This window comes from Acanthochromis polyacanthus, chromosome 16 (genome assembly GCF_021347895.1).
Source record: "Acanthochromis polyacanthus isolate Apoly-LR-REF ecotype Palm Island chromosome 16, KAUST_Apoly_ChrSc, whole genome shotgun sequence".
NCBI classification, from domain to species: domain Eukaryota; kingdom Metazoa; phylum Chordata; class Actinopteri; family Pomacentridae; genus Acanthochromis; species Acanthochromis polyacanthus.
Window position 1 is genome coordinate 15,602,882 of NC_067128.1, and position 285,708 is coordinate 15,888,589.

A 285,708-nucleotide genomic window follows, 5' to 3' on the forward strand; every position below is an offset into this window, starting at 1 on the left:
AACTAGAAAGGTACAAGCTCAAACCAAAAGTACAGTAACAGGCGTTGAACTGGATGTTTGTGTTCAGGGAACTTAACTCACTGTTTTCTTAATGCACTCAAACACTTTAAAATGATTTGTCTCCTGACTGTTTTCATATTCTGGGAACAGATAATATTTCATCCAGCTGCTGTCTAACTGGTTTAAACAATACATTTGAAGGTGCATAAGTCATCCAACATCTGCCTTATACAGAGTCCACACTGTAACCCATGACAACAGAGTGGATTTAAATGTTGTTCATTCTCACAAGGCTTTCAATATGCAGAAATGCTTCCAATAAAACTGTTCAACAATGTGTTTGATCAAAGCTAAGTAAGATGAGCAGAATCATTTTTTAATCAGCTACAAAATAGACCACATTTCCTTCATTCCTTCAGCACATTAAGGATTGAAATCACACAAAATCCACTTGAATTTTCAGACCAAAGCAAGATTTAGATTTAACTCATTCAGCTGGGTTTTTTGTTGTTGTTTTTTTTAAAAACTTATTTCTATTTAACTAGATTTGACCACATTTCTCCACTACGACTGTGGAATACTGTATATCCTGGCACTTGTTTATTGTCAGTTTAGATCTGCTTTAAATTTCACAGTGAGCGCTGCACTGATCCTGATGCAGGACTATTAAGTCTTCCTGAGTTGAATCTCAGTGAACTCATTCATTTGGGGTTTCATAAAGGCTGCATAAACAACACTGAAAGTCAAACTTTCTTGTGACTCACAAAGCAAAAGAAACCCTCTCAAGTGGGTGTTCAGTTTTTTTTTTTTTTTTAATAAAATGTAATATATTAAGCTAGTTTTATTTTTAAAAATTAACCCTCGTGTTGTCCTGCGGGTCAAAATTGACCCGTTTTAGTTTGAAAATGTGGAAAAAAAAAACAACATTTTCACAGTAAAAATTCTGATGTCCACATTTTCAACATTTTCTGGTGGAAAAAAAGAGAAATATTAAAAATGTTTAAGAACATTCACACAAAAAATCATCCAAAATCCAGCGAATTTCGCTAGATATTTTTATGTTCTTAAAGAAAATAGAAGTTTTACTGATATACACTATATTACCAAAAGTATTTGCTCACCTGCCTTGACTCGCATATGAATGTAAGTGACATCCCATTCCTAATCCATAGGGTTCAATATGACGTCGGTCCACCCTTTGCAGCTAGAACAGCTTCAACTCTTCTGGGAAGGCTGTCCACAAGGTTTAGGAGTGTGTTTATGGGAATCTTTGACCGTTCTTCCAGAAGCTCATTTGTGAGCTCACACACTGATGTGGGACCAGAAGGCCTGGCTCTCAGTCTCCGCTCTAATTCATCCCAAAGGCGTTCCATTGGGTTGAGGTTAGGACTCTGTGCAGGCCAGTCATGTTCATCCACACCAGACTCTGTCATCCATGTCTTTATGGACCTTGCTTTGTGCACTGGTGCAGTCATGTTGGAAGAGGAAGGGGCCAGCTCCAAACTGCTCCCTCAAAGTTGGGAGCATGGAATTGTCCAAAATGTCTTGGTATGCTGAAGCATTCAGAGTTCCTTTCACTGGAACTAAGGGGCCAAGGCCAGGTCCTGAAAAACAAGCCCACACCATAATCCCCCCCACCACCAAACTTTACACTTGGCACAATGCAGTCCGACAAGTATGGTTCTCCTGACAACTGCCAAACCCAGACTAGTCCATCAGATTGCCAGATGGAGAAGGCATGCTTTACACCACTGCATCCCACGCTTTGCATTGCACTTGGTGATGCATGGCTTGGATGCAGCTGCTCGGCCATGGAAACCCATTCCATGAAGCTCTCTGCTGAAGCACTGTTCTTGAGCTAATCTGAAGGCCACATGAAGTTTGAAGGTCTGTAGCAATTGACTCTGCAGAAAGTTGGCCACCTCTTGGCACTATGGGCCTCAGTATCCGCTGACCCCGCTCCGTCAGTTTACGTGGCCGACCACTTGGTGGCTGAGTTGCTGTCGTTCCCACACACTTCCACTTTCTGTTAATACAGCTGACAGTTGACTGTGGAATATTTAGGAGCGAGTAAATGTCACGACTGGATTTGTTGCACAGGTGGCATCCTATCACAGTCCCACGCTGGAATTCATTGAGCTCTGAGAGTGACCCACTCTTTCATAAATGTTTGTAAAAGCAGTCTGCATGATTAGGTGCTTGATTTTATGCACCTTTGGCCATGGAAGTGATTGGAACACCTGATTCTGATTATTTGGATGGGCGAGCGAAGACATTTGGCAATATAGTGTATATGTAATCACTTTAGATATTTTTAGGATTTGTTTGGAAGATTTTTACTCATTTTTTAAAAATATTTACAAGAATTTTCTTGGGGGAATTAAAAAAAAACTTTTAAAGATTTACTTGAATTTTCTTCCTGCAGGTTTTGCAAATTTTCAGAAATTTGGGGGATTTTTTTGCTGAATTTTTTGGATTTTTTTCAGACAAGGAAACAATATTTTTTGGTGCCTGTATATGAGGACAACAGGAGGGTTCAAACAAATTGTGATGGAGTCAAAGTCGCCCCAGTTGATACCATGCAATAAAGCTTCTACACTGTGTAATTTTGTTCCTCTTTCAGAAACTCATATCTGAGATCTATCATATTTTCCAGTAGAGGATTTCTCTTTGCTTCAATTCCAGCCTTTGTGTGCGTCACATTTCCACAGGCTATATCTGGTGCAACACTGACACACAGAGGTCACAGGTCAGACGCTTGCAGCCCGACAAACTGGCAGGAAATTCAGCGTTTTGCTCAAAGGGCACCTCAGAAGAGTTGGACGGCAAACACTGACATCGGCACAACTTCTTCTACAAGCTCTGCCTCTTCAGGAATTCTAATCTTACAGTTGCAAAATAAATAATTTTAATAAATTTTAATAAATAATATTTTTTGCAGTTTCATATGAGTAACTTTTTTATTGATTATAGCATCTTGAAGGTGTGTTTATGAAACTGTTCAAACCACGATGAAAACATTAATATTCAGAAGACAAAGAAGAGTCTTACACAGACAAAATACAAATAGAAGTAAAATATTATACAGCAAAACTTAGTCAGGAAGTCAGACCATAATATATAATACAAGGTCTCTAAAAACTCTCTGCAGTACAGAGGCACAGCAGTTTACTGCCCCTGGTCGTCTCTCATACAAAAATAAAGCTGCAAGTATCCAGAACAAACTGACGTCACCCACGCCTTTGTTTGTTTCCTCAAAGCAAAAAAAAAATGGTGCAAATGAAAAATCTATAAACACTGCTGCCTTGTCACGGTTTTGGTGTGTTTTAGCTTCTGAAACGGACATCAGCTGAGTCTACCTTCATGTGACAGCCAGTACATCTCTGCAATCTTCCCGTTTTTGCTGTGTTTCCTCAGAAATTTTGTGCAACATCCGGCGATCTCCGTAGGCTTTGTGTGTTTGGTTTTTCTGTCTGTAAAACTCTGAAGACAGCTGGTGTCTCCTGGTGGTCAGCTGGCAGTTATGAGTTCTGCATGGCACTCTGTGGACTTGAGGACTCTGAAACAACAGCAGCATGAATTTTAGTCCGTGGCGAACTCAAGACTTCTTAAGGAAAAAAAGTGGATACAAGCTTTGGTCTGACTGGTCCCCAGTCTACGTCAGGGGGAGGAGGTGGGAAAAGTCTTTGAAACAAAGCTGCCACTTCTTTGACACACGTGTGTGCAATATTAGTGCCAGTCCGGAAAGAAACCACAGTACACACATGCAGAAAGATGTTTGAGGAAACACTGTCTCTCTTACATAATGTACAGAACAGACAGAACTGACATGTACATTTTTGTCAGCTGTGCTGGCAAGATGAGTGCTCTACATTTTGAAATATCTCAACATCAAGAAAATGGAAGATCATGTCCCCACTCTGGATGAATCCAAACAACTTCAACGGGCGAGCTTCATGCCGTCAAAACGTTTAGCCTCGTCACATCAGACCAATTAATTTACCGAACAGGTCACAGTGGACCAATGAAACTGTTCGAATTAAATCAAACGCACTCGCACTAAATTATTCAAATCAGTCATTTTGCGCTTCATGCACACATTCTCATCATGGAAAACACACGAAGAAATGCATATGATGCAGCTTTTGAGTTAAAGGCAATCAATCTGCCTGCCGGAGAAGGAAGTGGAGCTGCTGCTTGTAAACTGACTCAATGCCGTGTTACAGGCACTGGAAAAAAGCATTTATTTAATTAAAACTTTCTGTGTAAATATCTCATGTTATAACATGGACATCTGCGGCTTATAGACAGGTGCTGCCTATATATGCACAAATTTTTTTCTTTTTAAATTTAGTGGGTGTAGCTTTTATAAATTACAGTACTGTTGTTCTCATACTATCGCCAGGCCAATACTTTCATTCATGTCCAAATCACCTGCTTTAGTGACCATCAACCTTTGCTGTGCTTTGTGATTAAGGTTAACTAGCTAATGTTAGCATGCTAACACGTGCCACTTTGAATTTGAATGTAACATACCTGCCAAACATCAGCATGTGCAGCACTGTGAGCACGTTAGTCCTGTTCAGGTGACTAACTACAGCCTCATGGAGCTGCTAGCATGAATCAGTTAAGAAAGAGACGTAGCTGAGCTTAAAGAGTAGAAGCAAGGAGAATTAGTTAGCCTAGTCCACCTAGCAGCACCTCTATAGCTCTGTAGTCAACACAACTGTAACACCAAACTGAGACAATATTAAGATTAATGTCTCTGGAGATTAGGTTTAGGGGTGAGGGTGTTTTTTAATAGATGACTGCGTGTTGACAACATCAGATAAGAAAACAGTGCAATTACAATCTTCTACAGAGAGTGTTGATGTATGACAACTGAAAAGTAGTTCATAGCATCTTCTGACTGCAGACATAACACAGGGAGAAAATCTGTCAAACAGCCAAGAATTAAAGCTGCCACAGACGAGCTCAAAGAGGCAGTATGAAAGAGTCTGACAGTATCAAAAGTGTATCAGTGAAGACTGAAAGACTCTGACTGAGAGACAAGACACTTCAATGAAGATGACTGCTCTCTTTGGATTAGGGATATCTCAGGGACACTTTCTCAGCAGGACAAGTACAGGAGTGTTTCTAATCTAAACATCTGTCTACATCGGAAAAGGGGTCTACTCTTATTTTTTGTAAATGGGGCAACACATCATTCCTTCCCTCCTGTTTTGTCATCAACATGAGATTGGGAGTTATCTAAACTCTAGGGTGCTCCTGTGTTTTGGGAAACAATGAACACAACCTTTTGTTTGTGCTGAAGACAAGACCACTTGTCATCTTATTGGGCTGATTTTTATACAGAGCAGCTCAACACTCAGGACAAATAAAGCTGAATATCATAATTTAGGAGGATGAATTTAAATGGGTTTTATTTGGCTGCTAATTATTGTGTTGTGTCGTTACCTGTGTGTAGCGTGGACGTCCTTATCCGGCTTTCCTTTAGTGTCACGAAGCAGCCGCTCTTCTCTCTGGCCGCAGCCTCTTCTGTCTCGATATCACATGTCAGCACCATGATGGGACCCTTCCCCCCCTTCAGATGGACCTGGATGCTGTCCTGCATCAACACACACACACACACACACACAACCCGAGTCATCTTGATGAAAACTTTTCCTTTAAGCCCCTGAATGTGTCACCTACAGGAGCAAAGTGATAATCAAAAAAGATCTATCATATCACCACTGTCTATATTCTAACATCATTTAAATTTAAGTTTGCAAACCTGACTGCCTGACATCAAAACATGTTCTAATAAAAGACCATTTTATAATTAATAATATCAATAAACCTTGCATCTAAGGTCATTAAGTTTTGAAAAACTAAGTTCAGGTCTCACTGACTTGAGTAAATCTGTCTGAAAACTGACCAAGAGTTGTATCTGAGGGAATTATAGCACTAAAGAACCACCCATAACCCTCATCCTGTCCTTGGTCGCTCACCTCTTTAGGAGCAGGAACCTCTAGTTTGGTTTCCTCTGGAGCTTTGACGACGATCACGGTCTGATCCTGGAAGGCTTTGAGACGCCTGATGTCGTCGTGAGTCACGTAGGCTGACGTGCAGGAAAGGTTAAAGAAATGTTCTGGCCACTTGGAGGCAGCGCAAGCCCAACATGGTCACTATTATCTGTACAGTGGAAACTCCTTAGCAGACCGTTGCTTGTCTACGCATTAAGCAGGTATGGTGCCACATTACAATCTAATAATAATTAACCAGAAGAATTAATTCTGCCAATTCCTTAGAGAAATATCTGTCTCTTTAGCTGCTAATCATCCCACTGCGTTCACCAGCTGATTAGTCTGCAGTTTTGTGCTGAGGCAGATGGCAAGAATGCAACGGATAGAAACTGATGTTTAACCCTCATGTTGTCCTGCGGGTCAAAATTGACCCGTTTTAAAGTTGAAAAAAATGTGAGAAAAACAATATTTTCACAGTGAAACGTCTGATGTCCACATTTTCAACATTTTTGGGAAATCTTTGAACATTTTTAGTGGAAAAAAAATGTTAAAAATGTTTCTTTAAGAACATTTAAATAAAAATCAACCAAAATCCAGCGAATTCGCTGGATTTTGGTTGATTTTTATTTAAATGTTCTTAAAGAAAATATTAGAAGTTTACTGATATATATATATGTAATCACTTTAGATATTTTTAGGAATTTTTTGGAAGATTTTTACTCATTTTTTGAAAAATATTTACAAGAATTTTCCTGCTTGAATGATTAATAGATTTATGGAAATTTATTCTAAAAGACAGGATGGCCAACAGTTAGCAGTACTACTCCTGTCAGGGTCTTCGAAGCTTCATTTGACGTGAAAGGATATGCAGAGTTTTGCAGGTCGTCGGTCATGTCAAAGAGCTGCTGGGCACAGCTTTTGATGAGGGTGTCCAATGTGTCCTCCACCAGCTTCAGGTTCTCCATCTCTCTCTTAAAATTCTGTTGGTTTCTCCACAAAAAGCTGGAGATCGGCGTGCTTCCTCTGGACAGACAGCAGTCAGAAAGCTGGGTTACACTACAGGCAACTTTATTTACTTGAGCATTTCAAGTTCATACACTCTTTTATATCACCTCATGAAAACTGAGAAGTATTGATCAGATGATGGAAGACCACAGGATGTCATTGAACGTCCCAGATAGCGCTTGTGTATCCACATTGCTTAGTCAAAAAAGCTTTTATCTTCAACAGCGCAGATATGTTTTTATACATTTTCCCATTTACTACAGCTTCATCACAAATGTGGTTTACAAGGACTGCAACAATGACTATTTCCATTATTGCTTCATCATTTGATTATTCTCACACTAAATTCTTCATTCGCAGAAAATAACAATGGCAGTCACATTTCCCAAATCCTCACTTTTAAAAAATGAGGAAGCATGTCTGTATTTGATTAATAACTAGCTTGTTTTAATGTTGTACTCATGATTGACTAAATGATTTATCTACTAATCTTTCAATTTATTGTTTTATATGTATGTCAGCAGATAATTAGCATGAAATAATCCAAATGCCAAAAGATATTTATTTTAAAAAGAATAATGCCAATAATATTTAACTAGATTGAGCTTTTTTGTCTTAAATCTTTATCCCTCTGTAACAGTGAGAATGTAAAGGAAAACAGGTAGAGGTAATCAATTTCAAAACTAAAACATTGCTCTTTGAATGACTCACATCCACTTGATCTTGTTGGCCGACTGCTTCTCAATGAGTTTGATGCCATCGAGGACGTTGGTGATGTCGTAGACTCTCCGTCTGCGGGTCTGTAGGCTGCTGGTCACCTGCCGCAGGTCCAGAGAGCCGTCCGGAGCCATCAGCAGCAGATCCAGGAAACGCTCCGTCAACATTCCCAGGGACACATCTGAGAACAACACAACACAGTTCGAGGTTGAAGACCAGGAATAAAACAAAATTTCAACTATGACTTTAAAAAAAAGATCTTACTATTACCTTTAGTGGTCTACAAAGTTAGAATCAGGGCTGAGCTAAAGATTATTGTCAGAATTTTTGTCACATAACTGATTGTTTGGCCTGTTTAACATCAGAACATGTCAAGATGTTAATTAGAATTTCTAAGAATGTATGGTGGCATCAATCAAATGCCTTGTTTACCAGCAATTGCCAATGTCTGCCCATACAGATCCTGCTAATGCTAACATAAAAGCACAGAAATGCAAAGATATATCCAGAATATTATTGGCATCAGACACGCAACATTACCTTTAGTGCTTTTTTAAAATAAAGTTGTTGCAGAAATAAAGTTGTAATTAACTACAGATAAAGGAGCACACACCCTGTCTGGTCAATGTCCTGTTCTGAATCTCTGTCCTCTGATGCAGGTCATCACTGGAAAGAAAGAACACAGAAAACATCCCAGTGAGGTTTAAGTTACATCTGTGATTCCTGTCAGTCTCATGTAAAACACACAGCATGTCAACATCTGCAAGTATCCTGCTCCCAAACAGGAAATATACTAGTGTTACAGATTTACATGACCTGATTTTTGTTTTAACTCATAAAACATATTTGACGCTAAAGATCACAAGTAGTAGAGAGGTTTTCTGTACCTGCTTGTCTTAGCTCCTGAAGTCTTGTGAACACCTGGATCCTGGAGTTCAGTGAATGAAAACAGAGCAGGTTAAAGCTACTGCAGTTACACCTAAAGGTCAGAGTACACAAGCTAAAACTAAATAAAACAACCTAATTTCTACAGGCAGGCCGTCAAGCACTTTGTTTAACTTTAGATTTTGTTTTGTGTTTTCATGCTCTCATTACAGATTGTATTACAGAAAGGCTTTTTTAAACCACCGTTAAGACGTAACACAACTATTTCTGTAACCTAAAGCATGTGTGAAATAAACCTCTACTAAGGTGTTAGTGAAGTTCAACTGACTGTGTAATGCAATTCACATCATACAAAAAGTAATGGCAGCATTTTTCTAACCGGCTTTGGTGGCGCCGATGTAAGAGGTCCTGGTGCAGAAGACTTTGTATCAAAATCGTGTTCTCCTTCATCCTCAACAGCTTCGTCCTCATCTTCACCAGCAGCAGCCCACTGATCCTCTTCATCGGACAGCTCGGCTCCCCAGGGGCTGATCATGCCCATGGGTCCACCTAGGCAGTGCGGCATGATGGGAATGGCATCGTTTTTGATCCCACTGCTGGAGATGTCCTCTGGCAGGAAGTGGTCTTCACAGATCAAATGCTGCTCCCCAGAGTCCTGCTTATCTTGCTCCCTCAGCGCTGCCAGCCATACCTGAACACGGTCAGTCATTAGTGCTACTCATGCTCTTAAGTGGTTTGATAACTTTTCTTGCTTCAGTAAAACGCAAACACAGAAATAAATGAGCCAAACTCAGGCGTCAAATTGCACTCTGACTGATAATCTGTGATCGAGCAAAGTGACACCACAGAACTCTGGCTTGGATACTGTAAATTGAGGGTAAATTTGAGTTGGTTGTATATTCATGTATGTTCAAAGGTTTGGGGTCACATAGAAATGTCCTTATTTTTTAAATAAAACTAGTCTTTTTTGAATGAAGATAACATTAATCAGAAATACAGTCTAGCCATTGTTAATGTGGTAAATGACTATTCTAGCTGGAAACGGCTGATTTTTAATGAAATATCTCCATAGGGGTACAGAGGAACATTTCCAGTAGCCACCACTCCTGTGTTCTAATGCTACATTGTGTTAGCTAATGGTGTTGAAAGGCTAAGAAGAATGATTAGAAAACCCTTGTTCAATTACGTTAGTACATGAATAAAAGTGCGAGTTTTCATGGAAAACATGAAATTGTCTGGGTGACCCCAAACTTTTGAACAGTAGTGTATGTATCAGAATTTTCATTTTAACCAATGAAATTGTACTTGTTTGGACCTTGACATTTATGTGACATTAGCAGTTACTAGTTTCACAAAAACACTGTGTATAAAAAAGTATATAATCAACATTTAAATTTCATACATTGCTAGATTAAACTACCAAAAATTAAGGAAGTTAACACTGTCTCCATCTCATCAAGCTATACCACTCAAATGCTGTTTACACCTCAATGTATCAATCTAATAACATAATGCAGGCAGGCCAATTTTATATATACAGCCCTATAGCACAAACAACAGGTCTGCCATACTGTTTCCAAGAGTGCACTAGATGGGACAAGTACAGCATAGACGTCCTACAAGCAGAATTATGCAGGTCTGTGTCTATAGGGTTGGCAAGAAAACCAACCATTGCATGTAAGGCAGACTTAGACCATTAAAAAGGAAAAGAAAATGCGATTACAGGGGGATCAAAAACAGTACCCTTGCCTTGCATCTTCCATGCCTAAGTTGTATTTTGCTGCTGCAACGTGTACATTTCCCCAGTGAGGGACCAATAAAGTTCATCTTACCTTATTTAAATTTGTAATGCCAATCTCATTTTCTGATGGAAGGGACCTGTTGCTTTTAAAGTGCTGTGTAAATAGTGTTGACTTTTACCTTTACACACCATCCATGATGTTTTGAAATATCGTTATCCTGACGTTCTTGCTTCTATAGTACACTGACTTGACATTTCAGATGACAGTTATAAAAAGTGAAAGTTTAAAGACTCTGCAACATAATGCTCCAAAGTGCACAGTTTTATCTTCTTTTAACTCTTCTGTGGTCATATTTTATTAGCATTTCATAGCAGGGCTTTGACCTTTCATATATTATATCATTTTTTAAGTGTACTATCGTTATTATAACTAAAGTATATGACTTCAATGCTTCTACTACCCGTGCAGAAACAGCTGCCAGGAGTGTGTGTGGAGGATAGTATAGGGCTCGAAAGGTCACGTGAGATCTCGCAATGCATTGTGGGCTTTGCGGGCCAGAGTTTTTGTTTACACCGTTTGTCCACGTACCGTGCCGCGAGAGACACAGACTTAAACAGGTGGAAAAATGGACCGAAGCAAAGAGAAAGGCGACAGACCGTACCGAGACAAGCTGGACCCTGTTCCAAAGTGTCGAAACCTCGAAAAAAATAAGTTAAATCGGTGAAACTGATCCATATGAGCACACTGACTGGACATCCGATCTGAATGACTTGCCACCATTGTCTGAGGCTGAGGTTGTCTTCTATCTCGTCAGTGGAGTAAGTTACTATACTGGCAAAGAATTTAGGAAAGCCAAGTCACTCAGGGTTCACGGAAAAACCAACTTTGGGTGGGTGCAAGACATCTGAATAGTCCGGATCAAAGAGAACACCGTCGTCATTGCAGAGGTATGGAAACAACACGCCTTGACCCACTATGTCCCACATGGTGGTGCTGCTTGTTTGCTTGCTTTTGGCTAACTTTTGTTGGTTTCTCCTGGACAAATTTGTTTCAAACAAAATCTATTTTAAGCCTGGTTCATCACAGCACACATGGACTTCCTTTCACCATCCATACGTTTACGACTGACACACTGCTCATTCTCCACAATGCAGTTCTGTTGAGGGGCTTGATCCACATCTGGCACCTGTGTAGGGTCTTCATGTGAAGTAGCCTCATGTCTTGCTCCATGGTGCTCTGACCCCTGAGGGAGTACTGCTGTTGCAGCATCTTCATCCACATCTGGTGTGCGAGGTGCAGCAGTTGCACTAACTGCCATAACACTCTCCCATCTCCTTTTTATCCGTTGAAATCTGTCGTTATCCGCAGTTTTCACCTCTGTGTGTCCGAGATGTAATGAGGGTGTCCAGTCTGGATGGGTTTCATTCATTCCATAAGCAGGTCTCCCTGAAAAACACACAAGCCCATTATTACTTTCAAAATGAAGTCAGTTATAATGTACTTTCAAAGTCAATCTCCTATGAGTGAGGACAATTACGATATAAACTCAAAAGTAATCAATAAATAAGTGGAGAAAAGAGAGAGAGTGTGTTTGCTTTGCTTTTACTGCCCTGAGCTAGCTTGGCTAACGCTAGCAGCCAACGAAATGCTACGTGTAAAACAGCATAACACTATTAAGAGAGCAACACAATACTAATATAACAGAACTTACCAGTCTGAAAATGGCGTGAACACACCAACATGTGTCCGGTGATGGCGTTGAAAGTGATGTTTTTTCGTCTCACGGCTGCTATCCAGGCACTTTTCGACGTCTCTTTGTTAGCTCACACATCCGAGGTCCCTGCCTTTGCTTCCACGTTGGAAATGAGAAAAATCTCAACCCATCGTTTTTCTTTTTTTTACTGGAGCGATCGTGGGAACGACTGTGGCAGTTACGGAAGAGTATTAGGGCCACCCGTGAGAAAAAAAATGAGAGGGGGTAGATTTTTTTTTCAGCATGAATTTTGAGAAAAAAGTCGAAATGTCGAGAATAAAGTCAAAATATAATGTCGAGAATAAAGTTGAAATATAATGTCGAGAATAAAGTTGAAATGTCGAGAATAAAGTTGAAATATGATGTCGAGAATAAAGCTGAAATAGGATGTTGAGAATAAAGTGGAAATATAATGTCGAGAATAAAGTTGAAATAGGATGTCGAGAATAAAGTCGAAATGTCGAGAATAAAGTCGAAATATAATGTCGAGAATAAAGTTGAAATATAATGTCGAGAATAAAGTTGAAATGTCGAGAATAAAGTTGAAATATGATGTCGAGAATAAAGTTGAAACAGGATGTTGAGAATAAAGTGGAAATATAATGTCGAGAATAAAGTTGAAATAGGATGTCGAGAATAAAGTCGAAATGTCGAGAATAAAGTCGAAATATAATGTCGAGAATAAAGTTGAATTAGGATGTCGAGAATAAAGTCAACCCTTTGGAGGTCTGCAGCCAGCTGCTCTCGCCTTTTGAGACTAACAACCAGCGCGCTGCTTCTACAAAATGCCGTTCAGTCAGTTAGATGAACTAGTGAAATTATACTTCAGACTCGGCTTTAGTAATCAAGAAATACTTTCTCTTTTAGCCCACAGACATACTGTAGTGATAAGTGTTAGAACTTTGAAGAAATTGATGGGATGAAGTAATTGGCTATCACTTTGGGGTCATTGTTTGTTCTGTATGCCTCCATCCATACGACATAGCGACTAAAACCGTCAATACAGCCATTAATGGCAATTCCATATGGCTTCAATTTATCATACGAGTCCATGTTCCACAGTACGTTGGGGCCTTTGTTGCTGTAATGCCTGTGTCTCTCAGAGCTCAGTGCATTGAGCTGTTGCTTTTGGTGCGGGTGGCGCGGGTTCGAAACCCAGTTGTAACATTTTGTGAATTTCTCTTTGGAGATTAATAAAGTATCTATCTATCTATCTATCAAACGGCGCGCCCGCCTGAGCTCCACACCTTCAGGATCAAAGAACTTGATTAGCTGTCTTATTGTATCTTGTGATACAACATATCCCCTCTGAACTGCGCGCAGATGCAGCCATCGGTAGCCTTGCATTTGTCCATTACCCGCTATTTCAGCTTGCACGAATGAGGCCACCTCTTCCAACCGTGTGTGGTTTATCCTTCGGAACAGTCGCAGTTTTCGGAAAAGTCTCTTCAAAGTTCTAACACTTCTATCACTACAGTATGTCTGTGGGCTAAAAGAGAAAGTATTTCTTTATTACTAAAGCCAAGTCTGAAGTATAATTTCACTAGTTCATCTAACTGACTGAACGGCATTTTGTAGAAGCAGCGCGCTGGTTGTTAGTTTCAAAAGGCGAGAGCAGCTGGCTGCAGACCTCCAAAAGGTAGACTTTATTCTCGACATCCTAATTCAACTTTATTCTCGACGTTATATTTTGACTTTATTCTCGACATTTCGACTTTATTCTCGACATCCTATTTCAACTTTATTCTCGACATTATATTTCCACTTTATTCTCAACATCCTATTTCAACTTTATTCTCGACATTATATTTCCACTTTATTCTCGACATTTCAACTTTATTCTCGACATCCTATTTCAACTTTATTCTCGACATTATATTTCAACTTTATTCTCAACATTTCAACTTTATTCTCGACATTTCAACTTTATTCTCGACATTATATTTCAACTTTATTCTCGACATTATATTTTGACTTTATTCTCGACATTTCGACTTTTTTCTCAAAATTCATGCTGAAAAAAAAATTCTACCCCCTCTCATTTTTTTTCTCACGGGTGGCCCTAATACTCTTCCGTAGGCAGTTAATGACACAGCACGTTCGCACCATGTTTCTAATTTGTAAAAACTTGCCAAACAAAAACCAAAAGAACAAAACGAGGGCAGCGTCTTGCATGCAGCTGGCGTGAACAAACTTTTCAGTGGCCCCCAAAGCCCACAATGCATTGCGGTTTTTCCACTTCATACATCACTCTTTCGAGCCATATGTTCTGGTAAATGACTGAAATGTGTAGTTAGCTTCTGGGCTAACACTAGCAACTTTAAACAGGCAGCGGGTACACTGAGGCTAATGCTAGCATCGAGTTAGCCGGTAAGAAGTAATGTAAGGTAACCTAGGAATTACTTGTTATTGGAGTATCTCTCTTTTTTTGCTGTGTCTTCTCTGCAGACAGACTCATGTGTTCGTACCTTGACCCTGGTCGGGTCTTTGGGGAAGTTGAAGAACCTCTTCTGCGGTCGGTTGAAGATGCCCCGGTTGACGCCCGGCACGCGGTTCGGACACCCGGACACCACACACTTCACCATGCTAACCGTGTATTCTTAGCCCAACCGGAGATAACCACACATCCGAGCCCCGTTTGTTATCGTTAGCATTCAGAAACAGCCACCACGGTGAAAGTGTTTGTTTATGTCGGGGTTCATCCCGGAAATGGAAATGTCCTCACCCGGAACTACAAATATGGAGGGAGACGCAGCACGTTGGCGCCAACTTCACGTAGGATGACGCATGTGCAGGTTACAGCTAGCTTAGCTTACAGCTACAGTAAAGGCAGAGAGTAGAAGACTTGCAGGTTGCCTTTTGTTCCAACTGTAGACTGAAACAGTCTTGCATGTTGTTCCACAGCTTCCCCGCCAATTACAACTTTATAAGAAGCTTAAACCTATCCTCCCTTACAAATGAAATCATTTTATTAATGTTTCAGCAGAGCAGCATAAACATAAGGCTCATTGGTGCTGAGATTTCGATACACAAGGGTCTCCTCTCTGGGAGACCGTAGGGGCCAAACTGATCCTGTCACCTCTCCAGCATCAAGGCCAATTCAACCAAAAAAAAGGAAACTGAGACAATCCATGCCATAGAAAGACTTTGTACAGTTGCTGAATAAGCACTTTGGTGAATAAAAGACTAACACATCTGGGATATTCCTCTCACCTTGGCAGTCACTGAACCACCATTCTGCTGCTGCATGTTGGCAACATACCAGGATCCTCTGGACGTTGAAGGTGAGGTCAAACACCAGGTGGAGTGATTGTTACCACACTTGATCATGTGCAGGCAAAACAAGCTGCCTTGTGTCCAACCAACAACATCCATACATATCATTAATCTTAAAAATCCCAACGATCATTTGCAGGAAACTGCCTTATTTATATTTCTTCTCTTAAAGGAGAAAGTATCTTATATGTTATTTTTATTTAATTCTTATGTTTAAACTGTATATTTGAATGTGTTTTATCTGTGTTTCCTCTGTACGGTGGCCTTGAGTGTTCTGAAAGGCGCCTATAAATAAAATGTATTATTATTATTACATCTGAGCACTGTGTGCTACTGTTTTTTTTTTTTTTTTAGTTTTATCTGTCCTTACTGCTGTAACACTGCCAATTTCCAAGCTGCGGGATCAATAATGGTTCTATCTATCTATCTATCTATCTATCTATCTATCTATCTATCTATCTATCTATCTTCTGTTTTCTGTGTCAGACAGTTTGGCATAAATTTGTGCATAAAAACACTGAAATATCACGGGTAGTAAAACTAGATCTTGACAAATAATAATACAAACCCTTACAGTCACGTCAGTTATTAATTGTGCTTTTGATGTTTGTATTCTCAAAAAAAAGGTCAGTAATGAAATTACAACAAAGTCATTGCCACAAACAGCCTAAGACTTTGAGGACCCCTGGGCCTTCTGTAGGAGCCTGCAACAGTTTACCACTTTGCATCACCACACAAGCAATTCAAAGTTGGCCTAGTAGCAACTTTGAATTCAACGTGCCCAGTGTCGTGACTTGTTAATCTCAAACATCTTCAGATCCTTTGGCCTTCTGGTAAAGCTTTCTGACACGAAGAGAAGTCACATTTCTGAGCGTAAATGTAAATGAGTGATCACTGTGAAACAGGCTATTGGTATCTTTAGCTGTGTCTATTACCAAAGATGGACAATAACATAAGTTACCCTGAGGATAATTTTGAGGGGCATTTGTGTAGGCTTGCTGTCAAAGTAAATCTTTAGAATTAGTATTCTTCCATAAACAACGAACACCAAATATTAGATTAAAAAAAATCCTCCCAAAAATGATAAAGATTAAAGTTATTATTTATGCTTGTATTATTATGTGTTTTTCAAACTGAGAAAGAGTTTAATGAGGAAATGTAAAAAGATTAAACCACCACTATAATAGCTGGGGTACAACTGCTGATACTGGTATCAGTTATTAGTAATCAAGGAGACCAATACCAGATATTCACTACTGATACACAGTTGTCGTAAACATTTAAATTTTCGCATCAATTGAGAATAACAGTTGAGGATAAGATTTAAATGCCTTTCTTTATTTAGGTTTGCTATTGGTTTTATTAAAAGAAAACTTTTCAGCATTTCTCCTTCGGTGTTTTTTTGACAGTTTCGTTTTATTGGGAATTAGTTAAATAAAGATGTAATTAGGAAAATGTTTAATATCACATCCTATAGTCAGCCTAGTAAACATTAGCTTCACCGCAACCAGTTACAACACTGAAATGCTGCTTATACGGTAATAACGATCACGATAAAAGGGGGCATTCTGAATAACTTTGTTTGGTACATTACATTTTATTAATACTTATCAACTCTATGATGAATGCAGTGAGTCATAACGCAGTATTCTACTCTATAACATAGGTGAGGGATAAAAGTGCTTCTTCTGCCACAAATTCCTATTACTTTTTGTTTATGAAAATGTTCCCTATTTTTAAATATGCTCAGAGCACTAAAACATCATTTAGCCAAATTGCTCATTGGTTCAAAATAAGGTGATCGTCTGTTTTCTGTCAGCATCAACCTCCTCTTCTGTGTAGCTGATTATGTATTTGCACCAGCCTTGAGTTGTTTCATCGTTATAACTGAATCCAATGAATGAAAGGCTGCCTAGAAAGAAAAAAATAACATAATACGAAGCATATTTGTTTAAAGCAAAATATGTTCCTGCCCTACTGTACATTCTTAACATGACTAACCATCAGTTTTCAAAACAAGAAGAGGTCGTAATCAGTGTTGCAACACAAGATTTATTCAGAGCAAGAGATGCCAACACCAGCATGATAAAAATTGTACAAACTTCACAAGTCAAATTAAAATATCACGTAGCAACTCGTGACCTTAAACATACAGCAAAAATATCAACGAAAACCCATGCCATGTGGTAAGAAAACTGTTGTCGAAAGTTTGCGAGTAACAGAGAAAAAGGGGTAAAAGGAGAGAAAACGAATGTTGTATAAAAACCCCTTATCAGTGCACTGCTGAAAAAAAAACAGTTTCATAAACTGATGATTTCACAAATATTCATATGGATTTCTTTTGCATTCTAGCATGTCACATGTTAGTGTTGAGATTCTCTATGTAAATAGTTACAGTTTAGCTTTTACATCTGATATTACAATATCTAGTCTATTGACTGTCTTTAAGTGGCAGAATTGTGCTTTAATTCCCATTTCCTTTGTTATCAGTAAGAATAACTGTCTAAATAAAAATACAAGCTGTCAGTCTATCTAATGCAGTAGTTTACTGGCAGGAAGCTGCAGACGCAAAGCTCTGGATAGATGTAAAGTCAGGGAATGACACTTTGCAGTACATGTCCAAAGAAGAAACATCTCTAAAGGAAAACTCCCCCTGCTTGCAGTTTGGTTTGTTCTCCCTACTGTGGCATTTTATAATCTTAGCAAAGATTCATCGTGTCATGCATTTACAATTATTAAAAATCTGACTGACATATTTCATATATGTGGAAGTTTGAGACTGCTACTTTATTTTAAGGGTCGGTTCACCGATAATTACAAAAAAGGACTAGATAAAAATATTTTTACCTCATCTATAGTGATGATGTATATCTTAGTCTTTTTTTGTCTGCACCTGAATGCAGTTGAGAGGTATCCAGTTTGTGTTATGCTTAAAAATATGTTCTAAGAAAAGAGTGATGCGCAATGTCAGATCAGTATTTAAGCCAATGCTGGTTTTATTAAGCAGATCTGGTATCTGATCGACCGTAATGAGTCATTAAATGAATTTCATTTTAAAAAAGAGTGAGGTTAAATCAGGAAGGACAGGCCATATCCAGTTTTTAGCACCATAGCAATCCGACCCCATGTTGCCTCACCTAAAAATGTTCCCAGTAAGTTCCACGAAAAGTGGGAATTAGTTTTTAAATTTGAGAAGAGTAGATCACTGATACAATCAGATCATCTTCATCAGGATAGCGTGAGTTTAGACGTCAGAATTATTTCCATTCACCGTTTTTTACAACAGTCGGATAAAACTAACAGAAATGTAATTTTTCAATCACTTCCATGGAGTCCGTTAACTTGGAGGATTTGTCAATTTGGAGCAAAAAGATGGTGTTCAAAGATGCCAACACCACTAATCTAAAACTAATAGAGGCAAAACATGATCAGAAAAAGACGCATTGTTAATGACAGTTATTTATAGGGCAATTGTCATTTAAAACTGGATGATTGTGTAGAAACCCATTCAAATTTAGTTTGTTCTTAGTTTACCTGCTTTTTGCTCTCTAGTTCTTAATTTACATAGTTTTTTCCTTTTTATATCTTATTTTGCACATTACATTTCTAAATTTATACGATTTCTTTTATCTCAGAACCTTCTAAGTGTTTAATGTCTACTGTTGCACGAAGAGAGAGTCATTAATTTCGATTCCTGGCATGTCATGTACATATTGAAGAATTGACAATGAAGCTGACTTTCACTTATTGCTCAACTTTCTACTCACTGACCTTTGCATCACTTCAACTGCTATTGTTAAGCAACAAAGATGGAGAAGTTGCTAATTCTAGATGTTTTCCCCAACTAGACATTCCCATTTCAAAAATTTATTTTAATAATATCGTCAATGTTCCTCAATTTAGAATCACATGAAGTTCTTGGATGATGCAATACTATGAAAGTTTGAATTATTTCCTTTTTCAAATCATGCTTTTTTCCATTAATTTGGCACAACGGAGGGCTAGTTCTAACTTCTCTTGTTAGGGGTCGCACAGCACCTATTTATTCATCACAACCACAGTAGCATTGTCTGCACAGAAAATCAAATGGGACTCCTATATAATCTCTCCTCCTGTTTTTAATCACCATATTAAAATGCGGTGTAGAATTTGCATCCACTTCTGACCTAGATGATTAGAAGTTTACTGTAGATTCTTTTTTGTATCGCATTCATGTTTTTAAACACTGCTACATACTGAAAAGGAGACCTTGAAGGGTGATGTTACAGACAGAAGTCAGTGTGGTTCAGTATTTAAGGTCTTTAAAAAGATAACACAACTGTGGCGTAGGGAAGATCGACAGTGTAAGGAGATCAGAGGGGGAGTTTTCCTTCAAATCACACATCAGCTCAGTAAAATTTGCTCCAGGTTGATGTCAAACAGCCAGCACAAAGTCTTGTCGAAGTCACAGTTTCCACAAACTCGCTGTACAGTTTTTGCTTCATTTACCACGTGATAATACTTTAACATACTCCAATAAAGTGCATGCATGATCGACGGTGTTCAGAAAACATACTCCATCAGTACTGTGATTTCAGACCGAATGTCATCATAAGGCCCATTTAGAGCAAATACTCAGTCGGTAAATTCAGTGCACAGACATCGCGTTACGACTGCTGGCTCCAGTTTTCATTCACCTTTTCAATAACAAAGATAATTCTTTTTTTAAAAAAGCGGTGCTTGGTCATCATGTCGTCTGGCATCATGTCCCACTGTGGCTCAGACAATAAGATGCATGATTGGAAAGACGTTTTCTACAGAACGAGTGCAATATACAATGACGAATGGGGACGTTTGACCCTGTAAGTCCAGCGGAGCCGTCAGCCTTTAGAAAGGAAAGTCGTATCTACAGATCCTTTTGCCTGCTAAGTGCCTCTTAATCGACAATAAAAACATCAAAACATGGAAACAAAGGTGTCCCTGTGCAAAGTCGAACATGACAGAACCAAAGTCCTTTCACCCGTGTCAGATTCCTAAAACATGATTGTAGTAAAAGGTTTATACAAAACGCAATACATTTATAGTTAGTAAAAAGATCTATCAGCACTTTGCTAGTTTTATTCATAAGAAATTGCATATACCCAAACATTTTCTCATATAGATTGCATCCCATATCTAAAGAAAGGATTTAATATTATCATACCAATATTGCTGACACGCTGTCCTATTAGCTACTTGATGATTTAAAATAAATTCACACGAGCAGATTGTCTCCTACATTTTCTATAGCCATTGTTCTTCGCACTTCGTTCTTTGCACGAACAAAGAAAAAGCAGAACAGGACAGTTTGAAATGAAACAACTCCGAAGGGGATGATGGGATTTGCACCAGAAAGTTTCCGTGTCATGATGTTTGAAATCCTCTTGTTGCTTACAGCATTGGTTCTTCTCATTATATTTAGCTAAAGGTTTACAGTAACATTAGTGTCCACTTTGAGACAAAACAAAAAAAAAAGTCAGTGAACAACTTCCGGCTTTACAGCTCGTGAGAAAAGCCTTTCAGAAATGATTGCTCTTCCTGTTCCACTCGCCGCTTTGCTCCCTGTTAAACCCGTGACGCCCAGTTTTTTGATGTATGTAAATTGCGTTAAAATAAGAAATGATTCAAGCTTACAATAAATAAATACATACATATACACTAGAATGTGCATACATTAGCAGCTATAAACAGTACATCACATTATATTAGGTCATATGAAAATGTACAAAACGTGAATGTTTGTTAAAACGTTTTTCAAAGCAAGGCAACAACAATCAACATAATAAAAAAGAGACCCATGGAGTTGAGAGCATAACCGCAGAAGAAATAAAAGAACTATGGTAGATTACAGCAGCAAAAAACAACCCATCCTCTCTTTTTCACCCTTTTTTTTCCTTTGTTGTTTTTGCTTTGCATTTGCTATTTCGGCCTCAGACAGGGCTACACCTGGATGCCCTGAACGGCCTGTTTGATGTTCTCCAGCAGCGCCTTGTTCTCCGGGCTCTGGTACTGGTCCTGGTGGGTGTACATGTCTGTCAACGTACTCACATAAGTGTCAAAGTTCTGTTCATTCATTGGTTCCTGTGAGGGGAAAGAAACCCATGAAGAGACAAACAATCAGGCCAATTAGAGGTGGCGCACATGTTTGTACAGGCAGGCGGTGTATTTTCTGTAAAACACTGTGGGAAAGGTTTGGACGACAGGCGGGCAGCAGGGGAGGAAGGGGACACCGTCGGGGAAGCATGGCTCACAATTTCACTGAGATACTCCCTTAATACTAAAATTTAAAGATACGATATCAACCTGTGGGCTACGAAATGCAAGTCCAAACCATGCAAAAATCAGGAGAGGGATGGTTAGCTGATGGGCAGATGGAAGGTTAATGTTTAGCAAATGGAGACAAAATCAAGATGTTAAAAACTAATGGGAAGTTAATGGGCAGATGGAAGAGACACAACTGGAAATTCACCTTAACCGACTGGGAGTTTCAGTTGTTCAGTTACTTGTCAGAGTTGGAGCAGCTTTGATTTCAGAAAAAGCTTTATTGGTTGGGCTAAACTTCAGGTAGCGAAGCATATGAGCCATGCTTTTTAAACAGATTTAAACATGGCAAGTTCTGTCTGAAACGTTGTGATGGTCGAGACATAGTTTTTGGTGTACATCAAGGCTTGATTGTGGACCCCTTTGTGTTTTCTCAGCCAAGTTTTCCAGGAAATTATACCCAAATTAGATTATTGTGTTCTACAAATATGCTGACTGTCAGTTAACTTACAGTGCAAATATAATAAATACTGTTGTCTGTTTGTTGTGAAGTGGTCACTGACCTGCAACGTTTGCACTTTATTAATTGACCAACAGTAAGAATTTTATAAATGTTCTCAATACTGGATATAATTGTGCAGATTCATCCAGCGTCAACCCATCGGGCTGGCCGAAGCGTTGGCTTTTCTTTTCCTGCATAAACTATTGCAAAAAAGTCTTTTTTCTTAAACCAGATAGTCTTAATCCTCTACGTGAGGGGCTCTGGCCCTTGCACATATCAAGGCAGAAAAACTGTAATCTTGAAAATCTGTGTTGAGCATACAGTAGTTCAGTTAGTCTTTGCTGCTTAAGTTTGCCAATTAGCTAACCAAACTGCACAGCAGTCATTGCATCATCCGAACTGAATTAACTCAACCAATCACATTTTTTTCTGATACCAAATAACATTCAGGTTACTTAATGCTAACTGCGAAACAAATTCCTCTTCTTTTTTCCATTATTATATGAATTTAATTAGCACCAAAAAGCCAAAGATCCTAGTCTCAAATTAAATTATTTTCAGCTGTTGAATGTGTTCTTTAATTAATCATCCTATTGTTACACTCAGGGGTGGGTGATGGGGCCAAAGACCATAACAAATCTTTTAAAGAGTAATACATAAATACATTACTTTGAATTTTTTAGTTTTTACTTATGCAGCTTGAAAGGAAGTTGAGGTCAAATCGCAGGGTCCACCACACTAAGGCACCCCTGGAGGACCACACAGTGGCAGCTCAGTGGCAAAGGGGCTTGAAATTCCAACCTTCTGATCAGTAACCTTGAATCTAAAACACTGAGGCACCACTTCAAGGGTAGAATCGTAATCCATAATCTGAGTCATAATTCTCTGACAGATTTAGTTAAATTCATGTGATTAGTTGTGCATCTGGTTGTCTGGACTCAAAGCCTGCCACTACAACTCAACGATACAGGCCCAACTCACAAATCTCTGCATCCTGTTTTTGCTCAGATTTTTTTTCATTCATTCTGGAAGTTCTAAATAAGAGGTGGTGATTCATTTCTTCACTGCTTTGACACTTGTTTTGAAAGTTCAGACACTGCTCATCCCGTCTCATGTTTCCCTACCTGCAGGCTGGCCAAGTCACTGTTGTGGCGTCTTTGATGTGACTCAGCTGCCTCTTCACTGAGTCTCTCATCACATGGACAGACTCCAACTCCATTGACATGAACTGCAGCTGGCAACAGTAGTTGGCTATCTCATCATTGTCTTTATGGTGTCCTTGTTCTGCTCTACGACCAATTCTCCACCAGCTACAGGTTTTGGTTAGAGTGGCCTTCCAGCTCGCAGCTGATTTCCTGAAGAGCAGAACAAAGACTACCATCCCTAGAACAGGCCAAGACATTGAAGATGGAGTCTGTCTGTGGGACAAGAGACTCACTGGAGAGGTAGCAGAATGATACCAAGAACTGCCACAACGAACACTTGGCCAACCTGCTGTCAGCAAAATGAGATGGGACCAGTATACGGACAGGACAGCTTGATGCTAGCTGGTTAGCAGCAACTGAACTTTTAAAATCAAACACTTACATACACACGTGGACAAAATTGTTGGTACCCCTCAGTTAAAGAAGGAAAAACCCACAATTCTCACTGAAATCACTTGAAACTCACAAAAGTAACAATAAATAAAAATTTATTGAAAATTAAATAATCAAAAACAGCCATTACTTTTGAATTGTTGATTAACATAATTATTTAAAAAAACAAACTAATGAAATAGGGCTGGACAAAAATGATGGTACCCATAACTTAATATTTTGTTGCACAACCTTTTGAGGCAATCACTGCAATTAAACGATTTCTGTATTTGTCAATGAGCGTTCTGCAGCTGTCAACAGGTATTTTGGCCCACTCCTCATGAGCAAACAGCTCCAGTTGTCTCAGGTTTGATGGGTGTCTTCTCCAAATGGCATGTTTCAGCTCCTTCCACATATGTTCAATGGGATTCAGATCTGGGCTCATAGAAGGCCACTTTAGAATAGTCCAACGCTTTTCTCTCAGCCATTCTTGGGTGTTTTTGGCTGTGTGTTTTGGATCGTTGTCCTGTTGGAAGACCCATGACCTGCGACTGAGACCAAGCTTTCTGACACTAGGCAGCACATTTCTCTCCAGAATGCCTTGATAGTCTTCAGATTTCATCGTACCTTGCACACTTTCAAGACACCCTGTGCCAGATGCAGCAAAGCAGCCCCAAAACATTACTGAGCCTCCTCCATGTTTCACCGTAGGGACAGTGTTCTTTTCTTCGTATGCTTGGTTTTTGAGTCTATGAACATAGAGTTGATGTGCCTTACCAAAAAGCTCCAGTTTGGTCTCATCTGTCCAAAGGACATTCTCCCAGAAGCTTTGTGGCTTGTCAACATGCATTTTTGCAAATTCCAGTCTGGCTTTTTTATGAGTTTTTTTCAGCAGTGGTGTCCTCCTTGGTCGTCTCCCATGAAGTCCACTTTGGCTCAAACAACGACGAATGGTGCGATCTGACACTGATGTACCTTGGCCTTGGAGTTCACCTTTAATTTCTTTGGAGGTTGCTCTGGGCTCTTTGGATACAATTCCAACGATCCGTCTCTTCAATTTGTCATCAATTTTCCTCTTGCGGCCACGTCCAGGGAGGTTGGCTACTGTCCCGTGGGTCTTGAACTTCTGAATAATATGAGCCACTGTTGTCACAGGAACTTCAAGCTGTTTAGAGATGGTCTTATAGCCTTTACCTTTAAGATGTTTGTCTATAATTTTTTTTCGTATGTCCTGGGACAATTCTCTCCTTCGCTTTCTGTTGTCCATGTTCAGTGTGGTACACACCTTTTCACCAAACAGCAGGGTGACTACTTGTCTCCCTTTAAATAGGCAGACTGACTGATTATGAGTTTGGAAACACCTGTGATGTCAATTAAATGACACACCTGAGTTAATCATGTCACTCTGGTCAAATAGTTTTCAATCTTTTATAGAGGTACCATCATTTTTGTCCAGGCCTGTTTCATTAGTTTGTTTTTTTAAAATAATTATGTTAATCAACAATTCAAAAGTAATGGCTGTTTTTGATTATTTAATTTTCAATAAATTTTTATTTATTGTTACTTTTGTGAGTTTCAAGTGATTTCAGTGAGAATTGTGGGTTTTTCCTTCTTTAACTGAGGGGTACCAACAATTTTGTCCACGTGTGTATTACAGCCTTGATGATGTAATCTGTATGATTCCTCTGATAATCAGATCATATGCTAAATAAAAATCATGGACAATTGTCACATCACCCACCCCTCATTTCAGTGCCGCAAGTTAATTCCTGACTTTCTAAAATAGGACTAAACTCTGTTTAGAGCTTTAATGCTTTAATATCCTTTTTGTCATTGTGGGGTAAAGCGCTAAAAGGCAGCAGATGGTAATAGTCGAGAACCATCCACCGGTTGATTACTGGTAATGTCATTATTAACATGCCTGAGTTGTATTCTGCAGTATAAATGGATAGCTGTGATGTGCGGACGCCACAGTGAGCTAAAGGAGTTATAGGAGGGGGGATGACAGTGCAGAAGAGAAGGATAATTGGATAAAGGATACCGTAAATGGATCTCTTACTCTGGGAGGCATCTGTAAACAGCAGTTATGCTTTACTGGAGCCTCTTTCTGTGGCAGCGGTCTCTACAGGAGAGGGTGTACAGAGAAGTCTATTAGCCCGCTAGACACACAGCGGCCATCACAAGGCGTCATAGGCTACACGAGGGAAAAAAACAATGTCCGCCTGGACAAGGCACTTCCCCTCCAGCTCTGTTCACACGGCAGCTGAAAGTTTACATTTTTACTAAGGTCTGATTAGAGCAAACAGTGGAAAACAAGAAATGCAAAAGGAAATTGCATATTATGACTGAGCAGATGTCATGCCTTTAATTCAGCTCAAACTAGAAATAAACTGCAGTGAAGCATAATAGGATATGACATCATTTGGGATTTGTTACTCAGAATTCTGAGCTGCCATACGGAAATCTCATAAGCAGATCCATATAGATTATGCTTTACAGTAGTACAGTTTGACAAAGAAACAGAATATAACCAAATATGTGTATTTGTTAATGAAGTCTTGCAATGTGGACAGAGCTTTATGTTCATGTCATTCTGAGAAGACCTAATTCCTTGTTAAGACAGACATTTGTCTTGATATAAAGCGGTCCGATTCATTAAAGGAAAAAGGAAAGAATGCTGAGAGTCCAGTTATCAAGCACCTTGGGGTTATACTGTTCTAAGAGAGATTATCCAATTAGCCCCAGTCTTCTTCCAACACTGAGACAACATGACGTCAAAACAGCCACGAGCACTTCACTCAGACTAAACCAAAAGAAAAAAAAAACAACGGGGCTTTTTCTTTATGTGAAAATCTGTGAGGCGTTGTAAAGCACAGAAGAAGCACAGCATGAGCTGCTGGGGAAAAAAGAAGGTGGCGAACAGAAAGAAGCAGATGAAGAAAAAACCTGAGTGTTGCTACAGAAAGACGTTTACACTCCCTGTGCTAAAATCATGAGCAGATGTTCGCTGGCCTCAGGTGAGTTCAAATCTTTACTGTCCCACAAAAACATTTTAGCACATTAATACATACAAACATCCAATAGAAGCTTCAGATAATTTGAGAAATAAGATTTTGCCAAATAAAGTGCCAAATAAAGATAAATTTTATGTTATGTCAAGCTTTTGATTCAGGTAAAGGTTTTAATCTTGGCTTCTTTGGACTATGAACTCCTGTTGCTTTCTTTAAGACTAATAAAAAAATAATAAAATAGTGATAAAGTGGATACAAATTAGAGATACATTTTTAGCCCTTAAGAAAGTTGCAATTTTGACATTAGAGGAATGAAAAACATTTAAGAAGTCTCTTCCTTATTTGCAGAAAATTGGCTCAATTGCCACAACATTTCTAGCAAAATCGTCAGATTGGGAGAATGTATGCCAGTTTCAGATTTCTCTGCAACTGTTCTCAATATGTAATCTAAATAAAACAAAATAAATACAAAAAAACAGCGATACCAGGTGTAATCATTTATGTTGAGCCGCTATCTACTAAAATAACGTTGTTCTCAGAAACCACAATGTGTTGGTTCTAAAAAATATACATATTTTTAGAATTGTTTCTATCTTTAAAGTAGTCATATTGACAATAAACATTTATTTGCACCTGATAATCGAAATATAAAAGATCATTTGAAATTATCGTGAAGCTCATGATGAGTCCACAGATACAATATATGTATGGCTTTTTGATCTTGTACTGTTCTTGAAGTGATAGTTGTATCTGAAGCACAAGACTGTAAAAATATTCATCTACAAATGAATTGCGTTGGATTGATTTGTAAAGCTGAGTCTTTTCTTACCATGTGAGGCAGCTGGATGTTAGCTAAGCTGTTGATGAGCGACTGGCTGAGGTTGGCCAGCTCATGCAGCAGAGAGTCGTTCTGCTGTTCGATCACTTTGTTTTCCTCCTCAATGGACTTCAGGTTGGTCTCCATGGTGGTTATCTACCAGACAAGAAAAGCAAATATCGGGGGATATTTTACGGTCTTTATCAAATACAAACAGTGAAGTACGAAGTAAGGATGAAATATAATAAATCCACATTAAAGACGGGAAATTAGGAGTGAAATCAGTCTCTACTAGAAATCTTTTTAAATGAAGATTTGGTTGTCTGCAGTTAAATTACATTAAGAAAAATATCCATTAAGCTTGCATTACAATTTTTCCAGATTTTCTGTGAATAAGATAACATCATCTGCAAATAATTAAGCTGACATCATCCGTCCATCCAGCTGACATCAAGCTAGCTGAAATGTTTAAGCTATTTTCTCTGTCTTTCTAAAAACAAAAATCATTATAATTGCTTTTGTTGGGGGGTATGGGGGTGTTACTCAGCTGACTCAGGGCGAAGGTAGGGGGCACTCTGGATAGGTCCCCAGTCTATTGCAGGGCTACACTGAAAGACAAACGAGCACTCTCACATTCACACCTATGGACAATTAAGAACTACCAAATAACCTCAGCATGTGTTTGGACTTTGGGAAGAAGCCACAATACTCGGAGAAAACCCACATATTCTCTGGAAGAACATCACAATGCAGAAAGATCCCAGGCCCAGGCTGGGAACGTGAATTAGGGATCTTCTAGCTGCGAGGTGACAATGTTAACCATCGAGATGTATTAACCCTATGTATTGGGAATAATTGTTTAGTAAATTCATTTGTGTTTTGTACTAGCCGCATACCCACATATCCACCCAGTCATAAGTGAACATACACAGACAGCATCTTACTTGTGTCCTCAGTTTAATCATGTCCGATTCAACTTGATTGTTTGACTCGTTCAGATCTTTGATTTCTTCATCCAGCTGTTTGATTTCTTCATCGTTTTCGATGCCTGAGACATAAAACATATTTAGTAGTACATTTCTTCTTTACATCAAAGAGTATCATTTGTTCTCCTTTTTTAATTCAACATCCCATCTCCTTTCAAAGTTATTAAGAACATTAAATCAGTTTCAGATTGAATATTTCATAAGATTTCATTGTTCTGTTTTCTGAACTCCAACCTTTGCTTGCTCTTTGCTTGATTGTCAGCATTTCCACACCACTCATCCTGGCCTTCTTCATGGCTGAGGTGGCACGAGGACAACCGGAGAGACTGCAATAAAATACACACATATCAACCAAATGTTGACTGTTCTGCAGTATAATGTTATCTAGCTGCTGCAAGTTTCCAATCTTTGCCTGACAATTGTCACGGAAATACAGCCACATCAATGACTGCACGATTTCAAAAATGGTTAGCAGGACAGGCAGCATGTAAAGTCAGGGGGGCAAAAATGACACAAGTGACTTTTCTGATATTTAGTCCTAAAATCTTATCTTTTAATGATTTGCTGCCACAGACTGTCTGCAAATATGAACATAGGGACTGTGATGTCACCTGTTGGTTTATGACTTACTGTTCTGAAGCCTAGAGTTTGGCATTTTTAGTCACCATCTTGGAATTTTGAAACTAGGCCTAACAAATGAGGGGTGGAATCGACTGAGAACTTAAGGACTCTATGCATGATGATACTGTAGTGACCTGTCAATCACAAGGTAGTCATGCCCTAAAACATTCTCATCTTTATTGTCTGCTTTACTCTGAAGAACATAACTTACAGATTGAACACCATACTCTATTGAAGCAACTGAGACCTGAAACTCTTCAGGAAAATGTTGACTGAGGTAACAAATCAAGTGAGAAGTAGGGTCATCTTGTCATAGACTTCTGTATAATCAGACTTCTTTTTGTAACCAGAGGTGTTGCCCCCTGCTGGCTGTTAGAAAGAATGCAGGCGTAGTTCACTTTCGTGCTGGCTTACCTTTTCAGACCCAGATGTTAAATCCATGTTTTATATAAAGTCTATGGTAGCTGATTAAGACACAGGCTCAGGATTAAGTTTTTTTTTAAAACTATCATTAAAGCAGAAAAGGCTCAGCCTACCTCCGATGAGTCAGGAAGCTCCCACTGACATGTCCTGAGCCATCACATCCTGGGGTCGGACAGGACATGCCATCTGTCTTCCCAGATTTCCAGACGAACTGCGGGCCGTTGACATAGCTGTCCTTCTGCCTCTTTGCCGCCAGGGGGCAGCCTGACGCACTGCGATGAGAGGCATACTTTCCTGTCACATGACCCTGTCCATCACAGCCGGGTACTGGACACCTGAGAGGATAAAGCGCAGAGGTCTTTGTCTGCTTTTTCAGGAAAAAACAACATCAACAACAATATCCCAAACTGTAGCGAACAAAGTCTGCTATCTGAGTACAAGAAATTTAAATGACATGATAACCACTCTGGCAGCCAGTTTGCACATCTTCGGGTTGTGCCGGCCTCAGTTGACATGGATACAATTTAACAGTTTGTGATGACAGCGAAGATGATAGCTTTTCAGACAACTACACACAGTATCTGTTCAGCTAACCGACCTGTCTTGTTGCTGTCACATCTGTGTGGCTGTAACAAGCAATTATTAACAACACTGATTAACCTCTTCTGTTTTTCTTGTTTGCTCTACAGAAAACCATTGCATTTCCTATTATCCCAGGGTGACATTAATGAAGTCACTTTATCCAACCATTAGTCAAAAATGTAAGTTCACTATGATGTAAGATCAAATAAAGCATCAAATCTTCACATTTTTTTAACCTGGAGCCATCAAATGTTTGGCATTTAAAATGTGTTAAAAGAAAGTATTTTCTCCTGATAAATTTGCCAAATAGTTTTTTCAGTTAGTTAAAATTGATAGATACATCTAAATCATAACAATACATTTTATTGGTGATTTATATAAAATTTGAGCAGATTTTGCACTATATTGTTATTGTACTGGTGTTTAGTTTATATTGCATTCACTCCAGGAGAGGAGAATAGGAAAAATGGTATAGCATCTGTTCTATTCCACTAGTTGTACTGCTTTTCTGTTTTATTTTTGCACATTTTTGCTGTACTTTTTATTTATTGATTTATTTTTTTTAATTATTTGATTAGGTGAATGCACTGACAGAACTGCTGCTTAATTTTTGAACACAAAGAGGTTGTACACTGCACAGTGATAATAAAGGAATTCAGTTCTATTTCACTTCAGGAATATTCAGCATCAGGCTCTTGCTGCTAGCCTTGTAATCACATCAGGTATAACCATATTATTTGTATGTGTTCAGTTATTTTGTAGTAAGTGAAACCATCACAGAAAAAATATATAGCTCCTTTTTTATTTACCTTAAGTAAATACTATTAACAGAATTACTGGATTTTATTTAGATCAATTCAGCAATTTGCAGCTGTTTTTGCCCAAAGTTATGTATAAATACGACATGAACACAACATCACTGAGGACTCTAGAAACAATTTAAAGAAAATACTGCATCAGAAATGTATGGTTCAGTAGCAACACCAAGCACAAATAATGTAACTTAATCACAGGCAACTAAATGTTGATTATGATGGATCATCTGTCTGCTGCAAGTGTTCAGTCTCTGCAAGTTGACTGTAATTGGAATTAACTGCAGCTAAGGCGGTGTGGAGAGAAGAAAATCAATCTAAAAACTGAAGATGATGGACTGATGCTTGGTGTATAGTGCAGCTTTGAGTTATTGGGCAAAAACTGTCCTTTTAAAAGTATCCACGGCACACTTTAGGGCTGTTTTTATGGAAGGAGGACGGGAGGGAGGGAGGACTCTGAGTCACCGTTCACCTCCTCACCTACATCCTCCTCCCCCTCTCTTCCGAGACCTCCAGGTCACAGCAGTGCAGCAAAGAGCAGGACAAACACCGCTCGCTCTGCAGATGACACTTCCTCAGCTTCCAGACGCTTGGCTCTGCCTCCTGCATCCCAAAACGCCCTTCGCAGTGACATTTGGGCTGATTAGAATGAGACGAGCGTCCGCAGAGCGCTCCCCAGCCGAGCTCAGGTTAAGCTTAATTATGATTCCACTGTTAATGATGATGGTGGATGGAACAGAGGTGGCAGCAACAGCTGGCTGCAGACTGACACCAGCTGAACTTTAGATTATTCACAAGGTCGTATTGGCTTAAAATTATGGCTGCGCTTTAACACAAATGTCAAACGCTCACTAGTGCTAACCTTTACTGGACTTGGCCTGCTGGGAGCAGGAGGTGAAGCGCAGGACTGACCACAGCTCTGCGCTAAAATATTCTTTGCTAAAGTTAGAAAGGTCAGCGTACACAGGCAGCATTCTAAGAGAGGGAAGACAGATGAATCTGTCATTAACGCGACAGTGCCTTCACTGTAGAGAGACCTAGACATGTTTTAACACATAAAAATACCTCAATTTAAATAATATTGTGTGTCTGAAAAGGTTTTTCATCAAGAAAAGGTTAACAAGCCACTGACACATTTTTCAAAGCACATTACTTCCCCTACCTAGGATCTATATTGTTCATTTCAAAAGTTTAAGTGCTAGAAACAATCTCTTGCTGCACATAAAAAAATCTAATTCCAGTAAGTGTGAATATTCCACATTACACATGCACATGGATCATGATTGTAACCAGTTGTGATTAGTTGTGTTTGAGTTTATATGTGTTAATCAGAGATTTAAAGTGAATCAGAAAAACTTTCTCTCCTCAGCCAGTGACAACCTTCTAGTGTCAAACTTTGCACTTAAGCCAATTTTACAATTTGATACTGATTGTTGATGTCACACTTTGGTTCAGAATTCCATTCAAAGCAATTCTTCAGTCAATAAGTATATGCAGGAGCACTATGTATTGGACTCCTGTCCTTTGATCTAGAATCTTAGCAGATAGGAATTCTTACAGTGACAAGCATCCACATGAGTTAACAAGAAAAGCACTCTGAGAGCGCAGTACCAAAGCTGTTCATTCACCCATATGACATTGTCAGAAATGCAGAATTTTTTTGTTTTAGAAACGCAGCATTTGTTTATTAGTTATTGATTATCAGAAATCATGGCAACATAGAATGTGTCCATCTAATATAGATGTACCCACAAACAAAATGACTTTGCGCTGAGTACAGGTGTGTGTTATGCATGTGTATGTTATGTATGGATACCGAATTGTGTGACCTAAATATGTAGCTGGTGGTGGGAAACACCCACACAATTTAATCAATTTTTCCTTGTATTATTTCTTATGGATAAGTCTCGATAATTCCGCAACGGTCGATCTGTAGTAGAATCGCAATCATGTGATTGTCAGCAGGCAGCTAATGTAGTGTTCACTTGTAGTCATAGTTACAGTGACGCTGCGCTGCAATGTCGTAATGATGCAGAAGTCTTTATCAAATCCGTGGATCCAGACTATAAGCCACATCACTGGCAAAATCTAATCAATTGGTCCTTTCTGACTTTCCCTGAAAATTCCATATAAATCTGTTAATCCGTTTTTGAGTAATGTTGCTAAGAGACAGACAAACCAGCGCCCATCATCACGTAACTCTTCTGCTTTCCTTGACGGAGTAATAAGAACAAGACATCTAAATGGAGGGAAGCTTTAACATATTATTTACCCAACCAGTACATATAAATATACAAAAACAGTTCAACCTGTTTTGTTAACTATATGTATTAATATGTATGCCTGTCTGTTCTATATGTTTTGTATTTCCAGTACTAACATGGGTCTTTGTTCATCTCAGCTGCAAAGGAGCTTATTTGAAACAGGCTGGTATTAGAGGCAGGTCTTTGTGTCTAATGCCCTCTGTTTGATAAGTAGAATTGCTCACATTTAAGTGTCATTTTGAGCTGTTCCTCCTTGCCTTGTTAAAGTTACTTTATTACCTTGTAATAAGAACATGGCTCTTTGCGTCACTATTTCAGTGGACAGAAACCTTTCATTACCATACAGAGAATTTATTGTGAAGTGGACATTATGTGACCTGACATCACAGGTACCAGCTGTTTATCCACTCTGTTTTTTCCCAGGCCCGTATTTGGAGGCTGGAGTTCTAGAAATGTATACTGCTTTCTTAAAAAATGCTGTAATTGTCATGCGATAAAATGTTTGTCTGCCAAAAACTGCCATCTACAGAAACATGAGTTGCTTGATAAAGAAGTATTAACCAGTTTTTATACATCTAAAGTCATAAAGAAATCATCTCTTTCCCAAATGCCGTTACATTAATGCATTCATGTACCAGCTCTCTGCCCTCTCTGCCCTACATTGTAACCAATCCAATCCTTTTTACCAGCTGAGGTACCTTTAAAGGTCCAATTTCTCTCATACAGTACAGTTGTCCATCTGCCAAAAAGCGATTTCAGCCCTTGCTTTGTGGTTGAAATGTTAATAGTGCATCAAAATGACTTGAGTTCCTTCACAAAGATTACATTGTAAAGATAATATCCTGCAGGATAATTGCAAAAGAGATTATTTCTTAATTTTAGATATTAAATTAATCCCTAAATCATGTTAATTACAGTCTAGTTTCCAAATACAAACAAAGATATTCGACATATCAAGCACACAGAGCCCAAACACTGGAAAACCTACTATAGCATTGCTATATACAATTATATTTTGTCCAGTTTTTGGTATGGTGCCGAGATGTAGCTCAAAGCAAGACCCAGAGCAGATTAGTAGCACATACTGATAGGCAGCACAAATAAAACATCACCGATATTTGGTAAAGCCAACCACACCCCTGGCTCATGTCAGACACCTGTGTCTTTTATTTACTACGGGTTTTTATTTGAAGAAATGCAGTATATGTCTAATGGTCATGTTTATGTTACGTATCTCTGTTCGGTTTTGTTGTGGTCATATGTCCATGTATAGTTCGTCCTGAATGACTTTCTGTTTTATGAGAGACACTAGAACCAGAGACGAGTTCCTTGTTCGTGTAAGCACACGGCACTTGGCAAATAAAGATTCTATTCAATTCATGTTCAAAGGATATGACTGTAATAATGTACTTCACTTCCACAAGGGATGGGACACTGGGAGAACAACTGTATTTAAGGAGAAGTGGTTGAAACTGAAGCAGGAAATGCTGAGATATTCTTACTTTTAGTCCTTCATATGCGTCGAGATCCAAAAACACCGGACCCTACAGTTCCCCACAACACAGTAATGTCTTTCATTAGTCTCGTCTTTCAAGCTCCATGCAGCCAGTCGGTAATTCAGGCCTTCTGAATAACACTGACGTTTTTTCTTATACTTTAAAATGTTCCTACAGAGCAACAAACTATATACAGCTGTAGGTTTAGTTTGTATGATGAGTGTAAAATGGCCGGATTACCCTTAAATTTATTTGTTATGAAAAAACATTATTTACCAAGTCTGAAGGTTTCAGGGGGCAAACACTCTGATATACTTTTTAGCTCTATAACTTAGGGTTGTGACTAATAATTATTAAATGTTTTTATGTTAATCATTAAATATCTGGTTTTGTCCAGCCATCAGTCCTCAATCCACAGACATTCAGATTTCCATTCACAAATTTCTTCTTTCTGTCATTTACTCTCACATGGTTGAATTTATTTCCTATGAAGTAATGATTAGTTCACTTAAAATACTGAAATGTGCCTTAAATTAGTGAAATTATATATTCAAATGAACACCTCGGCTAGCCTTTATTCCTCTCCACACCACAGACTGCTTGGCTTTAACTGGGTTACATTTTGATCTTGGACTCGACACCTCCCATCCTCTGCATTAAAGCCATAAATTATCTACAAGTCTTACTTGATTGGCTCCTGGTCGTCCTTGTCCTCTTTGCTGTGGAGGATTTTGATGCCACTTTTCTTGGCTCGTGGACATCCGGACAGACTGCAGGACAGAAGACAAATTTCACACAGATGAGTAGCGAAGTGCTGAATGTGTTTGTTGTAGGATGTTTTTGGCTGCAGACAGTTGCAGTGTGGATGGTTGTTACTGTACCTCCTGTGGGAGGCATAGTTTCCAGTGATGTGTCCAGATCCGTCACAGCCGGGGGTTGGACACCTGACGAACACACATGAGGATTAAACATCAAAACTTTGTCATCACGTGTAGTCACAACCGAATAGATGTTGATCAGTGCTTTTGGTCTTTTTGACCACAGGCTTGACCCTCACATGGAGTTGACTGCTAAGAACAACACACCAATGATAAGCTGACTTTGGAGACTTACTTGAGTTCTTGTGAGTTGGTCGTCATCATCGCACGGATGTTCTTGTCGGCCAGCTGACAGCTCGACAATCTGCAGAAGAAGAGATTAGAAGTTACTGTAATGCCACTAGCAATTGTACTTCATATAAATTCTGATGTTTATGATTTTCACAAAACAAAATGGGAATCTTTAAAACATTTTTGAGAATAAAATGTTACCTTCTTTATAGCAATGAAATGACCAGCATTATACAATAATTTGTCTGAAGAAAACGGCTCTGAGGTTGCTGAAACCAATAAAATAATGTGTAAGAGGAGGGAAATTTCAAACTTCATGGAGGAAAAGTCATAGGAATGTACAAAGAAGGACACACAAGCAGAGCAATGTTGTAAATGCAGTCCAATGCAGCGAAGAGTGTACAGACTTGTACAGAGGAGACTAAACATCAGCTTCACAAGCAGATGGCTCAACACGGGAGAACCAGCTCCTCAGGACAAGACTCAGCAGTTCACCTGTATCTGTATCTGATAGAAGACATTCTTTTGAGGACAGTAATGTCCACAATATGGACAGAGAGGACAGATGGTTTGAGAGAGGACTGAAAGAAGTCATCTATGTCAAACTGGAACAGCCACCCCAAACAGAGGAGAGGGTTTGTGTTGTGTAAACTGGTATGTCCCATCACCATGATTGCTGTTGTTGCTGATGGACCACCTGGTTTCACAACAATTCACACCTGGAGGTATGAGAGTAGTGGGTCGTTAAGGGGCCATTAGCCATGTGATCTGGAGTGACTATAAACTCTGTAACTCCTCATTAGTCAATTAAAATCTGGATGAAGGTGAAACGTCTTCAAGAACCTACAAGAGAAGTCCAGTTGATTTCTACTGAAGCTTCAACAATTACCATGATCTGGATGACTGAGAGTCTTCACAGACATCTCAAGACATTTGCAATGTAAATAAAATGCATTTTAAATGTATTACAGCGTTACAGTTGGTGAAATCAAACTAGCATTAAAAACAGAGCACTGGAACAAACAACAGCTGCACTGTGTCCCAGTACCCGTAGCTGCAGTTTGTACAATTATAGCTGTAATTGTGCAACTTTCCATCTTGACTCAAAATTGTTTTTTTTTGTGTCACAAAGTGGAGCATTTGCCTGGCAAACTCCATATGTCGGATTCACTTTCAGTTATTGAATTGATGACAGATTTTTTTTTTTTTAAATCTGATCAATCCAGTCACTTGCATTCTATTACTACCCTACTCTTTACCTTCAACGTCTTCTTAAAAATATACATCTGTCACTCATCATCAATCATTATTTTTAATTTTTTTTTATTTTACACGTGTGCAAAAGTTACAGGTTGATAGTGTGATGAGAGGTGAAAAAACTCCATGGAAAAAATGTGAACAGGAAACCGCAATGCACAGAAAAGACATGAATCCCATTTAGGGAACATAATGAAGCTTTTACATGCAGCTGTTTGAACCACTCAAATTTCACATAGACGTGTTTAGTATTGATAAACTCTGTTAATGATGGATCAAAGCCTCCAGTTTCAGTTTGACATTTCTAGTTTCTGCATTTACAGAGCCTTGGTGGAGGAACTGAATTAACCTAATCAATGAATCTCTGATGAAAATGATTTCTGCCAGCCGGAACAGTTAATACCAGTTTGTCCACCTGCTGTCCTTCAGCTCCTCAGAATCTGTTGTTGATCGACATGGAGTTGGTGTGAATGTTTGTGTAATACTGCAACCTCTTAAACCAGCGGAGAAACATCACAAATACAACAGTAAACTGTAAAGTGAGACACAGAACTTGTAAGGTTGTTGCTTTGAGCTCTTTTGTTTGTGTAGGAATTTATATTTACATTTAGGTATTTTTCTACTGTATTTCCTCCATTTAAATAGCTGCTGAAGGATCGCTTGAAGTAACATGAATTTTATTGAAGTTTTTCCAGCTTTGGGTGAAGATTCAGAGGCATCCTATGACCTGAGTGTGCTCGCTGACAGCTGTGCGATAGTGTCCTGCCTGCTGGATTCGGGGTGTGACTGGGTCTTACGTGATGAGCTCCTTCTTGCTCTCCTTGCAGGGCGGGTATTTGTGGTGTTTGGGGCTGGGCATGGTCACCTCGGCTGGGTAGCGCTGCTCGTCCAGCAGGTCCTGGAAGGGATCCAGCTCGTCGCTCTGGTGTAGGGACGAGAAATAAGCCGACTACAGCACGTTACTACAAGCTCATTGTTCACAAAGTTACACAAAGTGCAAGTTTGAGACAGAGATTAGAACTCAGGCTTGTGCAGGGAGTATATATCTTACTGTGCTGTTTAGTGCAGTGTTTTACTCATTTTTCTCATTTTCTTCAATGCCGGTGAAGTGAAACGCCTGCACTGGAGAGAGGCAAACTAGTTTTGTCCTCAATGGATCAGCTTCTGATTAAATTTCCCCAAACTCTAATGAGATGTACTGCACCTGTTCTCGCCAACGTCTGAGCATGCACTTTTGAGATAAATTAAGAAATTAGGTGTGTTTAACAACAATTTCAGAACCAGTTTCTAAATCATGTGTGTTCCTGTGTATGCCTGTGATGTGTGCTTCTGTGTTGCATGTTTTAATTAACACAGCATAATGACATCTTCACTAACATCCTCATTTTAGTATTGCTCTGTGTGCTTATTACCTGTTTAGATTAAGACTTTAATTTTAGATTTTAGACTTTAATTCCAATTTTAAGTGCAGACACCACAGATTGCCCAATTAAGTAAATGCATAAAGTAGTTTGACAATGAGAAAAGTTTTCTCTGTTTGCAGCAACACTTCAGCAAAATGATCACTAAACACTTTATGTGTATATTAGCAGGTTTTCAGCCTAATTAAAATGTATCAAAGTGTCTCAGGCACTGCTTTTGGCTTATGTGTTGTAGCAATAATGCATGAAGGCATGACTGATTTATTTTTAGCTTACATACAGTAAATTAAGTCCGATCTTGTCACTATCAACTGAGCACTTTATGTTTGTTCACTACAAGAGAAAAAGTAACTTATTAACAGTAATTTGGTAAAATTAACATGTTAAATACAATCTTAACCAAAAAGATTTTGAATAAATGTTGATGGCTGTTTAGTTTTTGCCGCAGAGATGATCAAATCCTCAGGAGCTTGATTCAGTATTTCACCAAATTCAGAAGTTTATAAGAATCACTATAAACTTCACCTCAACCTGGAGGACATGTGCCAAACTCAAGGCCCGCAGGTCATATCTGGCCTGTAATACAATTATATCTGGCCCATGAGATCATTTTACATTGATTTATTATTATTGTTATTAATGGCCCGACGACATGAAGCGCTGATAACACAAACTACAGATCCCATAATGCAGCGCAACAGCTGCCTTGCCGAATGATAGGTTACCTGGGAACATTTCCGCGCCATTTAAGTCAAGCGTCTGTTATTGTCTGCAACCCTATTGCAACGTCAAAGCTAGCCCTTAACAATGGCGAAAAGAAAAGTTGATACTGAAAACAGAGCCTTTCAAAGCGATGGGAGGCTGATGGGAGGCTCACAAAGCTCACACATAAGCACTTAACTGACATGCTGAAGTTGCTGCTGCTCAGGACATGATGCCTCCTGATGATGCATCAGGATACTGATGCACTTGTGCAGGCTAAAAGATGTCACGTTTCAGGAGCAAATACGAAGCAAGAACAAATCCTGTAAAATGCTGCTTTAAACATTGTTGCCCTAGGGGAAAAAAAAAACAGTTGCTAAATGAAAACTTGCCGTAGTAAATACTGTGAAATTCAGTGTTGGTCATCAGATTTACTACAAAAGTGTTTGGTTGAGTGGAATATTATTTCTAATGGATGCATACATGTTATGTATGTAGTTTTTTTAATGTATATTTTACATATACATTTTATACTTAAACAAGGCAGATGACAACTTTACTTTATTAACTGTCTGTATAAAATAGCTGCTACTTCAGATTTAAAGGTGTGCAGAGTTAATTTAGGTGTTCAAAATTACTTTGCAGATGTGGAAAACGGACTTCAAAAAATTTCTATATCTTGATAAGTTTGATTTTTTTTAAATTCCAGGACTATGCTTTTAAGTTACACATACCTGTGACTAAATATGATGTGCCATTGTAAAATCACTGTTATCAGTTGTAATGCACAATGCACACAAATAAATGTTAAACTGAGTCATAGTGTTGTTGAAATTGCATTTACTCTAATCTCTGGTTATTTCTAATATAATTTTTAAAAGGACAGTTCATTACATATAAAGATTTTTCTAATGTACTTGTTCTCCTTTGCAATAAAATGTCAGAAAAACTTAGACTTATTGTTACTTCTCTGTAATTATGCTATAAGTTTACTGGTCCGGCCCATTTGAGATCAAATTAGGCCGTATGCCTCTCCTGGACCAAAATGAGTTTGACACCCCTGCTGTAGGAACTGTTACAGATTCCTCTGCAAACAAAGATAGAACTAGGGCATCATGGGAAACTCCCACTGAAGAGACAGAAAGAAATAAGTAGAAACCCTCCTCACATGGGCTATAAACACCATCTTTATCTGCACGTAAAATATATTAAGCTCGTTCAAGTATGTGCAATAAAGGTAATAATTCTGACAGAACTTTCTGCTCCCCATCCATCATCACACACCACTACAGTATAACAGAACACACTACAGTATACTACATTATAACAGTACAAATTTTGATATATTTTGGATATATGGGAGACACTTTTGCACTTGTTACAAATTTTTTCTATGACAGTATTACAATGCTCAAACGCTATCTTGCTATTATAACTGTGCTAATATGACAATAAAGTATTGAATTGAATTGAACATTGATTCTTACAGTTGGATAAAATAATGTGTGAGCATATCTCTACATTTAGGTCCTAAAACATGCATTTTGGGCCTAAAATAAGAATTCCACAGTTTTTATAGATCATTTTATTTTATGTTGTGTTAGTAAATGCCCAAAAAAGACTTCTGTTATGCAAAATGGTTTTCTTCTCATTCTAAATGAAGCCCTCTGTACAACTTTTAGACGCAAGTTTTATAAAACATTCGATCCTTTTTTTAATTAATCTATGACTGAAGAAATGTGAATGAGTAGAGTGGGCATTAAGAGATCCACAGAGGGACAATATATATACATTTAAGACAGGTGAAATGTGCTTTATAGTATTAATTATTCAGCTAAATGCTAATTGTATCTCATTCTTCTTTAAAGTCACTGGTAAGGTTTTCAAAAACATAATTTCTTTTATGCTTCAAAACCCAAACTATGGACCAAACAAGGACACATTTTCCCCTTCTCTTTATCTCAGTGTATATCTGTCGGTTTTTAATGCATAACTAAAAGTGAGGTGGAACTTCTACTTTTTTTTTCCAGCACATTTGATCATATGGAGAACAGAGTGAATTTTTAGGCCAAGTCAACAACTTTAACTCTCTGTTCATGTTCCTCAGTCCATTCTGAATAGTTTTTGCTGTGTGGCAGGGAGCTTTATCTGGCTGACAGAGACCACTGGCTTCAGGAGAAACTGCTGCCAAGAAGGAATGTATGTGGTCTACAATAACGTTTAAGCAGGTGCTACATACGAGAGTAACATCCTCATAAATGTAGGACTAAAAGTTTCTCAGGAGATCATTGCCCACACTGCCTCCACCAGCTCGCTTTCTTCCCAAAGTGGATCCCACTGTCATCTCTCCCCCAGGTAGACACACCCGATTGGCCACACAATGCAATAGAAAACATGATTCATCAGACCAGGACACCTTCCTCCATTGATCCATGGTCCAGTTCTGATGCTCACAGGCTCACTGTAGGTGTTTTCGTGGTGAACAGGCATCAGCATGGGCACTTTGATAGGGCTGCAGCTTTGCAGCCTCATATGCAGCGAGTTGGGATGAACATAGTGTGTTCTGACACCTTTCTGTTGGAGCAGTTTTAAGGTTTTGGAGCAGTCTGTGCTAGAGTAGCTCTTCACTGGAATCCGACCACATGATGAACCTTCCCTCTAATCAAATAGGCCTTACACACTCATGACTTTGTCACTGGTTCACTGGTTGTCTGTCCTTGGATGACTTATGGTGTTAATCCCTACATACAGGGAACGCCACACAAACCCTGCTGCCACCATGTTCTCATCCAGTTGTCTGTAGCCATCATAATTCAGTGCTTGTTAAAGTCTCTCAGATCCTCATGCTGCCTATTTTTCCTCCCTCAAACACATCAAGTTGAACTGACTGTTGACTTGCTGCCTAACATAATCTCTCCCTTGACAGGTGTAATTCTAACAAGATGATCAATATCATTCGCTTCAGTGCTTTTAATGCTGTGGCTGATTGGTGTTTATCTTGTGTTTGATGGTAAGTGTATGGCAGGGACATATGTGCATTGGTTGAAAGCTGATTTCCAGATAAACATTGTCCCGCCTTTAGTGTAACAATCCGTACGCAAAGATGATCATTTCAAATAAGCTATTAGTTTCCCTCCATGTAGCATCTGTAAAATGCCTCCAGTGTGCCCAGCACTGGGTGATTCTTCACGGGTGAAATGTAGCAGCACCAGTTAACCACTCCAAACTCTTTCTGCAGCAGTTGGACTTTGTGAACAAAAAGCTTTTGTGGCTAAGAGCACTGCAGTCTGCTCTGCAGTCCACACATCACACCTCCTCAGTCGGGAGCAGAAATCGTTCAGGACTGTCTGGAGAAAATCCCATCAGCCGCCGAGCTCCAGGCTCCGGCCTCCTCTGCAATGTCGTGCTTCATTAACAAACGCAATTACTCTCCTGATTAAAACCTTTCACTTCAGTGCTCTAAATCCAACGAGGCAAATGTAGCAATTTGCTGCATGGATTGCTCTGTGTGATATCAGATCTGTGAGGATTTAAAGCGTGCAGATGATCTATCATGTTTTACTTATGTATTAGCGCTGTAATTCAGTATTTTAATGCACCGTGCTCGAGCTCCTGAAGCATTCATTTAAACAGCCGTGGAGTCGATGCAGTGCTTCTACTGTCCACATGGGAGCACACTGAGCCCACTGGAGAGCCTGTCTGCATCCACCCTGTCATCCAGGGTTATTATCCAACTGCATGCTGAAATTTTGGACTAACATTAAAGATGAAAATAAAAATTCTTCCTTTACTCCTACTCATAAACTTGGGGGGGAAAAAACATTTATTAAACTTATATTGTCTCTTAAAGTTTGTTCAGATAAATCCTAGTTTATTGTTGTGGTGCACAGACTGTTTGGAGGGGTTGCATCAAGTGTGAGTGGCTTTGATGAATAGCAGAAACAATATTTATAATTCAGAATAAGGTAGTTTTCACCTGCTATTTTCATTTGATGTGAACATTTAAGAGTGTTTCAGAACTTTGTGTTTTCTTCCTCAAGGCTTTTGCATTTTTCAGGGGTGCAAAGAATAAAAATAAAGCTGATTGATTTATTTTCTTTGATGTAGTATTGTATTATTTATCTGATGTATCTTGTCTAACAGCAGCAGAACCTCTTTCCTGGTCCAATATTAGCCAATATTATATAATAAATCTTATGCTATTTGCCACTGGAGATATGACAGATTTCATACAAAGTTTAAATCACATTTGTCTTTGCAGAAAAACATCACTGAGGTAATGAGGTAATAATTGTAGAGTAAGGGTTTGTTTCTGAATGAATGTTCCTGCTCAGAGCACATGTGATTAATCATGTGATCACCTGGGAGCTGCTCCTTCAAGTTCACTCATGCACTTCACTGTCTGTAGGAGTAAATCTCTTGGTAAATGTGTCTTAACAAAGGACACAGTGACACAACATTTCTTCTTTTCTATCAAAAAGCCAATCAACCAACATCTTCTTAAAGGTCTTTCCCTTTTATTCATCAGGGTGCAGTGGTGAAGTATTTCTGTTTGGTGGCTCCAGGGTGAGGAATAACAACACAAACCCTGTTTTGATGTACAATTTTGGCAAGCACCATCATTCTGTGCCATTTTGATGCCTTGGGTTGGTGGAGTCGTACATGCACACACACTAAACCCTTCCAAACTCGCAAAATTTCCTCTTACATATGTAAAGTGATGCAAAAATTATGCGCACCACCAGCAACCGGCAGTACGCCCTCGCAAAATAAGTCCACAACTTCTCCACGGTGCTTTTCTGCTATGCACCAGAGAACAAGCATCCCTTTAAAAAGCTTATAAACCCTAATCATCTCTTAATCTATGCGTGCACCCATAATATAAACTCTGGGTTCCTTAAGTCTCTCAATTTCATGCTTCAAATTATTCTTACTTTGCATGATTAGGGGACAGGCTGCCTAAAGATATCTTAAATCAAGTGGTTAAAGCCCTTAATCATAACTGTAAGGGCAGCGTGTGCAGTATGAGCAACATTTAGAGTTTGTGTGTGGCCGAAAAATAATTCAATTTTTACCCCTTCCTGTTTCTCATTCAATGCACTTGATGCTTTATTCTTCAAATTAAAAATGTGAGGTTTGAATCAAACATGTTAAAGTATAGAAATTATTCCCACAAATCCATTAATCTGTGTCAGAGTAAATATTAATCAGCATCCTGCTGTGATACTTTGAATAGAAACTCCCTGCTGCAGACTGAACCTCCTTTAAATATGAGTCGTGTGAACAGTAGGCTTGGAAATAATTTGCTGCAGTGATAAATACTCTAAACTGTAGTCTTTTGTGGTCTCTCTGTAAATGTTAAAATGTACTTTCAAACTGTACTTTGTGTACATTGTGAACTCTCCTTGTAGATGCTGCAACCTCAGCCTTTCTAAAATGCACACAGAAATGTTTAACTTTGAGTTTTAGAACTCAACAATGCCTCTGCAAATTCATTTCACATTCACATTCTTTTATTTATCATGTGAATAGTATGACATTTCCACAAAAAATTATCTGAAAAATGAGGAAGTGCAAACCATCAAACGGTGTTCTCCGTTGTAATTTGTAAAATTCAAATTGTAAAGTTTGTCTTTGACCTTTATAACTTAAAAGTGTATAAAAAGTATTTTCATTTTTCTGCAAGCTCCTTCACAACTGAAACATAATCCAGCAGTCAACTTCATGAGATTTAACACAGACAATTTTTAAATGTAAAATCTTCTGGTTCTCCAAATTCTGTAGTGTTTTGTTCACAATAAAGTGGGTAAATAGTGGATTTATTGTTTATATATGTACTGTATATATTATTGATGAATATGTAGTCATGGTAACATCCAACTGATCAGGAGAAAAAGTTAAAATATGTGGTGCTTTTGATGAAAGTAAACCATAGTTTGTGGTTTAATTCCACTGTAAATTTAATAAATAAAATTCTCCAACATTGGCTTAATTTCAACTGAACTATGAACTGTTTTAGCCTCACCCTTTTTAAACCAATGAGATTAAACTGCTGATGCTAAGCTCAGTAAACTGTGTTAGATGTGTTGAATGTGAACTCTGAAAGGTGACGTAGACCTTCCCGTTACCTCTTTGTGGTCCTGCTCGTCTCCCAGCCGTTTGATCTTGGTGTAGTCGACGGGCAGGTCCCAGCAGTCGGTGTCACTCAGCTGGTAACAGCGGCTGCTGAGCAGTGCCTGCCGCTGGGGCGACATCGGCTGCAGGGGGGTCAACACTGTCCCGCTGCCCTCCGGACCACCAGGCTGACCGGCCACATCCACCGCACCGCTGTCGTCCAGATCGCCAACTGGACTCTGATGAGCAAATAACACCAGCAAGCAGATAATCAGACACTTTGTAAGGGAAACGCCAAACATAGCCAGACTTCAAAGCATAAATAAAGGTGCTGCAATTATCAGACAAATCTTTGCAGTTAGGATTTTTCATGTTTGAAGTTTGACCTGCTGTAGTTGGGCTGTTGGGGCAATGTCACAATGCCCCCAGTGTTACCATCACTCATACAATGGATGGGACAAAACAATGAAAATCTGACCTAAGGTGAGCCAAAGCAGAAATATCCTTGAACTGTAACTTCTTACTTTGTGATTATTGATGTGAGCGGTGATTTAAAAGTTCTGAGACTGTTAATGGTGTGCATCACTATAACATGCGTGCAGAATGTCCGAGCAGTAACTGTCACCAGTCAGGAAATCATGTGGAATGATGCTGTCAACAGCGGAAACTGTGATATAAATGTTTTTGTGACTTGTATGTGCACATTTGGGAAAGCAAAAAATGTTATTTTGTGTCAGTCAGCAGCTGTGATCATTCAATATTCATGTCAACAATCATCACTGGTGATGAGAAAAATGGTCTATAGCTACCATCAAGGGAAGAAACAACAGTTTCCAAAACCAGAGACAGTGTGTCAGGTCAGGATGTGTTCATTGTTTGCAACATTAACGGGATACACCGGGAATTAGTTCCCTGTTGTCCCCCGCACAGTACATGCAGAACATTTGGAGCAAGACACCTAAACTGTGGTTTGATGGCATGTGGCTCCTTCAATAAACTGTGACCCCAGTCACGGTTTGGGGATTACGCAAATTTTGGCCACAACAACACAATCATTCCTCCTGACCCGTCCTACTCACTAGGGTCCCTGTGTGACTTTATCCTCTTCAATGACTGCTGCAGAAGCACTGGGAGCAAAGCATCACTCTAAACTTTGACTAGTTCAATAAGGATAGCAGTCAGATTTGAAACAAGTACGGTTTTAAATGTGGATATCCACTGTGTCTTCCATAACATTCTTATAATTTCCCTAAATATAGACTCTTCCTTCAAGATCGTATTTAGGGATGTTGCCATTGGTGACCATAAATCGGAGCAGATCACCACGATGTGTGGAGTTCCCGAAGGTTTTAATTTTGAGCTGCTGCGATTCAACCGTCAAATCAAACGTGATGATACCACTGCTCATCACAGCTTCACAGAACACACTTAGATCTACTGTGAATAACGTCACACTGACTTACTTTGTCAATAATTTAAGCAAGTAAATAGCTTGATGCAATTAAATGTCCTTCAATTAAATAAGGACAAGATGGAATTCATTGCAGTTGGCAACACAAAGGGAACAGTGAAAGCTACCGCGTAGCTTGATTCCAGAGTTATAAAGACAATAAACAAAGTTAGAAACTTCTTAATTTACTCTGCTCTGAGCTTCAGCAAAAAAGTCAAGGCAGTAACATAATCAGCATTTCATTACCTTCAACAAATAAAAAGAATTAGAGGTCTCATGTCCAAACTAGATCTGGAGAAACTGGTTCATGTCTTCATCTCCAGCAGGGTGAATTATACTAACAGTCTCAAGTTCCAAAAAACTCTGTTGGAGAAAACTTTAGCTCATTCAGTACACTGCTGCCAGATTTCAACAAGAATCAGGAGAACTGGGCACATTAGTGCTGTTTATAAATCTTTTCACTGGCTTCCATTTCCCTGCAGACTCTAAAGTGCAACGGCTGGCTTGTAATTCGTACAATAATCTCTGGCCAAAATACACAAAATACAGAATATAAACCCAGTAGGGCTGTTAGACCTTTAGGATGGAGTTGACTGCTTGAACCAAAGTTCAGATGCAAACTATTCGACGCTTCTGCACTCAGATGGAAACAACTTCCTGCCGTTCTCAAATATGCCTCGACTCACTGTGCCACATTATTATTAAAAACTCTGCTCTTCTCTTGTGCCTTTGATTGATTGGTTTCTCTATGATGTCTTATAACTTGCACTGTAACTGTCCCATAACGGTTATTTATTTTACTTTCATTTAATGTATTTTTTTACTTTATCATATTTACTATACCTCATTTTATTCCATCTTATCTGATTTTATTCTGCTTTTTATTGATTTTGTTCAGGAATCTCCTTCAAATGCTTTTCTTTGCCCCTCCGTGTTTGAAATAAAGCCGCCTTGTTGTAATATTTATTTCCTCCTCCTGCCGTTGTGCATGAATGTGATGTATGAAGGTGGGCGTCCCATTTCTGCGTGCACCGCCTCAGATTACCTGTGTCAGCAGGTCCTGGGGTTTCCCTCCCAGAGCGTGCGGGAGCTCCCGGCACCTTGTCGACAGGTTAAGGATGGCCGTGGCTGCCATGTGGGCCGCCTCCATGTCGTGGGTGTAGTCGAAGCTGCTCTTACTGCAGGTGCTGCTGGCGCTGCTCCCTCCTCCTCCTCCCCCTCCTCCCCCTCCTCCCCCACCTCCTCCTCCTCCACAGCTCAGGCTGCTGCTGCTGCTGGGAGCGTAGCTGCTGGTCGTACTGCTGGCCGGGCTGGACGTCTTACAGTAGCGCTTAGCTGCAGGGATGCGCACACGTATGGAAGGATTTGTTAGACTGACGCTGGCGCTTGGCCAAAATTTGCAGCAGATGGGTCTAAAATTACACAAAAAAGGCATTTAAAAATAGGCAAGAAATAGACAGACTGATGGAGGGAAGGAGAGGGAGATTTAAAAGCTGAAGATTTGGTCAAAACCAATGATTTGACCAGAGCAAGAATTCACAAAAAGTAAGACAAGCTCAGTAGATGAGATTGACACAGCTGTGCAAGGTTTTTTTTGTTGTTTTTTTTTTATACATGAAGTTACCTGCCCCTAGAAAGCCTTCCTTCAGCTTTCATTTTAGCTGAAAATGCTGTTGACAAAAGAGCAAAATGTGTTTGGTCAATCCCTGATGATATAATACATATAAGTGAGGTTAGTGAACAGTCACCAGTGCACCAATACTCCAAACACATGCAGTGTTTTCTTCATTTTTTTGCTAAAAACTACCCTGGCCAGCTGTCCCAGGATATTACTGACCCTTTTTAAAATGAAGCTTCACGCTGAAACTACTTACTTACATTACTACAGTAGAAAGAAATGAGCTTGAGACTGAGACTTACAGACAAGTATTTTGAGATACTCTATTGCATCAGTTGGTTTTGGTCTTTATAAAATTTCTGTCTAGCTTTATCGTTTAAGCGAAGGGACAGAGAGAGATACACGATAGGAGAGGCAGCTGTATGGACAAAGCTAAGGAAAAACATAGCAATCGCTGGTGTGATGGTGAATCGGGGCTCGGCAGGCTGGAGTGATGCTGATGGAGGGAAGGATGGCAGAGAGGAGGGAGGGAGTCGTGACGGAGGGGAGCGCAGACACCTCGTCTAAAAACCTCCCTCCTGCCTGCGTCTCACTAATGGCTCCCAGCCAAAGAAACAGGGCTCGCCTCCATTATCTCTCTCCTGTTTCACAATCCCTCCATCTGCACCTCCTCCCTCCCTCCATCCCTCCATCCTTTGCTCAGAGGAGGCAGGCTCTTAGCTTGGCATTTCCATAACTCTGCTCTGCTTTCACTCCAGCCATGTGGAGAGGCAGAAAACACCAGTGTTTTCAGTGCTCTAACAAAGAGAATACACAGCACATGTGTGTGTCTGTGTGTGTGCGTTACACTGCTTTTATCATCAAGTACAAAATGTTCTCCCCAGAATAGGAAAATGAATAGAACTCCCTCATAGTGGGATCATCTTGCAGGTTTTATTGCCTTCAACAAGACAAAGAACTGACAGCAGCTCAGCTTCTGTCCACATGTTGTTATGCTGATTTTAAATTTACCTGTGAGAGAAATTTGGAATAGAAACATCACAAATTCAAATAAATATTTCTGATGGTAGCCAGAGGTGGACAATTTTGCACATCAGTATACCCAAAAGAATGGACTACAGACTGAATGAAACATATTTTGCTGATAAATAACAACATTGCGGGGTCTGCCTTTCCATTATAATTTTTGTTACGCTTATTATAACTTATTCACCACCAACTGCGGCATGTTTCTCATCAGCAAGAAGCCAAGAAAAGAAGCAAAAATGTCACTAGACCCTGTTCAAACTAGAAAGACAAATAAATGGCAGAAATAAATCATAACCTATGGTCACAGTGAGTGTAGGATTTCAGATATGAATCTACAGTGATGAGTGTTCATTTTTCTTACCATCATATCCCTTCGGGGAGGTGTCTCGCCCGTGATGGGACTTGGTTGTCGGGCCTCTTTTTCCGTAGCCTCCATGTTGACTGTCGTAGCTGCCGTAGTCGTAACTGGTCTTTGAGTATTTTTCCAGCTCCTTAGCCAAGTTGGACCGAGGTGTGCTGGTGGGAACGTTGTTTTTGTAGCCATACTGAGGAATCTCCAGCTGCTTGACGAAACACATCGGCCTGAAAGGAAACCAGAAAGATGGGATTGTATGTGGGGACTTTACAGCCCCATTCAGCATCCCTGATTTAAGTAACAAACTATTTGTTTGCAGTATGTTGGAAATTGGAAGGCACCGTTTTGCATCCCTTCTTAACAATTACAGGTTTACCTGCATGACAACAAAAATGTGCACCATTTGGCATCCCTGATATATATGATAAACATAAAGTTAATCATGGTATAGGGTATCCACAAGAACAGGTATTGTGTTTTATTATGTTGTTGATTTTCTTAAAAAATAAACGCGGAGGAATAAAACACAAACACGAAGGAGAGAAAATACAACACGAAGGATGTCCCCTAGGGGGCTCCGTAGGATTTTACTCCACCATTCAGCATCCCTGGTTTAAGAAATAAAGAAAACAGAAAACAATTTCCTCCAAAACTGAAGATGCTAATGAACAAGATGAGGTATTCCTTGTTTCTGAGTTTAATGCACCATCTGGTGTCCCTCATTACCCTGTGACAATTAGAGAATGTGATGCATTACAAAGCACATCATTGTTCTTAAAACATATTGTTTATTGTCATCTCTCAGCGTCAGAGTGGGTGGTACCTGAGGACACGGTCTGACGTCTGATTGGTCTTGCTGCCGCTGTCAGTTGAGTGACTTTTCTCGTGGACCTTTGCCATCTTCTCTGCAGCAGCGATGGGACAGCCGGACAGACTGAGAAAGGAGGGACGGAGGAGACAGAACATGGCCTGGTTACATACTGTACTGACACATGCTGACACACACACACACACACACACACACACACACACACACACACACACACACACACACACACACACACACACACACACACACACACACACACACACACACACACACACACACACACACACAGCACACATAGAGCATCTGGCTCTGAATGAAGAGCAGTTCTACTGTCAGTAACAGCAGTTCAGAATGAATTATGGATTTAGAAGCGTCCTACTTAATGATAACTCTATGACTGCTTTACTGACTGATGTTTTGACTCATTTACAGACTGACTGACATAAAGTTTCACACTCAGTGGGTTCACAGACTGGTTTACTGACTGGTTTACTAGTCGAAGGTTTGGCCGTATTTCACACCTGCCTTATTTGTTGATAGGCTAAGGCTCTGACTGATTATCTGACTCAGAGGTTTAGTGATTAATGGTTAGACTGGTTTACTGACTGTCTGTTTTGTAGACAGGGTTTAGCTCATTTACTGCCACTAACTAGTTTACAGGATAACAATTCTGACTTGTTTACTCCCAACTAAATGGTTTACTTGCTGACTGACTTGTACACAGGTCTATAGTTTGGCTGGTTTGCTGGCTCGCTGACTGGTTTACAGACTGATGGGTTTATAGGACGACTAACTGATCTACTAGTTGACTGACTGCTCGTTGAGTTCTTTACCAACTGTCTGACTTATCCTTATCCTGTAAACTGACAAGTTCCTAAACAGATTCGTTACCGACTCCTGCATGTCTAGTTTATTGAATGCGATAGACTGATTACTTACTGGCTTTTCTGTGCCCAGTAACTCTTTATTCACTGCTCAACAAGTGACTAACTGCTACTAAATGAGTGGTTACTAAATGAGTGGGTTCACAGACTGGTTTACTGACTGGTTTACTAGTCGAAGGTTTGGCCGTATTTCACACCTGCCTTATTTGTTGATAGGCTAAGGCTCTGACTGATTATCTGACTCAGAGGTTTAGTGATTAATGGTTAGACTGGTTTACTGACTGTCTGTTTTGTAGACAGGGTTTAGCTCATTTACTGCCACTAACTAGTTTACAGGATAACAATTCTGACTTGTTTACTCCCAACTAAATGGTTTACTTGCTGACTGACTTGTACACAGGTCTATAGTTTGGCTGGTTTGCTGGCTCGCTGACTGGTTTACAGACTGATGGGTTTATAGGACGACTAACTGATCTACTAGTTGACTGACTGCTCGTTGAGTTCTTTACCAACTGTCTGACTTATCCTTATCCTGTAAACTGACAAGTTCCTAAACAGATTCGTTACCGACTCCTGCATGTCTAGTTTATTGAATGCGATAGACTGATTACTTACTGGCTTTTCTGTGCCCAGTAACTCTTTATTCACTGCTCAACAAGTGACTAACTGCTACTAAATGAGTGGTTACTAAATAAACAAGAAAAGCACACAGAGAGCACAGTAGTCCGACAAGGCTGCTCGGTCATTTGATTTCTGATGGATAGTCCCAATAAGTTCACAGCGGTGGATTTGTAGTGGGATTACAATTATGTGACTGCCACAAACAGCGCTCACTTGTTGTCATAGTTACAGTGACACCACTATCTTGCAATGATACAGAAATCTTTAACAAATCCGTGGATCCAGACTATAAGGCGGATCACTGCCAAAATCTGATCAAGTGGTCCTTGTGTCATTTCTGACCTTCCCCGAAAGTTTCATACAAATCTGTTTGTCTGTTATTGAGTAATGTTGCGCACAGATAAACAGACAAACGTACGCCGATTGTCACATAACTCTGCCGTGTTCCTTGGCGGAGTAATAACTGATGATTTATTCTGACAAACTAGCTATTTTGGAATGCCTGTTTACTGATAAGAGGATGCCGTGAGGGCCAGACCACACAAACGCTGTTTTCTCCAGTGATTGTGGTGTTTTTATGGTGATCTGCCCCACCAAACACTTCCATTTAACAAAACTGTCATTTCACACCAGTTTTCAAAGACAAGTGTTAACAGGTGACACCTTCAATTTTTTAAAAATCAATTAATATTTCTTAAAATATTCCAGTCAAGTGTAGCCTCACAGGAAGCCACTCAGATCACACAAATCTACTACTTTTAATCAACTGTTTAATCTGCAATGACTGATTGAATGATGGATCAGATTACTTTCATTTAGCAGTGCAAAATTTCACCAACAGTTCTAAGTTCATCCATTTAAAACTGAAAACAGCAACTTGAAATTTAAATAATGACATTAAAATAGGGAGTGCTGGCCCAAATATTCATATATTTCTGACTATATGAGTCACTTAAATGTGTGACTTGCTGATGCTCATCTGGCATGAATTCAGGGTGAAGGAGAAGCTGATTGGTTGAAACAAACTTTGTATTCAAAATGATCCATTTCTGCTCTCTCGCACTCTGAACACTGGGTGCTTCCTAATTGCTTCATACACACAGAGAGAATGAAATATTGTTCGGGCAAACACACATACACACTCGTTTTAAAAGAGTGTGAGGAGTGTGTGACAGATCAGCACGGCGTGCCTGCTGCTGCTGCTATGAAGGCGTTTCCATGGCGACTGCCAGACATGAAAGCTGTGCGAGCTGGTAGCTAACAGTAGCTAAGCTAGCTAGCTAGTGCTTTGTTTCCTCTCCCAGTGGAGCTGTGCTACATAACACACCCTGCAGCTACGTCTGAGTGTGTGTGTATGTGTGTGTGTGTGTGTGTGTATGCTCTGTCTGCCAGCGCACGTGTGCTGCTGTCTGTGTGCTAATTTGTAAGTGTCTGACCGTATGTGTGTGCATGTGTGTGCCAGTAATACAGTGTGTGTGTGTGTGTGTCTGTGATCTGAAGCTGTGTGTATGTGTGAGAATATAAGCGCGAAACCTAATCACTTTACATAATTCAAAAATATGCATGTCTGTGTGTGTGTGTGTGTGTGTGTGTGTGTGTGTGCACTTGCTGCTGTGTTCTGCTCTGTGTTGAACAGCTGAACTGCTGATGTGACGCAAACACAGCTCAAATAAGACAAAATTAAAATTTAAGCCTCTTCCCCACATGCACCTTAACCTGAAAAGGGTTCAGTGATTTTGCATGTACGTACTGGAAACAGAAACAATTTTCTATGAAAGTAAATGTGACCCTTTTCTACAATCAGGGTCAAAATAAAGCCCCTAAAATCTTGCGTGGAGCACTTTCACTAGTCAGGAAAATGCCACCATTGGCAAGTTAAAAACCAGACCCAGCAATCTCACATATGATATTTTTGTGCAAAACCAGTGATCACTTGTTTTTTTCCTTCAGGTTTTAAAAGTGGAAGAAAAAACAGTGCAGCATAATAGACCTAAGACATAGACATACGTAGTTCTGAGTTTATATCACAGTATTGAAGACCTGACTTGGACTTTTAACAACTCAAATGTCATTTTATAATCAGCATTCAGGACCTTATGATGCTTGTGAATTGTCTTCAACTTGCATTGAAGCATTCAACATCCATCTACGACTATCAGAAATTAATTTTAAATCACCATTTTTTAAAAATCTAGTGTCTGTATATCAATTAGATAATTAATCTAAATTATTATTTTTCCTTCAAAAAAGCAAAATGATAATTTTAGTTAAGTTAATTTTATTTTGACAAACTGTATAGTGAAACTCCACCATGATGAAAGTAAATATAAAGAAGCATTACACAAGCCCAAGTTTCTATAAAAAGGTACAATGTGGACTTAGAGGATTTTTTAAAAGCACAGAGCAGCAAAAGAAATTTCCTTCTTCCTTATTGCGTAATCTTTCTATGACTTTGGTAGAAGCTCTGAACTCTGGAAAAGCAGCTGAATTGAAAGTACAGCTGTCATCTTTAACTTATGTTTATAGTGAATTTGTCAGATGATGTCACACTAAAAAATTCAGGACTTAACAGTGCAAAGCAGCACGTTAGATGAGCCTGCTGGTTATCATTTAGTCTTAATGAGGCACATGTTGACATTATTTTATACTCACTCTGTTTACTGACAACAGAAACAGAAAAATATGTGAATGAGAACAGCTTTACTGGGAATTCAGTTAAATTAAAATACAGTACATGTGAGCACAGGGAGTAGGAGAGAAGCAAATTGTGCCTCAAGCATTGCACTGTGCAAGTCCCCTTTTTGTTTAGTGATCATTTGAAGTACTCCCATACTTTTGGAGTCTTGGGTATTTGGAAAGTCTTACACTGAACTTATTTCGACTTTGCTGCCACCACTACAGCCAGCAATAGTGCCGACAGCAATGACTGGAACCAAAAATGACTGAAGTGATGGCACACGCAGCAGTTAAAAATATTGATGTTGATTCAGCTTGGACGTCTATAATTATGCTGACTAATCACAGCAGCTCTGCATTCATCCATCCATTAGTTATACCTGCTTCCCCTTTAGAGGATTGAGGGGGTGGTGGAGTCAATCTCAGCTGACACTGGGCTCACATTCATGCATATGGGCAATTTAGAGATCTCATTTAACCTAAATTGCATGTTTTTTTTCTGTGGGAGGAAACCGCAGTGCCAGGTGGAAGGAGAACACTGGAGCCCATGTAGGAGCTAAGTATCAGTACTCAGTTTGACCTGAAATTACTCAAACAACACACAGACAGTATTTGTACGGTAAATCAGCCACATTTACACGCCGGAGTTGTGGTTCAGCTGACAGCAGCAGGGCTGAAGGCCACTCACTCACCTGCGATGCGAGTTCCTGTTGCTATTGACATGACCCCGTCCAGAGCAGCCAGGAGTAGGGCACTTTAAAACATTTTCATACATGGCAAGGACTTTGACAGACAGGAAAAGGTGAGAAAGACAGCGAGGGTTAGGAGCAGACAGGAGAGTTAACGGGCTTTCAGCTCGGCGGTTAGACATGCACAGATTACAGCTGCACCACTTACATGATAAACTACAGCTGCACAACTGACACGACAATGGGCCAAATAATTCACAAAATGAGCATGAACACTGCAACAAGGCATACAGTGCTGTGTCAGACAGTGAAAAGATTATGTGTCGACAGCAGGAAGTAAACATATATTAATCTGTTTGTTTCATTTTTAAACACCTTAGTTTCAGGTTTGCTTTTGCTCCCAGCAGAAAATATCTTGTTTTAAAACGTAATTCAAGTTCAAGGTAAGTGTATTGCCTCTTTGTCTATTTTGTTCCACCAGCTTTCCTTCAAACTGTTCTCTGTTTGTACTCTTGTCTGCCCCATGTAATCCTTCCTGCTGGGGAAATACAATTCACATTTGCGTTTTGATGACTGCGGTGATTTCATGAAAAGTCGTGACATGAGAGTTCTGGATGCAGAAGGTTGTCATGCTCTGTAAAGACCTACTGACGACAATGCAGATGGAAAACGATGTGTTGAGTGATCAGTGCAGATTTCTGATTTTGCCCCTGGTAGGGCTCATTGTTGGGTTAAAGCAAAGACTACTGTGGATCCAAATATTTGTTTGTAGTAGAATTTGCAGATACTGACATGTTGAATAAGCTTCGACAGGCATGTCTGTACACCCAGACAGTTCCTTTTGTATGGTCTACTGCAGGTATATTTATTTTTCATATTTTAATTGCTTGCCTACTGAATAATGACGCTTCTAATATTTTTCCGTGATGAAGCAGAGAACAAACGTGATATTCTGTATGAGTCAGCAGCTGAGATGATCCAACCCTCATGGCTGTAACAGGTGGGTCTGTGGCTACCACCAATAGGAGAAACAGCTTTCACAGTCGAAGCCCCTGCAGTTTTCAGGTCAGACGAGCACCATTCGTGTGCTCATTGTTCAACAATCACATGATTGTTTGCTGGGATTTCGTCCCCCAGGGTTACATTGTCAAGGCAGAGTTCTACTGTCGTCTTCGATGCCTCTGAGGGAGAACACTCGGCAAAAAGACATATGGCTGGTGCCAAGTTACAGCTCGGTGATTACAGGGTTTTTTTTTGTCACAACAACATAAGCATAATTTTCAACCCATCTTTCTCACTAGATTTAGCTCCCTGTGACTTTTTCCTCTTCCCTAAAATGAAACTCAAGTAAAGGGAACACTGTTTTGACACAGTTTAGGAGATTCAGCACCAATCACAGATGGTGGTTGACATGTTTATGTAACAAGACTTCCAGGGAGCCTTACAAGCGTTGCAGAAGGGTTGGGAGCACTGAATTGCTGCACGGGAGACTACTGCGGCAGGAATTGCAGCCAAATTTTAATCAGATACAGTGTTTGAAAGTTTTTGATCATACCTCGTTTTACATGCAGTCTTTGCCTCAGTAGGCTTTGCAACTTCACAAAATATCCCATAATTTATCTAAGTATTTTTCAATATTTAAAAGTCATTCCCACCCTTACTTAAGAAATCGTGCTGAATATGTTATGTGCAAAGCAATAGCTTTGAGACTTGGATTACTATCGCTTGTATTCTTAATTTGTATTCTATTCTAGTCTGCTGTAAATTGCTGACATTTGCAGGTGTGACATTCAATTGCCCCACCAGGAGGAATTAGGTCTCATCTTATCTAATGTAAGATTTTACCTGTGAGGTCAGTGAGCATGGTTAAAGCAGGTTTGGATGATCGTAGGTGTTCTCATGCAGGTCGTTTAGTGAGGTTGTGCAGTCAGCAGGTTGTTCAAACTGATTCTTCATGCTGTTCATGTTACATCAGCAACACACACACCAAAACGAGACATCAGGCAGGTGTGACGAGGAGAAAGAATAGAAAGTAAAGGAGGACACAAGAACTGAAAAAAAACAAAGAAAACCTCTTTCTGATGCCACAGTGAGCATAAGACCAACTTTGAACAGCTTTTTGTTCTATCAACACTAATTAGAAACAGCTCAGTTTTCATGTCAGCACTTGATTATATTCACTTTAGAGGATTTAAATAATGTTGATTTGCAGCGATCAAAGTTTATCTTGAACTTCGCTCCTTTAATGATCAAAAATATGTAAAATCACGAGTTGTCCAAATATGCTCTATTACACATCAAACAACAAATGCTCAGCTCCTCTTGCCACTCGTACCAAGTCAAACCCAGCAAACACTTCCAACACAACAAAACACAAATGCTGAGTCATGCAGGACAGATGCATGACGGTGGACAGCCAACATGCCCAACATTGTCCAACTTTCAATGCAACACAATCCATCCAACAAGTCATTTGAAGTTAGCATTTAAACTTAAAATTCTTGTTCTTCAATCGAGAACAGAATATGTGTGTCGATACTGTTCTGACAGTTATTTTAATTTGGCCTGTGAAGTGGGTGACATGTTTACAATCAAAAACACTGACTCAGATTTACAGCAGCCATGACCACTGTGAAAACAGGACATTAGTTTTTCCTGCAATAATAAAGTAGAACACTGCAGTGTACATGTTTTCTGCTTACTTTCAGATCAGATCACCCCAGGTAATATGTTTTATGTTGTAAGGTGCAATAAAATAAGATTATGGTCTTCAAGCTATGCACATTTTGACTGAGTTAAAGCTCATGATGTGGAGCGGACACTTTTATACTGAATCACTAACATCACTTTAACTATCCTATTTTTCTGACTTTGGAGTATCATTGCATTACTCTAAGACTCGGTAATAACTATCATTGATCTGTTTTTGGCAAACAGAAGATATCGTAGCTCGAAATACATCTAAATACAGTCTGAATGATGATGTGAATGTGGCACTAGATCAAGTTGGATCCACTGGGGCAAATACAACAAATGGAAGACAAAGAGACAATGCTTTATTTACTAATACTAACTAGTTTACTATATCATTTGAGGCCTCATTTCCGTACGGCTTGGTTTGGTGTCTGGAATTCCATAGTTTATGTTAAATTAGTTATACTAGATTCTGTTTAAGTTCACTAAAACAACTGAATACCTGGCAAATTTGTTTTTCTGACTCAACTTCCTGGCTTACAGCGTGGTCTCTTTGAAAATGGTAAAAGTAAGAATTTGTCCAAATATTGGAAGCAAATTCTGAAAAAAGTGAAGGAGAATTTTTACAAACACCATTGACTTTCTTTTGACTCTTGTACATACACAAAGCTATGTGAAAACAACCAGTAAGGCAGCTAATTAGCCTAGCTAATCCCTGTCAAAACTAGTAGTTTTAGTCTATGCTTTATTTCAATGTTAGCTAACATGCTGTGCTTCATATGTATGTATTTGTTGCTAAATGCATTTAGCACTATTCCAGAGTTGATTCTTTGTCATTTAATTGTGGTATTTAGCCACCATGCTAATGCAGTAGCTCTCAGAAAACTTGAGTCTTAGTCTTCCCCAAGTTGAGCCTAACTTACCAAGCTGATTTCTACTTTCAAAGCTGCTCCATATCCGAGAAATGACTGTACAATTAAAATTGCAAGCTAAAACATCGGACTGAAGTGCTGTTTTAGCTGAAATGACTTGTCAGACTGTACTTATTTTGAGTTAAAGCAGGGTGTATTTCCACTGCAGCATAACATCCAAGCACAGGGACCTACTCTCAGGCGGGACTCGGTCCTTGTGGGGACACCCGGACAGGCTGCGGTGATGCGGGTACAGACCCGTCACATGGCCAGTCCCATCGCAACCTGGCGTCGGACACTTGCTCTCTTTCTTCTCCCCCCTGGAAGAGTCTGGAAAGGACAGAGAAATGGGACAGCGAAAATGAAATGGAGGCGTTGTTGAGTCAGGTAACCAGCGTCCAAGTGTCGGCACAGTTTTCCGCCATCAAAGGACTGAATATGAACCAGCTCTGGTCCATTTATGGCTGCCAGATTTGGCCAGTAGCCTAGTTCTGAACTGCCACCCACAACTCAGATTTGTTTAGCAAAGCAAAAACTGTAGGCGTGATGTTGTACCCACTGATTTCCGTTGGTTCGAGAAACAATGGATCAATCAGAGCTTATTATGATAGGATTACGAATCATCTTCCTACATAGATAGCGAGCTACCTTCTACATTCATTGAAAAGTGCGACAAAAATGGCAAAAAAGTCCAGATGAAAATTTCCCTGCAATGTTCCGATTGTTCTTAACTGAAATGACATCGGCAGGATGGACCCATCACTCGTTACTGACTGACAAACATAACAAAATGGGCAACAAGCCAATAAGAATCCAGATCACAGCATCAAGCTGAAAAACTGAACTAAAACAAAACACCTGGCTACAATTAGACAAGCATAGTGTCCACTCCCCGCACAGATTCAGACCCATTATATCGAAAGCTTTCTCGTGGACTAATAACTTCTATGAGTTAGCAAAGACATGCCCTGTCCTAATGAAGCAGTCTGAAGCCCATCCGAGTCTGTTGTGAGGGTGATAACTGCACAGTCCTGACTCCGTCCCAGTGGTGGCGGGGTTGTATTTGAGTGGATTTAGAGAAATAGGCCGCAGAGAGCGTCCCACAGATGAGATTTGCTCTCCTAACGGGCCGTGCAGATTGCCATTACTCATGCCTGACAAGCCGGCCGTCTGATGTTCCCACACCGGCCTATTTTAACAACATAAGCTGCTGTCAGTGGAAAACCATGCATCTGCAAAAAAAAAGTGTGTTAGACCTGAATGCAGAAAATGAGTGCCCATTACCTCATCTGCAGCCATGTACAGCAATTCTGAAATAACACAATGGGGTTTTAACAGGTTTCAAGAGCCCAGGGGTCAGAAAACTCATTCAATCCAGCAATGCTCACTGAAATGTTCAAATCAGGGAGGAAAAATACAGACATTAAAGTTACAGTTATGTGTTTCTTTCCTGCTACAGAACCGATAGTCTGCGGCTGCTGTGGTATTTAGGATTACAATAAGTCAGGCAGACAAGATAAACGTCCTCCCGCCTGACCTGGGGTCAGACTTTTTCAGTAAAAGCTGGTTAAAGGTCAAATGTGACGTGAAAAGGTGATGTGAAACTGGGAGAATTTTGAGAAGGAAACATGATCGCTTGACAATTTTGTGAAAACAGTTCAAACACCAACGGTTGAGGAGCATTTGTTGTAAGAGAAAACTGTCATCCTGTTTAAGTTTTAAAGCTTAAATGTGGTGTTTGATTATGGTATAGAACATTTAACGCATTTCTTTTAAAATAGTTGGAAAATTTCTTAGTAGGCGCTGTGGTTACTGGTGTTGTTTAGTGTAAAGCTGCAGAGGCGTGATGAAACTAAATTTGTTTCTTAAAGTCCAGGCATTCTGGTATAAACAAGAAAAAGGCAGTCCTAGCTTTTAAAAGAACTCCTAGAAAAATGCTTGTTTTTCGCAGATGCAAGACATCTGAGTGTAGAACCATGAAGATATAGAGAGGCTGCTGACATTAACAGATCATTGTTTCAAATTGAAATGAATTTCATAACGTGTTATGCTGTGAGTCTGAGCTCAAAACAGTAGCAACTATTATAAATTTCAAACCCTAAAATTGTGGATATAGACGTCCACAGCACAATCTGAGACACCAAAAAGACAAGACGGACTTTAAGTTGGTGCCAAACTGTTCATCAGACCTGACAGATTTTCCAGCAGTGTCCAAAGTGTGCAAACATGAAAAATCAACATATCTTATCTCACAACTTTGCTGAGCATAAATCGATAAAGACCCAGTGAGGGTCAGTGTGTGGGTTTCTGCTGCCTACCTTTAGGGTAGTACGCCCTCTTCAACCCATCCTGCTGCATCCTGGACTTGCGCTCCTCTGCAGCGCTGCTCAGCCTCGGGCTATGCTCGCCGTGGCCACGATGGTGATGGTGATCCCGACGGGGCATCGTGTGCTCTGAGGTCATTCGGTCCCTCATGACCTTCGCCCTCTCTGATTCCAGAGCGATGGCCTTCTCCAGCAGTGACAGGTTTCCTTTGGCCATGTCGAAGGTCTCGTCCGAGCGGTCGGAGGCCACCGACGTGGTGTCCTCGTCGCCCTCCTGGCTGCAGCTGGTTGGGTAGCCTCTGGACGCCGGGCTCAGCTGCTCCTCCAGCTTCATTAGGTTCACCATGTCAGAGTAGCTGCGCTCCAGAGACCTGGGCTCCTCCTGGGCACCATGCTGGCAGCTGTCATACCTGACAGGTAAATAGGAAAGAAGTAAAAACTGCTATTGTGTAGTAAGCTGAGGTTTTCAAGCTGTTGCAAATGTATAAATTTGTCTTCTGTAGATGCTGCTCCACTCAAACACTAGCACAAAATAAAGGGCCACAGATTTTTGATTTGAGTTACGGTTCGCCAAATGGGTTTATTATATTTTCTATTTTGCTCTGGAAAAGAAGACGCCATTTAGAAGATGTTGCTAGTAAGGCATGCAGCATCTGTTGCAGCTAGCTATCTTGTATTTAATAAGATAAGCTATTGACACATTATATAATATATATGATCAAAAACTAAAAAATAATGAGAAAGAACGTGCTTGGAGCACTCAGTCACCTGCAGCATATGCTGATAGTGATCCTGCTTTAATCGTCTGAGCTCCAAGCAGTTTCTGGGCATTTTTGGTTCCTGTCACATTTTTACACACTGTGGGCTCATTTTCACTACAATATAAAGTCCTGCACTTCTATGGAAACAGCACAATCATAGATAGAAGTAGAGAGAACGCAAAAACATATTTTGTTGTGTAGGACAAATCAATAATGCTGCATATCAATTAAAAAAAATGAAAAACAGAATTCAAATTTCTTCGATTTAACATTTTATAAGAATTTTAAAAAAATGCAATCAAAATGTACAACTTTTTTTTTCAAGTGTCAGCCTATAGTTCAGCACAAAGGCCATTGCTAGCTTCACAGTTGCTACAAGGAGAGCACGTTTTTTTGTTTTTACCAGCATCTGGTTTGTGAAAATGCTAGATTATTGACATTTTTTTTTTACTAAGACATGCTAAAAAAAAGTGATTTTGATGAAATACCATGATTTTAAGCTTAGGTTTGAATCATTTTCTGTCCTAACAGCACGTCACAGCTGAGGAGATTATGGACTAGTTTTAAATTCAAAAAATTTTTTTCCTGCTTTTACAGTTTGTAACTCTGATAAATGGTGTAATTTTTGAGATTTTTCTTAAAGACAACATGCCCTTTACCCGCCAGCATGTACAAGTACACTGTAGCATTTTAAATACAGAACAAATAATTATTGTCCTCCTCATCCCTGAACAGACAGTCATCATGGACTAACCTTTCTTGTGAAATATGTAGGTAGCAGTAGTAATCATAGGACCGTGAAGAGATTTCCTACCTGCTCAGGTGGTGCACCCCCTGCTGGTCCATTGGATTCTGGAGCTGGTGGTGGAGGGCGTGGAGGGCAGGACGATCAGACGGCTGCGTCTCACTCAGCTTCCGAGCCAGATCGAAACACTGGTTCCTCAGACACTCCAGACTGCTGAGACACACTTCCTCCTCGCTCTCCTCTGCCTGACCTCTCAACCCCACGCCGGGCCGCCCGTTTGCATGGCAGCCGTCATCCACCATGGTGCTCTCTGGGTAGCCGTCTTCAGGCAGCATGGCGCCGTGACCCTGTGCCAGAAGCTTCAGGGAGTCCACCGTTTCTCTGACCACATCGCTGTCCAAGTCCACGCTCAGTTCGCCCTTCCTGTCGCCCTGTTCGCTGCCGTCGTCATCCTCGTAGTCGTCGTCCTCGCCAGCACTGTTGGAGGAGTTGCTGTTCATCTCGGACTCAGTCATGGCCTGGTAGGCAGCATCCTCGGCGATCTTGCCAAGGTTGAGCAGTGACTTGGCGACCAGCTCGTCGTAGTTCTCGTACTCCTCACCGGTGCCGTTACCTGCGCTGATGGTGCAGCTGTTGTTGTTGTCGTCCTTCTGAATTGGAATGAGCTTTGATTGTGCACTGGGTTTGTAGTGGTTCTCTGCAGACAGCAAAGTGAAAAACAAACCTGTCTGGCTTTACATTGTTTTTGAGCATCCCACATCAGAGCCAGTTATTACCATCAGCAAAGTTGCCGTCTGTATATTTCACGATAAACAGCATAAACAGTAGATAATTGCTCAAAAATAAAAGAGGAAATGGATTCATTTTGCAGATAATATAAATATGTGTTCATTTATAGAATGCAAATCCTGCAGATGAAGTGGAGATGAAGCTTTTATCGCCTCTAATCATCTCAGCAATGCTGTTGGACCTGTTTTTTCACATTTATTCTTGAATATATTAGCTGCATCGCTCCCAATTATGATCCACTGTTTACTCACAAAAATATACAACCCAGAGCTGTGCAGAACAGTGCGGCTCTCCCTGCTAAGCCTCGCTGTTGATTTTGGGGACAGTGACGGCAAATGAGAGCAGAGAAATTGAAAAGGGAGGCGTGTGAGGTGCTCCGATTCAGGAGCCATAAATATCCTCGGGAGGAGAAACCGAGGCAGAGCACATGTGACACGTCCGCCGAGACGAGGAGGCGAACAGGGAGGGGAGGGGAGGTGAGGGTGGGAGTTAATAACTCAGCAGAGCTCCTCTCCCGATTATTCGTGAAGCGCTGTCAGAAGCGATTGAGGACACGGGGGGTGTTCGGGGGGAATTGAGGTAAACGTGGTGGGAGGGAGAGTGGAGAGCATCTGGTCTACCAGAGAATCGCCTCTCTTCACTCTGTCCTCTTCCACTGCAGATGCAAACAGCAACCAAAAGTGGACAGCAGCTTGACCCAGAACAGGACCTGAATATGAGCCTCTTTCAGACATGGAATCTGTAACACCACTGAGTTTATGTTTCTGTCTAAGCAATGTCATTTTGGATTCTTTACATATTGTAGGACTCTTTGTTTGGGGAAAGTTTCAGGACACTGTTCAAACATGATGACCCCCTTACAGATCCAGCTGTGCAATCCTCACAGGATATTTGGCATCCAGCAGACTGTCCCGACCAGAAAAATGCTTTCGGAAATGTCCGATAACAACAAATGACCTCTAGCAGTCATTGTAATCACTGCTCCTGCAAGGTTTGTAGAGAAAGCAGGTCAGGGTGGACTGATGGGTCATCACAATATCAGACTTTGGAGACATTTTTTTCCCCCGTCCAACCAAACAGTCTGTGATTCATTATTTAACCTTGAGTAAAGCTTTGATTATCCACATTAGGGCCGCGGACAGCTACTGTATAGACTTAGCAGTGACTCATATACTTCTATACGTACTAATATCAGGAGTGTTTGCACAGAGACACAGCACAATGGTTTGCTGTGTGTGGCTGAACACGAAGAAAACATTTTTTAAGTGTAACCACCTAATGAGAATAGCACCAAGGATGGGGAACACAGTACAAATATATAGTGCACAAGAAGCTTCCTGCTTTTCATTCCAGTGTATGTACAGTCACTGTGCTTATAGTGTGCAAAGTAGTGCAGCATGCCAATGTCCTCATGGGGTTTGGATGGATCCTTATAACAATGACCCTTCTAGCCAAATGGATGCAGAAACCATCAACTGGCCTAAAGCTATTTTTGTGTCCAAAAATAACATCACATCACACAAATATTAACTGATTTGTAAAATTCTTGATAGATATCTTGAAAAGAGACATCATCTTGTGATTAAAAACACCAGATCAAACAACAAGGAGAGGGGATTTCTGATGTAACTGGTGACTTTGGTTTTGATTAGTTATGAGCATCTTTTCTTGCTAAGCCGTTTTAGTTTCCTTCTGCACTTACTATAAAAAGATGGATGAACTGTACATGACCATAGGTTTTCAGAGCGGCGGTTTTGAAGCTCATAGTGGTGGTTCCAGCCATTGCATTCATGACAGCATCTGACACCTACTAGCTCTAACACTACCCAAAAATGAGCAACGAAGTGGAACGGACTCCCCAAGTTATGGTTAATAATGCATAACTTTAAGCCTTAATGCAATTTAAATGGGGGAGTTATATAAGAATCTCCCGCCACAGTTGTCAGGAACAGGGAAATTAGCTATAGAGACTGAAATTATTTTTGTACCAGGTTGTAAACATGCTCATTTCTGCTGTAGCGTTGGACATTTTAACACTGGGGTCTACAGGCAATGACTCACTTTTAGAGCCAGCCTCATGTGGTCATTAGTAGTACTGCAGTTGGCTCCAGTTTTTAGGCCCATAGATTTCCACTTGTAGTAAGTCTAAACAACCTTAACCAGATAAAAAATATTGTATTGACCCCATCTGGGTTGTTTTGTGAGACACTACAGTCAGTTCAGTTCAAATCAGCCATTATTTTATCTGCTTCAAGCAACCAATGTAAGAAACAGTGAACTCACCCTGCTGACGAGTCTGCAGTTCCTCCTCCTCTTCCTCTTCCTCTTCCTGTTCGTCTTCCTCTGCCTCGTCCTCCTGCTCCTCCTCATCATCACCATCGTCCACATCTTCCTCTTCCTCATCCATCCCCTCCTCATCCTCTGCCTGTGCAGCCCCTATAGTTGTATCTGCTCTACCAACCTCTATGTCCTCCTCTTCTTCCTCTTCTTCCTCCTCCTCCTCTCCCTGCTCCTCGTTGTCCTCAGAGAACTCGTCCTCCACCTCCCCATCTTCTTCCTCATCCCCTTCTCTCTCCCCATCCTCATCCTCATCATCCTCTTCCACTACCTCCCCCTGCTCCTTCCCCACCTGCCCCACTTCCATGGCTTCATTCACGTAGCCGGCGTAGGCGCCAGCATCCTCCTCCTCACCTGGGCAGGAGGTGAGGAAGGGCCTCCTCTTGGCAGCTGGCTCCAGCGGTTGTTTTTCCAGAGCCTTCCTCTTTTTGGCTAGTGGGCAGCCGTAGACGCTGAGGTGAGACAAAGGGCACATAAATGATCAGTAGCCGTTTTTGATCTTGCATTTTACTATTTGATCATTTGAGCTGCTGTATCTTCTGCTTTTCTGGGCCAAAACTCGCCCTTGTACAGCTAACTGGAAGTGATTCTCAGGATAAATAAGTCTAAAAACAAAGCCAAAATGTGGCAAACATATTAGGGCTCACATTTGATCCCGCAGAGCCAGAACACACCCCAGCACTTAGCCGTAATTAGCACAACTTGGCCGGACAGCCTGGTTATATTTGGTTTTTGCATTTCAGAAGTATTAGGTGGTTGAAAGAGAAAGTGTCAAAACTCTATATAAGAAAAATGAGCTTCATTTCTGTTAAATAGAAGTGTGTAGAAAGGTGATATTTTTGTATACACATGACTACATCTGGAGCATCTGGTGGGAGCTCTTCAAGAAAAAGTAGGAATTGAGAGTTGTTCTAAATGAAGAGGGTATAATTCTGGGTAGCTTACAAAATTTGATGTGCTCACAGTTAGACTTTCAATTCAGCAAAATGTGGTTCTATCAGGTGGCTGTTGTGAGTTTTAGGTAAAGCTTTCAGAAAGGATTTTAAAGGAAATTCTGTTTGCAAAATGTTTACTCGTTTGGTGAAAGGAACCACCAAGAAAACCCTCTGAGAAATTTTCACAGCCCGTAGACATTAAAACTTGTGTAGGGCACTGATGTTTATCGAGCAGCTGCCAAAGAATATTGCCAGTTTCACCTTGGAATTATAAATCCAAACAGGAATTACTGGGAAACTGCGGAGGGGCATCTTGTACCATTGCAGAAGCAGGATGCAATGACAAGGAATAAATTATTCAATGCTAAATGTTAAATGCAACTCAAGCCAATCTCTGGCAGATATCACCTGAAGATTGTCTGAAAAAATAAGAAAATTGCTGCATCAAAACTATTTACACCATGACAACAAGATCACATCACAACAAGAGTGTCTGAACATTTCTTTAAAATCTAAGTCCCACATTTGCAACGTGATTCCATTGCTAGTGCACATTATTTCAACCCACCCTGAGGGTTTCAAGTCATTGTCAATTATTTCATTTAGTAAATTAAAACAGTGCATTCTCAGCAAAGTGCCTCTATGGTTATTAAAGTGACAACCATGTTAAAATAAACCAAGCAAAACAATGTATAACAATTCATTTTTTTTGTCATTGTGACATATTTCATAAAAGCAGAAAGCTTTAAATGTCAAGAATATGCTGTACTATATGAAAAAAGCAAAGACATTAATTTAAATATTTCATTATTTTGGTCTTTTCCAGCTTGCTTCAATGTCACTGTTGCAGCAACAAAATAAATCGAATGCAGTTTTACAGCGTTCTGAGAAGCCTACGTTTCTTCAGAGAAGCCCAGACTCTGATGTGATGTCTGCATCATGAGGGTCGTGAGAAGAAATAGTTTGGTGTGTGAAGGTCAGAGGTCAAAGTGCTGCGACTCCCTCTGCTGTGGTTCATGCACTAAGACGCTGCAGAGGATTTTCACTCGCTCTCGCTGAGGAGGAGAGTCAGCCGCTCAGAAAGGAAAAAAAAACAAAGCTTATTCAACCGGGGCCTCAATTACCCAAATCCCATAATAGTCATTAACTGTTGGGAAAATTCTGCTTTAATTGCTCCAAAACAGCAAGCACAATTATACACGGCTTTAATGTGGATTTTAGGAAATCAATTAGTCCATTTCCATATGAAAGAGCTTATTTTGTGTTTGGAGGGCGAGATGGAGGAGGTGACGCTGCTTCTCTGACAGAAGTCGTTGTGTGTTTGTTGGACAAACATGCAAAATAAAAGCTGGTAACGCTGAATAAAGACTTTTTCTTTTATGTATTTGGCTCAGTGACAATGTGAGAATGTGTCTATCACTGCTATTTTGTGACTGAACTATCCACCATCAGATATCAGATGTTTCTGGGAATATTCTGAGATAAATTGAAATATACTGAGAGCAGTAAAGTGCAGGCAGCTCATTAAGACATTTTCTAACCTAGAAAGAACATGTCTCTAGAGTCACTGTGAACCCACTCAGATTTTCGAAAGGATGATTTTGAAGCCTGGAATTTGGGTTTACCACTTGTTGCCAGTTTTCTGGAGCCAGATGATCCCGGTTTGGGAAAAGAGGGATGAAGCGTGGGTGATGCAAACAAGTAGCAACCATTACAAAAAGCAAATGCTGCAAAATATACCTCTCTGTAAGCATTGTTATCTATAATGTATGATGTTTATCATGTTCGGACGTACGTAGAATACTAAAACGGTACTCAAGTTAAAGTACCATTGCTTAGTAAAACAAGCACTCAAATGTAAATTTTTTATCAAAATAATGAATTCAGTTGTAGTACTAAAATAACAACCTGAGTAATGGCTACTTTAAAAATTCTATTACATTACTGTCTTCATCCTGCTTCTCTTATGCAATCCGTCTCGTGATAAAAAAAAAAAATCACATCAATATTACAAAAATATAACCTATAAAGACATTTTCATTACCTACATTCATTTATCCTGTTATTATTCCTGTTATTATCATCATAGTCAGATGCATGAACCATGTATATTTTGTGGAAAGGAACATAAAGAGTGATATGATGTTAAAGTGTTCTTAAACCTTGACATCATTCCAGCGTACACAATAACAGAAGTGGCTAAGTGTCTAACCTTAGAAAAACACTGTAACACAGAACAGTGTGACACACATTATAGGTCAAATAACGCTAACCAAATTAGAATATGAAGCAAAGAGTAAGTCAATGAGTGGTTTTAAAGAAATTTGCCTCATTAGGAGATAATAAGGTTCATTTTAGCAAGAACAGGTTTGTTTATTTTTCCATTTTCACCTGAGAAAAACACTAGATGGTTGTCATGTGCACATAAAATGTAATACATTTCTGTACTGTCTCTCTTCTAATGGTGTACAGATTAGTATTAACTTAACAGGCACGCTTGCTTTCTGTCAGCACAGTTCTCCGACAAACTGACGTCAGACAAGCGCTCACAAACTTATCATGTTGCTTTCTATTCTGTGGTCTGTTAATATGAGCTGCAAGAGCTGTCTGAAAGCCAAACTCCAGACAGTGGAAAAAGAAAACAGCGAGTCTCATTTGAGTCTCCTGCTGTAGCTTAAGTCAGTATTCTGCTCAGAGTAGAGTCGAGAAGCTGCATTAGGTTAACTTCCTGCTCACTTAGGAAGCCAGATCAGCTGATTGTCCAGCTATCTATACTGTTAGGGAAAGAATACAGACTTTGGTGTAACATGGCCACAAATTTCGCTTAAGAACTTTTAGCTAATGGAATGTCAGGAATGGTGGAAGTAGAACCCAGGCACAGATACCAACAGGCAGGCAACAGGAGTAAGTGGTGAATATTTGGTTTATTTAACTAAAATCCAAAGTTCAGTAGTAGATCTACACACAAGGGAAACGTACTCACTACAATGATAATCTCCTCCAAAAGGGAGGGAAACAGCTTCGGCAAGTCCAAAAACTCTGAGTTTTTTAAAGGAGTCGAGTCCACAAAAGAAAAACCACTTATGTCCAAAAACAGCTGAATCCAAGGGGGACAAATCCTCAAACATCCAAAGTTGGGGAAAACGGAAGCAGTGAGGGGAAAGCCATGTCCTGGAAGGTCTGAACTGTGATGCTCCCACACACACTGAGGGGAGCAGAGGACTTTTAAACAGAAAGGGGAAGGCAGGTGAATCGTGTTGGCTGATTACTCCACAGCTGAGTCTCATGCTGCAATTGTCTGTCCTTCAGCAGGTAATCAGCTGAGAGAGAGGGAGACAGGGACAAACACCAGGCAGGAGCTGAAACAGCATCCTGACAGGGGCAGAAACAAAAAACCAGTCAGGAGCCGGACGGCTTCCTGACATGGAATGTATGACTGGTCTTCTAAGGATCAGCAAAACACTAAATTATTGTTGCTAATTTGCGATAGTAAAATTTCCCAACATTAGTCACCTCTCAATAAAAAAGACATCAAACTGGAATTGTGGATGCTTAACATCGAGATGTCTTTTACCAGCTGTCCACTCCTCTTCAATGGCTGTGCGAAGTTGCTGGATATTGGCGGGAACTGGTACACGCTGTCGTGCCGATCCAGAGCATCCCAAACATGCTCAATGGGTGACATGTCCGGTGAGTATGCTGGCCATGCAAGAACTGGGACGTTTTCAGCTTCCAAGAATTGTGTACAGATCCTTGCAACATGGGGCCGCGCATTATCCTGCTGCAACATGAGATGATGTTCTTGGATGTAGGGCACAACAATGGGCCTCAGGATCTCGTCACGGTATCTCTGTGCATTCAAAATGACATCAATAAAATGCACCTGCGTTCTTCGTCCATAACAGACGCCTGCCCATACCATAACCCCACCGCTACCATGGGCCACTCCATCCACAACATTGACATCAGAAAACCGCTCACCCACACGACGCCACACATTCCATCTGCCATCTGCCCTTAACAGTGTAAACCGGGATTCATCTGTGAAGAGAGCACCTCTCCAACGTGCCAGATGCCATCCAATGTGAGCATTTGCCCACTCAAGTCGGTTACGACGACGAACTGGAGTCAGGTCGAGACCCCGGTGAGGACGACGAGCATGCAGATGAACTTCCCTGAGACGGTTTCTGACAGTTTATGCAGAAATTCTTTGGTTATGCAAACTGATTGTTTCAGCAGCTGTCTGAGTGGCTGGTCTCAGACGATCTTGGAGGTTAACATGCTGGATGTGGAGGTCCTGGGCTGGTGTGGTTACACGTGGTCTGCGTTTGTGAGGCTGCTTGGATGTACTGCCAAATTCTCTGAAACACCTTTGGAGATGGCTTATGGTAGAGAAATGAACATTCAATACACGAGCAACAGCTCTGGTTGACATTCCTGCTGTCAGCATACCAATTGCACACTCCCTCACATCTTGTCACATCTGTGGCATTGTGCTGCGATAAAACTGCACCTTTCAGAGTGGCCTTTTATTGTGGGCAGTCTAAGGCACACCTGTGCACTAATCATGTTGTCTAATCAGCATCTTGATATGGCACACCTGTGAGGTGGGATGGATTATCTCAGTAAAGGAGAAGTGCTCACTATCACAGATTTAGACAGATTTGTGAACAATATTTGAGAGAAATGGTGATATTGTGTATGTGGAAAAAGTTTTAAATCTTTGAGTTCATCTCATAAAAAATGGGAGCAAAAACAAAAGTGTTGCGTTTATATTTTTGTTGAGTGTGTGTATTGTCGTTATATTTGCCAAGTATTTCGAACAAGAACACAATTTTATATGAAAAAAGATATCCATTATCATCTTTCATCTCACCAACTAAATGCTTGCATTTAGATGTTTCTGTTTCTTCATACATAGAAATGTTATGTAATCAGTCAAAATATAATTACACGACTATATTTATGCTTTGGTAAGACTGGAATAACATTAAGAAAGAGAAAGAGTTTTGTTCTGTAGTGAATTTCCATTCACCGTATACCACTGCAGTCAGGATTCCTCCCAGAAAACACACACACACACACACACACACACACACACACACACACACACACACACACACACACACACACACACACACACACACACACACACACACACACACACACACACACGTTTTCTCAAATGATCCCTCCATCTTTTACCTTATACGCTGTCAGGCTGCCAGCTTGCCTTCCTACGTGTGCATGTGTGTGCATGACCTCGGCCACCTTGCTGTCTCCCGCCAATTAAAATTCCAGTGGTAATTAAAGCAGATCAGAAACGAGGGAATGCTGCAGACAAGGACGAGAGACTATGCATGGTAATTATGTGTAGGAGAGAGAGAGAGAGGGTGGCTCCACACATTACGTTTTCCTCTTTTTGCTAAACTGATATGCTGCAGTCTGATTTGAGGCATAATGATTGACTACATACTGTGAATTTGAGCAATTAATAATTTATTGGTTGTCTACATAAAGATTTGGACGTTAGTGATCGTCAGACTGAGCACAAACATTTCATTAGCACAAATTTAAGGGTTTTTTGTATTCCCTACATCAGACATTCCTTTTGAAGAGTGTACCGCAACTTTGGCTTCAACAGAGAGAGCTGCATTATTGGTTGTCTATTGTAGTCTTTATAAAGACAACTGCAGTCCATTTCTGTGGCTAAGAGGACACTTGGAGTACTTTATTGAATTGCAAAGAAACCATATTTTTCACAATTATCTCTTCAAGGTCATCTGTAGTCCATGTTTGTTCATGAGGACACCTGGAAGTCCATAGCTATCTCTATGTGAGTAGGTTGAGTCAGTTATTGCTTGAATGTCACCTAGACAACCATAATCATCAACATGAGGAGGGCATTGTTGTCTCTATGAGGACAAGGGAGGAGCATTGTTTTTCTGAAGGAGCAGGTAGAATGCATTATTGTCTCCAAAAGAACACGTAGAGCCAATTATTATCCTTACATGGATGCTCATTTTTGTCTTTATCATGGCATTTGGTGTCCATTGGTAGTTTTATGTCAACACTTTATTGTTCATACATGGACATCTGTACATCCATAATAATCACTATGGACACCTGCAGTCCACCATTGTCTCTTTGGGGAAAGTTCAGAGTTCTTCCTTCATATGGAAGACCAGTGTCTACATGAAAAACTGAAAGTCCATAATCATCTCTTTAGACGCATCTGCAAGTTCTACATTTCCATTTCCATGATGACACCTGAAATTCATTTTTATCTCTGTGAGAACACTTGTAACGCCATATGAAGGCACCTGAAAGTGTCTTTTTTCATGTTATATGGACACCTGGAATCTGTTTTTGGTCTCTGCAGATATCTGAAGGTCCACAAGGATCCATCCATTTTTGTCAATTTCTGAATACCTGGAAATCCCCCCAAAAATGTCTGCCATGACCCCTTCAGTCCATTACTGTCACTCTGCAAACATCTACAGTCTAATGTTGTCTCTATACTAACACATGGCAGTGTCTTACTGTCTCTTCTTGGACACCATTCCTTCTGCTGTTCAAAGAAAGGCAGTTTGTAGTAAACTGACAGTATTGAACCCACAGTCAGGTCATTTTCTACACGTTACTTAAATGCTATACGAGTCTGAATCATCTGTGCTGTTTCTACGGTTACCAGCAGTTTATTATAGCCCACTTTGAGCATGTATTTATATCAAACATAGAGTTGGAGCCAACACCTGTCATCCAATCAGACATGATTGTTGTCTGTGACTACAGTATAGTCATTATAGATGAGACTTAAAATGCTTTCACCCATTTTTAATAAACTATCCAGTCCTTAATACCTGAATGTGGTCTAATGTTGCTTCTTTAAATTAGTTTGTTATTTTAGTACCATCAGAATAAAAATGTGAATACTTCTGTAAATATCAGGTGCGGTGTGATAATTACATCTGGGTTTGTGTGGCTTCGTGGGATCATTGCCCCCGGCAACGCCATGTGCCAACACTCATCACCGCAGCAACGCTTTGGTGCCAAAGGTTGTGGTGGGGATATATATAAGAGACTGGGTGGTGGCTGTGATACGAGGTGGGGTGTGGGGCGGGGGGGTTGTAATGTGGGCGACACGATGTTCACATCCTATACTAGCGGTTGCCATGGGAGACAGGCTGCATCCCTCCTGGTCCTCATACTGCAGCATCCGCACGGTGCTGTCGCCATGGTGACATCCTCCAGAGAGAAAGAGAGAGGGAGAGGGAGAGGTGAAGTGAAAGGGAGAGAGACAAAGAAAGGTAGGGGAGGAAGGAAAAAACAGAAGCAGGGGGAGAGAGGGAGAGAGAGGGAGAGGCAGCGACTCTGAACCTGACTGTCTCCTCCCCAAACTCATTCAGTGCCACAGACAGCAGTAACTGTGTCTCTGCCTCAAGGAGTTATTGATCCCAGCAGGATGAGGAGGAGAAATGTTGTGACTGGCTCCTCAAACCAGAAGGCTGGATTTGGAGAATAAGATTAGATAAATCTGGATACATTCAAAAATATTCTTATTGAGAGACCTGCTGGAGTTTAAATTTCCCTCACGAGACTCAAACTGCACTAATGTTACACAGCACACTATGTACTTATTTTAAACACACAGACATGCTTGTCTTTGTCTACTTCTGTTACATTTCTGTTTCATAGCTGCCCAAACACGAATCTGCTGCCCTCTGTGGTCCCATGTTACAGCCATTTTTAACAAGTTAATGGTGGTCTTACATGTCCCCAGAATGTGAGTTTCACCTTAAAATATCGCACAGATCATTCATTCTACTATCCCTGTAATCACCCTGGTTTTAGTCCTGCTCTAGTGTCTGAGTCAGAGGAGCCAGGGGCGGCAGGCTTATCCCGCTGCGACTTCATAACAGTTCATTCAGAGGTACACTCTGATCAATGGAGAAAGAAAAGTAACACGGGGATAGCCTTTGTATGTATTTTGTGGGTCTCTAGACAGATTAAGAACTCACAATCTCTGCCTGCAAAATATCTGAGGCACCCGCCTTACTGTCTGCAATTATTCCTCCTTTACTGTCATAATTCTGCCTTGGTAAAATTGTTTAATTGATGGCTGCAAGAACTGCAGAAGTTTCAGATGTACCCCTAGCAATAATAATAATCTTATAAGTGTGAGGAAATTCTTTTTTCTTCAAAGTGCTACATTAGTAAGGAGGCCAGCACAAAAGACATTTCACTAGAAGACTTGAGTAAGTCTGTAATGACCTGTTCTGCTTGTCTTGTCATGTCATTGTGAAGAATTTTCACTACTTTTACTTAAAAGTCCAACCAAGGACGGGAGTTGAAAATTAGCTCAATGCTATAAACTCAATATGTAATGCATCAGTTCTATGTGTTCTATGGTAGTTGCATGGGCCCTGATCAAACAAATGAATAAATAAAATGAATAAAAATCATTTTCCAGCTGCTTTAACCAGCTGTAAAAGGGATCTTTCATAAATGTAAACAAAGGTTTACATAGGGAAGTGTTGTTGCATATTAAAGTCATTCTGTGAAGTGCTCTTATACTTTTAAAAGCTTTGGGTCTGGAAATGTTTACACTGAACTGTGTCGGAGTCTGCTGGTGCTGCCAATGTCTACAACTGCAGCCAAAAAACAGCGACATCACGATACAACAGTTACACAGTGACACCGAAGAACAGCGTTTGTTACAATGAAATAGAGCATTTCAGAATGTTTTTTTTAACACATTTTCACCATTGATGTCATGAATTTAATGACTAATTGCAAGAGCCCTACAAATAATTTAAAAAAAAACATTTCAAACATCAATATATGATTCATTTGATCAGACATGCTGCATGGCTAATGTAGCTACCTCCAATTGCAAACTCACAAACCAGAGAAATGTTACAAGTTTATAATTTTCAGAAACTGTTTGAAGCCAATTAAACAATGCGAGCAGCTGGTTTTCCAGATATGATGAACCGAGTCTGAGGAAACTTCCCAACCTGTGAAGTGTTTTATAGCACTTGGTGAAGAGGCTACAAATAAATAACAGGAAGAAATCAGACAGGAAACAAATTTGGAGATGCTGTGTTCTCCCCCTCTACTGTGTCTTTGTAAAATCAGAAGTTTGTGTACTGTACACTCCTGTGATCAGCTGATGATTAACTGATTAAGTAATTCATCTGTCATGTCCCCAGAGAGGAAGCATGAGGCGGCCTACTTCTCTCTCTCTGAGTCTGTCTGACTTTATGTGTCTCTGTCTCTGTCTTGCTGTCACTTTTCTCACTTCAGTAATTTGTCAGCGTGACTATTTATCAGAGATTGTAAAAGGAAAAACAGTCCTGCGGCGACATTGTTACTTTTGTTTACAATGTCAAGAATGACCTTTAAACTTCTGCTTTTAAGAAAAAACTAACAAAAGGTTTTCAGAGAAAAAATGGAACTTTGAGCATCTGCAACATCTGCAATGGAATAGTTAGTTTGTCCAAGCTGTCATTCATCTCAGTGCACAACTAGATATATAATAGTCAGTTAGCCATTAAGTAGATATCAGGTGACACATTCATATGCACTCAGACTTTTCCACAACAATCTGCAGCTTTTTGGTTCTGATTCTAATCTAAGCATTAATAATAACCAATTCTGCTTTGGCTATTACAGATCTGTTTAACTCGAAAAGGAGTTAAGAAATGACCGCATTTATTATTAAAGAGCTTTTTGTGTCAGAGACGATCATCAGTATACACAGCAAATAAAGACAGCAGCAGAACAAGTGCAGAGCTTATTAAATATAAATCTGAACTAGTGAAGACAGAAATCACAGATCGCTTCACTGATTCAAATCGTGTCGTTCAGTTCAAAGATCATATTCGTGAGCTAAGCAGTGATTCCACGTCAGCATATCTGTCACTAAATGAATCTGTCATTGTTCATGTACTCCAACATTCAGCGCTGATTTAAAACGTCTTTTTAGTTTAAGAGTTTGCTTTGTCATGTCAGCTCTGTTTCATACAGGTAAACTCAATGTGCTTCACAATAAACATGGACATACATCGAACTGATGAGAAGGAAAAAAAAATACAATGTTCCACACTGCATGCACGCACACAAAAAATAACTAAAAAAATCACAGTGCAGCATTCACACACTACACAGAGACACACACATGAACATGCACACAATGAAAGCCATTCAGGAGACACGTTTGATGATCCAATGCAGGGGTGTCAAAGGGTTAAAAACTACCGCGCCAGAGGGTCCAATCCTGACCGTGGGATGACTTTGCAACGTGTAAAAATTAATGAATACTTTCTGTGAAAATATTTAACCCTCCTGTCGTCCTGTGGGTCAAAACTGGCCCGTTTCAAATTTTGAAAATGTGGAGAAAAAATTTTTCACAGTGAAACTTCTGATGCCCACATTTTCAACATTTTTGGGAAATCTTTGAACATTTTTTTGGTGGAAAAAAAGAAATGTTAAAAATGTTTCTTGAGAACATTCACAAAAAATCAACCAAAATCCAGCGAAATTCGCTGGATTTTGGTTGATATTTTTAAAGAAAATATTAGAAGTTTTACTGATATATATGTAATCACTTTAGATGTATTTTTTAGGATTTTTTGGAAGATTTTTACTCTTTTTTTGAAAATATTTACATGAATTTTCTTGTCAAATTTGAGGGATTTCTTTTCTTTAAAATAAAACTTTTAAGGGAAATTTTTAAGGAATTATTGGAATTTTCTTCCTGAAACTTTTGCAAATTTTCAAAAATTTGGGGATTTTTTTTGTTGAATTTTTGGATTTTTTTCAGACAAGGAAATAATATTTTTTGGTGTCCTTAAACAAGGACAACAGGAGAGTTAAAGACACTGAACAGTCTCAGTCTTCAGCTTCGGTATGACTGAGTTTGGTTTGGTTGAACCCTACTGCTGATGCACTGTCACAACTTTTATGTATTTTTATGTATACATTTTCTTCATTTACAAGGCAGTGGGATAATTTAACTTTTTCCTTAATTATTCCCATTTAGTTTGTGTGGTGTATCAGGATTACTACACGGACAAGGAAATAATTTAAAATAATTCCTAGATCTAGATCTAATACTATATTTTTGAGTTCCAGATAGCTGCGACTAAATGTTTTGTGCCTTTGTAGATAAACTGTGATCTGTATAAGTTGTGATACACAAATGATAAACTGAGGCATAATACTGTTGAAATTTCACTTATTTTGCAACAGAAATTTCAGGTTGCACATAATGTTTTGTAAAAAAAAAAAAAAAGAAAATTCATTAAATGTGAACATTGTTAGAATGTACTTTTTTTTTACACTAAAATAAAGGGGGAAAATCAGTTATTACGCTGTGATTTTACTGGTCCAGCCCACTGGAGATCAAGTGTGGCTGAACGTGACCCTTGAACTAAAACAAGTTTGACACCTCTGATCTAACGGATCAGATTACACCATAGCTATTGGTGAGAGATATAATTGGGAGTCATGTAATTTATAGCTTTGTAAAAAAAACCACTAACACTAGTGTTTCCAGTGCAGGTCAGATGTGTTGTGTTTTATTTATCCCTGTCAGCACTCTGGCTGAATCATTGTGGATGAGCTGGAGATGCCTACTGTCCTCTTGGGAAGTCAAAAAAGGCATTACATTAATCTAATTGGTTGAAGAGTAAAGCGCGGATGAAATTTTCAGGCTCAAGCTACAAGAGGAATGTCTTAAGTTTGGAATGACATGATGATAAAAATCTAAATCTCTGAAATGCTCACTTTACAAAAATGATAACATTTCTTGATTTTGTAGTTTTGAGCCCACAATCAGAGTTTCATTTCTTTCTTTATTAAATCGCTGAAAGCTTGGAGACACATATAAATGCGCTTGAATAGATAATTTATTCTAAAAACGGGGTGCATCAGAATGGTAGAATACTTCATGACTGCATGTGATGGTACCAAGAGGAAGTATTTATAGTGTAGGTGAAACAGCAGAGAGCAGAATCGTAGCTGGTCAGTTCGAGCTGCAGCGAGTAGGGAAACAGTGGAAGCAGAAGAGCGGGAACTTTATAAACCTGCACATTTGGACAATTCTAAAGAGATTATTTTCATGGAAAAAAAAATATATACCCATGTAATTTTGAGGCAGAGACAAGTTTTTAGGGGTTAAATCAACAACCAGAGAGGGATTTCAATTCTGAAAATGTTGCACTTCTTGTTCGCTATACTCTATACTCGGGAGTAAACGGTTCTCGGGTGTTCTGTGTTGACTGTTTGCAGAGTTTGGATGCCTTTACTGCTGCAGTAAGAACTCTAACCATAACCCTGAACCGGTTTTCCTGTGTTGAAAATAACGGACAAAAACGCTCACTGCTTTGGTTTCCGCTGCTTTACCAAAAACATACTGAACTCCAAAACCGAGGTACAAACCAGAACGGTGGATTTTACGGACTGTTACATCCCAAAAACCAGCAGCAAGGTCATGGGTCACCACAACCTGATAAAAAGAAAAATAAATACCATGGAGCCCTTGGAAAAACCTAAATAACAGAGCAGGAAAATAACAGTGAAAGAGTGTTTAAATCAAACCTCACTCCTTCTTTTCCACATTTATCAGAAAGTGTGATTTTCTCATATTACTTTGACTCTCTGTTGCCTGATGCTGAATTTCCTGAGTGTCTCGGTGCCCTTCGCTGCTCCATCAGTCTGCCCTGCCAGCGATTCACCATCCTGCCCTTCTCATTATCTCTGTGTTACCTCGGGCGTCAAACCACCGCTGTCCTTAGCCGTGCATTCGCTATATGCCAGCCTCCCACGCACACACACACACACGCACCAACTGCACTTAAAATACCACAGAGATACTCCAAAATAACCACAAAATATCTCAACAAGTGCCTTGATTTCATAATGGATGCTTAAATCTGTTTCTTTTACATGGATAATGAAAAAGATTTGACGTTTCTTTTCTATGTTACATTCACAGATTTCAAATTAGATTTTCTTTGAGGAAAAAAAACCTCTGTGGTCCATGTCTGCTTTGCTGCAGCACACTTGCTTTGATATATATTTCACCCGTTTTATATATAATTCAGAAGTTTTCGACCTGTGCAGAAGAAGTTCTGAGGTTCTACAGTGTTTCACTTGTTTCAAGGAAATCAGTGAAAGCAACATATTTGCATTAGAAGCAAATGAAGTCATGACGTCTCACTGGTAGTTTCTTTCACTCATCTTTTTGCAGATGACCCTACTTTTGTTGGAAATTCACATTTCCAAAAAGTGAGATCTGAGGCAGAAGCCGCCTGACCTGCAGCCCAAGCCATCAGTTGGTGTGACTTCACAGCTCCACACTCCACCAGATTGGTTTTCTATCTTCAGCCTTGTGACAGACGGGGGAATTTTCTGAGATGAAGGCTGCGACCTGCCGATCGAGGAGGTCTGAAAGCGTGACGTGAGTCCATTTAATGTCGGTAGGATTCGTTTTCTCAGCTGCTGAGTGAGACGTTTGAAGCCTGCAGGCTGGGCTGCAGCAAACCCCAACCATTTCATATTTTAGTTCAAGCACCCAAGAAAAGTCTGTAACTTTTTGATTATTAGTTTTTACACTATTTATTTTCTGATTTGTCTATTTCAATGTTCAGTTACTGTTGAGTGTGAATTCTATCTCCTGACACGATAATCTTAATGGTGTTTGAGACAAATACATATTAAACTTTCTTTACTTTAGGTTGCTAATTTGTTATTTTTGCAGATTTTATTTTGTTATCTGCAACTACCCTCAAACCACTCCCTCCCTGTTAAATTGCTTGTTTTAGATCAGTGAGAAAGACACATCCAGGCTTTGGAAGATCATATGTCAGGGAGTTCCATATGGAGCTTCTCTGTTAACTGAATGAAGCAGAAGTAAGAAAATGCAGTGGCAAAGTGAACAAGTTGGCAAGTTCAGTTTTGCAGAAAGTTTGAAATTGAATGAGTTTTGGTAAATTTTATTGAAACGATTGAAAAAAACTAATTCCAGGCACTTTTTTGGGACCTTTACTTCTGTTGTCTTCAGAAAACATGCTTTCTGCTTTTGTTGCTTCATGTACTTCCTCTTTAGTTTGAGCCACAGTGGAGAATGTGAGCAGTACCTGAACAGTTGTAGCCTCTTTACACTGGTTAAAGACATGTTTTAGCTTTGATTTTAACATCTTACTGGTTACTTTAAAGGCTCTTCTTGGCCTCTCTCCCAGCTCACTCATGACCTTTTAACACCATACAAGGCAGCATGTAGCTTGATATCCAAGATTCAAAATCTTTTATCTGTTCCAGAGGTGTCTGAAGTCAGAACCCCGAGGCTTCTTCTTAACCTATTCTTAAAACATACATTTATCTGAGAGCCTTTGAATAATTCCTTGATTTTTAGTCATCTTCATTACATTTGTTTTATTTTATTTTTTTCCTTTTCTTAAACTTAATCTTTTATTTTTGCTTTCAGAAGATTTGGAATTTATTTTACTGTTGTGTTTAAATCAATTTGTAACTGATCCTGTTTATAATTTGCTGTACAGAGTTATAGATATATATATAACCTCAAAATCACACTTCTTAAAACATAGCATCACATAGCATCTTGGGAAAAAGAAAAGCAAAGCCCAAAACAGCATGATGTTGAAAGAAAATGGAATAACAACGCAAGAGCAAAGGTATCGTGTCAGTATCAGGTGACACAGCAATCTGTCTTTTAACACCTAAAATTACTGACTCAAAGAACTTCATCATCAATGTACAAAATACGCCAAGCTGCTCCTACCTGCGGTGTCTGGCGTACTTCCCGCTGACATGACCGCTGCCATCACAGCCGGGGGTCGGACAGCTGAGAGGGAAACACACATCGTCAGAACAAACAAAGCAGTACAGAAACTGTAAGGTGCTGTTGTCTAAATAAAAAAATATAGTGAAAAATACCTGGAAGCTCCGCCACAAGCAGTGCAGTTAGTTACAACATATTAAACACACATACCACTGACGTAGAAGTCACAAATTTTTATGAAACATTGTAATACTTCCCTCTTTTGAGGCCATCCAAAATCATTTAGAGTTCTTATCCCCACAACTTAATTACAACCAGAGTGGTAAGAAGAAAAATAAATCTAATTAACCAATTTCTTTTAAGTTGCATTGATTTGATGAGTTTTGTTGACTTAATATTGTTGATGTTGCATCAACTGAAGATTGTGTGTAACTTAGACTCAACTGTCTACGCTCATCAATTCATAACTAAACAAGAGAGCGCAGTACTCTGTCAAGGCTGTTCAGTCGTTGTATTATTTCTGACGGATGAAATCTTTTAAAAAGTAGTGGTTTGCAGTAGTCAGTTTGTGGTAGGATCGCAATCATGTAACCATCAGCAGGCAGCTGACGTAGTGTTCACTTGTGGTCGTAGATACAAAAATCTTTAACAAATCCATGGATCCAGACTATAAGCAGCATCACTGCCAAAATCTAATCAGGTGGTCCTTGCGTCATTGCTGACCTTCCCTGAAAATTTCATCCAAATCTGTTAGTCTGTGTTTGAGTAACATTGTGAGCAGACAGACAAACAGACAAACCAATGGCGATAAGTCACATAACTCCACCGCGTTTCTTGGTCGAGTAATTAAAGTTGCAGTTACTAAATGAAATCACTGAGGCATAATACTGTTGAAATTTCATTTACTTCAGCAAAAAAAATTGGGAATATTATTAATTCCAAAATCATCATGAAGTCTTGGATCTATATTTGTGGCCAAACTTAACCATCTCACCGTGAAACTGATAGAGATTGTCTCATCAAGGAAGGAGATACAAACGTGAGAATATAATTGGAGCAACTTAATTAAACTAAAATCTTCTGTCATTAAAAATACCTTTGAATGTAGAGGATAAGCTAATTCTGCTAACTCAATATAGTTCGTTAGTTGAACAGAATTTTATTAGATGTTTGATACAAACTGATTCTTTTTGGCTTGACATTTATTTGTCCTGACCAACCAAAGACGTAAAATCCCGTGGAATACAAATCACTGTGTATTGCTGCCTAAAATTCCTTGAATGGTTTTATCTCACTAGTCACTATTTTTGAATATTAAAGGGTGGAACAATATTGGAATAAACTGACATCGTGCCATTTTTACTTTTTATTTTGCGATGTATATTGTCATCTAAAAAAATAACAGGAATGTTCACCAGATGACTTTGGAAAGAATAAATTATTGTAGAAAGTCTGGGGAGGTTTGAAGGCGAGTACGTCAGCAATGAAAAACGATTTAAAACAACTGAAAAATGTCTTATTATTGTAAGACTTTGTTTGGAGTGCAAACCATTTGAAACCTTTCTCACATGGTGTAGTGCTGGAAAATGCATCTGAAATCATTTCTTTGCTCTGGATGGCATTCAGATTTGACTTTGCACTCGTCATTCCGAGCTTTGTGGTGCCAAATTAAATGGTCAAACAAATTAGTCATTGTGCCTGCTGTGATGACAACAGTTGCAAGACACTGCAGACAGATTTACTATTTTTAATCTGCACCGTTCTGTAGCTGAAATATTTACTTTTTGCAACTGTATCTTCCTTTTCTCTCCTGTTCTTTGCTCATTTCGCTGAGCACATGTGGAGTCTGCATGTCAACAGAGTACATGCTGTGAATAAACTTTATAAAAAAAAACTCTGTGTATCCAAGAACTCTTGAATTGGTGCACGTTATGTTTCTATCAGACTTTACTTGTAGATTAGCCATGAAAAATAGGGACTATGCAAAACTGTTGTGTAAAGCAGGAAAAAACTGTGACATAATGAGTTAATTTCCATTACGATTGTACATGCACACATAGCACAGCCCTGTTCTACTGAAGTTAATAAAGAGGTGTGGAACAAGATCAAGGAAGCAAACAACTTCAAACCATCTCACTGGGTTCGCGTCACTGTCAGCAGCAGGTTAAACTGTTTCTGTCTGGATGGTTTTTTTTGCATCGTGGCTTCAGTCGGCAGCAGATTTCTCCAGCGCTATGAGTCATGCTGTTGCAGCGTTGGGGCCCGCTTTGCAACGAAGGCACGCAGACCGCCAAGCCAACACACGCCGCCTGGCTTCAGCGACTCCACACCCGCGACCTCTGACCCCGCAACCGCAGAGCTCCACCCACCCTCCGCCCACCCAGCATCACCTGATCTATACGCCCTGCAACCGCGATCTAAAAGCAGAGCTGCACGAAGACAGAGGTGACGATCACGAGTGCAGCGAGGCAGAGGAGGAGAATGAAGGGGAGGAGGTTAAAGACGAGGAAGGGCTGGAACACGTGGAAAACAGGAGGAAATGGAAGAAGAGGGGGGAATAGGGGAGGATGAGGTGGAGGAAAAGCAAAGGGACAAGAGGCAGAGGGTGGGAATTAGAACGAGAGAAACGATCAGAATGAGAGGTGGGGAAGAAGGAGAAAAATGGAGGAGGAAGAACAGGAGAGAGAAGAAGAGCAAAATATAACAAGAGGAGGAGGAAGATGATTGGAAGTAGAGAGAAGAGCGGGACGAGGAGAGGGAGGAAAAGTGTGAGGAGAAAGAGAACAAATGGAGGGAAAGAAGAGGAAGAGGAGGAGGAGGAGGGTTGTTCAAGGTGAGGCAGCTCATCAATCAGAGTGGGAACACAGACTGACAGTGTTGGGTTATTGATTCCAGCTCTGTGTGTGTGTGTGTGTGTGTGTGTGTGTGTGGCCTTCACTCCCCTGATACAATGTCAAACAAATATTGTACAGTTTCTACAATGCATCAATGCGACGTGAACAAACACGAGTGTCTCAGCGTGCCTTAAAGTCATCCTTTTCTTGAAGTTACAAAATGTTTTTCCCTCCGTGCTCAAACAATTCCACTTGTTTCCACAGCAACTGCACAATTCTTTCAGGAAGTTTCTTGACTTTTGTATTATTTTCTTGATCTCTATGCACGGATCTGCCTTACTTTGCCAACGCCCAGACACATCGCAAATGGAAAACAGTTTCAATTGTCTTATAGTTGTAGAACCTTTTATAAAGAAAGAAGACTTTTTGGTTCAATTATGAGATCAACAACAGCTTGTACTGCATGAACCCTTCCTGAACTAAAGTACAGCAACCATTCGTGGATCTTGTGACAGATTTTATAATAGCTTCTGACACTTCTTCTAACTATTGCACTATTGAGATGGTTTGCAATTCCCCCCATTGAAGAGATTTGGCTTAAATATATTCAGAAATCTCACTGTTATAAATGCTGCAAATTCCAAATGAAAACAGACCACAAACAACCCTGTCACCTCAAAATTACATGCCGATGCAGTTTAACTAAAAGCCCCCCACAAATTTGTAGGCAACTGATTGTAATCACTATCAACTTCATGAGAAAATCCTCACGCTTAAATTTACCCAGAGATGGGACTCTGAAAGTGAACCCTGTGTGCTTGATAAGCCCACGATCCACCCCAACCACCTCCTGCCAGCTCTAATGCAGTTGATAAATGTGATGAAAATATACGTCTTGTCTCTGAACACTGGCGGAATGATTTAGGAGAAAATATCTAATTGCATTTTGTCTGACGGATATTGCAATTTCATTTGGGACATATTTTTTATTTTAAGCTTCAGTTCAGTATTCACTAAATTTAAAACATAATGAAACATTGCCGCTTGAGATACCACGGTAAAAATTTGCAAAACCATTGACACGACAATTTAAAATCTTGATCATATGTACTGCAAAATGTATGTAATTTGGTTATAAAAAAAACAGAACCACAATGTGCATGCCGGTAGAATAAGTAGGGAGATTAACAACCCCTGAAAGTTTTATCTGCTCAAATGAAATAAAACTGAATTAGACGTGTTATTTAATCACCACATCAGAATTGCAGCCTTTGTGATTTGCTATTTGCATTTTGTTGTGTTTTTTTCCCCACATTTATTACCATTTCAATTTAAAATTGATTAACTATTCAGCCCTACTCTGAACATCCTCCAGCTACACCTAAATGTAAAGCATTTTATTCCTATTTTATAGGAACCTAATTTCTGTGACAAATTGCAGCCAAAAACCACTACACATCAGATGCATTTGTGTGTTGGCACACATTGAAACAAAAGAAAACCTACTATTAGTTTGTAAAACCAGCATAAAACATATTAACATAGTGGCATCCTTGAACTGCTTACAAGTCCAAAGATATGCTTAATTTTCTTACTTTTATAAAATGTATTAATCATGTCTAAAGCTAACTAGAAAAGCACTCAGAGAGCGCAGTACCCCACCAACGCTGCTCAGTTGCATTTTCGATGGCTGAAATCTTTCAAAAAAATTGTGGATCCAGACTATAAGCCACATCACAGCCAAATTCTAATCAGTGATCCTTGTGTCATTTCTTACCTTCCCTGAAAATTTCATCCAAATTCGTTAATCCATTTTTGAGTAATGTTGCTAACAGACAGGCAGACAGACAAACCAACGTCGATCGTCACATAACTCTGCGGAGGCTCCACCTCCTTGGCGGAGTAATAATGCATCAATCCCGCTAACGTATATTACTCAGCAGAACACCAACTCTATATAAATCCACCACTAATTTCTGCTGTTTGACAGCTTTGCAGTGCCCAGCTGCAAAACATTTAAACCTCATTTAAAAACGAAACTTTATTTATAACGATTTATGCTGTCTGGGACCAGTAATGAGCTGAGTGACACAAACAGCAAAGCAGAGAAAAAGTACAGTGAGATGGAGAAACTTCACTGGTTTTGTTTGTTATTTTTGACAGCATCAAAAAACACAGATTACTGCCAGATTTATTCTTTAACCACTAACACTGTGTACTTTTAAGAGACACACAAAATAATTGCATCAGTTATTAATGGTCACATGGCTCCATCCGTTTCCCATTTTTGTAAGGAGCGACCTTTACTCCCATATAGGTCGTGACATTATTAAGGTGCTTCAGCTCCCACTGCTGCCAGAAACACACCAGGATTTATCAAGTTTGTCCTGACAATGTGTCCATCAAATTTTAATATTTGTTGTGTACAAGCGAAAATTTTGGCACCAGAGGAAAAGATCACGGGGTCACTAAAAACATCAGGCATCATCCGCAGTGGACCGTGAATGTCCACATCATGCCATTAGCTGGACTCATTAGTCACCCCAGAAATCATAGGAGTTAAGAGTAAAAATTCACAGCTGTGGTGCAGCACAAACTGTAGCTCTGATTCCCACTGCGCTGACAGATGTGATGTGTTTATTTAGCAATTTAAATGAAGTCATGGAAGAATTTTTAATACACATCCCACCACAATGACAAATTTATTTGTACATGCTTATCCCTGCAGATTAGTCACATTAGTCAGCGACTGTGATGAAAAAATAAAATTGATGAAAATATTCAAATGATTGCTCATGGTGTACTTAGAGTATTTCACAGTATTTACAGTATAAATCACTTCCTGTGATTATTGCAAACTTCAAAGCTTCTCTGTCCATGCCTGGCCCTCACCAGCACCCATCAGATTTAAATTCTGGGTGAATCATGCTGAGTTTTCTGCTCCTTCGCTCGGGGCTCACACAGCGCAGACAGGACATGTTGTTTACAGTAAAGCGCTGACCTGGATCAAACCGGGTTCAACCATAATCTGCTGCACACACCAATATTTGTCAGTTTTACTAAATGAGATTAAGTGAAGCAGAAACTCCCCCATCACACGCACACACACACACACACACACACACACACACACACACACACACACACACACACACACACACACACACACACACACACACACACACACACACACACACACACACACACACACACACACGGAGGTAGCAGTGATATTCGGCATTACAGTGAGCGGCTATGTTTCCCTAAAGGGGAGGCAAAATGTAAAAAATTACTGGTAGAAGTTGATTGAAAATGTTTATGTGAAAGAGCTGGGTAATACATTAAGATGAACCTGACAATATGCAGTAATTTAAGTTGCACTTCAGCTCAAAATCTGGTTGTAGCTTCCACATCAGTGCTAACACGTCACATTATTCCTCCTGTTAAGCTCCAGCTCAGGCTCACTCATGAACAATCCAGTTGTTTTCTGGGAAGGTTCACTGATTTTAACATCACCAGCTTCAAGATCAGCAACCCACTGGAGCCCCACATCTAACTGTGCTGGGCCTATATAGTCAAAACGGAGTGACGATGGATCAAAATGGCATACCAGATTATTACAGAATTATATTCTTCGATGAATGCAAGGTTCTGCCTCGGTGCATTAATGACAGAGTAATATGATGATGAATGTATACTGGAGTGTGTATCAGCAGAGTTTACCTACCTGAATAACTCTTGTGTTACTGCTTCCACGGCAGCTTCAGACAGAGACACAACACAAAGATTGATGTTACAACTTCAACATTGTGTAGCCAGTCAACAATAATGAAGGCATCGACTGTGTGTGGGCTTCAGATTAGCATTTATTTACATTCAGAGTCAGGCAGCATCCACTTTGTATTTAGCATAAGGAGTGGGGACACTTTCTACAGTTTAAATATTTTATATGTGACTTCTGTTACATTTTAAAAACAAAAAGCATCTTATTGTCATCTGTGTATGATTGGCAAAGCTTTCCCAAGTTTCCAGGAAACTGGAATCTAAGGCTGTGTTTACCAAAATACAAGTTGTTGGTTGAAGAGGGAAATATAATCAGTGATAAAAGTTAGACACAAACCAAATTTAAAAAAGTAAAAAATTTGGGAAAGAAAACATTTATATTAAGTAAGTTAACAGACTGATAGCTTGCAAGCTACATTTGCTAACATGAACTCATCTTCACTCTCTGAATCCTGAAACCTGACAGCATGGTTGAAAGGCTTGTTATCTTTTTAAATACAATACAGGATTTGTCAAAGTCTAAAACTGTAGAAACACAAATGATCAATGGAGTTTGCACTTTCCGAATGTCCCTGAACTACTTGACTTGAACCAAATCTTAGCTTAAACTGATGATATTTTATAACATATACATTATTCTCCATGATGCATTTGTGGCAAACTCTGTAAAATATACACAAATAGAAACTCTGCACTCCTCAGGCCAATCGTGACATCATTAATAACTCAGCTACAACCAGCAGTTGCATAAGAAAAACACAGGGACTATTTAGGTGAACTGGGTTGAACTGCAGGCTGTGTTTTCAGAGAGCAGACAGGAAACCATTATGGAAACAAATTAAAAATCTAAGTCGTAAAATCACCATTTTTGCCACTATGGGCTAACACCTGTGGACATGGAATATTGTTGAACATGATGATTCCAAGTTTTTCACTCTTAGTAAAATAATTTATCAAAGAAAATACATTTTCTATCTTTTATTAATTTGATTGATGGTAATTTGACTTATGGCAATATATCATTGTAATTGTAGAAAAAAGACATTGTTTAGTGCTCTTTACTTCTAATCATGGCTGTGCTGTTTCCATAGAGATGCAGGATTTTATGTGAGCCCATAGTGAGGAAAAATGTGACAGGTGCAAAGAAATACGACCAGAAACTGTCTGTGGTTCAGAGGGTCATGTCCTGCTTTCACACTTTCAGTTAGCCATTTCATTTAACTTCTGTAATATGATTATTACTAAAAATAGATGGTTTGGGGCAGGGGTAGCCAAAATGTCTAACATATTAGCGTGCTGAGGCTAGCTGTCTCATTTCTCCTTATAGTAAGTGAGTCAAAGGTCTTGAACAAGGCTGTTAAAAGTGGAAATCATACCTCGGACTCCTTTGGATCGTGTTCGATGGCGTTTTTCAACTGCATTCACCTCCATCTGGAGAGGAAAACACACAATTTAGCTCTGGCAGAAAGAGTTTTTGTTCGTAGCATCATTAAATGTGTTTTCTGTGCAGCACCACCTACAATATCCTTTGCAACTGCTCTTGGAAAAACAAAAGCTACCTGCTAACAGCATCCTAGCAACTACCATGAAAACCACGGAATAATACAGCACGATTCCCACTTGTTATTCACGTCAGCATCCAAGTCGTAATCATGACTGGGAAAGCCAAATTTTTCTAAAAGCTCCAATATATCCAACTTGGCACTGAACAGTGCCAGTAAAAAGCAAACGTGGACTCTCACGTCAGCCAAAGTCCGTCGTTAAGCGGAATTAAACACTTAGGTTTTAGTGCTACTGTATAATAAACAAGCACACTATTGTTATCCCCCACACGTCCGACTCCGCAGTAAAACAACTGTTACTAATACACTTTGTTCAAACAGAAACTAACTTGCTTCCTGGGTAGTATGACGTTGTTTGAAGAAGTGAAGCGAGCATTAGTGTCTTTCTGTTTAATTTCTGACAGCAGACATCTTCATTAAGGAAGATCAGCAGTTGCTGATTTTCTGATGGTGCCAAAGATTTGGAGAACATGCGATCCTTTTCTATTACTTTCTCCTCGTCCAGCTGACGTCAGCTTGACTTAAATCCCCTTAACAATTATCCAGCTACCACTTAGAAAGCACTTTGAACAACTTTATTAGCACTTCCTTAAGCCAACCATACTCACCATGTATAGACCATCTAGAAACACTCTAGCAACAACTTAGTTACTGTTGCTTAAGTCCTAACTTTCTGCTAACTTCTGCTCTCAATGGGGAAAAATCCTACAAGACAATCTGTGACTACTGATTTAAAATAAAGATATATAAATAAACAGTTATGACAGTACCTGGCTGTAGCTGTGTGGCACCACCTCAATCTGCTGCTGGTGCTGTAGCTGAAGAATCTTTAAACCAAACAGAATTTCAGACGCCGTCTTCCAGAGTCATGATCTGCAAGAACAAAACACAGCATCTTCTCAGTTCTACTGGAAGTCAGGTTCCTGTTGTCGGCATCTGTTTGTACTCGTGATCATCTAATGACATTTCAAGACTCAAGAGATTCCTGCCAAATATCGTCTACACATTTTTACTGATATTGTGAAATTTAATTCATGCAGTCAGAGGTCTTACTGACACATTTCAGGGACCCACAGCATGAACTGCAAATGATGCATAATAAGGCCAACAACACAGCAGATTTACAGCAGCAAGGATGAGAGGCTTCAAAGACATGCTTTTACATCTGTAGTTTTGAACTCTGTATGGTGGGGCTTCTATTCTGAAAAGAGCAGGAGGTAACGATGGAAAACTTCAATTAGCAGAATTTTATTTTTGGTATTTATGAGCAGAAGCTAACAAGTCAGATATGAGCATAATGGATTCCTATTGTTACTACCGTTTTTCATTTTGGTTGGTCCCTGTTGACCTTTTTTTAAGCCAACGACCCAGCACCTAAATTTTTTCGAAGAACAGTGATGTTAAAACAATTGCAAAGTAAGTGGAGCTATCTAAATGTAGAGGGAAGTATTTTCTGTTAATTATATTTTGCACAGGCAGTCTTAGTAGATTGATCTGGATAAACTTGTTTTGTGTTTCGCGGACAAAAGAAAAGGATCTCTGCATGCTTCTTTGATTCAAAAGTCTATGCAACAGCACAAAAACTGTGGCCCCCGAGGTGCATTTCAGTATAAGCCGCATTCACTCACCAAACAACAGAAACACAAAACCTTCTGACATTAAAAACCTTGAATTTAAGCACTCGAGATTTAAATACAAATTTAAATTTTTTATGTTAACCAGTGCCTTTGATTAAACCATGATTTATATACCAGCATTCATTTCTTTCCTTTTAATCTTGCAACGTCTTCTTTTGCTGCATTTCGAGTTTAATAATGCAGTACATAAAGCACTTTAAATGCTTTTATGAAAAAGGCTCTACAAACAAACTTACTCTTATCCACATAACTGTCTTTAAAACAGGGAAGGGTGCTATGGGAACTGTAGGTTTGACTGGTCGGTCAAGGTTTTCATCAGCATGCGAAGTGGGTGAAAAAAACCCATAGCAGATTCGTACATAGCAGAGCACACATGGAATTTCTCTGAATATTACCTGTGTACTTTTGCTCATATTTAAAAGGCATCATTTCACCTTAAGAAACATCCAACCACAGAGCTGGTAATGGTGAGAAAATGTAACCCAATTTTGACATTTTGAATCAAGTAAGTTTAAGATTCTGGGTCAATTTGGATGAATTTGGCAACGATTACGTTTCTTTGATAGTATCTGCAAAGACAAAGCGTTCTGAATTGATCCTAGCTGTGATTTGCTACAAAGACTGGACTCTTCTGGAGAGAAATTACCACTGAGGCTGATGGCTATTGTAGAATGTAAAGCCACACCAAGTCATACACCATTAAACAGAAGTAGCAGGTGAAACTTGTGAAGCCAGTGCAGAAGTGGTTTATATCTGTATTGTTTTAACTGCCAGCAGGGGTGAGTCCTCTGGTTGCAAAAAGAAGCAAAATTGTATAGAAGTGTATGAGAAAACAATCCTATTTCTCAGTTGATCAGTTACCTAAGTAAGCATTTTCCTTATGAATTTATGGTCTCGCTGCTAGTGTGAAGTCTGCTTCAACACAACATGATGTTCATAATGTAAATTAAGATCCTATTTAGAATAAAATAGACAATGAAGTAGGTTATGCTTCAGGGCATGGCTAACTTTTGTCTGTATAAATCCTATCATTATTAGAAGGCAACTGGGTTTGCAAGCTCCGTTGTTGTCTCCTGAAGCACGTCTAACTACCTTCTGTTTAGGAATGTCTACCGCCCTTAAGTTCTCAGTCAAATCCATCCCTTGCTAATCATTTCTAATACGACGACCAGAATGCCAAACTTGAGGCTTCAAAACGATGTCTACAAACCAATGGGTGTCGTCAGTGTGGCTACCATTCATACTGTTCATGCACCAAACATACAAAACATGATTTCTCAAAAACAAACATGAGCCAAATAAAGCTGGTGAATTGACAGTACAGATAGCTTCATTTGGAGATGCCTGAATATCTACCTTGAGGAACATCACTCACTAGCCTTATTTAATCAAGCTGTAGCAGTCAACTCTGTAGTGATCAATAATATAGGAAGTCATAGTACAATTGAACAATAGTAATTTTCTCATCTATAAAATGTAACACATTACATTGTGGGATTGGTAACAGAAAGTAGAATGCATGCCTTTGCTTTTTGAGGCAAAGCAAAGGCTGTGTTTCACGCTCAGACTTAATAAGATGGTGGGTGGTAAATATCGAACACTATATAATAAATATGGGAGCGACTGTGAACACTGTTCAACATTCTGGTAAAATGCTTCTGTGGTATATGATGCAATGCTAACAGACCACTAATGCAGCTCTGAGATCACTGAAATGCTAATGCCACACAAACACCATTCAAATAAAACGACTGCATTTTTTTCCTTTTTTAAAAATTTGAAATAACTGAAAACCTCTCATTCTGGGTTTGAAATCATCACAACAAAACTCCAGAAGATCTTGCTGGGAGCATTTCTATGCAAACAGCAACATAAAAGCAAGGAAGACAAGACTGAAACAACAGTTTGATCATGAAGACGTTAGCGCAGGCACTCTGTGTGCTTCTCTCTCCTCAGCTGCAGTGCAGCTCGGGGGGTTTGCAGCGTTAATATAAATGTAAATTCTGGACAGCCTTGCCTGAACTCTCAACCGACTCCCATTATGTTTCTACAGCATACCGAGGCCGGGTGCATCTGAGGTCGCCACTCCACTGAGCGTGCTCCAACGCACCCTACATCAAACACTGTCTTCCCTCCCTCCACTGTGAAGAGCTCACCAAAAAAAAAAAAAAAAAATTCCTCCACCTCACTGGAAACTATACGACTGAGTGGGCTGCACGCTTGATGTGAATGCATTTGTGTGTACGTGTGGGTGTTGGCTTCTGTACATGTATGTAAGTGTGTGCTGGACATGATGTACTAACCTCACCAGTAGGTGTGTGTGTCTCCATGAATGTGTGCTTCCATAGGCTCTATCCTTCTGCCTCCGTTGGCGTGTGTGTGTGTGTGTGTGTGTGTGTGTGTGTGTGCACGCTCGTGTTCTTTCTGTGAGGACCACTTCCAGTTTTTAGACCTGCACCATCATACTGAGAACATTTAGGACTATGAGGACATTTCTGGAAAGTGAGGATTTATTTTCAAAGTGAGGACATTTTGAATTCTGACGACATATTAGTCAAGTCCAGATATTTTTGGTATGATATTTTAGTATCGCGAGGACAAGTAGGAACATCTTTTGGAAAATTATTAAATTTGGGGGATTTTATAACATTTTGGCAACTGTTGCATAGTTTTGAATAATTGTGATGCTAAAACAATGTAATTTTTGAAAAAAAAATTTCATTCAGGACATTTTTGGAAAGTTATTACATTCGTGTGAGGACATTTTAGAACAGTGAGAACATTCAGTAAAATTGAACCAGCTGTAAAAAAAAAAAAATAGTGACATTTTTGGAAAATATGGATGCTTTTTATTTTTTTTGCAAATCTATAACTTTTTTGAAACACAAGATCATTTTTGGTAAAGTGTAGACTAATTTTTAGTATTCACCTTTAGGTATTCATATTTATAAAGGGATGAATAAGCAGCTTCATAATTGTAGTTAGTGTTAGAATATGGGATCGGGAATGTATTACATCACTGAGGTCCTCACAAAGATAAAAGTACAACTATATGTGTGTGGTTGTGCATGTCTGTGTCTAATAATGTGCAAATATAATTACTATATTATGCGCCTCACTTTTTTTCAGAGGTTTCTTCATTTATTTAGTTGCTATAAAAGACTAACCTGAATTGCTGAAGCAAAAAATGAAATGAAAAACAAGCTCCAGCAGTCATTCAGTGTATGGGCGTGTGTGTGTGTGTGTGTGTGTGTGTGTGTGTGTGTGTGTGTGTGTGTGTGTGTGTGTGTGTGTGTGTGTGTGTGTGTGTGTGTGTGTGTGTGTGTGTGTGTGTGTCACAGTGTCCTATATGGCTGGATTGGTGCTGTGTGAAGAGGAGCTTCCTGCTGTTTAGTATTCAGTCCGACACTCTCCCTGTCTGGTACAATATGATGCAGAGCTCTCCTATACTGAGGCACATACTTCAATGTACGAGCATGTATCATCACACACACAAGTATAAATGCACACAAATGCAGATTCGCATGAGGCTCACATACTCTGGTGTACCGAAATGTACACCCTGCATCAGTGTTTTTTTAGAGTGAACAGAAGCTATTGTGCCACCTCTACAGAAGCCTGGTGACTGCAACTCCCCCTGTAGGTCAAAGCTGACACAGCACCCACCACTAATGAGATTTTTTTCAAATTGCTTTGATTATTTTCAAACCACATTGTGTGCTGGTGAAATGAGTGAGTGAGCTTCTTTTATCACATCACTTGCTTTCCATTTGAAGACACCATGGAGAGTTGTAGTATGCATATACTATGGCCCTTTACGAAAGGACCAAACACTCCTCCATGTTTAAAGTGTGTTTGTAGGCACTTTAACACATGTTCAGGTTACCAGAACATCAGTTTTTTTTTTTGCTATGGTTACTTGCTGTCTCATATATATTGAGTACTGATCGGAAACTGTTGACCAGGCCTTCTGGTTTTAAGGTCCTTAATAAATAATTTTACCAGGTACCTACCTGACAATTGAAAACAGGTGTTTTTTTTCCTATGATATGTGTTGGAGCAGTATAGTTATTCATATTTAGGTGTTTTGCAAGAGAAAGGACATGAGGGCATATTAAAATGGGCTTAAAATTGGAAGTTTTATGTAACTAGCTTATGACTATACATCAACCTATACCAAGATCTACATCCTCTGAACATAAGCCACACAAAAGTGCATGAAACTGAAATTAATTGAGAACACTGGTAGCCAAATGTTAAAGGCCATGTCCACGTGGATATTTTGCAACAAAAAACATTTTCGCCTACGTTTGAGCTTCTCATCCATACATAAACATAAACCTTTGAGGTTTGAGATCACTCAAAGACCTTATAATTTCAAGATTTACAAAGCCTTTGTTTATGTTTATCTGTGTGGACATGTAAAACAGAGAGGTTGGAACACAGTGATGTCACATGTCAAGCTGTACATGCCCATTGATGCTTTGTGTAATGAAAATTAACCTAAAAACAACAATAACACAGGATATAATGTATATATCCTGTAACGGCTCTCTACATTTGGTCAGCACAAGGAATTACAAGCAAAATTAGACGACGGTCTTAGAGTAATGGCAAATGCAGCCATATATGTGTGTGCGGCTGCCTATGTTTGAAGACTCCCCTCCGACCAACCAAAGTGAGATGCCACTACCCATTGCCAAGCCAAAGATGAGCTGTCCTGTGGAGCTTCCTTTAGAGGGCTATGGTGGCTTGATGGTTGAGATGAAAGTTGGGGTTTCAAGCCCCAGTGTTGACCTGTCTCAGCATTGTTGTTCCACTTCTATCCAAGGTTTGACTCCCAGCTTGGGGACCTTTGTGACACATCATACCCTATCTTGCACCGACTTCAACAATAAACGCAGCGCATATATTGAAAAGGTAAACTTGCTTTCAATACTGCTGTGGTACTGGTACCTTTACGTCCACCTGCAACCCACATAACACTGTTAAGTACAAAATATTTAGAAAGATTTACTGCATTGAAAGAATTGTGAACAAAAACTGACCCAACAAGGAGCTGAGCCACATGGCAAAGCTTCAGTTTTAAAGTTGATCTCTGGTCGTGACTAGGGTAGCAACTGAAAGAATGAGATTGTGAGTGGAGCAGAGTTAGTCTCCACTGGTGGCTGGCCGGATTCACTGTCAGAGATAGGGTGATGATCTCAGACATCCAGAGGGAGCTCGCAGTTACTCACTACTCCTTTGCATTGAAAAGACCCAGTTGAGTTGGTTCATGATGTCTCTTGGGCGACTTTTATTGAAGGGTTTCCGACCACGTTAATATCTCATCTGGCCTGGAAACACCTTGGGATCACCCAGGAGGAGCTGGAGAAGGGGACGTTTGGACTAATTTGCTCAGCCTGCTGCCACTGCAACCCAACTTCAAATAAGCAGTGGATAGTAGATGGATAGACAGGAAATCGGCCAAAAACCTGCGCTCCCATTTTCATAGCTAAAAATTACTGTAAGTCATTTGACATAGCTCCCTAAAATTGTTCCAGTTTTAGGCGTGGAGAGTCTGCTGCACACATCCAAATACAAACACTCACAGGCAAATGTTTGTGAGCCCAAACAAGCTCACAGACACACACAGCAGCCAGGTGAGGTGTGTGTTTGTGGTGGAGCCAGACAGCAGCTCGGTGTTTTATTACAGCAGAGAACTTTTATCAAACCCAACAAACAGAAACACCTGGTGTGTGATGTGATGCTGCAGCACACAAACCAAACAACACAACAGAACAGAGACAGATACAGAGAGAGAGAGAGAGAGAGAGAGAGAGAGAGAGAGAGAGAGAGAGAGAGAGAGAGAGAGAGAGGCGCAGTGCTGCTTCAGGTTTGGCTGTGCTTCTGTCTGCATGTTCAGGAACAATTCCTATTATTCTGGACATAGACAGTCAACATGAGCAACATATAAAATGTAAAGGTACCCAAAATTTTTAATCAGAGCCATATGGTTGCTTCAATTAGTCAGCCCATCACTTGACTAAAATATATAAATAATGGCTGGACGGATTGCCATATAATTTTATGCAGACATTCTTTTTTCATTTATTAAAGCCTGATAGCAGCTACACAGTGTTCTACATATTTATTGGCAGGATGATCCTCACCAGACGGTATGGGTTTGGTATTGATGGGTACACTTTAGCAGTGCGACTACTCCTACTGATTTTGTCAGGGCAGCATAATTTTGGATAAAATGCACACTTATTTTGATCAATAATGAGACCAAGATTAATTATCACGATTGCATATCACTCCTATATAACGTACACAAGGGAACAAGAGATGAACTAAGAGCTAAGCAGTAAAGCTGTGTATTTTTCAAGCATGCTTTGAACATTTAGTTCCCCCTCATTCCAAAACGCATACTTTTTATTTTCATTTTAATTACGTACTGCAGCTCTCCCTTGCATGCAGTATCATACAGTTGGGACAAACTACTTCATCATAAAATTGTGCCTTACACTTTGATTGTCTTGCACATTTATCTGTTGCAGTGTGAAATCACATGTCTCTAAACAGACATAGCAGGACATCAATGACTGTTATGTAGCAATAACAAATAATACAAATAGAAGAGCTGTACAAATACGACCATTTTGATATACGAATAAGGTCCTACTTGATTTTGACTCAACCTAATACTTGTACAATGGTCAGAAGTCATAAAGCATCACAGAAGACTTTATCATGGTGCCCCTTTTACAAGGTAAACCCTCATAATTTTCTCTGCTTGCCAACACAAAACTGCTTGCCTACTCTGGTCACTACAGTGTTAAACAGTAACCAGGTACTACAGCTGATCTACAATATTTAAAGTGTGTATTAGCTCAGAAAATGGTGCCTGGTATCGGCAGATATATAATATTAAAGGACTTGGATCGGACAAAAAAAAAAAAACAACCAAGATTTTACATCCTCAATTGAAAGCAGTTCTTACAGTGAAAATAGTAAGACAAAAAGAAGCTATTGTTTAGCTTTGGACACATTTTTATGACAAAATAAGGAAGTACTGTAGCTGTGGTGTTGGTATCTAAAAATGGTTTACAGCATTTGAAACCCTTTGTGCTTCCAAGTGATATAGAATTTGATTTGGAATGGGCAGACACCAATCAAAGGAAGAACTTTCACTCTGACTATGTTTAGAGTATTAAGAAGTTAAAAGAACAAATATCTTATGTTTGTCATATATTTTACACACCTTGTTCTCGGGTCAGTCACTGGGTTTCCTATTTTCATTCTGTTCCTGTTTCGACACAATTTTGAGATATTTGAAAATTCACTCAGAATTTTATTTAGAAATTGCATTATTGTATATTACATTGTACCTACAGCTCTACAACATTTACTTGACAGCTTTAGTACCTTTACTTTCTAAATTGGGGTTTTTATATACCCCTGTTCATAAAATACAGTGCATTTGGTATAGCTTAAACTACCCAATAATTCTGTTCAACTTCTTCCACCACTGCAGACAACTGTAAATCCATATAAACACTTCATACAAACGGTATAATAGTTCTAGCAGCTGCTTTAAAAAGGACGTGATGTGCAGACAGTACTGCAGTGCAGTTTGTAGCATTCCTGGTGTAAACACACATTAAATTTAAAAAAAAAGAAAGCTGCAGCAGTTAAGCCTGAATGCCCCAACTCCCTCTTGTACATTACCCCCCTCACTCCTGGTTTCCATGGAGACTGGACTGATCGGGTGATTAGCCACGTCAATTAACCTCTGGCCAATCACTGAGAAGCTGAACAGCAGCAGTTCACTGTGACCTGCAGATGCGATATTTATAACAAAGCGTTACCTTTTAAAATTGCTTAAAATGTTTAATATTCAAAAATATATCAAATGCATGAAAAGGAGAGACTTTGTAAAACTCTCAAGTTAAAAAGTACATGAGTAAATCCACTTAATTACATCCCACCACTGCAATAGAAGTAGCACTAGCATGCTAAATAGTAGTGGAAGTACTGTAGGGATTCTGCATTAACATGCTAAAATTACATTTTTGCACTATATGAACTGTAGAGTTTTTTTTAAAAATCACTAAGGTCCATGTATTTCTTTTTTGTTTAATAAGAAATTGGATCAGTCAAAGTCACTAACAGAAAATGACTTTGTGTTTCCATCTCGGAGCTAGTACTCTAACAAAAAAATGGATCCAAAAAATAGCTTATTTCTTTTTTTTTCTCCATCATTTTTGTGTGTTTTTGAGATTTCCACATTTTCCACAAATGGACGGATACCAGAGACTACTTCACATATTCTCCTGCAGGGTTTACTGTCCACTATGAACCCTGGTACACTTCATGTGCCCCCCTGTAAATGTGGAACTTTGAAGTGCCATGGTTCACATTTTCATGCCTGGATGCGATCACCCCGCTGGCCTCCTCCTCCCAGTTCGATGACCAGGTCTGTGGTGTCATGTCAGCACTTCAGGAGAGATAAAACTCCTCTTCAGCCCTCAGACCACCTTCTGTCAGAGAATATTCACTTCATAACAGCAACTCATCTACTGTGAATATCTGCACACAGTCACAGTTTTAAACACTGAATTTGGCTTTTTATGAAGACATAAACCAACAGCGATCCCGGGCATGCAGTTAGATGTCTGTTTCTATTATCAGACAGACTGCAGATCTGTAAAATAAAGTCACCTGGTTGAAGATCAGAAAATGCTAAAAGGCTAAACAAGGCTGACATTGATTCCTGGGCTGTTAGCTGTGAGTCATCAAATCAGTATATTGTGATGCTGTTTTCATCTCACAAAAGACAACTCACTCTTCTGTGAGTCAGTATCTTTACATGGTATGAATCTTTACCCTGATGACTGAGAATAACAAGTCGTGCTTTTCAATAACTTGATTTTATGCCAATAATATGAGCTTGATTTGATTGCTAATCAGATTCATGGTGGAGGAGAGGAGGCTTGCAGGAAACAAAGGCGGCACAGCATATTATTCTACATCGAGAGGATCTTAGCTTGGGAGGACATTTGGGAACTTTAGTTTGAAATAAATTATTTTTCAGATGGCTGCTGTCTAAAGCATACTTGATGGATAGGCACATAGAAGAGTTAAAGACAGTGCTTTGGTCACAAACCTTTGTCAGACAATTAACTCACAACACCACTTCATCACACCAGGTCGAGTAGTGCCGGTCTAACTAAGATATATAACTATGGTGTGTTCTACAGCTGGAAAGGGCTACCTCGAAGGAACACATTTAAACACAGAGTAGGTGTCAGCATGCTGCAACTTTCCTGCCATTATAGAGAAAAAAATCTCTATAAATGTTTTCAATATTTTCCCTATGAAAGGTCCATGACTTGGAAAGGAAATAAGGTCAACACCTCAAAAGGGATGTGGACTGCACGCAGTTATGAGTAAGGACTTAATGGTACAAATATGTAGTTTGAATTAACTTTATGAACTAAATATTCTGTTAACGGCTGAGTAAATGAGATTAACTGGCAGTTAGCTGCATGGCTCAGAGAGCTTTCTCGATTTCAAATTATTCTTTATTGTACAGAGGGGTCATTTGGGGCAAGTGAAGCAATGGCCCATCTGCTAGCAGCAGAAAAATAGTGCGGTTTGGTGATACTGAGTGACTTACAAATTAATGGGATTAAGGCACGATGTAGACATTTTTGGTGAATGCTGTTATTTATCTTCATTCTTTACGTGTCTCGTACCTTTGGGCGTGAATGTCATAAAACTTGGGTGAGAGGTTTGGAATCAACCCGCCGATCCACGATTTTTTCACTTTCTTTTTCATTGCGGAATAGGGATTTTTTTTTTTGTCTGTCAGCAAAATTACACAAAAAGAATCATGGTAAATATCACAAGAGAGGGTGGAAAGATGGACCATGTGATAAAATGGCCAACTTTAAAGCAGAAATAAACATGCTTACAGTGTACAAAGAACAGTTTCCCTCTTGATAGTAACTGTAGAGGGGAAAACTTTTATTTAACTCACGTGATTAAATTTGATTAAGGCCTAAAATTATGCATAATTAAAGGTGTGGCCACATAGGATATTTGGTGGTTATCACAGCTGCAACTATTGACGACTGAAACAATCGATTGTTTGGATAATGAATTGCATAATTACACCATGGCTTTCAATTTGCTGTCAGCTTTCAAATCTAGCTTGATGTTGTTTTAGGTATGTGCTACCTAAAAATAAAGACGCCGTAGGTGATTGCTATGATCAGCTGCCTCTATATTGCAACTTCCAATACTGAAGTTCAAACTTTACATTGGAAAGTTAAGGTCAACAGACGACTCAGTAGATGTAGCTGATGAATTTTCCAACTGTACCACAGCACTGTAACTGTGGATTTAAAAACCTTATCCCTGTTGCTTTGGCCTGGATATTATCTTTGTTTTGAGTGTTTCTTTAGATCCCCTATGCTGACATCAGCAGTGAAGTTGGTCCAGACTGTGAGGATGCGGTTCATGCTTTTATATTATTCTAGCAGACAGCAAATCACAACAGATGGTGACACCCTTCACCCCATCAAGCAGCCTTCATGCCATGTCAGAGCATTGTTGTCAACATATTTAGTCATTGATTTTTGTCGACTTTATTGATCATGTGTTGTGCACCTAGGGGATACTGTCATAGGAAAGTCAATGTATGTCTCAACTTCACTCACTCTCCACCTCTTTGCTAATTTTTTCATTCACCCAAAGTTAGGCGGAATCAATTCTTGCCAAGATAGTAGCAGCCTCAGCCTCAAAACTGCTGTTTAGGATGCCGGTGGTCCAGAAGACCAGAACCAAACTGCTAGAAGGTCTCGGTGCCCATGTGATTTACGTCTCAACCACTTGGCTATATTGCGGATGAAATAGGGAGGAAATAAAGTTCACTGAACGGTTTGTTTGTAGAGTTGGGATGACAAATAAAAGTGACTTGACTTGGCGATTGGGTCACCCCAGCTGCTGGATTTTATAAGCTAAACTGCTGGTAAATATAATCACCAATTTAAAATGGAGGTTTTTCAGGAAAATGTAGCCTACTGCCAGCTGGTCCAAGAAAGTGCTTTTTGCTTTCCATGTATTTTTAGGAAGCGGTAGTACCTGGTAAAGATCAGGCTTCCAGGATCTCAATCATCTTTTTGATAAGATTATCCAAACTGAGAGCACATCCAACCAGTAAGTTGAAGAATTATATGTGCAATTTGGGCCACAACGATAAAATACATATACAGCGCCCTCCATAATTATTAGCACCCCTGGTTAAGATGTGTTGAAAACCTTAAAATAAGTTCAATTTTTATTGCAGAAGCATACTCTCACATTGAAAATTGTTGAAAAATGTATTATAGGAGAAGACTATGCGCTGTTATGTTGGCAAAAGGGGGTTGTACAAAGTATTATCATCAGTCGTGCTAATAATTGTGGCACACATGATTTGATGTAAAAGAATTATTTCTTGATGTGTGATTTTTTCCCCCCACTGAATCACTGAATAAATGCTCTTGAATTAAAGGTTGGATTTTCCTCTTTTTTTTCACTGTGGTCCTATATTATTTTTTAAAAAATGAATTTATTAGAAGCTAAAGAACACTTCTCAACCAGGGGTGCCAATAAGAAGGGAGAATGAAATGTTAAGGAGAATTAAACGGCACAGAGAAAACACCAAGAAGCTCGTGGATGTTTTTGGCTGACTAGCACATTAGGAGGTTACTTATCACCATGCAGTAGTTGACTATGAACAATGTACTAATTGTTTCGATGTGCGGATTAATTTTGTTGCGTTGTTTCCTTGTGTTAGCTGCCCTTTTTTCAGTGTACTGCACTGCTCACTGCAGCAAAAACACATTCTCCTTCAGAACTGAAATGGGATTCAAAAGCATTTTTGGGGCATTAAACCACCAGTTTACATGAGCACGTTTCAATTACAGTGTCATTTTGGTCGCTGATGACCGTTGGCATCATTCACCTCTGCTGGTGGAGAGTGGGGGGGCAGGGCTGTGTGAGTGACAGGATGAGGAGTGGATGTGGTCAGCGTGTGAAGCTTTAATGATCTGTAACAAGCAGATAAAGCAGGTCGTGAGCAGCTACAGAGATCTCCAATCGTTAGTCCTGCTTGATTTAGTGTGTGGGCATGTGTGTGTGTGTGTATGTGAGATCAGGAAACATCCATCCGAGTAATTCTGTAGATAATTTCTACCTTTTAATGAGTAGAAACTGGGAAAAAAAGGTACTTAATGCGAGGTTTTCAAGAGATATTGTAACAGACGTTACAGGTAACTGACTATGACGAGGTTGAAAGTCACAACAGATGGAACAAAATACTAAAGTTTTTCAGGAATCACGGCTCTGAATTTGATGCCACAGAAATCAGCTGCCAGTCTGCCATTAACATGAATGGTTTTACACACACACACACACACACACACACACACACACACACACACACACACACACACACACACACACACACATTTCGCGAAGAACAGGATCTACCCACAATGAATCACTAAAAATGTGTGTTTCATTTTCTGGTGTGTGCGTGTGGTGTTGTACAACGTGTTTGAGTGTGTGGTTTTTACACTATGAGTCATTCGAAGCTCCACAATAGACCGTGGATGATGTCTTCTGCTACGTGTGTGTGTGTGTGTGTGTGTGTGTGTGTGTGTGTGTGTGTGTGTGTGTGTGTGTGTGTGTGTGTGTGTGTGTGTGTATAATATGTGTGTGTATAAACGCTGCTGACCTCCATTGATCAGAATGAGATAATCAGATTGATGGCTGTCTTGGCAACAGTTCAGATTTAATAAACAACAGACAGACAGACAGAAAGGCGGCAGTTCAGACGAGGTCTCAGTGGTCTGACTTGGTAGCGTGACATCATGGAGGAACACTGTCTGTTCAGATGTTATATAAATGTGAAGTTGACTTTCCATGTCAGTCTCATGTTAATGCCTCTGTACCAACACTGTAAAGACTGAGCCTGATTTGAACTCCTGAACTGGTCGCTACAGACTCATTTTAGAAAGTTGTTTGATGTGCACCTGGTACTTGGACTTAATTTCTAGCTGGGTAGAAATTTTAGTTGGCTGTCTGCAGTTTGAAGAGAGTTACAGCCCGACTTCCGTCATGCCTGCTGTCTGAAGATAAAGTGGATTCAGGTTGTTTTAATATTACAGGAGCAGTCTTTTACATGTTGTCTCTAAAACTATAATATTAACTGAGACTCCCGCATATATAAAAATTAATTTCCATTACTTTGCATCTTCCAGCTGTCTGCAGCACTTGATTATTCTGTTCCTCTTACTTTCCGTTCACTGTAGTGTCACACAAAGAAACACTGAGTTCTCTATGGAAAATGCAGTTTTCTAACTTGAATCAGCTTTACTGAGGCTGTATAGAAAGACGGACACCATGGCAGCTCCCCAAAAGTGAAGACAAAATACGGCCAAGTGGGTGTTGCCATCTTGTGAAGTTTCTTTACAACCAGAGTTAAACACTTCCTCCGGTGAAAATCAAGTCTTATACCTTGTTAACATGTCTGGATGGTGCTTTTATATGGTAAAATACATCTAATGAGTGAAATACACATGCAATGTCATGGTTTACCATTGGAAATGCAGTGTGCTGACGGCAGTCTCAAAAACAGGCACTCAGACTTCTTACGTGACAAACTTAAGGAACAAATCTTGTCAACTGCTGGGTGGAGCTTTGTGCACATTATTCTGCAGAATCAGTTTCAGATTTGAACATATATGGCTGAATTAGTTCAATATTAGAACTTGACATTGTGCAGCATTGAGTAGTTTTACAGTGTTTGAGCAGAGACAGAGGTGAGCTGGTGTGCTTGAGCTACAGCAAATTGGAAGAGGTGGATTGAGAGGGAGGCAGAGACTTATGGATCTACACAGTCAAGAGGAATGGATCATTATAAGGAAGGAAAGGATTATTTATCTTTGATACACAGGCATGTGTTTTTAGGGGTTCAATTAAATCGAGATGGACGTTAGAATAACTAACACCACAACTACTCTGTCAGAAAAATAGTGGGAATGTAGCTAGCTAGATAGCTAGCAGTTGTGACTCATTTTTTTTCTACAAAATGATACGCATACTGTCCACGAAAGTCAGGATGACAGTGGCAGGGCTCCATAAAGTTCAAGAGATGTGTGCTCACATTTGGGTTGAGCAGGAGGCAGTATCTCAATATGACGTCTGCAGCCCTTGATCATGACTGCGGTCAAATAACCATTTTATTTTAGTACAAGCAGATATAGCTGCAAAGTATCTGTGACTCTTTGCTTGGGTGAAAGGCAGATTATGCAGCAAATCACAATTTGGAAAATGCAAATTTGGTGACTGGATCCCTGGACTTTGCTGTTGTAAAGCAGTGCTCAACATTGTTGCTGCAGCCACAGATCTCAACAGTTCAGTTGGAGAGTAAAATGTTATTGTAACAGACCCAATGACAAGGAAACATTATCACCGAGGTTGTTCAGAAACTGAACTAAAGTTTACCAACTGCTTCAAAAACCTGTACACGACAGCCGGCAGACAGAGCTGTAGCAGGTCTGGTTTTATTCTGTGATTAAGCTGTGATGTGAGATGACCTACAGGTGTGAATAGAGAATTTATCTGTAACCAGCACTCTGCTATGACTGGTCAAGTGTAAGCTGAAGCTGTTTTTAATATCCTCTGTCACACACAGGTGGTGCTGGGCTGCAGAGATGAGGGAGGTTTTATTTTCCTCTGCAGTTATGAATGATCACCAGGCTCTGGCCTGTCTCTGACTCTGACTCTGCAGAGAGTCAAAAGGAAATAAAGGACTTTTTCTTTCATTACTTCTCAGCTGAGTTCACCTGGTCTCTTTGTTTACACAGCAAAACATCAAGGACAGAAATCTACTGGGGTTCATGCAGAGCCCCAAAACTAGATCCAACAGAAAGATTCTATTTTGTCCAGCCTTCCTCTCCATCTCAGCAGGGAGCAAGAGTGTTCACTCCAAAGCACACACGGCAATGACATTTCAGCTTTGAGAGCGATTCCAGCCTTCTGGTAAAAAGTTCCCAGTGCATTCTGATTTGACAAGGAGTCGGACATCATTCAACTAGAGTCTGCATCACTGCCTCCATCAAAACAGCAGAGCACTGGTCAAAGATCAAAGATCACTCCACCTGCACTCCTATACATGTGACCCTGAGTCATGATAACAGAGAAAAAAGTGAAAAATACTTTTTTGTTCCACTCAAACCCTGTCTATTTAAAATCGAGTTTTTGATTTTGTTAACATTTGCAAAAAGATGCGTTATGAATGAAGTAAGCAATCAACAACATGGCTCAATATTCCCACTTTGGAACTGCGAGGTACTGATCACAATCTGAAAAACATGGATTCGGATTTCCAGAGTTTCATGCATGACAAACCTAAAGAAACAATCCTGTCATCTTGCATGGTGGGGCCCTTCCATATCATTATCATTGAACAAAATTATCTCCGGTTCTTTCACAGTTTTTGAGTCGTAAAAGAGCTGGTGTGCTCGAGCTTTAACAAGAAGCCGAATGGTGGGTGGAGACTTCGTAGACCTGCACATTCTAGAGGACACATGGTGTAAGCGTAGATCTAAACCATTTTAAGGCAGGAAAGGATTATTTTATGGAAAAAAATGTTCTTAATATGCAACCCTGGAACAAAATCCTAGCTATGCTATTTGCTCAAGTCCTGACACTTCACGCCACCCAGCAATAGAAAAAGTCTCTTCTTCACAGAGCACATGAAACAGCAACTGGCTTCACAACCAAACAAAAGTTTAGCAGAGCAATAAAAAAGTTAAAATGCACAAACATAGCTAGTAGTTTGCTAACCAAGAAAGAAAAACATTTTAATATATGAGGAGCATCTAACCTTTTCCTGGCGACTTTTGAAGTGCCAACCAAACTTTCTTCTGCAGTACCAAAGAAAATGACAGTATCGCTTTGACCACCGCTTTGGTGCATCGGAACGCTTTTCTTGCTTGAAAATCTTCTACCTCACACCTTCTACTGCCTGGCTTAAGGATGTGATGCTTTTCTCGAGGCTTGAAAAAACCTAAATATGCACTTAAGGGTGAGGAATCATCATTTTTACTAATAAATATCAACCTTTTATTTTATGTTTTAACAACCTATCTGTGTTGCTCCTAAATGAGATATACCTGTTTGATCAGTTGTGTGTCCAACTGATACCATAATGTAGCTTTACAGTGGAAAAACTGTACTATAGAATTTTACTGAAGTGAACATTAAGTCTACTGGGTTTGATTTTCCTTTCTGTCCATAATTATTCAATTAGGGAAAAAAAGGAAATACTGGACCTTTAAATCTTGAGAGTCATACTATATATACATCTGATAATAAAACAAGGGGTATCTGTACAAGCTCTCATTCTACACTAAGCCCGTCTGTCTTTTCCCTCCACCTCTCTCTCTACTTTATCTACAGGTGGACCTCAGGCAGATCAAAGAAATCCTGCAGAAAAGTTTCTATAATTCACTGAAAAGCACATCAGGACAAGCAGATCTACAGTATGAAGTCTTCGGCTCTGACTCTGATTTTGGGGATCAAGATCAACACAAGCCAAATTAAGTCCCAGGGAGATAGTTTGATCTCCCCAAAAAACACTCTCTTTTGGGGGGTTGTACAGAAACTTTGGTGGATCTTGCAGCATGAAAAGCTGCTGAAAAGTGTTTCAATCAGTACTGTTAAATGCATGCATTTTTTTTTAAAAGCTGCAGCTGCAGACAGCTTGTTTTACTTGTAGCCTCTACAGAATGAAATTTCAAAACCAATGAAAGTTAAGTTTTGTCGTTAAATTTTTACAGAGGACAATATTCAGGTAGTTTTTGAAACGGTCACAGTTTGGACACATCAGTGGACTAATTTACTCTTCTTGGGGATTCCAATGTGTTGGACGTACATTTACTGTTAGGTAAGTTCCTGCACATTAACTCTTGGGAAATTAAAGTTTCTGGAACTTTTTGTGGAAGAGCAGCTCATGTCTTAGTGAAGTCACCCAGCTGTAAGGTACACACCCTGATTTTCTTCCCCAAACCTCCTGTTACACCATCAGATTCAAAGTCTTTGCAATGAAATCAGGTAGCTTTGGATGCAGGAGTTTAGAAGGGTTGTTTCCCTCTTCTGTATTCAAATTTATATAAATCAAGCAGCTTTATTTTACAGTCCAATGACAATCTATTTTTTTCAGGCTGTGTGGTAAGATCACTTACCTACATGGGAACAATTTACAGGACCGCAGATAATTCACTTCCAAAAACGTAGCAATATTGGTCTGTATGATTGGGTTGGATGATGAAGTCTGGAAGTAATCAAAGTTTTATGTGACGCTGCCACTTAATGTTTTATTTGAGCTCACATAGTGGATTTTAGCATTTGTTTTACATCTTTTTATGATATGTTGGATCTATTTGATTGCATTTTATATAAGATTGCCACATGGGAACAACACAGTTGAGGTAGCATTACCTTATTATTTATTTAATTTATGTTCATTTACTTAAGTGTTAAAAGTAAATGTATGTTAATTTATCAGATTTTATTACTGAAGTCACTAGTCTGTTATGAAGATTCAAGCAATTTAATGAGATACTCTAAAGATATGATGGAGTTCTGAGAGTGATAGAGATGCTACATGTACATAATACATTTTCTAGTGAGCACAGAGGGGATAAACTTAATAAAAAGGTGCCATAAGGTCACCTCAGACTTCACTTCAGCTCTGCATGGAATCATTATAGCAATATTACCGGACCACTGACACAGTCTGACACCCTGTAGGAATATAAAATATTATACACTGTGCTCTCAGCCTGGATTATCATATCCTAGTAAGGTCTACTGAGGTATCCTATATGCTCACTAGACAGAACAATACTGGCTTCACAGCACCCTGTAGGAACATTATGTAAATATTACAAGGATGTTATAGAGCACTGGGCATCACTGACACCTCAAAGCAATAATACAGAAATTCTATACGACTATGATAATGAAACATGAGAATAAACATCATGAAAAGGTGGCTTAAGGTCACTACAGACTGAGCAGCAAAACACACTGAAGCTCACTGTAGGACTATGAATATTACAGGGATACCGCTTGGCACGGTTGTGAATATTAAACTAAATACAAGACATGACACTGTGTAACTCGCAACAAAGGCACAGTGAGGCGAAGGCAGACACGGCACCATAGAAACACTGCACAAGAAGAGAAAAATATGAGAATATCAGAAGAGACTGCCACCAAAAGTCAGCACTGAAGCATGACAGACACAGTACAGGAGTATTACAGAGGTACTACAGCAGACAATGTCCCTGAGACACTGTGACAGCCTCAGATTATTAGAGGAATATAACAGGACTGTCATCAGAACTGAGCTGGGAAACAACACAAGCATGACACTGTAGGAATATAACAGGAATCTGATGGAGGCAAACAGAGCCGCATAAAGAGCATCGGCAAGATTAGATCCTATAGAAATATTATAGAAAACAGAACAGAACATACTGAAATGGCGAAGATGGAGACTCCTCTCTCTCTCTCTCTCTCTCTCTCTGTGTCTCTCCTTCCTCCTCTCCTCTTCCTCTCTGCTCTGGAAGTCTGCAGCCTTCCTTCTCTCACTCCGTCTCTCTCTTAGCCCCGCTCAAGGTCTCTCTACCGCGCTCTCTCTCTCTTTTGTCGCTGTGATATCTGGCCATGCCTTCACTGGATGGAGGAGAGAGGAGGAGGGAGGAAGGAGGAGGGATGTAGGGGAGGGCAGACAGACAGGAGGGAGGAGAGGATGATGATGATGAAGGTGGTGGAGGGAGAGTCAGACACTGCAGCAGTAAAAGGAGGAGAAGAAGAAGAAGACGGTGGCTTTACCTCCCTCTCTCTCTCTCTCCTTCCTCTTCTTCCTTTTCCTCTTTTCTCTTTATTACTCGGGGACGAGCACGCAGCGACGCGCAGGATGGGGAGGCAGCGGGTTGCGCGCATGCAGGCTCCAAGGATGGCGATGCATTCACTGGCACTCTCTACCACTCATCCCCCTCTCTCTCTGTTCTTTCTGAATTAATTCAGTGTGTGTGTGTGTGTGTGTGTGTGTGTGTGTGTGTGTGTGTGTGTGTGTGTGTGTGTGTGTGTGTGTGTGTGTGTGTGTCTGCAGGGTAGAAAATCAAACACACAAGTCTCTCCAGGCGTTCATCAGCTCTGTGTGAACAAAGGAGTGAGCCTCTAATTTAGACTGTGACTTTATTAGTAGTAGCTGCACTAACCTCCTATTCATGCTGCATTGTGTATACAGTATTAATAATAAACAGATAAAATGCACAACTTTTTTCAGATTGCAACGAATCCCACTTTTTGGTCCAGATGCTTTGCGGCTGAGGCTAAGTGGTCAAACAGCCCACTGGAGGGATCTGCATAATGAATTACAGATCTAAAAAGACAAGCAAAATGTTATGCCGGAGGAGGATTTTTCACAACTTGACCAACCAACCGCTCTTCCTATTATTGTCTTAGGCTGTAACAGGGTGTTTAAAGAATTAGAAAATTATTAAATGCACATTACAGCCATGGATCAGCTGAAATGGTCCTTAAGGATTGGGTTGCAATCTCTTTATTATATATTTGTTTTCATTCTTTCTCAGTTGTGGTTCTTAGGTTAAAATGAAAGTTGATTCTCAGATTATGCTACACAGCTAACGTCTGCTCAGTATGTCTACTACACAGACACCAACATGAAGAAACATCTTAATGCAAAGCTAAATGGTGACAAATGAAATGGAAAACTTGGTATCAGTATCTGTGGTGTTTGAATATTACGTAATACAGCAGTGCATTTGTCTTCTGTGTGTGTTTTTATACATAAATTACACTGATGTTCTGTTATTTTTATCATCCAACCTATTTTTTTCAACATGTTTATTTTATGTAATGTGTCTACAGAATGTCTGGCTGCTCAGTTGAGATCTGGGGTCCATTAGACGGAGAAGCCGTTTTGGGCGGCTCTAGTTCCTGGAGGTAAGAAGTCCATTCATTTTTCCCATAGAAAATGTTTAAAGGCCAATAAGTGGAAACCTGCAGCAAAAGGTTCAGGGATTGAATTAATCCTAAAACTCCATTGATCCTCCTCCTGCATCTATTTCAACACACATTTACCCAGTTATGCATTTTTTTTCTTCACATAGTTGGAATTCTGAGGCCTGCAGGATATTGACAGAAATTGTGAGATAAAGCCGCATTTTAAATGCGCTGGGACGAGCCTAAAAACTCTTGTGGTGATGATGAAGAACTGGTTATATATATTAAAATTGAAATCTATGGAGGATTCAACAGTGCACAGTAGCTCTAATACCATCTTTGATTAATAACGATATTATACACATTGGTTATTTTTTTATTTTTTTTTTTATTAAATAGGACTAGGTTGTAGAATGAGGAAATAATATGGCTGCAGTAAGGAAACGTGGATACCAGAATACAAGATGGCTCCTTAGCTATTCAAACTAAAGATGCTGGGTGGCGCATGCAGACAAAAAAGAAAATTCCAAGCTTCCTCCAAGATGTTCCATAATTTTGGATATGCTCATTAGTGTCCCTCTTACAGTACATTCCTTTTGAAAATGAAAATTGGGAATTGTTATATGAGCTGGAAGTGTTCAGCTGGAATGATCACTGTTGTAAGATTTCCTTCTTGGAAAGCTAAAGGTTAATTCAACAACAACAACTCAATAATCCAAGATGGTTGCTCGGCACATCAACAGCAGTGAAAACTGGAGTAATTTACTACTTAATTACGCTTCTGTCTCATTAGTGCCTCATTAAATCAGTTATACACATAGTACAGTCCAACTCCTACATGTGGACGAGTTGCTACGGTGTTTCTATGGCCATAATCTCTTTACTGGTTTGTGTAATATGTTTAATTGATTGGTTTTGCTAATAATTGCTAACCTGATGATGAAGGTTTTCCTGGAGAACTCCACAACACGGCATAACAACAAAGAACCAGCTCTTCAGGTCAAGACTCAGCGGTTCACCTGCATCTGAAAGAGAAGGGACACTCCTTTGAGGACAGCAATATCCACATTCTGGTCTGAGAGGATAGATGTTTAAGAGGAGTGAAAGAAGTCCTCTATGTGAAAACAGAACAGCCATCTCGAAACAAAAAGGGGGGTCTATGACTCCACTTATCAGGTACTTATGATGCAGTCTTGACAGCCCTCCCCAGAGAGGTTTACCATCATTAACACCTTGAGTCATCCCTCTCCAGGCAGTTTCACAGCCATTCACACCTCGAGACATGCAAGTCCTAAGTCATTAACGAACCATTATCCATGTAGGGTGACAATAAATACAAGGGACTCCCTACTTGTCAGTTAGAATTAGGGAAGCCTCTTGGTTAAGATGTGAAATCTCTTCAGGAACCAAAAAGGGAAAGTTCAGTGGCTTTCTGCTGGAGCTATTAGAATTACAATGGCCTGGATGCTTGAGTATTTACACAGACGTATTTTCTTGCACGTGTGCACCTTGGTGTATCAACTTGTACTAGAGCACAGTCTACTCAGGTGTGATTGCCAGGTTTGTCTTCTAAAGTAAATGGAATGCAGCATTCAAGGTTTTCAGTCAAAGTTGTTGCCAGATGTGACTCTTTGACTCATATGTGGGTAAAATTAAATAATTTTACAGGTTTTCTACATTTTACAGAAGTTATTGGACTGAAGCGATCAAATTCTGATGATAAAAGGAGCTATTTTTCAGGGATTGTAGTAACATAGTCCGGCCACTGTGCCGAAATTGTTGCAAGGCCCACTGTTGTTTCTGATCTTGCCTTTCTCAGGAAAAGTGTTGCAAAAATATTTCAAAACAAAAAAAGAGAAAGAAATTACAGCTTAATAATCCTCACTGCATGGTGCCTTATCAGAATGTGGTGCAATTTTGAACCCTGTGCCAACAGAGAAGATTGAATCTTACTTTTATTGCTTTTTATTTGTGCAGTTTTATGATCTCCTTGTAAGCTGTCAGTCATTTTGATTTGCTTTGCTCACCCCTCACACAGGCACATATCACAGTGAAAAGGGTTGTAAAGTGATATGATGAGTTTGTGTATAATAGCGTGCCACTTCAGGCACATTTCACATGTCATGTCCGCAGATACCAGGCTGAAAGCAGAGCAAGCCGGAGATGTTGACAGCTTTGCTTAGTGTCAGACTCAGGGCAGAGGCTACTACCTGGAAGCATGACCAGTAGCTTTTAGACAAATTCAAAAACCATCAACATTAAGGATTCATTCATTTACGTGATGGAGGACCATACCACAGCTACACTTAGAATTGCTTCCTTTCTCAATATAGTACATCTGTCCATCACTCCCTCCATTTTTCCTTCAATTTTTAATTCTATCTTTGATCAGCTTCCACCCTCATCCTTTTATTCATCTATTCCTATACCGCCCTCCTTTGATCTCTCCCTCCACTTCCTAATATATGCCTCTTCTCATCCTTCCAATCCAAACTTCTCCCCGTGTCTGTTTGTCTAACCTTTCCCTCCTTGTCGTCCATCCTTCCCTTACTCCTTTCATAACTTATGTCCCTCTCGTTTGTCTCTGCATCCCTCTCTCCACCAGTCTTCCCATTTATCTTTACCCCTCTTTTCTTTCAACTCAGTCACTTTAATTCTCTCTCTCTCTCTCTCTCTCTCTCTCTCTCTCTCTCTCTCTCTCTCCACCCTTGTCCTCTTCCACATCTGTGATCTCTTCTTCTTCTTCCTTCCATCTCTTTGCTCTGACAGCAGACCAGAGTGAACTGAGGACAGAGACTGAGAGAGAGGATGCGAGAGCGAGCTTGGTTTGAACAGACTGACCTAGATAGACTCTCCCTTCAATAAAACATTGAGACTGAGGAAAGAAACACACAGGTCTCTCTCTCTCTTTCTTTCTGTCTGTCTGTGTCTCCCAATCACTATTTACCTTTACTTCTTTTGGAGATTTCAGTTTTTCAATTCAAGATTCAAGTCTGGCAGATCGAGAATTGATTTCTGCAAAGAGAAGTCCATACATGAGCCATGCCGAAGATGACAGTTTGACTAAATATTAATCCAGGACCCTGTGCTACTAACTGCAGTCCTGTATTTGGTTTGATTTTCTCTTTGTGCTGTGAGTTGCTGGTGTTCCCTAAATGTGCTTTTTTTTTAATTGCAGTGTTGAGCTCTCAAGGCCATCAGAATGAATCTATAAATCCCATAAAGCCACAAACTATTGTGTGATGCTATATGACAGCATCAGAGTGCACAAATTCAATACATCAATCTTCCAAACTGGTATCACTGTCATCTGTGATGTTTTCTTCATTGCTTGACATTTTTTCCTCAAGCCCTGGTAGTATAGGAGAGTATACTTTATTGCAGCCCACCTTCTAGCCGCCTCTTTTAATGGAAATTTTCAATTTGTGCAAAAAAAAAAAAAAACATGAGTGGAAAATACAAAAGAACTATAACAAAAAAGGGTTTGTGCTAAGCTGAGTTGGAGTATAAGTGCTGGAGGTTGGTTGGAGCTGGTGTATCCATAAAAGCAAATCCCAACAAAATGTAATGGAAAGAGTACGAGTGAATAAAACTGATTGGAAAATTAATGCTACCCAAAGCTGCAGACAGGGTAGACTTTTAACTGGGTACAGAGGCCAAAATAGGGCGGGTTTATTTTATGACTGTACATTTTGTACTTTGTAAAAAAAAATTAAAAAATTTAAAAAAATTCTCTCAGTAAAATATGACTTTCCTGCCTTCTGGTGAATCTATAAAATGCCTGTGAATCACAAAGAACAAAATGACTAATATAATAATATAATAAAATACTCTGGAGAAAAATTCAGTATTATTTTTTCTATAATAAACAAGTAAAAAAATAAGCAACTACAAAATAATCCATCCATGATTAGTCATTTGCATGATTATCATTACTTTTGTCACACATAGGCCTATTCAAATCCTTACACTGCATTTTAAAGATGACTACAGTGTTCATGACGTCACCCACTCAACTGTGGCCTGCCACTGAGAAGCGTTGAGTTTTAAATATGACTGTCGCTATCTTGGTCTTATGGAACTAGAAGTAATAAATGAGGGGTGGAACTGACTGGAGAAACTGTGAACACTTTTGCATTGCAATGGTGACTTGTAAATTACTAGGTAGTCCTGCCTTAAAGCAAACCCTGCTTTATTCTTTGTTTTACCCTAAATGGGACAATAATTCACCAAATGAATATCATGTTGTATTAAAGGATACTTGAAACTAGTGACTGAGACCATAAAGTCATTTAGAAAATGTTTACTGAGGAAATAAATCATAACAGAAATTTGGTAATTTTTTCATTGTTTTTACAACTAAGGGAGTCGCCCCTTTCTGACCATTAGAAAGACTGCAGGTGTAAGGCACTTTAAAGTTAGCTTCACTTTTTAGACCCAGGGACTTTGTCTATTTTTTATTTACAGTCTGTGCTTTAAATCTGTTAGTGTGAAAATTTGAAAATATGCTATCTAGAAAGCTGGCTAACTGTACAACTCACTTGCAAATAGGGTTAAAAAATGTTTGTGTAGATTCTCAGTCATCCAGGTCATATTTGTCTTCGAAACAAATCAAATGGACTTCTCTTGCAGGTTATTAAGACGTTTCACTTCTCATCCAAGAGGCTTCTTCAGTTCAAGTGACTTCAGTTCACTGAAGTGGCCTCTTGGATGAAAGGGGAAACGTCTTCAAAACCTGCAAGAGAAGTCCAGTTGATTTCTACTGAGGCTCCTGCGATTAGAAATAGAAATGCATTTAAAATGATAAAGTTAGAGAGGAGAAGACTGCTACTCAACAAAGACATTAAGAGGGTACAAAAACAGCACAAGGTGTCCTCTCCAAGTTTAAAGAATCAGTTTCAAGACCAGCAGTTTTTCAGGGCTGCTCAGGAGTACCCATCTTGTAGTAGGTACTTTTTTTTTTTTACAAAAAAAAAGTTAAAGAACCTCACCAAGGTTCAGGCCACACTAAAAGGAGGCAGCAAGTTCCTGCAGTGGAAAACAGCCTAATTTTAGGTAGCTCACCTAGAGTACTGTAAGTTAGTGGGTACAAATATGTTACTCACTGATGGCAGTTATTGTTGATCTTCTCTCTCTGATTATCAGCTGTGACAGAAACACAGCTGCTTGTGTCTGGGGAATAAGTTCCGCCTGGCTGAACTAAGTCCTTTCTGGTGAATCTATACGACCATAGGATCCACAGAGAACTTGATTAGACTGGTTGACTGTTCTTGGTAATGTTCTAAATTTAGCCAAATAGATGCATTTGTAGGGAGATTTACAACAATGTTAAAACCCCTTTGTTCAGAAAATGCAATCATGTTCACTCACATACTGTATAAAACCCAGAACTTCAGACATCATAGCTGCCAACAGAGGCCAGGCCACCAATTGTTTATGTTGATTCACCAACTCCTGATATTCACAGAACTGTATATTTTCCTGAAATTCAGTTAAATTAGATGGAAATATGACAAATGGCTAGCTTTCCCTGTCTTGTGGAAGCATGCAGTCAGCCACCACATCAGGCTGCAGTTTTTAACCAAACATGGAGGTTTGGTACCTTTCCAGGCTCCACGTCTCTAGGTTTAGCTTTGACAACACACACTCCTCAAACACGCATTTCATACACCACTAAAACAACTAATTTCCATAGGAAATGCTTGTCTTCATAGTTATTTCCAATAAAACACATTTACTAGTGCTGAAAATTGACACAGGTAATGGAATGGGTTTCTAATATTCTTTCCACTTATTTGTAAATGAATTGACAAAGCATTAGAATCACCTTATTATAATGTAGTCCAGTTCATCACCACTAAACTACATCCTCAATAACAAATGCATAGCTAAATGAAAAACTCCCTGACAGTGTCAACCAAAACGGAACATTATCTGTCCATAACAAAGTGGGCACTTTGCACAAAAACAAATGCTTGTTGATAATGTACCCTGCCAGAATCCAGCAAACATATTTTAAAGTTCAAGTTTCAATTTAACTCAGAACTTTGGTTGCAAAAGCTGATGGAAATCAGCACAGTGCCTCAGCTGTTCAAGACAGCACAACTTCTCCCTCCACTGGAAATATTGGCCTTGCTCTGTGCACAGTCAAAATTGCAGTTATGTTGTGAAAGGCAATACAAAGCAGTATATTCAACTCTTTCATTTTAACTCTTAAGACAAGATTTAAAAGGCATACAAGAACATACAAAAAAATATATGAAGAGAATTTATAAAGCATCAAATGAAAAAGACTCAGTGCTGTTACAATGCTTTCTCCACACGACCAGAAAAAAATTTCTACGGCTCTGTGATGAACCAGAGATGTTCTGTCTGACCCTTCAGTATTTTTAAATAAGAATTTATACACCTAAAATTAATGAACAGGAATGTGGGCATTACATTTTTGGATGTTTCTGAAAAATTATCTGAAATATTGCAAGACTATAACTTCTCAAACAGTGTCCTTTATGTATCACAAAACAAACTGAACACTTTCTCTCCAACTTCAGACTGAAAGTCTGTAACCTTCTGCACACACAAGAATCAACATCCAAGGCCTTTAAAATTACCAAGGTGACACCAGTGTTTTTCAATGAGATGTGTGACATATAATAGAACACAGACGCTTAAGTAGTACAAGACATGACACAAATGACTTCCAGACGTATGGACAGCAACAAGACAAAGGTTATGAAAATCACATAGGAAATCAAAAAGGCTCTGTGACCATCAAGCCGATGAAGACTGTTTGTCTTCATAATTAAATGCGCACGATTAAAATCAGCAAAGAATGTCACATATAAATGGTGTGATTCAGCCAGGATGAAGGGCCTGCCGACAAGCAAAAACATTCACAACTTTTACATCTACAAAATTTGGGTAAAATCAATAGATGTTTTAGGCCTTGAGAATGCTGTCAGTTTAGGTGTCAAAATGCAAATAATTTCCCACTGAAGTTAGGTTTATATCCCCCTTTAACAGACTCAGAGATGAGCTGAATAGGAGATTCTATGACAGAATCAAGGCTTGTACTTTTGTAATGTGTAACCAGTGGAATGTTGCTCACTTTTAACAATTGCAGCATGTTTTTGTTCAGCAATTCACCCCATAATTCCCTGTTCAGTCCTGCTAAGGCAAAAACATCGACAAGTGCCTTCCCAGCAACATGCAACGGCATATTTTGTGTATGGGCTTTATGCAAAAAACATAAAGAAATGTAGCATAGCAACAAAAACTATGGAAAAAAAATAGATAAAATATAATTTCTGTTGGAAAATAAAATTCAGCACAGTGGTAAATATAAAACAGATGTGTTGATATACTGACCACCCACTGAATCTCAATTTTATTTTAATAGTTTATTCATTCGTGTTCATGTGAGTCTCAACTGCTATCTTTATATTGGATTCTACAGTTTAGTTTTAGCACCCTTAATTGTGTCTTATCATTTTAAGTGAATAATACTGTAATTCTTTCAGAAATTTCTCATTTTTTAAAGTCTTCTGACTCTGCTGCGGCTCCAAATTGTGGTTAAGTGCATCTCGTTAGCTTACATTATCCTTAAGATGTGTCTACAACTTGACTGGTACCTGTGGTAAATTAATTCACTGGACACAGTTTAGAAAGACATCCACTTGTGAATGTAAAGTTTCCCCAATTCATAGCATGTCATGACAAAAACAAAGTCATGAAGTCCAGTGAACTTTCAACATTCCTCTATGATACAAATGTGGTGAGACATTGATCAAGTTGAGGGTATAGAACCATTTCTAAAACTTTGAATTATCCTAGAAGTGTGGCCCACAGTGGCCTCAAACTCAGTAATCGAGCAAGAAGGTGTCGATGCTACGTCCATCTAATATTCCTTGCTTTTCTATTTTTAATATCACCATTGAGCATTTATAAAGCAGGGGAAATGTTTGTGGTATTTCTGTGCACTGGCATTTGCGTGGCATTTATGAACACCAGCTTGCAATATTAAACAGTGAACTTCCAGGAAAATGAGACAAATACATAATTGGTCTTTTAAACATTGGTACTTCAATTTCATGTCCATACTGAAGCTCTGGTTTTTGCTCTTCATGTTAGGCAGACTAGTTGTGTTTTTTAAAATAGCAATCATTTAGCGTTTAGTTAGCCTTGTTGGTCACAATAATACCACATCCAACCCTTTGACTTCTTGATTCTAGAGCCACAAAGTGTTGGTGCCAGTTGGTTCTTGAACCAGTTTTCCTAATCTTGAATTGGTTCGAGACTAACCTCCGAACTAGCCCTAAGTGCCTTGGTGGAAAAAAGTAGTACAGAGATAAAAGCATCGTCTGGAAGGACAATAATCTCAGCAATGCTGCATCTTTTAAGGCTTTATGGTAGAGTGGTTGACAAAGGCCTTTCTTGAGTAAAAGACGAAGTTTACCAAGAATCATTTAAAGGTCTTTGAGAACACAAGGAAAAAGATTCTCTGGGCTGATGGGTAGAATCTGAACTCTTTGAGCAGATCTTCAAGCACTATGTCTGTAACAACAGCAGGCACTGCTCATCATTCAGATAATACCATCCCTGTGCTACATCATGCTGTAAGGGTGCTTCTCAAAAGCAGGGAGAGGGAGTCTGTTCAGAACTGAGGGTGAGGATGAATGCAGCCAAATACAGAGAGGTCCTTGAAGTAAACCTGCCTCAGAGAGCAGAGACCTGAGGGACAATGGTTCACCTTTCAGCCCCACAATCACTCAAAGCAAACAGCCAAGAGAACGCTGAAGTAGCTTCAGGACAATTCTCTGACTGTCCTTGAGTGACCAGAGTCCAGAATTAAACCTCACAGAGCAACTGTGGTGAGACCTGAAGATGGAAGTTCACAGACGCTTTCATCCAATCTGACAGAGCTTGAGAGGATCTGCAGGAAGAATGGGATAAACTGTCCAAAACCAGGTGTGCAAAGCCTGTAGAGATTTACCCAAGGAAGGGTAAATGCTGCCAAAGGGGTTTCTGCTAAATACTGAATTAAAAGTCTAAAGATTTCTTAGAATAAAAGATTTAGATTTTCAACAAATTTGCCAAAATTTCAAAATACGTTTTCACATCGCCATTATCGACCGAGCATAGATTGACAAGATCAAACGTATTTTTTTTACGATTTGTAAATTAAACACAAAGTGTGTCAAAGTGAAGGAACTTTATGTACTTTCTGAATCGACTGTGTATGAGAATTTACAGTATAGTGGAAGAAGGTGACCTTGTCTTCCCCCTCAGTGTGGTCCTATCGGCTGCACTGCAGATTCTCTTCACAGAACTCTGACAATAACGGCAGACATGGTGTTTACTGTGATAGATTACAGAAACTTGAGCAAGTTTCAAACCTCTGCAGATTAGTTTTGTCTGAAAACACATACACACCCTCACACACACCTTCATGCACACACGCACAGATCCGTCATCCTCGCACTGATCTAAGCTGGCTAATCAGATTTCTGTCGTCCCTACCTGCTTGGATCTGAACCAACAGACACATGCTGTCGACTCCTCTGGATGAATTCAGAGACACACTCCCTCCTCTCTCCCTCTATAGGTCTGCAGTGTGTAGGTGTGCAGCAGTGTGTAATAGGTTTTTCAGTGCAGCTCTGCAGCCTGAAGCCTCCACCAGGCTCAGTGGGAGAAAGTCAATTACAGCAGGGCTGAGCCTGGCCTGCGGGGGGTGTATGGGAGGGAGATAAGAACATAAAGATGGCTGCCGACGAGCGCTCCCCCAGCTGCATGTATGGGCGGCGAGCGCTGCACTTTGCCCTGCTGCATCTTTCCAGACGCAGAGCCAGAAAGCTGCAGCACAGACTCTGAGAAAGACTGAAACACAAGAGAGGAGAGGAGGTGACTCGCAGTCTTTCATATTTTACATCTATTTTGTTACACAAGTTTTTTATTGATTACTTTTATCGATTCATAGGCTCAGTCATTAATTTTCAACCATGTAAATGTGCACTTTATTCCCATGGAGTTTATGGAAGTTTAAGGAGAAATTTAGTTTTTATTACAACCTGAGGCGTGTTTTCATAGTTGTGTTCATCATATTTTATCAGTAATAATAAATTTGTGCTCAACAAGTTAATTACTGGAACACAGCGACATTGTAACAACAAAGTCATAGAGGTCAGGAAACACAAGCTGCTAGAAAATCCAACTTGAGCCAAAGTACATAAGTATTATCCACAAAATAAAGTATTAAAAGTTTAAGTCTAAATTCTCAAGAAATACATCAGCGACTGTGGATTATATACCGTTATAAAATAGTTAGATTGACACATTATTATGTAAGCAGCTTTTTACTGTTGTAGTTTGTTGATGTGAAACTACTTCAAACCAGTTGTTAGCTATTTTGTCGCATGACTTACGAAGGGTAAAAAGATAAATCTACAGGGTTGTGAGATGATTACACAGAGATGAAGGAAGAAAAAAACACCTATTTCTTGAAGTGCTCTCTGATCTTACATGTTTTGGTGAAATAGTGTTAATTATTAATATTCTTTGACAGTTACTGAAATGAAACCATGTGAGAACCTTAACAACAACTCAAAGAAACCTGAAACCTGTCAAAACATTCGGAAACCACTGCGTTAATCTTTAACTAGAATTCCAACTCTGCAGTTTCTGTGTCTTTGCCAACCAGTCAATTTACAGACTGCATCTGTGTCTGTCCAGACTTGACCATTGAACTTCTAGATATAAATGTCGTCATGTTCTTTCTTTATCCTACGAGGCATTTTTGTGAAAGTTTGCCAGAATTTGCTTGTGAATTCTTGAAAATGCGTATTTGGAGGCCAGATTTATTGTCATGTCCAAGCAAAGAATTTGAAGACATTGCCCTCAGCCATTCAAAAAATATCTTGTTAACAAAAGTCAAATGGATTGATTTTATGTCAGTCTCAAGTTAAAAAGTTACTTATCATCAGTTAAATAAAGTAAACATAAGGCATCTTCAGAAGTCAAGAAAACATACCCCTTATGAGATTTTTGAATTCGGTAAATCTGGTTTAGTGTCACTAATATCATGACAATCACAGCAAATTTCATTTTGGTATGACATGTTCAGGGTTATGCATGAAAAGTGTTGTTGCAAGGATTACATTTTTTAGGTAACATGTAATTTTTGATTCAACATGATAGGATATGTTATCTCAATGTGTACTAAAAACATAAATGTTACAATAATGAACCGTTTTCAATTAAATCTACAAACATGAATATATTTCAACCTGCAAATCACCAGTAGAGCATTTATCGAGGTTACACACAGATAGGATAAACCATCCTTTAAGTTTCAATCAATTCACTCACTGCTGTTTTGACACAAAATAGAAGAACAGATATTTAAGAGCAGGAGGAGAAATAGAAAGCTGAGCTGTGTGTTCAGACGGCAGGCAGGCCTCAGCAAACTGGAGGTTCTGTTGTCGTTTGGAGCAGCCCTGTACTCCTGCTACAGCCAGAACAGCAAGATGAGGCCCCAACAGCTAAACAATGAGCTGGTGCTCTGTATGAAGCTGCAGATTCAGCTAATAATACGCTGAAAGTTCCTATATATGACCATTCTCATATTGTTTTCGAGCTATCATGTGATAAACGGTTATTGGGAAAATATCGAATTATAATTAGCTTTAGTTTGGCACTAAGGGGAGGGGCTAGAGGATGCATTATGTCATTTGAGGGGCTTCACAAGGATAGAAATGCAATAATGAGTGTGTGTCTGAAAGCCTAAAGCTCCTCGCTGCACAGGATTAGTAGTCTGATGCTCTCTCTCTCGCTCTCTCTCTGCAGAAGCTAATAAGCTCCACTGGTTTTCCTCCTGCAGTGAGCTGATTACAGCATTATACCTCATATACCCCCATTCACCTCCCATTACACCAATATACCTCCCAATAAAGCCCAACATAGTGCACCTCCATACCTAAATATAGCCCACCATATAGCCCAGTGCCCTCCTATAACCACAGCTGTATTCTTATAATTGAACGTAACTCATGCATCTCCCTCTCTTTATAGAGGAACATATTAACATCGTCCTACACTCCAAGGATAAGTCTCTGTGCTTATTATTGTCAACAAATGGATCAAAACCAATAATAAAGTGAAACAAAGTTTCGCCTATGCAGACAAATCCTGATAAATCCAACAGAGCTCCAAAAACACATCAGTTGGGTGACATGCTCCTTCATTACAACGAACTCACACTGTAGTTTATTTCGACTCACATTGTTCTGCTGCCCCAAATACTCACCAGAGCATCAAATGTGGATTAGTCCGCCACTGAAAATAGTCCCCAACAAATGTCCTTTGTTTGGGTAATGCTTAATTAAAAGCTACAGTAACCAGCTGTACTGAATCTATTTTTGAAACACTTGTGAGCTGATTTAAAAGTTTTACGGACAAAGGAAAACTGTGCTTTTGTTTAATCTGTGGAATAAACTGCATCTGATGTTCATGGAGCATTTGGAGCTGCAGATGGAGTCAAACTAAACTACAGTATGCATGTCTGTGGTACAGAAGGAAGATGTTAACTGATGAATGCAAGCTTTTGGACGACATTGGAACTTTACGATAGAAAGGAACAAGATATATCAGGCTTTGGAAAAACACAAGCTGTTTCCATATCATACTTTTAAAGTGGATGAAAATACTTTTTGTATGACATAGCAAACATTTAACTTCCACATCAGCTGTTTTCACTTGTTTCGATGTCTTTGTCTGCAGATAGCATAAAAAATGACCAATAACACCAAACATGAAAATAATTCTAAAACTCCTGACTGATAACAATTCCTCCACACTTCACTTTGTGTTTTTCAGGTAGTTGGTCAAAGTTTTGTTTGTTCTTCATCTTTGATTTTTTTTTGACAGCTGGCAAACAACTGTTTTTTGTCTCCAGCTCCTTGTTCTCTGTTTATTACAGTCATGCTCAATGTAGACTTTACTGTCACCTTCTGATGACAAGAGACAACCTAGTCTTTTTCATTCCAAAACAGCAATGGAAACAAGCTTAATTCACGATTTAAGAAAAAAAAATCTATTTCCAAAGTTTGCATTGAGATCACAACCTGTTTTCTAGTGTTTGTAACTGTTCTGTGACCCTGTAATTACTGTGTTATGGTTAATTCATGCTTTTTGCGTCAATGTGCGAAGGTCGATAGTGGGCTATGGATGCTATTTGTGCTATAGTAAACACGCTATAAACACACCGGACTGTCACACAGCTGGTTGCATTTCCCCTCATATCGAACACAGAAAACACATGAGGAAACAGCTGCTGCTTACAGATTACACTATCACCGTGTTAGTGGTTATTTCTGAGGTGTGCTGAACACAGAGTGTGAATATAGCACAAAATTTCTGGTAAACTGAGGACTCCCTACTGTGTTTGGAGTCCACTGATGGAAAGTTTGTACAAATCAAAGTCCAGCAGTCACTACTTCAATTACAGCTCTGTTAATGAATAATTCATAAAGGTGTGGATAACAGAGAATCTCCTCATACAGTCCTCCTCATACCAAACATTTGTTTTAAACACCATTTGTCTTCCTGCAACGCTTTCAGTGCAGACAGTCATTGTAAATTTGGGCTGATGACAAAATTTACATCACATGGATGCATACACAGATGCGTAAAGTATAAATTAAGCTTTGAGCTGTTTTGGGTCAGTAGGTATCACATAATCTGTAATACTAGCTGTCTCCACTGCTGCCTGATGGCCCAGCACAATTATTGGAGGGTTATCGACTGAACCCTGATCAGAACAGATGTCAGGAATTGTATCTGTGTGTGTGTGTGTGTGTGTGTGTGTGTGTGTGTGTGTGTGTGTGTGTGTGTGTGTGTGTGTGTGTGTGTGTGTGTGTGTGTGTGTGTGTGTGTGTGGTCAGGTGCTGGCTATACTTGTGGGGACCAAATGTCCCCACAACTGGAGGAAAACCGAAAACAATGTCACTTGTGGGGACCTCATTTCAGTCCCCACAAGTTTAAACAGTGTTTTCTTGGCCATGTTGTTGTTACTGAAAAAAGTAAAAGTGCAAAAACGTTTCTTTAGGGTTAGCCATTGTTTTGGTCTGGGTTAAGGTTAGGGTTAGGGTAAGGGTTAGGGGTTAGATATGAATGGGAGTCAATGGTATGTCCCCACAATGACAGAAAAACAGTGTGTGTGTGTGTGTGTGTGTGTGTGTGTGTGTGTGTGTGTGCGTGTGTGTGTGTGTGTGTGTGTGTTTGGGGTGTGTGCCAGGCAGTGATGTCCTCTCTGTAGGTCATTCAGCTGGCTCACATACACTTTACAGGACGCTACATTGACGTACATCCATTTTCTTGAGACTTATACTAACCCAACTATAACTACTAGTCTAACTTTAACCTTTAAACCACGTCTTTACCCAAATGTTTGATGATTTATGGGGACTTGTCCCAAGAAGAGGTCAGGTCCCTATAATGTCCTTAAACAGATGTATGTCCTAAACAACATGAGCAATACTAGTACACACACACAAATCACAAACTGTACGGACACACATACTGGACATCTTTCAAACTGCGGTGCATCATGGGTAAAGAAACATCCGGATGTCTCCGTTCTCTCCTCCTTACTCTCTCCAACATATTCCTCCACATCACCACTCCTTTTCCATCCTCTATTCTCACTTTAATGTCTCTTTTTTCTCTCGATCTCCTCCTCCTCTCATATATATTCCGCCTCCCCATCTCTCTTCCCCTTAGTCTTCTCAGTATGTTCTATAATCGTCCATCATTCCCCTTCTTCTTTTCCTCATCTTCCAAATCGTTGACTCCTCTCCCTGCTCCCGTGTCCTTTCTCTCCCTTCTTTCTCATCTTCTTCCTCTTCTCCTGTTCTTTGCTTTCCTCCTCTTCTAGATGTTCCTCCTTCAATCTTCTTATAATCATTACCTTCTCAGTTCACGTTTCTCTCATTTTCTTCATCGTCCTGCTCTCCTGTGACCTCTACCTCCTCCTTTCACACATTTCCTTCTTCCCGTCTTCCTTTTACCTCTCCTGTCCTCCTCTGATCCTTTGCAGATTCTTCCCTTCTATCCTAGATGTTTTTGTTCCTGTCCTCCTGTCTCTCTCTCCTTCCTTCTTCCTCTGCCTCACTTTTTCTTGTCTTATCCATTGACTGTATAATAAAGATGGACGCAGCTACTGTGACATCACCCGCTGGTTTCTGCACTGAGAAAATGAAGCCAACTTCCTGGTTGCCATCTTGGATTTTGCAAAACTTTGAGAGGCATCTGGCTGCAGACCTCCACTTTGAAAACTTTAACACTCTATATGAAATTTAATATTGATTCATTTTTAGATCGGCCACCCAATCTCTTGTTTTGACCATGAAAACTAACCAAAAATAAATAAATCTTGAGCCATAGAATCAAGTTTTAGTTTTTCCCGTGTAAAACTCCAACACGGTCTCACGGGGATTCGTGAAACTGTCACGTCAGTTTTTGTTTCGGTTTCGTGCGCACCAACACGATGTCGTCATGTTTTTCGTGCCGCTCACCACGAGCGAAACCCGCTGTGGTAATCACATCTGAAAGTGGTTTATACCGGCGGATTCATGACGATCTAAGCTGTCCATCGGCGTTTGCGGCCGCCGCTTCGGCCGCCGCTTCGGCCGCCGGACATTCTTTAAATTCCTATGCAAATTCGGCGGATTCATGACGATCTAAGCTGTCCATCGGCGTTTGCGGCCGCCACCGCCGGACATCCGGCCGCAACAGCGGCCGGATCACATCTGAAAGTGGTTTATACCGGCGGATTCATGACGATTTAAGCTGGCCATCGGCGTTTGCGGCTGCCGCCGCGGCCGCTGCTGCGGCCGGATGTCTGGCGGCCACAATGGCGGCCGCGGTGGCGGCCGCAAACGCCAATGGACAGCTTAAATCGTCATGAATCCGCCGAATTTGCATAGGAATTTAAAGAATGTCCGGCGGCCGAAGCGGCGGCCGTGGCGGTGGCCGCAAACGCCGATGGACAGCTTAGATCGTCATGAATCCGCCGGTATAAACCACTTTCAGATGTGATTACCACAGCGGGTTTCGCTCGTGGTGAGCGGCACGAAAAACATGACGACATCGTGTTGGTGCGCACGAAACCGAAACAAAAACTGACGTGACAGTTTCACGAATCCCCATGAGACCGGGCTGAAAACTCGGGTCTATGGAGCCAGCCCCTGGTGGACGGTGTGATATTGCACGTTTTTTACACTTCCATGTAGGCTTCATTTTTGGAGGCAGGTGGTACGTCCATCTTTCTTACACAGTCTATGGTCTTTTCTAATCACATCCACTCTGTGACTTTTCTTATCTCCTGTTTCTTCTCTCTTCCACCCTCCTCTCCTATCTCCTCCTTATCATTTCTTTTCTCCGATCATCTTTCTTCTGCCTCCTTTTCTGTTTCTAACATCTTCATCTTGCTTCATATCCCCTCTTTTGCCTCTCCTTTCTTGTTCCCTACATTCCCTACCCCCTTCTTTTTCTCCTGTTTCCTCAATCTAATCTCTTTCCTTTTTCATCCTCATCCCATGTGCGCCTCTTCTTCATTCCTCCTTTACTCTCTTGCCTACTACTTTGCCTAATGTTATTTCCACTAATCCAGATTCATTTCCATCTTCTCTCTTTTCAACTTCATGTGTTCTCCTTCTTCATCCTCTTCTTCTTATTCCTCCTCACCTCTCCTCTCCTCTTTTTGTTTCCTCGTCTTGTCTTGTTTCCTCCTCTCACCTCTTCTCTCCATCCCTCTCTTTGCCTTTCTTTCCACCTTCCTCTTCAGCTCTTCCCCCAGACAGAAACTTTCACCTGTGGTTTCTCAGTGTTCTCAGCACCTCAGGCACGCAACTCTCCTTCTTACACCTCCTCAAAGAGCTTAGCACCTCCTCGATAACACACACAGACACAGATTCATGTTTGAATTCACTTATCCGACGTTATTGAGGCCTGTCATGTTGCGGTGGGATGTACGTTCAATGTTCAGTTGGGGAGGTTTGGGAATTGTGCGTGTGTGTGCGCGTGTGTGCATATGTGTTTAAATTATTCATCACCCCTTGAAATGCAAACGACAGCCAAGGCGAGGGAGCCGCCACGCTATGTAGGTCATTTCCTATCTTGCACGGCCTCTGTAGTGAAGGAGAGAGAGAAGGAGGGATTGAAGCGAAGCAACCGGGTGATGAATCACCAATCAGAGACGCTCACAATCACCGCTGACAGGAAGAGGAGGTAACGATGAAGATGAAGTCGTCCTCACTGGTTTTCGCAGAGACAAACACCTCTGAACTAGAAAGTTAGAAGTTCATTCAACAAACTTTAAAAGTAAAATTAGCGATTATTATTGCCTGTTTCTAAATTTTCATTTGAAAAGTCCTGTCTAATTAACTGAATTTAATAGTTTAATAAATTAATCTTTCAATAAAACACTCAGACGCAACCCTAAAGCATTTTCAATTAATCTGTCTATTCATCAGGACTAACTGACAGCAATGAATTTAAGTAGTAAGTAAAAGCACCAATAAAGTCATGTAAAAATCGACCATTTCAAGACCTGCATTCAAAATCCCACATAAGTATTAAAAGTAATTACAAATTTGCAGCAGAACTCGGGCTGGCCCGAATAGCAGTTTCTGGGCTCTGGATATTCGGCCCTGATTAATGACGAATATCCGAATATTCAGTCCACTCCGTAACGTCCAACATTCGGATATTCGGATATTAGGGTCCAGCCCTAAGCATAACGTAGTTAAATTATGAAAAAGCCCTGGTGTGGTAGCAGCAGTGTGTTACTGTTGGAGCTGCTGCAGGAAAATCTGTGGGCGCATCAGATGGTTAATTGGAAAGAAAATATGTCTTTGGTATTTTCTTTAACCTTTGCTGTTTGATAGTGCATCATCTAAAACCACGTGAGGAGTTTGGAGGAAAAAAATAATATTTGGTGGAGCAACATATAGACATCCAAAATGTGAGCCCAACAACACACTGCTTTTGAGAAGAAACCACAAATGCTGGAAACCAATGGTTTGATCTTTTGGAAATGTTACATTATCCATTGTGTAAAACTTTCACCCTAGTATCTAAAGCTGTCAGATAAATGTGGCGTAGAGACTAGTAGAGAGTAGAATATTTCTCTGTGGAAAGTATAGGCTACTTGAGTAAATGTAAATACAGTAGCTGATGTACTGTCCACTACTGCTAACCGAAATGCATCCAGTCTCTAATGTCAGCATTTCCTCATATAAAAATAATCCAACTCAGAACCTCTCTAGCAAACGTAAGTTCAGAACTTCAATATATATAAATTTGTTTGCCACCATTTTAGAAGCAACAAAAAATATATATATACAGAAACAACTAAAGTTTGGATTAGACAGGAGTTGTTGGTGAGTTCTGTCAATCTGAGATGACGTTGTAGTGTGTGATAGACTCACTGGTTTGCTACAGGATGCTGTGCCAGTGTCATGGTTGCCTCACTGAAAAGACACAGAAGTACACATATGTATGAACACTTGAAAGACAGCCATGAATTTGCAACTTTTCAGTTAGTATCTCAGTGGATTTAGGTAGTCGGAAGGGTGGCCCACTAATCACACAACTGACGGTTTGATCTTCTGCAATTTAACTTTGCTAGCAAGTCAGTATGGCACACTAAAAATGGTTATGCTTTAGGTTTGTATATAAGTATTTACTAGTTTTGTTGCTGCTTGTTGACCGTCCTTCATATAACCCATGGCCACTGTGAGGACGCGCCAAGACGAACTGCTTAACCACTGCAAATTTCTTTACAGAGTGCGACACTGACACTTTATCATCTACTGGACTGAAGGATCTGTTTCACATTTAGCCACAATGTTGGGTGGGTTCAGCAGTCAGAAGCTGAGCTGAGCACAAACACACTATTGCCAGTTGACTTTCAGATAATGTCTGTTTGATTTTGACAGTAACAGCACAGCTTAATGTACAGACTGTACAGACAACTTGTCATTGTGTAACAGAGCATTTTTACAGTATTTCAGTCATAGATGAGCCGGTTTGCTTGAGCTGTACCAAGTGTGGAGTGGAGAAGAGGCAGGGACTTCATAGATCGGCACATTCTAAAAGAAGCAATGTTGTAGAGGTACATCTAAGACAATACAATGTAGGAAGGGATTACTTTAATGAAAATAATCATCTTAGGACTTTAAGGTGCCAACATCACACTAACAGTGGTGTCTTAATTGGAAATACATAATATAAATATGTTTCTACAGAGCAAAGTTTCTTGTTCTCATCTATATGGGCACACATTTGTTGAATGGTTCTGTGGTTCTTCTGACATTTTCACAAGAAAGCATGTGTTACATTTCTTTCTTTCTGTCTGTCTGTCTGTCTGTTTGAAAGAAAGAGGATTTTCATTCATCACTTTAGCGGGGGGGCACGTCTGTTGTCTCCGTGGAAACAGGCCGCCATTTTGGATTCTAACAGGGAAGCTGATGGCATAAATGTGGCTGCCATCAATCAAACTGTGGTTCCCCATGGCGACAGGGTTTCTGACACCAGCTGCAAAGAGTGTGTATCTGTGTGTCTACGCACACGCACGTACACACACACAAATATATATATACTACCAGTCAAAAGTTTGGACACACCTTCTCATTTAATGATTTTTATTTAGTTATTTTCTACATTGTAGATTAATACTGAAGACATCAATACTATAAAAGAATACATATGGAGTTATGTTGCAAACAAAAAAAGTGTTGATCTTCAGTATTAATCTACAATGTAGAAAATAATACAGATAGATAGATAGATAGATAGATAGATAGATAGATAGATAGATAGATAGATAGATAGATAGATAGATAGATAGATAGATAGATAGATAGATAGATAGATAGATAGATATAAAAAAAATGCTTCTGATTGCATAATATTTTATGTCCTATTTGACATACTCTTTCCTGCCTCCAATGACTCGATTTTCCAGCAACACAATGTCACACAGCAAGGTCAGTTAAAGCCTGGATGGAGAACGGAAACATTGGAACCCTACCTTGGCCTGCTCAATCACCAGATCTAAATCCAACTGAAAACCTGTGGAAAATCATCAAACGCAAAATGGAGAACCACAAGCCCCAAAACAAAGCAAATTTGTTTGAATTTGTACAACAGGAATGGGCTGCTGTGACAGCAGAACAATGTCAGAAGCTGGTGGAGAGCATGCCAAGACGCATGGCTGCAGTCATCAAAAACAGTGGTTATACAATCAAATACTAACTCCTGTGTGGATCATGTGACTAAAGCAAACAGAAAAGAAAACATGGAATGCCTAAAAGCAATGTTTTGGGCAGTACAATGCCATAGCTATTGATGTAAGAGCTTAAGTGATTTTGGTTATTATCAAGAAAAAACATGGAAAATGACTGGACATCAGCTTTTAAAATTAAACCCCTATGAGCTATTTTTGTTGTTATCATTATGTTTGTCCAAACAAATGTACTTTTAGTTGTACCGGGCATTAAAATGAAAAAGAAATTGAAGAAAACAAGGGCGGTCTAACATTTTTTTTACATGACTGTATATAGATTTCAAAAATCCTCATCATGAACTGTTCTACATCATATCTTGAAAAATAAACACAACAGAGGGATACCACAATATATGCACTTTTTATTTGAATAAATATAGTCAGAAGCTGCTAGTTATCTACAAACCAAATGAAAAGTATTTTAAAATGATTACACTAACATTTATCCGTAATTTTAATCAGTAGCTCTGATTTACCACTGACTCTGCAGAGCTTTTCAGCCTGTTCAAGCTCATAGTTTGGCTTTATGGTGCAATCACTTTACCGTTCTGTCTCATCAATCTCAGCCCCAGCAGCAGCAGGAGGTAGCTGTTCAGAGCAAACAAGCTCTTATTAACCTGCAGTACTCTATCAGCTCAGCACCAAACAGCAGACACGGTTGACTGGTGAATACAGCGGAACATTTACCAGCTCAAGAGCCATATGTTTCTGAGGAGTTGGTGGAGACCAAAACAGAGCTAAATGAAAAGGAGAGTGAATAACTGATTCATTTGGTGGATACAAACACGGCCAGAAAAAACTGCCACCTAGTCAGTTCTGCACCCATAAAGCAAAAAAATAAATAAATTACTCATTGCTGACAACCGCTCAAGCACTTCAAGGCAAACTTCAGCCTGTATTAGAGGAATACCAAAATCTCTAGTAATATTGGGCAAAGTACAATAGATTTTAATGACAGAATTTAAGCTCTCTAGAGGATGACCCCACGACCCCTGTTCTGGTGGCACTCTCAAGACAAAGATTATATTTCTAAGCATAGCTGTCTATCTGTCCTTCTGTCTTGTATTTTGGGAGTGTGGTACATCTCTTTGCAGTTTTTTTTCTTTCCCTTTCAGATCTCTGCATAAAGAATGAGGAGAAGATTTGGAGCTGAATTAAGAAACACAAAGCCGGAGAGAGCAGCTGAGTCTGCAGGAGGCTGAATAACATCTAACACGACTGAGAGACAGACGGACAGAGACAGCATCGTCCATGTTACTGAAGGAATTCATTCAAGCTGCCTGAAATAAAGAGAAACAACAAAGTAACATTCAAAAGGGTTATTGTGACTCCTGATAAATACTGTACGTTGCTGAATGAAACAATGTTGATTATTACACATTTTTGAACATCACTGTACATAAATGTAAATTAAACCATACTGTGTGTGTGGCTTTTAGCAATATCATACATATTTATCGATGACATTAAAGAGCTGCTACACAAATTTTAAACTTCCTGCTTACAGTTTACTTGTCATGAGAGGTACTACTCAGACTGTTGACTTTGGCTGATGAAGCTGTATAGCATTTAAAAAAATAACAGCGCTGATGATTTCAGCAGGGGTCTAATCAAAGATGCTACAGAGCTACATTATAGAATTTGAAGAGGGCTTGACCCATTTTAATCAATCTTAATTTTTAAATGTCCACTTCCTGTTGTTGATTAGGTCTCTATGTATCAAAATTACACATTTAGCAGTGTTTTCTCCTTGCTTTAAAATGTTTCAAGTTTGACTGCACCATTGTTTCCTGTTGAATGTGCAGATGTATGAAGTCCTTGTTTCTCACTGCAGCTAAGCACACCAGCTCCCCTATGACTCTGCTCAAACACTGTAAAACTGCTCTGTCATCATATCAAATGCAGTCTTATTGTTGACAGTACAAATGTTGCTTAAGCCTAATTGGTGCACACATGGTGATCCTGAATTCAAAGAAAAGCACTTCCATAAATAAGGTTTTACACTTCTCTGGGGTGAAAAAGTAGGGGTGTCATTACAAACAAAATGCAACAAACTGAAGAAGGAAATCATCTCCATGTGAAGCACTGAGGAGATTGTGACACGCAGCAACATAATACATTCACATTTTCACCAAAGTTTTGCATGATTTGCCATAATTTGCGGTTTAACTGGCCTACTTGTATCTTGTTGGCCCATTTCTTCTGCGATGTTAAAGGGAACACACTGATCTTGTCCACCAATTGTTTCTCTTGATGAATCAAATCATTACATTTACAATTTTTGGAAAAGTCTTTTAAAATTGAACTTGCATTTGCAAGAGAAACTGAGTCACTGTGTTTTGCCCTGGGTTCTACCTCTTAGGCAATCTACAGGGTCCCTACCTTCTTTTATGGATGCTTACAGCCATAGTCTCCTGAACGCACTGGATTATTTAACGAGGTTGTTGGGGCTGAAGGCAGCCTTAGAAAAAATTGCACGTTACTCAGGGCTGAAACAGTACTTTCACTTCTTCTGCATTTTTATCTATGTAAAACAAATGTAACTGAATCGGTTTTATTAATCTTCTCCAAATACACGGCAGCAAAGGGAGGAACTTTTAATAATAAAGATAGTAAATGTAAATTGTCATGTTTGGTCTCTGTTGACACAAGTTTAAACAGAATCAGAGCATTAAAAGAGAGATCTGACATTTGTTTGTAATTTGATCTGAAACTATACCTACAACCTTGCTTGATGTTTATATTTTCTTATCTTTTTTTTTCTTTTAGATGATTTCAACAAAGCACAACAGAAACACAATGCAAAAAAAATCAACAACATAACAATTACTGAACCACAGCCCTGGGAGAATCTATAAAAGTCAGTAAGTGATTTTTGAGATTCATGCCATCTGCACAGACAGGACAGCAGTCTGTGGATCATTTCTATTCTCATATAGTGTGCAGTATATTGTAAGATACTGGTAGCGTATTACAGTGGGACCCGTATCAGTGGATATTTGTTCAGAAAAAAATAATAATATAGGTTTGGTGACTCAGTTGACCTAAAAAGATGAGTCCAACAATGGGGGCTATGAAATTTAAAAAAAAAAAGTTTTCTAAAAGATTGTTTATCCAAATTTATGTCTCACTTTGGGAGTCTCATGAAGCCACAAAACACCCAATATGTCCCCTTTTTGTGTTGCAGTTACTAAGCTGAAAATCACACAGTATTGGACATATTTTTTTGTTTCTTAGTCAATTACAACACGCCTACATAACAATAATAATTCCTCCTGTAGCTGCAAACTGAGTCAGAGAGGGAGCTCTGGTCCCCCTGAAGCAAGTGATGTGAAGCACTTGATGCTGAGTGAAGAAATGAGCCAAAAACCAGCTAATTTATGTAGAAATATGCAGACGTTCGCTGGCCTGTGGCAGACCCCAGAGGGCTTCACTTTGGCTCCCTGTAATCAAGTGATACAGCGGGAGCAGACGACTGTCTGCTCTGCATTGTTAGTGGTGGCATTTGGTCAAATTAAGACCACATTTCCCATCAGCCCTCTTCCCCTCACTGATGAGGATAAAAACATTCCAACATTAGTGCCTCCATCTACTGTGTTTTTGATGATTTATCAATGCTAAAACTTGATGGGAAAACACAGCTACCAGTTTAAAGTGTGGATGAAGATGTTTCCCGCGGAGGCAGGCTGTGTGTTTGGGATTCAGGCTGTCTGCCTCTGCTCCCGGCTGCCTCAATGGATCTCAGCCTGCTGCAGACCTGAGCAGCATTTTAACAGCCAGCAGGCAGCTCTCAGTACCAGTGCCACATTTCTAACACATGCAGCACTCTGAGCAGAGCTGGAGAGTAATAAAGTGCATCAATACAAGTTCTATAGTGTACTTAATTACTTCCATTTTACACTACTTTAATTCCACATGTCAAAGACTAATATGATCATCAATACAGTACATTTATCTGACAGCTATAATTAGTTACTTATTAATATTTTGACATACCGGCTTAAGGTTACATTGCACTGAAGCTCTGCTAGCATCATCAGTCCATCATCTGGTCCAGACTGAAATATCAACAATTCCTAGACATTCCACAAATACTCATGTTCCCTCTCAGGCTGAAACGTAACAACTTTCTTGCTCCTTTAACATTTCCTCCAGCGCTACCATCGAGTCAAAAGTTAACTTGCTCATACCATGTTGACCATGTACTGAAACACAGGTTTGCGTTGATGCCCTCTGGGAGGCGCTATCTCGCTCCCAGTAGGAAAACAAACTGGTACGCCAACTCTTTTACTCCTTCCGCCATCAGGCTTTTAAATGACAGTGACAGTGTTGTTTTGTAGTTTTTAATGTATTTTAGGTATGTATGGATATTGTGCACTTTGTCACTGTTGCACTTTATTGCTGGACCCTTCACCTGACCTTTGACAGATCTAAGTCAAATGTATGTGGAATGTGTGTATAATGTCCTGTCCTGCTGCGACCCAGGACCCATGAATTGCCCCTAGAGGATGAATAAAGTTATCGGAATCCTGAATCATACTTCGGTTTATGTCCAAAATACCAGAAAAAAAAGACATCTCCATCAGCCTCAGCCTTTCTTTGTGTTTAGTTCTAATGAGTCAGTGTCAACAAGCTAACACATGAAACAAAGATGGTGAACACTGAAACCTGTTAAACATCAGCATGTTGCTGTTGTCATTTTGAGCCTATTAGCACGCTCAAAATGACACTGTGGCAGCCTTACAGACTTGCTAACATGGTTGTAGCACTAGTTGTAAAATGTCCAAACCCTTTGTAACATTACCCACAGGTTTTCTGGCAAGCGGGCTTTGTAGCTCAGTGGAGTCGATCCACCTGTCGATATCTAGGCAGAACATGACTCTTCTTAACTCACAGCTAATCCAAAACTGAGCAAGAGTTGAAGCATATAAAAATACATCCATACAGTTGTCATGAGTGTGAAAATTAGCTATAGAGACCAAAACAGTTTTTGTGCTAATCTTTAAACATGTTTATTTTTGCTGTAAAGTTGCATTTTAACTTGTGGTTTGTGGGACTGAAATGCTTTCAGAGCCGGCATTAAGTGGTCACTCGAGGAACTGCAGTTTTTCACACTTTCAGAATAACTTTTCTGACCCAGATGCTGCCACTTGGCCTGTACACTTGTTCTTCAATAAATAATGCAAATAGTTCCTCCATCATACACTATCTTTGTAAGATACTAGAGTGCTGTCTTTTTCAAAGAATAAAAAAACATTGCCTGCAGCCCATGTACCTTAATCCCAGTCAGTGCCTCAAGTGTTTCACACTGACCTTCCCCATTTGTTTACTGCACAGAGCTATATATTTAAAGAATACCAGAAGTCTGGGTTGTTATGTGTTAAAGTTTCAGGCCTGTTTAAACTCTGACGACATCCAGTAGTGTGTGGCCAGGAATATGCTTTGCTGCTCATGTTAACGCTCAGCGTACTTGTTCATCAATTCAGCAAAGTGAGAAGGTTAACCACTGGAGGTCACTGGAGGTCACAGAAACAAAACATTTATCCATCTGTAAGGATGATCCAAGACTCATCTGCACATTCTTGTCAAATGATCCATCCATCCATCCATTCTCTATACACTGCTTTATCCTCACTAGGGTCGCGGGGGGTGCTGGAGCCTGTCTCAGCTGACTCGGGCAAAGGCAGGGGACACCCTGGACAAGTCGCCAGTCTGTCACAGGGCTACATATACAGACAAACAATCACACTCACATTCACACCTACGGGCAATTTAGAGTGATCAATTAACCTCAGCATATTTTTGGACTGCGGGAGGAAGCCAGAGTGCCCGGAGAAAACCCACGCATGCACAGGGAGAACATGCAAACTCCATGCAGAAAGATCCCAGGCCAGGATTTGAACCAGGGATCTTCTTGCTGCAAGGCGAAAGTGCTAACCAATACACCACTGTGCAGCCCTTGTCAAATAATGCAGAATCATAATTATCTCATCAACACAGCTGAACAAAAAGAAGAAGTGCCACTTAGTTTTATAAGCAAAACACAACATCAGTAATTTTATGATACCAAATCTATAATTTGGTGATTTGCAAGACAAAAGACATCTCCGTGGCCCTAACCCTAGTAGTCCACAAATTTTTAAATGTTACATGTGACTGTAGCTGGACAAAAATTGTTCTGAATGTGACATTTTCTCCAATCAGTGACAGCATGAGTTCAGCAATATTGTTATGTGTTTGATGTATATGCCCATCCATCCATTATCTATACATCGCTTAATACTCATTAGGGTTGTGAAGGAGCTGGAGTCTATCTCAGCTGACTTAGCGTGAAGGCAGGGAACACCCTGGACAGGTCACCAGTCTATCACAGGGCTACGTATAGAGAAAAATAATCACACTCACATGTACGGACAATTTAGAGTTGCATAACCTCAGCATGTTTTTATGTTTTTGGACTGTGGGAGGAAGCTGGAGTAACTGGAGAAAACCCACAGATGCACAGGGAGAACATGCAAACTCCACACAGAAAGATCCTGGAAAAGGATGTGAACTGGGGATCTTCTAGCTGCAAGGCGACAGTGCTAACCACCAACCACTGTCCCTTGATGTCAGTCAGTGTCTGTTTTTGTCTCTGAGGTGCAATCAAAAAGTCATGTGATTATCATGTGTCATGTGTGTCATGTGTATTACAGTCCAAACCAATATCTGATTTCATTTTAGTTTAAATCCCTCGTAAATAGTCTCCTTGCGCAGCGATACACCGCTCCCAACATTCTTTGCAACATTGTAATGCTATCTGCAGTCCCACAATGCAAACATGTCAGGGACCACCTCCAATGGGTCAACCTGTGCCCAAACAATGATCCTTTAGCATGAATTCCATATTGGTGAAGAGGAGTAAATAACAGTGAGCCCAATCTGGTGATTAGGGCAGGTGAAAAGTGATGATTGTGTTGTTGTGGTAAATAAAATAAAAAAACAACTGTGTATAATCACATGCTGTGCCTGGATGCACAGCACATTGGAGTATCCCGTGCCATTGCACCACAGGTCATTTGAGGTGAATATTTTCCATCAGAGTCCTCAGCACATAACATTAGACGTCTGCCTTGACAGTTTGACCCTGGGGCAGTAACTCCTGGTGCACAACAATGAAGATTGTCCCGGTGTGCTCCTGGCCTGACATCTTCGAGATTGCGGGGTCTTCCACTCTGAAAACTGCTTTTTTTTTGTTCTGTAGCAGCCAGACATTTACCCCTTGTCACCCATGATGAAGGCATGGAGGAAGGCTCATTAAAGCTGCTGATTGACACAGGCAGTGATTGTTCCTCCCTGCTCTAGTTTGAGGTCCATGGGGAAACTATTGGTCACAAAAACTTGCGTAACAGCGGTCCAACTATTGAAAGCAGTCGTCAATGCAGTTCCTTGACGCAATGCAGTTGTTGATCACACATGTTGCTTGTAAGTGATTATCAACATACCATGAACAGTATCTGAAGTTTTGGATTACACCACCTACACTCGCTTTACACACTTGCTTTTGAAGCCTATCCCAGCTGTCATTGGGCAAGAGAGGGGTTACACTCTGGATAGATCACTACTGCAAAGCACTGCATGACCGTGTTGCCCATTTCTATGTCCTTTATTCTCTTAAGTAACAACTCTATTGTGTATTAATATTTCTATTGACATGTCTTCAAAACTAAATCTTACCTGAACTAAATTTCACCATTTCACAGCCTGAACAACAAAACCAATCAATAAATAAAATAAAAACTGCTCATTTCTCTCACATCCTCAGTCAGCACCTCCCAAGCAAGCCCTCACCCGTGTCCTTTGGATCAAGTGATGTGACTGATTTGGGGGCATGTTTAATGTGTATTTCCAACTTCATGTTTGTTTTCTCTTTGCAAATCTGAATTCACTTTTTCTTTTGTCTGGATGCTCCATCACTCGTCTTCTAGTGTCTCAATCACCTTCTTCCTTGCTGTCTTTTCAGGTTTTTTTCCACTACTTCTTCCCAAAGTTCCTCCCTCGCGCCCTTACTTCCTTCACTGATTCTGTCTATCTTTGTCTACTGCATCTGCAGATTCCTCAAATGTCCTCCGATTCCCTCTCTGTCCCTCTCCTCTTTCTTTCTCAAGTCTTTTTCTTCTCGCTGCTCTCCCTCGCTGGCTCTTTCCCCCACTCTCATCTTTTTTTTCCTTTCTATCACGTCTGTCCTCTCTTTCGTCCCCCTCCTCCTGTTTCCTGCGTTTTGAAACATCAGCGCTCACAGCGGGCTATCGAACCACCCGCAGATTCTACCCACAATTCACCTCTTCTCATAATGAGGACGCCGGGCGCTTGCAGTGCCGAGTTCAAACACTGAAAGCAGCAATTAGAAGAAGTTTATGAGTCAGTTTTGGTGAGGAGGTGAAAGTGGGGCTGTGGTGTTTGATGCTGCAGTCAGCTGAGTGTTTCCCTTTGATGTAAACCTTTTCAAATGTTGAATGATAATTCTTACACAGGGATTCTGCTTGTGCTTCTCTTGCAGCAGCTGGTCAGTTCCAAACCTCTAAGAGTCACAGTGGGAAATCTTTTCTGGACAACCTTTGTGTTTCCTTTCAGTGTATTCAGAATTCCCTCTGATCCGTGTGAACAGTTAGTGTGTTGGTCCAGTCCAGTTACAATTCACTGCCTTTCTAGGGATATGCTCTGCCGATACTAAAGAAAGGACGAATGATGTGACATTTTGCACAACTCATTTATCGATCATTACTCTTTTCAAAAGGCCGACAGAATGTAGCCACTGGCTGTGAGTGTAGCTGTGGTTGGTTTGCCTGGCTGGGCTGAGGGAAGTTGTGGTTGCCTAGATGGTTGTTGCTCAGACTTTGCCTGCATGTGTGATTGAATCTGTGGTGCTATGGCTACAGTATCTCTAGCTATTTGACAAAAATATAAACGCAGCATGTAAATGTTCTTCTTTTCTAACTCACAGAAAAAATAAATAACTAAAATGTATTGCTATGGTTTGAAAGAGGTTAAATTTAGCCAATTGTGCAACAAAAAAAAAATGTTTCTGAGCCGTTCAGCTGGTGAGAAATTCTCAACCACTGAGTTAATCCACACCCTTTTCAGGTGTGGCTTTAAAGAACAAGAAACAGACAGTGTGATCAATGTGGAATTTAACATGAGAACGTATTTTCCCCCTAAACTGGATCTTTGTTACAGATTACAACTCTTTACTTGTGAAGTTAATTTTGTTCATCTTTGCACTCATGTGTGACACTCTGAGACAGTGACTATATAAAAAAAAAACTTTAAAATGCAGCTATATTGGAAAGACATAATGCCACAGATGACAGGAGGAAGATGAAAACTCTGGCATGTCACTTGAATGTCCAAAACAGCATCATTCGTTACCCAAGAAACGGTTTCAGACACTTCTGGATGGACGTTTCTGAGAACGTAATTTCCATGCCCCAAAATGTGCACCACATTTCCCAAACCAGTCAGGAAGAGTGGACAACATTCTACAAGCAGCATCAACAAATTCATTAACTCTCTGCATTGCATATGTATGGTACCACGTTACTGCATTATCAGTGATCATTGCTATATAGTGTGGACTTAGTAGTTTCAAGACTTCTATTCTTTTCTAGAGATGCTATGTGTTAGAACAACACATAACACATTCCACTTTGCTAACGAGCATGCATAAAATTTAATAAATAAAATATCACCTGCTACATTTATACTTTGGTTCAGTATACTATTTGAACCTGGTGTGCTTGTATGGCAAATGTGTTACAAATACATCACAGGAGTTCAGGAATGTTAGCTTTGGTAACTCAGTCATCACAACTATCTTTGCAAACACACAACTGCTGCAGTGTTACACCTGTAATAAGCTACAGCCAAAATTTTGACAACCAACAAAAAGTCTTTTTGTCACACAGCTTGTTTGATTCTGTTCTCCTAAAATATCCGCTGTGAATCATTCACCAACTCATTCACTGGCAACACTACACAAGCAGATGGTATATTTCAGTCAAAACAAAGACCTCTCATTCAGTCACAATGTACTCTTTCTTTGTCTCTCATTCACCACCTCACTCACAAACTCGTCACTCCTTTGGCATATCTCATCTCTCAGTCGCACTCGCATACAGTATACTCTCATTCCTCAACTTTAACTGTATATATTCAGCTATAGATAAATAGTTTTATTCAGATTTAGTTTCCAATCACTCATATGTTCTCTTATAGCACATCCTTTAATATCTCTACAACTCGCACTGCCTATACTTGATGCAGAAAGTACTTTACATCATACATCTATTGAGAGAAGCAGAAGGAATGAAAAGGATTGTTCTGTGAAGTTAGAGAAGTGGACATGAGTGTACATGTTCTTTGCAAGCATCACACGACTACAAAGCGGAGCCTTGGCTGCAGAGCTACAGTCGATCTCAATGGAGCTCCACTGGACAATCTGTCAGAAATGTACGTCCTCATTTGTGACCAAAATAATAATAAAAAATCTATCAGTGCAAATTAACTACAGAAAAACAGTATATTTTTCTGCTCTTTTTCTACACCCTCTCAGATGCACCAAACCAGTCATAGCTCATATTTCAGGTGTTTGAACTCTTCAAGTGGTAGGCCTACACCTCTACAGAATGAAGACCCACTTGCCATTATGTCTCAACAAAGAAAAAGTTCCAAGAAATTTCGGTTAGTCAGGGGAATATGACCCTTTCCTTATCCATGTAGCCACAAACATTTGTATGACATAAATTTAGTTGTTTTCTTGATGCATGAGAGCACCCATTAACTAGATTTTATGGCCATTGTAGACCCCAGATGCTGTATTTGCATTTTCATCCAATATGTACATCTGCTGTCGCCCCTTTTGACCAGCTTGTTTTAGAGCTTATAAAGAACTTTACTAATAGTAAAATTATCTTCATAAATGTAGTCAAGCTGTGACTGTAATGGCCTTTTGTCACATACCAGTGGTTTTGCAGCCAAGAGCCATTTAAAAGCCGTCATTTTTAAACAATCACACATGCTGGATAAATATTCAAACCGGTTCATGGTAAAAGTACTGGAACCAAAATACAGCTGCTTAAAATGGTAAATACTGTTGTGTCATGGTTAAGTGTTTGGGGGTTAGATGTTTTTCTAGAAATAATTCACAGAAGAAGAAAGAGGAGAAAAAATATTTCTGCCACATAAAATATTGCCTAATTTTACTTTTTCACTTTATGACAGAGGTAAAAAGAGTGTGTAAACTTAGACAAATTAGTCGCAAAGTCAAAGTCATTTAAAATTTAGATTTTATCTTGAAAACAGCAGACAGCCTGCATCAGACAGAGCATCATGTTTAAAATTAACCCATTAAATTCCTTCTGCAATCATTAATCAAACTCCTAAAATGTCTTTCGTTGTCAGAATTATGTATGTCTGAATTTTTACCATGAGAATATCCTTTTCTGTCTTCTAATGGCTTAGAGTAACTCTACACAGATCTATGAAGTTCCCACCTTCAGTGTCACCAACCTCTCTGCTACTCACCGCAGCTCTAGCACACCAGCTCACCAATTCTGCTAAAACACTGAAAAAAAACCTACTTCATGCAACACAATGGCAAGATATAATATTTGAGTAATCCAGTCATACATGTTAAAACAGACACGAATTCCAAAGAAGGATAATGATACAATAAGTCTCACTTTGCAGGTTAACAGGATTGGTTCCTTGGGTTTGTTACGTGAAACCCTGGAAGTCTGAATCCATGTCTTTGAGACCATCATCTGTACACTGCAGTTAAAGGTGGAAATGCTCGGCCATGGTGTTGACTGCTTATTTTGCTCATGATGTGTCTTCCAGCATATAAAAGACACCATATGGACATGTTAGCAAGTTAAAGAAAAACTTGATTTACACCAGAGGGGGTCGTAACGCTGCTTTGTTAGCAAGCTAATCACTGCTGTTGACTTAACTTCACTGTCGATCAGGCCTGACTCTGAAAGTAATTTGCATTTGCCAAACACTACTTCTTGTCACCATTTTAATGTTGCCACCTGCCCACTGCCAGCACAACCTGGTTGAGCACAGTATTTACTGTGCACTAAATAATCTGGAGGTAAATTCATCCATCATGTTACAAGTTTTCAGGTGACATTTGAAAGCAAATCACAGATTATCATATGGCATCTCACAGCTGGAAGCATCTGTGTTTGTGTTCACACATAAATAATATTATAGACGTCAACTGATTTCAGCTATTCTATCCTCAGACAATGAATGTACAAACACACACATACACAAGGATGAACACTGATGTAGACTGACAGACTCAGACAAACAGATGCAGACTCACTCTCTCCTCTGGAGCTCCATCTGTGTAATGACATCTCACGCTTGGTTAGGACTCTGCTGCATAATTAGAGCTCTGGCAGCTGATGGATGGCACTGCAGCACCTCCACCCTGACGACCTTGGCCTCACCTCGGCCGGGCTGAGGTCTGCATGGTTCTGAAAAGGACCTGTACTTCTCAATAAACCAAAACAAGCAGTTAACACACACCAAAATGCTTCTAGTGGAGTCTCACAGCAGACATTTAAACATGTCACAGTAGAAACAGCACCGGTGTTACTAATAACATTACCGATGGCTCTGTTCTGCTCAAAGGCCTGGACACGCCAGGATGTAAAAGTGCAAAATTTCACTCTGAAATCAATTCATTCCAGTCGGTCAGCACAATTAGAGGATCTTTAGAAGGAAGCAAAATTAATCTATGTGAATGTTCTGTGTAGAGCTGAACTTTGCTGAGCTTCAGTAACATCTTGACATTGTGGACTTCTAAGAGGAACAGAGAACCAGGAAGTCTAAAACAGAGCCATCGTAGTAGCTTATTAGCTGTAATACACCATTTATTTTTATTTAACCATTTCTGATGGATTAAAATAAATAACACCACAGTTTGCAGACAGTTATGACACAGGAAATGATGGTACAAACAGCTTTAGAATTAAGAGTGAGTTAACTGTACTATTAGCGACCAATGTAAGCTAATGAGCTAATAATTCTGCTACATGACTTCCAGCAAGCTTGTCAGCTCAGAGTTCTTTCCCTCTTCATGAACTTTTTATGAAGCATTGTATACAAAGTTGTACTAAATGCCAGTGCCTTTGTAGTACATTTGCCACACCAAGGCAAATACTGGGCTGCACATGGACGTCTACAAAGGTGTTCAGGCAAAGTCCTGTGGACTTACTTCAAGAGGTGTTCAGTACTTCTACAAACAAATCCGAACAATCAAATTTTGAAAGAGAAGTTACTATTCTGAATTGCTACCAACATTACTCAGACATGTGGAAAATTGTTCTGGGCTATTTGACTATAATGTGGATTAATAATTGTTTCACAAGTTAGTAATTGTGGCAGTGGGACTGTGTATGTGGGATTCAGTTACAATAAACTTCAGTGTAATTTATATATTTATTAATGAAGGAACATGTCACACCCTGCCACAGTGTGACTCATTAGTGTTCTTTCCTAATAGTTTTCTGGACAACAATGGGGCTCAGTGGCACAGAGCAGTAAAATATATTAGAGTTTGGACACACACAATACTTGTTAGTTGGATAAATTTATCATTGGTTTGGGTTTATCATACACAAGTTGATGGACACTAAAAAAAAGTGGAACGTTGCCAGGTTTATGCTTTAATAAGGAGTCAAATGCGTAATATGAGGCAGGCAGTAATTAAACAAAATTACTAAAAGAGTCAAATTCATAACAAACTTCACCTCTTTGCATTTTAACAACACAGACAACATCCTGAAAACTAGTCGTTTGCAGGCAAATCCTATGAATAGTCAATAAGTTCAATGTATTTCCATAATGAGTTTTACTTTCATGCCAGAATTTTTTTTTTTTTTTAATCAGAGTAGGCGTTATGATTTTCAGATGCTGGAAATCTCATTTTGGAGTGAAACTTTAGAGACGCAGCGATGGCTGCGGGGCCGCAGAGCATGCCAAACTTTTCACGAGGGCACAGACTGATTCATACATTTCTGTCCACAATGCAAATCCACAAGGAGAGAAGATAATGAAGCCCCAGATGATAGGAACTGGCCAAACTGTGAAGAGCTGATACACTGACTGGTAAGTATAAGAAAAAAATTGATCTCAGGGAATGTCTGAATGAGGCCTACGGTGCGTTCACTGACCTGACTGTCCAACACTTTCATCCATCCGCAAGTCTTAAAAACAGTGAAAGGTACCCACAAGCTGTCCATGTTACTGTCCATGTGCTTGTTGCTTAAGGCATAAAAGGTCATTTCACCAAACGTATGAAATTTTTTTTTGTTAAGTTTCAATTTTAGAATTTAAGACTTTGAAATAGTAAGAAGCAGAAGGTAAAAAAGTAATATTTGGTGTTACAGATAAATCCGTGTGTTTTTTTAATGAGCATCAAGTTGATGGGGTTTTCTTAGTCTCTCTGACCTCTTGAATTTTCTGATTTCACTGACTGACTTAAATCTAGCCAGAAAGGAAAACCTGAACAACTGCTGTGGTGTTCGACTGGTGAAAACAAGTCAGAAATGAATAATATCACATCGTATTGCGAATAACTTGTCTAAAGTGAGAATAAACAAGTTTTTGGCTAGCTAACTTATCATATGAAGTAAATATTGTTTGCACAGTGTAATGACTATAGAATATTGACACCATCTGCATTGAGATCAGTCCCTTATAAGCTTTTCTTTCACTAAGCAGTTCTGTCTATGTCACCGAGTACGAAAATTTAGGCTCAATTGCTCTAAGAATAACCAGAGTAAAACTATACCTACGGCAAATAAAAAGAGCCACCTAATCAGAGGATGGTCTCATTGGCTAGATCCAAGACTTTGGTTTTAAAGATACATATGGTGTGGACATGACGACACCCATCCACCGGGTCCTCAGGTGGCGGATAGAGGAACGGCCCTCAGATATGAGGGTTAGCTGCAAAAACAGCCCCGGTCCAAATCGCGGGCTGCCTTTTGGCAAGGCATAACACCCGCCTGCCACCCATGCAGGTTTACACAAAGCTCCATTTGGGAAGCAGGAATGGTGATAGCATTGGTGGGTGAACATTGATAGACAGCTGTTTCAGTCACTGAAGCCTGTTTGCTAAGCGGATGAACTGTTAAAGGTCACAGGTTAGGAAACTCTGTCCCTTTCAGTAGAGAACTGCTCCTGTGACAATCTTGGCAAGTTGTCACGGTATCTGTGCTAAATACATGATATGCATGATAAAATGAAAGACTTTCTGAACACAGCATTCTGTTAATGTTTGACTTTATAGTCCCATTTAGAGAAAAATAGCTAATAAAGCTGGGTGGGGCTACTTTGTAATTTACAGGCTGTCATGTATTACCATTCCCAAGTGTACTCCAGTTTCAAAAGATGGTGACAACCAAATTCCAAACCAAATTGTAGTCCATGAATGTATGGGTTATGTCATGGTCGCTACGTCCATTTTTTTTTTTTAAATACAGCCTATTGTGACTGCATGGTTGCAAATATTATATACACACATAAGAGTGTTAAGACTTGATCCTCACAAAACAAGAAACAATGTGTTTGAAAGGTCGAAAGGTTTACAAGTTTCATAGACCTTTAAACGCGAATTTTAAATAATCTTTCTCATACTAAAATTTGCAGTTTGATCTTACTATTTCCACACACACTCCACAGCAACTACAAGAATGGGCAGAGGATGTGGGTGTTTGAGGGTACAGTGCATTATCACTGAAGGTGGCAAAAAGAGACTGGATAATTTTGTGGTAGGCGACTGAATTAAGCCCCCCTAAAAATTCTTTAAGCCCCTCAAAATTACACTGCATTTAGGTTTTTCTGTGCTGCTAATGGAGGAGGTGGGAGAGCTGGTTTCAGAGCTGAATGCAGACAGCTGTCATGGAAACAGATGCCACTTTGTTCATCTCACCATCTTTGATTGTGACTCTTTCTGTACCCCCCTCTATGCCGTGCTGAGCTATATTTCTCCTTGATGCCAAATAAGAAGGGAAGCACCAGTCACTGGATAGAGAAACAAAGTATTGTGTTATCGAGTGTTGATGGGAAAAGCAGGAGCTCGGTTCATGAGCCATGAACGTAACAATAACTGCACATATGACCCAGGCAATTTGAACATTAACTCAGAGAATCAGTCTTGACCTCTGCATGTCAACTACAACCTCTGTAGCTGAGAGATTACATCAGCAAATGCAGATATAAACTAAGCAATGCGGTTATGTCTTCAGCAACTCGCATATGAGCCTCGAGACTTTCCATGAACTCAGCAACTCCAACATGACATTAGTGAGTCGGACGTGCCCTCAGCACCTCCAGACATGACTTTAGCGACTTTGACATGAACTCTGTGACATGGTTATGTACACAGACCCAACAACTTGGACATGACCTCGGTAAGTTCAACATAAGCCTGGTGACTTAGCTGAGGCCAAAGCAACTTTGACACAAACTCATCAATGTGGACATGACGTCAGGCAGGACCACGGCAGCCAAGACTTGACCTCGGTGACCAGACATGACCGTAACTCAGATGCCTCCAACTTTGTGGGACTTAAGTGACTTGGCCACAACATCAGCGTAGTACGGGCCTATTTTCTATCAAACAGCTGAATGTCTGCATGAAGTTTTCTTTCTTCCCCATCAGCACTGTGAGCACTTTAGCGAACATCCCCCGCTCAGTGTCAGACGGTTTGTGGTGTCAGAGAGTTCTTCAACCCCGGCAGAACATTCTGGTTTATTTTAGATACTGCTGGTCTAAAAATTGACAAAACCTCTAAGTGAAGTGTGCGCAGGATGTTTCTAATGTCTGGTTTGTTAAGTTTCTTTGCAGTTTGCTTGGTCTTCCTCCCCTCCAGCAGGGCAGCGGCGGACCGATGCCAGAGCTCAGTCTGCTGAGGAGGCATGTGTGCGTTGAGGAGGAGTGCTAACGAGTCTCAGCCAGCGAGGAGGTGAAGCTGTTGCGGGATGACCTTTGACCTTCAGAGGCGCTCTCTCTCAGACTGGACTGCCTCTGGCGGGGTCGTGGCGCCCCACGCTTGCCGCGAGGCAGTGGTCGGGGTCAGCGCAAGGAACCCCGAGCCTCGGTCCTGCCGTTTCCAGCATCAACACCGACCAATCGACCGGCTGCAGAAGGACGGAGGAGGAGGGGGAGTAGGAAAGGAGTGAGGGAAGAGGGGTGAGTCTAATTTCTCTCTTTCTCTCTCGGTTGCCATCAGCGGAAACAAAGCGTTTCTCACAAATGTATTGTGTGCAAAAGTTTTAGGCACTTTAGACATTTCAATTCTGATTTATCATGCAATAAGATCGGGGAGGCGTTTGATAGGTCTCAAACTCATTCTGCAGCAGGATGAGCCCAAACAGACAGCCAGAGTCACAGAGACCTATCCTCAGCTACAAGGAGACCAAGGAGTCCTGCAACAGATGGTCTGAAGCCTACAGAGTCAAGACCTCAACATCATGGTCAGTCAGTCTGACAAACATGAAGAAACAAAAGACACAGAGACAGACTAAATCATCAGAAGAACTGAATAAAGTTCTTAAAGCAAGCTCTCCAAGATGCTCCAAACTACCCACCTGTCAAGAACCTTAAAACTGACCACGCCAAACACTGATATGACTGTTAAATTTTGAAACCATTCTCACTTTTCTTTAAGTGCTTAAAATATTTGCATAGTGCTGTACATCTGCTGCAGTGAGGGAGGCAAGAGCGAAACAAGGGAGGCGAGGAGGACAGTAGATAAATAGGGTGAGCAGAGAAGGAAAAAACTGGCATACAATGAGAAAGGAGAAGACACAAAAGGAGGAAAAAAAGGTGGTGATAGACATTTTTGGGGAACTTTGGGAACTCCACCAGATTATAAAATAAAGATCTATTGGTTTTGAAAATGTCAGTGGGACAGAAAAAAGTGCAATATTTGATCAATGGTTAAAATAGCTGTGAATAGTGTTGCTTGTAAATCTGCAGCTCACAGTTTTAGTTTTACAGTGTGTCTGTACAGTTGTTTGAGTTTCACTGCTTGTTTCCAGCAGCAGCAGGGAGCTGCAGACATCAAGCTGGCCCAAATATACCAACTTTATGAAACGCAAAGTAGCAACTTGCTGGTGATCATCCCAGCAGTTGAAGACATACTGTGTATTTTTCTCAGGAGATGAAAATCAAAACCAGAGCTAAAAGGAAAGTGTACATCATGGACGGACACATAAACTTCATCAGGACGGTAGTGTTGTGCTGTAATATTATGGCAACAGGCAAAATAGATGCTGCTCTATAGGAATTCTGACACTAATCTCTTCATCCTTGCCTCAGGGTTCAGCATTTGTTTAAATGTTCTGCTTAATTGTCTGATAATGCAGTCTGTATGATATCCTCATGAACATCAGTGTATACGCCTGTCTAGCTAGCAAAGTGAAGAAGATATAACAAAGTTCTCCTTTGCGAAAGGTGATGCTTTAATGTTGGCTTGAACATGTGATACATAACTCTTTGCATGCAGTTAGTTAATGTGATGGGGGTTTATTTACTTTACATCGACTGTATCTGTCACGAAACATTCTTATGTCATGTCCTGGACATCTCAATATTGCATTATATCTTGAGCCTGTTCACTCTTGCCAGTGATGATTTGCTCACTAGTCAAGACGTCTGCTTTGAACTGGCTCTTCTCCTAAAATATATAAACATTTTATTTGTATTTTCCATTTTAGTATATATACGTTTCTGCTTCAGACTTAATTATATATATATATATATATATATATATATATATATATATATATATATATCTTCATTTTCATCATATAAACAAGAATGAATGAAAGGAGTGTATCCATTATAACAGCCTCAGACAAATGAACAGTTTTATGTGATAGTGAACAATGGCTTAGAATCTGCTGGTCAAATTAGAAGCAGGGATCTCAACTTAAATTTTCAGATAAGATTTTCAGGATTTGGGTCCAGATGTGCCTTGTTTTTTATTAGAATTCTACTGTACAAACAAACTTAAAGATAGTATGGAAACAATATATTCCAAACAATGACATGCTCTAAACAGCGTTTATCAAAATTGTGAGGAGGCATTTAAGGAGATCCTTAAATGAACCCCAAGTCCTCAAAAGTCTTTGTCTGGGCTTGAAAACCGATCTGAAGCGCCCCCTGCTGGACAGCTGACTGCATTACAACGAGTCTGAATGATCAAATTTTAAGTATTGTGTTTCTCCAATTTACCCTCTTCCTATTTTTAATCCATCCTTCCTCACCTCACCTGCATTTCTAATCTGTATCTTCATCTTCTCTTATTGATGCTCTTGTTCACTCTTCTCTTTCCCTCTTGTCTTCATTTTGCTCGCCCTCTATTTAAAAAAAATGATAAATAAAAATGATCTTCAGAGGAAACCTCACATTGACAGACTGTTGGTCTCACGCTGCATCACAAGCCACAATAGGTGGTCACAGCAGCAACTGTAAACTTTATTCAAAGCAGAAACACAAACTAAAATAAACATTCAACAGAAAAGCTGACCAACACATCGAGTCTCCCCCTCAAAGTTTCAGTTCAGTCACAAATGTTGCTGAGAGGAAAAACAAACCTCCAAATCAAAGTTGTCAACTGGTTGATAAACCGAAGACCAGCATAAACAAACAGTCCAGCAGCCAATCTCTTCAGTGCTAATCAACTTCCTGTTGCTCCTGTCGAGGCTTTGCTGCTCCTTCTCTCGACAGTCTGTCGGCCTCCTCGTTGCCTCTGTAGCCGGCGTGACCTGGAATATGGATCTGGAGGGCAAGGAGGGGAAGCGTGCGAATGAAAAAAAAATTCTTATGACCTGTAAAGTCATCCTCTTGAGCCTGAGCAGCTGGTGTTTTAAATTTGTAAATAGCAGCCATGCAGGCATCCAAGTCATAAATACAACTTGGAAATTTGTATTATTTTCTGAAAGCTACAATAGATTTGACTTGGCACAATAAAGAAGTGCCTGAAAATCCAACAAAAATTATTGGCTCCAGCCAGCTGAAGGCTACAGTTGAACCCAATGTAATGATGCAGTGCTATGTCAATATCTGCATTTAATTCTGAATTGTTGTTTCGTTGTAAACACAGAAATCCTTTCTGTATCTGCTATTTGTTTTATATGACAAGAGCAGAACATGTCTGTTCCCCTCAGGAAGACACCACTCCAATTATTGTTTACTTTCCCATAATTTTTGAGTGCCATCGAAGCTTGTTTCACATTCCGTGTAAGGAAAATTGGAGACACTGCAAAGCAAAATCACCAACAAGTCTGAGTGGAGCAATACCTGCAACATTTTAAAATCATTTCATAGAAAAAAGAATTTCCAGCGTATACGTAGTTCAGTCTGTTTGGTACAGGTTCAATTTAGACTTAAAATATTAAATGATTTAAACTAGTTAAACCACAGAAAGTTATTCAGCCAGGATTCTGATAATTAATTAATCATTTAAAGGGACCTGGGAACCAGACAAAACTGAGAGCTTGTGACACAATGACTGAAAAGGAGTGAATACTTGAGTGTTACATATTTGCTCTGATTGGTTGTCGGTCTCTCCAATCCCCTACAGAGACATTTTGGTCTGTGGCCATCCTTTACATCACCTGACTGATTTGCATTTGCACAATTAGTCTGGCCATGCTACGCTACCACTTTGGTTACATCTTATTTTAAATCAAACGGTAAATATTTAATTATTTTTTTCTAAGTCTCACGATAATGAATTCAATTTTGCAAGGTTTTAAGCTCTTTGTTAACAATACAGGAAGATTGAATATGCCAACGTGTTTTACAGTAAACTGTAAAGGATCAATATTTTACAGACATTTCTAAATTTCTTAAAATTTTACAGTCCAAACACTTAATTGATTCAGGAAAGAGCTCACACACTATGTTGCCTCCACCTGATTCTATGCAGCAATAAACAAAATCTAAGTGATCCTCTGACAAAATCAGCGGGAAATACTCTCACTGTAAGGATTTTAGTATTTTATCTAGTTCCTCGCCTCCAAGTATTAAAACTTCACTCCAGCATCACACCGATTTTTCTTTCCCCATGAGAGTATTTTTTCCTGACCAGGTTTTCAGGCTGTCATCCCATGTTTACTACGCATAATAGTTCACTTGGGAGAAAATAAGGCTCTGATGCCCCCTTGTGGCCTTTTCTGACTAACAGATTGAGTCTCCATATCACCATAGAGGGCAACAGATTGTAGCACAGAATTATCAATATGTGTAATAGCTACTTTTGCTTTTTCTCTTCAGTAAAATAATACATTACATTAAGTAGCATGAATTTAAAGCTGCAGTCTCACAACTTTTTAGTTATATTACCTGCCAGAAAATGGAACTAAGTCATAACATGAGCTTGAGTAAACAAAATATACATAAATATTCACCCAGTGCAGCTTAAATTGACTTTGCCTCAAACATTTATGCTATTATGAAAACGTTGCAATGCAGGTAGTAAATTCTGCAGCTGATCTTTAGGAGCAATTAACATGGTGAATCATTCATTTTAAGAAATTATAAGCAAGTGATGTGGAAATGTTTCAGTGAACTCATATTTACCCAGACCACCTCCAGCTGTGCATTCAATCTGTCCAGCTTGTCAAAGTCTTCTTTGTTGATGATCTGACCTCCAGATTTCAACCTCCATCCATTCAGCTTCCAGTTTTTCACCCAGCTGGTCACACCTGCAGCAAACACCACATATATCAGAAGCAGCAATTCATCATTTTAGCTTGACCCCGGCACGTGGTTGATGATGAACGCAGAAAAATTTAGAAAAAGTTGTGATGAAAATGAAGAACTGTTTTATGTAACTCACCATTGATCGTAAATTTGCTGTCAGTGTAAAGAACCAACTTCTTAATGTTCTTCTCTATGGCCTGTTCCAGTGCTTTGCATGCTGCCTGATCCATTGAAAACAGCGATAACGGGTAAATGACAAGTCAACACTTTATATTTGCAAAAAAATTAATGCATACTTTCATGTACAGAAATTAACTTAGTGTTTTCAATTCGATTTTTGAGAGACACACTCATGCTGATATGTGCTTACTTGTATCTCTGCGCGCTGGTTAGTCTGTCTTCCTTCTAGCCGCTCTGCAACATTTCTGCAGGACAAAACAGCAACAAATGTGACAATGACTGCATTTATTGATTCATTTTTCATCATGTTGGAATTCATTTTGAAATTAGTATAAAAAGGTGCCCTTCAGCAATACGAGCGTGTGTTTTCTCACAGTGGGTGGCCGGGGCCCCAGTACACGCCAATGCCGGCACACGCTTTGCTCTTTCCGTTGGCTGAGCAGCAGCCATCGGTGTAAACAACCACAGCATCACCTGGTCAGAGGGAGGACAGGTCTCAGTAGCACCAACGGCCACTACAGTGCAGAAACTGGAGTTTTAGTACTGTCTTTATTTTCTTCATTTTAACTTCTACATACAACAGCATGTGAAATATTTTACAGATTATCTAGCCATGGACGATCAAAAATATCTATGCTTTAATAGACAGTTGACTACAAACTGAGTAAACCCCCCACAATAAACCTTATTAGGACAGTAACCTCCTTTCTACAGAAGTTTGACTGTCTTACCCATGTATGTGAATCCCTCTGTGCTTTCTGATGATGAGCTCTCTGACTGTTTGACTCGTTTGGGATGCTGTTCTGGCTCCTCCTCTGAGAGACATCTCTTCTTGCCAAGAGGGATGTACTCCAGTGGCTCAGGGCCTCGTTTAGGAAGCAGAGAGATGTCCGACTCCACGCTCTGAATTACTAAAGGACAAAAATACTTAATGATGCAGCTTAAAGAAATCGCCAGTAATGCCACTGTACAGTTTCTGTTTGTCTTTACACATGTATGACAAGTGAGTATGTATTTCTGCATTCAGTGTCTTCCCTAATTAAGCTGTGACTAGATTAATTTGCAGCTCTAATCGATGTTAACAGCCATTTTAATTATCAAATGATCAGGTCAGTGCATTTATAATCTCTGGATATTAGTATTTCAGCAGTGCAAAGAGCAAAATCTTCATGTCAGTCTGGACTAGCTTACCTTTATTGACCTGTGGAGCTGAAGAAGGCTCGACTCCTCTGACAAAGGCCCAGGCATCTCGCTCTGATGCAAACTTCTTGAAGGATGGACCTGAAAATTTGTCCACCTGTCTCTTACATTCATCCCTAAATCCCAAAAAAGAATGGGAATATAATGAGTTCAATGCATCTTAGCAGGAAACGCATGTTGTTCAGAATCCTCACACTTTTCCCAAAGCTTAAACTGTATATTCTCTACTTGATGTCAAAGGTTGGGTGGTATCTTTATCACATGCATACTGAGCTGAACAGCACTTTGTTCTAAATCATTCTCACTTTTTGTAATTTATTTTTTTGGTTTGCTTTTTGCATTTTCAAATAAAATTGAGTTGGGGGCACCAAACCTCACATAAAGTCTGTGCATTTGTCACAGTTTCTAGCAACATTGCAAAGAATATCTGAATACCTTTAACAGATAAGAAAGGAAGCGGCAAAAGACCCTCCTATTCCATGTTTTACCCTGGTAACAAGTTGATATGGTGCTTTTTAAAATATCCTAGAAGACATATCTTGAGTGGAATAAGCAGTCAATGCCATGACAGAGCATTTCCACCTTTAAATTGCAGTGTACCAATGACACTGAAAAATCCAAATTACTTTCAGAGCCAGACCTGATTGAGAGTCAACAGCAACTTGCTAACAAAGCAGCTTCATGACCTCCTCTGCTGTAAATCAAGTTTTTCTTTAACTTCTTAACATGTCCAAATGGTGTATTTTTTAATCAATACAATGGCTAAGCGTTTCCACCTTGTAACTGCAGCATACAGGTGAAAGCCTCAAGACAAGGATTCAGACTTCTAGAGTTGCACGTGGAACAAATCTGAAGGAACAATCCTGTCAACTTGCAGAGAGGGGCTTTATGCTTCTCTTCAATTTCACAGGTGCAGAAAAGACTTTCGCAAAACACACAACGAGGACACACTTGTGCATTCTCGCTCATAGCTCCGCGAGCAAGCCCTCTCTTATTTGTCTCTTTCCTCCAAATGTATGTTAGGAATACAGAGAATTAGGATGGCATGCTAAGATCGATTTCCAGGTCAGAAGCAGGAGGATGGAGGACGGAGGGGACAAGGCAGCTCAAAATAGGAAAATGTGCCTATGATGTGCTCGAGCTGTGAATAGGAAGGTGTGTGTGGAGGCAGACACCAAAATTTTATAGATCTGCACATTCTAGAGTAGGCAAGTGTGGAGTTACATGTAAGACATTATAAGGCATGAGGGAATTGTTTATAAGGGACAAAAAACTTTTAAATGTGTGTCTTTGATACACAGAAATTAATTTCTATAGGTTAAATCAATGTCAGAGACTGGGAGAAAATTAAAGACTATTATAATAAGCAGTTGCTTATGTGTTTCTGTCATGTCGAACTGAATAGCATTATAATGACAAAAAAATATATAAAGCATTTCATTGTAGGGCTGTTTGACACACCTGAAGGAAACAAACCACAAGTTATGTGAACGAAGCTTGACATGTACTCTCCCTCCTAATAGTGTCACTACAGGAAATGCACTTTCTTAATAACAATTGTGATGAGATGAAAGTGTTAATAGCCTCACCACGTAGAGTAGACTCCCGGTTTCAATCCTTTCCTAACTGCGTAGAAAAATTTCCCCTTTGGCATGTCGTCGGCAGCGCTGCAAAGGCTCCTGCGTACTACTCTGAAAAGACCAGTCAGTCTAAACATCACTGTCTGAATAAAAACTGCCGAGAAACGGAGGTGGCTAACATTGTAACATTAACTCAGACACAGTGACATGTCCTCAAATCTGACTGGTGTTTTGTTATGACAGCCAAAGCTAAATTCAGCATCACAATATATGTACACAGGTGCAGGAGGATGCTCAAATTAGCTAAATACTAGCTACTTTTGTTAGCGTACTGTGAACCACCAAAGACAAAACGTCGAAAAAACTTCCTAATAAACATGACAATAGTAAAACGTCTCTTGAAGGCTTCTTATAATATCATTGAGCTATCTCTGAAAAGTGCTAATATAAAGAAAGTAAAAAAGAAACCAAAAAGTAACGCTAACTGTCGTCAAACGGAAGTTACCTTCAGTCATGCCTGAGTTTCCACAAATCTCGCGATATTTCTTCACACTCAAAGATTAACTCCACAATTCTCGCGATAATAAAATGAGCCGCTCCCATTGGACTAAGGCAATTCTCGCGATGTTCCGGCCTCTTCCTTGGCCGTCGTTGACAGAGGTTAGTCGTGCGATTTTTCACTGGGCTACCTTTTCCATTCCAAAATGTGCTTTTATGTCGTTTAATTGTAAGATTTATGCCCAACAAAGCACATCAAGAGTGTGATGCCTTAGATTTTGTGGTTTGTAGCTACGGATGGCACTTTTACATCCCAAATTAGAGCGTAGTAGAGTAGCTCCGGTGAATGGGTTCTGGCAATGGGGAGTAGTTAGCAGGCCGTGCATGTGTTCAGTTAGCCGCTACGGTAGCGACAAGAGAAGGCACACACTGAATATACGAAGTTCTGTTTATTAGCGGGTCAGTTTTTGTGAAGTTAAAGCATGTAGTGCTTAGAAACCGCTGTCAGTTATACAGGCAAACCAGAGCAGCAATAATGTCACCCTGCTAGGTTGCATTAGCCACTTATCATTCCCTCTAACTAAACCTAGCCTGCGCGGTTTGTATGGAGTAGCCGAGAGTCCAGCCATTTGTTTTGTGGATGAAGTTACGTGATATCTTTTTTCAGCACAAGTATTTGTCAAGCAAATTCTTGCCTCTTTCTGTTAGAACTGTTTTGGTGGGCTAGCGGGTAGCATTTGGCTACTTGGTTTGCCTTAAGCTAAGCGCCGGTGATGCTAGTTCTCAAGGATTCATATCGGTGAGGCATAAAGACCTCTGGCTAGCTGTGTTTGTAACCCACATGTCTTTCTCCCCATGCAGAGACAAAGGCCATGTTCAGTACCAGCGCCAAAATAGTTAAGCCTAATGGCGAAAAGCCAGACGAGTTCGAGTCTGGGATCTCCCAGGTAAGACCACCAAGTTTCTCAGCGTCAAGTTCTTGTTGTGTTGTTTTTTATCAGGCTGCATGAGTGTGACTGCACCTGCTACTTGTCATGTTTAAATACAAGATTGTTGGATCACTGTAAATGTTAGCATAAAATTCATTCTAGGGCTGAGTGATACAGGAAAAACTGACATTGTGATGTTTTGGGGTTAATTTGCTGAACTTTACATTGAACTTGATTCAGTGTAACTGCTCTTCATGTCAGTGCTGAACTGTAGCTAAAGTTTAGTCATCACTCAGAAGTACACATAACTACATAATTTGACTGGATTCTTCCTTTATTAATTTTTCATGAAAAGTAGCTGAGTTTAGGTTTATTTGCAAGTCACATTTTCAATGGATTTGGTATTGGGAGTGTGTATTTGTGATTGTTGCAGCCTATTTAAATGTAGACTGTAGATGATCCGCACTAATGTGACATGTCATTCTGCAGGCTCTGCTCGAGCTGGAGATGAACTCTGATCTGAAGGCTCAGCTGAGAGAGCTGAACATCACTGCAGCAAAGGTGGGAGTTCAGACAGATCTATATGCAAAAGCTTGTCACTTATCCCTGTTTTTACCTTGTCATTTGTTGAAATTGTTAAAGAGCTAACTGTATAAATTAGTCTAATTTTTTTTATCTCTGTTTGTGTTTTAAGTAATCTGTGTTCAAAAAAAGCTGTTGCATATCTGAAAATGTTGAATATTACATCCAATCCGACGTGGACATCCAGCGAGTTGCTCTCCTGGCTCTGTCCTGGTGGCGTATGGGAGCGTAGCTCTGAGCTGAGACGTACAGTCCCGTTCCACATCGTCGGAAAAAAAGCTCTGTCCCCGGCTTCTGGCTGGTGAGGACGAGCGTCCTGCATATTCCTACATCTTCCCAGAGTCCTTTGGGGCCGTTACTGGGGAGCTAAACCATGCAGTGCACATTTATTGATCCATACTTGTTTTATGTTGCAGTACTTACATTGTGGTAACATTTCTTGCAGTAATCTAAAGCTAATTGTTGTTGTTTACTAGCTACACTTTTAGAACAGTTAAATGATGATGTAAATTTAATGAATATTGTCTGATTTCTTGAGGAGCTGACAGATAATGCTGGGATTTAATTCATGTTTGTAAGCTGTAGAGGCAGTATGCAGAGGCTGTCCTTCCACACATTTACTCTGTTTGCTTTGTTTCAGGAAATCGAAGTTGGTGGCAGCAGGAAAGCCATCATCATATTCGTCCCTGTTCCTCAGCTGAAGTCCTTCCAGAAGATTCAGGTGCGTCTGGTGAGGGAGCTGGAGAAGAAGTTCAGCGGAAAGCACGTGGTCTTCATCGCACAGGTGAGAATGTGTGCTGTGGGTTATGTCTTGAAAAAAAGAGTGTCATGCGCTTGTCTAACAGTCTCCGTGTGTTTTAAGGATAAGCTAAGCGCTGATGACCTCCTCTGAATTGCCCTATAGGAATTTAGATGAGAATGTGGGTTCTAAGGGCTGATATTCCTTTTTGTAATGGTAATAGGAGATGTCTGCAACCAGTTGTAACATTTAGGCCTGTTCTTTCTATCTGTTCTAAGTTGGGGTCAGTTATGTAGGGATCGTTCACAGAGTACTTCTCTTTGGGAACTTGTTAATTTGTTTGCTAGTCTAAAAAGCTAATTTGCAGATTAGTCAGATGTCAAGCAGGTAAACGACAGGCTGGAAGTAATTTCTGCGATATCTTAAGGTCACAAAGCTTTTTTGTAAGACCCCACTAGATTATTACAAATATTTTTACAAAATAATTTTGTGGCTTTTTGGAAAGTTGACATTGTGGTGGTTTTCACAGCGGTGGTACAGAGCAACCACACTTGAGGTTATTTGACCAAGAAAAACCCTTATGCAAGTAAAGTTGGCTTGTTCTTTAAAATATGCAATATGTTAGATGTCATTGCAGATTTTGAAGAACACCCAAATATGCAAACCTGTTTCGAGGAGTAACAGGGAAGCTAGTAGTTTAAAGTGACATTGATGAACTCAGTATCTGTCTGACGTGGACATCCAGCGAGTTGCTCTCCTGGCTCTGTCCTGGTGGCGTATGGGAGCGTAGCTCTGAGCTGAGACGTACAGTCCCGTTCCACATCGTCAGAAAAAAAGCTCTGTCCCCGGCTTCTGGCTGGTGAGGACGAGCGTCCTGCATATTCCTACATCTTCCCAGAGTCCTTTTGGGGCCGTTACTGGGGAGCTAAACCATGCAGTGCACATTATTTGACATCAGAATTCAGTTGATAGTGCTGATACTGAAATTATGCCGTGTTATAGTTGGGCAATGCTAGTACCCTGTGTCCTTAGAATGTAGCCATGTGAAAGGTGACAAACTGAGAAACATTTACAACTTTTATGAACTGTTTTGTGAAGCAAAATGAACAAAATTTTGACACTAAAGCTGTCTGATCGTATCTGTCTGGGACGTCAAATGTTTACCAGACTTCATATGTCTCTTCATGTTTATCTGAGTCGTAATTGTCTTTTGTCTGTGAATCCTGATGAGAGAGTAATCAAATGATGATGTTGACTTTCAGAGGAGAATTCTGCCCAAACCCACCAGGAAAAGCCGTACAAAGAATAAGCAGAAGCGTCCCAGGAGGTGAGTGGAGATCGTTTGCCTTCGTTTTAATTTTACAGATGGAGTTATACAGGAAAGTGTCTCATGAAAGAGATGAAGGTTTTGTTCATTAATCTGTTGGTCAAAAATAATGTCTTATCACTTTTTAATCTTTACTGCTTTATAATAATTAGTGGATTAGACCACACTCTCTACCCTCAGGTAGTTCCAGCAAAGTGAAATGAGGAATGGAGATGGTTTGATAGGATTTATGTGGATTATTAGGCCGATCTGGGCAATGTAACCAATTAGAAAGTAGAGAAACTATGGGATTAAAAGTTTATATTGCAAAGTCATTTTTAGGTCAAATAGTCACTGTTTCAAGCTTCTCACATCTTGGTAATTACTGTCTTTGGACATTTTGCGGTATTAAAATAAGTGTCATGGTCTTGTCCTGGTGCTCTGACTGCACGCGTTGTCGAAGTAAAATCTATTAGGATGGGTTTGTGACTCTGAGCTGTAAAATGAGATGGAGTTTAAATGAATTCTGAGTTTTATTCCTGTAGAACTGTGTTGTATATCTTTCAGGCATCATAATCTAAACAGCTGCTTAATTCAGGAAAATCACCAGTAGGTAAATTGATAAGTTAGTTGCAATACTTAAGAATTTACAGAATTTTTGTGTGGTGAAGATCCTCAATTTGTTGCTTGTGTTTTACTGCATGAACTAATGGGAGGCATCACGATCAGGTTAGTTTATCTATGAATTGGCTCAGTAGAATATTCATAGCAGAGCAATTACTTACACAATAAAAAAAACAAAGCATGTTTTTGTCATGGTTCCTAGATAAGATAAGAAAGTGGTGAAAAAGGGCCCTTAAAAGCTTCTAAAGCCACAAAGAGAAGCCTCATTCAGAGTTCTGGTTTTATGCGACTAAGAGCCCGAAATCTGAAGATCTTCTGTTGATAACATGGCAAAGAAAAGCAAGAAATAATCACAATAGAGAAACAGCAGTCACATTATCACCCAGTTGATGTTTAATATTTAGTCAGTCTTAAGAGATTTTTCCTGCATCATTCAGGGCTACCTGTTACAATATTCCCAATGTTTTCTAAAGGAAAAAAAAACCATTGAAAATTAAACCTGACTGCATGTACAAATTAAACATTTTATTATCTGGGGAAAGGAGTTTTATCATTTTTAAGTTGTATGCTTTTCTGTAGTAGAGGTGAAAATGATTGTTCAATAGACAGAATTAATCTAGTAGTTTAAAGTGACATTGATGGACTCAGTATCTGTCTGACGTGGACATCCAGCGAGTTGCTCTCCTGGCTCTGTCCTGGTGGCGTATGGGAGCGTAGCTCTGAGCTGAGACGTACAGTCCCGTTCCACATCGTCAGAGATAAAGCTCTGTCCCCGGCTTCTGGCTGGTGAGGACGAGCGTCCTGCATATTCCTACATCTTCCCAGAGTCCTTTGGGGCCGTTACTGGGGAGCTAAACCATGCAGTGCACAAAGTGTTTACAGATTTGTAAAACGATTGTATGCTTTTTTGCATTGTAATTGTCATAATTAAAGTAATGAAACTAAGAGCCCTTTCCTCATAATATTGCTTCCCTGATGAAGAGCAGGTTTAGGTTGGAAGCTAAAAACGTTTATGGGAGCCTTACGAGTCAATGGGAAGTAATAATTCAACTCAAAAGATTATAGTTAAAAGAACTCTTGGCTTGTGACAGTCATTTCATGCAGATGAGTCATTTTCATTGATTAGGGCTGCTGCTGAAGTTTACTCAGTTCATTCAATCACATGTTGATTGTTTTGTCAGTGAAATGTCTAAATATTGACACATGCCCACTATATTTTCCTAGTTTGTAAAGGGACAACTTCAGATTGCTTTTGCCCAACCAATAATCTGAAAGAAAGACATTTCATTAAAAATTTCAGCTTCATCAAACAGAAAAGCAGCAAATTCTCACTACTTAAGATCCTATAACCAGCAACCGTTTGATATTTTTGGAAATAATTAAGTTGTTTGCTACTATTGGAGCTACTATGTTTTTGGACTGAATCAATCATTTGGTTGTTTCAAGGCGTCCTTGAAGCACAGAGCCCAGGTGTTTAGTTCTTTAAGCTGCATGAGTGTTGAGTGTCAATGTCTTTGATTCTTTCCTCAGCCGTACTCTGACTGCGGTCCATGACGCCATCTTGGAGGACCTGGTGTTCCCCAGCGAGATCGTGGGTAAGAGGATTAGAGTCAAACTGGACAGCAGCAGGCTCATCAAGGTCCACCTGGACAAAGCGCAGCAGAACAACGTCGAACACAAAGTAAGTTCTCCGCAGGATGCAGAAGATAAGACAAGATGTTCTGACAAGGAGATTAATTCTCTCAATTCATATTTGAATTGTATTTAAATGGGTTATTTAAACATCTGAAAAAGTTTTGTCAGAATATTCTTAAATTCAGTATGATGACAAAATGTTCCATTTTGTTCAACCAACATCAGGAATACCATAATGTAAGGCCTAGAAAATCAGCATGGTTTTAAAGTGAAACATCGACTGGTTCACATTTTTCATTGAAAACCGACTTGATTGATTAGTAGAATAATGAAATGTTGCAGCTCTTCGCATAGACAGTGATATTCAGTCAGAAAATCGTCTTTTAACCATTATTGTCATGTTTTATGGATCTGATCAGCTGTCTGTCATCAGATATCAGTCACTTAACCTTGTGACAATTTGGGAAGCAGAACAGTCAGATGAGATCTTAAACCATGGTCTCCCTCTGAACACAAAACGCAAGGTTTTACAAATCTGCTAGTTTTTCTCTGACGTGGACATCCAGCGAGTTGCTCTCCTGGCTCTGTCCTGGTGGCGTATGGGAGCGTAGCCCTGAGCTGAGACGTACAGTCCCGTTCCACATCGTCAGAGATAAAGCTCTGTCCCCGGCTTCTGGCTGGTGAGGACGAGCGTCCTGCATATTCCTACATCTTCCCAGAGTCCTTTGGGGCCGTTACTGGGGAGCTAAACCATGCAGTGCACAAAGTGTCGGGTGACGGATGAGAGATTCTTGTGGTTCTGAACAGAATGTGGAAAAAATGTCAAATTCATATGAAATACATGACATCTGTGCGCCAAAAGAAAAATGTCTGATGGTTGTTCAGCTGCAGCCCTAGTCTAAATTATGTTTGTTTGCTCTTGTGTTTCAGGTGGAGACTTTCTCTGGTGTCTACAAGAAACTCACAGGCAAAGACGTCGTGTTTGAATTCCCAGAATTCCAGCTGTAAATGCAGATGACAAAATAAATTTGTTTACTGTCAGTGTTGGTACCTGTCTTTTATTTATAGTGAAGACTGAACAGCTGTTGGGTTCTGACTCTTCTCCTGGCTGTGTCTTCAATCTGCTCCACCTTAAGATCAAACCAGAGCCTATTGTGCAAGTAGTATATGGATGTAAAACTAAAAATAGAAAATCAGCCGACATGCTCATTGAGAAGAATGCAGTGTACAGTTGAAATATTAGCCAAACAACATAATTATGAGCCACTTAATGTTTTACAGCAACACAGTTGTATCTGTAACTTTTACTCCTACATTAATTTTGTGTTACTTTACAAAAGAAGTTTAATTAAAAATTAAAGTCTTCTTAAAAAATTAAAGAAAATACTTAAATGGAGAAACAGTGCCGTTAATGTGGCTGAAAGTGGCACTGCAGGATGTTTTCTCTTGATTCTGGGCTCCAAAGGTTCCATCCACCTGGGGACTCATCAAAAGCATAGTCTATGATCGTAACATACCCGAGGAAATGATTACCCACAATTCCAAAGGGCAACCTCAGACTAAACTAATCCAATAGTTCAGACGAAAACTAAAAAAAAAAGTCAAAACACTGTGGCAGTCAAATTTTCCTGGGAGATTGTGTCAGACATGAGTGAGACCAGCCTCCTGTCAGAGGACTAAATGCAACTCGACATCCGCGTATTTTTCTGTAGCAGATTCAGCTTCATTCTATTCACCATCACGTTCAGCAGCTCATAATCAGATGATCCTTTATGTTCATGTTTGAGTTGACTGGTGGTAGTATAGTTCCTGTTCAAGCTCACAGTCAGAGCCGTACGGTTTCCTTACGTACTGGTGAATAAGACAAAAACCAACCTGTGAGGTCAACAGTTTTCTATTACTCATCTATAATGGAGCTAACTCAAAGTACAAATCAGTCACTACTTTTTAAAAAGCACACCATTTAATCACGCTTGCAGCTCTCCACGTGATTAGCAGTGATACAAAATCAGCTTCTCATTTTTATTCTTCACTGTTATGGATCACATCAGACATGTAAACTTCTGACACTTCTGGAAATTTCATGACATCTTAAGGCACAATCTGCCTTCAGACACAACACATGAGGATTTCAAACATCCAGCCAGTGACTGCCGACTCTGGCCTGACGGTGGATCACATTCCGACACTTTGGCTCTGTCCTGCTGATGCTGACGAGTGTCCTGCATCTTCTGCAGTTTTTTTCACTTGTGTTGCCCTGAGTCTTTCCTCTTACAGTATATTCCTGTACAGCAGGTTGATTTAGCCGTTGGCTCAGTCTCACTCTTTTAGAACAGACTCTGGATTTTGTTGCGTATCTTCAAGCTGCTCCACCGTCAGACCAAACTGGAGACTTTTCATTCAGTAGTTTACTGATGTGGCATGAGCTTAAACTTTTGGGCTGATTTATGTTTAATCCATTTTATATACTTCAAATCATTACTGATCTCCAATGTTTGACCACTTGTGTTGACTACAAATGACCCAAACAACACAACTATGAGCCCCTTAAGGTTTTACTGCAGAAAATTTTCAACACAGCAACAACTGCTATATGACCTGATAAGACACAACCAGCTGCAGATTCCATCTTGTGGAAAGTGCAGATTTGAGCCTCCATCCATACTGAAACAGCATTTTCCTCCAGAGGGAGTTAAAATGTGGACAAAGAACATGGACATTCTGCGACAGAAATGTCAGTCTTTGTCTCTACACTCTTGAAATGAGCACAGATTTGGTCACAAGATGTGTGCACGTTTCAGTTAAAAAAAGGTTTTCAGTGACTTCATGATTTAACACACAGTCTTGGTCAGGTTGCATTTCACTGGCTACACAATTAGACCTATCAGTGATGGTGATTTTTCAGTTAATGCTACGTATATTAATTTACCCAACCTTTAAAGACAGAAGTCTGTTGACTATAGACAGTAGGACATCACCCGCTGAAACACCACAAAACACACACAAGCTTTTGCACAATAATATTTTTTTTATCTGAACACCCACATCTGCAATAATGCCTTTAGGGGGAAGTTTCTGAGAAACAGATGAGATCAGAAAAGATCATGGCGACCATGTGAAACAGGAAGGATGCTGAAGTCGATGTGGTGTGTGTGTCTGTGCGAGTGTGATTTTGACTTTGTGGTTGGTTTTTGAACTCACATGTACATTTTCACAGGCAGCTCTGACAAACTCTAGTTCCTCCTCCTCTGCTGAAGACACGCATTAGACTGCGAAGGCGCCTAGACTGCAGGTATGACGATTCTTTGACAAACGCATAAAATTCATTTCTCCTTCATTGCATTTGGTGTGTAGGCACAAATCGCAGAGATAGATGTTTTAAAATGCAAACAAATGGGGCCACAGTTATCTGGACAGTCCTGTTTATCTCTGCACAGCACTTTGGTTTTGACGAGAAGGATCACACACTGTAGCTACAATACATCAAGTTTCTTTTAGTGTAGAAAGTTCTCCTGCTACCTTAAACATGTGAGTTAACTGAACTTTGATTTATTGATTTGTTCAAAGTAAAAGTATAAAACGACTTGGCAAAGCAAGTTGAATAAACTCAAGATATTAAGTTGAATCTACAGGTCACATGAATAGCGATCACAGACAGACTTTACTAACGTTTGCAGAGTTTCTTTTTTATTTAACAGAACTGTGAAGCTGCTCACTGTTACGGCGAGAAAACTTTAAAGTCTACAGTAGCAGGAATTAAATTGAGAACTGATTTATTTTTATGAATTGTTTTGATTATTGTGAAAAGAAACAACCGTAACTTAATTTAGCCTAAATTAAAGCTCCTACACAGCAGGTTTCCACCACATCAGTTACCTCAAACAACAAAACACAAGAGTGAGAAGAGTTGAGTGAACTCTGAGCTGTTTGTTCATTCAACTCATCCTTTTAAATCAAAAGGAACCAAACTGCAAGATTCATGTTTTCAAGTTCTCAAATGGTCTGAAACTAAAAATAACAACACACATTTTAAGGTCAGCTAAATAGAAATGAACAAAAATAAGATATTTGCATTAAGTAAAGTGGGAAAAAAAATGATTTGACTAAATTTCTTTACTACTTTATCACTAAATGGGGTTTGTTTTCTATCCTGTGTGTTACCGAGGTGAATGTTAGAGTCCAGTAAAGAAAAACAGATGTGAATTGAAATTTGAGATGGGTAAAATAATAAAATGATAAGTGAATGAAGGAAGTTTCTGGGCTTTCAGGGTGCATTTGAACCTAATGACCCTGTGACCTGCAGAAAGACATTAAATCCATATTTAAAAATCACACATAATACTACAACTAAATGTGAGTGAATTTGTAATCCTAACCATAAAACAGTCGAACGGCTGCAGTCATTAAACAGGAACCAAGGGCACTATTTTAAAGAAGCTGAAAGTATTTAAGGAAATGGCTTTAATGACAGCTGACACAACCATCATTGCACTGCTCATCTGCTAAAAATGCATTTCAGACTAGTCAAACAAAAGACAACATGATAGATATGAATCCACATATTTCCTATTGTGCACTCAGTGGAGAACTTGTTGTGGAACACTAAGTTTGAGAAGAAAATTACTTAAAACGAGTGAAATTATCTATCCATGCAGCAGGTAAATTTTACTTGACAAGAAATCTTGACATAAGATTTTTAAATCTAGAAATAAGTTGTCCCAGGTAAGTATCCAAAGATTAAAATGACCTGAAAATGCTGATTTTCAGGTCAAAATACTTGAAATTCAAACTTGATATTGCCCAATAATAAGTGAAAAATACTAAATGTAAGCAAATAATTCTTCTTTTTAACTTTTTATTTTCTTATTTGCAGCAGATGAAAGTTTTAAAACAAGAAAAACACGACTAATTTAAGTAAAGATTACTCAGTACTAGTGCAGTATGATTACACTGTGTCTTGACAGAAGTTGGTTTATCTAGCTGCACACCACTGCTAATTATATCAACAGAAAATTTAAGTAGTATTTTTGGTGCACGTTGCAGCAATAAGATGCTCAAGGCTTTAAAGTATCTGTCGTCTCCTGTCGGTCCTGAGAATCTCACCTGCTGCCTCCCTGCAGGTTCAACTGCAGCCATGAGCCGGAGGAGGGTTTCGGTGAAGGATCTGGGTGTGGTGGACTGTCAGGGCTGGTTGCTGCGCCGGAAGGAGGGACGCAGCTTCCTAGGGAGCAAATGGAAGAGATACTGGTTTGTCCTGAAGAAGTGTTCTCTGTACTGGTACACCGACAAGACGGTAAGTCACAGTTCATTTGGGGTTGAATGGAAAACATGAGTATCCACATTCAGCTCCAACAGCAGTGGTTCACTTTCATGTGTCACTGGTGTTGGAAAGCTGGGACTGATTAGTGTTTGGGGCTCTATGAGGAGTCGTTTACCAGGCGATGTTAGCAGAATCCCAAGAGGATGAAACCTGGAGACCTTTACTGGAGCACCATCATGTGGTTCTGCTTTTGTTTTTTTAATGAAACATTGTGAATGTTTGCAACTATTAAATGGATTGGCTTGAAATTCGGTTCAGACATGCCCACAGGATGGATTGTACTCAATTTAATGATCCTCATATTTTCCTTTTGTTACCAACCATCCCTGCCTCCTACTGTCCAAAGTCATATCAGATAACAGTTCTAGATGTTAAACATGCTTGAGATCTTGACTTACCTCCACCAGAGGCCGAAAAAGCATCCATCCATCCATCATCTGTACACCGCTTAATCCTCTTTAGGGTCACAGGAAGGCTGGAGTCCATCCCAGCTGACTTGTGTTGAAGGCAGGGAACACCCTGGACAAGTCTCCAGTCTATCACATGGCTACACATGGAGACAAACAATCACACTCACATTCACACCTACACGCAATTTAGAATAATCAGTTAACCTCAGCGTATTTTTGGACTGTGGGAGGAAGCTGAAGTACCCAGAGAAAACCCATGCATGCACAGGGAGAACATGCAAACCACCACGCCACTGGGCAACCCCCTAAAAAGCATGCTTTTCATTTTATCTACAGTCTCTCATATGTGAAATGCTGCTTAAAAGAGGAACATTTTTCATCAATTTGTAATTTTTCGGCTGTCCACATGCTTTTGACTATTCACTGCAAGTCTTGTAACTATAAATACATGATTTAACGAGTAATTTTAAAAAAAAAGTGGGTGCACAGTTAGAAAGAAAGTAGGTCAGACTGCAGATCAAACCGAACAAAGCACAGTTACACCTACGGTCCGAAGCAGCGAGGCGATGTGCTGCATCCTGTCACTGACCACGACATTTTTCACTGCTCTAATCTTGTTTTTCTTCTTTGCAGGCTGAGAAAGCTGAAGGATTCATCAACCTGTCCGGTTTTACCATCCAACAGGCCAAACAGAAAGAGTGCAGAAAGAAACAGTATGACATGTTTGTTTTCAGCAGCCTGTGTTAGTTAAAGTCGACACAGACAGAAAAAACCCACCAGTCTGAGTCAGCTATTTGTGGTCAAACACCCAGCACTGCCGCTTCACACTGTGAACGTCAAGTTTCATCAACACACTGTCTTAAACAACATGTACACTTAAACAGCGTCAAACTGTCTCCATCAGCTGCTCAGTGTATGCAGTAGATTATTATTTATGTCATCATTAAGATGCTCTGTGTTTGCTTTCAGTGCCATAACAGCCAGTCACCCTCTGGTTGTGAACATATTTATTGCTGCAGAGAACTTCACAGAGATGAACAAGTAAGTATGTCACTCTTTTTTTTAAATCATTTATTACTACCTTATAAGTGATATTGTGAGGATGTTTAATAATAAGCCTGAGTAGAAAGTACACGTCTTTATTCCAGCTAGACTGAAATATGGGTCCATGATAGAGTATACACTAGCAGTCAAAAGTCGTGATAGACCTTCTCATTCAGTGGTTTTTATTTAATTATTTTAACACTGAAGACATCAAAACTATAAGAGGATACATATGGAATTATTCTGTAAACAAAAAACTGTTAATCTTCAGTATTCATCTTCTATGTAAAAAATAATACAAATAAATAAAAAGGATTGGATGAGAAGGTGTGTCCAAACTTTTGACTGGTAGTGGAGATGTTACAACATCTCAAAAGTGGATGAAAAGAGTGGGGAAAATGCTCAGTACAATACAGTGAAAGCTTTATATGCACCTGTAACATAAAGATAAGATGTGGAGCAATATGCTGAAATATTACACTGGAAATTGAGTGATGGCACAAAAGAAAAAGCATTATGAAATCTCATTGCGTAGGGATGAAAAACAAAAAGATACATCACAAAGTTGGGACATGAATAAGTAAAATTTATCCCCACATTAGCATCTTCAGGTTGACTTGAGATGAAATCACAGCCTTGGTTGTCTTTAAAGCAAATCAGAGCTCTAGATCACTGCCTCTGACACTGTTTCTAAGTATATTTTCAAATAGTTTGACCAACATATTTGTCCAAAGTAACTTAAAATGAGTTTATTTAAGCTCATTAGAGACAGATGCTAGATGCAATGAAAAATTCCTTTGGATTTTAAAATGTCTAATCTCTTATGCTCCTTTAAAAAAAAACAAACAAGAAAATAAATTTCCACCTGAAGTTTTAATCAGGAAATAACTCCAAAGCTATCGGCCATGAGCAGCTCTTCATCTGAGGAATGCTCACGCTCAAGTCTTCTGGTCGTCATGACAAGCCAGTGTGAGATTCACAAAAATATAACTTTTTATTGTGGCACAGATTCTGTTACACCAGTTTTTAACATGATAGACTCTGCCAAATTTGCTCAAACAAAAATGATTTACAGTGTGTTTCTCAATCACCAACCTCATGATTAGCTTGCTGTATCAGCCCAACCACAGCTGCCCAAATGTCAAAAAAGTAAAGCTGAACTGCATGGCTCTCACAAAGGGACTCGCTGCTGATAGTACTGGTAGTATGTAGTAATAATTATTGAGTTTTATGTCACCTCTTTTTGCAGAACAAAAATACACTTAGTTCCTCATTCTCCTCCTCTTCTTGTTGCTTCTGTTTGTCATCTTGTGATTTGATGATTCATTATTGGATTATGTCAAATGCTGCCGTCTCTAAGGCCGAACATCTGTTTGCAGGTGGTTTAGCAAACTGTCAGAAGCAGCCGAGCGGTGTGAAGTGATTAACAGCGAAGGTCAGATGGTTCGATACAGTAATATACATGTATACTGTATGTGCAAGTGAGAAAATGACCATTTATTCCCAGCTACATCCCCACATAGCTCTTGTCTTTTAATTGCCCCAAAATCTTGTTTCCATCTTTATTTTTTTAATCTTTCTTTCCATTTTTTCCTGTGACTCTTTTTCCTCTCACTCACATTGCACTATCTTAATATAATTTTGTCTTTTTTTCCAGTTTTTCTTTCCTTTTCTTCCCCTGCAGCTGCTTTGTCCCTCTTCTTCCTTTGCTTCTTCCATGAATTCTTTCCATTTCTTCTCTGCTTCTTTTCCTTTCTTTTTCTTCTTTTACTCCCTCTTCTTATCTTTCTGATCTCATATCTTTAATATCTTCTGTAACTTCTTTTCTCCTCCATTCTTTCCTCTTTACTTTGCTTCCTCCTGCAGCCTCCCCTTCATTCTTCCATTGGTCCAGTCTTCCTTCTGTTCTTCACTCGCTTCTTCTCTCCAACCCCTTTTTCCCTCCTATTTCTTGTCTTGTGTCCTTTTTTTACTTTCTCTCCATTTGCATTTTTTGCCATGCAGAGTGCTACAGTGACGCACTTTTTGACGTAACAAAGTAGATTTACTCAAGCACCTACAGCTTTTGTCTCCCCTTTCTGACAGTGACAGTAATTACACAAAAGTCCAACAAAGGCAAATGCTATAGCTACATGTCTACTCAAAATATAGTCAAATATCTACACTAACTCAGCGTTTGAGTAGGAACAGGATAGAAACACTGCTCTCAAACAGCCTCAGTTCTCAGTGTCATGGAATCCACAAGGTGTTGGAAATGTCCCTTTGAGATCACTGTTGTCTGGTTTTGTATATGTGTTGAGGAAGCTGAGAAAAATGTCAGCAACGCCACCCAGGGAGCTGCACCTCAGAATTTACAAACCACGTCTCCACAAAATACCAAATATTCCACTGAAATAAACCAATGAAATAACCCCTGCAGCTGCTTTGTCCCTCTTCTTCCTTTGCTTCTTCCATGAATTCTTTCCATTTCTTCTCTGCTTCTTTTCCTTTCTTTTTCTTCTTTTACTCCCTCTTCTTATCTTTCTGATCTCATATCTTTAATATCTTCTGTAACTTCTTTTCTCCTCCATTCTTTCCTCTTTACTTTGCTTCCTCCTGCAGCCTCCCCTTCATTCTTCCATTGGTCCAGTCTTCCTTCTGTTCTTCACTCGCTTCTTCTCTCCAACCCCTTTTTCCCTCCTATTTCTTGTCTTGTGTCCTTTTTTTTACTTTCTCTCCATTTGCATTTTTTGCCGTGCAGAGTGCTACAGTGAGGGCAGCGATCAGGATGCTGAAGACAGTTGTCTGGACTCTCAGCTGGATGCAGCAGATTCTGAAAATGTGAGTAACACAATCTACACTCTCAATATCGATATGAAAGTAGTTCAACCAGATAGATGTGAAGCACTGAGACTCACAATAGGTGCTGAAAACAACACCTTATCATTTTTGTCGTAATTTATGAGAGCCCATAATGGTTGCTGTTGCAGGATAAAGCACCTCTGTTTTCCAAATTACTGCAGGCCAAAAGTTTGGAAGCAAGATTAGATTTGTACAAAAGAAGATCATAATTTCATTGGTGTGCTTTGCAGCAAAATAAACATGATTATTGTATAAAGAGTCACTCATCAGAATACATTTTTACTATAATTATCGGGTATTTGTATCTGTACTCTTGTGTCTTTACTCAGCTGTTTCTTTCTAGTTATTTCTCTGGTAGTTCTAGAGATATGGACACAGTTGAGATTTATTGGGATTTTTGTATGCAAACTCCCAAAAGCCAAAGAGCTAAAGTGAATAATACAAACTAAGATTCGTTTTTTCTGTTGCACTGAAATTGTGCAAATTTTCTCAACCCTAAAACAAAGCCTTTCTTTTGTTAACATTTATCCAGCTATTGCCTGGTAGCATCAATGTATACCTAAAGGTAAACTGAGGAAAATGGTAAATATCAATGACGTCTGATCATCCAGTAAATACATCTCAAAATCCATAGAATTCATACTAATTTTTATTATGTTTTTAAGAAAGACAATGTAAACAGAAACTTGAAGTTGCATCCAAACTTTTGGCCTGCAGTGTGCATGCAGTATGCATCCAGTTAGGATATACACTCAATAAAAATATAAACAAAACACTTTTGTTTTTGCTCCCATTTTTTATGAGATGAACTCAAAGATCTAAAACTTTTTCCACATACACAATATCACCATTTCTCTCAAATATTGTTCAGAAATCTGTCTAAATCTGTGATAGTGAGCACTTCTCCTTTGCTGAGATAATCCATCCCACCTCACAGGTGTGCCATATCAAGATGCTGATTAGACACCATGATTAGTGCACAGGTGTGCCTTAGACTTAGTTCAAGCACATCTTTAATATCTTTTTATTCTGTGTGACATAAACATCACCAAACTGTCAGCCCCAGTGGACCAATGGACTTTAAAACCAGATGACCTCTAAGTTGCTAGATTGGTGAAACCTTTTTTTTTTTTTTTTTACAGGTAGACCATCTTCAGCCTCCCTGTGAGTCTTTATCCTGCACGTCAGTCCTATTTGACACACCTCCTGCTGAACACAGATGTAGAAGCACCTCAGCAGGTGGAACTTTAAGCAGAAACAGAGGAAGACAACCAGTAAAGGATAGCAGCGAGTGTCTCTCCTGGCTTGACCTCCCCAGTCAGGCCAAAGCCAGCGGTGCCCTGTCCGTCCCTCTGATCCATGTTAAAGAAGAACATGGTAAACATCTGTAGCCACAGCTGGTCACCATAGCTGTTGCTGCTACTTTAACTCACCGACCTCTTCTTGTTTTCAGAGAAGCCGCCTGATGAGATGGAGCGTCTCTACAACCACCTGAAAGCAGCCAGCTTGTCTCCTACTGGAGAGTCCAGTCAGAGGGACTTCAGAGCCTCGTTTATCCGACGATGTCAGAATGACAGAGTCAACGAAAAGCTTCACCTGCTGCGAATCCTCAGCAGCACATTAAAGGTGAGTCAGATTTTTGTCTTTAACTGAGTCAACAAATGAGAAAATATATAACAGATGGGATCACACCAGGAGATGCTTCTGGTGAGGAAAAGAAAAGAGTTGCCCAGAACTTTGCCACATGTAACTAACTGGCACTTTTTGACGTAACAAAGTAGATTTACTCAAGCAGTGTACCTACAGCTTTTGTCTCCCCTTTCTCACAGTGACAGTAATTACACAAAAGTCCAACAAAGGCAAATGCTATAGCTACATGTCTACTCAAAATATAGTCAAATATCTACACTAACTCAGCGTTTGAGTAGGAACAGGATAGAAACACTGCTCTCAAACAGCCTCAGTTCTCAGTGTCATGGAATCCACAAGGTGTTGGAAATGTCCCTTTGAGATCACTGTTGTCTGGTTTTGTATATGTGTTGAGGAAGCTGAGAAAAATGTCAGCAACGCCACCCAGGGAGCTGCACCTCAGAATTTACAAACCACGTCTCCACAAAATACCAAATATTCCACTGAAATAAACCAATGAAATAACCAGGAACAGCAACAGATGTATGATTTCATCACATCCTTCTCATCAAGTAACTGGATCATGTTTTAAATATACTCTGTTTGATAACTGTGGTAATTGGTATCACATCTTTTCCAAGATGAGAAGTTGTCACATCAGTGATTTCTCTCTGCCTTTTGGAATCTTTCTTGCTGATTTTGTATCAGTGATGATCAAGTGTGGAGCTGCACAAGTACATGTACTTAGTTACATTCTCTCAGTGTGTCTTTACCCTGTTAAAGTGGATCTATGTTTCAACATCTCTTCAGGCTAAAGAGTCGGAGCTGCTGGCAGTGGAGCAGATCCTCAGTGACCCGACCCTCACAGCGCCCACATACAGGAAGTGGAGAGTCTCCAACTTGGCCCTGCTGCAGGACATCAGTGGATGCAACCAGGCAGCAGGAGGAGGTTCAGAGCTCAGAGATGAGAAAAGAGTGTGAGCAGAGACCCAGCTCACACCAGGGAGAACACATCTGGCAAACACCATTTTACTCTGGTGTGGTCAGTTTTATAAAGTATGTCCATGAAGACCTACAATACAGCCCAGTTCTTCATGTTGGTCAGCAGCCAGGTTCATGTGTTGGATCAATATAGCAAGTGTTGAGCTGATACTACTCTATATATGCTACTGGACCAGTTCTAAGTTCTACTGGAGTGGTTAACCGATGTCAAATAAAGACCAAATACCAGATCACTGTCATTTGAAACACTGTAATATTCAATAAAACATAACATTGATAACAAAGTGAAAAAAAAACATATGGTTCAGTTCAAAGTGTTTCCAATTCAATCCCCTTAAGAAGAATATATTCCCTTTAAGTCCAGTTCAAGAGTGTCTCCACACCAGTTCAGTTCAAAGAAAAGAATAATATTCCAATAGTCCTACCGCTCAGTCAGAGAGTTATCAACAGACCAACCCTACAGTGAATCCTCTCACCGGCTTGATGAAACTACAACAGCAGTTCCTACAGTCGGGTCGCCATCTTTTATTGTCTCCCTCATAACATGGAGGATCATCTCTCTCAGTCCAGGCCTCAAACTGGGACAAGAAAACTGACCTGTACAACATGTCATGAATAAAATAAATGACCCTGTCCATATAAATCAAATCCAAAAGGTTTTACAGTTTCTGGGAATCATAACGTTACAGCTCCGTTGTTTAACCACAGTCAAAATGGCGGCATAGCAGCATGTCCCAGCTTCACAATCTCCTGTTTCACATGAAATAAAATGACACTCAACTTTCCCCTCTAACACAGTGTACATTCACGCTTTGATTATTATAATAATAGAACATTATTATCCATTAAACAATCTGTATTTACGGTTTTCTCATTCAATACAATAACATCATGAGACCACCAGGGCCAAGCAGCTGCAGATGCAAACGCCACATGCACAGCTCAGTACAACGGGCTGAAACTCCCCAAAACCACTGCAGTTCATTTAAGCATTATCTTCATAAATCACCAACCAAGTAGAGATTATTTTCCAGGATCTAAGTCGATTGTTTATTAATGTATTTGGCTTTCCTCACTTCTGTTTATACTTGTGACTCTGCTCTGTTTGAGCGCCAAGTTTGCTGTGCTTTCAACAGTGTGTCTTCAGAGCCGGAGGCTGCACGGAGCTTTAATTTACCTCTCTGTGTTTGTGTATTTAACTTTTAATTTTGTTTAATGTTTTTGTATAAAATAAATATAAATATATATCTGCCAGAGTTGTCTTGCCTCTTTCCAACCTTCAGATTGGGTTATTTGAGATCTCAACACCACAAAGGCCCTTACAGATGATTCCATTGTTAGTTTACCTGATAATTACACAATTTGTCCAAATGCAGATTGTTAAGGAATTCATTTCAAATTTCATGTTGCTTAGCACAAATCTTAGAGGCTTAGCTATTTGGGTGAATTGAACCTTTAAAATCTTAGTTAGGATGTGAAGTAGTACTTTGTGTGGTCCTGCAAGTGCAGCCTCCAGCTCTGTAGACAAACTTGCTGAGGCCAAAATGAAAAGGGAAAACTGCTTGAAAAAACTTTTAAATTCCAAGTATACTTTGAGTGAAATCATCCTTTAAAGCTGCAAATTTTGCATTTAAACCGTAACCTGTGCGACCAGAAGTGTGCAGCCCTCTCCTTGCAACGCTCTCGGTGCAGCCTCCCGCTCTGCAGACACACCTTTCTCCAATCAGTAGCTGAAGGGGCAGGAGGTCTTTCTTCTTTTGCAAGCGGTGCAGCTGCCTGAAGCTCAGCCTGTGGCAGGTGAACCACTGCTAGCTGCAAAGAAACAACTTGAATTTCCTCTGCAGTATCAACACCAGCTTCACACTGATCGATAAGAAGCTTTATTGTCATTGCAAGGGTACAATGAAATTCTGTTCGGCAACATCTCTTCCAATAGCTAGGTGTGTGTGTGTGTGTCTTGGGGGGGGGGGGGTCATGGTTCTTGCAGCAATGTCTTTACAGCCATGGGGAAGAAGCTATGTCTGTTGGTGCGGGCTCTCATGACTTTGAGTCTGCCAGAGGGAATGCTGGTGAGTAGAGAGTGTCCTGGGTAGGCAGGGTCATTCCGAATCTTTGTGGCCCGTTGGAAGACACGGCTGGAATAGATCTCTAGGCGTGGAAGTGGGGAGCCAATGATCCACTGAGCTGTCTTGATGATCAGCTGCAGTTGTTTCTTTTCAGATGCTGTGCAGCTGGCGTACCACACCATACAGCCATAGGTGAGGGCAGTCTATATTGTGCAGTGGTAGAAGTATGCCATGCCACCCAACAGTGGTTGTGGCTCAGGTGGTAGAGCAGGTAATCCAGTTATCGAAGGGTCTGCTGTTCAGTTCCTGCTCTGTCCTAGTCATGTGCTGTTGTGTCCTTGGGCAAAACACTTTACCCACTTTGCCTCCAGTGCGGCTACTCATGAATGTTGGTGGTGGTCGGAGGAGCTGTAGGCATGGATTGGCAGCCATGCTTCTGTCAGTCTGCACCAGGGCAGCTGTGGCTAAAAATGTAGTTTACCACCATCAGAGTGAGAATGTGTGAGTGAATGAATAATGGATTCACTGTACAGCCATGGCCATAAGTTTGGACACAAGTACCATGACGCTTGTGAATCTTAGAAAATACCACAAAATTGTCACTTACAATACAGTACACAACTCCTGAGAACTATATTAAGTTTCATATTTAAAAAAAACATCAAAAGAGTTTGGTGTCATTTTGTTATTCTTACCAAATTCGGTTGTGAAAGTACTGCATTTTTTTGTTATTTTCTTCTAATATTATGTTTTGGGAACAAAGTTGTTCCAATTGTTGGAATTTATTGATAATATTATATCTCTTGTTGATTTGTTGACTAATTAAACTGGTGCTGTCAAAAACTATTAGTTATGTTCTGTAATAGACATCAAAACAGACATAGGAAGTCATGCTGTGTCCAAACTTATGGCCATGGCTGTACGTGCTTTGAGTATGCCTTATTGGAAAAGCGCTACATAAATCTAATCCATTATTATTATTGTTATTATTTTAACACAGCTAGCCTCCCGTTCAGTCTCATTTAACTCTGTCAGAGCAGCTTCCAGGTAGCTCAGGTCTGTCTCAAGCTCAAGCCTCAGACCTATTTGTCCACAACCACCAGCACCAGGGCCACAGCTGTTTTGTTCCATCAGTTCCTTGGATTTTGTTACATAGCCCAGTCCACTCCCTGGTCCAAGTGCCACAAGTACAACTGCTGACAGTCCTGCTAGAGACACAGGTACAAAATGCAAGTATAATCGGACGGTTGCATCTAATACTTGTGGGAAGTGTGGATAGTTTTGCACACAAGAGACTGGCCATAGTCACTGTAAGAGCAAAATATATTGCCCAAACACTGAGACTATCAGCAAGAAACAGCGGCTGAACATAATAAGGCAGAAGACCAAGCCACTGAACTTGTAATTCTTATGTTGTTGATATCCTCTGGGGATTGTTGTTGTTGGGGAAAGGAAGAAAACTTCAGGATTTGTATAGGTAAAGTTAAATAAACCTTCACAAATCCTGAAAGCCTTTCTTAGGTACATTACAACAACGATATAACCCACATTTTTTTATAATGATAATTCCATATGTGTTCATTCATAGGTTTGATACCTTCATTGAAAATCTACAATGTAAAGAATCATGAAAATGAAGAAAAACCATGAAATGAGAAGGTGTGTCCAAACTTTTGACTGGTAGTGTATGCACACAGTGAAATAACTCCTGTTTTTCATAGATCTGTGCCTGCAGGTGATTTGTCTTAATTTGTTGTTAAGCTAAACCTTAAGTTGCCTTGGATTTGTCTTCTTTTAAATACGGTCAAATACAATTTTGTTGTTATTGCTCAAAGTATAATAAAATGTACTGATGACTCAACAGATGGCTGATTTGTTTCTGTTTCCCTGTTTGCTGTATTTTAAAATTTGGTCAAGATGAAGGAAACAAATCTTTCTGAAGCACCGAACCATTTTAAAACCACTGAGGTGAAAATAGTTCTCTGCTTTGGAGCTTTGATACAGTCAATATGGTGACATCTGCTGTCCAACGCTGAACACTGCATTTTAACATCAGTGATGGAGAGCAACATGCCATGAAACAGTGATGATCAATAATTGTAATTGAACAATAAGGTTGTACAGAATATGCAGAGTGACTGGTTTGTTATTCAAGTTCATAGCAGTCAATTTATATACGTACACATAAATATAAATCGTAATCCATCGCTGGATTATGTGCCACAATAAAAATGCTTTAGAGATTTGCTTGTTTGTGACAGTTTTTGGCCAGAATAAAATGTTTTGTTTAAACTGTTGGGCAATAATTTCACACTTTACCAAATCGAGCTGGAGAGTTGTTAATAAAACCTGTCTGATGATGTGCTGCATTGTCTGTCCACACCTCCCCTCAAATGATCCACTATATTGTACTTGATGCCATTTTCTGTGGGTGATCAGTTGACTTAGAATCTGTCTGAAGTCAGAACCAACACGAGTGACTGTCAGACTGACAGTGTGACGTCTGAACCGTCATTGATATGAAGGTGAAAGTTTTCAAAGGAAAAGGTGTTAAAAATAGAAGCTCTTAGTAAAACATTCAGATCATGTTTTAACTGGAAAGCAGAACTAGCTGACATGTTTTTATCCATATTCGGGGCATCGCTGTTTGGTGAGGAAACCTCTGTCCTCCACTTCCTTTTCTGGTTTCTCACGCCTCCATGACATTGATATTGTTGGTTTTATTGTGAATCTCACCAAACAAATTAACTGTTTACCCATCATCAGCTGCATACTAAGAGAAGATAAGCCAACCCAATAAATTAGTGAAAAACATTTTTTTAAACTTATGTTTCTTTACCTGCAGATATATACTATCACTGGATTTCATCAAGTATCTTCCTGGTGAAACCTAACCTCTGTTGTGACAGATTCTGAGGTGCCACCTGTTGGGTCATTTTTTCTCTGTAAGTCAACCATAAACAGGAAATTCCATCATCACAAACAGAGCTATAAGGAACTCTTCAACATTTGCCTGCTGACGCAGAATGGCTCGAGCAGAATTAATTCTAATTTTCTGCTTCAGTAAGAAGGTGAATCTTTTTTTTTGTTTGTTTAAAATGTTTCAGAAATAACCTAAAAATGTCAAAGAGATGCTTCATAGACCACTTTGATCATCTTTGTTTAACCTGTGAAAGTGAACAGATATTTGTGGATGTAAATATGTACAATAAATATGTAATTTAGGTTCGGAAAGATTCTCAAAGTTCTGTAGATTTCAGTTAAAAAATGACTGATTGTTAATAATGTGTTTCTGTCACAAAACAAATTTTGGCTTTATAGTGAAAGAAGCATATTACTGTAGCTGTAACAAACATCTGTGAAGAGAGTTGGTGAATTGAGTCAAACACTAAAATGATTCCTATCAGGTCACTATGGGGTGTGTGCTGGTACATTCTCTCTGTGTGACTGAAAATGTTGAAGTCCACACTCATTATTTTTTGGCAGGTGATAAGTGGAGTGCAGCCTGTCACTGATTGGAGAATGTTTCCTTTTCTTTGCAGCAGGCATCAGTGGAGATCACTATCTCTATTACAGACTTGGAAATGATGCCACTCTGCCCTGTGATGATGAACCTTCATCTGAAACAACATGCTCAGTCTTTTCCTGGCTTCATGAGAGAAATGAAGCTTCTCCCGCCAAAGTCAAGGTTCGTAAAGGAAAAGTTAATCAGAACTCACCTGGAGCAGACAGACTGAGTCTGAGCAGAAACTGCTCTCTGATCATCAACAACATCACTGCTGAGGATGCTGGTTTTAACACCTGTCGGTTTGAGGATGAGCCTGATTTTGACACATTTGTCTATCTAAATATCCTGACCAGTGAGTATTTTGATTTGGATGACTCTGAGCTCCACACAATCACCTGAATCATTCTCTCATTAACTCTGTAGTTCTTTGTCAAACCAAACCCTCCCTCACACCCTGAGCTGTGGATCACACTCCACACTGAGGATTAAACAACACTCACAGGCACCACTTTGATTAGAAGTCCATGAACACCCATCCTTCATGGAACTGAATGTCTCTGTGGTTTGGGACTAGTCTGAACATGAGGGACCCTCTTGGTGAATAACTGGAGACCAGATTTAAAGTAGATATGTCTGCTTTTCAAGTAACAATTAAAGTAAATCTGGTTGGTCATTTCTTGTTTATTTTTGGGCAAATTAAGCAGAAAATAGTTTGCTTACATTTGTTTCAGACCATATTCATAATTAAACACAAGTAAAATCTGGAAAACTCGTATTTCCACGTGAAAATGAATGTGTTTGAATAAATGCACTCTATAAACAGGTGAACCACAGTGCTGGGTAGAGACACAGAGTGCTAAAACTTTCATTGCACTGAAAACTCATTTGTTGTTGCATCTGATCATAAAAACCTTTGAATTCTTCAAACCAGAATAATAGCAAAAGATGAACAGGAGCTTGTTGGGACATTGTTCTGAAATCTCTCACTATAAAGCTGATATTCTTCGTTTTTACTCGTTAAAAACTGTTATCACTTGTTTTCTCTCAATCTCTCCATCTCCACCAGACGCTGATCCAAAGACAGACGATGAGGTCACATTAACATGTTTAATGTTGAGATACAATGGACTCGGTTCTTGTCCACTGAACAGCATCCGTTGGGTGGATGAGAATGGAACTGTGCTGCTTGGTGAAGGCGTCGGGTTCAAGTTTAATGGACAGACAGACTGTGATTCTCCTCTGACTGTGAAGCGTCAGAGCGACCACAACAGAAGATACACCTGCCAGTTTATTGAGAAAAACAGTGTGAAGATAGAGGCTCACTACACACCTGTCGTCACAGGTAACACACAGAAAAATACAATTAACACAAGATTCTGTTAACATGTGAACCATTATGCTGATATGATTAGATTTTTACTATAGTTTCCATGAAGTGCAAATATTGTAGTTACACGACTGATCGTAATAAATTACAACATAAAAGTATTTTTAAATTATGTGATGATGACACACATATTGTAGGTTTTTTTTTTAAACTCTGATTAAAGTGTGTACTTCATGAACTGACATGTTTTCACCTCCTGACCTCAGATCAGTCTCCAACTTCATCCATCTACTACATCATGTTGACGCTTCGCATTACAACACTGGTCCTGATGATTGGAATCACAGTTGTTGTGATCACATATAGAGGTAATTCACATCAGAACAGGACCAGATCACATAAACCACACCATTAAAATGTAATTGTTTGTTTCATTGATTTCTTTTTCTAGGAAGGGAAAAACTCCCTGAAGACACCACTGTGAGTTAAACAACCTAACTGATCTGATATATAAAATGCTTTTTCTTTTTTAAACACAAAGACTGTAGATGGTCGTGATGTATGTAAGTTCACACTTCTCAATATATTTATAAGATCATTACATAGTCTATCTTTAACAGCAACAACGTTTTGAAGGAAGCAAAACCAAGTTGACTTAAAACTGCAGAATGAGACTTTTACATATAAATGAAGATCTTTGGCGTTTAAGTTCTTACCAAACAATTTCACACCTTGAAGTCTATCAGCACCAGAGTTTTAAATCTGGTGTCAGTGGCTCCTGTGTTGACTGTTCAACATCAGCTGTTTTAATTCAGCTAGGATTGTTTTTCCAGAGCTGAAGAGGGAAGTAACTGTTGCAGAAAACAAGTGTGATGAAACCAGAAACTCAAATTACTTTCACAACAAAACAATAGATAGCCATGATCACATGCAAAACAAACATGCACTGACAGTTTGTGTAATTCCTCTTAGAGGCACAAGAGGGAGACAAAAGTTCTGCACTGTGAGTTTAAGGTTACAAACAACCCAAATTGTCACTTTACTTGAAAGTACCTTGATGTGCTGAGGACCATAGATGGATAAATGCTGCGACTGAAGCATCTTGAAGACTCATCCAATGAAAATCCAGAAGCCAGCGTCATTTCTGAGCATTTTGTCTTGAAGTTGTAGTGCACTGAAGACAGTCTCAAAAACTCAGATTCAGACTTCCTAGGTTTCATGTGTAACAAACTTAAAGAACCAATCCTGTCAGCTTGCAGGATGAAGCTTTCTGTGTCATTCTTCTTCTTCAGAATCCTGTCCCAGTTTGAATATGTATGACTGAACTGGAATTTTAAGATGGACACTATGGAACATGACATTTCTGATCTGAGAACTGTGGCTCTTCATGTCCTCGGTAGTAGGAGCGAAGATGCTGTGAAACAACAGAATTGAGATAAACAAAGAGATATATTGTTACAATGAAAACACTCCATTTTAGACCGGTACTTTCTCCATTCAAAAACAACATCTGATGTTGTCAACATGTATCTACTAGTGAAAGACAAGTTCTCCAAATATAATATATCACATCACTGTAATTGTATTTTATATTCAGATTAGTAGGTGGGATTTCATTGTAAACTTTACCTCTATTTTAACCTGCTGATTGTTTATGTTTGTATAAATGAATACAAAGTCTTAAAATGCCTTTGAGGAGAGACTGTCTAAACATACAGTCATTACTCTGATATGGTGACAGACTAATTCATACTAAAGTGTGACTATTTATCTTTGGATGTGTACTGACAATGCTGTAGACTCAGTTTGACTGAAACATACTGAACTCTTGTCATTTTAGAGGCTTCATGAAGCTTCTTCTTCTTAACAGTATTTGTTGTGTTTTATTTCACAGGTTCATTTTGTTGCTGACACTGGTGGTGTCACAGTCAACTATGAAAATGTAGGAGATCATTCTGCTGCTGCAGCGCTGCACTGAACTTCAACTTGCTGGAAAACAGGAGCCATCGCAATTATTTTTATTTGATTTTATAAGTGACCGAAGCTTTGAGATCATAAAATAAGATTTGCTTTCTCTTCATGTTGTATTATTTGTCTCTCTCTGTCATGTGATGTCCAACTTTCATCCTCCCAGTATCATGAATTGATCTTTAAATCCTCGAATATTACCCAGAATACACCATTATCCAGTTCCAACAGCAGATGTTTCATCCTCTATATTTTACTGAACACCATTTACTTAGTATTTGACAGAACATGAACGATTACTGCAATGGGCATCAATTTAAGGAAGTTCTCCTGTCAATAATGACTCATTTTGATTTTCACAGCTGTTGGTTCAGGAAATTGTGTAACAATTAATCTTAACTGGCCTCACTTGTGTCACATAATTTGAGGAAGCCAAATTATATTTAAAAATAAACATAAGCTTCTTCCTTGCAACTATAATTCTTTAACGTGAAATAAACCTGAAAGCTACATTTCCTGTCTCTTTGTATGAATCCAATGCAGAATTTGTTCATCCATCCTCCTTCCTGCAGCTTCATCCTCTCTCCTGTCTGTCCTCAGCTCCTCTAACCAGACAATCAAGGACTTCATGAGCACACAAAGAGGGTAGATTAGTATCTGTGAGGAGGTGAAAATTTTGTCCATTGAGGTTGGTGTTCACAGAGCAAACTGCAGGCAGTGGAAATAAAGAATCCTGATAACAGATTTCAAGGTTTCAGTGCTACTGTATTTGCTATTTGCTGTGAAAGGCCTCTAAAGTTGTTCCAGTTTACCATTTTGAATGTTTCTGACTCCTCCTGTCTGTTCAGTCCTCCACATCACATTGGTGAGCAGGTCGTGGACAATCTTTGAGGCTGTATGTGTGGTGGAAAGTGACATCTGAAAAGTGAAATAACTCCTCCACAGATGGCTGCTTTGTTTTTATTTCCCTGTTCACTCCATTTAAATACATTGTCAGGATGAAGGAAACAAATCCTTCTGAAGCAAGGAACCATTTTAAAACCACTGAGGTGAAAATAGTTCTCTGCTTTGGAGCTTTGACACACTCAATATGGTGACATCTGCTGTCCAACACTGAACATTGCATTTTAATGTCAGTGATCGAGGGCAAGATGCCATGAAACAGTGATGATCATTAATTCTAATTAAACATTAAGGTTGTACAGAATATGCAGAGTGACTGGTTTGTTATGAAAGTTTACAGCAGTCAGTTAATATAGGTATACATAAATATTTCTATCTCTAATGTGTGGAAGACGTCAAAGATTGGATTATGTGCTCCAATAAAAACGCTTTAAAGATATGCTTGTTGTTCTATGTTTTTAGCCAGATTAAAATATTTTGTGTAAACAGTTACTCAGTAATTTATCTCTTTACCAAATCCAGCTGAGATCTGTTAACAAAACCTGTCTGATGATCCTTCTCATCGTTTCCAAGTATTTATCAGTGTGTATGTATTTTATTAATCTTAAATATCTCTAATCTTATCTCAGTCACTCATTCTTTGATTGTTAATGAGAAAATGTAACAAATGTCAAACTTCTCCTCCATTCAAATAAATTTGGAGTGATTCTGTCACAACGACCATTGTGAGGTATCGCTTGTCCTGTATGACATAATAGACTTTAATTTGTTTTATTTTTATCTACAAAGGGAAGTGAGGCATAAAAAGCATGATGATGTTTTACATGTTTGCACATCCACAACTTACTAACATGTCACATGACAACAAGTTAATGTGTGATTCAGTTTCATTAGGAGGAGAGTCACTGCTACTCGCTCAGCGCTGATTAGGATACAAACCGTTGGAATGAGTGTCCAGCTTTGAGAAAACAGCATGAACTTTGTTTTTGAGCATTTCAGTGTCATTTAGGATGCAGACATACGAGCGTGTGACTCTCTCTGAAACAAAACATGTGATCATCTCCAACCAAAAACTGTCATATGTACAGTATGCACACATTTTGTTTTAAAGACTTGAAAAGTGAAATTATAGTTTAACAGTGTTCTGTAGAACAGGAAGCTGGAAAACATGTAAAAGATTTAACTATGAGCTGTTTGTTTTTGCTGTGTGTTGCATTGTCTGTCCACACCTCCCCTCAAATTATCCACTATATTGTACTTGATGTCATTTTTGTGTGGGTGATCAGTTGACTCAGAATCTGTATAAAGTCAAGACCAACATGAGCGACTGTCAGACTGACAGAGTGACATCAGAGCAGTCTGAACCATCACTGAAGGTGAAAGTTACACGGTTCAGAAGGAAAAAAAAAAACAAAAATAGAAGCTCTAAATAATACATTCAGTCATGTTTTAAATGAAATTTGACACATTTTCCTACATGTTCAGGGCATAGCTCTTTGGTGAGGCAACATCCGTCCTCTACTTCCTTTTCTCATTTCTCATGCATTCATGACACTGTTTTTCGTTTTACTGTAAATCTCACTCATTAAATGAACTGCTTGCCCTTCACCAGCTGCATGCTAAGCTAGGATTTATGAGCATTTCACTCAAAGCACTAAAATTAGAGTCCAGTCACTGTTATTTACAGAGCACATTTGAAACAGCAGCTGTTTAAGAGTGGCATTTAAATTGTAAAGGTTAAGACCCTGCAGTGTCATTTTCTGATGCGAGTCTTGTAGTGTAATATTTTTTGGGTACGGTGTGCTAAAAGTAAAAGATGATTTAATTATCACAAATGTTGTTAAACGGAGGAATACAGTCAAGACGTGTGTGAACTACATAACAATGAAGGTTCTAGGAATCACTGATGTTTGATGGTATGATGTCATCACACACAGCTGGAAGATCACAAAGTATGACCTGTAACTTTGATGTGAAGATACATGCTTTTCAGAAAAAGATATGTGGTGTACTTAAAACATACTGGTGTAAACTTAAGGTATTATAACTTTGAAAATATATTAGAAACATAAAAATACCTTCATGACACTGATATTTTTGGTTTTACTCTAAATCTCACTCATTAAATGAACTGCTTTTCCATCATCAGTTGCATGGTAAGCTAGCATATAATAGCATTTCACTCAAAGGGAATCGGGCAGGGCAGGTTGGATGCAGCTGGTGGACTGGAGGTTAAGGCAGGAGGGAGATGTTCAACAGTCCAATGTTGAGTATTGATCTGAGTCAGGCTTCTATGGCAGAGGTAGATAAGTTGCAAGTGAACAACTCCCCACCTCAGGTATGTTCAATCAGGTAATTATCCAGTGGCTGCAGCTGTACGTATTCCACATACAAATCTCACTCACGCCCACATGAGGGAAAAGAAAGGAGGGAGATGGAGGGGGAAAGAAGAGGCTGCCACTAAATAAAGCTGGAGGTGGATGGCATGACATACACAGATCAAGCATAACATTATGACCACTGACAGGTGAAGTGAATAACATCATCTTGTCATAATGCAACGTTCTGCTGGGAAACCTTGAGTCCTGACATTCATGTGGATGTTTGACATGCACTACCACCTAAACATTGCAGGTCAGGCAACCTCCCATCCCCCAAGACAACAGCAGTCCTCAATGCCCGCTGCCACCCTCAGAAGAACAATGCACCCCGACATACCGTAAAAACTGCTCAGGAGTGACCCAGGGAAGACGGCAGAGCTAAGCTGTTCACCAGGGTTCCACACTCCCCAGATCCAGATCTTACTGAGCATCTGTGGGATGCTATAGGATAAGTCTGATCGAGGTAGGTCCCACCCAACACAATATTATTCAGGTGGTCATAATGTTCTGACTGATCCATGGATATTCATGACCACCCAACAATTCCAAGGAGACTCTGGTTTCCCTTGTAGCATGCTTTGTTTCTATTTTATATTTATGTATATTATTTAGTGGTTTGTTTTGTGTTTGTTTCATTTTTGAATATTTTATACTAATTTGTGTCCTATTTACATTAACTAGAGTGGAGAGAAATGAGTTGCTTGTAACAGGACAAGACCTCCAGCAGAACCAGGTTCAGTGAGGGCAGACATCTGCCTCAACTGGTTGGGGTGAGGGTGGAGGGGAGAGAGAATTAGACAACAGAGAGAAACAGACAACAAACAAGAGATCAGAAACACTGGACCAAACAGAGGAATCAGTAGAATGAAGATCAGAGCCAGATATACCTGCAGAGAGAAGTCACTAAGTTATACAATAGAAAATAGAACTGCATGGAGGTCATGACAGTGATGAACATGTGCAGATATCCATATGAATGGGAAAGCTAAGGCAAAGATGGAAAACAGCTGCTAGTATTGCTGTAGACCTGGTCTCATTCTGTCTCACTTATTGCCAAACATGGCACTTCCTCTTTAAACACACCAATGACATGACAGAATGGAAACCTGAACATTTGTGAAAAAGAAAAAGAAAATCTGCCAACATCCAACTAAAACTTAATGTTCTTTTTTATCGACCAAAGCACAGAAGTCAAATTAATTTCTTTGTCATCTTCAATCTGACACAACTGAAGTTTGTCAAACTGGTTTCCTTTAATCGTGACCCTTCCATCTGTTTAGAAGAAAGCTGAAGTCTCTGATGACAGACTGAGACGAGGGCGTTCCTGTTGGGTCATTTTTTTCTCTGTAAGTCAACCACAAACAGGAAATGACATCATCACATACAGAGCTATAAGGAACTCTTCAACATTCGCCTGTTGACCCAGAATGACACAGAATGGCTCGACCACAATTAGTTCTCATTTTTCTTCTTCAGTTTGAAGGTAAATCTTTTTTTCAATTTAAAATGTTTCAGAGATAATTTTCCATTAATGTCACAGACATGCTTCATAGACCACATTGATCATCTTTGTTTAACTTGTTAAAGTGAACAGCTATTTGTGGAAGTAAATATGTAAAATAAATATGTAATTTAGGTTTGGAAAGATTCTCAGAGTTCTGTAGATTTCCATTAAAAATGTAAACAAGTCTGATGGTTAATTCTGTGATTCTGAATCTCAATCTATCAGTGAGTGAAGCTCATTTCTGTGTGTTTTACAAATATATCTCTAGTGAATTGAGTCAAACATGAAAATGATTCCTATCAGATCACTATGGGGTGTGTGCTGGTACATTCTCTCTGTGTGACTGAAAATGTTGAAGTCCACACTCATTATTTTGTTGGCAGGTGATAAGTGCAGTGCAGCCTGTCACTGATTGGAGAATGTTTCCTTTTCTTTGCAGCAGGCATCAGTGGAGATCGCTACCTCTATTACAGAGTTGGAAATGATGTCACTCTGCCCTGTGATGATGAACCTTCATCTGAAACAAGATGCTCCCTCTTTACCTGGTATCATCTCAGAAATAGTGTCTCTCGGGACACAGTCAAGGTTTATGAAGGAAAAGTTTATCAGAACTTACCTGGAGCAGACAGACTGAGTTTGAGCAGAAACTGCTTTCTGATCATCAACAAGATCACTGCTGAGGATGTTGGTCGTTACACCTGTCGGATTGGGGATACCACTGAATCTGACACATTCGTGCATCTAAATATCCTTACCAGTGAGTTTTGTTTTTTTTATTTGGATGACTCTGAGGTCCACACAATCACCTGAATCATTGTCTCATTAACTCTGTAGTTCTTTGTCAAACCAAACCCTCCCTCACACCCTGAGCTGTGGATCACACTCCACACTGAGGATTAAACAACACTCACAGGCATCACTTTGATTAGAAGTCCATGAACACCCATCCTTCATGGAACTGAATGTCTCTGTGGTTTGGGACTAGTCTGAACATGAGGGACCCTCTTGGTGAATAACTAGAGATCAGATTTAAAGTACAGCCATGGCCATAACTTTGGGCACAGCATGACTTACTATGTCTGTTTTGATGTCTATTACACAACATAACTAATATTTTTTGACAGCACCAGTTTAATTAGTCAACAAATCAACAAGGGATATAACATTATCAATAAATTCCAACAATTGGAACAACTTTGTTCCCAAAACATAATATTAGAAGAAAATAACAAAAAATTGCAGTACTTTCACAACCGAATTTGGTAAGAATAACAAAATGACACCAAACTCTTTTGATGTTTTTTTTTTAAAATATGAAACTTAATATAGTTCTCAGGAGTTGTGTACTGTATTGTAAGTGACAATTTTGTGGTATTTTCTAAGATTCACAAGCGTCATGGTACTTGTGTCCAAACTTATGGCCATGGCTGTAGATATGTCTGCTTTTCAAGTAACAACTAAAGTAAATCTGGTTGGTCATTACTTCCATAATTTTGGAAAAATTAAGCAGAAAATAGTTTCTTACATTTGTTTCAGGCCACACTGATGATTAAACACACATATATTAAATCTGGAAACCAGCATTTCCATATGAAAATGAATGTGTTTGAATAAATCCACTCTATAAACAGGTGAACCACAGTGCTGGGTAGAGACACAGAGTGCTGAAACTTTCATTGCACTGAAAACTCATTTGTTGCTGCATCTGACCATAAAAACCTTTGAATTCCTAAAACCAGAATAATATCAAAAGATGAACAGGAGCTTGTTGGGACATTGTTCTGAAGTCTCTCACTATGCAGCTGATGTTCCTCATTTTTACTCTTAAAAACTGTTATCACTTGTTTTCTCTCAGTCTCTCAATTTCCACCAGAAGTTGATCCAAAGACAGACGATGAGGTCACATTAAACTGCTCTCTGTCGAGACACGATCGTTGTCCACTGAACAGCATCCGTTGGGTGGATGAGAATGGAGCTTTGCTGCTTGGTGAAGGTGTCGGGTTCACGTTTAATGGACAGACGGGCTGTGATTCTCTTCTGACTGTGAAGCATCAGAGCGACAACAACAGAAGATACACCTGCCAGTTTATTGAGGAAGACAGTGTGAAGATAGAGGCTCACTACACACTTGTTTTAAAAGGTAGGACCACATATAATCATAAAAATTCCTTACAGTCACAAGATTTTTAGAAAACAGAGTCACATGTATTTATTTTGTAATGATTTTTTTGGTTGCTTGGAACTGTCTGAACACAGATGGAATCCACAACAACATCATCATCATCATCGGTGTCGTGGTCGGGTTGCTGGTGGTGCTGGTCGTCATCGCTGCTGTTCTCATCAAATGCAGGAGGCGAGCCAAAGTGACAGAGGGTCAGTGAACACAACATGTAGAGTATTTACCTAAATATGAAGTTAAACATACGGTGACCCACAGAGACTGAAGAAGACTGGCTCAGTAAGACTTTCATAGTCTGTTAATGACGACTTAACTTTACTCTCTTTTTCTTATCGTCCTTGTCTGTTACTGTCTGTCAAGAAACTTCATGGTGCATTCAGGGTGCTTTAAGAGAGGCTGTTATTGTCGTAAATAACTACAACTCATTCCTCTGTTTAGTTTCTTATGAAAGTGCCAGCTTGTAACTGTTGCTACAGTTACCTCAGTGTAATATACTTGGCAAAAAATCACTGGTTTTGGACTCCTCAGTATCAGTGTGCCATGTATAATATTTATACAAATATGATATTGATATTTTTTGTCATTTACTGCGATGATGTTGATGACTAATCCTTGACTTTTTACCTTCTGTTCCAGACATTCAAAAACCAACCCAAGCCCAAGTAAGTCCATTTTGTAACATAAAAACAAGACAGAAATAACCATCGAGCTACTTCCAAAACATATTTATATGTTCATATACTCGTTTTTCTGTACGTCTGTAACAACTTTGGTCACTGATCTGACAAAAAATGAATAAATGAACTTCCCTTTTCTCATTTTTTTTTCTAAATAGAGAATGAGGAAGTATTAAAAGACATCCTGAATCAGCAAATGCTCATTAATAGTTCACTGGTGTTTTAATGGAAAGAATATGAGGTTATCTGGATAACATAATTCTGATAGGGTTAAGTCACAGTAATTAAATTTTTTCCTTTTAAAAACTGTATTTTTCAGATTAGTTCTCTTCTGTGAAAAATGCATATGATGGCAGATTAATCTTGGATTTTACAGAGTTTTTAGTAACAAAGACAGGCTGAACGTTTCTGGTGTATTCCATTAAACTCTACTAAAGTATGTAAAATCCAAAATTTCACATTTAGACTGATGGATGTCTGCTCACTGCTGCCATTGGTGGCCAGAGGCTGAACTGCAACAACACTGATGTTCTTTATAGTGTCAGCATGCCTCCATTGTACTTTGAAAAACAATGTGCATGAAAACCACTACTGTAAGGAAATAATGTGCATTTCATATTTAAACTTCATGTGCTTCCACTCAGGATGAACCAGGGGGTAATCTGACCTACGTCACTGTCAACCACGCTAATCACAATCCAAAGAAAAAGGTAAGACGTGGTTTTATATTTTACTGAAGGTCCCATCTTGAATTTGCTTTGCAGTGCTGTTATGAGATGTTTGTATACACTGATGTGTTATCTTTGTGTTTTATCTACTGTCAGATGTTAGTCACTTTGGATTAAAGCATCTGGTAAATTAAATTATAGAACTGTAGAATTATCTAAGATACAGGCACAAACAAGAGGGGCAGCCTGTTCATTTTCATATAACAATGTGACAATGTACGGTCAACCCAAGACCAAATACAGGCATCCTTAGCTCAATGCTACATTAACTTTAATCAGGTTACAACTGAGCAACTAACTCGGTTAGCATCGCTAATTAAATTAATAAAGGCACAGAAGTCTAGTTTTATCGGAAATTGATTAAATTACAATGTGTTAAAAGCTTATTATGGAATTTTTGCCCTAATATGCCATCAAATGAAACACTGCCTACTGCAGCTTTAATATTTCACCAAACAATACTATTTTGGACATTAGTGTGCTTCCAACTTTGTGTCAGCTTTGTGGAGGATCTTTTTGTGTTTTTACACAGAAATATCATCACACACAAAGCCAGCTCCATACAGAAATCTTTAGGAATGACCTGGATAGCATATTAACACCTGTGGTTTTGTAATGAAAATCCATATGGGTGTGATGCTTCATGTAGTTTTTGTTGTGAAAAATGTCATAAGTGTCTAGTTAATTTTCTGAACCATGTAAAACCTCAGGCTTGTGTAATGCAGGTCAAAGTGAAGGAGGAAGCAGTGACTTATTCTACAATCAAGACCACAGTGAAGATGGAGGCTGACAGTGATCCCAGCAGCTTCTCCAGCTCTGTCAGATGAACTTATCACAATGAAGGACTGGTAATGAGACTTCTCTTAGCGTTAGCTGTTTCTGTCTTTGCTTTACGCTCTGGACAAGATCAAATCTGCAAAGTAAAACTGGCTGCGTTTATGTTTTTATCACATTGAATAATAAATTGTTTCTCATTGCTAAAGACTGTAGATCTCAGTTTTTACTGTGATAGAAGCTTTTTTTTTTGCACCGTTTTGTGAATATATTGTATATTCTAACGGTTAGGATTTAATCTTGTGCCGTTATTTGTAGGACTTTGGACGGAACATTTTCTTTTTGTTCTACTTTTGTGTCATATTTACCACTGCTATGATCTGCTGTAAATGTCTCCAGATGTTGTTGCTACTGAATGTTTCGCTTCTCAGGTACAAAATAAGTGACTCACTTGACAATTGTTATTAAAATTCAGACGTGAACCTGTGAGTATTTCATCTTTACATTGACATTGAATTAAACATTGAATCAAATTAAATGTATTACAGCAGGTGTGTTTATAGCAGTGCTGTTTCCTGTTTTATTTCTAGCTATAAATCCTCACATTATTCCACTATATGGAAATCAACTCAGACTGAATTTCTGACGATGGTAGTCTTAATTCATTTACATTTAAATCTCCTTGATTATCCTTTGAATGGCATTAAGACTTCCAACAATTGAGCTGCTATATATCATTCTCTCCATAAGCAAATACACAAATATAGTGCTAGAAAATTCATGTCAGTATAGCTGTTATCCATGTTTAAGGCACAATCTGAGCATTGAGTCCTTAAGTTAAAAAAAAAAAGTTGAATACAGCATGAAAAAGTGACAAGAATCAAAGTTTAAAGGAACAAAGGTGACTAAATGTTGATTGGAGCACATCCATGTCACTGAAGCAAATTTTAGGAGAAAAATTAACTAATGATTGGAACTCATAAATCATTTGAAGCAGACTAAAGCTTCAATGGTTCCCAGCCAAGTCGGCCCCTAGTCTACTCGGCCCCATTATGACAGCAATTACAGGCAGTGACTGCAGTTGTTGCAGTAAATGATTGTATTGTTAGTAATACAGGGCTATTATGACAGCAATTATGGCCCCATTATGACAGCAATTACAGCAATTACAATTGCTGTCATAATGGGGCCGAGTAGACTCGGGGCCGACTTGGCTGGGGACCGAGTTGACTAGTTCCCAGCTTCAATCACCTGAAGGGCCTAAATGACGGAAGTCAGAAATGTACAAAAGCGACTATTTGCAGCAAATTAAATCATTTTAACAAGTTTTTTTATGCTTAAATGACAACAACGACAGAGTTCAAACAGAGCCACAATAACAAGATTTCTGAAAACAGAACTATAGCAACCACTGATTGCAGAACAAGAACAACTGAGAAATAAACCATAGTCAAGTTAACCTCTTGTTTCTGGATGAGCTACTGGGTTGCTTGTTGAGCTGTGAAATAAAAACTGTTGTTTACATGATAGTGTTACTTATTTAAACTGACAATTCGGAAAGAGTTGTTTTTTACCTTGCTGACATGTTTCGACAGCTTCTGCTGTTTTCCTCAGAGCGTCATCTGACGTTTATGACGTGTCCTTTTTGCTGTTTACACTCGACTCTGTGGCTGTCTGATCAAAATGCAAACACATTGATGCATTTTTAGACAGGTGTCAGTTAGACTGGAGCTGACTCTGAGTAAATTTCCAATAAATGTTAATTAATTTAAGGCTAATTCATGCTTTTCATGTAGTACAGGTACATGTGATGTAAATTTCCTCATCCGCTGGATTGTCCGCATTAAAAGGGTGCCGACTGTGCACATACCAAGAAAACAAGAGGTGCTTAAAACAAATGTTTGACATGAGGAGAGAATTCACAGCTTTATAATTCATTCAGACTTTGGTTTGATTTGTTCATGTTTTCCATCAGTGGAGCCCAAAACACAAGCAGCAAGTTCTAAATTCTCCAGAAGTCCTGTGCTGTCAGTCCACCACATCACTGTCCAGTCTGTAAGTAGCTGCTAAATCCTGTAAAAATCACCCTGCAGACTACAACCTTAGTACAAATACAGCATTTATTTATTTTTGTTTATTTATTCAGGACTTTGTGATTTTATCAGTATATCTATCTGCTGTGTGGGAACGACTGGTTGGCTGTGCTGGTCTTTCCCACTCTGAAGTGTAAAGCTCAGCATTATAAATAAGCATGACCATCGCTGCATGTCAGCAGCTATCAAACTTCTTTCAGTGTGGTTTTGCAAAATGAAGACAGCTTCAGTTTCATGTTCCTTCCTGTTTTGTCAGAGCTCTTACATCAACTTTCCTGCAGCTTTCGTCAATGCAAGTAGCTGGAAAATGTTTTAATACTGATCTACTCCCACGACTTCTGCCAGTTTAAGTTTGCTCATTTATTTAGTAATAGCTTCAATTTTTCAACATTTTTATGCATTGTGTCATTTGGTGAAAGAGGATCAACAAAATAAGAGTTTTCTTGTACAGTTGAACTGTCTACACACAATAATAAAACTCTTGAAATTTGAAAAGATGCAGAAAAATCCAGATTGATACATAAAATATAGATGTATTACCAACACTGAACAAACTTTGTACACATCATTAACACTTAGGCTCAGTTGTGAAGGTTTGAGATGGAAAGCTTTGGTGAAACACTTCAGCTCTTTATTCTGTTTCTTTCTGTGTTTCTCTCCATCCATCCTCCAGATGTTCTCAGTCCTCCACTCTGCTCCTTTCATTTCACCTGTTCTCAGTTTCCATTCAGCTCCTCAACATCAAAGTGTTTTTCTATCAAACTATCAACCGGCCCTAAAGGCTGTTTTTGCATTTTAAATTAAACACCAAAACCATTAATGTCTCAGATCTCAGATCCTCATCCCAACATTTTTCTGGAAGGATTTTAGAGGTAGTACCACAGTACTCATGTCCCACAGAAAAACACAGTTTCAAGGCTTCATAGAGAGGACAGATTATGCTGGATTTTTTTTTTCTAGATGAGGATGGTCAAAAAAAATAAAGTCAAAACACTAGTGGTAAAAATAATGAACCTAATATTTATGAAGCATCAGATTATAAGTACAAGTAATCAAAAAGAAACAACCGTGGATGTAACGAAAACAAGACTCTTTAAGACAACTTAAACATCAAGTTTCAAGATTAAATCATGTTTTTTTTTCCAGAAAATACTGTAAAATAAGTATATAATGGGTTTTGTTTGTGAGCAACAGAGAGTAGATTGTTCATATAATGCGAAATGTATTCAAATATGAACATGTTTGCAAAGAGACAGTTACCAAAATAACTCTTCTTAAAAGTCCAGTTTGCTTCAGCATGTCTGTTTAACATAGTTCAGGGCTTCTTTCGTTGTATTTATTGGGTCGTAATGTGGAAAATGGTTTCAGTGGTTCACAGGTTTGATTGCAGGCAGCAGAGGCCCTCCAGAAACAGACCACAGTTTAAAATAGCCCCAGAGAAGAGATGCTGTGGTTTATTCAGTGGTCTGAAATCAACATGTGACAAATTGGAACCTATATGTTGAATGTCATGTTTGTCTGCTGTTGTGTTTCGGGTGGAGACTTCTCTGGTATCGACATGAAGATCACAGTCAGAGACATTTTGTTTAAACATCCAGAATTCCAGCTGTAAATGCAGATAATAAAATAAAAGTGTTTAGTGTTAATACTGGTGATTGCCAGTGAAGAAAATGAAAACATTTCAAACATCACCATGAACTGCTGCTGTGTTCACAGTCTCTGAGTGTTTCCTCTTGTCTTCCTGTACAGCAAGTTCATGCAGCTGTTTGCTCAGTGTCACTCTTTTAGAAGAAACTCTAGATTTTGCCATCTATCTTCATGCTGCTCCACTGTCAAACCAAACTGAAGTGATTTGAGAAACAAGGAAGCACCTGCAGAATCACGTTAAGAATTGTTATTGAAAAGTTTGACAAGCTGCCAAGTTGTCAAGAATCTTGGATCTGTAAAGTATCAACAATATGCTATTTTTTCTAAGCATTTCCACTTTTCTGTGTCTACATCATCATGGACCATGTGCAAAATTAGACTGTTATTGATTCATTCAGGAGGGGATTCATCGCTCTTTCGCTTGATTAAATATGCTGCCATGCATCTTGATTTTAAGGAGTGACATGATTTTCCTTCTCACCTTTATAAAAGGGAAAATGAAATAGCCCACTGAAGAATTTAGGTGTGCATTTATTTAACACAGGAGGGAGGATTAGTAAAGTAGTCATGAGTAATAAGATGTTGTACTGTGATTCCTGATACTGATAACTGTTTGTTTGTCACTCTCTGTTCCTCAGTGATGCTGAAAGCAGGCAGCAGCAACATCTTTACATCAGCTTTCATATCATTGTTCATATTTATATAAATATATCAGTAGTTTCTGTCCGTAAAGTGTAGAAAATGAGTTCTTCTTAGAGACCTGATATGGTTCACACACATACCATGCCGCCAAGTCTTGAGTCTGTGAGAAACAATAAAACAATGAAAAGTTTGTCAAACTTACTTCCTTATACTCCTCTATTCTGAATTTTTACACATTTTCTAAATAACACATCCACTTTTTGTTGGTTATGGTGTAAGTGATTAGTGTTTGTAAGTGTTTGACTGTTTTGTCATTGGGTGGTAGAAAAAGATTTGTGAATCAATAATGAAGTCACACAGTGCTGCAGCCTCTGAAGATGTGGAGGTTTTACTGAATAATAAATGTTCCATCCACAGGAAGACCAGATCATCCAGAAGCCAGATGAGGCCTTCCTGTCTGAATGACTGCAATCACCAGCAGCCTCTCAGGAGGACTCCATGTGTTATGGCTCAGTCCAGTCCTGCAGCTACACAATTTACTTCTGTTGAACATGCAGGGAAACATTGGAGGGAAACTTACAACAAGCAGAGTCAGACTCTCTGGATGAGGGCAGGTATAGATCATGCTTTTAAATTTCCAAATTAAAATGATGTCGAAACTTGAGGTCTTCTATAAAAGCTGCAGTGAGGAACCAGTGGCCTACAGACCAGAACTGATCCAAAACCACATGAGAAACTCAGTAGTCTAACAGCTCAGAACAACACAGTGTGATATAAAACACCTCTCAGATGACATTCATTGATCTCTTCAGTGTGTAAATGTCACGAAAAACTTCCCAAACACAGTTCAAGTGACGACGTCAAACAAACTCAGCGTGTCAACTGGTCAGACTTATTGGACAACACAGTCTATTCATATACTTCAGTGCACAAACATGAATGTGTATTTTCTCAAAACTGTAATTTTTTTCAATTCAATCAATTTTATTTTGAAGCATTAACCAGCATGTTTTTTTTTTAATTCATAAATAAGAAAATAGGTGTGTGATGCTCAGCCAATTCAAATAGTTCACATCAGTTTTTTAGCCACACCAGACATTTGGTCATCATTTGTGGGTAGCACCTCCAGAGCTGCTAGTGTTGAACCACATTCTCATCAAAACACTTCCTACTTAGTTCTCAAAAAAGTTGCTGTGAGGAAGAACCAACTGGTCTCAGAGCACTAAAATATTATCTGTGTTTCTGCATCACTGACGTCAAGAGTGGATGACGAGTTTACCTGTATCTGTTCTCTAAAAAACACCATCTAAAGAATAAAAGAGTTGCATTGATCCAGCTTGTAATGTGCTGTAATGTGATGGCAATAGCAGTAATTGTAGAAATGGTTCTTATATGTTTTTAGTGATACTTTCTGATGACCAGAGACAAACTGTTAGGAACTGGAACATGTCTCTGCTCATCTTCCATCCATGTTTAGACTGGTTCTAGGAGTGAATACCTTTTGAAAGACCAATTATATGTCTTATTATTCATATGCTTGGTTTGAGGACATAATTAACTGTAAAAACTGACATTTAAAAAGCATTACATGATGAGCTTGTAACCTGGAGGTCTCTGTACTGCTATCAGACTGTATCTGTCGTTAAAAACACAACCAGCATTTCTTACATTCAGTGAAGAGGACACTGAGTACGACTGTGACTGAAATAGATGCAGTGTTAATGTGCTTCATTTCGTACTGCAGTTGAGGGTTTTTAGAACATGTTCAATAGCATCAGTCACTGAATTGTTGGTATTGGGTTGTTTTCTCCTCTCTAATTTATAGTTTTAGAGTCTCAATCTGGCCTGTTCTGAAGGATCAGGAGACTTATTGTGTTTCTAAATTCTCCTGAGTGTATTTATTTGTCCCCAGAGCTGCTTAGAGACAAAACTGTACAAAACAAGATCAAACCTGCTGCATAGTTACTTTTACTGACCACTCTAAATTTCATGTTTCTTATATTAGCCACTGCGGGTTGGTATGTCCTTCCTCATTCAATCCATAAATGTTTGGGGCTTTTTGCTCTTTATGTTTGAATTAGAGTTGAGGAAGACGCTGCTACGCTCCACCTACATAAAGAATCACATATGAGGAGGAGAAATTAATCAGACAGTTGATGGTATGTTTGTCTTTCAGAGGAACTTGGACAGAGATTTTGCAAGAGTAAGACACAGAGAACAAGTAAAGGAAGCCCAATGATTGAATTGAAATCATTTCAGATGTTTCTGATCCTGATGATTCCATTTACAGGTAAGAAAACATAGAACATATATCTTAAAAAAAAAAACTGTACTGATGTTTAAAATAGTTTATGAAGTAATTTAATGTTAACTAAGAAAGATTTGAGTTTAAATCTACATCGATGTTACTGATGCTAGTTTATAAAGTAATTTACATTCAACATAAGTTTTCTGTATGTTTAAAATTAAGCATATATTTTAAAAAATAAATTTTTATTTTGTGTTTATTCTGTCATTTCCTCCTCTGCATCAGTAGTGACTCAACATAAATCGTTCATCAATGTCAGAGTTGGAGATGAAGCTACGTTGCCTTGTGAAGATGTCAAAGATCTTCATGATAAATGTCTCAATACTACCTGGATCTTTGGTTCAATAAACAGATCAACAATAGCACTGTTTGAATATGGACAGATTCGCAGAAGAGCTGCAGCTAAATCAGGCAGACTGAATGTCACAGAGAAATGTTCTCTGGTTATAAAGAAGGTCAGAGTGAAGGATGATGGCCGTTACAACTGCAGACAGTTTGATGAATCAGGACAAACAGTTACAAACTCTCAGATTGAACTGACTGTTGTTCAAAGTGAGTATTTACATCATAATGTTTTCATCTTCAACTGTCAAAAAGTGAACTATTTCCAGATGAGGGAATGATGAACAGTTTGAACTGGTTCTGCCTGGATGTGAAATGTAACACACTGAAACTGTTCAATGACACATTTGACAGGGCAGTTTGTTATTTAGTTTTTGTAGATGGTAAATATGAGTATTTTTTTCTGTTATCCGGATTCTTTCAGGAGAGAAAATGACATCTAGACCGACAACAGACCCAGCAGCAGCAGAAACAAGCCTAAATGCAGGTACAGTATGAAAAGTAACATCTACCAGCAGTGATTTAACATCAAATCAAACATCTCTCTGTGTCTTTCTGTTTTCAGGTCAGTAACATAGAAAATAGGAGAACAACAGTGTTTTAATCACATGATCACATGTTGTTGACATGAGTGTGATCAGCAGACTGACAGTGAGAAGTGATGCTGATAATGTTCATGCAGACACACACATGTGAACAAGACAATGATTGTGAAACACTGTAAAGACACAAGATGTCAGAGAGCCGATACAAACACAACTTCAGAGCTCTGCCTGAACTGACTCCATCTTTCATTTATTCATCTCATCTTCAGCCTCATGACTTTCTAACTGTGCTTCATTATTTCTCTCTGAAGGTTGTTGGATCAGGTTGATCTTTGTTCTTGTGGGTGTAGCAGCGCTCTCAATGATTGTTGTGTCAGTCAACATTTGGACCAGAACAAAAGGTGACAACATTTACAATGAAACTAATTTATAACCAACAAGTTGAGATAAACCTGAATATTCACAAGGAGACTAAAGGAGAATTCCTCTTTTTTCTGTTCAGGTTCCAAAACACATCGTGGCAAGAAGGTGGGTTTACAACTGAATCCTGAAAACAGGAATTCATGACAAACTAATTTGTGGCTCAGTAAAGATTTTTGCTACCACATTGTGAGTATTATAAAGATCAAATCAAACACTGAGAGATGAAACATGCAGTTCTAATAGTTTGTGTTTCCACAGCAGCACAGTAATGAAGACGATGATGTGGTGACGTATGAAAATGCTGAAGACGTTTCTGCTCCTGTTAGATTCCACAGATCAACAAATCAGCTGTGAAAATATTTCTTATCTGCAGTTATTTCAAACACAACAGCTGGATTTAAACATCACTGAACAGGAAAGAGAACAGAGCAAAACAGAATCTGCTTAACTTTTGCAACAGGACTAGAAATCTATTTTTATCTGATCACTTCAGACAATAAAAACAGCAAAATATCAACACAATTTTTGAAGTATTTTCTTCACTCATTTTCGAATTTCTTTTTCTTAAATTAGATGTAGTGTTATATTTAGAGCTGTTACAGTATTTTTATTGTCTTAACCTTCCTGTTGTCCTCATTTACAAGCACCAAAAAATATTGTTTCCTTGTCTGAAAAAAATCCAAAAATTCAGGGGAAAAAAATCCCCCAATTTTTTTTTGAAAATTTGCAAAACCTTCAGGAAGAAAATTCCAATAATTCTGTAAAAATTTCCCTTAAAAGATTTATTTAAAAAAAATCCCCCAAATATGGCAAGACAATTCTTGTAAATATTTTCAAAAAATGAGCAAAAGTCTTCCTAAAAATAATAAAAATATTTAAAGTGATTACATATACATCAGAAATATTTTCTTTAAGAACATTCACATAAAAATCAACCAAAATCCAGCGAAATACGCTGGATTTTGGTTGATTTTTATGTGAATGTTCTTAAAGAAACATTTTTTTTCCAAAAGCGTTTTTTTTAAAAATACTGTCAGGCATTACATCAAGCTTACAATACAGTTGTACCCTGTTGCATCATAACAAAAAAAAAGGAAAAATATAAATTACAAAAATTGCAGCATTACTCATTAGCAATAAGTGATGGATCTACCTCTTCAATAAGATCTAAAATAGGTTGCCAGATACAATAAAATGTGTCAGCACAGCCTCTTAAGGAATATCTTATTTTCTCCAGAGTTAAATGATGCAAAAGGTCAATGAACCATTGTTTGAAAGATGGAGGGTATTTCTCTTTCCATTTAAGTAGTAAAAGCCTTCGAGCAGTAAGTGTAGTGAAGGCAATCCCATCTTTATACTTTTGTTCAGATTAGCAAATTGTGGAACAGTTCTAAAAAATTGCAGTTGTGGCCTCTCACACTACAGTCAACCTAAAGTCAGAGGTTAATGCTAAAGCTTGTAGGGGCCCAGATCCCGACACTGTGATTTGTCAGAGCTCATTCTAAACTGTGTCAATAAACACTCAAACTCAGGTGCATCAGTCCTAATCCAATCAGTGCTGCTGGATTGTGAGTTAAACAAAGTCAAGCTGAGAAAATAAGTCCAGTGAATGCAAGATATAAAATTCAATCAATTAGTCACATAAAAAATATAAAAGGCAAGACATTTTTATTTGTATAATGCATTTCAGAATACAAAAAAATGAGTGAAGGAAGTACTTTTGCTATGGAAATAAAATTGGTCAATTCAAACAGTGACGCCACAGCCATCTATCATCAACATTTCATCAGCCAACCAGACTGAAGTCACAAAGAAAAATGAAGTAAAGAAACTAAAAAAATCTGTGTTTCAGTTCAGGTCCAAATAAAGTACAACACATACTATTAGACAATTGCATTACAACACATGTCAGTACACCACAAAGAAAACCTTCAAGTGTGTTGGATAAAAGGCATCTGATCTGAACAAACTGTTCTGAAGCAAAGTGAAGTCTCATCGAGTTGAACTTTTGAATTAAACTGTCTCAGAGAAAGCTGAAGTTTTATCAGATAAAACTTTTATCTTTTCTTTTCAGCAAAGACCCACCACGGAAATACAGACTGAAGTTGAACTGGATTGCAACCAATTCACATAAAGATGAACTTAACACGAGGATTACTAAAATAATGAAATCAAAATTGACATTTATGTAATGTGTTTCTGTAAAAGTCATCCAGTATCCATTGAACAGGTTGACACATTTTAAAAGCTCCATGTGTCACATTCTGACATGTAATAAACAAACAGAATCAGTGTTGAAGCGGTTTAAAGGCACTTTAAATCTACAAGACCTACTTTTACCCTGAACGATGTGAATGAATGCGTTTTGTTTCAAGGTTTGTTTTCACTGATTTTCCAGGACTACAGCCTTTCAGCTGTGTGAGTTCTCATGTGGACACGCAGTTGACCAGGATGTCTGAATCTTCTCCTACATCTTTCACAAGAAAACGGCCTCTCACCTGTGTGAGTTCTCATGTGGGCTATCAGATTACTGCTTCTACTGAAAATTTTTCCACACGTTCCACAAAAATACGGCTTCTCACCTGTGTGAGTTCTCATGTGTTCAGTCAGAGTACTACTTTGACTGAAACGTTTTCCACATGTTTCACAAAAATACGGCCTCTCACCTGTGTGAGTTCTCATGTGGACATGCAGTTGACCAGGATGTCTGAATCTTCTCCTACATCTTTCACAAGAAAACGGCTTCTCACCTGTGTGAGTTCTCATGTGGGCAGTCAGATTGTTGCTTTGACTGAAACATTTCCCACATGTTTCACAAGAATACGGCCTCTCATCTGTGTGAATTCTCATGTGACGAGTCAGAGTATTGCTTTGACTGAAACGTTTCCCACATGCTTTACAAGAAAACAGCCTCTCACCTGTGTGACTTCTCATGTGGATTTCCAGCTTAGACCGGAAACTAAAACCTTTGCCACATGTATTGCAAGCAAATGGTTTTACACTTTTGTGGATGTAGTGATGTTTCTTGAGTTTGCGCTTATTCTCAAAGGTTTTTCCACAAACATCACATTTTAAAGACTTTCTACCTGCATCAGTGTCATGGTGAATTCCAGACAATGAAGACTTGTCTACATTGTTACTGTGACTGCTCTTTTTGTTGTGATTCTTCTTTGGCTTCAGCGCAGCATTTCTAGTTGACCCTGAGTCTACATGCTGACTTCCGTCCTCATATGGGCTCTCATCTACTGGTAAACTGTCAGAGATGAGCTGGTCGCTGTTTGGTTCTACTTCACTGTGGTCACTGTCCTTATCAGTTGAAGTCAATAGAAAGGTATCAGTCGCTTGCTTCAGTACAATCTGCTTTCCATGCTGACTGATGCAGGGTTCCTCCTGTTCCTCATTAATCTGTGGAGGATCTGGGTCCTCATGGTCCTGACTAAAGTTCTTCTCCTGGTCACAGAGCTGTCGATTAGTGAGGCCCTTCCCCTCTTTACAGACACGTTGCTGTGGATGGTCTGGAGGGACAATGGAGCACATAAAAAAGTTACAAACATGCTGAAAAGGAAACATACATCTCAGAAAAGACATTAAATCCTCTGACCCCCAAGCCCTTTCTGGGCAGTCACATTTTTCCTCACAGTGGGATCATCTTTAACAGCAATATAAAGTTTCACACTTCTGTGGAAACAGCACAACCATGTGTAGAAATAGAGAGACCACTGTTCTGGCACAAATCTACAAAAACTAACAAAAATGTAACAATGGCGGACGCACTGATGTATCCAAGCAACGATGAGGCGGAAAATACACATTTTAAGTAAATGTCAATGAGTTAAAGGGGAACTTCGGGTTCTTTCAACCTGGGGTCTGTTTTCATATGTCATTTCATACATGTGAGTGATGGAGAAATGAATTTTCGACATAGCTCCAGTATTTAGCCAGGCAGGCAGCTTAGCAGCTCAGCTAGCAGCTCAGCTAGCGAAAAGTATGGGGCAACTTGCCCCCCCGCGTCAAAGTCCGCCCTAACGTGCTTTTTTTCCCCACACTGACCAGCTCTGATAGTCTCAATGAGTGTCGTTCACTTCTCATCTCTAGTATGTTGTGGGACACTCGTTGAGACTATCCGAGCCGGTCAGTGTGGGGAAAAAAAGCACGTTAGGGCGGACTTTGGGGGGGGGGGGGGGGGGGGGGGGGCAAGTTCCCCCATACTTTTCACTAGCTGAGCTGCTAGCTGAGCTGCTAAGCTGCCTGCCTGGCTAAATACTGGAGCTATGTCGAAAATTCATTTCTCCATCACTCACATGTATGAAATGACATGAAAACAGACCCCAGGTTGAAAAAAAACAAAGTTCCCCTTTAAGATGCAACAGTGGAATTTCTGTCTGAAAATAAATGGAACTCAAAGCTCTAATTCGGATCTTACATTAGTCACATTCCTTTGTTAATTCATCAGGACAATCACAGTTCTACATACCAATTCTGTGTAACACCACTCGTGGTTTCCAGATGGCATCCAGCAGCCTGCGCTCATAACTGATCTCTCCATCCAACTGGCCCAGTGGTTTATCAAAAACTCCAAATATTTCTCTGGATATTTCTTCACAATTGAATTCGCATGCAAGCTGCATTCCCTCCTGTATGATGCACACTTCCTCCTGCTCCTCTTTCATCTGTGGAGGCTCTGGATCCTCCTGGTCCACACTGGAGTTCCTCTCCTGGTTGCTGAGATTCTGCTCAGCAACAACATTCTCCTCCTGGACATGTTGCTGTAGAACGTCTAGAAGGCAAAATGACAAAAGAAAAAGGTTGCTAAAGGTGACGATAGGCATCTGAGCAAATACAGTTAACCCTCTGAAGGCCAACCACTGTCTGGACAGTTTTGCTCCGATCACATTTTTCCTCACTGTGGGCTTATTTTTCAGTGCAATATAAAATCCTGCACATCTACGGAAAGAACACAATGACTAGAAGTAAAGAGAACTCACAAATGTCTTCTGTGCAGTGTGGCACAGTTTTGACATAAATTACAATTAAAATTGCTCCGCTTCACACTGTTTGTGAGTCATGCTGCACTGATTTTATTGACCTGATATCTTTCATTTTGCTGTCACTCTCTTTTGTCATCTCCTGTTTTCTCTGCATATCACCTGAAAACATTTTGGAAGAATTTTTGTCATTTAACTGTTAGTCTGAGCTAAGTCAGTCTGTCTGTTGCACTTAGGAGCCCTGAAATTTTGTTTTACTATGGACCTGCTGCAAACAACGTATTTTTGGGGAATTTTTGAATGAGACATGTAGAATAGAGTTATTTTAAAGAACAATGTGTCAGCTGACTAGTTGTAGAACCCACGAAAGGCTAAAAAATCAGCTGATTCTTTCCGTTTTTACAATTTCAGATAAATGGCGTAATCTGACAGATTTTTTGAAAAAAGATAACATGTTGGCTCATTTTTCTATAAGTAGATATGGTACTAGTTACTGAACAGTTGCTTTTGGTTGTATTTTTACATTACAACATCTAACAGTTTTTTGAAAAAAAAAAACAAAACAAAACATATTGCTGTATTATGCTGGAAATAGACATGGTACTCATTACTGAACAATTGTTTTGGGCTGTATTTTTTATTATAACATTATGTTGAGTACTTAATAACTGGCTACCACCATACGACAATCAACAACTAGTGATAATGCTAGGTAGTAATGAAAGCTCAGACTTTCCATAATTGAGGATTTCACTTGCCCACAAAGCATCTCCAAAAAGCAACTGCACCCTTGGTTTACAAGGGTTCAATAGCAAGTCAACGTCACATTTTGTTAATAATATTGTCGTTGTCCTTTCTGAAGGTTGAGGTATCGATCTGTCTCAGGGCTGTTTTGTGATGAACCGATGATCCACCCTGGGTGTCCACCGCATCCCACCTGATATCATTTGGGATAGGTTCTTGCCTCTCAAGGTATTGATTTACCTTTTCAACTGCTGTACTCTACTGGAAACTGTTTCAATACTACCACAGCTCATCTTGTACTACACCACACTTATATTCCATCCTATTTATACAGTACGATAGTCTCCATATGTCATGTAAGCATGTTCCATTGCTGTACTACCTGGGATTAATAAATGTAATTGTGTCGATTAGAAACTGTCTGTCTTACAGTTGTAAAGGGCGTGTGTGTGCTCCTCTGCAAATCTGCCTTCACACCGCGTATTGTATTGCGTTGTGTTCTTTTCTTTGTCGTGTCGTAAATAAACAGACAGGCCTGCAAGACGCTGCTAAACATTTGTTTATTTGCCGTCTCTCTTCAACATGCAAAAGCGTCCATAGGCCGCTGTGTCTCTCCAGCGTGCAGAAAATGCCCACAATCATGCGTCCATAGCGCTACTTCGTCTTTCCTTACGTGAAAATAATGTCCATTTCTCTCGTGTCTGTCTCCAACGTAAAAAGACCATTCAGTGTGTCGATCTCCAACGTTTCCACTCGGCCTGTCTCTCTCTAGCTTCCTGCTTCGTAACTCCGACCATAAACATATACATGTAAACATAGATATATCTATGGATGTAAATGTCTGTCGCTGTCGCTACCCGATCCGTCCCGGAAACCCGGTTTGTACTGCGCATGTGCGAAAAGTACGTCCCTTCCGCTACTCGTATTTCAATGCACTTTACGCGGCATTTTTATTTTTTATTATTTTATTTTATTATTATTTTTTAACCATACCCGGAAAAAAACCCTACACGATCCGTACTGCGCAAGTGCACATTTACTTCACCTTAAAAACTTTATTTAAACTATCGTTCAATTTCAGTAACCAGTTGGCGATGTGACAGGCCAGCGAGCAGGAGGCATCAGACCTAATGCCGAGGCATTCGCCAGAGCTCTTGCCCAGTGTGGTGAGACATTTTGGGCCACCGTTCCCGGCAAGAGGTCAAAATCATGGTTCTCTGACTTTTCAAAGTGTCAAGGGGGGATGCTCTGGAGGTGTGTGGCCGCTCATGGTGCACCCTCCCAGGCCACAGAGTACGCCACCAGCCGGTCAAAATCATGGTTCTCTGACTTTTCAAAGTGTCAAGGGGGGGATGCTCTGGAGGTGTGTGGCCGCTCATGGTGCACCCTCCCAGGCCACAGAGTGCGCCGCCACCCGGTCAAAATCATGGTTCTCTGACTTTTCAGAATGTCAAGGAGGGGATGCTCTGGAGGTGTGTGGCCGCCCATGGTGCACCCTCCCAGGCCACAGAGTGCGCCGCCACCCGGTCAAAATCATGGTTCTCTGATTTTTCAAAGTGTCAAGGGGGGGATGCTCTGGAGGTGTGTGGCCGCTCATGGTGCACCCTCCCAGGCCACAGAGTGCGAGGCCACCCGGTCAAAATCATGGTTCTCTGACTTTTCAGAATGTCAAGGAGGGGATGCTCTGGAGGTGTGTGGCCACCCATGGTGCACCCTCCCAGGCCACAGAGTGCGCCGCCACCCGGTCAAAATCATGGTTCTCTGACTTTTCAAAGTGTCAAGGGGGGGATGCTCTGGAGGTGTGTGGACGCCCATGGTGCACCCTCCCAGGCCACAGAGTACACCGCCACCCGGTCAAAATCATGGTTCTCTGACTTTTCAAAATGTCAAGGGGGGGATGCTCTGGAGGTGTGTGGACGCCCATGGTGCACCCTCCCAGGCCACAGAGTACGCCGCCAGCCGGTCAAAATCATGGTTCTCTGACTTTTCAAAGTGTCAATGGGGGGATGCTCTGGAGGTGTGTGACCGCTCATGGTGCACCCTCCCAGGCCACAGAGTGCGCCGCCAGCCGGTCAAAATCATGGTTCTCTGACTTTTCAAAGTGTCAAGGGGGGATGCTCTGGAGGTGTGTGGCCACCCATGGTGCACCCTCCCAGGCCACAGAGTGCGCCGCCACCCGGTCAAAATCATGGTTCTCTGACTTTTCAAAGTGTCAAGGGGGGGATGCTCTGGAGGTGTGTGGCCGCTCATGGTGCGCCCTCCCAGGCCACAGAGTGCGCCGCCACCCGGTCAAAATCATGGTTCTCTGACTTTTCAGAATGTCAAGGAGGGGATGCTCTGGAGGTGTGTGGCCACCCATGGTGCACCCTCCCAGTCCAAAGAGTGCGCCGCCACCCGGTCAAAATCATGGTTCTCTGACTTTTCAAAGTGTCAAGGGGGGGATGCTCTGGAGGTGTGTGGCCGCCCATGGTGCACCCTCCCAGGCCACAGAGTACACCGCCACCCTGTCAAAATCATGGTTCTCTGACTTTTCAAAATGTCAAGGGGGGGATGCTCTGGAGGTGTGTGGACGCCCATGGTGCACCCTCCCAGGCCACAGAGTATGCCGCCAGCCGGTCAAAATCATGGTTCTCTGACTTTTCAAAGTGTCAAGGGGGGGATGCTCTGGAGGTGTGTGGCCGCTCATGGTGCACCCTCCCAGGCCACAGAGTGCGCCGCCACCCGGTCAAAATCATGGTTCTCTGACTTTTCAAAGTGTCAAGGGGGGATGCTCTGGAGTTGTGTGGACGCCCATGGTGCACCCTCCCAGGCCACAGAGTGCGCCGCCACCCGGTCAAAATCATGGTTCTCTGACTTTTCAAAGTGTCAAGGGGGGGATGCTCTGGCGGTGTGTGACCGCTCATGGTGCATCCTCCCAGGCCACAGAGTACGCCACCAGCCGGTCAAAATCATGGTTCTCTGACTTTTCAAAGTGTCAAGGGGGGATGCTCTGGAGGTGTGTGGCCGCCCATGGTGCACCCTCCCAGGCCACAGAGTGCGCCGCCACCCGGTCAAAATCATGGTTCTCTGACTTTTCAAAGTGTCAAGGGGGGGATGCTCTGGAGGTGTGTGGACGCCCATGGTGCACCCTCCCAGGCCACAGAGTGCACCGCCACCCTGTCAAAATCATGGTTCTCTGACTTTTCAAAATGTCAAGGGGGGGATGCTCTGGAGGTGTGTGGACGCCCATGGTGCACCCTCCCAGGCCACAGAGTGCGCCGCCAGCCGGTCAAAATCATGGTTCTCTGACTTTTCAAAGTGTCAAGGGGGGGATGCTCTGGAGGTGTGTGGCCGCTCATGGTGCACCCTCCCAGGCCACAGAGTGCGCCGCCACCCGGTCAAAATCATGGTTCTCTGACTTTTCAAATTGTCAAGGGGGGGATGCTCTGGAGATGTGTGGCCGCTCATGGTGCACCCTCCCAGGCCACAGAGTGCGCCGCCACCCGGTCAAAATCATGGTTCTCTGACTTTTCAAAGTGTCAAGGGGGGGATGCTCTGGAGGTGTGTGGACGCCCATGGTGCATCCTCCCAGGCCACAGAGTACGCCACCAGCCGGTCAAAATCATGGTTCTCTGACTTTTCAAAGTGTCAAGGGGGGATGCTCTGGAGGTGTGTGGCCACCCATGGTGCACCCTCCCAGGCCACAGAGTGCGCCGCCACCTGGTCAAAATCATGGTTCTCTGACTTTTCAAAGTGTCAAGGGGGGATGCTCTGGAGGTGTGTGGACGCCCATGGTGCACCCTCCCAGGCCACAGAGTGCGCCGCCACCCGGTCAAAATCATGGTTCTCTGACTTTTCAAAGTGTCAAGGGAGGGATGCTCTGGAGGTGTGTGACCGCTCATGGTGCATCCTCCCAGGCCACAGAGTACGCCACCAGCCGGTCAAAATCATGGTTCTCTGACTTTTCAAAGTGTCAAGGGGGGGATGCTCTGGAGGCGTGTGGCCGCCCATGGTGCACCCTCCCAGGCCACAGAGTACACCGCCACCCGGTCAAAATCATGGTTCTCTGACTTTTCAAAGTGTCAAGGGGGGGATGCTCTGGAGGCGTGTGGACGCCCATGGTGCATCCTCCCAGGCCACAGAGTACGCCACCAGCCGGTCAAAATCATGGTTCTCTGACTTTTCAAAGTGTCAAGGGGGGATGCTCTGGAGGTGTGTGGCCGCCCATGGTGCACCCTCCCAGGCCACAGAGTGCGCCGCCACCCGGTCAAAATCATGGTTCTCTGACTTTTCAAAGTGTCAAGGGGGGGATGCTCTGGAGGTGTGTGGCCGCCCATGGTGCACCCTCCCAGGCCACAGAGTGCGCCGCCACCCGGTCAAAATCATGGTTCTCTGACTTTTCAAAGTGTCAAGGGGGGATGCTCTGGAGGCGTGTGGCCGCCCATGGTGCACCCTCCCAGGCCACAGAGTACACCGCCACCCGGTCAAAATCATGGTTCTCTGACTTTTCAAAGTGTCAAGGGGGGATGCTCTGGAGGCGTGTGGCCGCCCATGGTGCACCCTCCCAGGCCACAGAGTACACCGCCACCCGGTCAAAATCATGGTTCTCTGACTTTTCAAAGTGTCAAGGGGGGGATGCTCTGGAGTTGTGTGGCCGCCCATGGTGCACCCTCCCAGGCCACAGAGTGCGCCGCCAGCCGGTCAAAATCATGGTTCTCTGACTTTTCAAAATGTCAAGGGGGGGATGCTCTGGAGGTGTGTGGACGCCCATGGTGCACCCTCCCAGGCCACAGAGTACACCGCCACCCTGTCAAAATCATGGTTCTCTGACTTTTCAAAATGTCAAGGGGGGGATGCTCAAGAGGTGTGTGGACGCCCATGGTGCACCCTCCCAGGCCACAGAGTACACCGCCACCCTGTCAAAATCATGGTTCTCTGACTTTTCAAAGTGTCAAGGGGGATGCTCTGGAGGTGTGTGGACGCCCATGGTGCACCCTCCCAGGCCACAGAGTGCGCCGCCGCCCGGTCAAAATCATGGTTCTCTGACTTTTCAAAATGTCAAGGGGGGATGCTCTGGAGGTGTGTGGCCGACCATGGTGCACCCTCTGCGGGCCAGGGAAAATGAAACCTGGCCTGGGGAAGGTGCACAAAGGGCAGCCACACACCTCCAAAGCATGTTATGTAGTGTCTGTGTGTTATCTACCTATGCATCAATACATGCAGAATGTTATGGGTCAAAGTTGTAATGTTCTCAGGATATGACACGGGATTGATTGCAAAAAAAAAAGGGGATTTTTTAATGTACAAAACATGAAAAGAAATAAACAATGGATGCTGAAATCCTAGGAGCTGGTGCCATGGCACTGAGGAAAGAAACCAAGCAGCAGGGAAGGAGTCGCTTTTTAGGGCCATAAACAAATAAAACACACACACACACACACACACACACACACTGGTCAGGCACCAGAGGGCCCTGTCAGTGGAAAGAGATGTTAATATTTCTTTTGTTTTAGTAATTTTTTTAAAATACAAAAATCTACATCTATGTTAAAAACATGAATCTACATCTCTACATTCTTCCATTGTCTGTGAAACATAACACAAAAATGACAAGATAAACAACCCCTTATAAAATGGAAATACATTAAAACAGGCAACAGAGGTGAAAGGTAAGTGAAAGAAAAGGCATTGTTAAATCAGTTGTAGTGCGGATCAAGTGGGATCTAGTGTGAAGGACAGCACTGAGGTGGGCTTGTACAACCGGAGCTGCGGCGACTGATTTTCTGTAATAGGTCTCTACGACTAGTTACGTACACACTGACATGAGCTTCATTTTGTACTTCTAATGGTTGGTATGACTTCTTTTGTGTGTGTTGTCATGTATGTGATTGTGTTACCAGCCTCTTTTTAATATATGTTTATTTTATCTCATGTTAACACTGATTGATATCAGCCATTCAGCTATTTAGCAGCCTGAACGCCATCTACCGTTACTATAGCAACAGAGCCGACAGGCCGAAGATGCGATGGAGCGTCATCGACCGCTGGCCGACACACCCTCTGCTGGTCAAGTGTTTTGCAGAACACGTCAGTAATGAACTGTTGAAGTTTCCAGAAGACAAACGAGACGATGTTGTCATTCTTTTCTCAGCACATTAAACACCTGCATAAGGTGTAAACTTTATACAGGTTTACACAATCACAAGTCCAAAAATCCCAAAAAAAATTCTGTAAACCACAAATAGCACAGAACTAATTGACTGATTGATTTCAGCACATTTGGCTGCAAAAGTGGCTGCAGTAGCCTGGGTGCCTCTCCTCTGAATAAAAGGCTTGCACTTCTCCTCTTTTCCCTCTGCCAACATATCCTGTAGAAAAAACAGAACAGAACAGAACAGAACAGAAGAATGGCCTCTAAGCGTTCATTTCTTCAGTGAGATTTTCAGTATCTGTAATGACACAAACATAAGATTATACAGTTAGCATACCTCGTGGCATGTCTTTATATTGCTCTCCACATTCTTGGCAGATTGCGATGGTGTACATTCTCCAGTACTCCTTTCTGTAGTTTGCAGAGAATCTGCTCCATGTGCAAACACCTGTGGAAAGGAAAAAAAGTTAAAAAAAACAAAAACATATACATGCAGCTCGTGAAAAATATGTGACAACAGCAAAAAGTAATTGCATGTATCATTGTATTATTTAATGAAGTACTTACTGTGAAGCCACTTAAAGTGTGCTTGCCTCCTGAAATATTCAGTAGACACAAGGTCTCTGAAAGTGGAGCACACCAGAGCCAGTCTGCAGATTGCGGCATCACCTTCATTGATGACAACTTCTTGCAATATGTCCACAAGGACACATGTTGGCAACTGTAAAATGTAGATAAGCCGACGATGATGATACAAAATTTGTACATTAAGTTGCAAAAATGTACACACTGAAAATGCAAAATATACTGAATAATGTTTTTCATAACAATTAAACAATTACTTCACTCACTTCACAATAATGCCTCTTTCTGCCCTGATGGAGCTGCCTGTGACTGTACTTACTAATTCAGTTATGTCCAGTTATGTGTTTAAAGAAAAAGGAAATTAAAAACATTACCTCCAACAAGAAGCACCTGTCAGCCTCAGCCTTTAAAGGAAAACATGAACATCACATTACATGGACACCATGCATGCATCCATCCATCCATCCAAACCTATATAGCGATAAATAGTCCCACCATCAACATTGTGTGGTTACATTTCTACAAATGGTTACCTCATTGTTGTCCTCTTCCACCTGTTCCATTGGACTTGGCAAAGGCTTGGAAGAGGTGGCCTTCGGCACTCTGAAGATAGGCTGGAGAGTTCCCTGGAGGAGAAGGGATGCTTCTTCTGTCCAGAAGGCAAATCTAAGGCCGCTACCGATCTGGCATTGTAGATAATACACATTAGACAAAAATCGAAGGTGTGCAAGAAAAAAGGAGGAGCCTAAGAACAAGGCTCCCTGCTGATCTTTTAGCCTGAGAACGAGGCTCGTTTTAGACAATCTAGCCAAAGAACCCACTTGGCCATTGAACAAGGCCAGAACAATTTTTCATTTCTTTAGTGTCAACCTAAACACGATTCGGTAGAGATCATCTCCAAAATCATCAGGGCGAAGTGAGTCCAGAAAGAGTATCTGTCTCTCAGCTACCAATATAGCCTGCAATAGACAGTTGTTGTCATCATCCATGAAAACACATCACATCAATCTCGGCTATTTTCTATCAGATTTAAAAAAAAAAAAAAAAACAGGGTTAGAAAGACCAAGTGCACTCACACAGAGCAGATAGTGGTCAGCTCTCCCCACCTGCCTGCTCCAAGCTGGAAACAGCAGGGTGTCTTTGGACCTAAAGTCATCCTACAGGTATTGGCAGAAATTAGTACACATGCATATACACAGGAGCAAAAACAAAAAAGAAACATACTGGCAAGCAGAGCAGCAGGTTGACTTGTTGATCCTTCTAGGTGGCCACAGCGTAGAGGTCAGCAATGTGAACATCTTTTCCCTAAAGATAACACGGTCAAAGATAATCAATACACATCCACTATTATGGCTAAAAGTTAGAAAAAGGTGTACTGGTAATATAGATCACATGTCTTTGTGCAGCTTCCCCCACGATCTTGAGACAAGCATTCCCAATCTGAAATAAATAGAAAGAAGCAATAGAATATGGTCTAAAATGGTATTTTCAAAATCCTGCATTACAAGATGTTTTCTTTGCAATGCATTAGACTAAGCAACAAGACACACTCACAGTGGATTCCATGCATTGCTCCAAACCCAGGCTCCAAAAGGCCTCCCGAGTGAGGCAGGTATTGCCCTCCTTTCGCTAGGAGCTCCCTTGGAGGACGGTTTTGGTCCAAGACATACTCCAGCTAAATGAAAGGAGCATTTCATGTCATTATACTTGAGTTAGTTGTGAAATAAAATGGACATGATGGTGTGAAGGGTTTATATGTAAAATAAATAGTCTTTGGTGCTCTCAAGATGCCGTTTTTATTCCACCTCCGATAATTCACAGTGCACACGTTTTTCTCAGGCTACTTCCTTGTTTGTCTCTCGTCTCGCGATACTCTCAAAGTCCCTGAGAATACCTGACATCACACATTCCTGACATCTCCCCTTTTAAGATAAGGCAATTATTATTAACTACTAACTTAGTGCAATTAACAACAACACTTTCTAAATTTATGTAACAACAGTGCCCTATTAAGGCTAAAGCGAGAATACTTTCAGTTATGTTTAGAACTAGTGCATAGGATAAATGGGAACATTTGCAAAATTCAAAATACAAAGTACAACAAAGTATAACCTTGCCCCTCACCGGAGCCCCAGCAGTGGGCACCGCTTGCAGATGGCGACGGTTTCGCCTGTACAGAGTCCCCTGCCCAGTCTCGACGAGATAAGACCTCTGCGTAGTACTCTCACCAGCCACTACAGCCGGTGTGGCCCATGTCTTGTCGTTATCCAGTCTGGTGAGGACATGGTCGCCTTGCTGCAGTGGTGCGAGTGGTCTCACCCCATGATGTCTGTTGAAGTAGAATGCCTGTTTGCTCTTCTCCACAGTGTCCCGTGCTCTGACTTGCTCTCTATTCGGCCACTTCGGTTGCAAGTTCTTGTTCAGGGTGGGCAGTGTCGTCCTGATTTTTCTGCCCATGAGCAGCTCTGCGGGACTGACACCCGTACTGCTGTGTGGCGAGGACCTGTAAATCATGAGAGCAGACAGAGGATCAGTTTGCCTCAAAATCCTCTTGGCCGTTTGGACAGCGCGTTCTGCGAACCCATTCCCTTGTGGGTTGTGGGGGCTAGAGGTTGTGTGTTTAAAGTCCATCTCACGGGCAAAGTCTCTAAAAGTGTCACTTCTGAATTGAGGCCCGTTGTCACTGATGACTTCCTCAGCAATCCCAAAACGAGCAAAGGTGGCCTTCAGTTTAAGAACTACTTGAGCACTCGTTGTGGTTGGCATATGGAGTATCTCTAAATATCTCGAGTAGTAATCTGCTATGACTAGGAAGTTCTCTCTCTCATGTTCACATAGATCAATGCCAATCTTCTGCCACGGTCTGTCGGGGAGGGGCGTTGGCAGAAGAGGTTCTCTGTTTTGTGCTCTTCTGTGCTCACGACAGTACATGCAGCTCTCTACTTTGTGTGTAATTTGTAAAGCCATGCCAGGCCACCATACTGAGGTGTTGGCTCTCTCTCTACATTTGTTGAGCCCCTGGTGTCCCTCGTGTATGCGATCTAGTATCTCTGACCTCAGTGTAGTGGGTATTACTATCCTGCACCCTCTCGTTACTATTCCTTCATGCACAGATAGTTCGTCTCTGACTGTAAAGTATTCCCTAACACTGGAGTCTGTTTGTGCTGCATGCTCGGGCCAGCCTGACTGTATGTACCTGATAACCAGTTGGAGCTGCCCGTCAGCTGCTGTCTCAGTCCGGATGCTGTCCATTCTCCTGGTTGATGCGGGGATGCTGCTCATCACCGCTGCAACGTAGCACTCAATGTCGGCAGGGCTGGTTGGGCCGGGTTCTGTCTCTGTCTGTGGGCTCCTAGAAAGGAGGTCTGCTACAACTAAAGTCTTCCCCGGCATGTGCTCCGCCACTGGGTTGAATCTCATTAACCGCATAAGGAGTCTCTGACAGCGGAGGGGCACGTTATCGAGGTCTCGAGAGTTCATGAGAGGGACAAGCGGTTTGTGATCTGTGATGAGTTTGAAAGACGATAGGCCATAGAGGTACATCTGAAAACGCTCACATGCCCACACGCTCGCAAGGCACTCTTTTTCGATTTGAGCGTACCGAGTCTCAGCCTCGGTCAGTCGTCTTGAGCAGTATGCCACAGGTCTCCACTCTGCGCCATGGAGCTGTAACAGGACGCCTCCTATCCCGTAACTGCTCGCGTCCGCCGAGACCGCTGTCGCCTTGTTGACATCGTAGTACACCAAGGTAGGTGATGTTGTGAGGAGCTCTTTGATTTTCTCAAAAGCTGTCTGCTGGGCTGGACCCCACATCCATGCTGCATCAGACTTTAAGAGTGCGTACAAAGGTTGGCCCACTGTGGAGAGGTCTGGGATGTATTTGCCCAGGTAGGTTATCATGCCGAGAACCCTCCGGAGCTCTTGGACGTTCACAGGTGGCTCAAGTTTATTAATAGCCGACACCTTCTCAGGGTCAGGACGGACGCCCTCTCTGTTGATAACCTGGCCCAGGAAGTGTAACTCACTCTTCCTCAGAACGCACTTTTCCGAGTTCAGTTTTAGACCGGCAGCCTCCAGGCGCTCAGTGACCTTTTCCAGACGCTCGTCGTGTTCTCTCATGTCTTTCCCATGGCAGATGATGTCATCCATATATACAGCCACGCCCTCCAGTCCCTCCAGTGTCTCCACCATTTTTCTTTGGAATATCTCCGGCGCACTGGTGATTCCAAAAGGAAGACGTTTAAAGCAGTACCTTCCGAATGGTGTGATGAAGATAGTTAGTCTCTGGCTGTCCTTGTCCAGCGGGATCTGCCAGAATCCCGAGGCAGCGTCTAGTGAAGAGAAGACAGTAGAGCCACTGAGCTGGGTTATCATTTCCTCTGATGTTGGTAGTATGAAACGCTCTCTTTTGACGGCTTTATTAAGCTTCTTCAGGTCGACACAGATGCGTGCTTTTCCAGACTTCTTTGGAACGGGCACCATCGGGGCGCACCACTCCGTTGGTTCAGTCACAGCCTCGATGATGTCGTTGGCCTCCATGCGACCTAACTCCTCTTTCACTGCAGCCAAGAGGGGTATGGGTACACGCCGTGCTGTGCAGACTGCGTAGGGCTGGGCGTTGTCTTGGAGCACGATTTTAACTGGTTGGGTTTTCAGTAGTCCAAACTCTTGCTCGCTGTTAATCTCATATACTCGTTTTACTAGCCCCATAGCTAAGGCTGCTGGCCTACTAAGTAGGTTGTTTACACTCTGTCCTCGAACAACATAGAGTCTGAATGTGTAAGATCTGTCTTTGTAGCTAGTCTTTGTTATAAACTGCCCCAAACAGTTAAGCCCTCCCCCAGGACCACTCAGTATTTTCTTTGGCCTCTGTAAGACAGTTTTCTTCTGGAGGGCTTTGTACATAGTTTCACTTATGATGCTACAATCAGCCCCAGTGTCGATTTTAAAATCTACTGGTGAGCCCTCAATGTTCAATGTGACAGTCCATTCATCATTGTTGTCAGTTGTGCTGTTAACTGAGCCTAGATAGTAATCTTCCTGCTCTTCACAGTCACCATCATCAATCACTTCCCTCACCAGTTTACTTTTGCACACTCTCTCCCAGTGGCCCCTTTTTCCACACTTGTTGCAGGTAGACCTCCTTGCTGGGCAATCCTCCTCCCGCCTGTGTGATGTTTTCCCACACCGGCCACATTTCCCCCGGTCAGCTGCACTGTCACCGTCTCTCTGCCGGTCCCTCTGTGGGCGCTGCCATCTTGGTTTTGCCCCGCTGCCGTCACGTTGAGCTATCTCTTGCACAGTGCACGCCTGCTCCCCCTGTTAGCTGACTTGGGCTTTGACATCTTCTGACTGTCGTGTCTCCAGTATAGCCATCTCCAGCGTGAGATTTGGGAGCATTTGCAGTTTCTGGGAAAGATCCTTATCAAGGATCCCCACCACTATTCTGTCTCTTATGTTTTCCTCACGGTTTGTGCCAAACGAGCAGTTCTCAGACAACTCATAAAGTGCGCGAATAAATGTCTCTGCACGCTCCCCTGGCCGTTGCACCCTCTGATTGAAACACGCCCGTTCGTGGATCACATTGCGCCTCGGGATGAAGTATGCATCAAATTTTGCTAACACAGTATCATAGTCCGACTCAGCTGCTTCATCTTCAAAGGTAAATGAGCTGAGAATGCTTTCTGCCTCCTTACCGAGCGCATACACCAGCGTGCTAACTTGAACTGGGCCCTCCTCTTTGTCCAGTTTAGTTGCTATTCTGTACCTCGTGAAACGTTTCTTCCATTCAGGCCATTCTGAGGGTTTCTCAAAGCAAAAACTTTCCGGGGGCTGGAATTTCGCCATTCTGACACCATGTGAAGGGTTTATATGTAAAATAAATAGTCTTTGGTGCTCTCAAGATGCCGTTTTTATTCCACCTCCGATAATTCACAGTGCACACGTTTTTCTCAGGCTACTTCCTTGTTTGTCTCTCGTCTCGCGATACTCTCAAAGTCCCTGAGAATACCTGACATCACACATTCCTGACAGATGGTAAAAAAAAAATGAAGACACAGATGTAAAGTGTAACTACAAAGTTAACTACAAAGTTCTCATCTCTTAGCAGTTCTAAAACCATCATTAACTTTTTCTTATTAAGGTTTAACATGACTGCAAAGAAAGACACTTTACCAGACTGGACTGAAGACGGTCCAAGTCTTTGTGCCACTTTGCTCCACGACTGGCATAAAGATGATCAATCTGCCATTCAAAACTCACATATGCGTGGTCCAGGAGAAACTTCCTCTCCATTGATGGATCTGATAAAATGCAAATATGTGGCATGACTTACAAACCTGTATCCATCTTTTTTAATATAAAATTGATATTTCATTCTAAATACTTATTTGTTCTAATCATCTTACTCTTTGATCGGTGGTAGTTCCTCAGCCTGTTTACCCTCTGGCAATTTTCTCCCGTCACAATAGTGGCCACTTCCTTTGGTGTGATGCTGGCCACAGTGTATGGTCCTTGGTGCTGGTTTGATAACGTGTCCCCTGTGCGTCTCCGTTTTGGATCTCCCGACAGAAGAACCTCATCACCTGCCTGAATGAAACACTCTCTTATGTGTTTCCGTTTCTGCGTTCCAAAGGTCTTCTTCTGAGTGTCCTGAGCCCTTTCAATGTTGCGATGAACCTAATAAAAAATTACATGATGAGCAAAGACAGAGAAAGACGAAATTATTCACTATGTTGCCAAACAAGACAAAGGGAATGTGGTTCTCCAGCTTCTTCCATTAGAGAAACCAAACCAAACCTCCCTTCAAATGTACATAGCGTTTCATTGAGAACTGTCATCTCCTGAACTCTGGTGTCAATGTCCTCTTCGGGGTTGGCAACCACAAAGTCATCTTTCATGGGACAGGCGTTCATCACAGCAGGAAGACGCGGATGCCGGTGGAAGAGAAGGAAATACGGAGTGTGGCGGGTGGAGTGCTGATAACAGAGATACTCTCCATTAATTAATTTCTTGTCAATAACTGTTTTTAAAACTTAGTTTGAAATACATTCTTAAAAGATGGTACACTGAGAAGCATCTTACAACTAATACAAAATGTCATATATAAAATGTGAAAGCAAGAACAACCTGCTTTGCAGTGTTGATGCCGTACACCACAGCAGGGAGGTGGACGTCCCAGTCATCATGGTTCTGGTTGACGTACTTTCTTAGAGTACGTTTGATGTTCTGGTTGGTCCTTTCATCCTTTTAATTGGATGGTATTTTGAAATAGATAAATAATCAGGACCGATATCAACGGCGTTGCTCAAGGGCAGATATCCAAATACTTACCTGTGCATTGGTCTGGGGGTGGTAGGCACTGGAGACAGCATGTTTAATGTTCAGGGTGCTGAAAATGTTGTCATTGAGCTGCAGTGACATGAACAGACTCAGCCTAAATACATCATATCTTATATCGATGTATGAAAAAAAAAAAAAGCAAAACTTTACCTTGTTCACAAACTCCTTTCCTTGGTCAGTTATGATTTTCCTGACCATGCCAAACGTGTACAACTTGGAGATCATGATTGCAGAGACCTCAGCTGCAGTCTTGGACTTCAGAGGTTCTGCAATTACCCACTTGGTATACAGGTCAGTCATGGTCAGGATATACTGGTTCCCTCGACCTGTTTCCGGGAGCGGTCCAATTAAATCCATCCCTAGCACCTCCCAAGGTTCTTTAACCTGCAGATCAGAGAATTTATCAAATACAAATTCAAAGCTAGCGCCCCCAACTGCAGCACACAAGCTCGTTATTAGCATGACAATTAAAATTAGTCATGAGGTTTTAAGATGTACCTTGATGGGATGTAAGGCTGGTGCTACTGTCTTAATTGGGTCATTCATCTGGCAGCGATGACAACATCTGACCTAAAATACAAATGAAGATATATTTCAAGCAACATGTCGAGGATAATGAAAAGACGGTTGACGTGAACTGAAAAGAACAGTGAAACAGAAAAAAACAAAACTAGTGTGTAAGTAAACGTGCTCATGCATAATTATAAATAAATGTTCAGATTAAAGCTTAACCCAAGTGAGGCCTTACCCATTCACTGGTGTCCTCAATCATGGTTGGCCAGTAGTAGCCAGCAACAACCCTGTTTCGGGTACCTCTGGCACCATTATGATTCCCGGTACCAGGGTTGTTGTGGCACTCCATTAGCACAGCCTTCTTCTCCTCCTCTGACAAGATGACCAGGCGCATATACTGCATGCTGGGGCCAGTATAGAAGAGTCTGTTGTCTGTTATAGGATGAAAATGAAAAAGGTAAGAGTGTTGCTGACTGAAGTACGATGAAATACGCATATCTTATAGAGATTAGACAAGCAGAGGTTTTTTTTAAGATGAACTTAAAGATGAACTAATATGGCACAATTAACTACATTTGGACAAAAAAAATTATGCAACTTGATGATGATGTTTTATGACTAGTGAGGTGCTGCTATTGTTCCCTTGGTGGTAGCATTTGCTTAATGCTTTTTGCAAATAATTGACCAGTTCAGAGAATAATAATAATCAGTTTAGAGTGTTTGTATGTGTGTGTTCTTAGATGGCAAACAATATTAAGTGTTGACGATGCTTTGAAGATGATTGTTGATGGAAATGTAAGTGACAGGGAGCAGCTCAGGAAAGATGATGACAGTGATGATGATGGTAATGATAGTGTGGATGAGGACTGGACTCTTTCTGCAAGGACTGACAACACTGACTAGTGATGATGAACCAGACGAGGAGTGTAAAAGTCCCAGAAGAAGACACGACAAAAACCAAAGAACAGAACACCAAAGCAGTCAGCAAGGGCCAAATTTAAAAAAAAAAATGAAGCAGTATCAGTGGAAAAGAAAACAGTTTGAGTATCCATTATAAGAAATACAGCTTGCAAACAAGGACAGAAGCTATTTTCAAGTCTACCACAGTGCATAATAAAAGATTGTGAGCCACAAAATGAGACAAAATAACTGAAAAGTTACGCTTCTGCTCTGTCAGTTCCATTGGTGGATTTTTTTTCATTACTGCTTAATTGCACATAGCAGATACAGTAGTAGTAACAATAATGGAAAACATATAGATTTTTTTATGTATGGGATTACCAAGTTATTATAGATTTTCTTATGATATTTTCCTTGTTAAAACAGGGATATGTTGAGCTTTAATGCCTGGTGTATCAAAAATGATACAAATTGAAACTCACATTTAAAAAATGATATTTAAAATTTTTTTTATTCAGTGGCTCCAATTTCAAAAAATAGAATTTTCTGTCAATTGGCTCCAATTTCAAAAAATAGAATTTTCTGTCAATTACTTAATGATTCAAGAATTATAGCTGCAGTCAATTCCAGCCATTTTCAGTACAAAAAATCGCTAATATTCTATTTGTAAATAAAAATATGACGAGAAATACAGGGAATATTGGACGTGCATGGCGAGGTGCATTTCCTTGAAAACGACCTATTCGTGGAGTATATACCGACTTCAAGACATGTTTTGGACAAAATATGTTACTGGCTTGTTTCGTCTGGATGTCCAAGGTTGGATTATGGCCGTTTTTTGTGGAATATTTTCATCTGTGTGTAATAATGAACCCGGAAATGTGAGTCGCGCTGTGTACGTTGAAGCCGATATTCGTTGTTTGTCGGACAAATGTGTTTATATTACCCGCTGTGGTAATCCATAGGCATCAGTTTAGGGGGGGACGGTGGGAATGTGTCCCCCCCACTTTTTGTCAGGGGTCATTTTGTCTCCAACACATTCAAATTCTTCACATGTAAGCCGTTGTAAACCCAGTTATTTTCAGCAGTATAGAAAATTCCGACGCTCCTGAACGCACCATCCGCACTCGGCCGAGAGTTGCACAGACATGCAGCACACCTTCGTGAGGTTAAAAAAAACGTGCAGATGCTAAATTTGCGCCTGTGCCAAGTGGAAGCTCCAACCAGAGGTGTCCAGGGGCAAAATTTCGGCCCGGGAGAATTAGTAGTATAGCGGCCCACAGACCCCTCTACTCGCATATACCAATAGCTCAACAGGTTGAGCCTCTGTCTTTGGTGCGGTGATTGTGAGTTCAAGCCCAGCTTGTGGCATTTTGCCGCCGTTCTTCGACATTTTCTCAAAGTGCTGCAGGCCCGAACTTTGCTGGAGCATTCCTGGAGCGGTGAAAAAAATTCATCACCGCTCGTAACCGTTCACCACCGTTTAACAGAAGTTGGCCTCCGTCAAAGCAACGCCGTATACACTCGGCCACCGCTGATGTTTCTGGAGGAGCCCTCCTACCGCTCCGAAAGTTTTGAGCTGCACAAAATATTGCGAGCGTTGAGGAGGGGGCAATTTTCCGCCCCGGCAAAGTTCACCCCCACTCCACCAATGCCCAGTCAAAGTTTGGCACTGCTAGACGCAAGTTCGTGGACGCTTGGGTCCGCTAGGCCAACGCAGAAATCTTGAACGCTGGACCACCGCTGCTTCGCCAGCGTTGCCCGGGCGGCAATTAAACGTTGCACAAACTTCGGTGGAGCGGTTGTAAGCGTTTTACGAGCAGACACGGGGTTGCTGGAACGGTGTCAGGCGTTGAAGCAGCGATCCATGGCGGCGATGAACTTTGGTTTGGCGTTGGTATAGAGGTGTCGGAGCGGGACCAGAATTTGGCTATAAATACGGGGAGAAATGGACCAGGAGCTCATTTGGAATTGAGCTGCCGTTGAGTTCAGACCTCATCTATATCGAATTTGCTCAAAGTTACAGTAAAACTGTATCACCATGGATGCTGAGAGACTTGCTATGATTGGTGCACTAGTCCAGCAGCAGAATCAGAACCTCCTCAGATTGCAACAAGCTGTTGACAGAAGGAGAAGAGAGAGAAGAAGGAGAGACAGAGTTGTGTGGGTCAGACAGTGGATACTGAGAAGGCTTGAACATGGACTGTATGACAAGCTGATGGTGGAGCTGTATCAAAACAATCCGTTCAACTCCGTAGTCACAAGCGGCATGCCGCTAAACCAACTCTCGCGACACCGCAAAACCAACGCTCGCTACCGCTAAACCAACGCTAAAGCAACGCCCGTTTCAGCGGTGCACCGCTAAGCCAACACTTGTGTTTTCAATTTTTTTCCCATTTTGTGCGTGGTGACGAGCGTTGTTGAAATTTGGCCCCCCCTCCCTACCGTTCAAGGAACGCTCCAGCAAAGTTCGGGCGGTGTGACTGGGCCTTTACCAACGACACGGAAGCATACGAGAAAAGCAGGCGTGCCGCACCAATGCTAAACTTTGATCTCAAGTAGAGGGCCACAAAATATCGTCCCACGGGCCGCAGTTGGCCCGCGAGTTTGAGACCCATGATTTAAAGCATTATTATTATTATTATTATTATTATTTTATGACTGGAGCGGCCCAACAATAAAGCGGCCCACCGGGGATATCCCCGGTGTTCCTGATTACCCAGCACGCCACCCAGAGTGTGCATTTCCATCTGACAATGGCTGTGGTCTCCATCCCCCCCACTTTTAAAAACAAACTGACGCCCTTGACATCTGAAAGTGGTTTATACCGGCGGATTCATGAGAATCTAAGCTTTCTATCGGCATATAGTGTTTGTATAATCGCATTTGCAGTTTCAGACATTTAGCAAATTGCTTATGCAGATCTCAAAGTGTACCACGGGCGGGACACTGAAGCGCAACTGAAGCGCAACGGGTTTTAAGCTAGTCGTATGAACCTTTAGCAGTGAAGCTGGGCGCCATCCTCCTCACTCTACGGCGATCTGCTTCTGTCGGAGGAAGCACTCAGTTAAATATAGTAGCGCTGGGCAGCGATAGGAGGCAGGAACGATGAGGAATCTTGCAGTTCACACACCAAGGCTTTATTGTCACCACCACAATAAGCACTCATTCCCCCAACAACCCCCCTGAGTCACGGTACAGTGGAAAACAGTGAGCCCACCAAATGAACCCAGCATGTGGGATTAGGACAATGCAAAACAACCAGTAATAAGGGAACATCTCACATCACCTAAATAACCCCACAAAGCAACCCCAAAGAACACACAAGTTCCCATGATGCATGGCGGCTCTAACACCCGGAACACAGTCACTCGTTGCAGCGACCCCTAGCGGCCCCCACGGCCACTACAATATGTATATATGTGTGTGTGTGTTCCAAAAGATGGTCCAAAAGAGTGAACTCGCTAAAGCTGTCGAGCAAGAGTCGAAGCTGTCGCAAATCGCTCAGGCCTGAGGCAAAGAATTGCTGCTGAGCTGTCTGTCGCAAATCGCTGGCGAGTAGCGGAAGTGACGTACTTTGCGCACATGCGCAGTACAAATCGGGTTTCCGGGACGGATCGGGTAGCGACAATGTCCATGTATACATTGACACGTGATTAAGCAGTTTCTTCATAATCCTACATCCATTTGGAACTTTATACCCAAATATATTTTTTCTGCCATTGGAGGCCTTGAATTTGTTTTATTGTGTGATTATAAAATAGATAAACTTCCCCTAGCTCTGTCGAACTTTCACCGGCAGATGTTGTTGGCATGGTCCTTAATCTATAAGCACAACTTCTCTCCTCACAGATGCTTCATTTGGAATAATCAGTTTATCAAATACAAAAACAAATCTTTATTTCTCAATTCCTGGTTCAAGAATAATATAGTTTTGGTTACCCAGCTTCTCAGTGATAATGGAAATTTGCTTAACTACACAGAATTTCTTCAAACACTTGGTATTCCTGTTACCCCCAAGGATTTTGCAATTGTAATGGATGTCATTCCTTCCGGTATCCTGACTCTGTTAAGAGGTGCTGGAAAACCAGTCTGTCCTTCATTAGACCCCACATTAACACCAGTTGGACATTTGTGTTTTTCTACCACAACTAAGAAAAAAAATTGTCTCATCAGATCTTTATTTCAAACTGATATTACGACTACCACATGTGTTGTTCAGTACTGGTCCAGTATTTTCAATGGGTTAAACTGGGTCCATATATGGAATCTTCCATACAAATATTTAATTACAAATACAGTTAAAGAAATATCTTACAAAATAATTCATAAATACTATCCTACCAAACACTACTTGCTGAGGTTTGGCAGAGATGTGTGTGTGGACTGTTCTTTATGTGGTGGTGAGCCTGAAACTTTGATGCACCTGTTTTGGGACTGTCATTATACTGCCACCTTTTGGAAAGAGGTACTGCATTATATTACTCTGAAAATTGACAAAGACTTTCTTTTGAAATGGGACAATGTGCTCTTTGGTGTTCATGATGTTAGAAGTAAAAAACAAAACTGTATGTCATAAATCTAATAATTATATTGGGTAAATATCATATACACAAAGCCAAGTTTAGCCATTCGAATCCCTGTTTTTTGGGATTTCAAAAGGAAACAGAAAAGTACTTGGAAAGTATATGTGACTCTAATAATAAGAAAGCTATGAAGACCTATCATTTGTGCTCTTTATTTTCTGTGTTTATTTAGCAGCCTTCCCCCCTGGCTGTTGTGTTGTCTGTATGTTTGTACATTGTAATTACTGCTGTTGTTATTCTTTGTAATAAATAAATATGGAAACAAAAAACAAAAAACAAAAACATTGACACGTACTGTGTTCACTTCCGGCGCATATTCATGACATCATCAACACGGGCTCTCTTAAAGAGACGGTACTAACATAGATATCTATTTTACTAACCGTACATATCTATGGTACTAAATCCAATAACATAAAAAATACAATACCTTTTGAACATAGAATACAAAACAAAACAAATGTTTACATGAATTTCTGGAAGTTGGTGGAATTTCATATATGAAAATACTGTTGTTATTTCAACCTGATTGCACAGTGAACCTTTATCATTTCACCGTGACAAAATTACAGAGAGCAGACTGACTGCCAGTGTCTCTCTTTCATTTCTGTTTTGTTCTGTTTTACTCAGAAATGATCACTTATGAGTAATAATTGGAATAACCTGACCTCAGATACTTGATGGCTGAACAGGAGTTATTACTGTCATAAGGAACTGTTAAAGTCACATTTGGTTTCCATTGGAAATATTTTTCTCTCATCCATATATAACATATTTTATTTTAATGTAAATGAAATGTACAGGTGACATAGTGGTTAGCACTTTTGCCTTGCAGCAAGAATATCCCTGGTTCAAATCCCGGCTTAGGCCTGGGATCTTTCTGCATGGAGTTTGCATGTTCTCCCTGTGAATGCGTGGGTTTTCTCCGGGTACTCCGGCTTCCTCTCACAGTCCAAAAATATGCTGAGGTTAATTGATTACTCTAAATTGCCCGTAGGTGTGAATGTGAGTGTGATTGTGTGTCTGTATATGTAGCCCTGCGACAGATTGGCGACCTGTCCAGGGTGTCAACTGCCTTCGCCCGAGTCAGCTGGGATAGGCTCCAGCACCCCCCGCGACCCTAGTGAGGATAAAGCGGTGTATAGAGAATGGATGGATGGATAAAATGTACAGAAGTTCTGTTACATTGTGGAAATATACTGATATTTACGACACACTCACTGGTCAGTTACAACAAATAATTGATCAGTCAGTATGTATATTTGTCAGTGTGTCAGTGTAAAAATGTTTATTTCAGAGATGAATGGAACTACAGTTAAAAGGTTAAATATGTCACATGAAAAGGTTAAAAAAGTCACTGAGATTGGCACAGCAAATTGCTGAAAATAGGTTATGTTAAAAAATGTGTTTAAAAACAGATACCCCTAAATGAAAGCTAAAACATGATGTCTCTTTGTTTATACATTCAGGTGGGTTTATATTCCTCAAAACCACATGCATGTACCCCAGAATAAGGCCATATTGTGTTGTGAATTCTTGGATATAAGGTGCAATTTTTAGAGTCGAGTTTTGTTGAAGTTATTTGTCGAGATACAGCTGTTTTGCAGCGCGCAACCATGCTAGGCTAGCGGACCTGTTGCTAGTAAGTTGCTAACACAGAACTAGTTAAGTTTGACACTGTTAGTGTAAATATTGTTTCATGTGTAATTTGGTGTGATGTCAAAGCCATGTAAGTGACAGAGACAAGTTTGCATGGAGAGATTTGTGTGCTTTTGTTTTATCAAGCCCACAATAGTTTATGATGTGAAATTAGAGGTACTGTCTTTACAGTTAGTGTAATTTGCACAATTAATAGAATATTTTGCGTCATTATTTGCTTGTTAAAGCCAGCAGAATAAATCCTGCAGTCGAGCTGAATGAAAGCATACCGAATTTATAAACACACCCACCTGACACCTGCCTAGGGAAGGGGGATTACATCAGAGTGAATGAGCTGGGTTTGACATGGAGCAGGAGAAAAGCTAGAATGATGGGGACATAGAAAATTCAACTTTCACAAAGAGAAAGACTTTCTGCACATTTCATTTGTATTAAATCACCATATATTATGCATGGATGACGGAAAACGTGGCTTTCACAGTTCATTAGGACAGTTACTTATACTCAGCCTCCAAAGTAAGTGAGTTGTTTGCCTGATTTCTTTGGGATTATTAGAAACCCTGAAATTTAAAGATCACCATGGAGTCAGCTGAGACATGTGAAACTTCTCCTGCTTTTCATCCACAGAAACCACAGCTCCTCACTTTACTTCTGTCAGCTCACTCAGACCATCACACTTCTACAAATCTGTTGTGTTTAACTTTATCTCTGGTTTCCAGATGTTATCCAGCAGTCAGCGCTGACGATCGATCTCCTCCTGGTACAGCAGGTAGTCGCTCCTTGATCAGCTCCGTCAGATTCTGGACCGAAATTATCTTTACTTTAAGTGATGAAACATTAACCTGAGACACGACAAAACAAATGCCAATAAAAACTTCCACACATCAATATGCGTTAGCAGCGGTTTGAATAAGCTGTCGGTAACAACGGTTGGCTTCACTTCCACCGGATGTAACTTTTTTTTTTTTTTAAAAAGCAATAATAATAATAAATGATTCAACGTGATAAAAGTAGTAAATTATTCAAAATATTAACTCTCAAAAGGAATGTTTTCGTTTTTTAAAATGTCAGTTCTGTATTACTATTATCCATCAGGGTTAGAGTATATAGACTGAACGTATGCTCTGACATAAAATGGATAGATGTACAATAGTGTTAACCGAAACAAGTAATTGGGTCATTCCATGTCAAATCAACCAATATCCAAAAAAGTTCCAGCAGCACAACCTTTGATTTCCACCATATTCAGTCTGTGTGTGCCATTAGGTCCCAAAGGAAGGTAGGAAACAGGGTCTCTGTAATATGTGTATGCATTTTGCTTTTACACCCCATTATATGGGGGTAGGTTTAGGCCTACAATTGATAGCCGTCATTCTGGTAGGTACTTCACATTGCCATAATTCTTGAAATATAACAGCTAAAGGCCTGAAATTCACAGGATCATCTCATTTTTCACTACTGATTACAAAACAATCAGACTTTTAGCCCTAGCCTGAGTGTGAACATTTTTTTGGAGGGTTGATTTCTTGAAAAAAACTGAAAATCTTAATTTCGCCCATATCTTTATAGCTCTCTGCATGCCATTTAAATCAATAAATTATGACTCATAGTATTTAATCATTGAGTATGGGTCTTGACTGACATTTTAGAACCACTGTTGAAGTACTCAGCTGTTTAGTTTGTCTGCAGGACCTATTTTAATTAGGGACGAATCTGGAATTTTGTGAAATTCAACCATATTTTTCACCATGTGTGATAAATAGCACCACTCTGAAACTTTTAGCAGTGAATCTTCATATTCCAGTAATAAAAATTTCAAAATATTGAATTGGTGTTCTGGCTCCTTCATATAGAAAATCTATGTCAAATAGGGGCCTGAAAGTGCCCTCGAGCAGCATTTTTGCCATATAACATATATTATTTTGAAGTATCAGATATGTCATATTGCACCTCAGGTATATCAGCAGATGTTATTAAACCACACTTATTACCTGTTGAGGCCCACACACCCAGTCTAGGGACACCACAACTATTTATACTGATGTTGTACTTTAAGGGGAGGGTTTGGTACAAGTTCTGAAAATCTCTACCTCAGTCTAATAACTCTCTGCTCTTGTGTGGGCAATTGGAACTTAAATTACTTTGGTACCTTGAACTGTACTTCTAACCAGTATTTGTGAATTATACCTTTCTCATCTAAAGAAAGGGCAGCAAGATGGCTACAGCCATGCAACCCTGCTCGGTGGGGCAGCACATGAAATCCAGTGATTGCCATAAAACAGCATACACCCGCAAATGTGGACTGATCCCAATAAATTCTTTAGACAAGGAGTTGGTCGAACTCCTGTTTTTGCGAGCTGGGATCAATGCAGGCACAAGTATTGAAGGTCAAACAATCTGTTATCACCATCAGCAAATACTTCTTGACAGAGTCAGTGAGTGCAGTATTTCAAACTATCTCCATATAGGCTTAGATGGAGTGTTGCAACCATCTTATCATATAAACAACAATGAAACCTGTATCCTCTAAGGGCCTATGAATCAGATTTAGGCCAAAACATACCCCCTTATAATTGGGTGTAAAAGCAAAATGTGTACACATATGACCAAAAACCTGTTTGCTGTCTTCTTTTGGGACCTATTGGCACACTGAAACTGAATATAATGCAAATCAGAAATGGTGCTGCTGGAGCCATTTGTTGACTTGAGATGGAATGACCCAATTGTGTTATATCTCTAACAATCTGATGGAGATGTTCTTCTTCACTTGATTTGAAAAGTCTAAAATCATTGAAATACGTACACAACACTTGAAAAATGAGGACCGTTTTTGATGTTCATTTTTGTTTCACAGTAAGAGAACAAAAGTGAAGAATTTAAGGCATAACATTTCTACCTGTTTCTTATTTTAATTGTTGAAAATGTACTAGAAATGAATATCTGCAAACTAGAACTATGAAAGAAATTGACATTTGTTGAAATACGCCCAATTGATGATTTTACTTGATAGAAGACAATGAAACTTAAAATCCAGATTGAAATGACTTGATAAGAGGGAATGTTTTCCCTGAATAATGCATCTCATTTTACAAGCAGCTAAATTTTTATTCTACAAAGTAACCTGCTTCTACAACTCTCAGAGAAATGCAATGCAGTAAAAAAGGGCAATATTTTTTGTAGTGTAATGGAGTAGAAGTATAACATTCCTGCGTTCACTGTGCAGGGTGATCCTCCAGATGGTGTTTCCTACGCCTCCATCCGCTACAAGAAGACCAAGAGTAAAGCCCGGGTAAACTCTCTTATTGGTTATTACTGCTGTGATACGATCATCAGCCATGGCGTCAGCCTGTCCAGAACATTCTTGTTCTCCAGTGGATGATCCTAAATGTTTTCTCAGTTTCTTAGTTGTGTTTCGCTGTTTGCCTGCAGGTTCAGGGTGAAGATGATACGGTGACCTACAGAACTCTCAACACTTCCTCCACCTCTGCTGGAGCCTCCACTGATCCTAGAAACCTCTACGCCTCCATCAACAAGACCAACAGATAAGAGGCCACAGAGTAGCTACATCCCTAATTACTATACACACGTGGACAAAATTGTTGGTACCCCTCAGTTAAAGAAGGAAAAACCCACAATTCTCACTGAAATCACTTGAAACTCACAAAAGTAACAATAAATAAAAATTTATTGAAAATCAAATAATCAAAATCAGCCATCACTTTTGAATTGTTGATTAACATAATTATTTAAAAAAACAAACTAATGAAACAGGCCTGGACAAAAATGATGGTACCTCTATAAAAGATTGAAAACTATTTGACCAGAGTGACATGATTAACTCAGGTGTGTCATTTAATTGACATCACAGGTGTTTCCAAACTCATAATCAGTCAGTCTGCCTATTTAAAGGGAGACAAGTAGTCACCCTGCTGTTTGGTGAAAAGGTGTGTACCACACTGAACATGGACAACAGAAAGCGAAGGAGAGAATTGTCCCAGGACATCCGAAAAAAAATGATAGACAAACATCTTAAAGGTAAAGGCTATAAGACCATCTCTAAACAGCTTGAAGTTCCTGTGACAACAGTGGCTCATATTATTCAGAAGTTCAAGACCCACGGGACAGTAGCCAACCTCCCTGGACGTGGCCGCAAGAGGAAAATTGATGACAAATTGAAGAGACGGATCGTTGGAATTGTATCCAAAGAGCCCAGAGCAACCTCCAAAGAAATTAAAGGTGAACTCCAAGGCCAAGGTACATCAGTGTCAGATCGCACCATTCGTCGTTGTTTGAACCAAAGTGGACTTCATGGGAGACGACCAAGGAGGACACCACTGCTGAAAAAAACTCATAAAAAAGCCAGACTGGAATTTGCAAAAATGCATGTTGACAAGCCACAAAGCTTCTGGGAGAATGTCCTTTGGACAGATGAGACCAAACTGGAGCTTTTTGGTAAGGCACATCAACTCTATGTTCATAGACTCAAAAACCAAGTATACGAAGAAAAGAACACTGTCCCTACGGTGAAACATGGAGGAGGCTCAGTAATGTTTTGGGGCTGCTTTGCTGCATCTGGCACAGGGTGTCTTGAAAGTGTGCAAGGTAAGATGAAATCTGAAGACTATCAAGGCATTCTGGAGAGAAATGTGCTGCCTAGTGTCAGAAAGCTTGGTCTCAGTCGCAGGTCATGGGTCTTCCAACAGGACAACGATCCAAAACACACAGCCAAAAACAGCCAAGAATGGCTGAGAGAAAAGCGTTGGACTATTCTAAAGTGGCCTTCTATGAGCCCAGATCTGAATCCCATTGAACATATGTGGAAGGAGCTGAAACATGCCATTTGGAGAAGACACCCATCAAACCTGAGACAACTGGAGCTGTTTGCTCATGAGGAGTGGGCCAAAATACCTGTTGACAGCTGCAGAACGCTCATTGACAAATACAGAAATCGTTTAATTGCAGTGATTGCCTCAAAAGGTTGTGCAACAAAATATTAAGTTATGGGTACCATCATTTTTGTCCAGCCCTATTTCATTAGTTTGTTTTTTTAAATAATTATGTTAATCAACAATTCAAAAGTGATGGCTGATTTTGATTATTTAATTTTCAATAAATTTTTATTTATTGTTACTTTTGTGAGTTTCAAGTGATTTCAGTGAGAATTGTGGGTTTTTCCTTCTTTAACTGAGGGGTACCAACAATTTTGTCCACGTGTGTATTTATTTCACATCGATAAATGATCAGTTCAAGCTTCTGATGACTTCATACTACTGTTTGAGATTTGTTTTTTAATCTCAAACTTATTCAAATATCATATATTTTTGTTTGAAACATGAAGAATAGGGCAGATATATAGATATAGAACATATTTAAGTTACTTTCTATTATACTGTAGTGATATCACATGCAATATTAATATGTTATTCCATCTTTTTTCAATGGCTTAATGCATGTTTTATTATTGCTGTAAACCTTGTTGTCCACTAGGAGGTGTAGTAGATTCACAGTATCAAACTCTAAAAAGAAGATTCAAGTGGCTGCTTGCTATGCACAAAACAAAAAGGAATATGATATATTTTTAGACACAAACTTAATTTCGCTGATGTGAATTTTGTATTTTATTTCTACAATAGAATAGATTTAGTGAATCTCACCTCTATTTTAAGGCCCCTGCACATGTGTATCCTCACCATTTGGAAACCACAACCTAACCAACCTTTAAGTATCTGTCAAATGGCTTGCTAGATACAGTAGAGCCCATGAATATTTGTACAGTGACACAATTTTTGGAACTTTGCCTCAGTACCCCATCACAGTGGAGTTGAAATGAAGCAATCAAGATGTGATCAAAGTGTAGACACTTAGTTTTGATTCAAAGGGTTCAACAAAAATATTGCATTTACCATTTGGGAGCTAAATACATGTTTTATACAGTTGGGCTAATTTCACAGGCACAACCAGGCTATGGTGAGTGTTTAAGCTTACAACTGTTATTGCTCAATATGTAAGAAGTTGTTGGTACAAAAATGCCTAAACTCTACAGAGGTGTGGAATCACTTGTTCGTAGTTGGTTGTAACCTTGAGAGTCATTTATTCAGCAGCAGAAATGAGGTTGATGATTTTTTTGTACAGTTTGAGGAGAAATCTGATTAGTTTTAGCTGTATTTAGAAATCATTTATGTTTGATGCATTTTTCTCTAAACCAAAGAATGTTGGAAAAGTGAAAAGAATCAAGGAAAATCAGTTTCCGCTCTTCTTACATAAAGTTGTCTCTTTCTCAAAATAAAGGACTTTAAATGGGGAAATACGTACACATTTCCACTTTTACTACATTTTGCTGCAATGTACATTTTAATGCAGTCATGGGTTATTTTTTATTTAACTGAAGTACCTGAATGATTCTTCCACCACTGGTCATCATCAAATATGTACTTTACTTTAATATGTACGGTACTTTAGTCATCATTACTTTTTCAAAGTCATGACTGATCCCAAAGTCAGAATATAGTATAGTATACTATATTATAATGCACGAATATGATCGCCATGTTAGATAAGATTCAAATGCTGACTGCTGAGGCTATTCATGATGATATATGTCAGTATGGCTGAGAGTAGATACTGTATTTAATTTTTTTTAATCAAGGTTCTAGTGTATTGAAATACATTTGGATTTTTCATTGCCACATTTCAGTTTTACATTTTACTAATTTCTGCTCACAGTCAGCTGGGAGACCTGGGATTAGGATTATTTAGGTGACACCTCATCCATCCATCCATCCATCCATCCATCCATCGAGTTTGACACTGCAGATGTGCATATGTGACTCGAATAGATCCTGTAGTTATTGTCGTGTTGCATATTTGACCATAATGTAACACATTACCAGAATAATGCAGTATTCTGCTCCACTGAAATTAATGACATTATTTGAACTGGAAATGTCCTGCATGTGTGGTAAATGTTATCCAAAGAGGAATAATATCACACGTGGCTGCTTTTGAGACTAATAAGGAACAATCTTACTTTTCTTTTTTAGCATTGACATTATTTCTTGACCTTGGAAACATCACTCTAACAGAAAAAATAACTCTTTTTGCAACTTTAGCTGTTTCGTAAGATCTTCAGAAGTTCATAAAGTCTGAAAAAAAAAACCCATTTCATTACACGCAAGATTTGATTTTGTCTTAGGGAAATTTGAACTTTTTACTGATATCTCACTTAACATTAGATAGAACAAATATAGATGGGCAGGTGTTGCTGTGGTGGAATGGTTACCATTGTATCTTCAGGGTTTAATCTTGCTGACACAACTACCATGAACATGACCAATTGCCTAATATTAGGTTGGTCCCCCTTTAGCTGCCAGAAAAGCACTGACCATCAAGGCATGGAGTCCACTAGACCCCTGAAGGCGTGCTGTGGTATCTGGCTGATCCAGATGATCACATAATAGTTTATTTCCTATTTGACATGCTTGGGCTTAACTGTATTCCCAGAGTATATAAGATGTTATTTCATGTCATAAACAGCACATGCAAAGGCCTATAGTGGCTTTGTGCTTACATTCAAGCTGTAGCACAAGTCAGAAGTTGTCAGCTCTCACATAATACCGAAAACGAAAGAATTATGCGAAGCCACAAAGGCAGCCATCTTGGCACTGCTGGAAATTGACATGAGTGACAGACAAGTAGCGAAAAAATTGAAGATCTTCAAGACAGCCGTTCATTACACCAAGAAAAAACAAGCCGAACATTGTACTACCAAATTGCTAGATGGTCGCAGCAGGAAACGTCTTTCTACCCCACGAGATGACCGTGCACTCATCCGTTCCTGTGTTAGGAATCGTCATCAGACCTCCAGGGACCTTAAAAATGAGTGGGCACTGTCGAGAAATGTGACTTATTTGGCAACAACAGTACAAAACCAACTTCTTGAAGCTGAATCCAGTTTTCAGTTGATGGCCCCTCCAGACAACTTACTGGTTAGGAGGAAGCCTGGAAAAGCTAAAAACCAGACTGTCTTGCCCCTACAGTAAAACATGGAGGTGGATCAGTGATGCTCTGGGGTGGTTTCAGCATATGTGGAACAGGGCAAATGCAATTGTCCATCCATCCATCCATTCTCTATACACCGGTTATTGTGTGAAGGGCAAATGAACCAGGTCATGTACAGGGTTACTCTTGAGAACAGTCTTCTTCCATCAGCTGGAAAACTCTTTCCTGCCTCCAATGACTGGATTTTCCAACAACACAATGCCCTTTGCCACACAGCAAGGTCAGTTAAAGCCTGGATGGAGAACCAGAACATTGGAACCATGCCTTAGCTGCTGAATCACCAGATCTAAATCCAACTGAAAACCTGTGGAAAATCATCAAACGCAAAATGGAGAACCACAAGCCCAGAAACAAAGCAAATTTATTTGAATTTGTGCAACAGGAATGGGCTGCTGTGACAGCAGAACAATGTCAGAAGCTGGTGGAGAACATACCAAGACACATGGCTGCAGTCATCAAAAACAATAGTTATGAATCAAGTACTAACTCCTGTGTGGCTCATGGGACTAAAACAGATAGAATAGAAAACATGGAATGACTAAAAGCATTGTTTGTGGCAGTACAATGCCTTAGCTACTGATGTACAAACTTAAGGGATTTTGGTTATTATCAAGAAAACTAAGGAAAATGGCTAAACATTAGCTCTTAGATTAAACTCTTATAAGCTTTTTTGTTGTTATATTTGTCTAAATAAATGAACCTTTAGCTGTACCACGCATTAAAATGAGCAAGAAATTGAAGAAAACAAGGGTGGAGGTGAATCAATTTACATAGGGTCACAGAGCATTTTAAAGAAGGCCTCTTCCTCACATGATGGGAACGGCGCACAATTTATGAGGAGAAGGGACAACACTAAACCTCCCAGATGGTGTCTCATCTAGTTCATCCTCTGAAACTCCAGGTGCTGGAGTGAAACGAAAATGCTGCAGAAGGGTGGCCAGGAAGAGGAAGAGCTGCATCGTAGCCAGACTCTGTCCAAGACAATTCCTGGGACCTGCAGGAGAAAATCAAAGAAAAACTTTGCGTGTCCTCATTGGAAATGTAGCATTAACTGTGATAGCCGTAGTCACATACCTGCAGAAAATGGCAGGAAGGCATCTGGCTTGACAAAGTTTTTATCTTTGTCCAGGAAGTGAGCAGGAAAAAAGCAGTGAGGTCTCTCCCACTCCGTAGGATCATGCAGGACAGATGTCAAGAGAGGATACACTGTAGATCCCTGCAGACATTACACAAAGTGAAAGTGCGTTCCATGATATTATTCTTAACATCTTCTGCTTATGCTGGATTTGTTTCAAAAAAATGTAACTGCTGAATTCTAATCAAATAAAACCGTAAAGCATTTCAATTTATTTTCTTGACTTTTACCATACTTTTGTTTTTTTTCTATGATTTTAGTGTCTTCATATCTCCTTTTAAATCATCTTTATAATTCATTTTAAAATTCTGATGCATTTGTTTGCCATTGTAAACCACCATGAATGGCCTTATGTATGAATTGTGCTATACGCTTTGAACTTGCCTTGCCTAACCAAAAATATTCCTCCATACAATGATATCCTGATGAAGGTAAGTATATACAGGTTTTTATGGTGGATGTTTTAACTCTTTTGGCAACTGTGGCTCAGATTGTAGAGTGGGTTGTCCAGTAATGGGATGGCAGTGAACCTGAAGTTGCTTCCGATAGCAGGCAATCACCTTGCATGGCAACTCTGTCGCCATTGGTGTGTGAACAGGTGAAAACAAACACATTGCTTGTTTTGCTTTGCATACCACTGAGATAGAAAAACACCAATTACGTCCAGACCATTCACTCAGTGGAGCTCACAGGGGACTGAGGTTCAGGGTAAGATGCACAGCCGTCAGAAAACTGTACACCAGCGTAGGAAATCTTCAACAGGAGTGTAGTCAGTGATGGATGGACACACAGATGACTGAGGATCAGGGCAGGTCAACAAGTTGTAGAAGTATTGGTGGAAATGATCGACTAAAGAATAGCAAGAACAGCCAGTTCAAATCAGGCTGGGCCTTGACAGAACCTCCTCACTCAGGATCGTACTACACAGCTGAAAGGCTAAAAAAAAAACCTGGGCAATGCAGAGACTGACACTTTCAAAAGACACTTGGATAATCTTTTTTTAAAATGATAAAGTGAGTCCCAAAGAAAAGCAGCAGGCTGATGATTATCAACCTGGAAGCTGACCAACTGAGAATCTTGCTGGAGGCTTGCAAGCTGGGAAGCTGGCTAGTGGCAACGGGCTGGGAAGATGGTAGGAGGCTATCTGTCATGGACACTGGATATAGACTCAGAGGCCAGACTTACATGGACTGGGGTTCAGGGACAACACTAATGTTCTTTACTGGACTGGAAAGCAGGTGGCTTGGGAGAAACAAGACTCCATCTATGGTAATAATTTTCTTGGAAAAACATAAGGTTCCCATGTTTTATATAACATTGCATTTACAAGAACTCAGATTTTTCAATGAAGAAAATATCTTTGTCAACATCGAACTAGCCAGATTCTGCTGTCACTGTGGTGTGTACGGGGCAACAGAAAAGATGACCCAAATGCAATGGCACCAGGAAGGCTGAAGAGTTCACTTTTTAAATAAATAATGAAGGAGTGTAGGGAATATAGCAGGCAGGAACAGGAATGAATGAGCATGAACGATGCAGTGGCCTGGCAAAAAAATCTGGAATCTCACCCCCTGAAGTTAATCTTTCCTCCACTGATTTTAGCTGGACAATATATTTAATAAAACAGTAGGGCTTGTTTAACTGCCATGTTCCAATTTTTCAATTAAGATCATGACATTGAAAACTAATTGCAATGAAATTGTATGACAGGGTAAATTGGGAAGAACTCTTAAAATAAATAAATAGATGATATTTGTCTTATGATTTATTTATCGGGTATTTGGATTTGGTGACACACACAAACTGTTTCCTTCAGTCTAACCTTCTTAATGAAGTGGCCCTGAAAAGTGATGTCTCTGGTGGTTTTGTGAGGAACTGAAATGGGGACGATGCTGGCCAGTCTTTGTGTCTCATGGATGACAGCGTTGGTGAAGGGCAGGTCTTTCCTGTCACTGAACTGCACCTGACGACTTCCTATGACCCTTGTCATTTCCTCACGGACCTGGTCTTGGAGAGGAAAAAGGACAGAGAACAAAATTCACTCAACCGTCTCTCACCTGTTTTTCCAAGACTTTCATAAACAATTTTTTCAAAAGGATGTGATGTTTTTGCTGCTTCAGGTCAAATTTCCTGAGTCAGTTCAACTAAAATGTTGGATGAGGTTTTAGTCTGGCCAAGTAAACAGTTCTGTCAGAGTTGTTCAGGCAACATTTCCTATTTCTCAAATATGTATGAGTAGCCCTACGAAAATACATTGGAAATCCCCAAAACAAGGGATTACCCTTGAATGCATTGGAAACTGAGACTTATTATATGCACTTTGTTTTTTTTTTTGAAGGACGTTGGAGTGTACACAAGGGATGTTGCAGAGCAGTTGTTATTTTGTAACTGCCATTAATGATTTAACTTGATGTTTTAAAAAACCACTAAAGCAAAAGATGAGGGACCAGCATGTCATTAAATTTATTTAAGATTAAATGTAGTACCTGAGCCTCTTACTGTTTCATAAAATGGAGGCTGTATTTAAGTCCGAAAGGAAACCAAGAAGTTTGTCGTTCGGACCAATGTCAGCCCCATGTTGGCAGTGCAAATAATAGTGGAAATGTTAAAGTTCACATCTATTGAATAAATGCTTTTGTGATTATTTTGTCAGTTTTGTTGCATTTGAATTTTGAATTTTGAATGTTCTGGATGGGAAAGGTGGTTTTCAGTGTTGTGACTAAAAGTATTGTTAGGATTTAGCTATCAACAAGCCACCGTGACAGAGACTTCTGTCAGGGTCAAAGGACTCTGGTCAGAATGTTTGAGAGAAAGATCGACTTAACCTAGAAATTATGTGAGAAAATTATGCGGTTTAATCATTTTAAAACATTCCAAGTAAACTAAACTATTCCTGAAAATAAATAAAATATTTAGTTGAGTCAGATTTTATTATGTTTGCACAACTAAATATTACAAATAGATGTAAAAACAAAAAAACTTAATACATTTTAAGCATAAACTTGATAAGACAGTGTTGTCAGTTTTACTTTTGTCATCACATCAGTTCATTCTTAGTTTAAGGCTTGGCGATAGTGCTGTGAATAAAAGTTTACATACACTTATAAATACCATGTACAGTATGTGCAAACAATTTGAAGGCAGTATGGTTCCAAATTATTTAAGTGAAACATACTTGGTCATTTTTGCAGTACAGTTTATTTAAAAATACATGGAGGGTCTCAGACTTTTTGGTGGTTTGTTATTGTGACGTTGAATTGTTTGCTCCTAAACCAGAACTTTAATGGTGGATTAAAGTTCTGGACATTTGAAGCTTCTTACCTTGTATCTTTGGATACTTGGCCAAATATAGAAGTCCCCATTTCATTGTAGTTGATGTTGTCTCAGTGCCGGCAGCAAACAGATTGATGACTGTTGTCATAAGGTTAGCAGTGTGAAAGTGGCTGTTGGTAATTCCAGATTCCTGCAAATACATATGACAGCACACGGTCTCACGGGGATTCGTGAAACTGTCACGTCAGTTTTTGTTTCGGTTTCGTGCGCACCAACACGATGTCGTCATGTTTTTCGTGCCGCTCACCACGAGCGAAACCCGCTGTGGTAATCACATCTGAAAGTGGTTTATACCGGCGGATTCATGACGATCTAAGCTGTCCATCGGCGTTTGCGGCCGCCGCTTCGGCCGCCGGACATTCTTTAAATTCCTATGCAATTAGGCGGATTCATGACGATCTAAGCTGTCCATCCGCGTTTGCAGCCGCCGCCGCGGCCGCCATTGCGGCCGCCAATGCGGCCGCCGGATCACATCTGAAAATGGTTTATACCGGCGGATTCATGACGATTTAAGCTGTCCATCGGCGTTTGTGGCCGCCACCGCGGCCGCCTCTGCGGCTGGATGTCTTGTGGCCGTGGCGGCGGCAGCTTAAATCGTCACGAATTTGCATAGGAATTTAAAGAATGTCCGGCGGCCGAAGCGGCGGCGGCAGCGGCGGCCGCAAACGCCGATGGACAGCTTAGATCGTCATGAATCCGCCGGTATAAACCACTTTCAGATGTGATTACCACAGCCGGTTTCGCTCGTGGTGAGCGGCACGAAAAACATGACGACATCGTGTTGGTGCGCACGAAACCGAAACAAAAACTGACGTGACAGTTTCACGAATCCCCGTGAGACCGGGCTGGACAGCATATGATTCAAACACATCTGACTGTGTTTAATGGAAGCTCAATCTTCCTGCAGTTCTTGTTCATCCACAGTAAGTTTAAATGAGATGTGCACACGTGTCTGAGTGACATCCATCCATCCATTATTTATACAGTGTTTTATCCTCATTAGGGTCGCAAGGGTGGGGATGGCGGGTGTGTGTGTGTGCATGTGTGCGTGCGAGTGTGTGTGTGTTGGGGGGAGGTAGTAAAGAATTAGGACACCACTATAGTGTTTTCAGCAGTTTTTTTTTCCATTAGCTCTGCCAGAACTGTGCAACTTTTGCATGGTGTCACACTGAACTAACATCACTGTTAATAGATGATGCAGATCCCAACCTCCACATTTTGCTGGCGGACCAGAAAGGCGTCCACAAATCCTCTGCACATCTGTGGATTGAGGGTCTCCTTCAAACGACTCACAAGGGCAAAAATTTGTTTTTTATGGTCAGTAATCACGTTGTGGAATTCCCTCCTGTTTGCAATCCACTTGAAGAACCGCGGGAACATATTGTATACCTGTCAAGGATTATGCAAATATCAGTCATTAAAATAAAGATAGTGAAAGCAAGAGGACTTCTTCAAGTTAAATTTCAAGACTTAAGGATTATGTAGGTCACTGTTTTGAAAGTTTCAGTCTTTGTACACATTTCACAAATTTGTGAAGTAATACCTGCACTGAGGGAGAGTTCAGAAGCTGAAAACGTCGCTTTGTTTGATGTACCAGAGATGTCAACACTGGATCATCATACTCAAATCTGCTGCCAAACACAATGGAGCTGATGATATTAGAGACTGCATAGGTAAGAGGTTCGGTTGTATCAAAAGCGGCTCCTGTGAAAAGGGAAACAGAAAAATGTTAAAGTGTATAAATTTGTAATTAATTTGAGGTTAATGTAATTTGGTTGAAACAACTGAAACTGTACCTTTGAATTTCTTAATAACTTCAATGAGGTGGTGACTTTCCTCAATGATTTTGTCCTCACTTGCTTTTTTGCCAATTCCAAACTGTCTCAGGTTACTCAAGGCAAAGTGCCTCATTTCTTTCCAAGAGTCACCATTAGACCATGTAACCCCTAAAGTAAAGTACAAAGTAATTTAACTAATTCACAGATTATTGCTGATGAATGTGATTATTTACTAAAAATTAAACATTTATAAATGGCAATCATATTTCTCTCCTTACCATGTCCTTGGTTAGCTTCATCCGCAAGTAATAATGGATCTCTGTCCCCAAACACATCACGATAGTCAAGAAGTGCCTCCTTCACTGTCTTGTATCCTGCCAGGACCACCACTTTCTTTGGTCCAAAATAGACGGTGAAGACTGATCCATACTTCTTAAAGAGCTAAGATGAGCAGAATATGTTCACATTTGTTTTTGCTTTTAACAGTGTGGTGTAATATTTTTTGGCTACAATGTGCTGAAACTAAGAGATAATACAATTATGGCAAATGCTATTAGACTAAAGACCATAAGTAAAACCTATGTACTCAAAACATAATGGTGTAGACTTAAGGTATTATAACTTTTAACATATATTGGAATAATATGCATGAAAACAAAATAAGAAGGGTAAGATGTGGAGCAAAAAGTCTGAACATGTCTGGGCATGTTCTCTGTAAAAGATGACCTAATGATAACTTAATGTGCATGTCTTCTGTAAAGTGAGATCGATGGGGTGAAATATGATAACCTGACATCACGATCAGACCAATAGACTGAGAAAAGTATAATAGTGTCAAAACTGTCTCTCCTACCATATATCATGTATGCTATAGGTGTGGAAAAATGACCAACACTCACAGCATAAAAGACGGTTCACAGCTAAGTAACTACAGTTCTTTTTGGGGTGTTATCACTGCTAAGAAGTACTCCTGGATTTTTTGTCGACAAACAAATCCTGCTGTTCTCTGAATGCTGACGTCTCGGTGATTCTTTTTTGAATATCTGCACATGTTCAAGTCATAGACTCTGGTCTTGATTTGTAACTTAGTTTACACTTCATCAACAGCTCAGAGAAACCAGAAAAGATGGCGCAACTGCAGAGGACGTCCAACACATATCCTTGAAGACAGATAGTAACTTCCTCACCTCTGGTAATGTGATGAAGATTCTCTTTATGTCCAGCTGCAGCAGATTCCCCAGCACAGGAAGTGGTGTGGGTCCTGGAGGCTCCTTCCCATTATAATGTGAATCTAAACTGGAAGAGGAGATGAAATAGATGAGCAGCAGGACTGTCAGAGCTCCCAGCAGAGAGACAGAATTGAAGGACTGTAGAGAAATGTCTAACATCCCCATGATTTTAAAAGAAACACTGTCCACAGTAGGTTACTTGCATTGAGAGAAGTGTCTTTGATTTGTAACAGAGCAAAAGGGTTTAGATATAGATTGAACAGTGGGCAGGCTCATCTATAGTTAATCATTGCTGTTAGACTTTATACTGTTGTCTATGTCCAGTGGATTGATGGATAAATCCAAGGTCAACAGACAAAAGTCACCAAGCACACAAACATCATCCCCCAAAAACACCAGCAGTGCTTAATCTTATATTGTAAAGTTGACTCATTCAAAATTTTCTCTAACTTCATCAAAACTTCTCACTTTGGCCAAGCTTCTTCGAAAACAAATTGTCATTTAACAAATTACTGTTATGATCCCTACTCCAGCCCGTTCCTCTCCTTCATCCTGTTTCTGTCATCTGTCTCCCTGTTCTCTCTCTCTCTCACTCTTCTTGTGTGTCTCTCTCTTGTATGTGTCTCTCTCTTTGTCCCTGTGGCTCCCTCTTTCTGCATCCATCTATCTCTGCATAGACTCTTATCCCCTCATGGAATCTGTTTTCTCACTGAGCCCTGCTTACCTCCCGACTGCTTCAGTACCCATAGACTCAGCTCTCCTCCTCCCCGGATTCCTGCCAGTTCCTGTTCTGTGATTCCTGTCCGTCTTAGTCACATGCGGACTGTTTTCCCCAAGCCTGCCTCTTCATTTTTGTGAGTACCCCATTTAGCCAGCCCAGTTCATTTGTTATGTCTTAGTTTGTTGTAGTGTTCACTTTCGGGTTTAGTGGTTTGTTTAGCTATCAGTTTGTAGAGTTAGTTTCGAGTAGGTGGTTTGATTTAGTTTCCTTCCTTTTGTTCGTGGTTAATTTTTGTAGAGAATTTGGTCTTGATTTCCCCGATAATCTAGTTTCCCTTAATTGCAATGAAATTGTATGACAGGGTAAATTGGGAAGAACTCTTAAAATAAATAAATAGATGATATTTGTCTTATGATTTATTTATCGGGTATTTGGATTTGGTGACACACACAAACTGTTTCCTTCAGTCTAACCTTCTTAATGAAGTGGCCCTGAAAAGTGATGTCTCTGGTGGTTTTGTGAGGAACTGAAATGGGGACGATGCTGGCCAGTCTCTGTGTCTCATGGATGACAGCGTTGGTGAAGGGCAGGTCTTTCCTGTCACTGAACTGCACCTGACGACTTCCTATGACCCTTGTCATTTCCTCACGGACCTGGTCTTGGAGAGGAAAAAGGACAGAGAACAAAATTCACTCAACCGTCTCTCACCTGTTTTTCCAAGACTTTCATAAACAATTTTTTCAAAAGGATGTGATGTTTTTGCTGCTTCAGGTCAAATTTCCTGAGTCAGTTCAACTAAAATGTTGGATGAGGTTTTAGTCTGGCCAAGTAAACAGTTCTGTCAGAGTTGTTCAGGCAACATTTCCTATTTCTCAAATATGTATGAGTAGCCCTACGAAAATACATTGGAAATCCCCAAAACAAGGGATTACCCTTGAATGCATTGGAAACTGAGACTTATTATATGCACCTTGGGTTTTTTTTTTGAAGGACGTTTGGAGTGTACACAAGGGATGTTGCAGAGCAGTTGTTATTTTGTAACTGCCATTAATGATTTAACTTGATGTTTTAAAAAACCACTAAAGCAAAAGATGAGGGACCAGCATGTCATTAAATTTATTTAAGATTAAATGTAGTACCTGAGCCTCTTACTGTTTCATAAAATGGAGGCTGTATTTAAGTCCGAAAGGAAACCAAGAAGTTTGTCGTTCGGACCAATGTCAGCCCCATGTTGGCAGTGCAAATAATAGTGGAAATGTTAAAGTTCACATCTATTGAATAAATGCTTTTGTGATTATTTTGTCAGTTTTGTTGCATTTGAATTTTGAATTTTGAATGTTCTGGATGGGAAAGGTGGTTTTCAGTGTTGTGACTAAAAGTATTGTTAGGATTTAGCTATCAACAAGCCACCGTGACAGAGACTTCTGTCAGGGTCAAAGGACTCTGGTCAGAATGTTTGAGAGAAAGATCGACTTAACCTAGAAATTATGTGAGAAAATTATGCGGTTTAATCATTTTAAAACATTCCAAGTAAACTAAACTATTCCTGAAAATAAATAAAATATTTAGTTGAGTCAGATTTTATTATGTTTGCACAACTAAATATTACAAATAGATGTAAAAACAAAAAAACTTAATACATTTTAAGCATAAACTTGATAAGACAGTGTTGTCAGTTTTACCTTTGTCATCACATCAGTTCATTCTTAGTTTAAGGCTTGGCTATAGTGCTATGAATAAAAGTTTACATACACTTATAAATACCATGTACAGTATGTGCAAACAATTTGAAGGCAGTATGGTTCCAAATTATTTAAGTGAAACATACTTGGTCATTTTTGCAGTACAGTTTATTTAAAAATACATGGAGGGTCTCAGACTTTTTGGTGGTTTGTTTTTGTGACGTTGAATTGTTTGCTCCTAAACCAGAACTTTAATGGTGGTTTTAAATTCTGGACATTTGAAGCTTCTTACCTTGTATCTTTGGATACTTGGCCAAATATAGAAGTCCCCATTTCATTGTATATGATGTTGTCTCAGTGCTGGCAGCAAACAGATTGATGACTGTTGTCATAAGGTTAGCAGTGTGAAAGTGGCTGTTGGTAATTCCAGATTCCTGCAAATACATATGACAGCATATGATTCAAACACATCTGGCTGTGTGTAATGGAAACTCGATCTTCCTGCAGTTCTTGTTCATCCACAGTGGGTCTGAATGAGATGTACACACATGTGTCTGAGTGACATGAGTGCTGTAACTGATTTCTAAGGTTACCCTTTCAATAGCTTTGCCAAAATGACAATTTAAGGTGTAGACTTCATGTCTGAATGTGTATCCTAGTCACTTTTGCCCTGACAGTCTTAAGGGCCTTTCACACAAGGCAAGACACTGGTGCTGCGTTGCTCTGAAGCCCATTCATTTCAATTGCTTGCGGTGTGCAACAACTGTATGACGTGGTGCCAAGCAAAGCACAAGCGCAGCACAGTTCGGTGAGACTGCATGCTTACCACAGTCAGAGTTAAAACTTTTGGAACTTTTACCCCTGCATGTATAATTATGTATGGCCAATAGAAACAAAGCATCTCACCTGCATGGAGGGCAAAGAGGAGAAAAAGCTGCTGCATCATGTGTCTGAATACTCCAAATTAAATGACACAACTTTTCAATTTCATTGACACTCAAAGGGGGCAAACATTCATACTGGCATGGCTCGAGCTAATGCTTGCTACTTAGCACAGAAAAATGCCTTCACTGTTGAAGGTTTTTGTAAAAAAAACTGAAACTGCTTGAGAGGATGGTGACATCGCCCCATTGGAAGTTTTGAAAACTCCACCTGTTTTGCCCCCTATTCTGGGACTACATAGGAGCTGTGTACTCAATGTTATTTTGAGTTGTATGAAGTCATTTAGGGAAGACTTTTCCAGCATTTCTGATTCAATATTTTCTCAAAAACAGAGGCTTATTACAAAGTTTGTATCAGTCTTGCAGTAAACACAGGAGAGTGTTGCAGCATCATGTGATGCTCTGATAGAGTTATTCTTATTGCTATTGTACATATTCAACAACAGTAATCCTTATTAATGATGCAACCCAGTTATTAATGGCAAGTTTTCTTGTCATAACATGCTGTAATATATTATTCCAAGAGTCAGCGAGAGCAGGGATGGAAGATGAATCACAGGTGGATTACATGGTAATGGACAGTAGAACGGATATACCTTGGTTACGTGACTCAGTGAGGGATGGGGGCACGGACCCATCTTTTAGGACCAGAGCTAGAAGTAGCAGTAGTCAGGCTACTGTGAAGGAAACTAAGGAGAGCAAAAGTTGTACAGCAGTGGATAAGAAGTTTCAAGTTTGTCCTTGTGGCTGACCAAGAACAACATCAATCAGAGGCCTTAGAACTCATCGGGAAAAGAAGAAGTGTTTAGTGGTGGAAGGGCAGAGTGGCCGCATAGACCAGTATTTCTTGACAAGTCAGTCGAGTCAGTTGGATGAAGTCCAGCGACAGGTAGAAATCTACGGTTCACAGCTTGTAGTGGAACAGATGCGTTGACAAGAAGAACTGATAAGGAGGGCGAAGGCAGTTGGTCAGGCCAAACAGGGGCAGTGGTTGAACTGGGAAGATGTTGAGAAGAGGAAGCTTAACTGGGGCGACCTTTGGAGTATGGAAGCTGTATTAAATTTAAAGTCTGCTTGTATAGTCTCTGTCTGTGGTGCGCTTGGCTGAAGTAGTGAAGCTGGAGCTGGAAGTGTGTCCTCTTTTCAGAGAAACAGAATATGGTCACCCTATCTAATCAGCTGACCTCATTTCTCTTGAGGGTTGATGCACCTTAACACACTCAGACAAATATTCTGAGGCCAGTACATTCAGTGACTTAAAAACAAATAATGTGCTCACGTTTCTTTGTCCCACTTAGGAGATGAGCTGCTGCATTCTGAACAAGCTGTAGACGGCTGAGTTCTGACTCGTCAATGCTCATGTACAGGGAGTTACAATAGTCCAAGCGCAATGTAATAAAAGCATGGATAACTTTTTCTAGCCCTTCTTAGGTAGGGTTTGACTTTGGCTCATTGGTCAGGGTCAGTTGAATGTGCTGTTTGGATTCTGTAGCAGCAGTGTGAACTAGCACTGGAGAGGGAGAGGGGGTGAATCTGGGACACCAGAGTTCATTGCCTAGCCTCCTGGAGGTGTTGTGGGACTAAACTACCATTCTACCCCCAGAGATGTGTTAGGAACCACTGTTCACTGGTGTGCATAGTGATATAATTGGTTTCAGTATCAGTTCTGAAATCAGCCCTTTTCCAGTACGCAAAATGCTTAAACCTGTTTAGAATTACTGTGTTGTAAAGAATTAGGACACCACTATAGTGTTTTCAGCAGTTTTTTTTTCCATTAGCTCTGCCAGAACTGTGCAACTTTTGCATGGTGTCACACTGAACTAACATCACTGTTAATAGATGATGCAGATCCCAACCTCCACATTTTGCTGGCGGACCAGAAAGGCGTCCACAAATCCTCTGCACATCTGTGGATTGAGGGTCTCCTTCAAACGACTCACAAGGGCAAAAATTTGTTTTTTATGGTCAGTAATCACGTTGTGGAATTCCCTCCTGTTTGCAATCCACTTGAAGAACCGCGGGAACATGTTGTATACCTGTCAAGGATTATGCAAATATCAGTCATTAAAATAAAGACAGTGAAAGCAAGAGGACTTCTTCAAGTTAAATTTCAAGACTTAAGGATTATGTAGGTCACTGTTTTGAAAGTTTCAGTCTTTGTACACATTTCACAAATTTGTGAAGTAATACCTGCACTGAGGGAGAGTTCAGAAACTGAAAACGTCGCTTTGTTTGATGTACCAGAGATGTCAACACTGGATCATCATACTCAAATCTGCTGCCAAACACAATGGAGCTGATGATATTAGAGACTGCATAGGTAAGAGGTTCGGTTGTATCAAAAGCGGCTCCTGTGAAAAGGGAAACAGAAAAATGTTAAAGTGTATAAATTTGTAATTAATTTGAGGTTAATGTAATTTGGTTGAAACAACTGAAACTGTACCTTTGAATTTCTTAATAACTTCAATGAGGTGGTGACTTTCCTCAATGATTTTGTCCTCACTTGCTTTTTTGCCAATTCCAAACTGTCTCAGGTTACTCAAGGCAAAGTGCCTCATTTCTTTCCAAGAGTCACCATTAGACCATGTAACCCCTAAAGTAAAGTACAAAGTAATTTAACTAATTCACAGATTATTGCTGATGAATGTGATTATTTACTAAAAATTAAACATTTGAAAAAGGTGAACATATTTCTCTCCTTACCATGTCCTTGGTTAGCTTCATCCACAAATAATAATGGATCTCTGTCCCCAAACACGTCATCATAGTTCCCAAGTGCCTCCTTCACTGTCTTGTATCCTGCCAGGACCACCACTTTCTTTGGTCCAAAATAGACGGTGAAGACTGATCCATACTTCTTAAAGAGCTAAGATGAGCAGAATATGTTCACATTTGTTTTTGCTTTTAACAGCTCAGAGAAATCAGACAAGGTGACAGACCTGCAGAGGACGTCCAACACATATCCTTGAAGACAGATAGTAACTTCCTCACCTCTGGTAATGTGATGAAGATTCTCTTCATGTCCAGCTGCAGCAGATTCCCCAGCACAGGAAGTGGTGTGGGTCCTGGAGGCTCCTTCCCATTATAATGTGAATCTAAACTGGAAGAGGAGATGAAATAGATGAGCAGCAGGACTGTCAGAGCTCCCAGCAGAGAGACAGAATTGAAGGACTGTAGAGAAATATCTAACACCCCCATGATTTTAAAAGAAACACTGTCCACAGTAGGTTACTTGCATTGAGAGAAGTATCTTTGATTTGTAACAGAGCAAAAGGGATTAATATAGATTGAACAGTGGGCAGGCTCATCTAAAGTTAATCATTGCTGTTAGACTTTATACTGTTGTCTATGTCCAGTGGATTGATGGATAAATCCAAGGTCAACAGCAGCTGAGGAGCAGTTCATCTTGCAGATGGAGAGATAGACCAACCAACAAAGGAGAGTAGAAGCCAACAGAAACACGTGCAGTAGGGAAAAACCACAGTCAGGGTCATTAAACTCTGAGCATTCGTCTGACAATACAGAACCAGTAAATGGAAAACCACAACTTTAGAGACATAAACAAGATGTATCTGATTTACATTATTTGATGTCAGATTTGTTTTTGATTCATGGGACTGAAGGTTATATGGTATTATATTCCACAGTATTTATCAGTCATTACTGTAGCTTATTTCCCTCATCGCTGCTAGTTAACTTTCTGTCATTAGCAACACTTGCTTAAGAAATATGGTTTTCTAATGACAGTTAATCACAATGCAATGCTTTATTTCTTTACACCTTACTGACCTGTGGTATACTTTAGCAAAAGTGTTATTGCTGCAACATTGGCTGATTCCACGAAAAATGCAAGTCAGCCAAGAAAATTTATCAGTTACAAGGCTCACGATGTATTCGTTGTGTCTACAACTAAACACACGAAAGCCGCAATATTTGTTTTTCTGGATTTCTTTCTCTGTCCTCTGTTAGATTTGCTTTTGTTTAGCTTTTTTAAATTTCGTTTAGGCCTGTGTGTTGGGGTGTACAACAACTCAATGATTTCTTGTGTGTACAAAGAGAGGCGTCGTTCTATAAAATTCTTAATAAAAAAACAACTGTTTGTTCACTGAGTCCCATCAATTTTCTGCAGCCTGTTGTGACAAAAATAAAGAAACCAATTTAGACTTTGGAGCCGTACTGCCATACTGAAACTTTCAAGTTTGTGCAGTAAGGCACCTCTGCTAGTTTTTTGCAGTTCCTTCTCCGTTTTAATCTGCATTTGTCTCCCTGACCAACACTGAGCTGATTGTGGACTACAGCAAGAAGCAGCAGACGGCATACCATCCACTCAGGATCAGCGGGACAGAGGCGGAGAGAGTGAGAGCTTTAAGACATAAGGCAGTGAACTAGTCACACTTTTGCTTTACATTGACAAAAACACTGAAAATCAATCAGCCACAGTCAAAATTATTTATATTGATGATGTTTCGATATATGATTGCTTGTTGCTGTTTATTTCACATTTGTCGAGTTGTTTGTGCTTTCAGGCAAACAGTTGCATAAGACTTTACTGCGAGATAGTTTACTAAAATGTATAAAAGTCACCAACAGGGTGTGATCAGTTGAGCAGCTGATCAAAATACAAAAGAAATGAAATTCACTTTTTTGTTAATGCTGTATGCATTTCTCCCTTTTCCACCATTTTGAGCCCTCTTGAATTTAGACACAAAATACTTCCTCTCTCAGGGAAAAAAATCCTCAGATTACACAATTGTGAGTAAATGACTCATATTCAAAAGAACATAACCTACATTGAAGGAAGCTATTAGACACTGAAGTGTGCCGGCAGAATGTTTGGTTTGACATGGATTCACATTTCATTATTTTTGGTGATGTTGCCTTATTCGACAGGTAAGATGATATATAAAAACACTATACGTGTGCATTTCTTTATTAAGAGGGTTAATTAGTGCATTTAATTTTGCTCAACTACTTCTTAAGATATTCTTCTCTCTTCTCAGTAGAAGAAAAAAGTGTCCACATCGCTGTCAGAGATGGAGATCAAGCCAGTTTGCCATGTGGAAATATAATAAGTGATCAGGAGAATTGTGGATGGATCTATAGCGTTTCACAAAACTCAACAACAGTAGAGCTGATTACTCTTGGTGTTGGTCAGACTAGTGAAAAGGCAAAAGTTAAATCAGACAGACTGAGTGTCACTACAAACTGTTCTCTGGTTATAAAGAAGATTACAGCCGAGGATGTTGGGCGTTACACCTGTAGACAGTTTGATGAATCAGGCCAACAGCAAGGTCAAGATGCATTGGTTTATCTCTCTCTGATTACCAGTGAGTATTTACATCATAATAAAACCATCCTGCTAGGACAATATACTGACATATTTACTCACAATATCTCCATCTATCTTCACCAGTGATTGGACATAAGAGCTCCAAAACGGTGATTCTGTCCTGCTTTGTGCTGACATATGGAGACTGTGGACACACAGTGAGATGGCTGCATCAGGACAATGATGTGGGTAAAGATCACAAGGACATGAGGACATCCCAGTCAGATTGCTCTGCTACAATATCCTTCGAGATCTCTTATTATCAAGAGAAGCCTGGATATTTAGCATTGTTCAAATGTGAAGTGACAAGTCAAAACAACGATGAAGTTCAGCTTTGTAACTTCACCCCTTTGTCATCGTGTAAGAAAGCAGGTATGTGTGGACAAAAAGGTGAGGCATAAGAGTGGGAGAGTTATTATTTAGCAGGTCAGGGCACAGTTGCAATGAGAGCACAATGATTAAATGATAAACTATGACAAATCTGTGTAACATTTAACGTTTGAGGTATTTTCTCAACTTTCTTGATTAATTTGTGCAGGTGGGAACCCATCAAAAACTTCAGGAGAATTAAAAACAACCACATCGCCCACAATCACCTCAACAACACAAGAAGGTGAGGAAACAGCTCAGTTACTGCAAACCTAACAGACAGGAGAAACAGATTCCTTATTATAGCCATTGAAAAAAAATGATATACTGGTAATAACTTTTAAAGATAGGCTTATCAGAATTATCGCTGGTTCATTCATTCATTCATTTACATCTGTTTATATCAGCCAGCAATGTCTGCAGACTCATATTTTCTTAGTTCTGGTATAACTGCAGTTTTCTGTGGGGTTTTTAGTGTAGATGTAGAGATATTTCCTTTGTCATGAATTCTATTTCAGTTTATTTTGCCATGAATATATTTTCACAGAGCCTTATTTTTCTTATCTGCCTTAGTGAAATGTAGATCTACAGAGAGAAAATGTTTCTGCTTATTTCTTTAAGCTAAAATCTCCTTCACTGACTCACTGCTTTTTTTTCAGCTCATATAGATTGTTCTTTTCTGAACTACATCATGTTGGTGATGCGTGTCGCTGAACTCCTCCTAATTACTGTGATCACTGTTGTTGTCATCAGAGCTCGAGGTGAGAAAATTTAAACCAGCATTTGTTAATGAGGATTAGCACAAACTAATTTTACTCTATGAAATATTTTCCAGGGAACAAGAGGCCGCCTGATGCCATTATTGTGAGTTGAAAATAAAAAAAAGGGTGAAAGCAATTGAAATTAGTCTGTTTTAGTCTATTTTAGTGTAATGCAGGATTGAGAATGTGTCATTGTTTGTGTTTGTGCAAGTTTTAAACTCAGTAAGAAGCCCACCAGTGACACCCTCTGGTCCAGAAGCCAGTCAGGTAAAGATCAGATCAGGTTCTGCCAGCTCACCTGTGAATTGTGTTTAATTTCAAAACATCAGAGTTCAGCTGGGAATAAAGCCAGTGAGCTGGAGGCATTTTTGGAAGCTGTTGCAAAATTTAAAGGACTGCTAAGAATTCAAAATTACGTCTTTGTTCTTTTTTTGAACTCTCAAGTCAAGTTGGGGCTGATGTTTTTTGTTGCATTTGCATGTTTCAGATGTACGTGATCATAAAACTGAACTTGATCTGAGCTTATCTCGCTTTTAACAGGTACAAGATGATGGTGCAGTGAACTATGAAAACTTGGGAGGCACTTTTGCTTCTGTTAAGGTCCACTGATCAACAACCACCACATCGGCTCACAGAAAGAGAAAAGAAAAGAAGCCTTTTGTAACAGTAGCTGTTTGTTTTGTGTTGAAACTCTGGCTGTTTTTAAATGTGTGGCTTTGCCTGAATTTATAATCTCTTTGTGTACATATCAAATTTAATACTTTTTACATAGCATGAATTTTCAACTTCAGAGTTCCTTTATTAATACTGATATTTATATATCAAGAATAGAATAGTAACATTTCATCACCTGTGTTTTGCATAACTGTGGCTTTGTGTGTGTTATCTTTTTGCACCTCTGCATCAATTTATGGCAGAAAATGTCTTTATTCATGTAAAGACATATACAAAATCAATGCACATGGTTAAAATTCAAAATATATTGGAATACATTTGGATTTGGCAGAGTACTGCGCTCTCTGAGTGCTTTTCTTGTTAATTAATAGGGTTAATACTTAGAATAATAGGATGATACTTATACGATTAGATTAGTACTACATTTGGAGGAGACAAACTGTTTTTAACTCCTCTTAGTTTTTTAGGATGGTACAGAAAATCCCACCCTGCAAGTTGATGTAATTGTTTCCTTGGGTTTGTGATAATCTATTGGTCAAAAGTTTGGACACACCTTCTCATTCAGTGTTTTTTATTTAATTATTTTCTACATTGTAGATTAATACTAAAGCCATCAAACCTTTAAAATAATACATATAGAACTCTGTTGGAAACGAAAAAGTGTTAATGTTCAGTATTAATCTACAATATAGAAAATAATACAAATTAAAAACAAAAAGAATGAGAAGCTGTGTCCAGACTTTTGACAGGTAGTGTATATGGAACTCCGGTTGTCTGGATCAGTGATTTCGAGTGTGTCATCGATACACTGCAGTGTGAAGGTGGAAGTGCTCAGTCATTCTGTTGACTGCTTATTCTGCTCATAGTGTATTGTCCAGTTTATAGAAACACCATATACACATGTTACAACATGAAAAAAATATACAAAAACCTTTAAATAAGTCAAATGCAACTGAAATCATATTGTTAAAAAATTTATTTTTCATTAATTCAGGAAAATGGACACAGTGAAATTGTGTTCAAGCAGCAAAGACTTATATATATGTGTGTGATTGGAAGGTGTAGTGTGTCGATAATTCACAATAACTTTGTTCACTAAAGCTTTATGATGTTTTTCTGGTCAAGTCTGAGCTCTGTAACTGTTCAATCTACACTCACGTCACACTTCCTCCACTGCTGTCAAAAAAAATTGCTCAGCTGCTACGAGGAACCAACAGTTTTAGCACCACTAAAATAAGATCATATTTTATTAGCCTATGTTGCACAACAGGCTTGAGACAGCAAAATCTGCTCAGTCAGATGACTCACTTCTGCATTTATGTGTGGCATAAAACTTCATGAAGAACTTTATAAATGGCTGCATTTTAATCTTTTGATATTGCTACTGCAAATATAGAGTGAAACAGTGGAAATCCCTAACTCTGCTGTCTTCAATCACCTGTTTTTAAAGCAATAAATATCAACCTGTATCAGTTTGTAATGTTAAATACAGCATAGTAAGATGATCAGTCATCTTTCTGCTTAATACTTTTTAGAACACAAATACTAACCCTGTAAATGGGAAATGGGAAAACCATGGGGTCCCTTTTCAAAACCTCTGTATGAGCAGATTCTAAGTACACTGACTCTGAAACACCACAAACAAAAGGAAGTGAAAGTTTGTTGTCAACCCAAACTAACCACCTTAATTCAGCAGCACATTTCCTTTACTGAAACTCTGACCACAAGCAGCTTTTTTGGTGTTCAGATTTCTATGCAAAAATCTGAGACACAAAAAGGAGAAATGGTTTCAGAAAGACAGAAAGAAAAAAATTAAGTGTCTATAGGGAAGTTTCTTTTACTGGTATCGGGAAGTAGAGGCTGGATTTCATTAAAAAAAAACTTCAGAGGGTGTGACGGCTGACGAGGAGATGATTGGAGAAGCACAACGCTTGAATTCAACTGGACTGAGACATTTTCATTTTAATTTCTCATTCTGCTGCTTCAGTTTCAAGGTGGGATATAAAACACAGATAAAACACAAGAAATCAAGTATGTTACAGTTACAAAAGTATTCTTATTTCAGTTGTGTTTCTCTATTTCATCTTGTTAACAGAAATGTCAGGAGAGGAACTGAAGAGTTCATTTGCAAAAACAGGTAACTCCGTTTTCAGAAAACTAATTTTTTATTGTTTACTTGAGATAATAATAATAATAACAACACTAATAATTAATTTTTTCTCTATTTTGTCATGTATTTTTCTACTGAGTCAAATCCACTCAACTTCAGTTTGATTGATATCTCAAGTAAACAATAAAAAAAAGTTTTCTGAAAATGTATCAAAACGGAGTTATCTGTTTTTGCAAATTAACTCTTCAATTCTATCTCATTGTCAAAGTTGATTAGGAAGTCACGCTGTCCTGGTCAAATGTGATAAATACACAGAGTGTCACAGTACCATGTGGCATTTCACTAGTTCTAGAGCTTCACCAATAGCAGAGCTGGTTCAACATGGACTGATAAGGAAAAATGCCAAAGCCGACAGACTGAGTGTTGCAGCCAACTGTTCTCTGACCATAAAGAAGGTCACACTGGAAGATGTTGGTCAGTACAGCTGCAGACAACCAGCATCATGGTTCAGATGCTCTGGTTTATCTATCTGTAATCAACAGTGAGTATTTATTTCATACTGTTTTAGACCGAACAGACTCTTTCGAACAAGATATTGAAATATCATATTAAGCGTGATTAAAATGATGAAGCTAAATTTGCTCTTTTTCATTTTTATCTCACAATATCTCCATCTCCACTAGTTCATGAGCACCGGGACAATAATGAGGTGATGTTAAAGTGCTCTGTTGCCATATGTGGACTACAAATACACAGTGGAGTGGCTGCATGAACATGATAAAGACAGTTTCATAAACACAAATACATACAGTTCCTGCTCAGCCTCTCTGACATTAACTTTAAGAAGTCAAAGTATAAAATGACAGACAGGCGAAACAGTAACAGCTTTCTACTGTGCAGCTTACATTGTGGTTTGTTGATACTTATGCAATGCCCATGTCCTGTTGGGTAGTTAATATGTTGTTGGGTCTGTTTTCTTTCCCACGTTCAGGATAAAGAAGGGGATGAAGAAGAAGATGCAGTGATGTATAGTACTGTGAAAAGCTCTCCAGACACCTGCACCGATCCCAGCAACACCTACTCTACTGTGAACAAATCAAACAAACAAAAAAAATAACAGTATAGTTACATTAATCTTACACAGATTGCTTAAAAAAAGCCCCTTTCAGACATTCACTCCATTCATGAACATGCAACTGAATGCATGTCCTGGTCATGTTTCCATAAAAATCACACCAGTAATCTTACTAGGTCAGTAATGTTTCAATACAGAAACATTTCTACTTTCAACTCGGCACAAGTTCAAACTGAGCTGTTCTATTAATGGACAGGCACACAAGCAGTGGTACTTTGAGTTTTGTGAAGTGATTTACAGAAAGACTGTTTTCACATTTCAGCACTAAAATTAATTCAGTAACATCAAAGATGGGCTTACTCACTTTGATCTACAATTTAAGTCTATGAGATTATAAAATGAAATGTTCAAAATGATAAAATTTCACTGCGTTGAAAGCAAAAACTAATAGATCAAAGATTTATTATACTAACCAATAATGAATGTCCTTGATGCTTTTTTCCTTCAGCTGTTAACAGGAGCTTAAGGCTGTTTCTTCCTACTGTTACAACTGTTCACTCTACGTTTATTAAATAGCTGCAACGTCAGACAGCAGCAGGATCCATATTTGCATCTTTAAAGAGAGATAGCTGCATATTTACACACAGAATAACAGCTTGGGTCAGGATCTGATATCAGGTTGCACTGTGTAAACCTACATATCTTCACATCAGACAGGTGAACTGTCACACACAATGACAGTTCACTTATTACAAACGTACAGCATCAGACAGTGGTAGGATTCATGAGAGAGACACAGTGAGCTCATATGAATGACTGATATCGCATGAGTATTGTGGTTCTCCGTCAATGTAGTGTGTATGTCTGAGTGAAGTTGTGAGGAACATTAAAGTAAAAGTGGCCTACATTACCAGTCAAAAGTTTGGATACACCTTCTCATTCAATGTTTTTTTTATGTATTATTATTTTATATTATTTTTATGTATTATTTTCTACATTGTTGATTAATATTGAAGATGAACACTTTTTTGTTTACAAGATAATTCCATATGTATTTTCTTATCGTTTTGACGTCTTCAGTATTAATCTACAATGTAGAAAGCAATAAAATAAAAACGATTGAATGAGAAGATGTGTCCACTTTTGGCTGATAGTGTATGTCTGAATAACAGTGTGCTGTCATTTTGACAGATTGTTGAAGCCAGCAAAGTTACCAATCCCATGTCTGAAAATGGCTTCATGTGGAAAAACAAAACAAAAACCTAAAAAAACAAACAACAAAACATTTATTGCGTGATAAAATTTAAAATATTTTCTTTAAAACATTTTTATAATCACAACAACCAGATATTCCTTCTCTGTTTCTGTAAAAAGGACTCTGTCCAGAAGGGGGAGTTGTACATCAAGTTACTACTGCAAAGGTTGAAGCAAGATATGATGCTCGTTGGCACAAAAAATATGACACATTTTGCTTAACAAATTTGCTGCAGTGGACATCATTATTATAATTACATTGATACAGCTACTGTCAGCTGGTTGTTCAAGGATAGTCATTTTAATCAGTGATAAGGTTCTAGTTGTTTTGATAAAATGAACGTTGTCTTCTCGCGAAAAATGATATTGTCATCAATATTCTCAACCACATTTAGAAAATGTATTAAAATTGATCTTCTGTCTATTATTTGTTAATTGTGTGAATGTGTGTTTGTTGTTAAATTACTATCTGTCATTGTAATTTTTAAAGAAAAGCTCTTCAACTTTGTTCTAAACTGATCTGACTGAGAACTACTAAAATTTTGAGGCAAAATCAACAGTTGTAACAAGGGGAACACAATCCCATTTGTTGCAGCTATATCACTTGTTGACCCCTTCGTCCATCAAAATTAACCAATCAGAGAGCGCCATCAATTCCAAATATGGAAAAGAATACTCTGAAGCCCGCCCCTCTTTGTTAGCTAGACCAATAGGAAGCCGTGGAGCGTTGGCACTGCCGGGGAAACGAGCAGCGGAGAGATACAGGAGAACAGTGCCCGCTGGTAGGACCGTGTTATCCCAATGATTAAATCATGTGACGGATTAAAGAAGCCTTTCTATCATTATGAAGTCGGATTTTCTGAAGAGGTAGCTGATAGCCTGCAGGCTCCTGACAGGAGGAATGGTCAGAAGAGGTAATTTTGCCAGACTGGGGTGGTGGGAGGCAATGGCCCCCGCAGTGTCGTCAGGTAGCTAGCAAAAACACTGCAATTTCTGGACGGGAATTTCAAAATAAAATAGGTCCGCGGGAGATGAACATGCTTAGCTAATAGATTTGCTACATTGCTCTTAGTGATGCACTCAGAGCCTTTAAATGCGAGTAAGTGATATATTTATGAGCATGTTGCAAAGATTTTTTGTACGTTTCTATAATATACACAAGGTTGACAAACGCAGTGCTTTTATTTCGAAGCGGAACATACTGTAATTGTAGCGCTGCGACTGTTAGCGCTGGCTAATTTGACACATCGAAGAAGAGGTGAAGTTACAAAGCCTCGAACCAAAACAAGACTTCACAGCCTGTGCTGGACAACACCGTCTTGTTATGAATGGGACATACCTCTGCTTAGCGAGCTTTTTTCGAGTCAAATGCCTTTTAAACCGCTGCATCCGTCGTTTATATGAAATAGGAGCCCCGGTGGAAAATACGGTATGGTTGAATTAATAACGGTTGGGATATTTCAGGGGATGCACCCAAACGAAGAAGCAGATGTTGATGTGAACTTGTCTGTGCTCTGCTGGTTTGGACAGCAGGTAGTTTTCAAGCATTTTCCCTCTGCAAAAATGCATTTAATGTGGATTTTCTGTCACTGTAAAAGAAACTAGCATGATTTAGTAATACTTGGGTGCATAGACAGCACTAGATCTTCACTTGTGTTTGCATTTCTATGTACTTTTGTGGTTTCAGTTTTACACCTTTCTTGCTGGACTGCTTGTATGATTTTTAATCTGGATTTTAACAAATTTGTTATGATGTTATGCTACTCTAAGAGGTTGTTTGTGATTTTATAGCTTTTATTTCTTTGTACAGTGTTTTGGGTGCATTTATTGTGGAATTTCTGGGCAGGAATTCAGTCATTTTGTGTACATTAGAGGGGATTTGGTCTCCCTGTAGAGATTTGCAGTCCTGCTGTCAGGGCTTCATACTCCACCTTAACATTATCATTCCTTTTCCTAAATAGGAAGGGCACAGATCTTCTCTGGGTGTACCAACTTAGTGGGAGGTACCTGAATAAAACACTGCTTTATGTGTATGGTACCATTTGTAGCGGTTATTCTAGCACTGATGAAATTCACATTTTCTATAGATCTGCTGAATGAAACGTATAGAATTTCTTGCTGTAGTGTGAACTTGGTTTTAGGATGCACAATGTGTTTTAATGAAGTTGACAATTCTGTCGTCGCCCCCCCCCCAGGTTATCCCTTGGGATCATCATGTACTGTCCGATGCTGACTGACAAGAAAAAGCTCTGGTAGCCCGAGGAGGATCGTCTACCCTAACTTTTCCTCCTCCTGGGATCAATGACCGGACCCAACTCCCCGAGCCGGACCGGCACCTCCCCGGCCAAGCTGAGCAGGCACGGACGGTCCAAGAGCACCAGCTCGCACTGCCTCCTCCGCTGCAGCACCCAAGAGGAGTCTTCTGCGTCTCCCCCTAACAACAGTTCCCGATCCCCTGCCGAGGAAGAGGAGAAGGATGGAGGGGTTCTCTTCTATGTTAACCGGACCGGTTTTCCCATCGAAAGCGTCACCTGGGAGAGGATGTGGTCCCATGTGGCTGCTGTGCATCCCGAGGGCCAGGAGATGGTGGACAGGATACGAAATGCTGCATACCTTCCCAAGGTAAGTTGTGACTGGTTCATCTCTCAGAGCTTTTATGTTGTAAACTGGTATAACGATGATTTGTGCATTTCTGTTTTTGATTTTTTTTTTTATCTAGCAACTGTAACCTGAAAGATTAGCTGCATTTATAACAATAGCTATTTTAGTTCTGCTTAGTTTTCCTGTTGGCCTCTTTCTCAAAGGCATCATTGGGTGTTAGATTATTTCTATGCATCAAGTCACAGAGTGAGTCTAGAAGTCTGAAGGCTTAGAAAACTAACTCAGCAATCGCTAAGAGGTTAGTGGAGATATGTGCCAGAATTCTGATTGTATGTGTTAAATTGTTAAAATCCATTGTAGGAGTATGTGATCATTTGTTTGAAGTATAAACACGATAAAATCAACACGTTTGGACACGGGATGGGTTCACATGACAGCGAGATGTTCGACATTCTTGGAAGCGCCTTCAGTAAACTCTTTATGAAGGGTTTCTTTGTGGAGCCCTCTGGTATTCCTGGTGGCTGGTGTAATATGAAGGACTCCAAGGATCTCTTGTACTTTTTGGAGCACTGGAACTGTGCAGTTGTGTTTACTGTGGTAAGATTGGATAGATGAGTGTGAGTGCTGCTCAGGTTTTATTCTCTTGGCTTAGTAGATGTTGTAAGTCAGATAATAATGAAAAATTGCTTTCACAGTTTAGCAGGGCTCAAGGTGACATTATCTTCAGTTTTCAAGACAAAAAGCGGTGACAAGAAGCAAATTGTTCTAGTATAAACAAATAGGTGCATCGTGTTTTGCAAATAACTATCAGAGCTGTTACTGTTTATTTTTTTGTTAATAATAACCAATCTCGTTCCACACGTACTAGTTTTATTATTGATTATTTTCTTAATTAATCCCAGTGAAGAAACAACTGTTATGATTTCTGAGAGTCCAGAAATCTTGTTTTGTTTGATCAAGGATGCAAAACCCAAAGATACTCAATGTTTTATCATGTATGACATGAAATCCTAATTTTTCATTAAGTGTAATCAGAAGTTTGGAATTTTTGCTTTAAAGTCCAACTTACTAAACTAGTTGATTAACATGGAATAACTGTTTAATGACTAACCGTTGGAACTAGATTAATCTACTGAGGGTATCAGCAATATTGATCATTTTTAACAAGTTTGCATATCTGCAAACTCTTTTTTCCCGCTGTGAATAGCGTCCAACATCAGTGAGTAATTTTTTTGCAATATGAGTCAAGGCTTCAGGTGATTTGTCTGCTAGTCTGTGACATAGTTGTTGTCTATAGAAGTGTGTGTGTGTGTGTGTGTGTGTGTGTGTGTGTGTGTGTGTGTGTGTGTGTGTGTGTGTGTGTGTGTGTGTGTGTGTGTGTGTGTGTGTGTGTGTGTGTGTGTGTGTGTTCACAGTTCTGTGGCTAAGGTAATGCTTAGGTGTTAATGTCAAACTGTTTTCACACTTTGTCTCACAAACACACACTTCCAGGTGTACACACACAAATGCATTACATTGCCATGACAACAAGTGTGCTAAATCGAGGCACCATACCTGTCAATTGAGATTAAATCTGCTTTTTGGATTAGCCAGACTCTGTGTGAGTCATTGTCACTCACAAATGCAGACACACCATCACAACCTGGCTATAGGTTAGAAATTGTTGCATTTATGCTTCCTAAAGTCCTTATTTTTTCAAATGAGAAGCTGAAACAACACAAACAATCAAGTAAGAGAGTGGCTTGAAAATTCATGTTCAAAACTTTTTTCCGCTGTAGGTACCCAGTGGCATTAAAACCCCAACAACTCTCCAGGCCTGTGTTGGTCTACCGCTGATCCTGAGCTCTGACTGCCTTGTAGAGAATTCAAATGCAACAAAGAATGTTTTGTATCACTAACAGCAGCTTTGGCTCTACATGATACAATATAAAAAGCTTCAACTAGGAAAATTTAGCTTAATATTCAAGCTTTGATCAGATGATGTTAGCAGACATCCAGAATGATGCGTCTACTTATGATTGATGCGTAACTGTTGGAGTAATCTATCATGCACCCATCTTCCATGTCTACTTTTTTTTAAATTTTAAAACCTGTTTATATAGATTTTGACTCGACACTAAAAGATCCTCTCAGGCTATCCCATTGTTTCTGATATCTTACAGGCTGAATTATTCATATAAAATGATCAAAAGGTTAATAAAGAAGTCAATAATTTACATCCTCACCCAAAATTTATTTTGAACTGCCAAGAAGCAAGTTATCAACATAAATTCAGCATAGCATAACACTGGCTATCACCGATATGCATGCTTTGAACATTTTTATAGCAACATTAGCAGTAGTAATAGTAGCATCAGATGAAGTGGTAATAGTAATGTCTTTCCTTTGGCCATTTGCTTCTTTAGCGTATCTTTTGTGCTGCATCCGAAACAAAGCAACCAGTAAAAGAGAAAAAGGTGTTAGACTGGTTTTCAGACATATGATATTCATCTTTGTCTGTTGCTTCTGAGGTCCATCAGCCCAGATTGGCCTCCATAGTTTCCCGTCAGTGATTTGGATGAATGCTTGTTGTGTTCCAGGCAGAGGAGGAGGAGAAGGGAATCTGGTTGTTGTTGTTTAGTGCTGCTAATTGGCCATGTGGTCATTAGTGACCCGGTTGGCTGGCAGCACCAAACTCTCATTCTAGACAGACGGACAGCAGGAGGATATGTGCTCAACAACAAATGCACTAACACTGAAGAACTATACATTCAGAATGCGCATATACTTGCCCTGTGTCTGTGTTATTTACTGTAGTCTTTGTCCATGTCATTGTGATATCAAATTTGGAAGAATCTCTATGCTAATGAATATCACTAAAAAGCTGAAGACGACTCTAACTGTGTAGCCACTTGGAAGCTTTTTAGGTGGAAAAAATGCAAACTTTTCAATTTATCTTAATCTGTGATACATTACATTATTAAATTAAGCTTGACCATTATTCTGTGTACCAATCTTGTTTAAAATCAAGCTGCTTCACTGAATTAAGGGCACTGCTGTGCATAGTGCTCTGCTAGAAACGCAAGTGTCAGTTGGTTTACATTGCAGCGTTGTTGATATGCAACCTGACCCTTGGTGTGTGTGTGTGTGTGTGTGTGTGTGTGTGTGTGTGTGTGTGTGTGTGTGTGTGTGTGTGTGTGTGTGTGTGTGTGTGTGTGTGTGTGTGTGTGTGTGTGTGTGTGTGTGTGTGTGTGTGTGTGTGTGTGTGTGTGTGTGTATAAAGTGTAAAAGCAGGTGGTTACCACAGAACTATGCCTTCAGGCAGGGACGGAAAAGGTTAGAAAGGGAGAGAAGTAAAAGGAATGACTTTCCTGTTAGGACAAAGAGTATGTTATGAGGAAGAAGGCAGATATGTTCAGTTAACTTGTACTGATCAGAATTTTGTATGGTACGCCAGTTTAATAAATGCTGAAATGTGAAATTTCTCACAGCAGCTGTGTTGAATGTTTAAATGTGAGACATTTATAGTCATCACAAAACAAACTGGACAAATGTAAGAAAAAAACTAGGATACAAATGGTTGCTTTGAGGATGCAACGTGTGGTACCTTGAGATAGACTTCACACAGTGCAGGTGTGTGTTACTGTCAGTGACCAGAGGCCTTGTTGTCATTCTCCATGCCCGCATTAATTGAGGGCATGGAGAATGGTCTTGGCACAGCAAGCAAATAATCCCTCGAATAAATCTGGGTGGTGGATAATCTCTGGATACCAACTGGACTACCTAAAGGGCTTTCACTGGGAAACAAAACTGGCTAAAACTCCTCTGAACAAAGATCTGTGCTGCAGCTGTGTAAACAAAACTAGAAGCATTTATCTTTTACTGTAGGATATGGATTCAGTATAGCTGAAATTGAAATTAATAAGTGGTGTGGAGTGCTTTACAACATCACGATGATTTGTTTGAATTTTGCCCATCCTGAGGGGTTCATTTCTCACTTGCTGAATGACCTGTTTGAACTGAAACATGCTGGTATGCCCATTGAGCAAAACAGGCTGAATTTGCTGAACCATGAGCCTATTGTCATATTCAGTTGTGTGTCATTTGCTATATGTGAACTCAGTTTGTGGTTACTGGTCAAGAGTAAAAACTAAATCTAACTGTACAGCTGATGTTGTCAACAAAGAAGTAGGCTCAAGTTGGTTTTCATTTGTACAATCCATTGTTTTGGAGTAAAATCTTTCTCTTCAAACTCTCACAATGGGATTTTGTTTTGGATGTCAGTAACAGATTACATCTAAAGCAGAATTTTTTTTTTTAGAATTTGCAGCAGCGGAACAACCTCAGCAGCATATGGTAACAAGAAAACAGCAATGACAAAATGCCACATCTGTCAGATGGCACAAAAGTATTACATTTTTGTGGGGCATCTTAATAAACGCAACATTTTGCATCTCAGGGTTCAGATTAAGCCAGCGCTGCTGAAATTTACATCATGTATTTCTCCGTGTGTTCGGTAATTTGAATAAAAATGGCATGTTTTGGATTGGACATTCATATGTATGAATGCCTGCCAACGTGGATTAGCTTAGACAGATGTGCTATGAGGCAAAGAATTACAGACGGCAGCATTACTGTAGTCCTCCAGCAGCTTGAAGCCACTGTTCAGTACCACTGTCTGTACTGACGTAGTGTAGGTCCTCAGAAAAGAAGCTGAGCTATCGTCACTCCTACTTTTTATGCAGCTAAATAAAAAAGGCTGATTGCAAGCAACAGAAAGTCTCACACTGTCACTAAATCAGTGGTTTCTTAGCTGTCTTTTGTGAGCACACACACTTGGGCACACTCGCGGAGAGAGAAAGGCATTCCTGGGGATGTCCCACTCTAAAGATATCTTGACAGCATGAAATATGATCTGTCTCTGTCTCTCCCTCTCTTCATCTTGCTTCACTGTTTTTAATCTTTAATGCACACAGAGCAAAAGCGCTCCAAAGGTAGCGGAGGACACTGCTATGTGTTGTATCTTGTCACCTCGGTCACACTCAACCCCAGTGTACCTTAATGATACAAAACGACATGTATCCACTGAGCTGTAAGAAAAACAATCTTTTATTTAGAAGGTTGTGCCAGTTGTGTTTTACTTGTTGTACCAAGTAGATTAGATAAATGCTGATTTTAATCGGAAAACATTATGCACGTGTAGCGGCCGAACAAACAAAAGAGGTTCTAATTATTTGGCAATAAGCTGCATTTCTGCACCTTCTTAGCAATTGTGTTTAAATAGCTGGCTTTATTTGTAGAAATACCTTCATTTACTAACACTTTTCTACAGCATTCCATTGATTTTGATGTGCTCTGCTTACTCTTGTCGACTTGTTTTACCTTTTTTTTTCTTCCATCCTCTAACTACCTTCTACTGTCCGTCCAAAATTCAGAAAACAGAAAGGTCGTAGCTCCCCCTTTAATAAAACGTGGCTCTATGTCTCTGTGTCTCTGGTTGCAGTCGTTTTGTTTTTTGTCTCTACTGCTAGATGAGACAGGTTAGACCTAAGGGTTGGCAGATACAAAGGCTTGACTATCAGCCTGGCCGATTATCAGATCCCATATTCTGCATTTTTCTGGTTGTTGATATGCTATTATTTTTATTCCAATTTCGAGCAAAATTAGTTCATTTAGAGAGGAGCTACTTTTCTTCGGTGGCATTCTGCCCACAGTACTGTCTGATTGGTAGTACTCATGATGTCTAACTTTTGACCCCAATGCATTCGTTATTCCTGCAGATGTGTATTGGCTATTACCTTCAGCATACTTAGACCCAGTGGATGTAAATGACAAAAGCCTGCCTCCTGGCACCGAGATGTGGAGCTGGGGATAAAAGCACATTGGCAGTGATGAGGGGGAAGGACTGAAAAACAGCAAGGTGACTCAAGATTAAAAAAGAAATAGGGGGTGTGACAGAGAGGGAAAGAGATGAGAGTGAGGAATGGAGAGGGAAGGCAAAACAGAGGGGACATTTTGACATAACTCCAAAGAAGTAAATAGGAAGGGTGGAGAAGGAAGAGGAAGAAAGTGAGGAGAAGATTACAGAAGAGAAGAAAAAGGAAAAGAGGCAGAGACAGATTAATTATGAGTCGTAACTGGGGTGATGCTGATATTGAAGCTCTCCCAGCTGAACTCTTAATAGAGAGGGGACAGGTCACTGTTCCCTGACACTGTGTCACTGTACACGGTATAAAATTCTTTATGTGTGTACACATACACAACCCTAGTGGTCTATAGTAAGTGTTTTATGCTATTTTTAGGAGAAGTGGCATATAAATTTGCTATCAAAACCTCATGCAGAAACACGGGAGTGAAGTGACGCTGTAAGGTCACATGGTTGTTGGTGGCAACTGAATCTGTAACTTCATCATACAGCATTCAGAGTCTGTTTAGATGGGGCTTCTGCAGCAGAATTGATGGCAGCAGCAGAAAGATGGCAGTTCTGTCATCCTACTGTAGCAGAGAGAAAGGAGGAGAGGGTGATAAAGGAGAGATCACCGCTCATCTCACTCCCTGACCCAGCAGAAAGCAGCTTTACAGAGTGTGTATGTATGTGTGTGTATTAGCTGATGCAGCCAGTGTATTACGTCTTAGTGAGGATTTCACTACATAAGAGATTATGTGGCAATAAAAGCTGCTATTTACTGGTCTTGGCTGGTTGGCAGACTGGTTTGTGGACTGAATGACTCTTGACTGGCCTTGTGACTCGAAGAGTGGCCAGTTGGCTGGTTGTTTTACTCACTCTTGGAATTGTGAGTGACAGGCTGGCTGGTTGGTCGGTTGTCTGCATTAAGGCTGATCGACTCTTTGTCCACTGAAATCAATGGTTACGTCGCCGCATAGCCACTGTTGCTGACACACCTGTGCAGTTGTCAGATTCAGTATTCAGCATTTCCCAATTATTGGTATAGCATAGTTGTTTGTTTTTATTTGCCAACCGGATAACCTGATAAATCGGTTTATAATGCACTACTTTGGCTCTGATGTAGCCACCTCTCTCTCTCACTGTGATTGGCTACATGTCATGAACAGAAGCCTATAAATGCTGAAAGGCTCTCCTTTAAATTAACATGTAAAACAAATAAACAAAACACTTCAATAAAGTTTTATGCTTGTGTCATTCTAAATTTAGAATTTTGTTTTTCATTTTTTCTACAACAGTACATCAATTCCAAATATCTGTTATGGATACTCTTGATTATTGGTATTCAGTATTAGTATCGGCTCTGAAAAAACACATGTTGGTTCTTTTATTTTTACTATAAGTTTAGATGATCCTCAGGAGCCATTAGATTACTTAAATGAATGTGTATTTTGCATGTGTGAATGAATATTTGTGGTTTTTCATAAGTCTACACTCAACACACGCCTCCGCTCGAGTTTTGCATTTAAAATGGAACAAAATTGACATGAAGCTTCAGAATATGCTTTGGGCTACACAGTTCCGCCGCCTTCGTAGACAGCTGTATTGATGAAAATAGAAGTGCATCTATTCCGTCACATGCACATGAGACCAGTGACTGAGGAATGTGGCCAAAATAACTCCTGTGTAGAAAAGCTGTGAGTCTATTTGTAGAAATATCACACTTTGGTTATTGGGAACACCACATGTCCAGTAGTTTTATGTTTGTTTTTAGTAAGACAGTGTTGACACCAGAAGACACTTTTATTTCTTTCTTACTCCTTTTATATGGAAAAGAAAGCTAAAAGAGAGAATACTGGAACGTGTAAGGCTCTACCACAGCGTTGTCCTGTTGTTTTCCTCCTCAGTTCTCCCTTTATGCTGTAAATAAAGAGTGAAGCGTAAACCCACAGGAAATGATAGGGGTTGTGCTGTGGTTCACCCTTCCTCCACACACACACACACACACACACACACACACACACACACACACACACACACACACACACACACACACACACACACACACACACACACACACACACACACACACACAAACAAAGATGTAGCTCTCAAGCTGCCTGTGTGTCAGAGGAAGTGTCGGTTTGTGTTTCAGTCTGACTCACTTTCTGTCGGCGTGGTCACGTCCTTTCATGAATCCACATCTGTGACCCCTGTTTCTTCTCCGAAATGGTTCTTGCTGAGGTGAAACAGCTGTAAACAGCGGCATGATTTCATGTTCACCACATGTCATTACTTACAATGTGGGTGTCTGCTGGCCCTGTAATCTGTGGTGGTACACAACATTCTGGGTTTGAGACTGACCTGTGTCGTGTGTCGTCTTTGTATCACATTATTTTCTGTGGCTGTTCACTGTGTATAGATTAAATATATTTGGTGTTTTTGCTCAGACTGTAAAAGTACTTTTGCAACTTCTTGAAGTAGCAGCAGTGGTGGTAGCGCTAGAAATTGTTTTACTATTGCTGCGCTCTCTCAGTGTTGTTATAGATGACTGTCTAATGCTGACAAGAATAAACATTTGCTGTCTAAACAGATTTTTTCAGTTCTGAATATTAATATATAATCCGCAAATGTTCACATCCAAAGAAAAAATAAATATTTAATCAAGACATTTGATGATCTTCTGTCCAAGTATAGGAATACTGGCATCTGTAACCACTGTCAGACACACAGATCTGTTTCCCTGAATCAAATGTTTACTAAAGAGAGAGAAGCTTCCAGCAAGGTTTCTGTTGCTTTACAATAATAGCAGCCAAGTCTGAGGCTATCCACAAGCAGCCGTGTAGTGCTACTGATAGCTGAAGAATAGCTTCCAGGCAGATGGAATGTTTTCTGGTGGTTTGTAAAGAGAGATCTACTGACATGTACCTCTGTCAGTCTTCACTGCATGAATTCAGGTCTGTGGCTTTAAATGAATCCTTTTTTAATATGAGGGTAATTTAAGGAGGTGTCTAGTGTAGTCAGTGTATTTTTTCCCAACAGCCTTGGCACATGAGCTGTAATAAGTCACGGGACATTGGGAGTGTTGATTTTTAAAGATGGTTGAAGGTGGTTTTGGGGCTGTAAACGTTACCACATGTTGATTTGCTGGAAATAATGTGTAAAAATCTTCTCTCTCTCTCTCTCTCTCTCTCTCTCTCTCTCTCTCTCTCTCTCTCTCTCTCTCTCTCTCTCTCTCTCTCTCTCTCTCTCTCTCTCTCTCTCTCTCTCTCTCTCTCTCTCTCTCTCTCTCTCTCTCTCTAGCATCCTATTCCCTCAGTTCCGACCTTCAAACCGTCCATGTCGGTCCCAGACTGGCTCGTTGCCATCCAGAACTACATGAAGGCTCTGCAGTATCCTTGATCAATTACACAATACTCAGCAACACAGGCTACACCTGTCAGGTGAAGTATGTGTTGCTTGTGCTTCATCGTGTTTGATGTTTTCCACAGACTAAAAATGGCAAAAACACCAACTTGGCATCACTACTTCAGAAGCCCTGTGTCAGCGGAGACAGATACACAACAATGACAACTACTCTTGACAGGCGCTGTTGTCCCTAACATTTTTATCAGATACAACCACACAGGAACCCAGTTCTTTGAAATCAAGAAGAGCCGTCCTCTGTGTGGGTAAGTAGACTGCAGCTTTGGAAGTGACATACCAATTAGCACAATTTAATAATGATAATATCAACAGAATGATTATCAGGCTCTTCATGCATACATCTCATACTTCAATAATAAAAATATTTTGCTGAGGCATTTCAAGGCATAGTGTCATATGATTTTATGTTTTGAATTAAAGTAGTAGATGTTGAACTAAATGGAATCATCCATCCTTTATCTATACACCACCTAATCCTCATTAGGGTCATATAGGGTTGGAGTCTATCCCAGCTGACTTAGGGTGAAGGGGAACACCTTGGACAATCACCAGTCTATCACAGTGCTACACATAGAGACAAACAATCACACTAGCATTCACACCTAGAGGCAGTTTGAAGTTACCAATAAACCTGAGCATGTTTTGGCATTGTGGGAAGAAGTCAGAGTACCAGAAGAAAACCCACCATGCACAGGGAGAACATGCAAACTTCATGCAGAAAGATCCCGGGAAAGCCGGGACGCGAACCAGGGATCTTTTAGCTGCGAGGCAAAAGTGCTAACCACCAAGCCCACTGTGCAGCCCCTAGTGAAATCAGCAAAAGCTATATTATTCATCTGTAAAACAGACTTGCTTTAAGGAGCTCTGTAAATACATCAACTCTTGAATAATGACAACACATCATGAATTGAGGAGGAGCTGCTGTGACCCGTGTAAATGCTTTAATTCAGTTAACAACTTAATCTTGTTACTCCCAGTAGTCAGCTTATAATGTGACTATTGTGATTGATGACATTTTCTTATCATCTCACCAAAGACATGTGGACCAAATCAAGGTAAAAATGTCAGTAGAATAGGTCTGTTATTAGCTGTGCATGCATACGACCCTGTACTTACTTTAAATAATAGGAGGTGATTAGTTAGTTTAGCAGCATGCTGGAGCGTTGAAGAGGGAGGTCACTAACCATGATGTCCGATTTCCCGGTTGAAAGTGAGAAAAGAGCAGGCATCACCTACGTGGCCATCTCTGCATAAGATTAAAAATTATTGTGAAACTGAAGGAAATGTGACTAAATTGTATGGCAGTAAAGTAAAATAAAATCTTGTGCTCAGACTGCTTGTTTTGATAACACATTTCTGGGCCTCTTTTCTCTTTGTTTTCTCCTTCTTATTGTCACTTGTTTCTCATTCTCTTTCTATTTCGGGCCTCTTTGCCCTTCTGTCTTCTCTTTCTCTTCATTATTCATCTCTTCTTCCTCTTTCTTGCCTCCTCTCCATTTCCTTTCCTTGCCCTTCCTCTTCTTCATCTCCTCCTCATCCTCCCCCCTACAGGTTAATGGAGACAGCAAGAGAGATGATCAGGGAGTCTTTGCCAATCAAATGCCTCGAAGCCGTCATCTTGGGAATGTATCCTTTCCTGCACACACACATTCACACACACATATGCCAAGCAAAGGGCCAAAAGGTTATTTTGTGTATCTGTTGGTGGAATCAATGAGACATACTGTTCTAATGTCCTAATGCCCCCCCACCATCGCCACCCTTTCCATCTCTTACCGTGTTGCTTGGCAACAAGCCCACTTCAAAGTTTAACCCCCCACCAGACACACTCATACTCACAAGCTTAGTATCATCCAGCAGAGCTTACATTTTAAAGCAGCAGTGTATAGCTGTGTAAAAGCATCACCATTTAATTCTGAGAAAACCTTTTTTTAACAGTTCTGTCATAACATGTTTAGTAACCTGTGTATTAAAATTGGAATATATTTACATTATTCATTATTGCACAAGAAGAGAGGCTCTGGTTGAAATAAATAAATAAAATATTGTTTTTCTTACAGCTCGGTGGATACATGTCGTTTTGTATCATTAAGGTACGCTGGGGTTACTAATATCAGTTTCTTAGAGCTCCGGCTTCTTGTTCTAGATATAGATCAGGCTGATCCTTTATCTTGCACATTTGGCCTGTCTTTAGCTGGAAGGATACAAATTTACTGCATGTTCAGTTAAATTTCTGTGTCTTGATCTGAACTGCAAGCTCTGATGCAAAGGTTTTGACAAGCCCCAAACCAGGGCCCAACAGTCAATTGAAATATTATCAAATTGCCATGTGGACAAGTTCAATACTGGAATTGTAGGAGCTGCAATTTATTTCTTTACATTTTAGATATAGGTAAAATGCCACAGGCTGTCCAAACCTTCCTGGAAATGTACGACCTGGAACTGAACTGGACCATCTGGTATTTGACAGCGTGGACCCTTGCAGGTCCGTGAAATGCTGGATTTGAATCTAACTAAGAGGAACAGACCTGATCAGCACAATTTTAAAGCAGGTTGGAGTAAAATACTAATTTACATTATAAAACCAAAACTTTGCATCTTAACAAATGTAACTCTATGAGCCTTTTTTGCTGTGACTATTTGCGAGGCATATAATCAGTCCTTCTTACCAAGAAAGATGGTACAATGCATACATACAGGTTTTCTGGTATTGTTGCTGATTATAACAGTAAGTTAATCCACTCATTATTTCATGCAAGTCATTTAGAATCAACAATGCGATTTTGTTGAATCTAGCACAATAAAGATGACTTCATATCCACTCAGGTATTGCATAAAATGTTAAATAGGCCTGGTAGCTGTAATAGAAAAGGGCCTGACCGACTGCATAATACATGGGTAGACTGCAGGGAAAAGATGGACCTGAGAAGACCTCCTCTCAGAAGTGACAGCAAGCAAACTTATTTGATGGTATTTCCCCTCCATCCATCAGTTTGACCGTCAACTAAACATAATTGGTTTTAACAAATACGAAGATTTGCTGCTTCCCTCCAGTTCATGACAGACAGACTGGGTTTTTGTCAACATTTTTGGAATAGCCGGTATTTTTAAAGCATTTTTAGTAAATGAATATATTAAAAAATAGCAATTATTTAAGAAACAAGCTGAGTCATCAGTGGTGACCGTAATTATTTGGTCTGTCAGAATCAGACTTCATTTAACGCTACATATTTTAGAATGTCCTTTCCATACTTCTGCATTTAGTTTTCAGCTGTCACACAGTCGGCAACATAGTTCATGACAGCTGTGTTAATGAATGGATTTACAAAGTGGATCAATGGATTTTCAAATGCATGTTTAAGTTTGAAGAAGCAAAATACATGAAAAAGTGTTAACATTTTAAATGGTGCATTCCTGAAGAACTTCAGAGAGTCAACAGACGAGTTTTCTGCCTCTCTCTTTCTATGAATGGATGGTCCAGTTTCACATGTGCTACTTTCACAGTGGCTTTTCTCGGAGGCTGTCAGGGCGGCAGCTGACAGTGACTTTAATTGAGACTGGCTTTAGTCTACAGATGAAAGGAGGCGAGACCGAGGGAAATTTACAGAGTGACAAGACCTTCATGGAAAAATAAACTAAGGCTGAAGGGAAGAAGGGAAATGAGAACCAGAGGGGGTCAGAAAAAAAATAGAAAAAAGAAATAGGAGTCAAGAAAATCACTGTGAGGGATTGTTTTTCATTTTTTATCAGAAAAGGATAATGTATATTTGTATAGTGTCACCTTTTATTGAACCCTGAGGTCATCCACACCAGAAAAAGAGCAGGCCCCAGTGAGAATTGAACTCACGACCCCTGGTTTACAAGACCAGTGCTCTAACCACTGAGCTATGAGGCCTTACCTGTAGTTTAAAAGGATGACCAATGTTTTAGAGATCAATAGCGCAGTGTACACACCTTTGGTTACCGGCAATTGTTGACATAATATAATACCAGACTAACCAGTTGGCTCTATAAATGACTAATGTCTCAATTATTTGCACTGGAATTTAAAGTCAGAGAATGCCATTAAACTTGCCATCAGATATTTTAAACAGCACAAAATAAACCAAAATAGAAGAAGAAGAATAGTCAAAATGCTGAGACAGAAAAGTGGGGAAGAAAAGGGGGATGAATAGCAACTGTTGTTGTAGCTTGTGGCAGTTGGATCTGTCTGTCCGCTTGTCTGGCTTTAGTCTGTCCAACCACTGGCTCCTTTGCTTAGCAGACGTCTGAATTCTCTCCAGGATCTTCACAGTTTATCTTGGGTCATACCAGCTCAGTGTGGGTGTGTATGCATGTGTGTTGACTGTGTGTGAGTTTGATGTGTCTCATTGTATTAGCCATCACTGGAGGGTGTTGTAGAATAAGACCTGAGCACAGAGCACCCTCAGATTGAAAAATAATCATGGAACTCTTTTTTTTTTTTTTAATAGAGAAGTAGAAACAGAGCAAATTGAGTAATTAATAAATGCTTGCTGGTGGATTTAATTTGCAGAATGTTTAGGGGTGCTGCTGTTAAAAATACAGAAGTGTCTTCTACAATGTCTTGCCACCAAATTGCAAGCCCCCAATTCATTGTGTAAAATATTCATAAATGATATAAATTGGGATTCAGTTCAACTGTAACTACTGCCTATTATAAGCTAAGAGAACAGCCTCATACTTATGTGTCTATTTTTTGGCATTATTTGAATACCATTCCCCAAACTGTTACTGAGTAAATTCAGAGCCTGGAGTTTGCTTATGATGGCAGCGAGCAAAGCACATGACTCTTGGTTTAAAAAAGACACTAAACATAAAGAGGATTTCATGCCTTTTGCTGCACTTTATTATCTCGAATCTTTCTGCTTTGAAATTTGCAGTGGAAGCGACTGTGGGGAGAAACTTGAGGAAGAGAGGGGGGAGGGTTGGTGGGAGAGGAAAGCACAGAAATATGAGGATACGAAAAGGGGAAGGAATAGTCATAGAGAGAGTGAATACGAAAATCCATTGGATTAGCTCTGCATAATATTCACAGATAAGGGTTTCTCAGTTACCTCTGCTTTTTTAAAATAGAACAGGGAGGTGTGGTATTTGCATGGCTTGATATTTCATTGGAACACGAGTGAGGCAGAGAAACAAATCTTTTCAGGAATGTGAACTCAACTGGCACATTATTTTTTTTGCTTTAAAAATCATGGATGGATGAATGGATGGAAGGATGGGGTGTGGGCGAGATAGCGGTAGGTTCAGTCAGAGTCACATGCTCAGTCAAAGAGCATTACTGTTATCAGTGTCACACGTCTTTTGTCACATTAAATGCACCTGTCTAATGAACCATTCATTAGTCAGGAACAACAGAGTGTGTTGTAAGCCATGGAGTACTTGGAATGCAATTTTCATGTTTCAGTTATTTCTGGTAAAAAGGAATTTGTGTGTACCCTCATGGCTCTTGGAGTCAACTGCTGATGGAGGTCGTTGGCATCAAATTTCACTCAAACAAGAATTTGGCATCTCGACATTCATCTTGCCCCTGCAGTGCAATTTAGTAACATGCTTCTTTATGTAGTTGGTAGCTGATCATCCGTTGTTGTATAGAAGGCAAGTGAGATATGACACTGAACAGAGAGAATGTGTTTACTAAGTTAACATATATTGTAGAAATACCAGATATTTTTCTGACAGGTAAATAGGTGCTTTCAGTTGTAGCACTGTATAGTTACAGTGTACGTCTTTGCACAGTGTTTAAATTCACCTGAATGATCCAACAAGCGTAATATGAAGCAAATTTAACATAGCTGGGCTTTCTTTGTGTTATGTAGATCAACAAAGCTTAAAACCCCGCTCAGAGATGATGCACATCACAATTGGGGTTCTCAACTGTTTTTATTAATTAAGTTTTCTTCATCAAGCTCTGTGAGTGTTCCCATAAAATGGTCCATTTGATGTGTCATTTGACTCTTCTTCTACAAAAAAATAAAACAATTGCCAACTTCATTCAGAGGAACAGGTTGTTACGGTGGGGACATATGCAGAAATAAAATATTAGAGCAAAGAGTGCTGTTTTGATTGCAAAAAAATGCAAGATAGGAATGCTGGTAGAGAACTGTTAATCATATAAATTAATATGCTTAATTTACCACTGCACTCTCCATGCAGGTGCTTATGTATTTTTACCAAATCTTTACCAGGGTACTCAAGAAGTGCATCTAAATCTGACACTGTCCCAAAATCAAGTATGCTTGGAATTCACTTTAGTTTTTGACCAAGTCAAAGTGAAATTGATGTTATCGATTACATATTCTCTGAGGTTAATACCTGTAGCGTAATTGTTTTCTAGTCTATGTTCTATTAGCTGCCGTAATAATACAGTTGGCAGCAAATCAGAACTGAGCATAAAACATTTATGTGTTTTCTGAATTACTGAATATTATCTGAATACATGTAGATTCCCGTAGCATCATGGCGCTTACAGTTTGCCTGCTGTAACTGCATGGCTTCCTTCAGTGGTTTTACTAACATACAGCTCAACAGGTTTGCGTATATGGCCTATTGCCTTAGCTACAAATCTATCCTTTAGAGTCCTATAAATACCATTATGAAGTAGATGAAAGAGACTTTTTTGTAATTGGTTTTATTGCAAGTGTAACATTAAGCAAACCAGTGTGTATTGTTTTAATCATTTACATTTAGGTTTTTCATTTTGTGTGGAAATTTTCCTCATTCAGTAGGCTTCTCTTCTTGTCTGTGTTCTGTTTTAGAACCACAGACTTCACTACACTGTGAAGGCACACAAACGCACACTGAAACCCATTGGTATGTGTGTGTGATCAGTGGTCTAGTTGTGAGAATGGCCTGTGTGAATATTTAATGAAAACACAGCAGTGCTGTGGCAAGCAGGCTGGTGAGAAGACAGACAGGCGCTCTGGCCAATGGTAGACCTCCGTGGGCAGGATGGAGCAGATGGTTGGCAATTGGCCGACAAAGAGATTGTCCAGATCTCTCTCTCTCTCTGTATGTTTGTGTGTGTGGTTTCACAGATTGCTACAGTTGGATCCTTGTCAGTGTTGAACTCCGTGAAGCTGTGCAGTCCACAGTACAAGAGCTGACTAAATATAGACCTCAAATCAATATTTTACTGAAAATTTGATCTTTAGCGTTGAAGAATTGTTGGTAACCTGTGGTGCTGGATTTTTTTGGCATCTTAGAGAAAGAATTCTGAAAGATGGGAAAGAATGGTGGACATTACTGTATGAAGATGACAAAGAGAAAGCCAGGAAGAAAGAGGAGATAAAGGTTCAAAAAGTGCACTTAATCATAATCACGCGTCATAGTGAGTCAGTAGACAAACCAAACACATACTCTGAGCATGTGTCTCATCATCTCCTCTGGCTTCTGATGGTACCGGATAGATCGTCTCTCTGCCTTTGTTTTTCTTGTTAAATAAGAGTAAAACACAACAATGAACCAGACCGATTCAGTTAGACAGGCGGAGCTGCACAAACACTCAAGCCCACAAACTCTTACAGTTTGAGACTCATTGTTTACCTCGTGGCATTTTCATAGCGTTGGCCTTCTGAGAGTCAGACTGCATCTAATTTCACATGACTCAAGCCGCTGTGCCAACTCTGCTGTGACAAATCCAAACAAATACTCTTTTTCTCTCAGGTAGTCAAGTGTTGTTGTTTTTCAGGTTTGTAGTCAAATGTGCGTCTCCAGTGGTGCAGTCAAAGTATATCTCAATTAGTTCATCTAATGAATACAGTCAAGTGTTAAATACGCAGTACAACACTTCAGACAGCACACCAAGAACAAACTTTTCCTTCACTCCTCTTGACCAGCTACCTGACCAATGGACTGACGTCTCTCGAGCGTTTCCCCATCAGCTTTAAGACCCAGTTTTCAGGTCACTGCTTCCACCATGTTGTGCTGGGCGTCTACTGCAACGGTCGCTATGGATCGCTGGGTATGAGCCGCCGCCAGGACCTGATGGACAAACCGCTGACCCACCGCACACTGGGAGAACTGGTGGCTGAGTTTGAGAGCTCCTACAAGAGATACCAGCACACTCTTAAGAAGGTACGAGAGGACAAGAAGCACGGAGGGGGAGATAGGATTGAGGCAGGAAAGGTAGAAAAGAAAGTTTTAACACGTTCTCCATGTCTCCCAGGTGAAGATCGGCCTTTACGTGCCTCATGATCCCCACGTCTTCCAGCCAATTGAGTGGAAGCATTTGGTGCTAAATGCTGCCCGACTGGGAGCTCAGGAGATGAGGAAGGAGCTGGAGAAGCATGGCCGGGACATGAGGATGAAGGTACATTCTATATATAAACTGTAAAAAAGGTTTTTTGCTTCTGAAGTTTTCAAATGAGAAAATCCATGCTGAATGAGGCAACCTATAGAATAGATTAAACCACTAAAATGCTTACTTACATTATACACGATGTTCAGAACCTGGTAAAATATTGATATAAATATTTATTTATTATGATCAGTTGAGGCTGTGTGTTTCCTACACACCACTTTTTTAAAAAAAAAAAAAAAAATCAAACTTCATTATATCCATCATAATAGAGGCGCACAAGATTGCTTAACAAATTAGCTATTAAATTCACTATTAATCAGGACAGAAATACTTTTGTTAGTTCAAAAATTGCCATAAATTAAAAGCCATGCAGAAAAGTAATTTCCCTGATAAATAACCCAATCCTTTCATAAGCTTTAATGTAGTTCTGTTAAGAGAGCAAATAAGTGCAGCCCGGAACAAGAGAGGAACAAGAGAGGAAAATTGGCAGCATGCAGCAGAAGAAAATACAGACTGCTCACAAACCTTTCAGTTCACTTTTATTTATATGGAGCCAATTTAAAACATAAATTATCTCCAGGCTTTTCACATAGTAGGGTCGAGACCTTACAATATTATACTGTAGAGAGAAACACAACAAATCCAATAGCTCCCTTTGAACAGACACTTGATGACAAACCACAGAATGCATAAACAACTGAAAATGGTTTATTTGCCAAAATAGTCATTGAATACATTTGACCTAGAAAGACAGAAGAAGTGACAAACCTGACCTTTTGAAAAGATGTTTTAAATAAACATACAGAAAATAAACTCTGTTTATTGTCAGATGAATTACGTATTTTCCCTGTAAGCCAGGTACAAGTTGAACTTACAAAAGGAACTTCATAGAATAGAATAGAATAGAATATCCTTTATTAGTCCCACAAGGACAAAATTGCATCATCACAGCAGCAAAGTGACAGTAAGAAGAGCAAGAAAATACAACTATAAATAAAAGAGCTTAAGTATACACACTACAATATCCATCCATTATCTTTAACCGCTTAATCCCCATTAGGGTCGCGGGGGGCTGGAGTCTATCCCAGCTGACTTGAAGGCAGGGGATTCCCTGAACAGTTTGCCAGTCTATTACAGGGCTACATATAGAGACACTCACACTCACATTCACACCTATGGACAATTTACAATCACCAGTTAACCTGAGCATGTGTTTGGACTGTGGGAGGAAGCTGGAGAACCCAGAGAAACCAACACATGCACAGGGAGAACATACAACCTCCATGCAGAAGGATCCCAGGCCCAGGCCGGCGATCTTCTAGCTGCAAGGTGATGGTGCTACCCACCGTGCCACTGTGCAGCCCCTATATATACAATATAAATAAGAAAAACAGAAGAACACAAGGATACTGTGAACACAAATTTAAGAATATTTACACAAATGAATTCTGCTTCTGCACTTCTGAAGTAAAGTTGGCGTGTTGCTGTTTACATCAGTTTTTCATATTCTTCAGTATTAACTGTTGATTTTATTTGATTTTTCTTTAACATGCAATATAATCTAATATTATTGTTACTATGTGAAGTAACCTGTGACCACATACATTCTGTATTGGCACTCTTTAAATAAAACTGAATTGAACTCAATGATCTATTATCAATTTTGATGTTGCTCGTACTTGTTTTCAATCTCAGTGTCTCTGTTTAGACAGAGTTTAAACAGCAGGGTGTCTTGTGATCCAAGCAGTTAAACTGGACTTCAGCCTGCACTCATGGACATGTTTTCCTTGTGAAGATTGAACATGGGAAACACCTTTATTCTCTTTTTCCATGAACCAGAGATGGATGTTGTTTCCTTTGGGCTGAATGTGGAATTTAAACTGTCAAGAATTATTGAGGGCATGATGGGGAAGGAAGGAATGTGTGAGTGTGCATGAGTGGAAGAGTGAGGGAGACACAGAGAAGTGGGTGGTTTGAGGTTAAATGTTTAATGAGACCTTGGAGGTTTTTATTTGTAGTTCTCTATCAGTTTATTTTTTATTTGCTTTTTGCATTTTTCTGCTAAATTTGCCGTCAAACAAAGACGACCTGTGAGTGTGTGTGTGCGGTTGTGTGTTAGATGCCCTTGTTGGACAGCGGTACAGTATATGAACTGTAATGCATGTTAGCAAGATATGTAGGTCAGTGATTGCAGCTGTCACACACACACACACACACACACACACACACACACACACACACACACACACACACACACACACACACACACACACACACACACACACATGAAGCCAGAGTCTGGTCAGCTGTATCATGGTGTGTGAGACTTTGATATAATCTCTACTTAACTCCAGAGAATGTGAAGCTATTATTGACAGGCTAGACTGTGTTTGTGTATGCGCTCATGTACTTCTATATTCAGAAGAGCCTAATCTCATGACAGTGAAGAAATTTTGTTGGTCTTCTGCCAGAGGGTTGCAGCTTGTTTTCAGGGTTAGTTGTAGGTTTGTGCTAAGTTTAAGGGTAATAGCTATGGAGTGAAAAACAGGATGTGGATGACAGTCATTACAAGCATAGACTTTAAGTGTTTGGAATGCAAAAAAACTCACTGCAATATACGTAATTTCGTTGTTTGCTTGCAACTAAACAAGAGGTTGAGCAGAAGATGTGAGAAGCTAAAAACTACAAGTAGATTAACTTCAAACACAAGGCAAAAATAATATATACAGTATTGAAGCACAGTTAGTCCTTAGTCCTTCTATGTAGAGGTTCAATTCCAGCCTTTCAAAAATAGTTGAAGTGCCAAAAAACAAAGTTTGAAGGCCATTCAAGGTCGGAAACCCACACAGATCCATATATCAATCAGTAGAACATGATTAATGTGACCAGCTGTGGAATCTGAGCCACTTCCTGGCCTTGTCTGGGTCCAGGAAAACTTGCCATCCTGTTGTTTTCTTCTCCCACTGAGATGTTAATGATAGCTTCAAGTTGCTGTTGAATACGCACATAAGCCCTCATTTGTAGCTTTAAATTGTAGTTTCTCCACGACTCATCTGTCACAGCAGTTTTTTGGAGATTGAAAAAGATTAAAAAGAAGAAAACTCACTGCAGCATGCACGCACAGTTGGAATGTTTTGTGTTGCCCCATTCATCATGGCTGCACCGCATTCCCTGCAGATATATAGGAACAGTGGGTGCTGCCATCATGCCAGCATAATTCCTATACATTGAAATGCCAGAAGGAGCTTAGTGATTGTAAGAGTGGTGCAGAGTCCTGTGGTCTGTTCTAAACTGTTTTCACTCTCACTACTTTGGTTCATTATAGTGAATTTCTTTGTGGTCTGGACTGTTACTTGGATGTAAGTCAATTTGAAGAGGTCATCTTGGGCTCTCAAGCTCTGAATTGAGTTTTAACTAGTTAGAATGATGTTGAAGGTGTCTCGAACTGGAAATGTGCTTAGTTAAAATGTAATTAGAGATATCTTGCATTAGAGTTTTGACTCAGCAAAATTATAGTGCCGGTATCTGTAGTTACGTCAGAAGCTACGGCAAGTGGGAGGGGGAGTCTGCTGGCTTTTTAAATGGGCAATGGCTCTGCAACTGTAACCAGTTACTAGAACTTCTGAACAACTGAAGTTCTACTAACTTTTCACCACAAATCTCTAATGAATGAAGTTCCTATTTTTCCCCAAACTCCATGCTTATGAGCTCTTTCTCTGATATCTGCATCTATTAAAAGCTGAACAAGAGACATCTGTAACTTTATCTCATCTGAATACTGTTATAGACACCTGAAGGAAAAGTCTGACTAGTCTTTAATTACAACTAGTCAAAATGACGATTATATCTGTAATGGCGATCTGGATGATCAAAGTCAACTATAGATGTGAAATTGCTTACCATAGATAGATAGATGTTTGTGTACAGCTGGATCATCAAAGCAGCAAAATATGTTGATAATGGTGCTCAATGGAGTAAAACCAAAATAGTGAGCTAAAAGAGAATAAAATGCTCGGTCGAGCTACAGGGCTCAAGATTGTTTTGTGTCATTAACATTACATATGGTATTGTTTAATGAACAGTAAATATGTAAAATATTCATATCAGCTGTGGTCGCTTTGTGTTTGTTTTGCATTAGATCCTAAAATCATCCAGCGCCCAGTCACCAATCAAGGAGCGGAGCCGAGGGAAGTCCTTATCACCAAGGCGACGACAGACCAGTCCCCAGCGGCGCTTCACACACCGCAGAGACAAATCGTAAGTGTTTTCCATTTCTGTACTGTTTGTGCCTCGAGGAGGGAAACTTGGAGAAGATGACATTTTGGGCTCTTGTCCAAACCATTTTACTGTTTTAGCAGATAATGACATTCATAAACGAGACAAGGTTTTCCAAACTTAGCCATGGTTTCACCAACATGACCGGCTGCTGGTGTTTATCGAGGGTTTGTTTGGTGCCTCTTCTTCCTCCTCTCACTCTTAGTGACTCTGCTCTTTAGTTCAAGGGACTTTAACTGATGTGTCAGTGGGTTGCTGTGCCACCCTAAAACATTGCCTCTAAACAGTATGTTGTTCTGACAAGTTGGTGGTAACAACTGAGTGTGTGTGTTTGGGAGCTCAGCATAATGCAGGACCACACACAGGCACTAATCTAAAGCTACAGGTGACAGTGAGGCCAGTGTTTATGTCTTTGTTGCCAACAGCTCAGCATTATCACCAGGCAGAGTCCTTGTTCTGTCCAGCTGACACTAGGCGTTGTCATTGTCAAGTGTGTACCCCACCAACAGTCAGCAGCAAAGTGCTGATTTTTCTTCCTGAGATACAGGATGTATGACATCGGATGCTGCTGGTCAAACACTAATCCTTAAATACAATAGGAGAGAGCATAAAACCAAAGTCAATGTAGTAATCTGAACATTTAAAGCTGCCTCATTCAGTGGTCACCCCACACATACTGAGTAACTGAATTGACTAAGATCTTATGTGAATCATTTGGTGCTACCCCTTAATTCAGAATAAATACAGTCTTGCAGGTACTAAATTTTCTGAAGGATCTAAGATTTTCTCTTTATTTTCACCGAGTTCCTGCATATTTTGTTCAAACTTTAATCTGACTTTAGAACCAGCTTGCATCAAATTAATCTGCCTTGCATCAATAACTATACTACGGCTAAAAATATTAGATAATTAACAGATTTTCATTTGTAAAGTTCTATTTATGCTGCTGGTGTTGATTTAGTTTGAACATGGAGCATTAAAAACTCAAATTCCTGCACAGTGGTGAATTTTATGCACCAATATTTGCCTTTTCTACATCAACATGAGATGAAAATGTCTTTATTTATGTATGTTTTAACAGATCATACGTGTTTCAGTAACGTTCAAAACTTTTTGCACATTCAAGACAGATCAGACAAACATTTTCACCATAAATGGATGCAAAAGAAAGGCAGAAATTTGTGCCAAAAACCTGTAAAACCAGTTTAGAGATAACTTAAATCAGTTTGATGGTGACTTAAACCATTGTTTAGGTAAGTAAGCGCTCTCCCGTTCAGTGCTGTGTGTGGTTGAGTGTAGGTCAGATATATCACTGTGCATCGTTACTGTGTTGATCTAACGAGATCTACAGCTGACAGCAAGTCCTACAAATAGATCTACACAGCGAGCGGACTGTCTCGGTTGAGTTTCCCCGCTTCCACCACATCCCAGCAGACATCCTGAGGCCCACTAACTAACTATCTAACCAACCTGGTGTGCTGCTGCTGTGGAGGCCGTGGTGACGGCTGTAGCTGACGGGATGTTGGAGTAGACGCTGGATGTTGTAAAGCTGGAGCCTGAAACAGAGACACTCTTTACAACGGAGCCAAAGATCACAGAAAAAGAATGTTTTCATGTTTTCTGAAGAGAAGGAAGCTGCTGCAAGTCCTCCGCTGTGCCTGTAGCTGAGGAACTTGCAGCAGGGTGCAGCAGTATCTGGTGAGGCAGGGTGCAGCTTGCCTTGGCTGGGGTATGAGTAGTGCAGCTGGCCGGGCTGGGTTGAGGTATATGCGGTGCTGAAGCTGAGAAACCCAGGCTGGCCACCAGAGGGCGCCTCAGGCAGCCCTGTCTCTGTTTTTATGCCTGGCCACATAGCACCTGAAGACAGGAAGAGAGCAACGGGAGCAGAAAGTAAAGAGGCGGCGACAGGAGAAGTTAAAGAAACCTCCGGTGTGTCAGAG

General features: G+C 39.9%; 9 protein-coding genes, 2 long non-coding RNA genes and 5 other non-coding genes across 33 annotated transcripts in view; 10 read left to right on the forward strand and 6 right to left on the reverse strand.

The window, feature by feature from the left end:
• Positions 1 to 2,941: 2,941 nt before the first annotated feature.
• Positions 2,942 to 14,841, reverse strand: e2f6 (E2F transcription factor 6). Of its 2 annotated transcripts, XM_051960647.1 has the most exons (10): positions 12,069 to 12,243; positions 11,019 to 11,803; positions 8,995 to 9,306; positions 8,618 to 8,658; positions 8,344 to 8,396; positions 7,725 to 7,911; positions 6,876 to 7,031; positions 5,994 to 6,108; positions 5,458 to 5,608; positions 2,942 to 3,559 (listed from the first exon to the last, which is right to left on the reverse strand). In XM_051960647.1, the coding sequence occupies exons 3-10, from the start codon at positions 9,178 to 9,180 to the stop codon at positions 3,522 to 3,524; spliced, it is 927 nt and encodes a 308-aa protein (XP_051816607.1). In that variant the 5' UTR covers positions 9,181 to 9,306; positions 11,019 to 11,803; positions 12,069 to 12,243; the 3' UTR covers positions 2,942 to 3,521. The 2 variants fall into 2 exon arrangements, with proteins under 2 accessions (XP_051816607.1, XP_022051985.1); XM_022196293.2 differs by lacking the exons at positions 11,019 to 11,803; positions 12,069 to 12,243 and adding an exon at positions 14,579 to 14,841.
• Positions 14,842 to 17,418: 2,577 nt separating this feature from the next.
• myt1la (myelin transcription factor 1-like, a) lies at positions 17,419 to 110,700 on the reverse strand. Of its 5 annotated transcripts, none has more exons than XM_022196338.2 (25): positions 110,577 to 110,700; positions 110,220 to 110,417; positions 90,765 to 90,867; positions 89,809 to 89,863; positions 88,377 to 88,410; positions 81,816 to 81,878; positions 66,018 to 66,523; positions 63,015 to 63,642; positions 61,434 to 61,849; positions 59,311 to 59,445; positions 55,514 to 55,604; positions 50,635 to 50,745; positions 49,818 to 50,038; positions 47,855 to 48,144; positions 45,374 to 45,598; positions 37,920 to 38,044; positions 35,870 to 35,938; positions 35,638 to 35,700; positions 35,443 to 35,526; positions 29,716 to 29,937; positions 28,793 to 28,884; positions 28,517 to 28,620; positions 27,585 to 27,728; positions 25,804 to 25,866; positions 17,419 to 21,485 (listed from the first exon to the last, which is right to left on the reverse strand). In XM_022196338.2, exons 4-25 carry the CDS (start codon positions 89,861 to 89,863, stop codon positions 21,345 to 21,347), a joined length of 3,882 nt encoding a protein of 1,293 aa, XP_022052030.2. In that variant the 5' UTR covers positions 90,765 to 90,867; positions 110,220 to 110,417; positions 110,577 to 110,700; the 3' UTR covers positions 17,419 to 21,344. The 5 variants fall into 5 exon arrangements, with proteins under 5 accessions (XP_022052030.2, XP_022052021.2, XP_022052013.2 ...); XM_022196329.2 differs by having other exon boundaries at positions 25,786 to 25,866; XM_022196321.2 differs by having other exon boundaries at positions 37,920 to 38,071.
• Positions 110,701 to 110,711: 11 nt separating this feature from the next.
• On the forward strand, positions 110,712 to 114,596 carry LOC127537681 (uncharacterized). Its single transcript, XR_007947473.1, has 3 exons — positions 110,712 to 111,713; positions 112,659 to 112,889; positions 114,483 to 114,596. It is a non-coding gene; the product is annotated as an uncharacterized LOC127537681 (long non-coding RNA).
• Positions 114,597 to 151,543: 36,947 nt separating this feature from the next.
• rnaseh1 (ribonuclease H1) lies at positions 151,544 to 157,339 on the reverse strand. Of its 2 annotated transcripts, XM_022196365.2 has the most exons (9): positions 157,298 to 157,339; positions 156,802 to 156,903; positions 155,204 to 155,328; positions 154,744 to 154,923; positions 154,387 to 154,486; positions 154,203 to 154,257; positions 153,969 to 154,053; positions 153,710 to 153,834; positions 151,544 to 151,903 (listed from the first exon to the last, which is right to left on the reverse strand). In XM_022196365.2, the coding sequence occupies exons 2-9, from the start codon at positions 156,864 to 156,866 to the stop codon at positions 151,799 to 151,801; spliced, it is 840 nt and encodes a 279-aa protein (XP_022052057.1). In that variant the 5' UTR covers positions 156,867 to 156,903; positions 157,298 to 157,339; the 3' UTR covers positions 151,544 to 151,798. The 2 variants fall into 2 exon arrangements, with proteins under 2 accessions (XP_022052057.1, XP_022052048.1); XM_022196356.2 differs by lacking the exon at positions 157,298 to 157,339 and having other exon boundaries at positions 156,802 to 157,285.
• Positions 157,340 to 157,398: 59 nt separating this feature from the next.
• On the forward strand, positions 157,399 to 164,146 carry rps7 (ribosomal protein S7). Its single transcript, XM_022196378.2, has 7 exons — positions 157,399 to 157,452; positions 158,152 to 158,237; positions 158,709 to 158,780; positions 159,442 to 159,585; positions 160,803 to 160,867; positions 163,001 to 163,151; positions 164,036 to 164,146. Exons 2-7 carry the CDS (start codon positions 158,163 to 158,165, stop codon positions 164,111 to 164,113), a joined length of 585 nt encoding a protein of 194 aa, XP_022052070.1. The 5' UTR covers positions 157,399 to 157,452; positions 158,152 to 158,162; the 3' UTR covers positions 164,114 to 164,146.
• On the forward strand, positions 158,972 to 159,189 carry LOC127530422 (small nucleolar RNA SNORA73 family). The gene has a single exon (XR_007937012.1). It is a non-coding gene; the product is annotated as a small nucleolar RNA SNORA73 family (small nucleolar RNA).
• Positions 160,269 to 160,487, forward strand: LOC127530425 (small nucleolar RNA SNORA73 family). The gene has a single exon (XR_007937015.1). It is a non-coding gene; the product is annotated as a small nucleolar RNA SNORA73 family (small nucleolar RNA).
• Positions 162,126 to 162,343, forward strand: LOC127530423 (small nucleolar RNA SNORA73 family). The gene has a single exon (XR_007937013.1). It is a non-coding gene; the product is annotated as a small nucleolar RNA SNORA73 family (small nucleolar RNA).
• LOC127530424 (small nucleolar RNA SNORA73 family) lies at positions 163,655 to 163,872 on the forward strand. The gene has a single exon (XR_007937014.1). It is a non-coding gene; the product is annotated as a small nucleolar RNA SNORA73 family (small nucleolar RNA).
• Positions 164,147 to 167,989: 3,843 nt separating the features above from the next.
• Positions 167,990 to 176,603, forward strand: LOC110952209 (interactor protein for cytohesin exchange factors 1-like). Its single transcript, XM_022195647.2, has 8 exons — positions 167,990 to 168,398; positions 169,469 to 169,548; positions 169,805 to 169,876; positions 171,259 to 171,314; positions 172,620 to 172,699; positions 173,863 to 174,097; positions 174,174 to 174,346; positions 175,160 to 176,603. Exons 1-8 carry the CDS (start codon positions 168,156 to 168,158, stop codon positions 175,328 to 175,330), a joined length of 1,110 nt encoding a protein of 369 aa, XP_022051339.2. The 5' UTR covers positions 167,990 to 168,155; the 3' UTR covers positions 175,331 to 176,603.
• A 12,316-nt stretch (positions 176,604 to 188,919) lies between these two features.
• On the forward strand, positions 188,920 to 193,848 carry LOC110952160 (uncharacterized). The gene is made up of 7 exons (XM_051960957.1): positions 188,920 to 188,987; positions 189,448 to 189,765; positions 190,864 to 191,148; positions 191,265 to 191,381; positions 191,824 to 191,849; positions 192,509 to 192,574; positions 193,318 to 193,848. Exons 1-7 carry the CDS (start codon positions 188,942 to 188,944, stop codon positions 193,417 to 193,419), a joined length of 960 nt encoding a protein of 319 aa, XP_051816917.1. The 5' UTR covers positions 188,920 to 188,941; the 3' UTR covers positions 193,420 to 193,848.
• A 9,169-nt stretch (positions 193,849 to 203,017) lies between these two features.
• Positions 203,018 to 207,993, reverse strand: LOC110952711 (zinc finger protein 664-like). 2 transcript variants are annotated; one of them, XM_022196391.2, is made up of 3 exons: positions 207,769 to 207,993; positions 205,841 to 206,143; positions 203,018 to 204,881 (listed from the first exon to the last, which is right to left on the reverse strand). In XM_022196391.2, exons 1-3 carry the CDS (start codon positions 207,818 to 207,820, stop codon positions 203,767 to 203,769), a joined length of 1,470 nt encoding a protein of 489 aa, XP_022052083.1. In that variant the 5' UTR covers positions 207,821 to 207,993; the 3' UTR covers positions 203,018 to 203,766. The 2 variants fall into 2 exon arrangements, with proteins under 2 accessions (XP_022052083.1, XP_051792609.1); XM_051936649.1 differs by having other exon boundaries at positions 207,526 to 207,993.
• A 29,625-nt stretch (positions 207,994 to 237,618) lies between these two features.
• LOC110961568 (cytochrome P450 2K1-like) lies at positions 237,619 to 250,925 on the reverse strand. Of its 7 annotated transcripts, XM_051936771.1 has the most exons (14): positions 250,678 to 250,925; positions 250,390 to 250,552; positions 250,130 to 250,279; positions 249,877 to 250,037; positions 249,543 to 249,722; positions 244,301 to 244,480; positions 243,392 to 243,554; positions 243,132 to 243,281; positions 242,879 to 243,039; positions 242,545 to 242,724; positions 241,324 to 241,465; positions 239,825 to 240,009; positions 237,942 to 238,083; positions 237,619 to 237,861 (listed from the first exon to the last, which is right to left on the reverse strand). In XM_051936771.1, exons 1-14 carry the CDS (start codon positions 250,882 to 250,884, stop codon positions 237,674 to 237,676), a joined length of 2,352 nt encoding a protein of 783 aa, XP_051792731.1. In that variant the 5' UTR covers positions 250,885 to 250,925; the 3' UTR covers positions 237,619 to 237,673. The 7 variants fall into 7 exon arrangements, 6 of the variants coding, with proteins under 6 accessions (XP_051792731.1, XP_051792730.1, XP_051792726.1 ...); XM_051936770.1 differs by lacking the exons at positions 249,543 to 249,722; positions 249,877 to 250,037; positions 250,130 to 250,279; positions 250,390 to 250,552; positions 250,678 to 250,925 and adding exons at positions 245,537 to 245,721; positions 247,038 to 247,178 and having other exon boundaries at positions 244,301 to 244,409; XM_051936766.1 differs by lacking the exons at positions 243,392 to 243,554; positions 244,301 to 244,480; positions 249,543 to 249,722; positions 249,877 to 250,037; positions 250,130 to 250,279.
• A 2,178-nt stretch (positions 250,926 to 253,103) lies between these two features.
• LOC127530277 (uncharacterized) lies at positions 253,104 to 255,002 on the forward strand. Its single transcript, XR_007936738.1, has 4 exons — positions 253,104 to 253,387; positions 253,554 to 253,628; positions 254,044 to 254,248; positions 254,686 to 255,002. It is a non-coding gene; the product is annotated as an uncharacterized LOC127530277 (long non-coding RNA).
• Positions 255,003 to 259,967: 4,965 nt separating this feature from the next.
• Positions 259,968 to 285,708, forward strand: part of vash2 (vasohibin 2) — a 57,258-nt gene continuing 31,517 nt past the window's right edge. The window contains exons 1-8 of one of the 5 annotated variants that reach the window (XM_051960796.1): positions 259,968 to 260,041; positions 261,455 to 261,881; positions 271,048 to 271,136; positions 271,359 to 271,415; positions 272,722 to 272,796; positions 279,030 to 279,267; positions 279,359 to 279,502; positions 283,632 to 283,750. In XM_051960796.1, the coding sequence (XP_051816756.1) occupies positions 261,561 to 261,881; positions 271,048 to 271,136; positions 271,359 to 271,415; positions 272,722 to 272,796; positions 279,030 to 279,267; positions 279,359 to 279,502; positions 283,632 to 283,750 (1,043 nt within the window). In that variant the 5' untranslated portion in view covers positions 259,968 to 260,041; positions 261,455 to 261,560. Of the gene's footprint in view, positions 260,174 to 260,506; positions 260,689 to 261,454; positions 261,882 to 271,047; positions 271,137 to 271,358; positions 271,416 to 272,721; positions 272,797 to 279,029; positions 279,268 to 279,358; positions 279,503 to 283,631; positions 283,755 to 285,708 lie in introns of those variants that run through there. The other 4 variants (XM_051960795.1, XM_051960797.1, XM_022209244.2 and 1 more) reach the window with 4 other exon arrangements.
• Positions 274,993 to 275,065, reverse strand: trnat-ugu (transfer RNA threonine (anticodon UGU)). The gene has a single exon. It is a non-coding gene; the product is annotated as a tRNA-Thr (tRNA).

Bases quoted from the DNA above. Each gene is read 5' to 3' on its own strand.
- LOC110952209 (XM_022195647.2), top strand. From the start codon at position 168,156: ATGCTCAAGGCTTTAAAGTATCTGTCGTCTCCTGTCGGTCCTGAGAAT. The intron at 169,549-169,804 runs GTATGACATGTT...GTTTGCTTTCAG, and splicing joins AAAGAGTGCAGAAAGAAACA to TGCCATAACAGCCAGTCACC. The intron at 174,347-175,159 runs GTGAGTCAGATT...ACATCTCTTCAG, and splicing joins TCCTCAGCAGCACATTAAAG to GCTAAAGAGTCGGAGCTGCT.
- LOC110952160 (XM_051960957.1), top strand. From the start codon at position 188,942: ATGGCTCGACCACAATTAGTTCTCATTTTTCTTCTTCAGTTTGAAG. The intron at 188,988-189,447 runs GTAAATCTTTTT...TTTTCTTTGCAG, and splicing joins TTTTCTTCTTCAGTTTGAAG to CAGGCATCAGTGGAGATCGC. The intron at 189,766-190,863 runs GTGAGTTTTGTT...GTTTTCTCTCAG, and splicing joins GCATCTAAATATCCTTACCA to TCTCTCAATTTCCACCAGAA.
- myt1la (XM_022196305.2), bottom strand. From the start codon at position 89,863: ATGGAGGTGAATGCAGTTGAAAAACGCCATCGAACACGATCCAAAGGA. The intron at 35,527-35,637 runs GTACAGTAACAA...TCTGTCCTGCAG, and splicing joins AACTATGCCTCCCACAGGAG to TCTGTCCGGATGTCCACGAG. The intron at 25,867-27,584 runs GTAAGAAAAGAC...CCTCTCCTGTAG, and splicing joins ACATCCAGCTGCCTCACATG to AGACCGCTGCCACAGAAAGA.
- LOC110961568 (XM_051936771.1), bottom strand. From the start codon at position 250,884: ATGGGGGTGTTAGATATTTCTCTACAGTCCTTCAATTCTGTCTCTCTG. The intron at 250,553-250,677 runs GTGAGGAAGTTA...TGCTCATCTTAG, and splicing joins TCTTCATCACATTACCAGAG to CTCTTTAAGAAGTATGGATC. The intron at 238,084-239,824 runs GTTAGACTGAAG...TAATGTCTGCAG, and splicing joins AGGGCCACTTCATTAAGAAG to GGATCTACAGTGTATCCTCT.
- e2f6 (XM_022196293.2), bottom strand. From the start codon at position 14,695: ATGGTGAAGTGTGTGGTGTCCGGGTGTCCGAACCGCGTGCCGGGCGTC. The intron at 9,307-14,578 runs GTACGAACACAT...GACCGTGTTCAG, and splicing joins AAGACCCGACCAGGGTCAAG to GTATGGCTGGCAGCGCTGAG. The intron at 8,397-8,617 runs GTACAGAAAACC...CTTTCTTTCCAG, and splicing joins TCAGGAGCTAAGACAAGCAG to TGATGACCTGCATCAGAGGA.
- rnaseh1 (XM_022196356.2), bottom strand. From the start codon at position 156,929: ATGTTTAGACTGACTGGTCTTTTCAGAGTAGTACGCAGGAGCCTTTGC. The intron at 154,924-155,203 runs GTAAGCTAGTCC...TTTGTCCTTTAG, and splicing joins AGCTCCACAGGTCAATAAAG to TAATTCAGAGCGTGGAGTCG. The intron at 153,835-153,968 runs GTGAGTTACATA...TGTTTGCTGCAG, and splicing joins CAGCAAATTTACGATCAATG to GTGTGACCAGCTGGGTGAAA.
- rps7 (XM_022196378.2), top strand. From the start codon at position 158,163: ATGTTCAGTACCAGCGCCAAAATAGTTAAGCCTAATGGCGAAAAGCCA. The intron at 160,868-163,000 runs GTGAGTGGAGAT...TTCTTTCCTCAG, and splicing joins AAGCAGAAGCGTCCCAGGAG to CCGTACTCTGACTGCGGTCC. The intron at 163,152-164,035 runs GTAAGTTCTCCG...CTTGTGTTTCAG, and splicing joins AGAACAACGTCGAACACAAA to GTGGAGACTTTCTCTGGTGT.
- LOC110952711 (XM_022196391.2), bottom strand. From the start codon at position 207,820: ATGGTCTTTTTACGTTGGAGACAGACACGAGAGAAATGGACATTATTT. The intron at 206,144-207,768 runs GTAAGGAAAGAC...TTTGCCTTCTAG, and splicing joins GAAATGGACATTATTTTCAC to ACGTTCTACAGCAACATGTC. The intron at 204,882-205,840 runs GTATGTAGAACT...TTGTCCCTCCAG, and splicing joins AGTGGTGTTACACAGAATTG to ACCATCCACAGCAACGTGTC.